The sequence below is a fragment of the Oncorhynchus masou genome, chromosome 18 (assembly GCF_036934945.1).
Source record: "Oncorhynchus masou masou isolate Uvic2021 chromosome 18, UVic_Omas_1.1, whole genome shotgun sequence".
NCBI lineage: Eukaryota > Metazoa > Chordata > Actinopteri > Salmoniformes > Salmonidae > Oncorhynchus > Oncorhynchus masou.
In genome coordinates this window covers 50,259,579-50,515,078 of record NC_088229.1, presented here as the reverse complement: position 1 = coordinate 50,515,078, position 255,500 = coordinate 50,259,579, and the positions used below count along the sequence as shown (strand labels likewise).

Sequence of the window (255,500 nt, the reverse complement as noted above, 5' to 3'; positions counted from 1 at the left end):
TCGCATTTCACAGCCATATAAGGAGACAATGGAAAACAGAGCCTCAAAAATCCTGCTCATTTCCTGGATGCCGTCTCATCTTGGTTTTGCCTGAAGCTCACGTTCCTGGGCACGCACAGAAAATATCTTGGTAGTTCTGGACACGTCAGAGTGTTTTCTTTCGAAAGCTATCAATTATATGCATAGTCGAGCATCTTTTTGTGACAAAATATCTTGTTTAAAACGGGAACGTTTTTCATCCAAAATTGAAATAGCGCCCCCATTAGCATCAAGAGGTTAAACAGGGAAGAGAGAGAATACATGTATACCCAATAATTTCACACAGCATTTGCCATACCATGTGGTGATGCAACCGGTCAGGATTCTCTCGATGATGCAGCTGTAGAACTTTGAGGATCTGGGGATCCATGCCAAATCTTCTCAGTCTGCTGAGGGGAAAAGGTGTTGTCATGCCCTCTTCACGACTGTCTTGGTGTGTTTGGACCATTATAGTTTGTTGGTGATGTGGAGACCAAGGAACTTGAAACTCAACTCACTCCACTACAGCCCCGTCAATGTTAATGGGGGCCCGTTTCGGCCCTACTTTTCATGTAGTCCACGATCAGCTCCTTTATCTTGCTCACATTGACGGAGATGGACCAACTTTGGCGGAAGTTGTGACCTCTCCTTGTTCAGGCGGCGTTCGGCGGTTGACGTCACCAGTTTTCTAGCCATCGCTGCTCCACCTTTCATTTTCCATTTGTTTTGTCTTGTTTTCCCGCACACCTGGTTCACATTCCCTCATCAGACTAAATGTATATTACCCTCTGTTTCCTCCATGTCTGTGTGTGGAATTGTTCTTTGTGTAGGGTGTTACGCTACAGGCTGGCATGCGCTAGGTTTGTTTCAAACTTGGTTTGTTTGTTTTGTTTATCCGGTTCATGTTATCGTGGTTGTGCTTTGTGCTGCCTCGCCTGTGCCTTTGGGCCAGGGCGTATATTAAAGTCGTAGATATAGATACTTTTGTACCTGTTTCCTTCAGAATCTTCACAATGTCCTTTGCTGTTGTTCTGGGATTGACTTGCACTTTTTGCACCAAAGTACATTCATTTCTAGGAGACAGAATGCGTCTCCTTCCTGAGCGGTATGACGGCTATGTGGTCCAATGGTGTTTATACTTGCGTACTATTGTTTGTACAGATGAACGTGGTACACCTTGAACCAGACTTGTGGAGGTCTATAATTTTCTGAGGTCTTGGCTGATTTCTTTTGATTTTCCCATGATGTCAAGCAAAGAGGCACTGAGTTTGAAGGTAGGCCTTGAAATACATCCACAAGTACACCTCCAATTGACTCAAATGATGTCAATTAGCCAATCAGAAGCTTCTAAATACATTACATCATTTTCTGGAATTTTCCAAGCTGTTTAAAAACACAGTCAACTTAATGTATGTAAACTTCTGACCCACTGGAATTGTGATACAGTGCATTATAAGTGAAATAATAAATAAATGACTTGTGTCATGCACCAAGTAGATGTCCTAACCAACTTGCCAAAACTATAGTTGGTTAACAAGAAAATTGTGGAGTGGTTGAAAAACTAGTTTTAATGACTCCAACCTAAGTGTATGTAAACTTCTGACTTCAACAGTATATCAATCTATTTAGAAAGCTGAGAAATATCCCTTTAAAATGATGTAACATATTGCATCTTAAGGCTTCCACTAGATGTCAACAGTATTTAGAACCTTGTTTCAGGCTTCTACTGTGAAGGGGGAGAGCATAAGAGCTGTTTGACTAAGGGGTCTGGCAGAAGGCCATGAGCTGGTCACGCGCGTGGCCATGAGAGCGACCTGCGTTCCATTGCATTTCTAAAGACAAAGGAATTGTCCGGTTGAAACATTATTGAAGATCTAGGTTAAAAACATCCTAAAGATTGATTCTATACATCGTTTGACATGTTTCTATGAACTGTAATATAACTTTTTGGACTTTTCACCTGAACTTTCGCCTGGACTTGCCCGTGCCTCGTGAATTTGGATTTGTGAACTACTCGCGCTAACAAAAATGCATTTGGACATAAATTATGGACTTTATCGAACAAAACAAACATTTATTGTGGAACTGGGATTCCTGGAGTGCATTCTGATGAAGATCATCAAAGGTAAGTGAATATTTATAATGCTATTTCTGACTGCTGTTGACTCCATAACTTGGCAGGTATCTGTATGGCTTGTTTTTGTGTTTGAGCCGTACTCAGATTATTGCATGGTGTGCTTTTTTCGTCAAGCTTTTTTGAAATCTGACACAGCGGTTGCATTAAGGAGGAGTATATCTTTTTCTGTGCATAACACTTGTGTCTTTAATCAAAGTTTATGATGAGTATTTCTGTAAATTGATGTGGCTCTCTGCAAATTCGCCGGATGTTTTCGAGGCACAACATTACTGAACAATGTGCCAATGTAAACTGAGATTTTTGGATATAAATATGAACTTTATCGAACAAAACATACATGTATTGTGTAACATGAAGTCCTATGAGTGCCATCTGATGAAGATCAAAGGTTAGTGATTCATTTTATCTCTTTCTGCTTTTTGTGACTCCTCTCTTTGGCTGGATAATGGCTGTATTTTTTTGTGACTAGGCTCTGACCTAACGTAATCATATGGTGTGCTTTCGCTGTAAAGCCTTTTTGAAATGGGACACGATGGGTAGATTAACAAGAACTTTACCTTTAATTTGGTGTATTGCACTTGTGAATGTATGAAAGTTAAATATTTCCAAAAAATATTTAATTTCGCGCTCTACCTTTTCAGTGGATGGTGTCGAGGGGTTCGGCTAGTAACATTCTATTCCATGAGAGTCATAAATCAAACATACAGGCAGGCAGACATGCAGGATGTATGGGAAAAGGAAAGGCTATCTCAGAGTAGCTGTGGTCAAACTGGAAGCGGATGTGCAGCCGGTGGCTGGTTGGCCAGCAGGACTAGGAGGCAGGGCCAGTGAGGGAATAAGAGAGGGGACCAGAAAGAGGAGAGATGAAGGTGGAGGCGGTCTGGGGAGGGACATTAGAAGGCCGGGACGCAATGCTGGGCAGCATATGAGACATGGTGAAGGACAGAAATCATAATAGTAATTGATTAGATTCATATTGCGCTTTTTAACCAACTGAGGTACTCAAAGCACTTTAAATGGTGGATGAGGCGAGTTTCCCCCTACTATCAATGTACAGTGACAAGAAAAAGTATGTGAACCCTTTGGAATTATCTGGATTTCTGCATAAATTGTATATACAATGTCATCTGATCTTCGTCACAGCAGACAAACTGTCTGCTTAAACTAATAATACACATATTATTGTATTTGTCTTGTCTATATTACATACATAATTTAAACATTCACAGTGTAGGTTGGAAAAAGTATGTGAACCCCTAGGCTAATGACTTCTCCAAAAGCTAATTGGAGTCAGGAGTCAGCTAACCTGGAGTAAAATCTTTGAGGTGAGATTGGAGATGTTGGTAAGAGCTGCCCTGTCCTATAAAAAAATTGAGTTTGCTTTTCACAAGAAGCATTGCCTGATGTGAACCATGCCTCTTAACAAAAGAGATCTCAGAAGACCCAGGATTAAGAATTGTTGACTTGCATAAAGCTGAAAAGGGTTACAAAAGTATCTCTAAAAGCCTTGATGTTCATCAGTCCATGGTAAGACACATTGTATATAAATGGAGAAAGTTCAGAACTGTTGCTACTCTCCCTAGGAGTGGCCATCCTGCAAAGATGACTGCAAGAGCACAGAGCAGAATGCTGAATGAGGTTAAGAAGAATCATTGTGTCAGCTAAAGACTTACAGAAATCTCGAACATGCTAACATCTCTATTGACGAGTCTACCATACGTAAAACACTAAACAAGAATGGTGTTCATGGGAGGACACCATGGAAGAAGCCACTGCTGTCCAAAAAAAACATTGCTGCACGTCTGAAGTTTGCGAAAGAGCGGGAAGTTCCACAGTGCTACTGGCAAAATATTCTGAGGACAGATGAAACTAAAGTTGAGTTGTTTGGAAGGAACACACAACACTATGTGTGGAGAAAAAAGGCACAGCACACCAACATAGCTTGCTATCACCGACGGGTAAATTAATTCCCAAGTTTATCAAGACATTTAGCAAGAGAATGTAAGGCTATATGTCTGCTAATTGAAGTTCAACAGAAGTTGAGTGATGCAACAGGACAACAACCCAAAACACAGAAGTAAATCAACAACAAAATAGCTTCAACAGAAGAAAATACACCTTCTAGAGTGACCCAGTCAGTCCTGACCTCAACCCGATTGAGATGCTGTGGAATGACCTCGAGAGCAGTTCACAGACATCACAAGATTATTGCTCAACTGAAACAGTTTTGCAAAGAGGAATGGTCCAAAATTCCTCCTGACCATTGTGCAGGTCTGATCCGCAACTACAGAACATTTTTGGTTGAGGTCATTGCTGCCCAAGGAGGGTCAACGGGTTACTAAATCCAGGGGTTCACATACTTTTCCCGCCCTGCGCTGTGAAGTTTACACAGTGTGTTCAGTAAAGACATGAAAACGTATAATTGTTTGTGTGTTATTGGGTTAAGCAGACTGTGTTTGTCTATTGTTGTGACTTAGATGAAGATCCGATCAAATTTGATGACCATTTAATGCAGAAGTCCAGGGGTCCAAAGGGTTCACATACGTTTTATTGCCACTGTGCATCACCCAGTCCATGGTAAGGACATAAATGGAGAAAGTGAACTGTTGCTATGCCCATTGGGAATGAGGGGGATGATTTGGTGGTGATGATGGAATGGGACCAGGTTGGGAATTTAGCCATGACACCGGGGTTAACACCCCTACTCTTTTTTTTTTCATGACCGGGGGGCGTCAGTCCCGAGTTTGGGAAACCCTGTCACAATGGTATTTTATTCCACATCCATATGGAGTTTAATCTTTAATATTTGCATCATGTTTTGGTACATACTGGCCCATCTGCTTGTGCGATGCCTTCCTCGGGATCACTCTGTTTGACAGCCAGACCTCTCACACTACCCAGCTCTTCTGTCAGACCCAGCTCAGTGTAGGCCAACGCATAGGAGGAACAATAGTTTATATTCTTTCAATGTTAGGGCTGCGTTCCAAATGGAACCCTATTCCCTAGACGGGGTTGTCAGTGTAAACATCTTTGATAGTTACCTTTACTGGTGCCGATGTCTGCAATGATTCACACTAACTGGAGTGCCTCATCCTAAAATAATTTTGGTCCCCTACGATGCATAACCAACCGCTGGCCGTTGCATTCAGGTGCTACACAAACAAACCACGTCCTATTTTGCATTCTATCTTTCCTGTAACAAAGCCTACAATTTCTAGAGTCGTCCTCCAGTACATTGAAGTGTAACTCTTTCTGTTCTGACAATCAGTCAAATGTTAGCGTAGTCTTCCATCGGATTGTTGCCGGAAGCACAGCTGCGAACTGCCCAGTGACACGAGCCAAATCACTTCTATGCTCGCTTCGAGGCAAGCAACACTGAGGCATGCATGAGAGCATCCAGCTGTTCCGGACGACTGTGTGATCACGCTCTCTGTAGCCGACGTGAGTAAGACCTTTAAAACAGGTCAACATACACAAGGCTACGGGGCCAGACAGATTACCAGGACGTGTGCTCCGGGCATGTGCTGACCAACTGGCAGGTTCTTCACTGACATTTTCAACATGTCCCTGATTAAGTCTGTAATACCAACATGTTTCAAGCAGACTACCATAGTCCCTGTGCCCAAGAACACAAAGGAAACCTGCCAAAATGACTACATACCCGTAGCACTCACGTCCGTAGCCATGAAGTGCTTTGAAAGGTTGGTAACAGCTCACATCAACAACATTATCCCAGAAACCCTAGACCCACTCCAATTTGCATACCGCCCAAACAGATCCACAGATGATGCAATCTCTATTGCACTCCACACTGCCCTTTCCCACCTGGACAAAAGGAACACTTATGTGAGAATGCTATTCATTGACTACAGCTCTGCGTTCAACACCATAGTACCCTCAAAAATCATCACGAAGCTCAGGATCCTGAGACTAAACACCTCCCTCTGCAACTGGATCCTGGACTTCCTGACTGGCCGCCCCCAGGTGGTGAGGGTAGGTAGCAACACATCTGCCATGCTGATCCTCAACACTGGAGCTCCACAGGGGTGCGTGCTCAGTCCCCTCCTGTACTCCCTGTTCACCCATGACTGCATGGCCAGGCACGACTCCAACACCAAGTTTGCATACGACACAACAGTTCTAGGCCTGATCACAGACAACGACGAGACAGCCTATAAGGAGGAGGTCAGAGACCTGGCTGTATGGTGCCAGGATAATAACCTATCCCTCAACGTAGCCAAGGCTAAGGAGATGATTGTGGACTAGAGGAAAAGGAGTACCGAGCATTCCCCCATTCTCATCGACAGGGCTGTCGTTGAGCAGGTTGAGAGCTTCAAGTTCCTCGGTGTACACATCAACAACAAACTAGAAATGGTCCAAACACACCAAGACAGCCGTGACAAACCCTATTCCCCCTCAGGAAATGAAAAATATTTGGCATTGGTCCTGAGATCCTCAAAAGGTTCTACAGCTGTAACATCGAGAGCATCCTGACTGGTTGCGTCACTGCAATTGCGGCAATTGCTCGACCTCTGGGCCGTACACTGCCTGGTACTGCCCAGTACATCACTGGGGCTAAGCAGCCTGCCATCCAGGACCTCTACACTAGGCGGTATCAGAGGAAGGCCCAAAAAATTGTCAAAGACCCCAGCCCCCCCAGTCATAGACTGTTCTCTCTACTACCGCATGGCAAGCGGTACCGGAGTGGCAAGTCTAGGACAAAAAGGCTTCTCAACAGTTTTTACCCACAAGCCATAAGACTCCTGAACAGGTAATTATATGGCTACCCGCACTACTTGCATTGTGGTCCCCCCAAACCCTTTTTTTTTTACACTGCTCTGTTTATCATATATGCATAGTCACTTTAACTATACATTCATGTACATACTACCTCAATTGGGCCAACTAACCAGTGCTCCCGGACGTTGGCTAACCGGGCTATGCATTGTGTCCCACCACCCGCCAACCCCTCTTTTACACTACTGCTACTCTCTGTTCATATATGCATAGTCACTTGAACCATAACTACATGTACATACTACCACAATCAGCCTGACTAACCGGTGTCTGTATGTAGCCTCGCTACTTTTATAGCCTTTTTACAGTTGTTTTATTTCTTTACTAACCTATTGTTCACCTAACACCTTTTTTTGCACTGGTTAGAGCCTGTAAGTAAGCATTTCACTTTAAGGTCTACACCTGTTGTATTCGGCGCACGTGACAAACTTTGTTTTGATTTGCTAGAAAATTTGTGGGCAGAACTGAAAAAGTGTGTGCGAGCAAGGAAGCCTACAAACCTGACTCAGTTACACCAGCTCTGTCAGGAGGAATAGGTCAAAATTCACTCAACTTATTGTGGGAAGCTCCTGGAAGGCTACCCAAAATGTTTGATGAAAGAAATAAAAGTTGAAATAAATCATTCTCTACTATTATTCTGACATTTCACATTCTTAAAATAAAGTGGTGATCCTAAGACAGGGAATGTTTACTAGGATTAAATGTCAGGAATTGTGGAAAACTGAGTTGAAATGTATTTGGCTAAGGTATATGTAAACTTCTGACTTCAACTGTGTAATATATATATATTAGGCCTGTGTTGCTTTTGGGAGAGCAAAACCCAAAAAACTATAGCAGGTAGACCTATTGAATCCCTCCCGAATAATTACTAGTCAGATGAGCTAACCTCAACCCTAGTATGGATCTTGTTGAAGCATCTTAATATCTCATATTTAATATCTCCCTATGACCGTGTGAGTAAACAGCCTTGGAAACAGCCTTTTGCATCAAACCTGGTCAAACGTTTTAAATGTTATCAGAAATGACGTTTACACGGGAGGTCACAGATTAACAATACATTACATTCTGAAAACTTGCTTAATCCATAAACAGTTTTGTATTTTAAAGAAATAATCTCCGCAGTACTGCTAGGGTAAGTTTGTCAAAGGGGGGCTGTCAGCTAGTGTGTTGCCAATAGCTGATTGACCCGGGGCACCTCAAATGCATGCATCTGATTGGCTAGAGGTGACTGAATTATTAATGTTTAGGATTATTGATAATCGTATTGAAATATTAATCAAGTATAATTTCTAGTCTTGAGCATGAAAACAGGTAATAATCAACATAAATCATCATTATATTAACTCCCACTATTAATTCTATGAATTTCCACTACTGTTCAAATACTTTTTCAGTCCTTCATCTTGCGTCAGCAGTGCAAAAAGGCACCAAAAAAAACACGGGAGTTATCGTTATCCCCACGGTGAGGTTTCGCTGCTCCCCCAATCAAAAGCCCTGGATTAATACAGAGGTTTGCTTTAAACTAAAGGACAGGGCTACCACACACAGACCTATCATAGACAACCCTGAGGATACGGCTGAGGACAGGAATAAGTACAAGAAGTCCCGCTATGACCTCCGCATAGTCATCAAACAAGCAAAAGAACAATATAGCAATAAGGTCGAATCATACTACCACTACCCTGCCACATCCGACGATCGCCGTATGTGGCAGGGGATACAGTCCATTCACGGGGCCACAGTGGAGCAGGTCGAGAGGAGGCGCGGGAACGCCTCTTCTCCCTCAGGGGGTTGAAAAAGTTAGGCATGGGCACTCAAATCCTCAAAAGGTTCTACAGCTGTACCATTGAAAGTGTTTTGACTGTCTACATCACTGCCTGGTTTGGCAATAGCACCACCCTCGATCGCATGGCGCTACAGAGGGTGGTGTGGACAGCCCAGTACATCACTGGGGCATTGCTCCCTGTCATCCAGGACATCTATATATTGGGCGGTGTGTTAGGAAGGCACAGAAAATAGTTAGACTCGAACCACCCAAGCCATAGACTATTCTGTCTGCTTCCGCATGACAAGCGGTACTGGTGCATCAAATCTGGCACCAACAGGCTCTTGAACATCTATCCTCAAGCAATAAGACTGACTAACTCAGATAATCTTGTATCCTCATTGACCTTTTTATTTTTGTCTGTATGCACACTCACAGGGCCATACACGCACACACACTCCATCATCTGCTCACTCACACATATTCACATACATTTATACTGACTCTACACACACACACACACACACACATACAAGCTGCTGATCCTCTGTTTATCTTATATCCTGATGCCTGTCACCTTACCCCTATACATATCTACCTCCATCACTCCAGTATCCCTGCACATTGTAAATATGGTATTGGAACTAACTCTGTATATAGTATGCTTACTTATTTGTGTTCTTCATATTTCTTGTATGTTTTTTTCTAGTATTACATTGTTATTGCATTGTTGAGTTTTGAGTGTGCAAGAAAGGCATTTCATTGTACTTGTGCATGTGAAATAAAAACTGGAAACTATTCCTATGAGGGGGAGTGGTGTATCCAGGCAGAAAATGAATCTTCTGATATTCGTGGTCTTATGCTGCCACCTATTGGATTTATTTACCAATTGCAGTACATTTGGAGGGGGGGGGGTTCAGTCCATCCAAAAGTTTCTATACCTCAGGTCACTGAATAAAGAGTATATCCTTACTGAAGTAATAATTACTCAGAATTGCAAAATATAAAATATTTGCTAGTTCATTCTATCACTTATAATCATAAAATAACCATTTATAGCATAACACTAACGGTCCATACGCATAAACCAAAAACACCACCACACTTTCTTTAGATGGTTAACATTATCTGCCAAAGCAACACCCCCTTAACAAATAAACACAGACACTGGACACACAAAATTCATTTTTAATTTTTAATTTTACCCCCTTTTTCTCCCCAATTTTCATGGTATCCAATTGTTAGTAATTACTATCTTGTCTCATCGCTACAACTCCCGTACGGGCTCGGGAGAGACGAAGGTCAAAAGCCATGCGTCTTCCGAAACACAACCCAACCAAGCTGCACTGCTTCTTAACACAGCGCGCATCCAACCTGGAAGCCAGCCCCACCAATGGTGCAATAAAATGCAAATTAATTACTTAAAAATCATACAATGTGATTTTCTGGATTTTTGTTTTAGATTCCGTCTCTCACAGTTGAAGTGTACCTATGATAAAAAATTACAGACCTCTACATGCTTTGTATGTAGGAAACACTGCTGAATTTTCAGGTTATCAAATACTTGTTCTCCGCATTGTAACTATAGAGAACATAGAAAAATGATATGGTAATACAAAATGTAAGTTTTACACACTGCCAGGAATGTCATGCATGATGGATCATAAGTTTAAACACTAACTTTCACACATCTAGATGGCCGGGCGGGGTGGGTGTGGAGCCAGAGACAGCAGGGGTTCAAACCGTAGAACCCAGTTCCTACATTTGAATTTAAAACTAGATTTTATCAAACAAAACTATGCTACATTTTATCTCTGGGACCCTAAGGAGGACAAATTGGAGCAAGATTACTGAATGCACGTACATTATTTATCTTCAGAGGTGAATGTATGAATGAATCAATCCAGTTGCTGTGATAAAAGATTTTTGTTGTTGTGCGTACTCCTCAAACAATAGCATGGTATTTTCCACTATGATAGCTATTGTATAGGGACACCGATCCCGTAGAGGTTTAAAACTTCTTCAGGCTCTGGTCTTTATTTCTCAATTTCCGCCTGACTGACTTGCCCAAAGTAAACTGCCTGTTGCTCAGGCCCTGAAGCCAGTATATGCATATAATTGGTACCATTGGAAAGAAGACACTTTGACGTTTGTAGAAATGTTAAACGAATGTAGGAGACCATAACACAATAGATATGGTAGGAGAAAATCCAAAGAAAAACCAACCTGAAATATATATTTTTTGAGAGCCCATGCTCTTACAATGGAACATATAGAGAAATAATTAAATCTAGCTCCCAGAATGCAATTCATATGGCTTCCACTGGGTGTCAGTAGTCTTTGTTCAAGGTTTCAGGCTTGTTTCTTCCAAAGCGAGTAAGAATAATGAGTTTTAGTACAAGACATCTGCTTGGAAATTTGTGTGTGCTCGCGCCATGAAGACAACTCGTACCTGCTAATATTGCTTTCCTATTGAACATACTTCTTTCCGTATTAAATATTATAGTTTGATTACATTTGAGCGTATCTGAGGATTAAATAGAAATGTATTTTGACTTCTTGAAACAAAGTTTAGTGGTAGATTTTTGGATTCCTATCTTGGCATGTTGAATGAGTGAATTACTCAAATCGATGACGCCAACTAAACAGACTTTTTGGGATATAAAGAAGGATTTTATCTAACAAAACGACACTACTAGTTATAGCTGGGACCATTTGGGTGACAAATCAGAGGAAGATTTTCAAAAAGTGAATATTTAATCACTATTTGTGAATTTATGAAACCTGTGCTGGTGGAAAAATATTTTGATGTGTGGTGCCGTCCTCAAACAATCGCATGGCATGCTTTCGCTGTAAAGCCTACTGTAAATCGGACAGTGCAGTTAGATTAACAAGAATTTAAGCTGTCAACCGATATAAGACACTTATATTTACCTGAATGTTTAATATCCATAATTTTCATGATTTTTTTTTTGAATTGCGTGCCCTCCAGTGTTAACGGATCTTGTCCTGCTAGCAGGACACCAATTTTGACAGATAAGGTGCAAATTAGAAGAAGAATACGTCAGAGAGCAGAATACGTCAGAGAGTGGGTAAACCGCGTCTACCATCTGTTCTATTGGCCAAAGTGCAATCATTGGGAAATAAACTGGATGATTTCCATTCAATGTTATTAACCAAGGGGACATTAAAAACTGTAATATCTTGTTTGAGTCGTGACTGAACGATAACACAGAAAATATAGTGCTGGCTGAGTTTTCCATGCATCGGCAGGACAGAACATGTCTGGTAAGACAAGGGGTGGGGGGGATGTCTATTTGTTAATAATAGCTGGTGCACAATGTCTAATATTAAATAAGTCTCGAGCTATTGCTCGCCTGAGGTAGAGTAATCTATGATAAGCTGTAGACTACATTATCTACCAAGAGTTTTAATCTATATTATTCGTAGCCGTCTATTTACCGCCACAAATCGATGCTGGCACTAAGACAGCACTCAACGAGCATAAGGCCATAAGCAAACAAGAAAATGGTCATCCAGAAGCGGCGCTCCTAGTGGCCGAACTTTAATGTGGGCAATCCGTTTTACCTCATTTCTACCAGCATGTCTCATGTGCAACCTGAGGGGAAAAAATCTTTAGACCACCTTTACTCCACACACAGAGATGAATAGAAAGCTCTCCCACGCCCTCCATTTGGCAAATCTGACCACAATTATATCCTACTGACTCCTGCTTACAAGCATAAACTAGAGCAGAAAGTACCAGTGACTTGCTCAATACGGAAATGGACAGATGACGCGAATGCTACGCTACAGGACTGTTTTGCTAGCACAGAATATATATGGAATGTATTATGGGATTCAACCAATGGCATTGAGGGTTATAACACCTCAATCACTGGCTTCATTAATAACCCACAGTGCCCGTGCGTACATATCCCAACCAGAAGCCATGGATTACAGGCAACATCCTCACCGAGCTAAAAGCTAGAGCTGCCGCTTTCAAGGAGCGGGACACTAATCCGGACGCTTATAAAAAATCCCCTAATGCCCTCAGACGAACCATCAGACAGGTAAAGTGTCAATACAGGACTAAGATTGAAGCCTACTACACCGGCTCTGACGTTCCTTCGGATGTGTCAGGGCTTGCAAACTATTATGGACTACAAAGGGAAACCAGGACTTGTACTCAGAGCAACTGGCAAGTGTCTTCACTGACATTTTAAACCTCTCCCTGACCGAGTCTGTAATATCTACATGTTTCAAGCAGACTACCATAGTCCCTGTGGCCAAGAACACAAAGGCAACCTGCCTAAATGACTACCACCCCGTAGCACTCATGTCAGTAGCCATGAAGTACTTTGAAAAGCTGGTTATGACTCACATCAACACCATCATCCAGGAAACCTAGACCCACTCGAATTCGCATACCGCCCAAACAGATCCACAGAATCTCAATCGCATGCCACACTGCCCTTTCCCACCTGGACAAAACAAACACCTATGTGAGAATACTATTCATTGACTGCAGCTCAGCATTCAACATCATAGTGCCCACAAAGCTAATCACTAAGCTAAGGACCCTGGGACTGAACACCTCCCTCTGCACCTGGATCCTGGATTTCCTTACAGGCCTTCCCCCAGGTGGTAAGGGTAGGCAACAGCACATCTGCCACGCTGATTCCTGACACTGAGGCCCCTCAGGTTTGCATGCTTAGTCCCCTCATGTACTCGCTGTTCACCCACGACTGAGTGGCCAAGCACAACTCCAACACCATCATTAAGTTTCCTGACGGTAGGCCTGATCACTGACAACAATGAGACAATCTATAGGGAGGAGGTCAGAGACCTGGCAGTGTGGTGCCAGGACAACAATCTCTCCTGTAACGGGGTGAGTGACTGGTTGCCGCGAAGTCAGGCGCAGGAGAGCAGAGATGGGTGATAACAGTAAAAAAGTCTTATATCAAAATAACGTGAAAGGCTGATCGCCACTGCTCCAAAACCGACATAAAAAAGCCAGGCTACAGTTTGCACATGGGGACAAATATCGTACTTTTGGAGAATTGGAGAATTGTGGGGGTGCTTTTCTGCAGGAAGGACTGGTGCACTTCACAAAATAGATGGCACATGAGGAAGGGATTTGGGGATATATTAAAGCAACATCTCAAAACATCAGTCAGGAAGTTAAAGCTTGATCTCAAATGGGTATTCCAAATGGACAATGATCCCAAGCATACTTCCAAAGTTGTGGCAAAATGGCTTAAGAACAACAAAGTCAAGGTATTGGAGTGGTCATCACAAAGCCTTGACCTCAATCCCATAGAAAATTTGTGGGCAGAACTGAAAAAGCGTGTGCGAGCAAGGAGGCCTACAAACATGACTCAGTTACACCAGCTCTGTCAGGAGGAATGGCCCAAAATCCACCAACCTATTGTGGGAAACTTCTGACCAACTGAATGTGATGAATTAAATAAAAGCTGAAATAAATCACTCTACTATTATTCTGACATTTCACATTCTCAAAATAATGCGGTGATCCTAACTGACCTAAGAAAGGGAATTTGTACTCGGATTAAATGTCAGGAATTGTGAAAAACTGAGTTTAAATGTCTTTGGCTAAGGTGTATGTAAACTTCAACTGTATACACTACCATTCAAAAGTATGGGGTCACTTTGAAACGTCCTTGTTTTTGAAAGAAAAGATAACTTGTCCTTTAAAATAACATCAAATTGATCAGAAATACAGTGCAGACATAGTTAATGTTGTAAATGACTATCGCAGCTGGAAACATCAGATTTTAAAGGAATATCTTCACAGGCGTACAGAGGCCTATTATCAGCAACCAACACTCCTGTGTTCCAATGGCACGTTGTGTTAGCTAATCTAAGTTAATCATTTTAAAAGGCTAATTGATCAATAGAAAACCCTTTTGCAATTATGTTAGCACAGCTGAAAACTGTTGTTCTGATTAAAGAAGCAATAAAACTGGCCTTCTTTAGACTAGTTGAGTATCTGTGGCGTCAGCATTTGTGGGTTTGATTACAGGCTTACATTGCCAGAAACAAAGACCTTTCTTCTGAAACTCGTCAGTCTATTCTTGTTCTGAGAAATGAAGGCTATTCCATGCGAGAAATTGGCAAGAAACTGAAGACCTCGTGCAACGCTGTGCACTCCTCCTGTCACAGAACAGCACAAACTGGCTTTAACCAGAATAGAAAGCGGAGTGGGAGGCCCCGGTGCACAACTGAGCAAGAGCACAAGTACATTAGTGTCTCTCGTTTGAGAAACAGACGCCTCACAAGTCCTCAAATGGCAGTTTCATTAACTGGCAGCGTCAGCAAAAAAAAGGAAGTCCCTTTTCAGGACCCTGTCTTTCAAAGATAATTCGTAAAATCCAAACAACTTCATTGTAAAGGGTTTAAACAATGTTTCCCATGCTTGTTCAATGAACCATAAACAACTAATGAACATGCACCTGTGGAATGGTCGTTAAGACACTAACATCTTACAGACAGTAGGCAATTAAGGTCACAGCTATGAAAACGCAGGACACTGAAGAGGCCTTTCTACCGACTCTGAAAAACACCAAAAGAAAGATGCCCAGAGTCCCTACTCATCTGTGTGAACGTGCCTTAGGCATGGAGCAAGAAGGCATGAGGACTGCAGATGTGGCCAGGGCAATAAATTGCAATGCTCGTACTGTGAGACGCCTATGACAGAGCTACAGGGAGACAGGACGGACAGCTGATCGTCCTTACAGTGGCAGACCACGTGTAACAGCACCTGCACAGGATCGGTACATCCGAACATCACAGGATGGCAACAACAACTATCCGAGGTACACCAGGAACGCACAATCCCTCCATCAGTGCTCAGACTGTCCGCAAAAGGCTGAGAGAGGCTGGACTGAGGGCTTGTAGGCCTGCTGTCAGGCAGGTCCTCACCAGACACCACCGGTAACAATGTCGCCTATGGGCATAAACCCACCGTCGCTGGACCAGACGGGACTGGCAAAACGTGCTCTTCACTGATGAATCGCAGTTGTGTCTCACCAGGGGTGATGGTCGGATTCGCGTTTATCGGATAGATTTGGAGGTGGAGGGTCCGTCATGGTCTGGGGTGGTGTGTCACAGCATCATCGGACTGAGCTTGTTGTCATTGCAGGCAATCTCAACGCTGTGCGTTACAGGGAAGACATCTTCCTCCTTCATGTGGTACCCTTCCTGCAGACTCATCCTGATATGACCTTCCAGTATGACAATGCCACCAGCCATACTGCTCATTCAGTGTGTGATTTCCTGCAAGACAGGAATGTCAGTGTTCTGCCATGGCCAGCGAAGACACCGGATCTCAATCCCATTGAGCACATCTGGTACCTGTTGGATCAGAGGATGAGTGCTAGGGCCATTCCACCCAGAAATGTCCGGGAACTTGCAGGTGCCTTGGTGGAAAAGTGGGGTAACGTCTCAGAGCAAGAACTGGCAAATCTGGTGCAGTCCATGAGGAAGAGATGCACTGCAGTACTTAATGCAGCTGGTGGCACACCAGATACTGACTGTTTATCATTTTGACCCCCCTCTTTGTTCAGGGACACATTCTTCCATTTATGTTAGTCACATGTTAAGTTTGCTGAAAATAAACGCAATTGACAGTGAGAGGACGTTTCTTTTTTTGCTGAGTTTAGTACCCGCAAAACACCAGTCTCAACGTCAACAGCGAGGAGGCGAAACCGGGATGCTGGCCTTCTAGGCAGAGTTCCTCTGTCTAGTGTCTGTGTTCTTTTGCCCATCTTAGCTTTTTCTTTGCAACTCTGCCTAGAAGGCCAGCATTCTCTTTCTCTTTGCTTATTTGAGCTGTTTTTGCCATAATATGGACTTGGTATTTTCCCAAATAATGCTATCTTCTGTATACCTCCCTACCTTGTCACAACACAACACAACTGATTGGCTCAAACGCATTAAGGAAAGAAATTCCACAAATTGATGCAGACAATTACATTAATGGAAGCAACACTCCACAATATTAAACCTGATTCACCCATTCATTTCTTTACATTTTTAAATATGAAATTCCATAAATTAACTTTAACAAGGCACACCTGTTAATTGAAAGGCGTTCCAGGTGAATACCTCATGAAGCTGGTTGAGAGAATGACAAGTGTGTGCAAAGCTGTCAAGGCAAAGGGTGGCTATTTGAAGAATCTCAAATATATTTTGATTTGTTTAGCACTTTTTTGGTTACTACATGATTCCATATGTGTTATTTCAGTGTTGATGTTTTCACTATTATTCTACAGTGTAGAAAATAGTAAAATACAGAAAAACCCTTCAATGAGTAGGTGTTCTAAAACCTTTGACCGGTAGAATATATATATATCTTGTGTTGTCATATATGGCATTAATGAGTAATTTGTTGGTGTAAAGCCATATATGACAACACAAGATATATATATATTCTACCGGTCAAAGGTTTTAGAACACCTACTCATTCAAGGGTTTTTCTGTATTTTTACTATTTTCTACACCAAAAAAGTGGTCCAGCAAGAAATTGAACATTCCGTCAAGGCTGGAAAGGGTTAACCTAATGATGCTTGTTCATGATTGTTTTAATCTTGCCTAGAGCAATGACATCGTCAACTGCTGAGGAAGAATTGATTCTGCCAGATCATCCTATCCATAACCACTGTTTGTACTTAATACATTTTTCCACAACAGTTGGGTAAACTGCATTTGCATTTACCCTCCACTACTTCTCGATGTTTTCATACAGTGCCTTGCGAAAGTATTCGGCCCCCTTGAACTTTGCGACCTTTTGCCACATTTCAGGCTTCAAACATAAAGATATAAAACTGTATTTTTTTGTGAAGAATCAACAACAAGTGGGGCACAATCATGAAGTGGAACGACATTTATTGGATATTTCAAACTTTTTTAACAAATCAAAAACTGAACAATTGGGCGTGCAAAATTACAGCTGTAAGTCGCTTGGGGTATGTCTCTATCAGTTTTGCACATCGAGAGACTGAAATTTTTTCCCATTCCTCCTTGCAAAACAGCTCGAGCTCAGTGAGGTTGGATGGAGAGCATTTGTGAACAGCAATTTTCAGTTCTTTCCACAGATTCTCGATTGGATTCAGGTCTGGACTTTGACTTGGCCATTCTAACACCTGGGAATGTTTATTTTTGAACCATTCCATTGTAGAGTTTGCTTTATGTTTTGGATCATTGTCTTGTTGGAAGACAAATCTCCGTCCCAGTCTCAGGTCTTTTGCAGACTCCATCAGGTTTTCTTCCAGAATGGTCCTGTATTTGGCTCCATCCATCTTCCATCAATTTTAACCATCTTCCCTGTACCTGCTGAAGAAAAGCAGGCCCAAACCATGATGCTGCCACCACCATGTTTGACAGTGGGTATGGTGTGTTCAGGGTGATGAGCTGTGTTGCTTTTACGCCAAACATAACGTTTTGCATTGTTGCCAAAAAGTTCAATTTTGGTTTCATCTGACCAGAGCACCTTCTTCCACATGTTTGGTGTGTCTCCCAGGTGGCTTGTGGCAAACTTTAAACAACACTTTTTATGGATATCTTTAAGAAATGGCTTTCTTCTTGCCACTCTTCCATAAAGGCCAGATTTGTGCAATATATGACTGATTGTTGTCCTATGGACAGAGTCTCCCACCTCAGCTGTAGATCTCTGCAGTTCATCCAGAGTGATCATGGGCCTCTTGGCTGCATCTCTGATCAGTCTTCTCCTTGTATGAGCTGAAAGTTTAGAGGGACGGCCAGGTCTTGGTAGATTTGCAGTGGTCTGATACTCCTTCCATTTCAATATTATCACTTGCACAGTGCTCCTTGGGATGTTGAAAGCTTGGGAAATCTTTTTGTATTCAAATCCGGCTTTAAACTTCTTCACAACAGTATCTCGGACCTGCCTGGTGTGTTCCTTGTTCTTCATGATGCTCTCTGCGCTTTTAACGGACCTCTGAGACTATCACAGTGCAGGTGCATTTATACGGAGACTTGATTACACACAGGTGGATTGTATTTATCATCATTAGTCATTTAGGTCAACATTGGATCATTCAGAGATCCTCACTGAACTTCTGGAGAGAGTTTGCTGCACTGAAAGTAAAGGGGCTGAATAATTTTGCACACCCAATTTTTCAGTTTTTGATTTGTTAAAAAAGTTTGAAATATCCAATAAATGTCGTTCCACTTCATGAAATACAGTTTTATATCTTTATGTTTGAAGCCTGAAATGTGGCAAAAGGTCACAAAGTTCAAGGGGGCCGAATACTTTCGCAAGGCACTGTAAGCATGGAATTCCAAAAGTTGTTCCTGGGTGCCTGTATCGATCACGAAAATGTCATCCAAATATCTCAGAATTAGGAGAATATTGGAGCGAAAGGGATTAAGGCCTGGATTCATCACCACCTATTTCCGAATATTTCTCATCCATTTTCACCTAATGATGCTGATACATTGTTGTTTGAAACTTTACTTTCATATCAACGAGTGGTCAGTAGTTTTGGTCAGAAGTTGTGTTCAGTAGATATGTGGTTGTGACAGTACTTGTCAGTATTTGAGGTCAGTAGTTGTTTGGTTGTGGTCAATAGTGGTAGCCAGGGGTTATGGTCTGTTGGTGTGGAGTTGTGCTCAATAGTTGTGTGGTCAGTAGTGTGGTTGTGGTCAGCAGTTCAGGTCAGTCATTGCATGGTTGTGGTCAGCAGTTATGGTCAGGGGTTGTTTGCAGTAGTGTGGTTTTGGTAAGTAATTGTAGTCAGCAGTTGTGGTCAGTAGTTGTATGGTTCAGTAGTTGTGGCCAAAAGTTTGTGGTTGTGGTCAGTAGGTTAGGTCATTAGTTGTGGCCGGTAGTTGTACGGTCAGTAATTGTGTGGTTGTGGTCAGTAGTTGTATGGTTCAGTAGTGGTGGTCAGATGTTATGTGGTTGTGGTCAGTATTTATTGTCAGGAGTTGTGTTCTGTAGTTGTGGTCAGGAGTTGTGTAGTTGTCATCAGTAATTGTGGTTAGGGCTGTTATGGTGACCGTATTATTGCCACACCGGCGGTCACGAGTCATGATCACAGTCAAATTCCACGTGACCGTTTTGTCACAGTAATTAGGCTTTTCCAAGCTCTGATGCTGCTGCTGGTCATTAGTAGCCTACCAAACTTGCCAACTGCCTGGTACTCAGGGCTCTATTGTCCCTCTAAACACTTCATGGGCACTTCACAACAGCCCATGCGCTCATGTTGCGCAACATTTCAATAGGCTGTGCAATTGTGAGAAAACAATCTTATTAAAAAGAGGATCCCATGAGCTTTCTTTAGGCTGGGCCTACTATATTTATTTCAATGTTCCTAATATTAAGCACATTGCTTCGCTTTACAACAGGAGTATAGCCTACCTAGCTTGCATGAAACTGAACCATGGGGAAAGCATCCTCCATTCATAGATTGCCTTTATTATTTCCCGCTGGCCATGTTGAGACAGGTGCATTATAATGGTCCATACACCCAGTCACCACAAATATACAGGCGTCCTTCCTAATTCAGTTGGAAGGAAACCGCTCAGGTTTCCATGGGGCCAATGGTGACATTAAAACAGTTAGTGTTTAATGGGCGCGACAGGAGAAAACTGAGGCTGGATCAACAACATTTTAGATACTCCACAATACTAACCTAGATGATAAGAACAGGAAGATTGTACAGAATAAAAATATTCAAAAACATGCATCCTGTTTGCAACAAGGCACTAACTTAAAACTGCAAAAAATGTCGCAAAGAAATGTTGATTGGGGCAAATCCAACATCACTGAGTACCACTCTCCATATTTTCAAACATGGTGGATGGTGTATCATGTTACCGGTATGCTTGTTATCGGCAAGGACTAGAATGTTTTTAAAACTTATTTTTATGAAAATAAACAGAAGAGAGCTAAGCACAGGCAAAATACAAGACCAAAACCTGGTTCAGTCTGCATTCCAGCAGACAGTGGGAGACAAACTCACCTTTCAGCAGGACAATTAACTTAAACACAAGGTCAAATATACAGTGCATTCAGAAAGTATTCAGACCTCGATGGTTTCCACCTACTATTACGTTATAGCCTTATTCTAGAATGGATTCAATTATATTTTCCCTCATCAATCTACACACAACACTTCATAATGACTGGTTTTTAGAAATGTTTGCAAATGTATTACAAATAAAAAAAACTGAAATATCACATTTACATAAGTATTCAGACCCTTTACTCAGTGCTTTGTTGAAGCACCTTTGGCAGCGATTACAGCCTCGAGTCTTCTTGGGTATGACGCTACAAGCTTGGCACACCAGGGCGGCAGGGTAGCCTAGTGGTTAGAGTGTTGGACTAGTAACCGGAAGGTTGCAAGTTCAAACCCCCGAGCTGACAAGGTACAAATCTGTCGTTCTGCCCCTGAACAGGCAGTTAACCCACTGTTCCCAGGCCGTCATTGAAAATAAGAATTTGTTCTTAACTGACTTGCCTGGTTAAATAAAGGTAAATAAATAAATAAAAATTGGGCAGTTTCTCTTATTGTTCTCTGCAGATCCTCTCAAGCTCTGTTAGGTTGGATGGGGAGCGTCGCTGCACAGCTATTTTCTGGTCTCTCCAGAGATGTTTGATCGGATTCAAATCCGGGCTCTGGTTGGGCCACTCAAGGACATTCAGAGACTTGTCCCGAAGCCAAGACAACGCAAGAATGGCTATGTGCTTAGGGTCGTTGTCCTGTTGGAAGGTGAGCTGTCGCCCTAGTCTGAGGTCCTGAGCGCTCTGGACCAGGTTTTCATCAAGGATCTCTGTACTTTGCGACATTCTTCTTTCCCTCGATCCTGACTCGTCTCCAAGTCTCTCCCCCTGAAAAATATTCCCACAGCATGATGCGGTCACCACCATGCTTCATCACAGGGATGGTGCCAGGTTTCCTCCAGACGTGATGCTTGGCATTCAGGCCAGAGTTCAATCTTGGTTTCAACAGACCAGAGAATCTTGTTTTTCATGGTCAGAGTCCTTTAGATGCCTTTTGACAAACTCCAAGCGGGCTGTCATGTGCCTTTTACCGAAGATTGGCTTCCGCCGGGCCACTCTACCATAAAGGCCTGATTGGTGGAGTGCTACAGAGATGGTTGTCCTTCTGGAAAGTTCTCCCATTTCCACAGAGGAGTTCTGTCAGAGTGACCATTGGGTTCTTGGTCACCTCACTGACAAAGGACTTTCTCTCCCGATTGCTCAGTTTGGCCGGGCGGCCAGCTCGGTGGTTCCAAACTTCGTTCATTTAAGAATGATGGAGGCCACTGTGTTCTTGGGGACCTTCAAGGGTGCAGACATTTTGGAACCCTTCCGCAAAATCTGTGCCTCGACACAATCCTGTCTCGGAGCTCTACAGACAATTCCTTTGACCTCATGGCTTGGTTTTTGCTCTGACAGCTGTGGGACCTTATATAGACAGGTGTGTGCCTTTCTAAATCATGTCCATTCAATTGAATTTACCACAGGTGGACTGGCAAGGATGAATCTGAGCTCAATTTCGCATCTCATAGCAAAGGGTTTGAATACTTAAGTAAATAAGTTGTTCATTTTTAATACATTTGCAAAAATTTCTAAAACCTGTTTTCGCTTTTTTATTATGGGGTACCGTGTGTAGATTGGTTAAATAAAAACATTTCCTCATCAATTTTAGAATACGACTAACAAAATGTGGAAAAAGTCCAGGGGTCTGAATACTTCCATTTTGTTCAGTGTTTTCAACTTCAGTGGTGAGTTGAGGATTGAAGTTGTTGTTGCACTAATGCTCCTGCAAGCAAATGGCAGCTGTGCACTGCACTGCACTGCACCTTCCCTTGCTCCTACACTCTAAATGGACTTTAAGACCAGTCTTTCTCCCGCTGAGGTACAGAGCATGCAGTTAAGACTGACCGAATCTGGATATATAGGTCTGAATCCATTCATTGATTGTAGTCAATAAGGACAAAAGAAGAGCATTTAGATGAAAATGCATTCAAAGCTTCAACCCATACGAGTCAGCATTCCCAAGGTGAGCAATACTCAGAAATGTTGCTGGAATACATATGACGTCCATAATAAATTATACAGATTCAACCTCAATATCCACACATCAACGTCAAAACAAGATAAAAATGATGGATCTCACTAACTTTTACCAAGACCGGTTAATTTTGTTTCTTGGTGCTAATCGTCAAAGATATTCTACCTGCTCATTAGAACCATCAGTGGTTTTTGCCTGTAGGCCCCTCACCCTCATATGTCTTGCTCTTCCTTCTCCCCTTCTTCACTCAAATGCCTGACAACACTAAGCACTCTTCATCACCAAAGCTGACATACTCTAACTGTGTGACATGCATACACTCCCACACAACAGTTTTCCCTCTTTCATTTCAAGTCATGCTGTGATAGACTAACAGACCAATTTTCATGCAATGTGTCTTTATTAAGAATGTGCCTTGGAAGGATACAAGTATCTCTAGTGTCAGGTTTTCTTATCCATGTGATTTTGGTTTTACTTTATAAAATTGTAATACATCAATGAAAATCAACAACATGCCAATATCCACATAGATTATAGTAGCCAATGGTAATACAAAGACTAATAAAGACTAACAGACTACCTATCCTGTCCACATTAGAAGAGCTATAATGTTAACTCATAACTATGAAGACGCCACAATATATACACGTTACCTTATCTGCAGAATAATATCAACTCTTGATTACAATTAATTTTAACATCTAAACACTAACAGAGGGGAAAAATGCCTAATATATTAAATCATACAGAAAATTTGCATTAGGGTAGGAATAGACGTTGATGGACTTTGAGGTCAAGGCATAGTAGTATCTAAATTAAAGGTAGTATCAGAGGCATGACAGATGCATTAAGTAAACAGCGTAGTGGGTCAATTTCTGCAACAACTAAGAGCGTTGAAGTGTGAGGCTCAACGTCTCTTCCGTGCACATGTGCATATATTGTGTGTGACCGTGTGAGTGCCTTTGCAGCTCGCTCGTCAATATTTGCGATGCTGCTCATGGCAATGTCATTTCATCTACCTTTAACTTAAAGTTCCAATTTTAAATAATTACCCATCAAAAGTGTTGGACAACAGAAGTTGTGGGAATGAAAGGTAGATACTAACCAGAAATGTTGCTTGGATTCTAGGGTAGATACATTGTAAAAAACTTTTCTTTTTTTTAATCCATCAATTTATTCACTTAATTGCGGCTTTGATGATTGAAAATTGAGTCAACATTTTAAATGCGGGGTAAAACATTTTATTTTAGCCACCACTAAGCAAAACACTATAGGAGTAACAGGGGCATAATTTGCATGTTCGAATTTTGTGGACAAATCACTTCAAGGAACTTCAAACACGTTACCATCCACAGTTATGAGTAAAGTCATACTGTGTATTTATATAAAAATCACTTCAGCTGTGACGGAAACATGAAGTGTCAGTCCAATTTGATAAATACCTACAGAATTTTTTCGTTCGACGTGGTGGGATCTTTGTGTTGGTAAAATTAAATATGCGGTGTTAACACTAGGCGCAAATATTGATATAATAACCATCATATCAAAGTAAACTTGGAGTCACGTGATGATATGGTGTGTGGTCCTCCCACTACAACTCGGGGAAACCATGCAGTTTATTAGGCTACAGATTAAATAAATTATGATGAACTTCACAGGGTGGTGAACGTTCACGGTGATGAGACTCCTTCCCAATAAATAGAGGGTCTTATATTCAGACGACATGATCGACGCTTGACTGCCGTAAGAAAAATAAAATATTCTTGCTCTTATCCGTAATAATCTCATGTAGACTTGTCTATTTGTACTGTATCTGAGATCTGTTGGCTAGAGCGCACGTACCAGAACCAGAGTAGGCACATTAGCTATTAAAAGCAACAGTTTGTGGCAAAACTTTTGGTCGAGTTAAAAAATGCAATGGAAACACATTGAATTAAGATTTAAAAATCAAATTGCATGCACTACATCGTCACGCACTGGTTTGTATCCGCAGCAATTCAGTTTGGTGGTAACACACCACTGGTGGAAAAATATTCACATTTTCTACATGCATATTATGAAAAATCTGTCACCAAATGGATGGAAACCTGGCTACTGACTTCATTCGAGTTGATTTGGCCACACCATTTTTACCATCAACAATGCCCCCTTTGCTTCCATTGTTTTCTAGTTAGCTGTGGCGATTTAAACAAATCTGAACCCTGCACATAAATGCCTGGATCAATCGACAACACAATTAAGTGAATAAACCAATGAAAATGTCAAGTGAACTGAACCTTCCATTTAAAGTCCACCACTAGATACCCAGCATGGGGATCAGATACCCACTTGATTAAATCGGAAAGATTACAGATTATATTCTCTGGGTCCCCATACACTCGATACCCAGGGCTCTTACCGTATTTCCAGGATCACCAAAGTGAAGACTGGCAATTCAATTTATTGTGACCAGCCACAACAGTGCAGTGACTATGTAATTTGGTATATGCATATGGACACACACACCACGGCCATCTATCATGGATAGCTCTGTACTTCAAAAGCATCAGATGATGAAATGTGTGGTTTAAAATTTAAAACATTATCAAAAAGGTACAAGAAGTTTCACCGATTCACGGTGGCAGAACTTTTAACAATTCATGTAAATAACCTGCTATGATTTGTTTTGAGGTTTTTCCACTTCTCTGGTCAGCAATGCTCTCATTCATTAACAGTCTAAAGGCCCATCCTCAGTGTGGAAAATGGATATAAAGTCACTGAATTACATATCATTTTGTGTTCCTCCTGCCACCCATTTTGTATCCATTTCACATTATTTCCAGGTCCTAAACCAAACACATGGAGATATATATTGCGGTCACCAAAAGCTTTAAAGCACAATGACAACTATTTTTTTGGCACAATTCTGTCCTTTACTTTGACTTTGCTTCGTGCCCAAGAATTGTTGATCCCTTCCATCTTCTCAGCAGTTGTGTGGTTGGTGAGCGTCGTTCCCACCTGCCCTCGCACTTAAATTACAAAATGGCTAACAGTAGCCTGAAAGACAGGAAGGATATGCACTGACTGAAACTAGAATCTAAGCCTATTCAGAAATGAAAGGGGAATTCTTCCTCAAATTAATTTCTTCTTTGAGTTTCTATTGCACGGCAAATCCCTCAAGCACCTTCATGTACCGATGGGATTTTATGCCAAGCTGAATTTCTGATGTGTCCTTTCGTCAGGGCAAGGAAGGATGGACGAAGCAGACATTTTGTTGTCCTCCAATGATTGTAGGCAATCAAGCTCTGAAACAATCCTCCCAGTTTCTCTCACATGGATCACACCTCCTATAAACAATCTCTTCTGTTGTTGTTGTTGTCAACCTTTCTCACCACATCTCGTTTTTGGTCGGTCTCTCTGATCATGGCCAGTGGTTGAGGTAATGGCGCCTTGTCAAGGACAGTGTTCAGTGTTGGGCAGAATACAAAGTAAGGGATTATTCCGATCGTCTGTTTCTCCACTGCAAGATCCATCATTGGAGAAGCCCAGAGCAGTTCGGAGCGGAAGCATCTTGCATATAGTTTTTTCATTAACAAAGGATTACGTAATATCAATTATAGGAAGGTATGTAATATCAGGTGTATAATATTCATAGCATGTCCAGTTAATGACTACACTGTAAGAGATGGTAAAAAGGAACAGTCAGCTAGATGGGTCCTGTTTCCGGATATCCAACTGTTAGATCCGGTTTCACGGCAAGACGATACTCAGGATTTCACATTTACTAAAAAAAAAAAAAAAGAAGGAACACATTAGCAGTTAGTAAAGCAATTTTTCATTCTGCCAGCTCAATATGGAAGTAGAAGCAAACAGAGCTACAGAGAACAGTTACATAACGTATCAAAAAGAGCCGGTCCAGTTGTGTGTAAAATATGATAGTTTTAGCTCCAGTCGCTGCTCAGTGAGTTAATTAGGACATCTCTTTGGCTTAAGACCCGATGGGATGGACATTTTTCACATTCGAAAACAGCCAAAGTGCTGTTGTTAAGCATTTGATTGAACTTAAGTGAACAAAACAATCCCACATGGGTAATTTCATTTGAGTGATTGACCCAGCTTATGGCTGTGTGAGTATTTTTTTGGAGTGAGCCAGTGGACACACACAAATGTCCTGGGCCCAGTTTCCCAAACGCATCTTAAGGCTAAGTATATTGTTAAAACCTTTGCAGGAGCAAAATCTCTGAGCTGTTTCCCAAAACCATCATTATCAAAGTTGCACTTACATTTTAGTTAATTAGCAGACGCTCTTATCCACAGCAATTTACAGGAGCAATTAGGATCAAGGGCCTTGCTCAAAGGCACATACAGATTTTTCACCGAGTCGGCTTGGGATTCCAAGCAGCGACCTTTCGGTTACTGGACCAACTCTTAAGCGCTAGGCGCATCACTTGAAAACACTTGTTATTTACCCGACTGCCTCAGACTGCTAAGTGAGTCGTTAGATGCTCTTTTGCATCACTTTATACACAGACGTTCTCCACTAAACATAGAACCAGCTTTTTATCTGGTCTCTCAGTGACCACTGATAACTTCGGAACGAAGTTGACTACAAATACAAGGTTGCCAATGTTTTTGTAATTGTTACGAGCAAAGGACAAAGATACATTTCAAATGAAAACTGAGATGACTGCATTAATAATTAAATACAGTATAGGCTACATAGGCCTGTAAATTACATTTTTTGTTGAAATCAATTTCATGTTCAGTCACCTGAGTTCTATTTAGCTAAATGTAGGCTACACTGTCATTTTTGCCTCAAGATATTTCATGACCTGTAACATGTACGCAATGATGTGCCAAATCTGTGATATTGTGCATTATTTTATTTTACCTTTATTTTACTAGGCAAGTCAGTTAAGAACAAATTTTTATTTTCAATGACGGCCTAGGAACAGTGGGTTAACTGCCTGTTCAGGGGCAGAACGACAGATTTGTACCTTGTCAGCTTGGGGATTCGAACTTGCAACCTTTCAGTTACTAGTCCAACGCTCTAACCACTAGGCTACCCTGCCGCCCCATTATAGGGTCGGCTAAGCATTAGAATAAGCCACCTCAATATTTGCAACCTTATAGGTGATAACATCTCTCAAGGAGCTGATCCATCCCAAATATGGTGAAATAATTCTAAATGTTAAGGTAAAATTCGAATGGAAAAAGCTGATGGGATTGAGAGCAGCGCTGACCGTTAGTTTTTTTTTTAGATAAGTAAAAACAACGACACACTTAGCGTGGAGTTTTGGGAAGCATGTTACATCTTCGGAAGTTGTCGGAAACGATGTGTTGTTAACACTCGTAAGCCTAAGTTCCATTGCTATAGGGAAACTGGGCCCTGTTTGATTCCTCTAAAACGCAGCCTTCCTTGCTTCCTGTAGTTCAGGGCTGTCAAACTCATTCCATGGAGGGCAGTGTATGCTCATTTTTGTTATTACTTTTTCATTTGTCTCCAATGAAGACCTAGACAACCACATGAGGGGAGTTCCTAACTAATTAGTACAACGGAGGAGTGAAAATCCACAAACACTTGGCCCTTCATGGAATGAGTTTGAGACCTGTGCTGTAAATGACCAATGATCTTTAAGTGATTGGATGATTAGATAAGCGAAATATGATCACCCTAATGTTTTTGGGAAGGATATCAAACTCTCAGAAGTCCCATAGGCCCCTGAGCTTAAGTCCATGCATTAGCTCTGGGAGCTAACAAGTCTCAGGCATGGTTACACATCACACAAGCGTAATTAACAGAACCCTTTTGGTACACTTTCACTAATCCAAATCAGACATCAGGGAAGAAGGGAGGATTGCATTTCAAGTCCTCGAAGAGTGCCGGCCATGGGATTTGTTGGAAAGGCTTTGGGACCTCTGGTAGGATTCAGAAATTAAGAGACTAAGGGCCCGTATTCATAGTCTTGAGTAGGAGAGTTGATCGAGGATCAGTTTTGTTTTAAAGATCAAAGACAAAACTGATCCTCGATCAGCACTACTACTCTAACTCTTTATAAATACAAGCAAACAGAGGTTGGCCAACTGTGATACTCACTCGCCAGGTTTACAATGCAGGCAATGATGATGACTGTCCCTCCTATCAGTGAAACTGTAGAGAGCATCCTGGCGAGACGACCCAATCGTCGAGCTCCATCCAGGTTGCCCTGCTCCAGACTGTTCTTGGACTAGGAAAGGAAGGAGGAGTTTGTTAGGTATGGACTGCTTAAAGGACCAGTGCAGTCAAAAAATATGATTTTACCGTATTTTATAAAAACACTACATGCCCAAAAGTATGTAGACACCTGCTCGTCGAACATCATGGGCATTAATATGGAGTTGAACTGATGTGTTGGAAAGGTGGCATCCTATGACGTTGCCACGTTGAAAGTCACTGAGCTCTTCACTAAGGCCATTCTACTGCCAATGTTTGTGTGCATGGCTGTGTGCTCGACTTTATACACCAGTCAGCAACAGGTGTGGCTGAAATAGACAAATCCACTAATTTGAAGGGGTGTCCACATACTGTTGAATATACAGGAGTATTCAGACCACTCGACTTTTTCCACATTTTTGTTACGTTACAGCCTTATTCTAAAATTATTAATTATTTTTTTCCTTTATTAATCAACACAAAATACCCCATAATGACAAAGCAAAAACTGGTAAAAAATAAAAATAATATATATAACATTTACATAAGTATTTCAGACCATTTACTCAGTACCTTGTTGAAGTACCTTTGGCAGTGATTACAGCCTTGATTCTTCTTGAGTATGACGCTACAAGCTTGACACAGCTGTATTTGGGGAGTTTCTCCCATTCTTCTCTGCAGATCCTCTCAAGCTCCGTCGGTTTTTTTCAGGTCTCTCCAGAGATGTTCAATCTGGTTCAAGTCCGGGCTCTGGCTGGGCCACTTAAGGACATTCAGAGACTTCTCCAGAAGCCATTCCTTCATTGGCTTGGCTGTGGGCTTACGGTCATTGTCCTATTGGAAGGTGAACCTTAGGACGGCAGACTGGGACAGAGAGCTCCGAGGAGGTTTTCATCAAGGATCTCTCTGTACTTTGCTCCGTTCATCTTTCCCTCAAACCTGACTAGTTTCCAAGTCCATGCCTCTGAAAAAACATCCACACCGCATTCTGCCATGCTTCGCCGTAGGGTGCCACATTTCCTCCAGATGTGACGCTTGGCATTCAGGCCAAAGAGTTCAATCTTGGTGTCATTGGACCAGAGAATCTTGTTTCTCATAGAGTCCTTTAGGTGCATTTTGGCTCCAAGTGGGCTGTCATGTGCCTGTTTTTTACTGAGGAGTGGCTTCCGTCTGGCCACTCTACCATAAAGGCACAATTTGTGGAGGGCTGCAGAGATGGTTGTCCTTCTGGAAGGTTCTCACATCTCCACAGAGGAACTCTGGAGCTCTGTCAGAGTGAGCATCGGGTTCTTGGTCACCTCCCACCTCCCTTCTCCACCGATTGCTCAGTTTGTCCTTGTGGCCAGCTCTAGGAAGAGTCTCGGTGGTTCAAAACATCTTCCATTTAAGAATGATGGAGGCCACTGTGTTCTTGGGGACCTTCAGAGCAGCAGACATTTTTTGGTACCTTTCCCCAGATCTGTGCCTTAACACAATCCTGTCTTGGAGCACTACAGACAGTTATTTCAACCTCACGGCTTGGTTTTGCGATGACATGCTCTGTCAACTGTGGGACCTTATGTAGACAGGTGTGTGCCTTTCCAAAATGTCAAATCAATTGAATTTGCCACAGATACTGCAATCATGTTGCAGAAACGTCAAGGATGATCAATGGAAACAGGATGCACCAGAGGTCAACTTCAAGTCTCATAGCGAAGGGTCTGAATACTAAATGTAAATAAGGTATGTTATTTTATTTTTAAAACGTTTGCAAAAAAATGATAACCTGTTTTCGCATGATGAGGATTTGTTATCCATTTTAGAACAGGGTTGTAATGTGACAAAACGTGGGGAAGGGGTCTGAACACTTTCCGAAGGCACTGTATAGTGTATATTTACACACTTTGCGGTTGGAATAATACTGTGAAATTGTGACAATTATGATAATGCCCTTTTAGTTTAAGAGCCGTTTGAAAAGACCACCTGAAATTTCATCCTGTTTTGGTGGGATGGAGTTTTGGCTTTCCAAGGTGACCATGCTGTTAATTAGTTAATAGACCAATAAGAACAACTATTTCAAGCCAATAACAGCTACTTTTCAGCTTTCACCTGCCCACTCAGACCACTCCCAGACAGCAAAAGGTGAGTTGTTTACTAGAACTAAGAAGCTATTTTTGTTTCTTTTGACCAGAAAGGTACTTAATTGTTACCCAGAAATGGTTTAATAGAGATAAAAATAGACTAACACTAACAGCACAAGGTATTCTGAAGCCAGACACAAAGCTGGTAGCTTGGTCCCAGATCTGTTTGTGCGCTCTTGCCAACTCCTATGGTTATGAACTGGCATGACAATGACCATAGAGGTTGGCTATACACCACAAACAGATCTGGGACTAGGCTACAAAACTGATGCAAACCGTCAATAACACCACAGCAGTCTAAGATGAATAGAAGTAGTTTCTGATACAAAGATACAGAACTTTCTGATGAATATGAAACCACAAGCATAAAGGCAAAGGTCTTCAAAGCTGTACTAAAAATAGTATTTAGCAAACACTGCAGATCATTTCACACTAAAATGTGACAGAAAGAGGAACACAGTTGTCTAGCAGTAGTCCTGCATTTCAATCCCCGGTCTTGCCACTCCCTTACTGTGCTATATCCTCCTCCCCATCTACATTTCTAACCTGTCAAAAGAAAGAGGCTTACCATAACAGAGTAGACAAAGCCCACAATGTTGATTGGCCAGACAGGGCAGAAGCAAGCCAGCACAGCCAGTATTAGGTAGTCTTTAGGCTTGGCTCTGTCAATGGGTGGGTTGGTGGCGATGCTGGAGTGGCGTGAGATGGAGGGCCGTGGGGAGAAGGCGGTGTAGCCAATGGAACCGGCACGACTCCCCTTCCGGGTCTTGCTGTTGTGGGGGTGGTGGGAGTAAGAAATGGACTGCTGCCTTCTGGGAGGTGAGGAGATGACTGAGGAGGTGGTGTCAGCAGGGGCTGGGTGAATACCATTACCTAGAGAGGGGGGGGGATGTGGATGAAAAGCATCAGTAAATGATTGAACTAGTGTCCCGTGAGCACTAGTAGACCAGAATCGTATATTAAATGGATTTGACATGCCCCGAACTAACCGTCCAAGCAAGCGTATGCTGTACAACTGTCCTGGATTCCGCGGGCATACACTTAACTTAAATGAGTCCGAGCTTAGAAAGCTTGGGCTGTGTGGTCTAGTGGTTAGTGCCGCAAAACCCTGGCACAAAATACCAGTCGGCATGGGGTCAAATCCGACCCAGTGCCCTTCTGACTTGCAACTCTGCTTACTTTCCTATCTTCCATCCACTATCCTATGCACCAATAAAATACGTAAGGAGCGGGACTGCGCCACTGCATAAAAATGTTATATCATGTCTTACTGTTCTCCATTTTTTCATTGATCACAATGACCAGTTCCCCTGCCGTGGCTTGGCTCAGGCAGGGCCCAAAGCTGGTGGTGGTGCTATGGATCTCTTGTTCCTCCATCTCTGGTGGGGACGTGACAGTCACAGCGATGATGGGAGCTGGGCTTAACAATGATGCATCTTGGTCCAATAGGGACGGCTGTTCCTCGCCTGGCCAAATGGCGGGGGCTGGGTTCATGTTTGTGTTCAGAGCCATGTTGATAACAAAGGAGTGTGCTTGTGGGCTTCTGCTTACCTTCGATACACCTGGGGGATAGACAAAGGGGTTGAACAATGACAAAACAAAACCTGCTTACCAACTATTATTTACACTGTTCAGAGCAATTTGCTGTTTTACATATTGAATCTGTACTCACTGGCATATGAGCGCACATTATAATCTTAACCTCCTTTAGTATTCCAGGGGACTTAGGGTCTGAAGAGAAATTCTGACCAGTTTTTCTCCAATGCTCTGCTTATGTAATAGTAAATATAACAGGAAAGGCTAAGAGGCCAAACAGCTATTTTAAACACTGATCTGGACCTTTGCCGCTCAGGGGAGAATTAATACAAAAAAATAAACAAATGTAAAAATGTATAATAAAATGTTGTCATCAATTAATTATTCAATACAAATATATATAAATGGCAGCTGGGCCACGTTTTTATAAAATAATGCTTATAATATTAGTGGCAAAAGGTCTATGTGCAGGTGTACACAGAACTGCTAGTATTTCTTGACGTGTTCATAAACACTTTCTGAGCACAATGGGGCATATGATTACAAGCTATTTAACACAGAACAATGGGACAAAAAAAAGGTAACATGGACAAAGCCACATGGAAGAGTGAAGACATATGGAAGGAGAGTAAAAGGGGAGGGGGATTATACAGCTACAATTATGGGTTTAGAGCATTGGATACAAATAACCTATTTGAAGGAATAGGCAAATTATAAAAAGCAAACGTTTACCAAAAGGGCAATGACCGTGGCAAAAAAAAACGATGCACATGCAGCAACGTAGTCTTGCATTGAAAACATGAAAAAAAACGGGATACGACATAAGTACCCAGATTCTCAATTCAAAGCCGTTATCACGGCCTATTGGCATTCTACACAAACCATTTTATTGAGGATAATGGCATAAGCAAATTGACGACGGTAAAAAAATAACAAACTCACCTTTTATCCAACGGATTCTTCAAAATACCCGAAATGACCCGTGATTTTGCATGATAGTATTTTCATAAGCGAACCCAATTGCATTCCGCGATGTATTATTCGTTACAGCCTTCAGTATGTTTGCATGCGCAACTCTGAAGTATGTTCCCCAAATACGTGCACCTCTTTTGTCATTTTCTGGAAGACGTGTACAGTACTGAATTACGTGATGTAGAGCCCTTTCGAAATGCTGCGCTTCGGGGGTGGGGAGGGTGCAGAGAATGTGGATCAGATAAGAGGGGGAAAGCGTGAAATGAATAAACCCAGCCTACGTGCAGTAGGAGGGATGGATTGATAGCGCAGCACCCAACAGAAACGCATCCTTTGTCGAGTGCCTAATTTCCCAATGCCACATTAACGCGATAAAATTATTGCCAACAGTTTACTTATTAAACGCATTCCCACATTAAGGTATGTGTAATAATTAGGGTTATCAAAATATATATACCCTTCCACGTGTTCTGTTATTGTCATATTTCACCAATGGTAACATTATTTTGAACAGTGTTGTTGGCTATACATTTGTACAAACAAGCCACATCCTTGAACAACAACACATACCATTAATATGGTGTGTAAGTAATGACTGGAAATCGATAAAAGTAGAGACATTTATTGAACGGCAATATTGCGCCATCGGCTGGAATAGCGCAAATACTACAAAAACATCTCAAAATAAAACAAGGACAGATATCGCATTTTCGTGAAATATAATAAAAAGTCATACTAGTACACGCTTGCAGACCACCTCTTATAAGAGCTGTATATACAGACATATTACGTCATACAGTTCTAAATGCAGAGTCAGAGAGTGGTAAATAATCAGAGAACATTCTTCAAAAACATAGAAACATTCAAATAAAAAATGCAAAATATTGGAAGGACAGGAAGAGTAGACAAAGACCAGATAGCAGAATCACGTCCCCATCATGCTGAGAATGTTGGCCTGTGAATGAAGAGAGAAAACAGTCACGCACCATAAAAGTCTTGTTTAAAGCTTCATTCTTTAAAATGGACCAAGAGGATACCCGAAGCCTAATGGCCAAACGATAGTTAGCGCCTGGGTTGAATTCATTACTGTAATTGTACACTGTAGCAAAACGCTAAGCTGTAGAAAACGTAAACAAGCATTCAGGTATTCCTCTCGTTTTGCCACTTTGTTTCGGTTTTATTCCAAGTGAATACAACCATGGAAATATCTTACACCTGGGCCATTCACGTCTGCTACAACAGTGTTTTAAGGTGGTCCACAAATATTCCAGAGAACATTGGGTTTTCAATGCATCCGGTTTTCAATACAATTCGTGGCTTAAAAATCCATCAAAAGGATATCCTGGCTAACAAACGTTCCCACAACTTTAGAGAACGTTCCCTTTAGTCTCAATAGGTCATTACCTAATGTTTTCAAAGGAACGTTCCAGTGCTGTGCAAAGACCATTCCCTAAATATCACAACAGAACCTACCCGGAACGTGGTTACCATGTTCTCAGAATATTCAGTATTAATGGTCTAGACATGTTTCAAGAATATTCCATTGTACAGTTTGAGGGTTAGGATAATATTTAATTAACATCACACCAAACAAACAGAACATGTTCTCAGAATATACGATATTCGTGTTCTGGACACGTTTCATTGGAAAATAATTTTTAGTTCCCAGTTTGTTCCGGGGACCTACCTAAAGACCTTTATAGGCCATCACCGAATGGTCCCAAAGAAATGTTATCCCCCTCCAAAAAGGACTTGTTTCTTTACACACCTTGTTACTGCTGCCAAGCCCATTAGGGCCCTGATTGGTGAACCACAGATCAATTTACAGCTCTTTGTCTGTTGGCAAGGTTAGGGACACTCAAACAGTGCTTTTAACAATGTTTTCAACTTACACACTTGACATACATGATTCCATTATGCACGTTCATTTAAACAGTAATTATTATTCAACATGTCCTCACCTGAGATTTGAACTCACAACCTCTTGGTTCACAGCATTCCGATCTTCCTGCTATGCCACTATGTCTGTGTCTAGTTGTTTAATGTTGGTGGTGCATATTCCTCAGTTTTAATGTTACTCCTTAATCACTATGATAAATAAAATCATTTTTATTGAGTGTACTTTCAACAGAGATGAGATTTACTTTGAATTGCAAAGTGTACCAATACAGGTGAAATCAGTTACTGACAGACATGATGGCGTAGCAGAAAAATACTGATTTTAGAAATGACTAATGTTACGTTCCCCACTACTACAACAACAAAAAAATACAGTAATTTAAAATACTGTAGAATTTCATGAATTCCTATAGAGAACTGCTCCTACTGGGGAGAGCCAATCTGTCAGACTGTTGGCTTCAATGCCTCGCAAAGGCCAATACATAGCATCAGCATCCCAGGGTTTATAGACATCATTGTGTTGAAAGCACTGTGTGTGTGTGTGGGTGTCCCTAACCTTGCCAACAGACAGAGCTGTCAATGGATCACTGGTTTACCAATCAGGGCCTTGATGGCCTCGGCAACAGTAAAATGGGGTAATATGTAATGAAACAAGTTGTTCTATTGGAACCATCAGGCGACATCCTAAAAACTTCTTTAGGGACGTCCCGGGAAGAATCCGCAAACTAGACAAAACCCTCCATGGTGCAATGACAAACTGCCCTATGTTTTAAACGTCCTAGGACACAGGAATGTTATTGTAACGTTGCAATAAAATGTGTCTAGAAAATGTCTCTCTCCTTTTAGGAGAAAATGGCAACCATATTCTGTTTGGTATGATGATGTTGGAATATTCTCCTAACCCTCACCAAAACATGCTGAATAGGTTCTCAGAAGGTTTTTGCTAATATAGATTGAATGTTCCCTTAACTAACGGAAAACTGAATACCCAAACATTTAGGGTAACATAACAAAACGGTCTCCGCCCCTAGAATTGTTAGCCGAGATAGCAGTGAAGCTCGGCAAAGAGATCCTTGATGAAAATCTGCTCCACAGCGCTCAGGACCTCAGACTGGGGTTCACAATACAGTTCTCACCATTTCTCTTATTTACTGAAGAGTGACTGGTGCATAAACCATGTTCATACCCTGACACTATCAGTAAGACTTCCAGTTCAAGTGTTGGGGCGTGTTTTTTTTAAGCGTTACATTTTCTTGCCAACATCTATACAATTTAGCAATGTTACATTTTCAAACCAAAACAGCAAAATACAACAGAATGATTGTGCTGGTGTTTTTTCAGATTACGATACAACAATGAAAGAGTATTGAGACTACCCCAGATAAATTCTATGGAATCTGCTTGTCAGTCATACCTTAATGAAAGAGGAGAGTCTTTTGGCTGTGATTCCCTCGATATTGGTTAGATCCTCCAGCTGGAATAAAGAGTGATATTGGCATCAGAATCAGAATGAATGAAATTCAACTTAAAATTGTATTTACAGAGCATTTGGAAACCATGTAGACCCCTTGACTTTCTCCAAATTGTCTATGTTACTGCCTTATTCTAATATTTTCCTCAATCTACACACAATACCCCATTATGAAGCAAAAACAGGTTTTCAAAATGTTAGCAAAGTTAATAAAAATGAATAACAAAAATGTTATTTACATAAAAATAAAACCCTTAGCTATGACACTTGAAATTGAGCTCAGGTGCACCCGATTTCCATTGATCATCCTTGAGAGGATTCTACAACTTGGGGTCCACCTGCGATAAATTAAATTGATTGGACATGATTTGGAAAGGCACACACCTGTCTATATAAGGCCCCACAGCTGACAGTGCATGTCTGAGCAAAAACCAAGACACAAGGTCAAGTGAATTGTCCGTAGAGCTCAGAGAGAGGATTGTATCGAGGCACAGATCTGGGGAAAGGTACCAAAAAATGTCTGCAGCATTGAAGGTCCAAGAACACAGTGGACTCCATCCTTAAAAATGGGAGAAGTTTGAAACCAACAAGAATCTTCCTAGAGCTGGCCGCTTGGCCAAACTAAGCAATCAGGGGGAGAAGGGCTTTGGTCAGTGAGGTTACCAAGAACCCAATGCTCACTGACAGAGCTCCAGAGTTCCTCTGTGGAGATGGGAGAACCTTACAGAAGGACAACCATCTCTGCAGCACGCCACCAAATCAGGCCTTTATGGTAAACTGGCCAGACGGAAGCAACTCCTCAGTAAGAGGCACATGAGTTTGCCAAAAGGCACCTAAAGGACTCTGCCCACGAGAAACAAGATTCTCTGGTCTGATGAAACCAAGACTGAACTCTTTGGCCTGAAAGCCAAGAGTCACATCTGAAGGAAACCTGGCACCATCCCAACGGTGAAACATGGTGGCAGCATCATGCTGTGGGGATGTTTTTCAGCAGCAGGAACTGGGAGAGTAGTCAGGATCGAGGGAAAGAAGAATGGATCAAAGTACAATGAGATTCTTGATGAAAATCTGCTCCACAGCGCTTAGGACCTCAGACTGGGGCAAAGGTTTACCCTCCAACAGGACATTGACCCTAAGCACACACACAGGAGTGGCTTCGGGACAAATCTCTGAATGTCCTTGAGTGGCCCAGCCAGAGCCCGGACTTGAACCCATTCTAACATCTCTGGAGAGACCCGAAAATGGCTGTGTTGCGACGCTCCCCATCCAACTTGACAGAGCTTGAGAGAATCTGCAGAGAATGGGAGAAACTCCTCAAATACAGGTGAGCCAAGCTTGTAACATCATACCCAATAACACTCAAGACTGTAAATCGCTGCTAACGGTGCTTCAACAAAGCACAGAGTAAAGGGTCTGAATACTTATGTAAATGTGATCGTTACAGATTTTTCATAAATTTGCACACAAATCCCCAAAGCATTTTTTTTTTTTTTTTTTACTATGTCATTATGGGTTATTGTGCGTAGATTGATGAGAGAAAAAACACAATTGAATACAGTTTTGAACAAGGCTGTAGCGTAACAAAATGCGGAGAAGTCAAGGGGTCTGAATACTCTCCGAATGCACTATGCTTGTGTATTTACAGCTCTGGATAAAATTAAGAGACCATGGCAAAATTATCAGTTTCTCTGGTTGTACTATTTATAGGTATGTGTTTCGATAAAACAAAAAGGTTTACTTTATTCTATAAACTATTTACAACATTTCTCCCAAATTTCAAATATTGTAATTTCAATCATTTATTTGCAATCATTGATATTCTAGCCCAGCTGATTTGTAGGGGTCCAGATTTTGCAGCTCTTTCAGAACATCAGCTATCTGGATTTGGGTGAAGGAGAAATGGGGGAGGCTTGGGCAAGTTGCTGTGAGGGGTGCAGAGCTGTTGACCGGGGTAGACTGGTATAAAGCATGGCCAGCCATAAAAAAAAATGCTTAATGAAATTCTCCATTATCGTGGATTTATCGTTGGTGACAGTGTTTCCTAGCCTCAGTGCACTGGGCAGCTGGGAGGAGGTGCTCTTACTCTCCATGGATTTTACAGTGTCCCAGAACTTTTTGGAGTTTGTGCTAAAGGATACAAATTTCTGTTTGAAAAAGCTAGCCTTTGCATATTGTTTCCTAACTTCCCTGAAAAGTTGCATATCACAGGGGCTATTCAATGCGAATGCAGTATGCCACAGGATGTTTTTGTGCTGGTCGAGGGCAGTCAGGTCTGGAGTGAACCAATGGCTATATCTGTTCTTAGTTACATTTTTTGGAATGGGACATGCTTTATTTAAGATGGTGAGGAAGGCACTTTTGAAGAATAACCAGGCATTCTCTACTGACGGGATGAGGTCAATATCCTTCCTGGATACCCGGGCCAGGTCGATTAAAAAGGCCTGCTCGCTGAAGTGTTTTAGGGAGCCTTTGACAGTGATGAGGGGTGGCTATTTGACCACGGACCCATTACGGACACAGGCAATGAGGCAGTGATCGCTGAGATCCTGGTTGAAGACAGCAGTGGCGTATTTAGAGGGCAGGTTGGTCAGGATGATATGGTCATTTATGAACATTTGAACATCTTGGCCATGTTCTGTTATAATCTCCACCCGGCACAGCCAGAAGAGGACTGGCCACCCCACATATGCTCTCTCTAATTCTCTTTCTTTCTCTCTCTCGTAGGACCTGAGCCCTTGGACCATGCCCCAGGACTACCTGACATGATGACTCCTTGCCAGTCCACCTGGCCGTGCTGCTGCTCAAGTTTCAATTGTTCTGCCTTATTATTATTCGACCATGCTGGTCATTTATGAACATTTGAATATCTTGGCCATGTTCTGTTATAATCTCCACCCGGCACAGCCAGAAGAGGACTGGCCACCCCACATAGCCTGGTTCCTCTCTAGGTTTTTGGCCTTTCTAGGGAGTTTTTCCTAGCCACCGTGCTTCTACACCTGCATTGCTTGCTGTATGGGGTTTTAGGCTGGGTTTCTGTACAGCACTTTGAGATAACAGCTGATGTACGAAGGGCTATATAAATAAATTTGATATGAGGGTGACCGTGTTTACGGATTTAGGGTTGTACCTGGTAGGTTCCATGATCAATTGTGTGAGATTGAGGGCATCTAGCTTAGATTGTTGAACGGCCGGGGTGTTAAGCAAATCCCAGTTCAGGTCACCAAACAGTACAAACTGAGGATAAATGGGGGGCAATAAAATCACATATGGTGTCCAGGGAACAGTTGGGGACAGGTGGTGGTCTATAACAAGCGACAACAGTGAGACTTATTTCTGGAAAGGTGGATTTTTAAAAGTAGAAGCTCAAACTGTTTTGGGCACAGACCTGGATTGCATGACAGAACTCTGCAGGCTAACTCCACCCCCTTTGGAAGTTCTATCTTGGCGGAAAATGTTGTAGTTGTGGATGGAAATTTCAGAATTTTTGGTGGCCTTCCTAAGCTTTGATTCAGACACAGCTAGGACATCAGGGTTTACTGAGTGTGCTAAAGCATTGAATAAAACAAACTTGGAGGAGGCTTCTAATGTTAACATGCATGAGACCATCAGTTTTAATGTCTCAACTATTATTCTACAATGTATTAAAATAAAGAAAAACCCTGAAATGAGTAGGTGTCCATACATTTGACTGGTACCACACACACAGAGTTCATTTGGAAAGTATTCAGCCAACTTGACTTCTTCAACTCGGCAATTTTATTAAATATAGCTATGATGCACTTTATATGTTAATGTATTGACATGAAAAAAACGGGCATATTATTACCAATGACTTATCAACAGCTGTAACAAGTTGTCCATTGTAGGAAATCCTCACTGGTACCCAAGTTAATAGAAAGACCCATTACCAGAATGCTAACAAAATAATAGCGAAAGGACATAGACGCTGTTAGCTAAATGCTAACGAGCAAAAACAAATCAACTAATTGCAAAGACAGGCAAATCCAGCACAAAGTTATATTAGCATAGCTAGTAGCTACCAAATGGCATTTTCTGTGAGTGTGGATATTTACAAACAAAAGTGAACAAAAGAAATTGTGCAAATTAACAAAGTTGTAATGCATGCTTTTCTGAAGGAAGAGAAGCATGTGTACACGGAGCAGAGGGGGACAAGAACGGAGGAGAAAAAAAGCTAATACGAAGCACAGGATAAAAGATGGCAACAGCACAGATAACTAATCAGAGGTCTTTGACTTCTGGCAGAAAACCATTCTAAGATATGATGGAAAAATGTTTGTAGTGAATTGCATACAAGTGTAACTTCACCTCATGTGCGCAGCACACTGAGACTCACCAGTAGATATAAAACACAATAGACTCGCCAGCTCCCGCTTTCTCCCGTTGTGCTATTTACAATCAAACACGTGACTCGCAAAACTATTCTGGGGAACTAAGTATGGTATGCTTCATAATGTAAAATCATGTGACAGATGAAATAAAATAATCTGCTTTATCGCCTAAGGGATTGCACAAGTTGACTGCAGGTATTAACTTAAAAGGATCTACAAATATTCAAATGTATTGAAATAGTTTGACGGTATTGAAAAACTATCCCGTCGTTTTTTCCAAATACCCCGGTACACGGTATATTGCCCAAGCCTAGTGACAGTAACCAAAGGATAATCAAAAACCTGTGTGTACACCCAAAAGATGATACAATGCTTATCTTGGGGCAACACAACAGACATTCTCAAAACCCCTTTGGTTGCCGTCTTTCATTTTATGTTCCATTACACTTAAACATATATAAAACCTAGGACTCACATACCATGCAATGCCCCTTGTAACTATTGTCTGATCTGTTTATGTTGTGTTTGAACCGTCTGCGATGCTGTACTGCCACTGGTATTTCATGTTCTTACTTTTTACAGTGTAACCGGGTGGCTTGAAAGGACGGCGCTTCAAATAAAATGCCTCGTTATCATTCTGATGAAGGCTTAGATGACAAGATGGCTGAAACATTGGTCTCAAAGTATTTGTTTTACTTCAAGAGCGAAAGCTCCGTCCGTTTCCCCCCACTATCAACATTACATTTTTTTTTTAAAGAAATGGGCTAGCTGTAAACGCTGAAACTTAATATGGCCCAAACAACACAGACCTGAGTGAAGGAGCCTTGAATCTCCCTCCAGCCCAGAATGAGCTTGGCCTTCTTGTCCCCAATCTGCTGCAGGCCCTTCAGGTCTTTGAGGGACCCGGAGTTGAGCACCTGCAGGATTTTGTGTCGGGACTGGTCCAGCACTGACTTGTCCAAATGAGACTCCCAACCTGTGTCCTTCACATTCTCTTTTCCCTCTTGGACCTGAGAGCGAGAGAAGGTGGACGGCAGAAACAGACATACATCAGAATTTTCTTATTTTTTGCCTGCGTACTACAGTGCACACCAACACGGGACAAAGGGTTCAGAACAGCTGTTTAATATTGCATGTTATGTGGATTTGTTCCAATAGCCACACTAGAATTACCACTTAGCATCAATCAATGTATTGGGTGCGCATGCTAAGTGGCAGGTTAGTGGGGTTATTGTAATGAAGCCAGTTTCATTTTACGTCGTCAAACAACAATGCCGTTGCTGACCTCACTCTGCTCCAGATACTTCTGTTTCTTCATGAGGCAGACAGTGGGCCTTTTGACCACCGGACACTGCTGGAGAGGTTGTAGCTGGGACACTTAGGGGAAAAAGAGATGTCACACACACACACACAACATAGATTCCTTTCAATACTACATAGAGGAAAAGCATAGACCCTGGCTATTTACAGAGCAGCAAATTAGACCAAGGTGCTGAAGTTGCTACAGATTGTATTAGTCATCATTATTTGATTGGTGTGGGCAGATTAATAGGCAGACTGCATGGTCATATCAAGTTCCAGATCTAATCAATAGCCTTACTGTTTTACAAGACATTGCGCAAAACAATGTCAAATGTTGACAATTAAAAGGGATAGTTCAGATTTTTTTAGGATTGGGTGAAATGTGTCTTGAGTTGTCGACATACCAGTAGTGACGGCATCCACAAAAATAATCTCTACAAAACTTTGTTTGAAGTTACATTGAGGCGATGTTTTGGCATGAAATGAAGACAGCGCATTTTGAAAACCATTTTTTTTTTTAATGGGGATGCTAACCATTAGCCAGTGGTGCCTGGAGTAAATAATTTACATTTACATTTAAGTCATTTAGCAGACGCTCTTATCCAGAGCGACTTATAATGCATTATGGTGTATTATCACTATGGACATAAAAAGATTAAAGGTAAAATTAATTTAAGCCAATCATAAATATAATATACAAATACCTTTAAAATTGGCAGGGTCATGTTCATTGGACACTAAACAGAAGAAAACTGACTAAAATAGGGAGGGACTACCTGAAATTAATGAGATGCTATTTCTCAGGTTCCGTTGAGAAACATTTTAAACTGTTTTCCATTGCGTGCCCTTATGAACACGACCCAGATGTTCCTGGGGTAAACGCGCTGGATTCGTGGGTGGGTGGGCTCACTGACCTTGTAGGGGCGACACAACAGCCTGCTGTTTTTTGGGTTTGGCTGCCGCGGACTGTTTTCTGTGTAGTGGGGGTAGATACGTCCTGAAGAGGGGCGAGTCTCCCGATGACCCATTGTCCGAGCTGTTGCGAGTGGCACCATTTCCTGTCACTTTGAGCACTTTGGCTTTGCTCTCAAACTCCCTTTGCTTCTCTTTCAACTCCTGCACAGACAGCAATTCATCAGTGAAGAGTTTTGTAGACATAGAATTACAAATGAGAACTAATAGAACCTCTGATTGTGGGACAATGCACATTAAAAATCAACATTTCTGTAAATGTGCCAGATTTAGCCCAGCCAGCTAATCTTCCTATTTACTCTTTAAAGGTGATTCAGTATTTAGAATTAGGGATGAGCATTTGAAATTATTTCACCATTTGAATATCATGAATACCTTTGGATTCCTCATGTCTAAATATTGTTTAAAAAACGTTTGGTCCAAAACGGATAGGTTTGGTACTATATTTATTGAATATTATAAGAATTTGAAGCATTTGAGGTAGATATGTACATTAAGGCAGGGTAGTGACTAGGCATCAGGATAGATAATACTAAGAGTAAAATAAAGAACAGAGTAGCAGCAGCATATGATGCATGTAAAAGTGTGAGTGTTTGTGTTGTGTCGGTATGTGGGTTTTGTGTCAATGTAGTGTGTGTATATAGTGTCAACCCCCTCCAAAAATTTGCGTCTAGGCAGGCGTTTCAGGTCACTCACGACCGAAATCTCCTGCCACCTGAAAAAAAAAAGTGTTTCTTCCCGGGGCTGTGGCCTTCACCAACCGGCCCAGAGAGACGAATGGAGTATGCTGCACACCGCATCAAGCCATCTCTGAACTGTACACAAAATAACTGGACTATACTGCATTGGCACTCTGTTAATCTCTCTGTATTTAGATACAGTGCCTTCAGAAAGTAGTCATACCCCTTGACTTTTTACAAATGTTGTTGTGTTACAGCCTGAATTTTAAATGGATTATATTGAGATTGTGTCACTAGCCTACACACAAGACATCATAATGTCAAAGAGGAATTATGTTTTTGGAATTTTTACAAATTGATTCAAAATTTAAAGCTGAAATGTCTAAGTATTCAACCCCTTTGTTATGGCAAGCCTAAATAAGTTCAGGAGTAAACGTCTGATTAACAAGTCACATAAAAATTTGCATGGACACAGTGTGTGCAATATATAGTGTTTAATTAAGATGATTTTGCAACGTCTGTACCCCACACATACAATTATCTGTAAGGTCCCTCAGTCGAGCAGTGAATTGAACCAAAGACAAGGGAGGTTTTCCAAATGCCTTGCAAAGAGCGGCACATTTTTGGTAGATGGGTAAAAAAAAAACGACACTGAATATCCCTTTGAGCGTGGTGAAGTTATTTAATCACACTTTGGATGATGTATCAACACACCCAGTCACTACAAAGATACAGGCTTCCTTCCTAACTCAGTTGCCAGAGAGGACGGAAACAGCTATGGAATTTCCCCATGAGGCCAATGGGGAGTAAATCAGTTAGAGTTTAATGGCTGTGATAGGAGAAAGCTGAGGATGGATCAACATCATTGTTGTTTGTCCACAATACTAACCTAAAAGACAGATTGAAAATTAAGACTGTACAGAATAAAAATATTCCAAAACAATATTGTACAATCCAGGTGTGCAAAGCTCTTAGAGACTTATCCAGAAAGAGTTACAACTGTAATCACTTCCAAGGGTGATTTTAACATGTATTGACTAAGGGGTGTGAATACTTATGTAAATTAGATTTCTGCATTTCATTTTCCCTTTAATGTAGGCAAACTCATGATAAGCTGTAGACCACACAATCTACAAAGAGATTTCCCATTTATATCATTCGTAGCCATCTATTTACCACCATAAACCGATGCTGGCACGAAGACCGCACTAAAAGAGCTGTAGAAGGCCATAAACAAGAAAATTCTAAACCCGAAGCGGCGCTCCTAGTGGCCGGGGACTTTAATGCAGGCAAAGCAATTTTACCGTGTGCAACCAAATTCTTGACCACCTTTACTCCACACAGAGATGCATAAACAGCGCTCCCTCGCCCTCCATTTGGCAAATCTGACCATAATTAATACAGCAGGAAGTACCAGTGACTCGCTCAATATGGAAGTGGTCAGATGACACGGATGCTACAGGACTGTTTTGCAAGCACAATATGTTCTGGGATTCATCCAATGGCATTGAGGAGTATAACACCTCAGTCACCAGCTTTATCAATAAGTGCATTGACGACGTCATCCCCACAGTGACCGTACATATATTTCCTAACCAGAAACCATGGATTACAGGCTGAGCTTAAGGCAAGAGCTGCCCCTTTCAAGGAGCGGGACAGTTATCTGGCCAATTATAAGAAATACCACTATGCCCTCAGTCGAACCATCAAACAGGCAACGAGTCAATACAGGACCAAGATTGAATCCTACTACACCGGCTCTGACGCTCGTCGGATGTGGCAGGGTTTGAAAATTATTATGAACTACAAAGGGAAACCCAGCCGCAAGCCTACCAGGCGAGCTAAAATGCTTGTATTGCTTGCTTCGAGGCAAGCAACCTGTAAGAATGCAGGAGAGCACCAGCTGTTCTGCACGACTGTGTGATCACACTCTCCATAGCCAATGTGATCAAGACCTTTAAATAGGTCAATGTCTATACTTCGTCGTTTTTCTGAACATGTTTTCAAACCTTCCATAAATCACTAATGCCGGCCCCCATTGATAAAGGGCCGTAGTGGGGTGCTCACATAGCGGGCATAGAGGTCTGGATGCCCCCTAAGTGCATTTAAAACCGTTTTGAAAATCTGGGCCTGGTAACCCAAAAATAATACCAGGTGCCCGGAAAACATTTCTGAGATGTGTGGACTTAGTAGATGAGGTGCTCAGTGCTGCAGAGTTAAGGCGGTTTGTCCAGCTAAGTGCTCAAGCTATTCCTTCGGTTCTTAGCACACTGGAGGTCCGAGCAACCTGCCATGACAGACGGAGGTTTGCGGCTCTCATCACCAGCAGGTTGGCCGAATTTAATGGCACCTAGACGAGCCCCAGTGACGATGTTTAGTGAGAGGGATTTTCTGGGAGTAACCCAGGAAAGTGGGGGTTTTCAGCTCTGTGTTTCAAGTCACAAAACTAATTATAGCTCCGGGGAGTGCAGGATTGTGATGTCGGAGGAGGAATACACTTGGCTTAAACGATTCCATAAGATCAGGCCTCATCTGAGTGGAATCTGCTCAGACACAGAAGCATTCTTTTTCACCTCCTGCGGCAAAACATACATGAATATGGGTCAGGATGTGTGCAACATATTTGCCGATTTTGTATATTGGAAGTAAAGTGACTTTCGGTACAATTCGACGAAGTGTTGCAACAATGAACCTCAATCAAGAATCGGTTACAGACCATGGATCTGTTGCCAGCCATATGTGCCATTTCCTTGAAACAGTCAACATTCACACAGCCGCAATGCCAGAAGGATTACCAGGACGTGTACTCAAAGCATGCCCTGGAATGTGACATTTTCAACCTCTTCCTGGCCGAGTCTAACACCAACATGTTTCAAACAGACCACCATAGTCCCTGTGCCCTACGTCGGTAGCCATGAAGTGCTTTGAAAGGCTGGTCATGGCTCACGTCAACACCATCATGCCTGAAACCCTAGACCCACTCCAATACGCCTCAACAGATCCATAGATGACAATTTCAATCGCTCCCCACATGGACAAAAGGAACACCTATTTGAGAATGCAGTTCATTGACTACAGCTCAGCGTTCAACACCAGTGCCCACAAAGCTCATCACTAAGCAAAGGACCCTGGGACTAAACACCTCCCTCTGCAACTGGATCCTGAACTTCCTGACAGGCCGCCCCCAGGTGGTAAGGGTAGGCAACAACATCTGCCACGCTGATTTTCAAAACTGGCTCCTTGACAGCTTATACCCCTAAGCCAATAGACTGCTGAACAACTAATCAAATGGCCACTGACTATTTATATTACCCCCCCCCCCTGTGCTTTTACAGTGACACTGTTTATTATCTATGCATAGTCACTTTACCCCTATCTACATGTACAAATTACCTCAACTAACCTGTACCCCCATGCATTGACATGGTACCCCCAGTATATAGCCTCATTATTGTTATATACCCCTGGTATATAGCCTATGTACATGTGTTACTTTTTATATTGGTTTATTTAGTAAATATTTAATTCACTTTTTCTTTAACTGCATTGTTGGTTAAGGGCTTGTAAGTAAGCATTTCACGGTACGGATGTATTCGGCGCATGTGACAAATATCATTTGATTTTATATCGAGACATGACCCTATCACCGACCGAAGTTGCAGCTCTGGCAACCATTGTACCCTTTCCAAATAGCCTATATTTTCTTTTTGAATTACTTGTATTCTTGACACTTTTTATTAGTTTCAATAGGCCTCAGGTGTTGTTGGATGGTTGCTTTGACAGTCGCCGAGGCTTGATTTGTCTGTTAACCTCTCTGCGCACGGAACCCGCTAGCGGGCTGAAATTCCACAACATACGGTGATCACTACATAAATAGTCATATTAAACATTCATGAAAATACAAGTGTCTCACGTGTATCGAAAGCCTAGAATCTTGCTAATCCAACTGCGTTGTCAGATTTAAAAAAGGATTTACTGCAAAAGAATGCGATTATCTGAGCATAGAGCCCCATAAAAATATTTTTTTAACCAGCACAGGCGTAACATAAACAAACTGCATTCAAATATTTTACCTTTGACGAGCTTCGTCTGTTTGCAATTCCAATGCTTATTGTTACACAATGAATGATGTTTTGTTTGATAAATGTCCCCACGAAACATTTTGTGAACCGCTTGTCAGTCTCATTCCATTTGACGACACATTCCAGGTAAATAACCCACACAGAACGTGACTTTTCCAGTCATGTTTGGTTTCACTGCAATCAACTGGTTTGTTTGTAACACAATCAAACCTGATGGGTCATTTCGCGGGACGTATTGACTGAAAGAAACCGATTTGAAGACAACAAGTCATGACATCATTGTGCACCAATGATTTGCCCGCTGTTTCGTTGATTGACTGTCTTAACCCAATGACCGCCTTGAAATCTAGCTGGGTAGATAGCCAATGAGCTGAACGAAACGGCAAGACGCCATGTTTATGTGTTGCAAGACCAACCCATGTAGTAAGCTCCAGCGTAAAGTGAGTCATTCGCTATTGACGTTTCATACCTGAAGGAGAAACCCATATTACGCACTGCATTGTTTGGTGAACGCGCAGATTCAGCTGTTTATATATCAATAATTATGGCGACTAAGTCAGGGAAAGCTAAATCTAAGTCTAGATATACAGATGTACACACAATTATATAATAAATTGATTGGGAAGGTGAGAGATTGTTGTAGCAATTGTGGAGGAATATTTTTTGAACGGGAGAGGACATCGTTTTGGACTGGTTCTTATCATGCCAATGCCCTTGTTTGAAATTAATAATATAAAATATTATTTGTGATTTTTATTTTTTATTTTAGAAGAAATATATAAACATGTAATGTCATGAAATGTGAGATGCGTGGGTCTGCCGCCCCACCCCACATGAAATAGTCTATTTGAGGCTGTTGAGGAGAGGGCAGGACCACATCAATGGCCAAAGTGAAATGGAGACAGTAGATACAGCTGGTCTGTTGTAATATAATAGAGACAGTAGATCTACCTGAAATGTCATAATATAAAAGAAACAGTAGATCTAGCAGGTAATAATATATTCAACCTTCAACTCTCTCTATCTGTTTATTATACCTGTTGATACAGGGCTCATATGTGAAACTATTCTAACAGAACATTTTCTTTCACAGTGACACTGACTCCGAATGGGAGTCTTATCCGGTGTCCTGTGTGAATTTAAGTATGCTCTCTCTAATTCTCTCTCTCTCGGAGGAGGACCTGAGCCCGAGGACCATGCGTCAGGACTACCTGGCATGACGACTCCTTGCTGTCCCCAGTCCACCTGGCCGTGCCGCTGTTCCAGTTTCAACTGTTCTGCCTGCGGCTATGGAACCCTAAACTGTTCATTTTTACTCTTGAGGTGCTGTCCTGTTGCACCCTCTACAACCACTGTAATCTCCACCCGGCACAGCTCGAAGAGGACTGGCCACCCCTCATAGCCTGGTTACTCGCTAGGTTCCTTCCTAGGTTTTTGCCTTTCTAGGGAGTTTTTCCTAGCCACTGTGCTTCTACACCTGCATTGCTGTTTGGGGTTTTAGGCTGGGGCTATATAAATAGATTTGATTTGATAGAGGACTGAGGGTCCTCCAAATATTGAAAGTGTGTAAATAGTTACCCATGTTATTTTGTGTGTGTGTGTGTATATATATATATATATATATATCCCCCTTTTTTTCTCTCAATTCTTTGGGGGGGGGGGGGGGTGTTAGAATACCATTTTGGTAGTTTGTATATAGTTATTTGTTTCAAAATGTATACCTTCACCAATGTGGCCACTTGAACTTTGCACAAGTACTGTTGCCCTCATATTTTTCACTGAAATTGTCCCCATCATCCTACCTGAATGTTTGTTTTATCTTGTTCATTTTAAAGATGATACAAGAAGAAAAAAACATGTTTCTTTTCATTGTTATCTAAACCAGATCTATTGTGTTATATTCTCCTACATTCAATTCACATGTACACAAACTTCAGAGTGTTCTCTTTCAAATGGCACCAAGAATATGCATATCCTTGGTTCTGTACCTGAGCTACAGGCTGTTAGATTTGGGTATGTCTTCAGGCGGAAATTGCAAAAAGTAGGGGGGAGCTGTAAGAGGTTTTAACATTGAAAAACACTTTCAGATGCAGCAGGCTTAGCTACTTATCTAGCCATCATTGCTAACGTTAGCGCCAAAGATACAGGCTGAGAGATCAGGATTCCTTAATAATTTTCCTTTAAATTTCCTTTAAATTTCAATCAATGTTGTGTTCTTCTAATAGGCATGCATGCTGTTTGGACTGTTGTTTAAGACAGTGGCAAAGATGAAACTTGGCTGTTATTGTTGCAAACACTATCATTTTGGATGTAAGCATGCTAACTAGATACAGTAACACTTATTGTTATGCCATTGCATTTGATGACAACATGAATATAAATTTGCTAATTGGTTAAACTCAACACGTTTATAACTACAACCAAATACCAAGTTGAAAATGTCAGAGTTTCCTAGTTCCGACTAGCAACATACCTGCAGCCTAACTAGGCAGAGCATTGAATCATGGGAGACTAAAAACACCTTACGGACATATTTAATCAATCCCTATCCCAGTCTGCTGTCCCCACATGCTTCAAGATAGTTTTCTTGGGAACAGAAGCAATGGTGGCTAAGGTAACTGAACCAAATGACTATCGCTCCGCTCCGTAGCACTCACGTCCGTCATCATGAAGTGCTTTGCGAGACGAGTCAAGGATCATATCAACTCCACCCTACCAGTCACCCTAGACCAACATCAATTTGCGTACCACCCCAATAGGTCCAGAGACAATACAATCGTCATCACACTGCCCTATCCAATCTGGACAAGAGAAATAACTATGTAAGAATGCTGTTCATTAAGCTTGAGACCCCGGGTCTCGGCCCTGCCCTGTGCAACTGGGTCCTGGACTTCCTGATGGGCCACCACAAGGTGGTGAGGGTAGGAAACAACACCACCTCCACGCCGCTGATCCTTAACACTGGGGCACCACAAGGGTGCGTTCTCACTCCCGTCCTGTACTCCCTGTTCACCCACGACTGTGTGGCCATGCAAGCCTCAAAGTCAATCATCACGTTTGCAGACGACACCACGGTGGTAGGCTTGATTACCAACAATGAGACAGCCTACAGGGAGGAGGTGAGGGCCCTCGGAGTGTGGTGTCAGGAAAATAACCTCTCACTCAACTTCAACAAAACAAAGGAGATGACCGTGGACTTCAGGAAACAGCAGAGGGAGCACCCCCCTATCCACATCAGCGGGACAGTAGTGGAGAAGGTGGAAATTTAAGTTCCTCGCTGTACATATCACCAACAAACTGAAATGGTCCACGCACAGACAGTGTGATGAAGGTGCAACAGCGCCTCTTCAACCTCAGGAGGTTGAAAAAATGTGGCTTGTCAGCAAAAACACTTTCCACCTTCTCCACTACTGCACAACGCATCACCGGGGGCAAACTACCTGCCCCCCAGGACACCTACAACACCCGATGTCACAGGAAGGCCAAAAAGATCATCAAGGACAAGACCCCCCCCCCCCACAAGCCACTGCCTGTTCACCCCGCTTCCATCCAGAAGGTGAGGTTAGTATAGGTGCATCAAAGCTGGGACAGGGGGACTGTTAAACAGCTCTCTCAAGGCCATCAGATTGTTAAACAGCCACCACTAGCACAGAGAGGCAGCTGCCTACCTACATACTTGATATCATTGGCCACTTTAATAAATGGAACACTAGTGACTAAGAATGTTTACATATCTAGCATTACTCATCTATGTATATACTGTATCCTTCAACATCTATTCCATCTTAGCTGCTCAGTCACTGCTCATCCATATATTTTATACTTATATATATTCTTATCCCATCCCTTTACTAGATTGTGTGTATTAGGTTTTGTTGTGGAATTGTTAGATTTGACCTGTTAGGTACTGCTGCACAGTCGGATCTAGAAGCATAAGCATTTCGCAACACTCGCAATAACATCCGCTAACCATGTGTATATGACCAACATAATTTGATTTGGAAAGGATTTGAAATCATAGTATGCTGTAGATGAGGGCAATACAGAAGCTTAAATTTATTTTAAAGTTCAGTATGACTAACACACGTTATAAAAGAAAATGTTGTTCAATTCTTACAATCTATCCACATTTTATTATGTCACAGCTTTATTCTAAAATAGCCCATAACAACAAAGCAAAAACACAGAAATTTTAGCAAATACACACACATTACCGTTCTAAAGTTCGTCACTTAGAAATGTCCTTGTGTTTGAAAGAAAAGCATAAAATAACATCAAATTGATCAAAAATACAGTGTGGACAGTATTAATGTTGTAAATAACTATTGCAGCTGTTTTTCTAATTGAATATCTACTTAGGTGTACAGAGGCCCACTATCAGTAACCATCACTCCTGTGTTCCAATGGCACGTTGTGTTAGCTAATCCAACTTTATCATTTTAAAAGTTTAATTGATCCTTAGAAACCCCTTTTGCAATTATTTTCGCACAGCTGAAAACTGTTGTCCTGATTAAATAAGCAATAAAACTGGCCTTCTTTAGACTAGTTGAGTATCTGTGGCATCAGCATTTGTGGGTTTGATTACAGGCTTACATGGCCAGAAACAAAGACCTTTCTGCTGCAACTCGTCAGTCTATTCTTGTTCTGAGAAATGAAGGCTATTCCATGCGAGAAATTGCCAAGAAACTGAAGACCTCGTACAACATTGTGTACCGATAATGGGCCTCTGTACGCCTATGTAGATATTCCTCAGCCGTTTCCAGCTACAATAGTCATTTAAAACATGAACAATGCCTCCACTGTATTTCTGATCAATTTTATGTTATTTTAATGGACATTTCTAAGTGACCCCAAACTTTGGATTGGTAGTATATATAAATACAACTGATATCACATTTACTTTAGTATTCAGACCCTTTAATCAGTATTTTGTTGAAGCCCCTTTAGCAGTGATTACAGCCTTGATTCTTCTTGGGTATGACGCTACAAGCTGGGCACACCTGTAATTGGGGAGTATCTCCCATTCGTCTCTACGGATCCTGTCAGCTCTGTCAGGTGGATGGGGAGCATCGATGCACAGCTATTTTCAGGTCTCTGAAGAGACGTTCGATCTGGTTCAAGTCCGGGCTCTGGCTGGGCCACTCAAGAACATTCAGAGACTTGTCCAGAAGCCACTCCTACGTTGGCTTGGCTGTGGGCTTTGTCCTGTTGAAAGGTGAATCTTTGCCCCAGTCTGAGGGCCTGAGTGCTCTGGAGCAGGTTTTCATCAAGGATCACTGCTCCGTTCATCTTTCCATCGATCCTGACTCGTCTCCCAGTCCGTGCCATTGAAAAACATCCATAGAGCATGACGCTGCCACCACCACTATGCTTCACCGAAGGGATGGTGCCATGATTCCTCCAGATGTGACGCTTGGCATTCAGGCCAAAGAGTTCAATCTTGGTTTCCAGAGAATCTTATTTCCCATAGTCAAGAGTCCTTTACGTGCCTTTTGTCAAGCTCCAAGCGGGCTGTCATGTGCCTCTTACTGAGGAGGGCCTTCAGTCTGACCACTCTACCATAAAGGACTGACTAGTGAGGTACTGCAGAGAAAGTTGTCCTTCTGGAAGGTTCTCCGATCTCAACAGAGGAATTCCGGAGCTCTGTCAGTGACCATCGGATTCTTGATCACCTCCCAGACCAAGGCCATCCTTCCCCGATTGCTCAGTTTGGCCAGTTGTCTGCTCTAGGAAGAGTCTTGGTGGTTCAAAACTGCTTCCATTTAAGAACGATGGAGGGCCACTGTTCTTCGGGACCTTCAATGCTGCAGAAATGTTGCGGTACCTTTCCCCAGATCTGTGACTTGACACAATCCTGTCTCGGAGCTCTAAGGACAATTCCTTCGACCTCGTGGCTTGGTTTTTGCTCTGACATGCACTGTCAACTGTGGGGACGATATATAGACAGGTGTGTGTCTTTCCAACTCATGTCCAATCAATTAAATTTACCACAGGTGGACTCCAAGCAAGAAGAAACATCAAGGATGATCAATGGAAACCGGATGTACCGGGGCTCAATTTCGAGTCTCATAGCAAAGGATCTGAATACTTAAGATATTTTATTTATTCATAAATTAGCAAAAACCTGTTTCGCTTTGTCATTATGGGGTATTGTGTATAGATTGATTAAATATTTTTCCTCCATTTTAGAATAAGGCTGTAACGTAACAAAATGTGGAAAAAGTCAAGGGTTCCGAATGCACTGTATACCAACAGCATAATAACTGGTTATAAAGTGGTGGAAAGGTGTGCAAGGTAGTTGGTTTTTCCACAAGCCTTTTTCAAATGGCAAATTAATGAAACCGTAAACACATTGGTTAGCTAGCACACTGAACAACTAAATTCTACTGTGTTATTGACTTGTTAATTGTTTACTCCATGTGTAACTCTGTGTTGTCTGTTCACACTGCTATGCTTAATCTTGGCCAGGTCGCAGTTGTAAATGAGAACTTGTTCTCAACTAGCCTACCTGGTTAAATAAAGGTGAAATAAAATAAAGTTTCCAGCTATTGTGTGTCTAAACTGAAAAACACTTCCTCGAGTTGAACTGATTTTCAGGTGATGTTTTTTGTTCAAGAAGAAAAAAGTAGACTAATGATTCTGATAAATATGCTCTTGGCCTTATTCCAAAACTGCAACATGCGGTTGGAACACATACAATGGGGTCTGAAATTATTGACACACTTGAGAAAGAGCAAAAATAATTCAAATACATAGCTATAGTATGCTCCAAAAATTTGGGAAATATTATTTTATACTAAAACAATTGCTCCGAAAGAGATTTTGTTTGACAAGAACCCTTTTCCCCCCTAAAAAAGGCAGGTGTCAATTTGACACCCCTATTTTCAATACCTCACTTTATGAGGATAATGGCACGGAGCCTTACAAAAATAAAAATGTATTTGGAGAACATATTGGGAAGGATCTTGGATCATTCCTCCTTACAGAAGAACCCTTCCACATCCTTGATATCCTTCGTCTGCGCTTATGGACTACCATCTTCAATTCAACCACAGCTTTTCAATGGATTTCAAGTTCGGAGACAGATGGCATATGTTGATTTTTGTGGCCAATTAATTAATTTTGTGGATTTTGATGTGTGCTTGGGGTTATTCAGGCAGATACAAAGCAGATTCCATCTGCCCCACTGTTCAGTTTACCTGCACCGGGCCATCAGCAACTTAAAGTCAACCCCTGCATGGTATGTCCTTGTATGTAACAATGTCATACAGATAATTTAACACGGACAAAGCTTTTACATTGTTAAAATAGGCATACCCCCCCTCCCCAAAGTGAACACTCACACAAGTGACCCAATCCTAACGTCCGTCCAGATATTCAAATAACCGCACCCATCGCTAGCGAGAATGCGAATATTCAGTATCTCATGACAGTTCTGTCTTATTAACTAGGAAATCAGCTTGTACACTATTCTGAGTGTGCGTGTACACTCTGTGATTAAGGGTGCATGCTCTTTACCTGGATCTCTCTGTGCATGTTGAGTCTTTCCTTTACTGGGGTGCCCATCAACAGCTTCTCCAGAGCCATCAGCCGGTTCAATACAGATGGGTCTGTGGGGCTGAGAAAGAGACGAGAGAGAGCGCGAAAGATAAGCAGGTGAAAGGGACAAAGAGAAATATGACTACGCTCAGATAGGAGGGAGCTTCCAAAGTTGCTCAGCAAGGAGACAAAAAAAAGAGAAAGAGCCCATGCCAAGTAGTAGAATGAACTGTTATGAGTACAGTAATACACAAAAGGCATAGAAAAGACAGATTTGTCTCTTTCTATAAGGGTCGCCCACAGGCACAGCAGTCAGTGGTGTTTGTTACAGGGAGAGAATTCCTTTCAGCACTAGCTACCAAATCCTGACCTACTGCACTGAGGCCAAAACCTGTTAAGATGCAGTCAGAGAGAGGATATATAGATAGATGTACAGTCATGTAGAAAGTACACCGCCTGGAAAGTTTATTATTGATTATTTTTTTTCTTTTTGCATATTTCGACACATTGATAGTTGAGCTAAATTCCAACCACATTCATTGATAAAAGGTGACCCAATTTAACAAATCACAAAACAAAAAAGTTAAAATAAGGAAATTGCATTTTGGTTTATGTGGAAAAAGTTAGTACACCCCTACCTTTACCATCACATAAAATGGCTAAAATAGGAAATCAGGTGCATCAAAATGTGGAAATGATTAGAAAATCAGATTAAGTTTTAAGTCTTCCATAAAGACCAGAAACGTGGTCTGGTTTGGTCTTACCACAACACCCATATGGTTAACATCATGCCAAGACCAAAATACCTATCCGAGGCACTCAGTATAAAGATTATTGATGCCCATGATTCTGGGAGGGGTGAAAAATCAATTTCCAAGCAGTTCAAAGTACATCATTCCACTGTCTGATCATCTACAACCGGAGAAAACTCCAGACCACGGGTGATCTACTTTAGGACAGGTCGTCCCGCCAAATTCTGCCCAAGAGCTGACCGAAAGATGATCATAGAAGTCTCTAAGAACCCCAGGGTAACATCAAGGGATCTACAAACCTCTCTTGCCACTAATCAATGTCAAAGCAAATGAGTCAACTGTCAGAAAGAGACTGCACAAACTTGGCCTACAAGGGAGGCCAGGAAGAAGGCTCTGCTCTCAAAAAATAATATCAAGATGACTGACATTTGCCAGACATCACCTAGGTTAAGAGCAAAACTACTGGAACAATGTACTCTGGACAGATGAGTCAAAAGGTGGAGTTGTTTGGCCTCAATGCCAGATGACATGTTTGGCGAGAAAACGAAACGTGGCCTTTTGAAGAGAAGAACATCATACTAACCGTAAAGCGTGGAGGCGGTGGCATTACGGTTTGGGGATGCTTTGCTGCCTCAGTGATTGCAAGTTGGCTAGGCCCAGAGTCAACCATGAATCCCATATTGTACAATTGAGGAGAAATGCGAGGCCATCTGTCAAAAAGCTGAAGCCTGAAGCTGAACCAAAACATGGCTCATGCAACAACAGGACAATGATCCAAAACACACAAACAAAGCTACAACAGAATGGCTCAAAAAGAAGAAATGGTGGGTTAAAGCCCAGATTTCAATCCCGTCAATGCTGTTGGGGGGAGGGGGGGCTTGAAGTGGGCCGTGCATGCAAAAAAGCCCACAAACATGACACATTTGAAGCAGTACAGTACTGTAGAGCAGGCAAAGATTCCTCCCAGTCGATGTGAGAGACTAATAGACAGTTACAAGAAACAGCTACATTAAGTTATTTCATCCAAAGGGGATACACCAGCTATTGAAGCTAGGGGTGTAATTATTTTGTCCGCATTTCTGTCGATTGGTCATGAATAAATTAATGCAAAGTATAATCTTTCAGTGTCCATTTGTTAAATTAGGTTACCTTTATCTGTCAATAGTGTTGAAGTGAAGATTACATATCCATCTGTCCAAATATGTACCAAAAAAAAGACAACTTTCCAAGGGGGTACTTACTCACAGTCACTACCATGAGAGATTAGTTAGTCATGTGGAATAGTATGTTTATATGCACACTAACAATTCAATATTAAACTGATTATGGCAGTAGGTAGATTATGCAAAGGTCCTGTAAATACCGTACTGTGCTCATCTTAAATCGACGTAAGGTCAAAATCGACGTAAGCATACGGCGATGAAAATACCTGGTTTTCTAAGATATCTTTCGAATTATTAGGACATGTAAACATCTTAAAAATCGGCATTCCAGCAGTGTATTTGATCTGCGCATGTGTGCTAGCACCAGCCGAGCGAATCTCTTTAGCGCGAGGGAAGTGTGTTCAGAAACAACTTGAATGTATGAGTCTTGAGTAATTTCTACATACAAATTATAAGTTACGAATTCAAAATCAAATATGCTTCCCAAAAATAACATGTTTGCTATGGTAGAACATTTATTTTAATTGACAATTTTATGTATTTATCAGACTGCCATCAGGTTGCCTGATTTCAGATGTGTCCATGTAAACAGGTTAATCATTCATCTTGCAAAGCATGCAAATGTTTTAATCGAACAACTACGGCAAATCTGACTATGCACATAATCATATTATTGTGTGCATGTAACTGCACCCAGTTTGACTTTATAATGTTGGAATATGTCAATCTTCTTTCAACTAGCCATTTCAACATTGTTATGTTAAATGTTTAAATACCATAAATAATATTATATACACGCACACGCAGTAGCCATCTGACATAAAGAAATGCACGTCGGTGTCGTAGCATGCCACTGGCATATCTCTACAGTACCAGTCAAAAGTTGACACACCTACTCATTCCAGGGTTTTTCTATATTTTTTTCTATTTTCTACATTGTAGAATAATAAAACCATGAAATAACACATATGGAATCATGTCGTCATAAAAAAAAGTAAAACAAAATGTTATATTTGATTATTCATCAAATTAGCCAACCTTTTTTTTCATTTTCTTTACCCCTTTTTCCTCCCCAATTTCATGGTATCCAATTGTTTTAGTAGCTACTATTTTGTCTCATCGCAACAACTCCCGTACGGGCTCAGGAGAGACGAAGGTTAAAAGTCAAGCGTCCTCCGATACACAACCCAACCAACCCGCACTGCTTCGTAACACAGCGCGCATCAAACCTGGAAGCCAGACGCACCAATGTGTCGGAGGAAACAGCGTGGACCTGGCAACCTTGGTTAGCGCACTCCAACCCGCCACAGGAGACGCTGGTGCGCGATGAGACAAGGATATCACTACCTGCCAAGCCCCCCCTAACCCGGACTACGCTAGGCCAATTGTGCGTCACCCCACGGACCTCCCGGTCGTGGCCGGTTACGACAGCAGGGTCTCTGGTGGAACAGCTGGCGCTGCATTACAGCGCCCTTAACCACTGCGCCACCCGGGAGGCAAATTAGCCAACCCTTGACAGCTTTGCACACTCTTGGCATTCATTCAACCAGCTTCATGAGGTAGTCACCTGGAATGCATTTCAATTAACAGGTGTGCCTTGCTAAAAGTTCATTTGTGGAATTTCTTTCCTTAATGGTTTGAGACAATTGTGTTGTGACAAGGTAGGGGTGGTATAAAAGAGAAAGCCCTATTTGGTAAAAAGAACAAGTCCATATTATGGCAAGAACAGCTCAAATAAGCTAATAGAAACGACAGTCCATTTTTAAAAACATTTAACCTTTATTTAACTCGGCAAGTCAGTTAAGAACAAAATCTTATTTACAACGACGGCCTAGGAACAGTGGGTTAACTGCCTTGTTCAGGGGCAGAACAACAGATTTTTACCTCGTCAGCTCAACCTTCCAGTTACTAGCCTAACACTCTTTTTGTTATTCTACAATGTAGAAAATAGTAAAAATAAAGAAAAACCCTGGAATGAGTAGATGTGTCAACTTTTGACTGGTACTGTATGTATAACACATTGTTTAAACACTGGAATGATTTAAAGGCAAAGGAACATAACGATTACATATTAGGTATGGTGAACTGGGTCAGGTGTGTAAATTAAGGATGCACTAATGTGGACATTGAGTCAATATTGATCATTCCTTGGCCATAATGACTAACACTGACAACATGTTTTTCTGTAATTCTCGGCTAATACGGAAATGAAGACTAATTGATTGTGAAACCCTATTTGCACAGTTAAGGTTGGTATGGTTTGTTTTTTTAATGTAGGGAAGATATAGATTGTGCTGAATAGGGAAGGGCCTCCAACCTGTGTAGCTGTGCTGGGGGTGTAGGATCCTCCTGGCTGGTCTTCTTCACGTCTTTTAGCTTCTTTTTCTGGGGCTCACCGGACTGCCCAGCCTCATGCTCCTCCCTGGACCTCTTCACTGCAGCACAGAGGGGGAGAGGGACATTAATTTTGATATGTAATATCATTGATGTTGCAAAATCCTGGAGTCTCAAATAATCACTACGTAAATTTGTCACAAAGACTGGGCATGCAAAAAAATTGAGTTAAATGTTTCCCGTATTAAAAATCAGACCCGTTGTAAAAACTTGCACGTTAAGGAGATTATAACTCGCCCATAAATTCAACTTTTATAGTGACGACAATGCCCTTATTTGCTGTATATTTTGGACCTACTGGAATTAGACCGAGTCAGTATCTAAAGGAAATAGTGAACTTGAACTTAGGAGCACGTAAAACGTCAGCCATCCCCTCCGGCGCCATTCTACGAATGTCTTTGGGAGGCGTTTCTGAAAGACCAACAATTGCAAATTGGTGGCTTCTGTTTTCCTGTATGGGTTTGCTCGTGTCTTTGCCTATGATAATTTAATCTGAAACATTTGTCACAAACACTGCATGCAAATGGCTTCTCTCCTGTGTGAAGTCGTTGGTGTGCTTTCAGAAAGCCTAACTGTACAAAGGACTTTCCACCACAGCATGTAGAAACTGTTCATTACTGTAGGCAAAACAATGTCTATACAGCCTAGAAACACTTTTATGATGCAAGACGATACCGCTAGGCTACAATTAAAAATGGAAGCTAACTTTCCTTGCTAGCTTACAGCGGAATTCACTTCCCAAGTACTTTTTTGTGTGATAATATGCGTAACATAACAAAATACAAAATTCTTTAAAAATAATGCTTCTATGTAAATGTTGTTGATCAGTACAATAAAATAATATGTTCTAATAGTTGCTAATATAAGAAGTCCTAAATGGGAGGGATTGTTAGCTAAAACAAGCTCAACTCAATGCACGCACATACTCCATTGGAATAATACGCATTCACCTGTATTGTGAATAGACCGAGGCTACATCTTGATTTACCCAGTTCATCAGTAGAGATATACCATTCAAATAAATGATTAACATTATGTTGTTTGGAAGTTAGATTGGCAAAATCTTTTGTCAAATTGATAGTATGATTGTATAATGGAGTCATTTATAAATACATGTCTGTCGAAAAAAGATTGAAAAAATAAAGTTTAATTTGTGATTAGTACAATTTTATGTCAAACAGTAAGAACCACCAGGAAAAAAGGGGTGAGTCATTTTGGCACCACAGGGTTCTTGTCAAAACTCGAATCCATCAAAATCTATAATTTAGCTGTGCCACATTACTTGCTGCCTGCAATGAACGGGCCCATAATATAAATACCTCTGAATTTCATCGCCCCTTTCTCACCTTGTACAGATGGCACGGTCACCGTCTCCCGTACGAAGGGCTTGTTGACGATCTGCTTGGACTTGGCGGCAAAGTTGAGTGCTGTGAAGGTTTCAAAGTAGTATGTGTACTCGGGTGCGATGTTGGTGATCATGACCGAGTGGGACGAGCCGCCCAGCGAGTCCTGCAGAAGCCTCGTCAGCTTGCTGTCACGGTAGGGCACACGCCCGCCGCCGCCCGCGTTGAGCGAGTCCACCACCTTGCTGAGGGTGAAGAGGGAGAGGTTGATGGCACCGCTCTCCTTTAGACGGATGCCCTTGTTGCCCGTACGCCGGTTGTCCTCCGAGCCGGCCAGGTCCACGAGGTAGAGCTTGCCTGTCTGCTGCCGGTGCGGGGGGTTGCGCTGTGTACGCACCACCTGGAGAGAGGCAGAAGGAATTATTAACTTGTATTTATTCAGGGAAGCTCAATTGAGACCAGGTGTCTCATTTTCAATCGTGCCCTGAGGATATAAAAGAAAATATAAAACTACAAGATACAATACGAAGTACACTCGATCAATCACAGCAATCACAAACAAGTTATCAAAGTCAATCAAAACAATTGCACACCTCATGAACTCATTTGTCAGTTTTAAACGGAGCAAATCCAAACATTGTTGTCTGCATTGTCGTCTGTATTTTCTCCTGGACCGGGGGATCCGGTTCTGCTTCTGCACCTGCATTGCTTGCTGTTTGGGGTTTTAGGCTGGGTTTCTGTATAGCACTTTGACATCAGCTGATGCAAGAAGGGCTTTATAATTACATTTGATTGATTGAAGCCATATCCAGGTGGTCATCTGTGGCAGGGTCATCGTACTTGTCATTTAGATACTCCAGTGTGGCGCTCTTGGTTTGCTTTGCAAGACTGTTCTCACCCTCCCCTGGCTGCAGGTGGTGTTGAACAGATGCAGCACAGGCTTACCAGACAGCACATCAGTGAATTCTTGTAGTGGGCTTATGGCTTTGCTCACTGACTCCAAAACGTTGATATGCTGCCAGCTGGGCACCAGGTGCCTGCTTTTCTTCTCGGAGCCCATGACCCGTGCTATGGCCTTCTCCTGCTTCAGGACTCGTTCAACCATTTTCTGTCTTGAACCCCACCTGGTTAGGACTCGGAGTTGGTAGATTGAGCACAGACTGTACCAAAACCATATCTCTGCTATTTTTGAAGCTGATGACAACCTTTTTGCATATCCCGATGGCACGATCAATCCGAGGGTCAGTCAAACCATTCTCTGTATATTTTTTTTTTAAACAACATTTATATTTAGAATGGCAACATTTTTAGTAATGTAACAAATACAGCATTCCCACACATCGTGATGTAACAGGTTTTGATAGGCCTTATTTCGATGACAAAAAACATATTGGCAAAAACTTTTCACCCTGTATAGTACTACTACTCCTACATTGTTTAGGAATGTTTGACCATTGTAGCTGTTTGCACAGGCCTATATGTTTACATATTTAATTGTTTTTTTGATTGAAAAGATATCAAATCAATTACATTTAATCCATATTGTTGTTATTCTTTAAACATGCCTGTGGTTAATTTTCTATTGGATTGGTAGAATTACAACAAGCTACAAAGGTAAATTATTATTATAATTTAAAAAACAATTCTACAGCTGGTCTGAAGATTCATTTTTTTGAATGCATTTTCATTATCCAATGTCACACTTAACGATAGCGAGGGGAAGCCTGTGTTCAAAGCACTGCAGATGGGTCCACTTGTTCAAGCACAATACTTTTATTTACACCGTTTGTCTTCGCTCAGCTTCCATGCCAGTGTGTCTTCGAGACCCTGGGCTATTATTTCACCCGTATGTTCATCGGGGAATATATGATGTCTAGAGGCACACATTTAGCAATGTCCATTCTTCATCTATATACTGGACTGTCAAGCTTAGATATGGCTCCAACGTTCTGCTCGACCATAGAGCGGCTGTGGTGGAAAAGTACGACACATTACACCACTGCGAAAGAGTCACAGAGAAGCTGGCTAAAGTACTTAAGTAGTACTTTAAATCATTTTTACTTAAGTAGTATGTGTACTTTACTATTTATATTTTCTGACAACTTTTATTTCACTCCATTCCTAAAGAAAATAAATGAACTTTTTTTTCTCTTCCCCCTGACAATCAAAAACAGGACAGGAAAATGGTCACATTCAGGCACTTATCAAGAAAGCATAAGGACATCTCTACTTACTAAACACATTTGCAAATTACTTTTACTCAAGTATGATAAATTGGGTACTTTATCCCCACCACTGCTCTTTCGTAGGTAGCAATGTATAACCGTGGCAATGCTTCTTCCGCAAAATACTTGCGGCTTGGTAGCTGATATTTGGGGTCAATTGTGTTTAGCAGCTTTTTGAAGCCAGGCTTTTCCACTGTATAGATGGGGACCATATATTTTGCTATGTGATAAATATCCTTTCACCTCAAACTTTTCTTGTTATATGGAATGACTTTTGAAAATTCTGCGGCTATGGTATATTGTCTTTTACCAGACGTTTTGGGAGTGGGACAACTGGAACCATCAGCATTGTGTAGTTTCACGTATTCCTCCCATTCCACTGAGTGTTTCTGTCTCAGGTGCTGGAAGAGGTTAGTTGTGCTGCCACGGCAGGTGGCAATTGTCTTGAGACACACTTTGCACAGGACATTGATTTGCTGAACATCGGACCTCAAACCCAAACCACTTCCATATGACAGAACAAACATTGCTACCCTTGGGAATGATTTCATTCTCACGAGAGGCTGAGCTGGCTACCTCACTGTCCATTTTGATAGAATGTCTGCCGCTACACTACATGGGCATGGTTACAACTTGGGCAAAGGCTGTCCAGGATTGTTATTTGTGTGCTGTGACGCCGTTAGTTCATGGTTCGGTTCACTAAGGGCTGACAGAGGGCGAGATGCTGGGGCAAGTTGTTTTAGTTATCAGCAAAGTTATATTTGTACTGAGCTAAATCTCTCTCAGTCAATCTGATACTGGCATCAAACAATCCAGATTAAAAATCATCCAAAAGTAATAATTTAGATTTAACATAGTCAGACAGTAATTCAGACAATTTGCTTAAAGCACAAGGAGAAGCGATAAATTCCCACTAGTGTCAGTTGGACATTATTACCAGGGCCCACATTTAGAATTAAGCATTTATAATTGAGGAGGAAAAGAAGAAGGGGAAAACAATAAAGGTATGATGGGGAAGGAGCAAGGGAGAAAAGTGGAGAAGGATAAAGGTATGGAGAGTGGAGGGAAAGAGGAAGGGAGAGGGTAGGGAATCATTTCGTGCTCCATCTATGGCTCTGCTACAGAGATATCTAAATCTGTGTTCAGACTGCTAAAGAGGAGTTGCCTTATTCACTAGCCACACGGACGGTGCAATTAAAGACAGAGGTCTTTACCTCTCCGAGATTGTCCCAACAGGCATAGCAGCAGCAACCAGAGGGATGCTTTATGTAAATCTATGTCATGTTATGCATCTAATACTAAGTCATTCATGGGAAATATATAAACCTATGGGAGTCAGAGTGTGTAGAAACCTTGATGAGTAAAATGGCGTGGCTGCGGCTGGAGCGCTGGTTGAGCTTGGTGGAGGCCGTGGTGCGGTTGAGACTGGCAGGGATGAAATGAGAGTGGAAGTTGGAGAAGGAGGAGAGGGGCGTGTAGGTCAGGCCCGGAATGAGGATGTTCCTGTCCTTGTCCTCTCGGATGGGCAGATCCTGAGCACTGGGGGACAACAGGTCCAGCACCTGGAACAGGGAAGGAGGCAGGGACCGACCATGAGATGTAAAAACACTGCCAAAAAAGTCTCAATACAATAAAACCAAATCATTGATTCAACATTCGTTTCACTTTCTATTCTTTGTGTCCACCTCATTCTCAAAAATGCATTGGAGGAGAGGATCTAAGGTCCCTCCCCTGATGTGTTTTGAGGAGGCGAGGAATAAAAAATTGATTAAGGACATATTTGCAAACACATGAAAGCACTCACAATGCATCACAATAAATACCAGCAACAATTATAACCAAACAAAACAGCTAAGCATATTTCATAAAACATCAGACCACCCAGTCCTACCTTCTCGTTGTATATTTCCAGGTAGGACATGCCGATGCTGTAGTCCCAGCCTTCGTGCTCCCTCTCCTTGGCTTTCACCAGGTTGAAGACACCTCGGACCGCCCGTGGGATCACCCCTGGCTGTTCTTGACTGCCCAGCATAGTGTGGGTCTTCCCTGGGTGAGGAGATAGAGGAGCCGATTTGACCCGATTTTTTTTGCAACTTATGACTGATTTGGTGGTCCCTGTAAAGGCTGGGAACCGTTGCATTAGGATATAGTCAAAGCTGCATATACGCACAATGCTGATAAGCAGATCTAGAAACATCAATGATATAAATAAGATGGAAGAGCAAAAAAAATGCAGTGGAAGGCCGTATAGGGCCAGTCTTATGAGAGTGAAAGTACTGATGCTTAACCTGAAATCAGTCTGTGACAGTAACTCATTGACAGTACCTTTATCGCCCTCAAAGGAATACATGAAATGAGAGCCCTTTGACATACCAGCTCCTGTTGGGCCGTAGGCAAAGACGCTGGCGTTCTGCCCTTTCAGTAGGTGGGGCAGAATGGGCTTCACTGAGGAGAGGAACACCTCCTGTTGAGTTGTCTCCTCACCGTGGAAGACATCAAACCTGAAACCCACCACAGAATGTTAAGGGACACAGTCTGTTGTCTGTGGTATTTTGTGCCACACACACGAAAGGAAGCAAGTGATTCATCTGGTCCCCAAACACACGTATTCTATGTTCAACCACATTTTTTTAATCAAGTATTAAAATAAACTGGCATGTGATGACTAAAGGTTGATATTGTATCAGGCAAAAAGGCACTGACTGGTATTGCAGAGTCTCTGTGGCGTTCCTCCAGTTAATTATCTCCAGGGTCTCCGTATCCAGTCTTCTTACGCAGGCCCCCTCACCCTTCTGGTCCTGCATGTGCATGTAGGGCCGTAGGCGCACCGCAACCCGAACCCTGGCTGTCTGTTTGGTTCCTCTCGCAACGTCCTCAGCCACGCGCTGGGCCGCCATGTCTATGAAACAAGAAATTACCTTTACTTAGCTAGAAACTGACAATGAAAGTCCAATAAACACGGGGTAGCCAGCTAATGTTAGCTAGCAAACAAGCTCGAAACACATAGGGTGGCAGGCAGACCGCTGGCTACCTTTGTTGTTAGATGTCTTTAGCCAGTTCAGTTGTCGAGAATCTAAAGCGAATAAAACACTCAACCTTACCGAAAGTTTTCTCCTGTTCTCTATAAAATGTGGTTTGTATAAAAAAAGTTCAAGATGTTTGCTAAAGTAAATGATGCCAGAATTTGTTGATAAAAAAAGAAAGACTTAAACGATCGTAAAATGGCCTTCCGCCCAATATTTTCAAACGATAAGCACAGGGGCCGTAAACAAACTGAGCCAATCGGCACTCTTGGTCGTATGACCTATGACGTAAACTTCCTCCACCACTTCCTCATTCCAAAAATTAAATAGTCAAATCACGTAAATGTTGCAATTTACAAGTAAGCAATATAATATACATTTGTTCGATTTGAATATTGTTACACGAAATCATGAAGCTTGGAAATTGATAATTATTTATGGGTGCATATGGGTTCCCTACGCCCCGCCCCCGCTGTCTCGTTTCTCCAGAAAATGGCGCTGTGTTTACGTCTGTGTGTCTCCCATCTGCTTAGTTTTGAATGTTTAGACTTTTGATGCATTTATAAATTACTAACTGGTAGGATAATTTGCGTTGTCTACCCGATCTATCTGCGAAAACAAACTGACAATTGGATTAAGGTAGCAAACGCAATATCTTGTAATAGTTTCTTACAGTGACAATTGCAATGCATGTTTCTGCTCACTAACATATAGTTAGCTGACTAAACCCCACTCCATGGTGAAGGAAGTTTATGATGAATTCCACCAAAGGAGTGAAGCAGAGACCAGGCTTTGTGGAATTCAGCTCCGACTACACCGATTCGCCCAAGGTCAATGCTTTAAACGTGTTTAATTCTGAAACGCTTAATTTACATATATTTGTCCACAGTGTAGTTGCATGGTTTTGTTTGTTTGCTGAGATTCAAACTTTATCAATTTGCTCATTACTGTTGATCTAAGATGGCAACTCATCGCATGTGCCAGTTGAATCTCAACAAGGAAACCAGCCTGTGGTTGTATTTGATTAACGTTTATTGAAAAAGTATGGATTTCAGCAAAATAAAAGGCAGGCAACTACAGAGGACACACAAGTACAAGGTACATGTTTCGTAATTCAATTATTTTGAAGTATTGACCTTAGGCAAATCGATTGTAGTCAGACTTGAATTCCACAAAGCCTGGTCTCTGCTCCACTCCTTTGGTGGAGTTCGTCAGAAACGTCTTCACCATGGAGTGGAGTTTAGTCAGCTAGCATATAGCTAGCTGACTTTAATAACATGTAATGTGTAGCTAGGCTAAAAGTAGGCAAAAAACATATTTTCACGATTTCACTATCATCCAAATCTATCAATCATATCATTTTTTTTGGCTTATTCAGTCGTTTTTACCTGATTTAAGTAGAATTCTGTCCAAATGAATAATCAATATGTTGAAATACATTGATATGTTGAAGACCAAGACATAAAAAAATACTCTCTATACACATGTCAGATGTGTGTTCAGCTTACTTGTATTTTGCTAAATTAGTACATTTAAAACGGCCCACTCACTAATATTTGCCAAGCGGTCACTCCAGACTGAAATTGATGAGCTTGTTTTACTGTAACTAATAGTGCGCACGCAAATTAATCAACCACATCGATATTGTATTGAAATCAATGGAACTTGGAAAATACCTGTGGCAACATGTCCCGTTTAAAGTCTTCTAAGAGACAAACCTCAAACTTCGGTATTCTACATATACGAGTCGATAAGTATCCAACCTCTTTGTTATGGTAAGCCTAAATACGTTCAGGAGTAAAAATGTGCTCAACAAGTCATAATAAGTTGCATGGACTCACTCTGTGTGCAATAGTGTTTAACATTATTTTTTTAATGGCTACCTCATGTCAGTACCCTACACATACAAGTATCTGTAAGGTCCCTCAGTTGAGCAGTGAATTTGAAAAACAGATTCGACCACCATTAATTGCACTTTGGATTGGTGTATCAAAACACCCAGTCATTAAAGATACAGGCGTCCTTCCTAACTTAGTTGCAAAAGAGGAAGGAAACCACTCAGGGATTTCACCATGAGGCCAACGGTGACTTTAAATTGTAATGACTGGGTGTTTGGATACACCAATCCAAAGTGTAATTAAGAACTTCACCATGCTCAAAGGGATATTCAGCTTTTTTTATTTAAATGTTTTTATTTTACAGAGTTTAATTAATGACTGTGATAGGAGAACTGAGAATGGATCAACAGCATTGTAGTTACTTCACAATACTAACCTAAATTATATTGTGAAAAGAAGGAAGCTTGTATAGAATAAAAATATTCCAAAACATACTGTTTGCAACAAGTAATCGTAGCAAGTAATACTATGTGGCAAAGCAATTAACTTTTTTGTCCTGAATACAAAGTGTTATGTTTGGGGCAAATACAACACATTACTGAGTACTGCTCTCCATATTTTCATGCACGGTGGTGGCTGCATCATGTCATGGGTATGCTTGTAATCATTATGGGTGTTCAGGATTTTAAAAAATGTAATGGAGCTAAGCACGGGAGAAAACCTGGTTCAGTCTGCTTTCCACCAGACACTGGGAGATTCAAAACATTTTTTTAGCAGAACAATAACCTTAAACACAAGGCCAAATCTAAGCTGGAGTTTCTTACCAATAAGACAGTGAATGTTCCTGAGTGGCCGAGTTACAGTTTTTACTTAAATCTACGGCAACCTGAAAATGGTTGTCTAGCAATCATTTAACATTTAAGTCATTTAGCAGACGCTCTTATCCAGAGCGACTTGATCAACAATCAATTTGACAGAGCTTGAAGAATTTGGAAAAAAATAATGGGCAAATGTTGCACAATCCAGGTGTGGAGACTTACCCAGAAAGACTCACAGCTGTAATCGCTGTCAAATATGCTTTTTTTGTTGTTGAAATAAGTCAAGGGGTATGAATACCTTCTGAAGGCACTGTATATTTAGTCTTGTCCGCATCAAGGATTAGTTTTAAACCAACTTTTTGTAAGATAACATGTATTACCTTAGCCATGGAGACAGTTTAAAAGAGTTCATCAACAGAATATAACCAGGGAATGTAGATTAGAGCTTCCATAGGGACTGTGGAGCAGGCTAAATGTTCAGCGTCCATGTCATAGCCAGGCTTTTTTTCTGACCTGAAATTTCTCCATAAGCTGTATTGAAAGACACATTCTCAACATAGATCATGTTTTTTTATATGCATGTCTTCTGTACTAGGAGTGGGTTTGTAGTAAACATTACTGTTACTGGTGCTAACATGTAACTCAACGCAAACTCTCTCTCTAGCATAGTAGCAACAACAAGATGATGCAGGCTGCAGAGGCTACAACAGACTCCTCACTGAGAGAGGGAATAGAGGTGCTCGGAGTGGGGGACACTGAGAAAACCACTGGTAGGGAAGAGGAATGTGACAAAGATGGGACAGATGTGGCAGCTGCAAAAGCAGAGGAGACAAAATCAGAGGATGCAAAAGGTAGGCCCCTCTGGGGTAATGCTACCTACACTCACAACTGTATGGGAAGAAAGAAGCCTCTACCTAGCTAGCTGCTTTAAGTCCTATGTGTCCTCAATGGGCTCTATTTTCAGCTAGCGTTAAGCCAGCGCAATTGTGAAACGCACGCTTGTTTGCAATTTTGACCTGTTAAAGCCTGCGTTCTTCTATATTCAAACCCTAGCACCAAGATTGGTAATTTACCTGTCTTATATGAGCTCGCTTGTGCTGTGGTGGGAGGGGTGTCAATATCTGAGGTGTGTTCTTAAAAAGGTGCGCCAAAGTGCCATTTTCAGTATGTGCTGGTGTGGCTATTTAAGGTTTGTGAGGACAGGATTTTGACAACGAAAGTCCAGCCTATCCAGCCGTGGTGCACAGTGCCCATATGCACATGGAACAAGAGAGGTGTGCTTTTTGTGGCCGTAAACCTCGTATTTAGAAACATATATATTTTTTTATAGCCTCCTCTCAGTGAAGGCAGTTTTTTTTGTCATGCCCAATGCATTCCCCAAGTAGTCAAGACTATCGATAAAAGGTTTGGCTCGTGAGACTGCTTTGAAATAAATCTTAATCACCAAGGCTTTATTAAAAGGTGAATTGTGGTAGCAGCAAAACAGTGAGCGGAAATCCCCTTTTTATCTATGTAGGCTATTACATTATTTTATCCAGCTCCTTTTATTATTTTGGATGTGCATAAAAACCCTTCGGTAGGCTATATGCCCATCATGGAACGAGAGTTGAGATAATCCGGTGACACTCCTATTTAGAAACATATAAGTTATTTTCCTGTAACAATTGCTTGTGTCTGGTGTCTTTCTTATCGTGGCCATGCATTAGCCAAGTAGTCTATCCATAAAAGGTTTTTAAATGGTCTACACGTGAGGCTTTTGCCAACATGCTTTTGCATTATTCACAATTCACATAGACCTACCTGCAATGCATACTCCATTTAGCTTGAATACCTCCCCATATTTCCAAAGAGCGCCTCTTGTCCAGCTACCAAAGACGCGCTCCTCCAAATGTAGGCTGTTAACATTTTTCAGTCCATTAACGCCAGGGGTATGAATGGCAGGCCTGGGATATATCTGGCTTATTGAGAATGTGCCTCACACATACAATTCCATTTACGGGAGCCTAGTATTTTTTTATTTGAGAAGTGCGATGCGTGAAGGCCTACACTCGTTAAAGCCAGTTACAATGTTGACTGTCAACACTCCAAACATATTGCACAAACGCCAGATTTTTTGTTGTTGTAAACTTTCGCTTATGCTATTTAATCACTTACACTCGTGGGAATTGGCCTATATAGATAAGGCTAAATTGAGATCTTTCTTTCAGAAGAAATATGGAAATGCATAACCATGGTAGCAATTAAAAGGGAACAGTTTGGAGATTATGGGACAGTTATTAGACTAAAGGTGAGGACACAACAGTTCACCTGACAGAAGACGGAATCCTAACATTACACTATTGATTTTATGTGCATTCTACATTTACTGTACTTTTCATCTCATTTTGTTGATAACAAAATCTGAAAATACTCTATATACATTCAGTAGCATAACGAGCAAATTTGGAGTAGGTGCAACAAGGTTTTTTGAGTGTGTACAGTTTAGTCATTTGAATGCACTTTTATATATCAAAGAAGTGTCTTCAACTATAAGGCACTTTTTTCAGCTCTCCTAGCTGTGCGGTTGAGGAAGTATTAGAAAGCACACTTGTAGACGTTTTGTTTGGAACACAACCCTGCATCTCCGCCTTTACACAATGTACTGTTGTTGTTTACGCAATCCAAAAGCGGTCCATTATCTGGGTCAGGTGGGTATAATTTGAAAGCTTGTTCTATTAACAACATGACTAGCTAAATTATAAAATACGATATTACAGTGTTAGGCTTTCATTAGGTAATTCAGAGAAGCAAATTGTAGTTTTGGTGAGAGTAGAATGGAGTCATGAGTGCATTCAGATGCATGTTCCACGGCAAATTGTCTTCACAATATAATATAATCTAATTCTGTTCAGGACAACCCAGGATATAGCGCCATGACATCTTGTAACTGTACATCAAACATAGTGATCATAAACTTTGACACTGTATATTACATTTGTTTTATGATTATGGAAATGTGAAGGACCATATCAATGTCAAGGACCATATCACCTCCACCTTACCTGACACCCTAGACCCACTCCAATTTGCTTACCGCTCAAATAGGTCCACAGACGATGCAATCTCAACCACACTGCACACTGCACACTGCCCAACCCATCTGGACAAGAGGAATACCTATGTGAGAATGCTGTTCATCGACTACAGCTCGGCATTCAACACCATAGTACCCTCCAAGCTCGTCATCAAGCTCGAGACCCTGGGTCTCGACCCCGCCCTGTGCAACTGGGTACTGGACTTCCTGACGGGCCGCCCCCAGGTGGTGAGGGTAGGTAACAACATCTCCTCCCCGCTGATCCTCAACACTGGGGCCCCACAAGAGTGCGTTCTGAGCCCTCTCCTGTACTCCCTGTTCACCCACGACTGCGTGGCCACGCACGCATCCAACTCAATCATCAAGTTTGCGGACGACACAACAGTGGTAGGCTTGATTACCAACAACGACGAGACGGCCTACAGGGAGGAGGTGAGGGCCCTCGGAGTGTGGTGTCAGGAAAATAACCTCACACTCAACGTCAACAAAACTAAGGAGATGCTTGTGGACTTCAGGAAACAGCAGAGGGAACACCCCCCTATCCACATCGATGGAACAGTAGTGGAGAGAGTAGCAAGTTTTAAGTTCCTCGGCATACACATCACAGACAAACTGAATTGGTCCACTCACACAGACAGCATCGTGAAGAAGGCGCAGCAGTGCCTCTTCAACCTCAGGAGGCTGAAGAAATTCGGCTTGTCACCAAAAGCACTCACAAACTTCTACAGATGCACAATCGAGAGCATCCTGGCGGGCTGTATCACCGCCTGGTACGGCAACTGCTCCGCCCTCAACCGTAAGGCTCTCCAGAGGGTAGTGAGGTCTGCACAACGCATCATCGGGGGCAAACTACCTGCCCTCCAGGACACCTACACCACCTGATGTTACAGGAAGGCCATAAAGATCATCAAGGACATCTACCACCCGAGCCACTGCCTGTTCACCCCGCTATCATCCAGAAGGCGAGGTCAGTACAGGTGCATCAAAGCTGGGACCGAGAGTCTGAAAAACAGCTTCTATCTCAAGGCCATCAGACTGTTAAACAGCCACCACTAACATTGAGTGGCTGCTGCCAACACACTGACACTGACTCAACTCCAGCCACTTTAATAATGGGAATTGATGGGAAATGATGTAAATATATCACTAGCCACTTTAAACAATGCTACCTTATATAATGTTACTTACCCTACATTATTCATCTCATATGCATACGTATATACTGTACTCTATATCATCGACTGCATCCTTATGTAATACATGTATCACTAGCCACTTTAACTATGCCACTTTGTTTACATACTCATCTCACATGTATATACTGTACACGATACCATCTACTGTATCTTGCCTATGCTGCTCTGTACCATCACTCATTCATATATCCTTATGTACATATTCTTTATCCCCTTACACTGTGTATAAGACAGTAGATTAGGAATTGTTAGTTAGATTACTTGTTGGTTATTACTGCATTGTCGGAACTAGAAGCACAAGCATTTCGCTACACTCGCATTAACATCTGCTAACCATGTGTATGTGACAAATAAGATTTGATTTGATTTGAAGTGCACATTTGGACTCTGATGCTGGTAAAGCTATCTACCTCATGGATGCAAACAATGTTCTTCCTCAAAAAGATAGCAAAACGACAATCTGTTTCAGTAGCTATATAGCGAGGTGTCATCTAAAATAACCCTAATTTATAAGACAGTATTAATGGTGGTCGGACCCATCTATGTGAAGCTAGCCACAATAAGAATTAGCCACAATAGTGGACTTTGCAGTTTGCCTAAAAAATAAAAGTATGGTATAATTCTACTATTTGTATTCATTTACATCACTGTCAATGACATATTTTTATTCTGAAGGCAAACCGCAAATTCTACTATTGTGCCTAATCCTTATTGTGGCTAGCTTCACAACACATAACCCCGGTCCGATCGAACCTCACTAGCCAGATGAAGCTAGCTGGCTGCTTTATAACGTTAGCTTTGGACAACAAGGTTAAGTAGCTGGCTAGCTATTTATTTGCATGAACTGTTCAATTTCAATAGGTGAACAACAAGTGGCAACCTAGCTAATACTTACTCAGAAGGATTCCTAAATCATTGCTAAGAATAAATGAAAATTACTGCAGTTTCTACTGGTCATTGTTTTCAAGTTGGTTGTATTGGTGCTAGCTAGGTATCAAACTAAAGCTAGCTACCCTAGAAGTTGCGGTCGAACAAATTATGCTTTATTACCAACGCGGTTTTGTAAACACATCGTTCGTTTGCTGACTTTTTTTGCACAGCTTTGAGTGCTACTATCTTTTTTTACACGCAAAGACCCAAACGGTGTTCAATACTATGTATGTCGTGAAGCTAATAGCAGTGATGCTATTACTGTGGAACTCTGGTAGGGCAACATCTGAAATATAGCGCACTTGGTAGTGCGTAACGGTGCTCGACCAGTCGGCGAAAGCCAACATCACCCACGACAGAGAACGGTTGATTGTCAAGGGCAAAGAATTCCATTATCTTGGCTTTAATGGATTTCGCCTTTGAGTTGTCTCGCTGAAAATGTGTTACTCTTTCAAATGACTGCTTGACTGCTCAATCCACACAGCAGACATTGTGGGCTAGTTTAGGAATGCTGTGTTATGCAAAATTTTACATGGATTCATTACATCATTTACCTTCGTTAAATAGGTATGCACGTCAGCTTTGACATCAGTTTTGCACATTGTGCGTTGAACTAGGCATCGGCCGATACCGATATATTCACCGATATATCATGCATCCCTACTATGTATAGCTTCGTAAGACTAAAATGACCAACCTGTTATGTACTTGAGTGAAGACCCAAAAGCGGTTTTAACAGAAACAGAGTTCTTTAATGAAAAAACAGGAATGGCATAGATCCTCTTCCGACGTTGTCAATGGAACAAAAGATAGTTAGTAGAGTGCAGGATGCACCTGCCAGGCAGACTCCGACAGGATAGGACTAGGTGGAAGCAAACGAGACGATAGCTTGCTTCTGGCATGAGAAACACAAACGAGAATCTGACACCGAAAGTAGCAGGAACAGAGAGAGAAATAGAGACCTAATCAGAGGGAAAAAAGGGAACAGGTGGGGAAAGGGTGAATGAGCTAGTTAGAGGAGATGAGGAACAGCTGGAGAAGGAGAGAAAGAGAAGGTAACCTAATAAGACCAGCAGAGAGAGACAGAGTGAAGAGAAAGGACAGGAACAGACATAATAAGACATGACACAACCACCCAGCTTTGGAGTAGTTGAAAGTCTGTTTTTGAGAGGACCTGGCTACTGTGGGAGACTTCTAGTAATTGTGCTAAGCTAACTATGTGCTAACATCTCCAGACTACACGCTGAGACAGAAATGAGTTAATCTGAAAAACAACCTAAATCTCGCAGTATCCCTTTAACCCATATCAGTATCTGGAATAATATTCACCATTCTTTCTGCCATGAGTCATTTATAAGTCATTGTTTTTAACACTTTTTACAATACCTGCGCAAATGCTCATTTGCAATCGATGATGAAAAACGTACTCACCAATTACTGTGGTCACGTTTTCAAGATCTGATCTGTCTTTTTTCTCCCCCCTTATCCCCTTACAGCTTTTGCCACCCAGAATTGTTCAAATTAAAAAGTTCAACGTGTCAAATAATTATCCGAAGTGATGATGACACAGCCCGATATTTAAATTTGACTTAGGTCTGAAGATGACTCTGGCTTAGCTGTACAATGCTACAAATACTACATACATATAACAATTGTCCCATAGGATTAGAATTAGTAGAACGGACATTCCCATCCAAAACAGTGTTGGTTTGTGTGAACAGCAAGTATACCCTTTTTCACAGACGATCTATCTCTGGCCCGTTACAGTGCATTCAGATAGTATTCATACCCAAGAAGCCTCGAAGGCTACAATTGCTGCCAAAGGTGCTTCAACAAAGTTCTGAGTAAAGGGTCTGAATACTTATGTAAATGTGATGTTTTAGTTTATTATTTCATGTAGCTCACGACAAACAGTTCTTGTGCTGCCGTTGCTTCCAGAGGCATATTGGAACTCGGTAGTGAGTTGCAAACGAGGACAGACGATTTTACGCACTTCAGCACTCGGCGGTCCCGTTCTGTGAGCTTGTGTGTCCTACCACTTCGTGGCTGAGCTGTTGTTGCTCCAAGATGTTTCCACTTCACAATAACAGCACTTAAAGGTGACCGGGGCAGCGCTAGCAGGGCAGAAATTTGACGAACTGACGTGTTGGAAAGGTTGTATCCTATGACGGTGCCATGTTGAAAGTCACTGAGCTCTTCAGTATGGGCCATTCAACTGCCAATGTTTGTCTATGGAGATTTACATGGCTGTGTGCTTGATTTTATTCACCTGTCAGCAACAGGTGTGGCTGAAATACACAAATCTGATAATTTGAAGGGGTGTCCAAATACTTTTGGTGATGTAGTGTAGCTCAGACAGTAGGAAGCTCTCTCATCCATTTATATGCAGAGGAAACAGTCTTATACTCAACTGGCCCCTCCCTGGATTCTGCGTTAAACCGCTCTACAAGAAAGCTTTCTCTGCCCTTGACCTTTGTTTTGGAGGTGTTCAGAACAAGGTTATGTGGTTCAGTAAGAAGAATTGCCCCCCCCCCCCCCCCAACTGGTGTGATTGCTATCTCTGAGGGTTTAGAGCTTGAGGTAGTCACTTCATACAAGTACTTGGGAGTCTGGCTAGATGGTACACTGTCTTTCTCTCAGCACATATCCAAGCTGCAGACCAAGGTGAAATCTAGACTTGCTTTCCTCATTTGTAATCACTCTTTCACCCCAGCTGCCTAACTAACCCTGATTCAGATGACCACCCATAGATTGGCAAGTAAGGGTGCTCTTAAGCAGCTTGATGTTCTTTATTATATGTTCTTTATTCGGCCACTCAGATTTGCCAACAATGCTCCTTATAGGACACATCACTGTACTCTGTCCATCTCTGTATACCCGGCGTGAGACCTACTGGTTGATGCTTATTTATAAAAACCCTTTTAGGCCTCACTCCCCCCTATCTGAGATATCTACTGCAACCCTTATCCTCCACATACAACACCCGTTTTGCCAGTCACATTCTGTTAAAGGTCCCCAAAACGCACACATCCCTGGGTCACTTCTCTTTTCAGTTCACTGTAGCTAGCAACTGGAATGAGCTGCAAAAAACACTTAAACTGGACAGTTTTATCTCAATCTCTTCATTCAAAGACTCAAATATATACCCCCTTATTGACACTTGTGGCTGCTTTGCGTGATGTATTGTCGCGCTTACTTTTTTGCCTTTCACACTGTTGTATGTGCCTAACAATGTTTGTACCATGTTTGTGCTGCTACCGTGTTGTTGTGTTGCTGCCATGTTGTGTTCTCTCTTTAAGGTCTCTCTTTATCCAGTGTTGTGGTGTCTCTCTTGTCATGATGTTTTTTTTTCTAATCCCCCGTCTCAGCAGGAGGCCTTTTGCCTCTTGGTATGCTGTAAATAAGAATTTGTTTTTAATTGACTTGCCTAGTTAAATAAAGTTGAAATAAAAATATTAGCACCCAGGCCAGGAGCTAGTACTTGATGCACAGCCTTTGGCCAAGATAACTACTGACAAATGCTTCTTGTAGCCGTCAATGAGATTGCTGCACTTTTCTACTGGTAATTTGTCCCACTCTTCAGCTGTGTTTGAGGGGTGCTTAACCTCTCTTGTATAAGTGGGATGCTAGCATCCCACCTCGACAACAGCTAGTGAAATTGCAGGGCGCCAAATTCAAAACAACAGATATCCCATAATTAAAACTCCTCAAACATACAAGTATTATCCACCATTTTAAAGATAAACTTCTTAGAAATCCAACCACAGTGTCTGATTTCAAAAGGGCTTTACTGCGAAAGCACACCATGCGATTATGTTAGGTCAGCACCTAATCACAGAAAACCATATTGCCATTTTTCCAGCCAAAGAGAGGCGTCACAAAAAGCAAAAATAGAAATCAAATTAATAACTAACCTTTGATCTTCATCAGATGGCACTCATAGGACTTCATGTTACACAATACATGTATGTTTTGTTCAATAAAGTTCATATTTATATCCAAAAATCTCAGTTTAAAGTGGCGCGTTATGGTCAGAAATGCATTGTCTCAAACAAACATCCGGGAGAAAGTGCAGAGAGCCAAATCAAATGACAGAAATACTCATCATAAACATTGATAAACGATACAAGTGTTAAACATACGACTAAATAAACTTCTCCTTAATGGAACATCTGTGTCAGATTTCAAAAAGGCTTTACGGAGAAAATACACTTTGCGATTATGTTAGGTCTGCACCTAGCCACAGAAACCCATACAGCCATTTTCCAGCCAAGGAGAGTGTCACAAAAGTCAGAAATAGCATTAAAAAGAATCACTTACCTTTGATGATCTTCATCTGGTGGCACTCCCAGGTCTCAATGTTAGACAATAAATGTTTGTTTTGTTCGATAATGTCCCTCTTTATGACCAAATACCTCCTTTTTGTTTGTGTGTTTTGTCCAGTAATCCGAATGCTTAAGGCGCGTGCACTAAGTCCAGACAAGAAGTCCAATAAAAAGTTAGTAGAAACATGCCAAGTGATGTTTAAAATCACTCCTCTGGTTGTTTTTGAAATCAATAATATTTCAACCGGACAAAAGCTTTGTCAATAGGAAAGGCGCTTTCCCGATCAGGCGCATGGCTGATGATTGAAAGTGCTGTATCTCCCTCATTTTTCATAGTTAAAGCCTGAAACAATGCCTAAAGACTGGCCACATGTAGAGGAAGCCATAGAGACCGTGAACTGGGTCCTAGGTCTTTGTATGGTGGATAGGCTTTCAATGGAAAAACAGCCTTTCAAAATAATAGTACTTCCTGGTTGGATTTTCCCCAGTATTTCGCCTGACATATCAGTTCTGTTATACTCAGACATTATTTTAACAGTTTTGGAAACTTTAGAGTGTTTTCTATCCAAATCTACTACTATGTGCATATCCTATCTTCTGGGCCTGAGTAGCAGGCAGTTTAATTTGGGCATGCTTTTCATCCAAATTCCGAATGCTGCCCCCTACTCTAGTGATGTTAAGCAATAAGGCCCGAGGAGGTGTGGTATTTGGCCAAAATACCACGGCTAAGGGCTGTTTTTAGGCACGACACAACAAAGTGTCTGGACACAGCCCTTAGCCGTGTGGTATATTAGCCATATCTCAAAAACCACAGAGGTGCCTTACTGCTATTATAAACTGGTTACCAACTTAATTAGAGCAGTAAAAATAAATGTTGTGGTATATGGTCTGATATACCACGGCTGTCAGCCAATCAGGATTCAGGGCTCGAACCACCCAGTTTATAATTTAGTTTACAGACTAGACCAACTGCTACCATAGGTTTTGTAATGGATTCAGATCTGTACTCATTGCTGGCCAGTCCAGCATTTTTCCCTTAACCCTTCCCAGATGCTTTTTGATGTGTGTTTGGGGTTGTACTGATGAAAGACCCACAACCTTCGACAGAGACCAAGGTTTTGGACACTGGACTCCAAAACACTTTGCATATTCAAGGACCTCTGCACCAGAGGTCGCAAAGAAACCCCACTGCATTATCGAACCTCCGCCATGTTTGATTCTTTGAATGCTTAATTAGGTCGTCAGAAAATCTAGCGCTGATCTGCATTGAACTAATTTTGTTTAATCTGCCCACAGAACAATATAGCAGGATTTAGGCATGTTTCGGTGGGTTTTCTTGTCATTCTTTCAGATGTTTACCTACAACCAAGCTCAGGTGATGGCTTAAATTCATTGTAGCCTAGGTCTAATACACTGAACAAAAATATTAATGGAACATGCAACAATTTCAAAGATTTTACTGAGGTACAGTTCATATTTTTTAGTTTTTATTTAACTAGGCAAGTCAGTTAAGAACACATTCGTATTTACAATGACGGTCTACCAAATGGCCTTCTTGCGGGGCTGGGATTAAACATTTAAAATAAAATAACAAAATACCAAAGACGACAACATAGTGTGGCAGCAACACCGCAGCACAAAACATTATTGGGCATTATTGGGCACAGACAACAGCACAAAGAGCAAGATGGTAGAGACAACAATACAACACGCAAACTGTCAAATCAAATTTTATTGGACACATACACATGGTTAGCAGATGTTAATGCGAGTGTAGTAAAAATGCGTGTGCTTCTAGTTCAGACAGTGCAGTAATATCTAACAAATTCACAACGACTACCTTATACACACAATGTAAGGGGATGGAGTAAGAATATGTACATGGATGCGCGATGGCATAGGCAAGGTGCAATAGATAGTATAAAATATTATCTACATATGAGATGAGTAATTTAGGATATGTAAACTAGAGGTCTAAGCTAGAGGTCTACCAATTAATCAGGGCCAAGTTTTCATAATAATCGGAAATCGGTCATTTTGGACGGCGATTTTGCTGATTTTTATTTATATATATATATATATATATCTTTTTTTACACCTTTTATTTAACTAGAGTCAGGGTATATGCAACAGTTTGGGCCGCCTGGCTCATTGCGAACTAATTTGCCAGAATTTTACGTAATTATGACATAACATTGTTGTGCAATGTAACAGGAATATTTAGACTGATGGATGCCACCATTTAGATAAAATACGGAACGGTTCCATATTTCACTGAAGGAATAAACGTCTTATTTTCGAGATAATAGTTTCCGGATTTGACCATATTAATGACCTAAGGCTCGTATTTCTGTGTGTTATTATTTTATAATTAAGTCTATGATTTGATAGAGCAGTCTGACTGAGCGATGGCAGGCACCAGCAGGCTCATAAGCATTCATTCAAACAGCACTTTCGTGCGTTTTGCCAGCAGCACTGCTGTTTATGACTTCAAGCCCATCAACTCCCGAGATTAGGCTGGTGTAACGATGTGATGTGAAATGGCTAGCTAGTTAGCGGCGTGCGCGGTAATAGCGTTTCAAACGTTACTCGCTCTGAGACTTGGAGAAGTTGTTCCCCTTGCTCTGCATGGGTAAAGCTGCTTCGAGGGTGGCTGTTGTCGTTGTGTTCCTGGTTCGAGCCCAGATAGGAGCGAGGAGAGGTACGGAAGCTATACTGTTACTGGAAATACTAAAGTGCCTATAAGAACATCCAAAGGTATATGAAAATCAAATGGTATAGAGAGAAATAGTCCTATAATAACTACAACCTAAAACTTCTTACCTGGGAATATTGAAGACTCGTGTTAAAAGGGACCACCAGCTTTCATATGTTCTCATGTTCTGAGCAAGGAACTTAAACGTTAGCTTTCTTACATGGCACATATTGCACTCATAGAGAATTCTCTTGGGAGATAATGCGGTCAGCAATTCTAGGTCAGGTGAACAAAAGGATTTTAGTTCCTGTATGTTATGATTATACCACGAGTCGATAATCATGAGGCATACACCCCCGCCCTTCTTCTTACCAGAGACACGTTTGTTTCTGTCGGTGCGACATTTGAAGAAACCTGGTGGCTGTACCGACTGACAACATATCCCGAGTGAGCCATGTTTCTATGAAACAGAGAATGTTACCTTCTCTGATGTCTCTCTGGGAAGCAACTCGTGCCCTAATTTTGTCCACCTTGTTGTCTAGAGACTGGACATTGGCGAATAATATGCTCAGAAGCGGTGAATGGTGTGCTCGCTTTCTAAGTTTGACCAGGAGGTCACTCCGTCTACCTACTCTGCGATGAAGTTGTTTTGGTTCGACCTCTGGGATTAGATCTAAATCAAATCAAAGTTTATCACGTGCGCCGAATACAACAGGTGTAGTAGACCTTACAGTGAAATGCTTACTTACAGGCTCTAACCAATAGTGCAAAAAAGGTATTCGGTGAACAATACGGTGGTAAAGAACACACCCTTGTGGGTGTGTTCTAATCTAATGTCCTGGGTGGAGGTCTGAACAAAAGATCCACTTCGGGAAAGTTATATTACTGCTCGTAATGTTGGTAAGTTGACATTGTTCTTATATCCAATAGTTCTTCCTGGCTGTATGTAATAACACTTCAGATTTTCTGGGCTAACAATGTAAGAACAAATTACTGCATTGTTTCCTAAGGACGTGAAGCGAGGCGACCATCTCTGTTGGCGCCATCTTAAGTCATGTCAGTTAGAGAGTCCATGAGTGAGTCTTTGAATGAAGAGATTGAGATACAGCTATCCAGTTTAAGTGTTTTTGCAGCTCGTTCCAGTCGCTAGCTGCAGCGAACTGAAAAGACGAGCAACCCAGGGATTTGTGTGCTTTGGGGACATTTAACAGAATGTGACTGGCAGAGCAGGTGTTAAATGTGGAGGATGAGGGCTGCAGTAAGGGGGTTTTATAAATAAGCATCAACCAATGGGTCTTGCGACAGTTATACAGAGATGACTAGTTTACAGAGGAGTGCAGTGATGTGTCCTATAAGGAGCATTGGTAGCAAATCTGATGGCCGAATGGTAAAGAATATCTAGCCGCTCAAGAGCACCATTACCTGCTGATCTATAAATTACGTCTCCGTAATCTAGCAGGGGTAGGATGGTCATCTGAATCAGGGTTAGTTTGGCTGCTGGGGTGACAGAGGAGCGATTACGGTAGAGGAAACCAAGTCTAGATTTAACTTTAGCCTGCAGCTTTGATATGTGCTGAGAGAAGGACAGTGTAGCCATACTTTCAAGTTCTAATCACACCTGTGGGGAGAGAGGCATTGTTCTTACCAAACCACAACCTTGCTCTGAACATCTCCAAAACAAAGGTCAAGGGCAGAGAAAGCTTGTTGGACACAAAGCTTTGTTGTAGAGCGTTTAACACAACATCTGGGGAGGGGCCAGCTTAGTATAAGACTGTATCATCTGCATATAAATGGATGAGAGAGCTTCCTACTGCCTGAGCTAATTGGTGATGGGCAAAACAGAAATGGGCCTATAACAGTTAGGATCAGCTTGATCTCCCCCTTTAAATAAAGGACGCACCATGGCTGCCATCCAAGCAATGGGAACTTCCCCAGAGAGGAAAGACAGGGTTTTCGATTATAGGGGCAGCAACCTTAAAGAATAAAGGGTCTACACCATCTGACCAATGTTTTTTGGGGGTCAAGTTTAAGGAACTCCTTTAGCACCTCGGACTCAGTGACCGCCTGCAGGGAGAAACTTTGTAGAGATGAGGAAATGTTGGAAGGGCAAGGAGGCATGGCTGAGTCAAATAGGAATCATGATTTAAAAAGCACAGCCATGTGCTTCTTGTCAGTAACAACCACATCAACTTTAAGGGACATGGGCAGCTGTGAGGAGGAGGGTTTATTCTCCAGATCTTTAACTGTTTTCCAGAACGTCTTGGGGTTTGACCCACAGAGAGAGAACTGCTCCTTAAAGTAACTAACTTTGACCTTCCAGATAGCTTGAGTGCACTTATTTCTCATTTGCCTGAACGAGAGCCAGTCAGCCTGAGTATGCGTGTGCCGAGCCTTTCGCCAAATGCAATTCTTGAGGTGGAGTAACTCTGCAAGATCACGGTCGAACCAGGGGCTGAACCTGTTTTTAATTCTCATTTTTATTATGGGGGCGGTTAACAATATCACTGAAAATATATTTTTTATAGAAGGTCCAAGTGTCTTCAACAAAGGGAATCAAGCTGATTCTATACCAATTTACAGAGGCAAGGTCATGAAGGAAGGCTGGCTCATTAAAGTTATTTAGCAAGCGTCTATGACACATCGTTTCACTGAGCAGCCATTACGAACACAGGCTGTAAAACAATGATCACTAAGTCCATTACAGAAAACACCAGACTGATACCTATCAGGATTATTTGTGAGGATAACATTGAGGAGAGTAGCCTTTTCTGGGTGTTTGGAGTCATGCTTTGTTTGGAGTCATGCTCGCCCCAACAGTGCACGTGTGCTGGAGGCGAGCGAAAGCTTGGGAGAGAGGGGGGAGTGTGGTAGGGGTACCTGTACCAGATGGGGAGACAAGCCAGGGCAGACCGTAAACAGATCGCCAGGTGGAATCCAAACAGCAGTGCAGCAGGCAACGGTAGTCGGTGTCACACCCACTTGGGATGGTCTTTTAACAGCAGGAAGAAGCTTCAAGGCCTCTGGATTTGGGTGGGGTAACCTGCCATTTGTTGGGCTCAAAGGCCTCCACCTCAGTACTAATTGAAGTTGTATCTGGTCTGTCTCAGTTCCAGGTTGGATGGTGTTCTTGGTAGTGTTAATCCTTCCAGGTAATTTTGTCCAAAATTAGGTTGTAGGTTTCGAGTTTTGATCTAGAGTGAAGGTTATGCTGTGGAGAGTAGCATCATGTATATGTCTCTGCTGAAAAATTCAAGTTTATCTTACTACAAATCTATCTTTTTGCAAAAAACGTCTTGAAAAATGTGAGCTCACATGCATGCAGCTGTCACTCTCTCTTTTCCGTAAGGCAATCAGTCAATTGAAATGAATTAATTTGGTTCTAAATCTATGAATTTCACATGACTGGGAATCCAGATATGCATCTGTTGATCACAGATACCTTAAGGTAGAGGCGTGGATCAGAAAACCAGTCAGTATATGGTGTGACCACCATTTGCCTCATGCAGCGCAACACATCTCCTTTGCAAAGAGTTGATCAGGCTGTTGATTGTGGCCTGTTGAATGTTATCCCACTCTTCAATGGCTGTGCGAAGTTGATGGATATTGGCGGGAACTGGAACATGCTGTCGTACACGTAGATCCAGAGCATCCCAAACATGCGCAAATGGTTGACATGCCTGGTGATTATGCAGGCCATGGAAGAACTGGGACATTTTCCGCTGCTAGGAATTGTGTACAGATTCTTGCGACATGGGGGCGTGCATTATCATGCTGCAACATGAGGTGATGGCGGCAGATGAAGGGCACAGTGGGCCTCAGGATTTCTTCACGGTATCTCTGTGCATTCAAATTGTCATCGATAAAATGCAATTGGGTTCGTTATCCATAGCTTATGCCTACCCATACCATAACCCCACCACCACCATGGGGTTCACCCACACGTCTGCCATCTGCCTGGTACAGTTGAAACCGTGATTAATCTGTGAGGAGCACACTTCTTCAGTGCCAGTGGCCATCAAAAGGTGAGCATTTGCCCATTGAAGTCGGTTACGACACTGAACTGCTGTCAGGTCAAGACCCTGGTGAGGACGACGAGCGTGCAGATGAGCTTCCCTGAGACGGTCTCTGACAGTCTGTGCAGAAATTCTTTGGTTGTGCAAACCCACAGATCATCAGCTGTCCGAGTGGCTGGTCTCAGACGATTCCCCAGGTGAAGAAGCTGGATTTGGAGGTCCTGGACTGCCGTGGTTACACGTGGTCTGCGGTTGTGAGGCCGGTTGGACGTACAACCAAATTCTCTAAAACAACGGCTTACGGTAGAGAAATTAACATAACATTCTCTGGCAATAGCTCTGGTAGACATTCTTGCAACCATCATACCAGTTGCATACTCTCTCAACCTGAGACATCGCTTGCATTGTGTTGTGTGACAAAACGGCACATTATAGAATGACCCTTTGTACCCCGCACAAGGTGCACCTGTGTAATGATCAAGCCGTTAAATCAGCTTATTGATATGACACACCTGTCAGGTGGATGGATTGTCTTGGTAAAGGATAAGTACTCACTAACAGGGATGTTGAGGCTCCAGAATGGCGCAGCGGTCTAAGGCACTGCATCTCAATGCTAGAGGTGTCACTACAGACTCGATTCCAGGCTATATCACAACCGGCCATGATTGGGAGTCCCATAGAGCAGCGCACAATTGGCCCAGCATCGTCCGGGTTAGAGTTTGGCTGGGGTAGGCCGTCATTGTAAATTAGAATTTGTTCTTAACTGACTTGCTTAGTGAAATAAAAGATTACAGAGAAGCTTTTTGTGGGTACGGAACATTTTGGGGATCTTTTTACATGTTGCGTTTCCTATTTAGGGCCTATGCAACCATACAAATGATTGATTAATAGTAATTAACTTCTAATTTACACATCTGTCTTTACTGTTCCCTTGCCAAATTCACGCATCGCCACTGGCCTCTCGCCCACCCCACCGAATACCCGATTCGATAAATAACTAGATTGCGGCTGGATGATATTTCACAAAAGTGGGAAAGGTGTCATAAACAAGACATGCTCGTATTTAGTTTTTCCGTCAACATTTTTGGGATACAAAAAGGGCCTTAGATTTATTGTTATTTCATTTATACTTGGGATATTGTTTTGTAACAGGAAAGGTAAAAAGAATAGCTGGAGGGCGTCCTTGGATGAGTTTTTCATGGTTGCAAATACCACGGCAATTCAAGAATGACACACTAACACACATGTATGCTTCTGTCCGATTCATCTGTTTTTTCCAGATGGAGACAAAAGTGGAGATGCGATGGAAGGAGAGGGGCAGAAGGGGGAGATGGAAGCAGACAGCAAGATGGAGGGAGGCGATCGAAAGCAGGTGGAGCGAGAGTGGGAAATCACCTATAGCGATGATGAAATCGAGGACCCCAAAAACTGGATGCCCCCTCCCGACGAAATCAAAAGACTGTATGAGCTCCTTTCAAAAGGGGAGAAGCTGGAATTGAACTTTGTGCCCCTTCCTCGAAGACCGCCTACACCTGAGAGGACCCCCTCGCCCGAGAGGGATGATGAGGACGAGGCGGCAAAAGAGAGGGAGAGGGAGGATAGAGAGCGCAAGTGAGTTGTGTATTCATTTATATCTAAGGTTGGTTATGTTTCCTTCTAGCTCTGGTCCAGGATAACTACTGTAAGCAGAGTTGTGTTCATTGTGGTACGCAATGGAAAACCAAAATTAGCTCTTCTTATTGAACAAGTCTAGGGGCTCTATTTTCAAACACACTTTAGTTTGCAATTGCGTCATGTAAAAACTGGCGCACTGGCATTTTATTAAAATATCACGATCAGCAAAACAGTCAACATATTCCCCTTTTTTATTTATATTGGACATTATTTTTGTCCAGCTTCTGTGAAGTTTGGATGCCCAATGCATGAAAGGTGTTAGCGACTCAGGAAGCATGTTTAGGAACAAGTTATTTAATGACTTATTGTTTTTCGTTGATAATTTTGTTTAAAAAAAATGCATCTTCCACTTTCTTTTGTTGAATCTCGGGAATTACGATCACTGTCCAAAGTTCTGAATCCGCTTGTAAGTTATTTGCCTGTTTGTTTTTTAACCTTTCACGTTGAAAAGCCACTACTGGCAATTTCAATGGCGATGGTAGGCTATTGCTACAATGCCTTCAGAAAGTATTCACACTTTTTTACATTTTTTTTACAGTTACAACCTGAATTTGAAATGGGATAAAATTTATTACACACAATACCCCATAATGTCAAAGTTGAATTATGTTCTTCCAAAATGTTCCCAATTAATTACAAATGATAAGCTGAATTGTCTTGAGTCAATAAGTATTCAACCCCTTTTATGGCAAGCCTAAATAAGTTCAGGCGTAAAAACGTGCTTAACAAGTCATATAATAAGGTTTTTACATGATTTTTGAATGACTACCCTAGTCGAGCAGTGAATTTCAAAAACGGATTCAACCGAAGCAGACACTAAGTATCCCTTTGAGCATGGTGAAGTTATTAATTACACTTTGGATGGTGTATCAATACACCCAGTCACTACAAAGATACAGACATCCTTCCTAACGTAGTTGCCAGAGAGTAAAGAAACCATTCAGGGATTTCACCATGAGGCCAATGGTGACTTTAAAACAGGAGTTAAATGGCTGTGATGGGAAAACTGAGGATGGATCAATAACAGGTTCAGATACTCCACAATAGTAACCTTATTGACAGAGTGAAAACAAGGAAACCTGCACAAAACACATTTGCAACAAGGCACTAAAGTAATACTACAATTCTTTTTGTAAAACAAACATTCTGTCCTGAAGTGTTATGTTTGGGGAAGATCCAATACAACACATTACTGAGTACCACTCAATATTTTCAAGCATAGTGGTGGCTGCATCATGTTATGGGTATGCTTGTAATCTGTTTTCAGGATAAAAAAGAAAAGGAATGGATCTGAGCACAGGCAAAATCCTAGCGGAAAACCCGGGTTCATTCTGCTTTCCACCAGACACTGGAAGATTAGTTCACCTTTCACTTACCAATAAGACAGTGAATGTTTGAGTGGCCAAGTTACAATTCTGACTTAAATCTATGGCAAGACCTGAAAATGGTTGTCTAGCAATAACCAATGTGACAGAGCTGGGAGAATTTTGTGAAGATGAATGGGCAAATGTTGCACAATCCAGGTGTGGAACACTCTTACAGACTTACCCAGAAAGACTCCCAGCTGTAATCACTGCCAAAGGTGCTTCTACAAAGTATTGACTCGTGTGAATACTTATGTAACTTAGATATCTGTATTTAATTTTAATACATTTCAAAACATTTCTAAAAACAGGGTATTGTGTATAGATGGGTGCACCTTTATTTATTTAATCAATTTTGAATTCAGGCTGTAACAACAAAATGTGGAATAAGTCAAGGGGTATGAATACTTTCTGAAGGCACTGAGTGTATTTCCATATTTACTTAGAACGGGTAGGTGCCACAAAATCTCAACTCATCATGAGTACCATGAGGGGCCACAGTGGCTTGCAGGTCTGCGTACCCACATCCACAATTCTCAGAGATTTGCTGGTTACAGTCACTTTGAAAACAAGAGTTAGTCCAGTCCGTCTTTTGATGGCCAATAAGAATGGCTGCACCATTAGAATGCAATTGTGTGGGCCCAATAAGTTTTTTGGGGGAAAAAAATGTGAAACTATCATTCCACTATTACTGTATATAATTTTCTGAAAATCCAATGCAAAAATATTACATAACTCTTAATCTACAATTTATGTTCATAACGCAGGGCAACATGGGCCTGGGAGACTCACATGGATATTGGTATCCACAGTACTCCACCAATTATAAACGTTTCAACTCAATACTTCTTGTTTTCCCCTTAAACATTTATTTGGGACATAAATGCACTTAGAATTGCAGAAAATTTACTTAAAACCTCTCTAGGTTACGTGGGACGGTAGCATCCCACCTGACCAACATCCAGTGAAATTGCAGAGCGCAGATTATAAAAATTCTGAAAACATACAAGTGTTATACATAGGTTTAAAGATTAACTTCTTGTGATTCCAACCACAGAGTCAGATTTCAAAAAGGCTTTATGGCGAATGCATACCATGCAATTATTTGAGAACATCGCCCAGCAGACAATTAATTACAAACAGTAATCAGCCAAGTAGAAGAGTTGCACAAGTCAGAAATAGAGATAAAATTAATCACTTACCTTTGATGACCTTCATATGGTTGCACTCAGAAGACATTAATTTACTCAAATGTTTGTTTTGTTCGATAAAGTCTCTCTTTATATCCAAAAACCTCCGTTTTGTTTGCACGTTTTCTTCAGTAATCCACAGGCTCAAACGCAGTCACAACAGGCAGACAAAAAATCCAAATTGTATCTGTAAAGTTCATAGAAACATGTCAAACGATGTTTATATTGAATCCGCTGGTTGTTTTTAGCCTAAATAATCAATAATATTTCAACCAGACAATAACGTTGTCAATATAAAAGGTAAACAAGAAAGGCGCACTCAGGATTGCGCATGAGATAGCTCTGTGACACTTTAGGGTCCAGTCATTCAGACTGGTCTTACTCCCTCATTTTTTAGAATACAAGCCTGAAACAATTTCTAAAGACTGTTGACATCTAGTGGAATGCATAGGAACCGCAATTTGAGTCCTAAGTCAATGGATACGGTAATGGCATTGAATAGAAAAAAAAATGAAAAAAATTCTACTTCCTGGGTGGATTTTTCTCGGTTTTCGCCTGCCAAATCAGTTCTGTTATGCTCAGACATTATTTTAACCGTTTTGGAAACTCCATATATGCATATCCTAGCTTCTGGGCCTGAGTAGCAGGCAGTTTACTTTGGGCCCGCTTTTTATCCGGAGGTGAAAATAGTGCCCCCTAACCTAGAGAAGTTTTAAACTGCAAAAATGGCTCTTCGATGCCAAGAGGCGGGACTTAAAATGTGTCTTCCCAGGGCCCTTGACTTGGGCCGGCCCTTGCATTGCCGAGGTCATAGAAAAACTCATTGAATGCTATTTTTCATCTCACCCCAGTTGTGTTCTGATTTATGAGGGGGTCCCTGATGAATGTGCTATCACTAAAAGGCTCTCTGGCTAGTCCCAAAAAGTTTGATTTGTGCAGTTAGAGTAAACTCTTAACCAAATGCATTATACCAGTGGCCAGAGCCGGCCCCTAAGCAAGATTTGGTTGGGTGGCACCCCCACCCCACGGACAAAACATTTTACTGGGTCCATCATGACAGCAAAGATTTATCATTTAAAAAATCAAATCAAAAAAACTATTTTAAAAGTACATTTATTGCAAGTCTGCAGTTTTCAACGGGGCGCAGAGAAAATTTGCCATGGGGCCTAGAGACTTTTTACAATTTTAAAGCAAATTTCCTGCCATTTTACCAGGACTTATGCCATGTTAATATGCTATCTGAGTGAGTGACTGTGTATTCTAACACTCAACAGTAAGTTGAGACCCCGACTGAGTTGACTGGTCAGGGGCCCCGTTTTGGAAATTGAGGGCCGCCAGTTGCCATCCCTGACTCAGAACAATGCAGAGTGTAAACATGTTCAACATATTTAGGAAATATGGGATAGGCCTACATTATATTTTGTTTCTGTAGGCCAGCGTTTCCTGGAGACCCTGAGGGGGTGCACGTTGTGGTTTTTGCCCTAGTATTACACAGTTGATTATTTGAATTGGCTGTGTAGTGCTAGGGCAAAAACCACAACGTGCACCCCTTGGGGTCCCCAGGACCAAGTTTGGAAACACTGCTGTAGGGCATTTTAAGAAAATAGGCTATAAATGGACTAACATTCGAATTGGATTTGCTGACAATGCAATACATATAATACACAACTTGAAGCAACCACACATTTAGCCATGAAGCAAGTTCTGATTGGCCAGTGAGGGGGTCAAGCCTGACAAACCTACAACTTGTTTATTTGTCAAAGCCTAGCCATTTCACACCATAGCCAGCTGCTGCGCCCATAATTCAGGTTGGGAAAATTGCAAAAATATTTGACACACCCCCAAAAAAACTATGGTGCTACCACCAGTGCTAAGATTCACCATTGGGTTAGGTTTGTTGAAATAGAGGCCTAGGGACTCCCCCTGTTTTTTATAAAGATAAACTATGGCAGTATGGATGACTAGTATTTTCTTTCTTTGTCAGGGCCCCATCTCCCACAGAGTTTGATTTTGATGAAGAACAGATACAACAAACTCCAAAAAATGCTTTCATCAACCGACGCAGGACACCAGGTATGACTCGCTGCTCATGACTTTCACTTACCTCATTCTTTGTTTTGGAAGATACCTTTCATTCTACAGTATCTCTCATGAAACTTAGGGTCTATAAGCACTTGCCTATTGCCTAATATCGAGTCATATTCAGTGATTTGATGAGATTCAATTAGACTGAACCGGAGTGCAGCTAAAACTAGTGCTGGGGCATAATTATCAAGAAGGTGGCATGATGCATTGTTCATAAAAATATGTGCACTACCTGACCAAAAGTATGTGGGCACCTGCTTGTTGTATATCTCATTCAAAAATCATGGGCATTAATATGGATGTTAGGCTTGTGTGCAGCTGCTCAGCCATGGAAACCCATTTCATGAAGCTCAAACAGTTCTTGAGCTGATGTTGCTTTCAGAGGCTGTTTGGAACTCGGAAGTGAGTGTTGCAACCGAGGACAGATGATTTTACACACTTCAGCGGTCCCATTCTGTGAGCTTGTGTGGCCTACCACTTCGCAGCTGAGCCGTTGTTACTCCTAGACGCTTACAGTTCACAATAAACAGCACATAGTTGACCAGGGCAGAAATTTGACGAACTGACTTGTTGGCATCCTATGACGGTGCCACGTTGAATGTCACTGAGCTCGTCAGTTAAGGCCATACTACTGCCAATGTCAGTAACGGGTGTGGCCGAAAATAGCCGAATCCACTCATTTTGAAGGGGTCTCCACATACTTTTGTATATATAGTGTATCTTGCATAAAATGTATGCACTAATTTTCAAACTAGTTTTCTTCAAAACACAGAATACTAACGCTGTTCTCCACATGCTTGACATTTGACTTTGTTGAGCCAATTTCGCCGTCTGCTTCAACGGGGTACCTGGCTCATGCCCGGAAGGCAGCCAGGTTATTAGTGCTTTTTCAGTCGGTTAGATTATGAAAGAATTATCACAGGTTTATGATTATTTACATTAAATGGACTATGTATTATGTGGGTTGAATCCTGTAACATAGAATAAATTAATAAAAGTCCCATGATAGTAGTGACTGCCCATTACTGCCACTTGTTAACCATCATTTGTTCACATTTAAATCTGTTTGCTAGTGTATTACATTTGTTTTATTTCATTCCAAGTCATCTCATCTCTATAGAGGTTCTGCCTGTACCTCACAAAATCACAATTTTGTAGTTCTTAAAATTAAATCAGGCGTACTTTTGACTGCTGAATACCACATATCAATCACTTAGATCATGTATTTTCTGGTAGATACCTCAAAGCAACAGCTGCTCTTTATCACCTCACGATTGCGCATTCTTCGCTCTTCTGTAGCAGGTGTGAAATAAACACAGATCAGACAAGTTGATGCGCAACAAATTATGGTCATTGTAGTTAAGGACCACATTTTATGAGTTAAACTATGTAGAATATTGGCCTGTTGGAAATTACAACATTGCACAGTTCAGGCTGGATCTGATTCATCTCTAGAGAAACTTGTGTGACATGAAATTCAAATAATTGACCCGATGTAGGTCAGTTACTTGTTTAAAAAAAATATATATTATCACATTTTTAGTTACTCGCTCAGCACTACTGGTTAGCAAACAAATACGATCATTTTTTCAACCCGGGAGTAACTCCACCCACCAGCTGAACTAAAACAAATACCCTCAATGGTTAACTGCAGTCAACCACTACCCTCATTCTGGGGTTTATTCATGCATTGTCCTCTTTTCGCAGGGTCCTCAGCTCGGTCCTCTGTCAAACGGGAGGCTAGGTTGGACAAGGTACTGTCAGACATGAAACGCCACCGCAAAATTGAGGAGCACATTCTTCGGACTGGACGAGACCTCTTCAAGAGCGAGAAGAGCAGCCGGGCTGGGCCCGAGGAGGCACTCTCTCCCAACAGTCAAAAAGAGCGAGAAAAGGAGAGGGAGAGAGACAGCGACCCCAGCAAAATCTTCTCGCCAAGACAAAGGCGTTACTGAGACGGGGAAAAACTGCAGGCCAAGAGCTTCGACGCTTGATTTTTTTTTAAATGCCATTACCAATTTTGTATGATTGTGCGTTTTGTATCCTTGTAATAAACATTACTCTTTTTTTTGTTTTTATATATATATATATAAATCAGTGTCTTGATATAACACCCAGACAAGTTCAGAACAGGAGTATATTTTAGCTATGAGTTAACAATATAGCCTTCACATAAGGCTCAGAAGTTTATACGGTACATTAATATGTATGCATAAATATGCATTCAATTCAAAACCACAAATAAATAAAATAAGCATATACAGTAAATCAATTGAAATGCATTTTTCCCCCAATGGCAAGAACCACTAACCAATAAACATATAGAACAAAGGTATAGTTTATCGCCGTCTAGACGTTATTGTCCCATCTTTCTTGCATCCAAGGTTACTGGACTGTTTGTTTTCCTAGTATTTTATTTCCATATTCAGGAAAGTATAGTTATGTTTTCTGAGTGAATAGGGCTCCTGAAACCAGTGGCTCAATTAAATTTGCTCAGTACAAATAAGAAACTGAAGAAGTGGAAACAGACTCCTAAAGCAGTTTCAAGAGCTTTAGAAAGGTCAACCTATACTAAATGCTACCAAGACAGTGTATTGATTCTATTCTGGTCGATTTATGCAATTCACTAATTACAGCAGTGATAATAAAACACGTTTTTGATTTTTTTATTAAATATTATTGGGCAGAATACTTGTGTAACGTCAGCCAATGAATGACAGTATGTGGAATAAATAGGGCTGCTTTTTTGTTGTTGCACTGGCACTAACTCATTTACCTAATATGCTTCAATTACCACTCAGTCAAAAGTTAAGGACCCAAGTAGGGCATAGAAACCCAAAGGCCCACAAAATTGGCCATTCATTTTGTTCCTTAAAATTACATTCTCTACACTGAAAAAAATAACACTGTTGCAAGGCGGCAGAGTTTAACTGCCAACAGGCAAAATGATTCATGCATTTGCTACCTGAACTACTGGAGATCAAAATGGATAAAAAATAAAAACACAGAATGGGAGATCAGAAACAGAACTACAATCCAAATCAACGTGAAGGTAAGAACACTTGTCACATTTTCAATCCAAGGAAAAAATAAATATTCCACATTAAAATAAATAAAATGTAGTACACACACAAACAATTGAGATAAGGCAGCATAATAGTCTTATTAGGTTACCTCCCTTCCACCCTAGTCACATTTGTTAAGAGTACAAAGGATACAGATAAATACTAACAAGTCAAAATACTGCTTGGCGAGGTCGTTTCTTGTTACTAAGCCGAATTAGGCCTATCTAAAGCAATGTACTAAACATACCAGTATAATACATTCCTAACTCCTGTGCTAACTTACCTCCTAGGCAGACAGGATTTCATTTGATCTACACGAGGACGCTCTCCACCTCTCACTTGCTATACTTCTTTCAGGCTAATCTCTCTCCATTCTCAACGTGCATCAGGGGGAACAATAGCTTCTGATGCATATGTTGTGTGCTGTTCAAATGTGCAAACGCTCCCTTCAATTCCTTTATTCGCATAAGCAGAATATCGGTATTGAGTATAGATTCTGGCAACAAAGACAGTACAATTTGAAGCATTTCTTTTTTTACGCTTGTTCAAAGTCTCACTACCTTTCTTTCCCTTTCAACTTCACCCACCGGTACATTATCACCACCTTCCTTACCTCTCACCCTCCCGCCCACTTCTCAGTGAGAGTCTGACTTTTGTTCTGTGGCATGAGTGCTGTACCCATTGGCGGGCTGGGACGGCGCCTGTCCGTCCAAGTCATCCTTGGCAGTGACCGGGGGCCTCCGGGAGCGGGAAGAGCCAGTGAAGAGTCGCAGGGCCCCTCGGCAAATGAGGGAGAACCAGTAGACCTGGGGGGCCATGAGCATAGCTGCGCCCAGGTTAACTTGCCAGGGCACGTTGAAAGGAACCATGTGGAGGGGAATGGACGCGTACCTGGAGGGGGGGAATTATAAAGAGAATGGGCACATGGGGGATTTAGAGTGGCCACATATAGTTGAAGTCGGAAGTTCACATACACTGATGGTGGAGTCATTAAAACACGTTTTTCAACCACTCCACAAATTTCTTGTTAACAAACTAAAGTTTTGGTAAGTCGGTTAGGACATCTACTTTGTGCATGACACAAGTAATTTTTCCAAGAATTGTTTACAGACAGATTAATTCACTGTATCACAATTCCAGTGGGTCATCATCTAGAAAATAATGTCATGGCTTTAGAAGCTTCTGATAGGCTAATTGACATCATTTGAGTCAATTGGAGGTGTACCTGTGGATGTATTTCAAGGCCTACCTTCAAACTCAGTCCCTCTTTGCTTGACATCATGGGAAAATCAGCCAAGACCTCAGAAAAAAAATGGTTGTAGTTCAGAAGTTTACATACACTCAATTCGTATTTGGTAGCATTGCCTTAAAAATGTTTAACTTGGGTCAAACGTTTCAGGTAACCTTTCACAAGCTTCCCACAATAAGTTGGGTGAATTTTGGCCCATTCCTCCTGACAGAGTTGGTGTAACTGAGTCAGGTTTGTAGGCCTCCTTGCTCGCACACTCTTTTTCAGTTCTTCCCACAATTCTTCTATGGGATTGAGGTCAGAGCTTTGTGATGGCCACTCCAATACCTTGACTTTGTTGTCCTTAAGCCATTTGCCACAACTTTGAAAGTATGCTTGGGCTCATTGTCCATTTGAAAGACCCATTGTTGCTGCAATATATCCACATAATTTTCCATCCTCATGATGCCATCTATTTTGTGAAGTGCACCAGTCCCTCCTGCAGCAAAGCACCCCCACAACATGATGCTGCCACCCCCATGCTTCACGGTTGGGATGGTGTTCTTCGGCTTGCAAGCCTCCCCCTTTTTCCTCCAAACATAACCATGATCATTATGGCCAAACAGTTCTATTTTTGTTTCATCAGACCAGAGGACATTTCTCCAAAAAGTACGATCTTTGTCCCCATGTGCAGTTGCAAACCCTAGTCTGGCTTCTTTTATGGCGGTTTTGGAGCAGTGGCTTCTTCCTTGCTGAGCGGCCTTACAGCTTATGTCGATATAGGACTCATTTTACTGTGGGGATATAGATACTTTTGTACCCATTTACTCCAGCATCTTCAAAAGGTTCTTTAATGTTGGTCTGGGATTGATTTGCACTTTTCGCACCAAAGTACGTTCATCTCTAGGAGACAGAACGCATCTCCTTCCGTCCCATGATGTTTATACCTTCAGGCGTTTGGAAATTGCTCCCAAGGATGAACCAGACTTGGAAGTCTACAATTTATTTTCTGAGGTCTTGGCTGATTTCTTTTCATTTTCCCATGATGTCAAGCAAAGAGGGACTGAGTTTGAAGGTAGGCCTGGAAATACATCCACAGTTACACCTCCAATTGGCTCAAATGATGTCAATTAGCCTATCAGAAGCTTCTAAAGCCATTACCTATTTTTCTGAAATGTTCCAAGCTGTTTAAAGGCAAAGTCAACTTAGTGTATGTAAACTGCTGACCCACTTGAATTGTGATACAGTGAATTATATAAGTGAAATAATTGTAAACAACTGTTGGAAAAATTACTTGTGTCATGCACAAAATAGATGTCCTAACCGACTTGCCAAAACTGCAGTTTGTTTAACAAGAAATTTGTGTAGTGGTTGAAAAACGAGTTTTAATGACTCCAACCTAACTGTATGTAAACTTCCGACTTCAACTGTAGAACTAACAAAAGGGGGGTGGCGGCATTAAAGGGATTGTTCACCCATATTTCATCATTCTGTATTTATCAGTTTACCTTAAATGGCTCAATTTGACATAAATTAGTTGCCTGACGACTCATCCTGAATTTAATTTTCCTGCTATATCAAATCGCTCTATACATCAGTCTGAACCAATTCTAGATGCCTTTTGTGCTGAGGCCAAAATTATATGATTCATGTAGGCCGTTTCTGGGACCAATTAGAACGGGTTGAATGTGTCTGCATTCGAGAAGTCATTGGGGAGACCCACAAAGAAACATTAGTGGGTGTGGCGTTTGGCCAGAGTGATCTGGATGGGTAGCCAGGTTACTAAATGAGATCCACACATGCTATGCTCCCATTGATGTCAATAAATGATTAATGCAAAAGCCAGAGTTCCTTGCGCTTATCTCAACTCTGAATCTGGCCTTAAATGTACATGGACTCCAAATGAGAAAATGTTGAAAGTATTATGAAATGTAGATGAACTATCCCTTGACAGCCACCCATTACAATGATACTCTCTTCACAAGCCCCCGAACCCTGATACAAGAGTTAGAAAAATAAGAGATGTGACCAAATCCCCATGCACAGTCCTTTAGTCCTTTAAGCTCAGCTTGAAAGCAGAGCGTGATAGAGAGTGAGGGACAGACAGAGACATACCTGCCATACGCGTAGTAGAGGAAAGGGAAGAGGAGGACTCGACAGGTGAAAAAAGTGACCAGCATAGTAGCCCCATTCACTTTGTGCAGGAGAGTGTGTTGCTGTTTGTACTGAGAGAAAAAAGAGGGAGAGAGAAAGAGGAGAGAAAAAAGGAGAAAGCGCAAGCAGTACAGATTGGTGAAAGCCGAAAAAGAGTTAATAGGCCTATTGCTCTACTTTGCATGGACACCAAAAAGTGGAAAATGGAGGACAAAGTATACTTGTCATGCTTCAAGCCAAAGGCAGTGCCTTAAGGTGTGGGAGAAAAACACGTCATTATACACAGTATATTCTGCAAAAACATCTGTTTCCACCAGCTTGCTAGACTTCTTCTCTGCTCCAGCAAGCTAAGCGTTTGATCGACAGCTTGCGCAACTTTTACAAGACAACAACATTGAGAAGGTTATGATAACAGTTCAACATTTGAGAACCTCAACATTTTAATTTCACATCGAGAAGTATAATTGTTATCTATCAAATGTATAACACCACACCAAACTGTACTGTGTAGTTTACTTTAAATGGTTCCCTTTGCACAGAGGTTATAAGAAGCATCTGGCCCCAACTCTACACAACACACTGTAGGGAAGGAAGTGGAGCACAGGGGTGGTGTGTGATGTAAAGGGAGGAGGGAGGTGGACAGGCAAATATTGTATCCGTGGTTAAATCCAGTAGAATACAGGGGGCTATATTCAAAGGCTAACAGGTGAACCTCCGCCCTCGTGAGGTCCTGAGTGCTCTGGAGCAGGTTTTTGTCAAGGATCTCTGTACTTTGCTCCGTTCATCTTTCCCTTGATCCTGACTAGTCTACCAGTCCCTGCCGCTGAAAAACATCCCCACAGCATGATGCTGCCACCACCATGCTTCACCGTAGGGATGGTGCCAGGTTTCCTCCAGACGTGACGCATGGCATTCAGGCCAAAGAGTTCAATCTTGGTTTCATCAGACCAGAGGATCTTGTTTTTCATGGCAAACTCCAAGTGGCCTGTCATGTGCATTTAACTGAGGAGTGGCTTCCGTCTGGCTAATCTACCATAAAGGCCTGATTGGTGGAGTGCTGCAGAGATGGTTGTCCTTCTGTAAGGTTCTCCCATCTCCACAGAGGTACTCTGGAGCTCTGTCAGAGTGGTACAGTCCCTGATGTATCACTGGAAGGAGATCATTGCCCTGAGCTCGTCTACTTTATTGTCTTGGGACAACATTAGTGAGCAATACACTCAGAAGCGGTGGATGGTGTGCACACCTACTGAGTTGGACTAAAAGTTCACTCCGAATACCTCTTCTCTGACGGCGGTGTCTTGGAGCAGCCACTGGGATAAGTTCATCCTTGGGGGGTACGAAAAAAGGATCCAGTTCAGGAAAGTCGTATTTCTCTTCGAAATGCTGTTGAGTTATTGCCGCTCTGATATCCAAAAGTAATTTCTGTATGTAATAACACAAAAAACATTCTGGGCTAATAATGTGAGAAATAACAAACAAAAAAATGAGACTGCAAAGTTGCTTACGAGTTTTGCGGCCATTGTCTATCGGCGCCATCTTTACACTTTAGCGTAAATTAGACCAACCTATGCCTGCACCTCCAAAAATTCATCTACCAGCACTTCACTCAATGCGCACAGCTCCCTTGCCAGGCAGTGTCACTGCACGAGGTGGGATTTAGGATTCATATATATTTGTGCAATTAGCAGCTATGAAACAAAACAGCAGAAATACTTTTAAAACAGCTACTGCGCCATTTTTCTGCTATAAATCGAAACTCGCACGTGCTCATACTTTTGACTATTTTATCAAGCCTTAAAAATACTTATTTAACCTATCTCCCTTTCATCTACACTGATTGAAGTGGATTTAACAAGTGACATCAATAAGGGATCATAGCTTTCACCTGGATTCACCTAGTCAGCTTATGTCACGAAAAGAGCAAAAAGTGTTCATTTGTTGTATACTCAGTGTATACTGCTGTAATTAAGGTAATCATATTACAGATGTGCTGTTATACATCACACACACACGTGATGAGCCACATGCCAGGAACCAACAGTCCAATTAAAAGTCTGAGAAATTGAAACACGGGTGGGACACCTAGAGATGTGTGCAATTCAAAAAGTACTTTGAACACAATAATTCAAAAACGGAAGTACCTGGATGAGGATTTTTCCCAAACAGACCCACGGAGTGCTGACTTCTGCCAAGAACATGACGCCTTGGAAGTAATCCCCCTTGCCCTGTCGCCAGAACTGGAGGAAAGAGGAAGAAGACAGTTCATCGAAAGTCGAGTTTTATCATCATGAATAAGCCTTCAACAAACCTTTTCACCAGTGTAAAGTAAGCCTTGTCCATAGGGCAGGAGCCTTTATCCTGTTTTTGTAGCATGATGCAGCTTGATGTACAAGTACACCCCCAAGACAGGAGGCTAGTCTGTCACAGGGCCTTACCCCCAATCCATCTGTATTCCTAATGCTCAGTACCAAGCAGAGGCATCAACACGGTTTTTGGAGTCTTTGGTTGGACTCGACCGTGGATCAAACAGCCAACTTCCCAATATCCAGACGGACACTCAAACCACACAGCCACAAAGATTTGCCTGTGTACCCTACCAAATACCAGCAAATATCTTTAATAACGACACACACAAGATACTTCCAATAAACACTCACTCGCTCACACGTCATTCTCCCAGCATTTGAATGTCGTCATTGGGCGACAGTTACCACAGAGACGGGGAAGCACACGGTGACCATGACGACGTGGTGGAGTACCATGAGGAATTCACGCCGCAGGTAGCTGGTCAGGGCCGCACCCAGGGGTTTGGCGCCGCTGTCCCCTTCATGACCCTTGATGCGCAGCTTGTACCAGTAGCACATGAACATGGCGTAGATGTCGTACACAAAGTAGGGCACGGCAAAGAGGATGTAGGCGCTGGTGAGCCAATGCCTGATACAAAGAAGAAGAAAAAGAGGTAGAAAAAAGGGGTTACAGTAAGGTAACTTAGTTGAACAGTGGGCATTCAATAAGCAAGGCTACAATATTTGGATTTGATGCATTCGTATTTGAAAAGGTTTTACAAAAAGGTATATAGTTTGGGGATGGAGACTAGGGAGTGGTGGTATGGTTTACAGTAAGGGTTTTCTGGGTGGGGAAGGACCAATGGGAGGGTTTCCGTGTGGGTCCTGCTTTTTGTTACATATCCATGGGCTCAACAACACTAAAGACAACAATTATATCATTAACATTCCTTTCTGAAAAATAATGGCAACACTAGCCATTCTCTCTTGGAATGTGAAAGGCCTAAATTGTCCTATCAAACATTCCATCTGTCTCAATATCCTAGCAAGAAACGATATTGATATAACAATGCTCCAAGAAACACACCTGCTCCAAAAGTACGCACAGAGAATGCAGAACCATTTGTACAAACTGGCTTATTTTTCTTCAGCCCCTAACAAAACAAAAGATGTAATCAATGATACAAAAGATACTCAAAATCACCATATTGGGTAAAGGCAAAGACCAGGAAGGCAGAATCACTTAAATATCCATAATGGAAAGAAAATTGCCTTTTTTAATGTGTATACTCCAAATTCATATGATCCTACGTTTTTTGATTCTCTAAACAGCATATTGTTAGGATTAACTGAATTTCAACGGGTTAACGGGACAGACATTAATGCAATTTTGGACATGGGACAAAATCTACAGCGTCTTCAGAAGGAATTCACATCCCTTGACTATCCATTTTTTGTTGGATTTAATTGTAATTTTTTTAACGATCTAAACAAAATACTCTGTCAATGTAAAAAAAATAATCTAAATGGAAAATAAAACACTAATATATCTTGATTAGGGTAAGTCTAAGAGCTTTGCACACCTGGTTTGTATTTGCCCATTATTCTTTTTAAAAATGATTTAAGCTCTGTCAAGTTGGTTGTTGATCATTGCTAGGCAGCCATTTTCAAGACTTGCCATAGATTTTCAAGGCAATTTAAGTCAAAACAGTAACTAGGCATCTCAGGAACATTGTCGTCTTGGTAAGAAAATGCAGTATATATATTTGGCCTTGTGTTTTAGGTTATTGACCTACTAAAATATGAATTAGTCTCCCAGTGTTTGTTGGAAAGCAGACAACCAGGTTCCTGAAGGATTTTGCATATTCTGTTTATTTTTATCATAGAAAAAACTCCCTAGTCCTTGTCGAGGAAAAACATACCCATAACATGATGCAGCCACCACCATGCTTGATAATATGACGAGTGGTACGTTGTGTTTGCCCCAAACATAACGCTTTGTATTCAGGACAAAAAGTTCCTTCCTTATCACATTTTTTTGCAGTATTACTTTAGTGCCTTATTGCAAACAGGATGCATGTTTAGGAATATTTGTCTTCTGTACAGGCTTCATTCTTTTCACTCAGTCATGTATGTTAGTACTGTGGAGTAACTATAATTTACAAAAATAAAAAAAACGCATCATGCAACAATTTTAATGACTTTACTCAGTTAAAAGTTCATATGAGGAATGAATTTTAATTAATTAAGGAATGAATTTTAATTAATTAATTAGGTCCTAATCTATGGATTTCACATTACTGGGACTACAGATATGTATCTGTTGGTCACAGACACCTTAAAAGAAATGGGCCTCGATAAAATGCAATTGTGTTCGTTGTTCGCCTTCCAATACCATAACCCCACCGCCACCATGGGGCACTCTGTTCACAACGTTGACATCAGCAAACTTCTCGCCCACATAACGCAATATACGTAGTCTTCGGTTGTGAGGCCGGTTGGACGTACTGCCACATTTTTAAAAATGATGTTGGAGGTGGCTTAAGGTAGAGAAATTAACATTCAATTCTCTGGCAACAGCTCTGGTGGACATTCTTACAGTCAGCATGCCAATTGCATACTCTCTCAAAACTTGAGACATCTGTGGCATTGTGTTGTGTGACAAAACTGTACATTTTAGAGTGGCCTTTTATTGTACCATGCACAAGATGTACCTGTGTAATGATCATGCTGTTTAATCAGCTTCTTGATATGCCACACTTGTCCTGTGGCATATCTTAACAAAGGAGAAATGCTCACTAACAGGGATGTAAACAAATGTGTGCACATTTGAGAGAAATAAACTTTTTGTGCGTATGGAACATTTCTGGGATATTTAATTTCAGCTCATTAATCATGGGACCAACACTTTACATGCTGCGTTCATTTTTTTTGTTCAGTGTACAATGTTGTTCATCTATCCTCAGTGATCTCTTATCACAGCCATTAAACTTAAATGAAAAAAATATATATATAATAATAAAAATTAATTAATTAAAAATAAAATCGCCATTGGCCTCATGGTGAAATCCCTGAGTGGTTTCGTTCCTCTTCGGCAACTCAGTTAGGAAGGGCGCCTGTATCTTTGTATTGACAGTGTATTGATACACCATCCAAAGTGTAATTAAAAACTGTAACCATGCTCAAAGAGATATTCAATGTCTGCTTTTTTAATTTTTACCCATCTACCAATAGGTGTCCTTCTTTGCAAACCATTGGAAAACCTCCCTGGTCTTAGTGGTTGAATCTGTGCTTGAAATTCACTGCACGACTGAGGGACCTTACAGATAATTGTATGTGTGGGGTACAGAGATGGGGTAGTTATTTTAAAAATCATGTTAAAAACTATTATTGCACAAATAGGTGAGTCCATGCAACTTATATGACTCGTTAAGCACATTTGTACTACTGAACTTATTTAGGCTTGTCATAACAAAAGTGTTGTCTTTACTCAGTAGGTATTCATTTAAGCTTTTCATTTAATTAATTATTTTGTAAACATTTCTAAAAACATAATTCCACTTTGACATTATGTGTAGATCAGTGACACAAAATCTCAATTGAATCAATTGTTTTTTAAAGGCTGTAAAAAAATAAATAATAATAAGTAAAAAGGTGTGAATACTTTCTAAAGGCACTGTAATAAGACCAACTAGTAGCCACATGCAGCCAATGCTCTCCAACATATACTCTGATTACAGCCAGCCTCATTGATGCCTGGCGAGCACATAGTCCAAAAGCAAACGAGTAGACTTTCTACTCAAACAGGCATAAAACATTCTCCCGAATCGACTTTATACTATCTGCAACTCTATTTTCTAAAATTAAGAAAGACATTCAACATATGAGCTTGTCTGATCACCATGCCTACTACTACCAATTTCACATTTCAGAATATCCTAAAAGAGCCACAAGATGGCGTTTCATTACTACAAAATCCTACATTCTGTGATCAATTTGAAATTGAACTCAATTAATTCATAATGTTCAATAAAAAGTATGTCAATGAACCCCGGATTCTATGGGATGATCAGAGTTGAATAAATCACAATTAAATAAGATATCAGAATTGGAAATGTTGATAACTGCGTTGGAGCATTCTCAACAAACACTTTTTTCAGACCAGGTATCTATTACTCTTTCCAAAGTCAAGACAGAACTTAATTTATTGATAAGACAGAGAGCAGAATTTGCCATCCGCTTAGTTAGGTTCAACCATTACTTACATGGTAATCGTCCCAGTCGTTTACTGGCTAACAAGCTTCGCAGTAATGATCAATTAGCTGAAATAGCAACTATTGAATTTGAAATTGGGGAATTACTATCAGAACCCAAATGAATCAAAGATTCTCCCAGCTCTATAAAGAACTGTACACATCTGATTGTAAATACACACCAAGCCAGACTAAGTCCTTTCTAAAAGAATTAAGAACTCTTCTCTCAACAGAAAAAGCTGCATTGCTAGGAACCCAAAATCGCTCTCAATGAACTCAAAAGGGCATTGCATAGCATGAATAAAAGGCAAATCACCTGGATGGGATTCCCCCTGAGTTCTATTTACATTTTTAATTTTTATCGGTAAGGATGGTACTCAGTGTTCTCACTATCACTCCTTGGCACGTTTTATCTCGATGCAGAAAATGCTTTTGATAGACTAGAATAGTCATATCTCTGGTCGGTCTTGAACAGCAGGATCTGGGTTACCGAAATATCCTGCCCAAACCCACTCTCCTTTCCCAGGATAAATAACTGCAAGAAACTGGTAAATTATAAAAATTATTTATATGAACAGCATGACGTGAAATGGAACTTCAATTATATGTAATGTCTAAATCTGTCTTATCTAAGGGCCACAGCCTACTCTCTGCAAGATCAATCATCAATGCTCAGGTTGGGAACAGACAACGCATTTCAGTACAGAGTGCAATTCACAATACATGGAGGCCTTTCATCTCATCATGGTAACTTTTTTCTTGTGAAAGGTGAGACTACATTTGCTGCAGCATAGCCTATGTATTAGTAATATAAGGACTAAATGCATGTTTCATTTACACAAAAGGGCACAACAAAGCCTATTCCCCCTCAGGAGACTGAAAAGTTTTGGCATAGGTCCTCAAAAAGTTCTACATCTGCACCATTGAGAGCATGGTTGCAACACTGCCTGGTATGGTCTAGGTCCAAAAGGCTTCTTAACAGCTTCTACCTCCAAGCAATAAGACTCCTGAACAGCTAATCAAATGGCTACCCAGACTATTTGTATTGCACCCCCCTCTTTTACGCTTCTGCTACTCTGTTTATTATCTATGCACAGTCACTTTAACTCTACCTGTATGTACATATTACCTCGACTAACCGGTGCCCCTGTACATTGACTCTGGACCGGTACCCCCTGTATATAGCCTCACTATTGTTATTTTACTGCTGCTCTTTAATTACTTGTTACTTTTATTTTTTACTTATCTACTTAGTTTTCTTAAACCTGCATTGTTAAAAGGGCTTATAAGTAAGGCTTTCACTGTAAGGTCTACCTACACCTGTTGTATTCGGCACATGTAACAAATAAAATTTGATTTGATTTCCATCTGGCTTTCAGGGGTCACCTTACTTTTTCATTGTAAAGAGTATTTTTTTTAAATTCACAATTGTTTATTTCCCAATATTTCTCACACAACATTTTAGGACTACATACAGCAGCTTTTTAAAGGAGACTGCTTTGTGTCTTCTTTTTTGCCATGACAAAAAAAGTATCGGGACAACCCTTCTCCCAAGGCACAAAAAAACACTGACAAATTATGATTCTGAAGTTAAAAATTCACTTAAAATATTTCTAGTATGGCCTGATGTAAAATATCGCTCAAGGCTGAATGAGCCTAAAAAGTGTTTTCTTTTCTCTTCACTCTATGCTGTAGTTAACTGTAGTAGTTAAGTTTTTTTTTTGGGGGGGGGTATGAGTCGGATATCTTCTGTCTCTTTCTGGGGCGTGTTCATTAGGACAAGAAACTGAAAATGTTTTACAACGGAAAACAAAAGTAAGAATTTCTTATTGAACAACTTTCTGTTTTCTTCCATTTTAGTGCCTCAAACATGCCCCTGGTCTGTTTTACAAATTTTACTGACTGAGCCTTACTGTAACAACATTTGTCAGAAGGACGAGGTGAATTTCTACACTTACTGATCCTCAATGATGTCATCGCAGGAGGAGGCAATGATGTAACCAGCAGAGGAGGCCATGATCGCCTGAACAGAGGACACCAACCTGAGAAAGGCCCGCAGGAGAAATTAAACATTAACATAGTTTATAACATCAGACTACAATTGCTAAATGTCTGGTAAAACATAAAATATTGTGAAATCCAATTTTTACTAAAATGTCATCCTTCGTCATTATCAGAATTAACCAAAAGTCATCTAAAACAGAATTAGTGTAGATTTATTTTGAGTGGTAACCAATGGCTCCATCTCAATTAGTCTTTCAGCGATTCCTCACATCCTGTCTCCTCGCTTCCTTCTCAAATGTATATTGAAAAAGAAAGTCCAAGGTCAATCCCCTCAGACCTTCTTCTCCAATGCGTTTTGAGAAGGCAAAGAGAGAGAACGGAAATAATTGAGGAACGATGAACTGAGGAAGAGCATGCATATATACAGTTGAAGTCAGAAGTTTACATACACTTATGTTGGCGTCATTAAAACTAGTTTTTCAACCACTCCACAAATTTCTTGTTAACAAACTATAGTTTTGGCAAGTAGGTTAGGACATCTTCTTTGTGCATGACACAAGTCATTTTTCCAACAATTGTTTACAGACAGATTATTTCACTTATAATTCACTGTATCACAATTCCAGTGGGTCAGAAGTTTACATACACTAAGTTAACTGTGCCTTTAAACTGATTGGGAAATTTCAGAAAAATATGTAATGGCTTTAGAATCTTCTGATAGGCTAATTGACATCATTTGTACTTGTGGATGTATTTCCAGGCCTACCTTCAAACTCAGTGCCTCTGCTTGACATCATGGCAAAAACAACAAAAAAATCAGCCAAGACATTGTAGACCCCACCCCACAAGTCTGGTTCATCCTTGGGAGCAATTTCCAAACACCTGAAGGAAACACGTTCATCTGTACAAACAATAGTACGCAAGCATAAACACCATTGGACCACACAGCAGTCACGCCGCTCAGGAAGGAGACGCGTTCTGAATCCTAGAGATGAACGTACTTTGGTGCAAAAATTGCAACACAACAGCAAAGGACCTTGTGAAGATGCTGGAGGAAACAGGTCCAAAAGTATCTATATCCACAGTAAAAACGAGTCATACATCGACCTAACCTGAAAAGCTGCTCAGCAAGGAAGAAGCCACTGCTCCAAAACCGCCATAAAAAAGCCAGACTACGGTTTGCAACTGCACATGGGGACAAAGACCGTACTTTTTGGAGAAATGTCCTCTAGTCTGATGAAACAAAAAAAGAACTGTTTGCCCATAATGACCATCGTTATGTTTGGAGGAAAAAGGAGGAGGCTTGCAAGAAGAACACCATCTCAAACGTGAAGCACGGGGGTGGCAGCATCATGTTGTTGTGTGCTTTTCTGCAGGAGGGACTGGTGCACTTCACAAAATAGATGGCATGATATATTGAAGCAACATCTCAAGACATCAGTCAGGAAGTTAAAAGCTTGGTCGCAAATGGGTCTTCCAAATGGACAATGACCCCAAACATAGTTCCAAAGTTGTGGCAAATGGCTGAAGAACAACAAATTAAAAGTATTATCATAAAGCCCTGACCTCAATCCCATAGACAATTTGTGGGCAGAACTGAAAAAGCGTGTGCGAGCAAGGAGGCCTACAAACCTGACTCAGTTACACCAGCTCTGTCAGGAGGAATGGGCCAAAATTCACCCAACTTATTGTGGGAAGCTTGTGGAAGGCTACCCGAAACGCTTGACCCAAGTTAAACAATTTAAAGGCAATGCTACCAAATACTAATTGAGTGTATGTAAACTTCTGACCCATTGGGAATGTGATGAAAGAAATAAAAGCTTAGATAAATCACTCTTTACTATTATTCTTATGTTTCACACTCTTAAAATAAAGTGGTGATCCTAACTGACCTAAGACAGGGGATTTTTAGTAGGATTAAATGTCAGGAATTGTGAAAAACTGAGTGTAAATGTATTTAGCTAAGGTGTATGTGAACGTCCGACTCAACTGTACATAGTACCAGTCAAAGGTTTGGACACACGTACTCATTCAAGGAGCAATTCTTTATTTTTACTATTTTCTATGGAATCATGTAGTAACCAAAAAAAGTGTTGAACAAATCAAAATGCATTTCATATTTGAGATTCTTCAAAAGGAAGCACCCTTTGCCTTGATAACAGCTTTGCACATGCTTGGCATTCTCTCAACCAGCTTCATGAGGTAGTCACCTGGAATGCATTTCAATTAGCAGGTGTGCCTTGTTAAAAGTTCATTTGTGGAATTTCTTTCTTCCTTCTTCATGCGTTCGGGCCAATCAGTTGTGTTGTGACAAGGTAGGGGTGGTACACAAAAGATAGCCCTATTTGGTGAAAGACAAAGTCCATATTATGGCAAGAACAGCTCAAATAAGCAAACAGAAACGACAGTTCATCATTACTTAAAGACACAAAGGTCAGTCAATGCAGAAAATTTCAAGAACTTTCAAGTTTCTTCAAATGCAGTCACAAAAAACATCAAGCACTATGATGAAACTGGATCTCATGAGGACCACCACAGGAAAGGAAGACCCAGAATTACCTCTGCGGCAGAGGATAAATTCATTAGCGTTAACTGCCCCTCAGATTGCAGACCAAATAAATGCTTCACAGAGTTCAAGTAACAGACATCTCAACATCAACTGTTCAGAGGAGACTGGTCGAATTGCTGCAACAAAACCTCTACTCAAGGAAACCAATAAGAAGAAGAGACTTGCTTTGGCCAAGCAATGGACATTAGAACGATGGAAATCTGTCCTCTGGTCTGTTGAGTCCAAATTAGATTTTTTGTTCCAACCACCGTGTATTTGTGAGACGCAGAGTAGGTGAATCGATGATCTCCGCATGTGTGGTTCCCACCGTGAAGCATGGAGGGGGAGGTGTGATGGTGTGGTGGTGCTTTGCTGGTGACACTGTTGGTGATTTTTTTAGAATTCAAGGCACACTTAACCAGCTACTTTGAAGAATTGTAAATATATTTTGATTTGGTTAACCGTTTTTGTTACTTAAATGATTCCATGTGTTATTTCATGGTTTTGATGTCTTCGCTATTATTCTACAATGTAGAAAATAGTAAAAATAAAGAAAAACCCTTGAATGAGTAGGTGTGTCTAAACTTTTAACTGGTACTGTATATGATCCCCACATCTCTCACCTGGCTGACACTATGACCGCATCCCCTTCGCTCCACCTCAGTGCAGGGATGTGCTTGAGGCATTGCTTGGAGAGCACGAACAGGCCTGGGAAGAAGACAGACCCGGCAGCCAGGATGGTCAACATGGTCCAACGTGTTTGTCTTGTTGGCAAAGTTCAGCAGGTAGTCAGTCTGGTCTTTGAGATCTTTCTTCCCTCTGAAATTGGAAGCACAGAGATAAACAATTTCAAATCAAGCAGGCAACTAATGCACTAATAAAAGTTGTTTCCTTTCTTTTATCATGTGTCGCCAAAGGGACACAGCATATTAAGTGGGAAAGGGGCATTGGGATAAAAATAGCACCAGCACAGAGTGGAGAAGAGGGCATTTGTTAAATTTACAAAGGTGCAGAGAGGGTTAGTGCGTGTGGATGATTGTGGTGATGCTGAGGGCTTGGTGTGGTGGCTGGTGAGTGATTTTCATAGATGAGGAAGCCCATTGTGCTAACATGACAGGGCCATCTAAGGTCATTATGAACCTCATCACTACTAGGGCTGTGGCGGTCACGAAAATTTGTCAGCAGGTGATTGTCAAGCCTGTAACTGGTCGGTCTCACGGTAATTGACCGTTAAAACAAATAAAACAAATTTAGCATCTCCTGGCCTACAAGCCATTTGAAAAAGTCAAATAAATCCATGTAATATAGCCTACACCTTCACAATAAATCCATTATTTTAGACAGGTCTAAAGATGCATGATATGAAGAAAATTTAGAAAATTTAGCAGACAAGATTTGCTTATAATTCCGTGCCATTATTTTATAGTATGAAGAATACAATTGAACAAAGCTGAATAAAATATATTTTCTTCAAACAATGAGGGAGTGCGCACATGCGGATATTCTGTGTTGAGTGGGTAACAAAGAAATAGATACTCCTATATGCTTAATTTAGAGTTATTAACTTTAGTTGTGATACAAATGTTGGGCTATATGTTTTGATTTTTAATACATTGTAAGGTTGCATGATGCGACTGATGATTTTTTTAAAGTCTTGAAAGGCATGAGTTCTGCTTTGTTTAGCTTTGCTCTGCTTTGTTTTTTTGCGCAGTCTGTACACACTCCAATAGTCTCTCGTTCACAATTTCACAAAGCCCTTTATAATGCCTCGAATTTCACTGCAGCATCCTCTTTGTGGCAGTAATGCAACCGAAAAAAATCTGTGCCTTTTGTGGCCCGGAGTGCTGCGTTGTGCCCTTCTCCCTGAGTGTGCTGCGCAATCAGATGGCACTCAGTCACGCGATCGGGTCTTTCTCACAGGCTACAAGTGAAGACGGACACATCAGGGAAGCAACTGCACGCGTCCTTATCCAATTCCCGAGGTGCATATTGAAGATGTTGGAAGAACTGTCCATATTTACGTTGTCAGCCAACAAGATGAGCAGGCCTAACGAACAGCAAAAGCACTAGCCTATGTCAATCTACTATCCCCCATTGTACAAAAGTCAACCTATTCTTATCTGTGGGAGTAATAAATATTCCAAACATAGTCTGGGACAGTTGTGGGATGCGATAGATCCCAAATGAATATAACCACCAGCATCTAAAAAACAGTTGTATGCAATGTTGCTGACGCAACAGATCAGAATGTTTACTTTAAAATGTTGATAAACTATTAGAATATTTCTTCACATTATAAGCGCAGCAATATGCACATGGTAGTAGGTTATAAGCACAAATGTTCCATTTGCGGGAATACACCATTATCAAAAGTGACCGCAAATGTGATTATGCATGTAATGCTTTTATTATAAAAGGTACCATTTTTATGCTGAAAAGGATCTTCCCCAAATGTGCTTAATTATAACATGTTATTTGGCCACTTTATTTGTGATACAAACCTTATTAAAACGTAGGCCTATGAGCTAGGCTACATGAAGTGTGCGACAACGATTCAAAAAAAGTTGCAAAAAATGACATTGCTTCTTATGCTGGGCATCATTCACAAGTGATAATATATAATTAACAAGTGATAGGCTAATATTGTCACCCATCATACTATTCTTGACTTAATCTCATCTTTACATATACAAAATAATATATGTGAGACATTTGTTTTGATTTAGAATGGACCATTATCACGCATCTGTATCGAAACAGGGGCAGCGGAAAAAAATACAAGTGCACTTAAATAGCGAATGGAGGACGCTTTTCCCTGTGGTTTATTTTTATGCAAGCCAGGTAGGCTATACTCCTGTTGTAAATATAAGCAATGTGCTTAATATTAGGAAAGTTGAGAAATAAAAATAGTAGGCCTAGCCTATAGAAAGCTGATGGGATCCTCGTCTTTTTATTAGTGGCCATCACTCTGTTCTCACTCTGTTCTCGCAATTGCATAGCCTATAGAAATGTTGTGCAACATGAGCTCATGAAGTGTTTGATTTGATTTTCGAATGCATTTTCATTTTTTCAGAGTGATTAGAGGGACAATAAAGTGCTGAGTACTAGGCAGTTAGCAAGTTTGGTAGGCTACTAAATGACCATCAGCAGCATCAGAGCTTGTAGAAGCCTAATTAGAGTGACTAAACGGTCATGTGGAATTTGACTGCCTTCATGACTTGTGACCGCCGGTGTGGCAGTAATACGGTCACCGAATGGTTGGTTACTTAAGACATAAACGAAAGGAGGTTGGGTAGTTGGGGAGGATGGGTAGCCGTATAGGCCTAACGGTAATGTCTAACAACCCAAAGTTTGCGTTTTCGAATCATGTCAGAGACAACTTAAGCATTTTAACTAATTAGCAACTTTGCAACTACTTGCAGTGGCTGCTCTTTCACTGTAAATGTATATCATTAATATGTTATTGACATGTAAATCTGTCATAAAAATCAGGAATTTCCTCAATAAAAACAAATATGAGTGTTTCTGCATCTCATCGGTAGAAAAGGGCCATCTACATTTCCTGGTTGTAAGTAGGTATGCACGATATATCGGTGAACATATCGGAATCGGCCGATATTAGCTAAAAAATGGCAGCATCGGTATCGGCCCGAAGTCTAGTTTAACGCTTATGTTAAAAACCGACGTCAAAGCTACCGCACATATCGATATATAGGAAGGTACATGAAGTAATGACGCCAAGTAAAATTTTGCGCTACACGTGCAACACAGCATTCCTAACCTAGCCCACAATGCCTGCTGTGTGGATCGAGCAGTCAAGCAGTCATTTGAAAGAGTAACAAAATTTCAGCGAGACAACTCAAAGGCGAAATCCATTAAAGCCAAGATAATGGAATTCATTGCCCTTAATCAACCGTTCTCTGTCATGGGTGATGTTGGCTTTCGCCGACTGGTCGAGCACCGGTACACACCAAGTGCGCTATTTTTCAGATGTTGCCCTACCGGAGTTACACAGTAATAGCGTCCCCGCTATTAGCTTCACGACATACATACTATGGAACGCCATTTGGGTCTTTGCATGTCAGAAAAGATACAGTAGCACTGTCAAAGCTGTACAAAAAAGTCGGCAAACACCGGCCACAAACAATGCGTTTTACAATACCGCGTTGGTAATAAAGAATAATTTGTTCGACCGCAACTTCTGGGGTAGCTAGCTGTAGCTTGGTACTTAGCTAGCACCAATACAACCATCCTGAAAACAATGACCAATAGAAACTGCAGTCATTTTCATTATTCTTAGCAATGATTTAGGAATCCTTGTGAGTATTAGCTAGATTGCCACTTGTTCGCCTATTGAAATTCAACTTCAGTTCATGAAAATAAATAGCTAGCCAGATACTTAACCCTCTTGTCCAAAGCTAACGCCCTGCCCTATGGGACTCCCAATCACGGCCGGATGTGATACAGCCTGGATTCAAACCAGGGACTGTAGTGACGCTTGCACTGAGATGCAGTGCCTTAGACTGCAGCGTCCTAGTGTGTGTGTTAACTATTTAACTGTACTAGAATGCTTAAAAGTAAGCTAAAATGTTTAATATCGGTATAATTTTGGGGGGCAAGGAAAATATTGGATATTGGTATGGACAAAAATGTCATATCGGTGCATCACTAGTTGTAAGCAAAACCACAATATCCAGAATTCATAGCGATTTCAGTACACGGTACCGCCTCTGTCGAGGTGGATCGGTTTGAGAGTGGGTGTCAACAGGTAGCTAATGTTACTCACTGGACCAGCCACTCGTTCCTAAAACATAAGCCTGCGAACAACTATAACTATATTATAACTATTTTGTGTCAACAACTGTAAAGTTTAGTCATTGTGTACCTGGATCTGCAAGCACAGGAGCTGAGGAAACATTTAATCGGTTACTTTAATAAGAAGACAAGCAGAGGTAATGTTTCTAGCGAACTTAGCTAGCGAACTAAATTAGTGTATCTAAACTAAAGAAAGTATAATGTAATGTAAATTAGCCAGCTGCTATCTGGCGATGTGATCTGTAACTTTGCAAGCTAACTTTAGCTATGTTAAGTTAGCCAGCTAACAGTGAGATACTAAGGTAACTAACACAGAGGCTAACGTGAACGGCATATGCATTTCTACAGAGACCGATCCCATCAACATGTGCAGCGGCATCAACATCAAGCTCAGCACCAGGAACTAGTTTAAGTCACCTTTGCTAAATCTTTCCATAACTCTAATTTACACATCTCAATCTGGCTTTCAGGGGGTCACTTTTTTTATTTATTGCAGCTGCAGAGTTTTAAAACAGCCTATCACTCAAATAGCGTTGCTTTAAATCCATCTTAAATCAATCCACTGGCAAGCACTGTCGCAGTCACTCTCCATCAATTCCTTTAAAATTGCATCCAAAAAGGTATTTAGTCAGCCACCAATTGTGCAAGTTCTCCCACTTAAAACGATGAGAGAGGCCTGTAATTTTCATCATAGGTACACTTCAACTATGACAGACAAAATGAGAAAGAAAATCCAGAAAAATCATATTGTAGGATTTTTAATGAATTTATTTGCAAATTATGATGGAAAATAAGTATTTGGTCACCTACAAACAAGCAAGATTTCTGGCTCTCACAGACCTGTAACTTCTTCTTTAAGAGGCTCCACTGTCCTCCACTCATTACCTTAATTAATGGCACCTGTTTGAACATGTTATCAGTATAAATGACACCTGTCCACAACCTCAAACAGTTACACTCCAAACTCCACTGTGGCCAAGACCAAAGAGCTGTCAAAGGACACCAGAAACAAAATTGTAGACCTGAACCAGGCTGGGAAGACCGAATCTGCAATAGGTAAGCAGCTTGGTTTGAAGAAATCAACTGTGGGAGCAATTCTTAGGAAATGGAAGGCATACAAGACCACTGATAATCTCCCTCGATCTGGGGCTCCACGCAAGATCTCACCCCGTGGGATCAAAATGATCACAAGAACAGTGAGCAAAAATCCCAGAACCACACGGGGGGACCTAGTGAATGACCTGCAGAGAGCTGGGACCAAAATAACAAACGCCTACCATTAGTAACACACTACGCCACCAGGGACTCAAATCCTGCAGTGCCAGACGTGTCCCCCTGCTTAAGCCAGTACATGTCCAGGCCCGTCTGAAGTTTGCTAGAGAGCATTTGGATGATCCAGAAGAAGATTGGGAGAATGTCATATGGTCAGATTAAACCAAAATATAACTTTTTGGATAAAACTCAACTCGTCGTGTTTGGAGGACAAAGAATGCTGAGTTGCATCCAAAGAACACCATACCTACTAGTGAAGCATGGGAGTGGAAACATCATGCTTTGGGGCTGTTTTTCTGCAAAGGGACCAGGACGACTGATCCATGTAAAGGAAAGAATGAATGGGGCCATGTATCGTGAGTGAAAACCTCCTTCCATCAGCAAGGGCATTGAAGATGAAACGTGGCTGGGTCTTTCAGCATGACAATGATCCCAAACACACCGCCCGGGCAACGAAGGAGTGGCTTCGTAAGAAGCATTTCAAGGTCCTGGAGTGTCCTAGCCAGTCTCCAGATCTCAACCCCATAGAAAATCTTTGGAGGGAGTTGAAAGTCCGTGTTGCACAGCAAGAGCCCCAAAACATCACTGCTCTAGAGGAGATATGAATGGAAGAATGGGCCAAAATACCAGCAACAGTGAACACAGTGAACACCTATGATGAAAATTACAGGCCTCTCTCATCTTTCTAAGTGGGAGAACTTGCTCACTCCTCAATAAAAAGGCACAGTACAGCCCACTTGTAGTTTGCCAAAAGGCACATAAAGACTCTCAGACCATGAGAAAAAAGATTCTGGTCTGATGAAACCAAGATTGAACTCTTTGGCCTGAGGAAACCTGGTACCATCCCTACGGTGAAGCATAGTGGTGGCAGCATCATGCTGTGGGGATGTTTTTCAGAGGCAGGGACTGGGACTAGGACTGGAAAGGCAAACATGAACAGAGCAAAGAGAGATCCTTGATGGAAACCTGCTCCAGAGTGCTCAAGACCTCAGACTGGGGGGAAGGTTCGCCTTCCATCAGGACAAATACCCTAAGCACACAGAAAAGACAATGCAGGAGTGGCTTTGGGACAAGTCTCTGAATGTCCTTGAGTAGCCCAGCCAGAGCCTGGACTTGAACCCAATCGAACATCTCTGGAGAGACCTGAATATAGATGTGCAGCAACGCTCCCCATCCAATCTGACAGAGATTGAGAGGATCTGCAGAGAAGAATGGGAGAAACTCCCCAAATACAGGCATGCCAAGCTTGTAGCATCATATCAAAGACTCAAGACTGTTGAAGCACCTTTGGCAGCGAATACAAAGTACTGAGTCAAGGGTCTGAATACTTATAATTTTTTATAAATTAGCAAAACTTTTTCTTTTTTTTACCGTTTTTGCTTTGTCATTATTAGGTATTGTGTCGATTGATGAGGGGGGAAACAATTTAATACATTTTAGAATAAGGCTGCAACGCAACGTGCAACCTGCAACGTAACAAAATGTTGAAAAAGTCAAGGGCTCTGAATACTTTCCGAAAGCACTGTACCTCTCATTTAACTTTAATTCCATCCTTTTAATTCTATAACCTCCTAACTTGCTTTATCACACGAGGAGGCTCTATAGTGGTGCTTTGATGATTTGTGATCGTCTGAAAAACAACAATCTACACGCGCCACTCTGCATAGGCTATTCTCGTTTAGCAGTGGAGAACATACTACAAACTTTTTATCCACAACTCTTTGTCCATTGTAGTTGTAAATCGACTGAAGCCAAAATGTTACAAAACTGGAGATTTAAACAATGATGGAGGATCCTCCAATTCTGGTTTACCTCACGGAAGGGTACCAAAAAATTTCTGCAGCATTAAAGGTCCCCAAGAACACAGTGGCCTCCATTCTTAAATGGAAACGTTTCGGAACCATCAAGACTCTTTGACCAGGTGGCCAGCTCTAGGAACTGAGCAATGGGGGGAGAAAGGCGAGGTTTTGGGCAATGAGGCTTTTCACAATCTTCCTTAACTCAATAGAGCCCAACGCAGCATTCCACCTAAACCTTGCACATGCAGCCAACCGCTTCTCATCATTTTTTTAAATTGAACCTTTATTTAACAAAAACGTCAGTTGAAGAACAAATTCTTATTTAAAATGACGGCCTACCAAAAGGCCTCCTGTGGGGACGGGGGCCTGGGATTAAAAATTTAAAATAAATACAATATAAATATAGGACAAAAGACACATCACAATAGAGGCGCGTGAACAGAAAGCTAGCTACAGTTTGTTTCCCTCCTGTATTTAACACAGATCATCCTGTCTTCAATTTTATCGATTATTTAAGTTAAAAAATACCTAAATTGTATTACAAAAGTAGTTTGAAATGTTTTGGCAAAGTTTACAGGTAACTTTTGAGATATTTGTAGTCGCAAGTTGGAACTGGTGTTTTTCTGGATCAAACGCGCCAAATAAGTGTACATTTTGGATATATATCGACGGAATTAATTAAACAAAAGGACCATTTGTGATGTTTATGGGACATATTGGAGTGCCAACAAAAGAAGCTCGTCAAAGGTAAGGCATGAATTATATTTTTATTTCTGCGTTTTGTGTTGCGCCTGCAAGGTTGAAATATGCTTCTCTCTCTGTTTACTATGGTACTATCCTCAGAAAATAGCATCGTTTGCTTTTGCCGAAAAGCCTTTTTGAAATCTGACATGTTGGCTGGATTCACAACAAGTGTAGCTTTAATTTGCTATCTTGCATGTGTGATTTCATGAAAGTTAGATTTTTATAGTAATTTATTTGAATTTGGCGCTCTGCATTGTCACTGGCTTTTGGCCAGGTGGGACGCTAGCGTCCCACATATCCCAGAGAGGTTTTAACATCAAGAGCAATGGTGACAACATTGGGGACCTTTAAGGTTGCAGTGACACATCCATAACCTGAGCGGAAACCAGATTGCATAACCGAGAGAATACTATCGACATCAACAAAGCCAGTCAGATGATTATTGAGAAGTTTTTCCAGCACTTTTGATAAACGGGAAAAATAGAAATAGATCTATAACAGTTAGGATCAGCTTGATCTCCCCCTTAAATAAAGGATGCACCATGGCTGCCTTCCAAGCAATGGGAACCTCCCCAGAAAGGAGAGGGGTTAAAAAGGTTGGAGACCAGGTTGCTGCCCCTATCATCGCCAAGCCTAAGGAAGAAAGGGTCTAAACCATCTGACCCAGATGTTTTTTGGGGGTCAAGTTTAAGGAACTCCTTTACCACCTCAGACTTACTGACTGCCTGCAGGGAGAAACTTTGTAGTGGGCAGGGGAAAAAGAGGGAGAACCATCTGGGATAGTCCCATTAGAAGGCGTGGGAGATGAGGAAATGTTGGACGGGCAAGGAGGCATGGCTGAGTCAAATAGGAATCCTGAATTAATGAAGTGGTGATTAGAGAGCACAGCCATGTGTTTCTTGTCAGTAACAACCACATCATCAACTTTAAGGGACATGGGCAGCTGTGAGGAGGGTTTATTCTCTAGGTCTTTAATCCGTTTTCTAGAACTTCTTGGGGTTAGACCCACAGAGAGAGAACTGCTCCTTTAAGTAACTAACTTTGGCCTTCCGGATAGCCTGAGTGCACTTATTTCTCATTTGCCTGAACGATTGCCAAATCACGGTTGAACCAGGGGCTGAACCTGTTTTTAATTCTCATTTTCTTTATGGGGGTGTGTTTGTTAACAATACCACTGAAAATATCAAAAAATAAGATCCAAGCTGAGGCCAGGTCATGAAGGAAGGCTTGCTCATTAAAGTTTTTTTAGCAAGCGTCTATGACAGGTCGTTTCACTGAGCAGCCATTACGAACACAGGCTGTAAAACATTGATCAGTAAGGCCATTACAGAAAACACCAGACTTGATACCTATCAGGATTATTTGTGAGGATAACATCGAAGAGAGTATCCTTTTCTGGGTGTTTGGAGTCATACCTTGTGGGATTTGTAATAATCTGAGAAAGACTTAGGGAGTCCCGTTGCTTTAATAGTTGGTCAAGCGGTTTAAGCATGTCCCAGTTTCGGTCACCAAGCAGGACAAATTCAGACTTAGTGTAAAGGGCCAGGAGAGAGCTTAATTAAGGCAGGTAGGGTACAGGCCGGTGCTGATTGAGGACGATAGCACCCAGGAACAGTCAACAAACCGCTATTTCAAAGTTTATGCTTAAAACCAGCAAATCAAATGGTTTGGGGACAGACTTGGTGGAGACAACCGAGCACGGAAGGTGATCCTTGTTAAAGATTAGCACGCCCCCACCTTTGGAAGATCTGTCTTGCCAAAAAAGGTTAAAACCAGAAAGGTTAACATCAATATTCAAAACACTCTTTCTTAACCACGTCTCAGTAATGACCAACACATCTGGATTGGAGCTGTGAACCCACACTTTCAATTAATACATTTTAGGTAATAAGCTTCTAGTTTTAACGTGCAGAAAACCCAGGCTTTTACAAGAGCAGAAGTCAATGAAACAGATATCAGAGCACAAGTCAGAATAGGGAGTAGCAACAGTAGATGGGCCAAGGTGTACATGCACATTTCCAGATATAATCAACAGTAATACAAATCAGGGCACGGCGGAGGACAGGATGAGCTCTGCAGTGCTGATTTATGACATTGAATGTGCATCAGATGGCAACAAGATCATATTGTACAGCAATTTCATCAGGTAACATGAATACAAAGCCGGCGAGAGGTGGTTAGAATAGGATGGGAGGCCAAAAGTCTGTGTAACCAATAGAGTCAGAGTCCCGAGTGTGGGAACAAACAGTCTGTCCCACGGTTGGGTAAAGAAAGTTTGTAGTCAACAAAGTATGCAGGAGTCATAAGGCAAATAGCAAAATGCACAAGAAAGTGTGTGAGTGCTGGAGGCGCGCGAAAGCTCGGGAGAGAGGAGTGAGTGTGGTGGGGGTACCTGTACCAGACAGGGGGAGACAGACCAGGGCAGACGGTGAACAGATCACCAGGTGGAATCCAAGCAGCAGTGCAGCAGGCAAGGGTAGTAGGTGTCACACCCACTTGGGAAAAACTTTTATTTCTGGAGGCAGATTTCTTGTAGAAAATGCCAGTGAATACTCTTTGGACAGCAGGAACGGGCTTCAGAGGATGCTTCAAAGACTCCGGCCACTTGTTGGGCCCAAAGGCCTCGACACCTTTTATCTCACACCTTAGTGCTAATTGAATTTGTATCTGGTCTGTCCTTGCAAGCCCGAGAGCCTTAACTTCAGTCCCCATAAATAACATATATCATTGTAATGTACTTTATTTTACATTTTTCTTCTTGGTTTTCAAAATAGCATCAGACCAAACACTACCCACTCAGTGCCAGGTTGGATGGTGTCCTCAGATCTCTGCTGTTTGTTTGCTAGAGTACCCTCCGTATAGCTTGGAGAAAGAAAACCTTGAAAGCAGTAATCTCTCCAGTTAATTTTGGTCAAAATTAGGTTGTAGGTTTTGATCTGAAGCGAAGGCCATGCTGTGGAGGGTAGCATCCTGCATATGTACCCACAGAAAAAAATCAAAGTTTATCTAACTCCAAATCTATCCTTTTGTAAAAAACATGTTGAAAAATGTGAAAGCTCACATTGCAGCTGTCTCTCTCCCTGAGGGGGGCGTGTCAGGTTGCGGATCCATCAATACAAAGGACCTCGTCCTTAAGTGGGCAAGGGAACATGGCGACATCACTTTCCAAGGCCACAAGATCAAGGATTTCAGTTCTAGCCTGGCGAAGAAACGGGTCACATTCAATGATACCAAGTCCAGGAATCAGCTTTGGGCTGACTTATCCTGCCTGTCTCCGTGTCACCTTTAACGACAGTCAATTTTTTCCGAAACTCATGAAGAAGCTGAGTTCGTCTACCGACAGTGCATACATTGAATGCCTCACCTGCCTGTATTACCTGCCTGTATTATGTGAGTAACGTTAGTTCTAGTGACACTAGGCTACATTCATCTATGGCCATCTATTGATCCGTTTCTCGTGAAACAATTCTATGCTAAAGCTTGATGGTGCAGCAGGTATGTTTGAAGCAGCACATAACTACTTTGTGTTGTTGACAATGACATACTATGCTGTCTCTGCTCTTTGTAAACTTTCATTTGATCTTGTTTAGTTTCTTAAATCAAAGACAATCGCTGTTAAAAGCGCATCATTTGGATTTCTTTCTTTTTACTAAGGCTTGAACTTGCTGCTCCACTTATGGCAATCTATAGCCTACATTGCAGTTTGGCAGCCTTTAGGTCATTTCGGATACTAATGTTACTCGCTGGTTAGAAACCGATCCTGTCTGCCAATATTTGTATGTATGTATGTATGTATGTATGTATGCATGTATATATATTTCATTGGGGGTCTGCTTGACTTATACCCTTTTATTGTGATTTTTATTAATGGACATTATTTACTACTGTGGTTTACTTTGGCCTTAATTGGTGTTGTTGGTCACTGATGGTTCTCAGTTACATTCACTTTATTTTGGACTCAACGACGACTCTTCTCTTCCAATTTCACTCGTTTAATTGTTGCACTAGCTGAAGAGTTGAGACCCATGGTTTGTTTGCTTAATTGTACATATCCAAAATGCTAGTTGTCCATATACCATCATTTCATTGTTTCCCCCTAAGGACATTTGTAACAATTTACCAATACAGGGGCTGACCCTTTTTCATAGTCTACTAGTTAATTTCAAATGTTTCTCATTACTCAGACCTGTGGCAACACCTAGTGAACTACATTCATATTATGGCCAGTGAAATGCCACCGATTGCTGTTAACATCTTTCAATAACTGACGCTTAAGGTTATACTCTTTGTTTAAAGTGTGACCGAAACCCAAATTGTGCACTTGCAAATTCTTATTTTCAATGACGGCCTAGGAACAGTGGGTTAACTGCCTGTTCAGGGGCAGAACGACAGATTTTGTACCTTGTCAGCTCAGGGATTTGAACTTGCAACCTTCCGGTTACTAGTCCAACACTCTAACCACAAGGCTACCCTGCCGCCCCATTGTGATGAGATTAGGATTCAATTTTTTTTTCCCTTTTTCTTTAAATGGTTTTATACCATCACTTGTATTTTATTTTTGTGTATATTGGGGGTAGTGGGGCAAAGACTATTGTGCTCTGCTTCTCTAGAGGATTTTTCTTCTTCTTTAGATTTGTTTTTTCATGCTGCTCCTCTCGCAATATCTCTTTTAAGGATTCATGTCTAGTTCAACAACAAGTCAGGATGGTATTTTGGGGCTTCCAGTCAGACTGGTGAGATGGAACATTTGCGGTTGTGGGGGGAAAGTTAAGTGCTTCTGAGCAATTTCACATCTGAAGAGCCTGACTAATGATATAGCATTTCTTCAAGAAACGCACCTACAAATTAACGACCATACTAGATTGCATAAAGCATGGGTTGGACAGGTTTTTAATTCTAATTTGAACAGCAAAGCCAGGGGAACAGCAATAGTAATATCACCCTCACAGATAATTTCAGATTCTGGAAGATGTTATACCATAGTTAGTAGCACCCTCTTCCAAACCCCTGTAGTACTTGCCAATGTTTACACCCCTAACTGGGATGACACGAGATTTATGACACCTCATTTAGCCTCTCTCCCTAATCCGCCTCATCTTCGGCAGTGACCTTAACTCTGTTACTGAACCAAGACGAGACCAGTCTAATCCCAGAACACTTAATCCTTCCGGGATGGCAAAAGCTCTTTCTACATTCATGACCCAAATGGGTTGTGTTGATCCATGGCGCTTCCTCCAACCGGTCACAAAAGACTTCTACTATTCTCATATTCATCAAGCCTACTCAGGAATAGACTACTTTTTTTATATAGTTAGAGTCCTTCTCCCCTCAGTTAAAATTACCGAATATTCTGTTATAGTAATTTTGGACAATTCCCCAACATTCTGGATTTAGCTCTTACTCCGAACGCAAAAAAACTGTTGAATTAGATTGAATTGAATTTAACACGGCCCTATTGTCCAACAAAAAATGATGACTTTATTTCAACCAAAAAAAAAAAAGTTTGAAATATCCAATAAATGTTGTTCCACTTCATGATTGTGAATACAGTTTTATATATTTATGTTTGAAGCCTGAAATGTGGCAAAAGGTCGCAAAGTTCAAGGGGGGGCGAATACTTTCGCAAGGCACTGTAGATGTATTCATTCAAACAAATAAAAATGACAACACCTTCCCCTCTCTTCTTTGGGAGACTTTCAAAACGGTATTATAGGGAAAGAATTTCTTACAATGCTCATTATTTCAAACAAAGAAAACTGAAACGTCAAGAACTGGTGGACTCAATCCTGGCAATAGACCGCCAAAATTCACCTTCTCCATCCCCTGAATTATACACAGAGGCTGAAACTTCAAACTCAACTTAATCTGCTTTCCACTGATAAAGCAGAGTTTCTGTTGCAATGAACAAAGGGGACGTACTACGAATATGGTGACAAGGCCAGCCGCCTTTTGGCATACTAACTTAAAACTCCAGTCAGCATCTCATCTCATAGGTATATGACTCTTCCCGTAATATTACAAGTGATCCCTCTAATATTACTTCAACTTGTGTCATTGTTCTAACCTCAACAAATCCGAACCCCCATCAGATAATACGGCTATGGACAACTTTTTAGATATGTTGGATATTCCATTCATTGATATGAACATGAATAAAGTTCTGGATAACCCTCTGCATCTAGATCTCTAGATAGGGGTGGCAGGTAGCCTAGTGGTTAGCGCGTTGGCCTAGCAACCTAAAGGTTGCAAGATCAAATCCATGAGCAGACAAGGTAAAAATCTGTCGTTCTGCCCCTGAACAAGGCAGTTAACCCACTGTTCCTAGGCCGTCATTGAAAATAAGAATTTGTTCTTAACTGACTTGCCTAATTAAATAAAGGAAAAATAAAAATGACATTAAAGGTTCTAAAGTCGATTTTTTTTTTTTAACTCATAAACTAGTCCCATTACTATTAGATATGTTCACCGACTCATTTTCACAAGGCTCTCTCCCCCCTGATGCAAACTCAAGCCTCCATCTCACATATTCTCAAGAAAGATAAAGATCTAGCAGAATGTGGTGGGTATCAGCCCATTTCACTTTTGAATGCTGATGTTAAACTATTAGTTAAGGTTATATCATGCCGGTTGGAGCCTTCAGGATGTCATATCTGATGATCAAACAGGTTTTCCAATGTACGCCATCTTTTTAACATTATACTCTCTCCTTCTGTCTCTCCAGACCCCGAAATTGTTGTTTCTCTTGATGCATAGAAGGCTTTCGACCAGATGGATGGAGTAGGATTATTTATATAAGATTTTGGGAAGATTTAGGTCCAATTTCATCTCATGAATGCATCTGCTCTATTCTGCTCCTGTGGCTAGCGTACAAACCAACTCTCAACATTCAAAATACTTCCCCCTCTCCAGAGGGACTAGACAAGTGTGTCCTATGTCCCCGCTCCTTTTTGCACTTAGAACCACTTTCCTTGACCTTAAAATTATCATCATTCACTGGAATCCACCGAGCTGGTGAAGAACAAAGTGTCGATGTATGCAGATGATCTACTATTATCACTAATCCTTTGAACTCTGTCAATAACATACTGCATATTTTAGACACATTTGGATCATTCTCAGGTTACAAATTGAACGTTCAGAGAAGTGAACGTTTTCCGATCAACCCCACTGCCAACCAAATTCCCCATTGAGCCCTGCCTTTCCGTCTGTTTCCCTTTGGTTTTTCCTATTTAGGTGTGAATATAACAACATTTCTGGCTATCCTACATAAAAACTAACTTTGCAAATCTAGTCACGCGAGTTAAAGCGGCCTTCTAAAGTTGGGATAGTCTGCCTCTCTCCTTAGCTGGCAGAATCTAATCTGTTAAAATGTCTTTTTTTTTTTACCTAGGATTCTATACCTTTTTCAATGTCTTCTGGTCTTTCTGTCAATTTTTTTTTTTTACCAAGTTGGATAAACTCAGTCATTTTATCTGTGCTGGCAAATCACCTAGGAGACATAAAGCAATACTTCAAAGAAGGAGACAAGATGGAGGATTGGCACTTCCAAATTCTGGTGTAATGCTCCAAGTACCAACTGGTGCTCCTTAGAAGCACACTCCTGCCAGTCATCCTCCCTTTCTGCTCTTACTTGTGCCCCACTGTCCTTGTGTCCTTCAAAGTATACTGGAAACCCCATTGTGCACTCTATGAAGATCTGGAGACAATTTTAGACTGTCTGCCCCTTCTCTTCCAAGCCCTGTTTGTAACAACCACCTATTTTTAACCTCCAAACTTGACCCGGCTTTTGTTTTGTGGTGAGAAAGAGGTTTGGTATGTTTCTAATATGTATTTTTAGCTAAATGTAATCTGTCTCATTCTAATCTTTCCACTATTTTCAAGCCCGTAACTTTGTTTGCTCTCATTTTCCCACCTTTCCTCAACTGCCTCCCAAGACGTTGCGAGAAGAGATTTTGTCCCTCTCGTGGATTCGGCAAGGTCTGATTTCGTGATTATATGACATTATGATTTCCTCTGAACCCTTTCCAATAAACAAAATCAAGGCAGGTCAAGTTCACTACCCCAGTCTTACACAAGACTGGTGGGAGGAAGCCTTTCTTAGGGTTAACTCCACATCCTCATGTGCTCGGTGAAGTTTAAATTCAGTTCAAACTCTTGCACGGAATTCACTACACCAAAGAAAAACGTAGTAAATACCTCCCAGACACAAATGAGACGTGATAGATGTCCATTCACTCTGGCAAACCACACCCATATGTTTTATTCATGTTCTAAGCTGTCTGAGTATTTGTCCTCCTTTTTTAATTAACACTCAAAAATTCTAGATATTGACCTACAGCCTTGTCCTTTTATAGCTATATTTGGAGTTTTATCTTGTAGCCTCATCTCACTAAAAGTAAAGCCGACGTTGTAGAGTTTGCTTCCCTCATAGCCCGCTGGCAGATCTTGCTTAATTGGAAATCCTCCAAACCTCCCACTGCATCATCCTGGTTGAAAGATTTTATATATTTTCTATACTTCGAAAAAATGTAATAAAACAGAGGTTGTGCTGATAACTTTTTAGTGAGATGGCAGCCTTTAATTTCCTTTTTTGAAAAGTTGCTTTCTATTGATCCGGATTAACAATTTTGGCCAACAGGGTATATGAGAGGGTGCGGGAGGGAAGGCATACGATGCTGTGATCTTTATTTATTTATTTTTGTGTATGTATATGTGGGTATGTATATTTACATTATTATTATTTTCAATTGTATGTTTTAATTTATTTTAGCATGTATGCTGCTTTTGTTAAGGGGAGGGAGGTGTTTCAATAAGTATAAGGGGATAAAATTATGCATCTGTTCAATTTGTATTTCTTGATATGTCCAATAAAAATACATAAATCAAATAGATTTGAATTTTGATTATAACGTGCGCATATACTGTAGTTGTTTTAACGGAATAGCCTGCGTCTTTTCAGCTCAGATTTACCCACTAGGTTATGGCATACGACGCAGCATAGGAATAACCTATAGGCCTCGTGGTTTTTCTGTTTTTTTATCCATATTTCTTTATGTATTCATTCGGATTCACAGTGTGGACTGTGAATCAGAATTAGTTAGGGAACATAGATAATTAAGATGTCTTATCTGCATAATATGTTTATATAATATGCTTGTTATTAGAATGTATACCTTCAGACTCCAATGTTGGCAGTTACACTTCCTCCTTCAGCTGGGCCTCAAGTCAACTGGGCCCAGAGAGGGGAGAAGTCAGGCTTGTCTTTCACATGTCTCTGGTGCTATGCAGAATATCAGAAAGAGAAGACGACAGGAGGGAACATTGTCTTCATATGTGAATGGGTCTTTACCTATTGTAAACCATGTGAAGGGGTGGCGTGATTAATGGGGAACCAATTACTTGTCTCCACAATGTCTGTGCGTCAGTCAATCCCTCCTTTGGCCTTGGGGGGAGATAAGATCTGACAAAAAAATGTGTGGGGTCGTCTGGAACCATTGTATGTCATCTCTGATGTTGCACCTATCCTGGGGTAGTGTATGACCTAGAGGCTCACTCCCCTCAGTGAGATTGTCCAGTCATGTGGTCAAGAAGGGGTTTTACTTGAGATGGGAGTATCTGGAGTTGACAATTGATTTATGCCATAGAATTAATTGGTGTTTCTGTGCTATGAAGTACCAGGAACGAGATCGGAGCCTCGTCTTAGGGGCCAGACTAAACTATAAGAACAGTCTTCATAGCAAATGCTATCTGGCTGGGGGATACTCCTTTCTCATATATCAAGTTTCACCTTGTGACCCATTCCATACATCTGTTGTTTGTCATAAAGAATAAAAAGACGTATCTTTTTTATAAAATATATTTGTATTCTTTGTATGTCAGAGCTACTCGCCACAACACTTGGAAGTGTTGAGCCAACCAGCCTCATCATTATAGAAGCAATTGCTCTATGCTTTCCTTATTAATACGTTTTGAATAAAAGTAATATCCTGATTGGTGATTGACCTTGTCTCTTCTCATTATTGATTAGAATTTCCACCACAGCACCAAACAGAGGTCCCGTACCGAATGGTTCAGGACAAATACATGTACTGTTACAGCCCTAGTAGACACTGTCCTTCGCTCCCGCCTACCCTCACCGTCATTAACAGAACTGCGGGAAAACAATGCCCGACAGGCAGAGGCAAAGGACACTGTCTAGTACCGGTTGCCCCCGCTAGCACAGTAGGCAGGGGGCTGGGGCACCATCATGTGCTAGCTAACTAACTAGTTGATGACACCTTGTGCTAGCACACAGTGTCACCCCCGCCTCCCGCGTACTGGAGAAAACCGTGCCCGACAGGCAATGCCGAAGGACACTGTTGACTGGTTGTCCCCGACACCCGCTTGCGCAGCAGGCATGAGGCTGACACTGTGTAGTAGTTAGCGACACCGTATGCTTGCTAGTTAGCTAAATCTCGATGTAACTCCCGCCTGCTGTGTACCAGTCCTCATTAGGACTAGCTGTCCTGCACTCGCCGTCGTTAACAGAACAGAGGGAACACAGTGCCCGACAGGCAGGGTGAAGGACATGGTCTACCGGAGCACGGCTAGCTAGCTCTCATTGTTGCCCCATCCCTTCTTCTGTGGGGTTTATCGGCAGCTGGCATCCAACGCTATTGTGCACTAGTGCCACCTACTCTACTGGAGCCAAGCTCCCCAGCCAGTCCTAACTTGAAAATGGACCAATAGAAGTATAAAGAGGGGTTCCTGCAGATGCAGTTATGCCCCGAATTGGAAGCCGCAATTGCACCTTTCTCGGTCAAACTCGTCATCAACATCTCAAAAGCGCAGATATGGAGCAAGAAATTGTACATTATTAAAGAAATTGTATATTATTAGTCCACCGGATCCATTATTTATTTTCTCTGGAAACAGAGGTCCACAACATAAGGACCGAGGTAAAGTTGGTTTTATATTCACACATTTGGACATTCAACAGACATTCGCCAAAAGCCATTTGCAAATCAAAAAATCAATAACTAATTCACCGTTTATCACAGAAACATCAAACTAGGTATGATTTATTCTATAAATGTCGAGTATACTCTTACAACCCTTGCTTTGAGTAAATATTCCAGTTCTGATTTGATAGAAATACATGAAATGCCATTTAAAGCTATATAAATCAGCAACGTTTTCACTGATTATGACAGAAAAATCAAACTAGGTATGATTTATTCTATAAATGTCAAGCATACTTTTACAAACTGGTTTGAGTAAAAATTCCAGTTGACCTGATAGAAAAACATAATATCTATAAAATGCCATTTAAAGCCATATAAATGAATAACGTTTTCACTGACTGACAATCATCAAACTAAGTGTGATTTATTTTATGTCTAGTATACTTTTACAACGTTTGCTTTGAGTAGAAATGCCGGTCTTAATTTGATAGAAATACATAAAATCTCAAATATTGCAATTAATAATTATGTGATTGTAGCAGAAAAAAGGGAAACTATGCATTTATTTGCAATAACTTTAAAGAAATGTTAATTTCAAGTGCAATTTGTTCTATATGAAGTTGTACAATGTTTACAATCCTAAATTGTATGCCAAATCGGGTCAGAGCATTCAACAACCTCTGACTCCACTTCGTCAGAATTCTGAAGTAGGAAATCAACAAGCTCAGCGTCGTTCTGCTCAAAGTCCAGGTCACCTTCTCCATACTCCATACTGATCTCAGATCCCAACTTTGCTGCTCTCCTGTTCACCTCATATACTCTACTGCAGGTTTGGTAGTGGATAGTGTCTCCACTGTACGGTTGAGTCTGGCCTCTCCAGGCACCACCAGCGCTGGTACCCTCTGCTCACTTTGAGATGGCTCCTCCAGAATTTCCCTCTCCTCCTTCCCTGTGTAGAATATGAACTGCCTGGTACTGCTCTGCTCCACATTCAATTGGGATTGACCTTGACTAACCTGGGGGTCATTCAAACCATTTGTTTTGCTAGCACAGACTGGAATATGTTCCGAGATTCTTCCGATGGCATTGAGGAGTACACCACATCGGTCACTGGCTTCATCAATAAGTCCATCGAGGACGTCGTCCCCACAGTGACTGTACGTACATACCCCAACCAGAAGCCATGGATTACTGGCAACATTCACAGTGAGCTAAAGGGAGGAGCTGCCTCCTTCAATGATTGGGACTCTAACCCGGAAGCTTATAATAAATCCCACTATGCCCTCTGACGGACCATCAAACAGGCAAAGCGTCAATACAGGACTAAGATCGAATCGTACAACACCAGTTCCGGATGTGGCAGGGCATTTGCAAACTATTACAGACTACAAAGGGAAACAAACAAGAGCTGCCTAGTGACACAAGCCTACCAGATGAGCTAAATAACTTCAATGCTCGCTTTGAGGCAAGTAACACTGAAACATACATGAGAGCATCAACTGTTCTGGATGACTGTGTGATCACGCTCTACGCAACCGATGTGAGTAAGATCATTAAAACAGGTCAACATTCACAAGGCCGCTGGGCCAGACGGATTACCAGGACGTGTACTCTGAGCATGCGCTGACCAACTGGCAAGTGTCTTCACTGACATGTTCAACCTCTCCATGTCTGAGTCTGTAATACCAACATGTTTCAAGCAGACCACCATAGTCCCTGTGCCCAAGATCACGACGATAACCTGCCTAAATGACTACCGACCCATAGCACTCACATCTTGTGGTCATGAAATGCTTTGAAAGGCTGGTCATGGCTCACAAGCACCATTATCCCAGAAACCCTAGACTAGAGGTTGACCGATTAATCGGAATGGCCGATTAATTAGGGCCAATTTCAAGTTTTCATAACAATCGGGAAGCTGCATTTTTGGACAATTTTATTATTTTTGTTACACCTTTATTTAACTTGGCAAGTCAGTTAAGAACACATTCTTATTTTCAATGACGGGAAGGCCTAGGAACAGTGGGTTAACTGACTTGTTCAGGGGCAGAACGACAGATTTTTACCTTGTCATCTCTGGGATTCAATCTTGCAACCTTACAGTTAACTAGTCCAATGCTCTAACCACCTTTCACTGCAGGCTGCCTACCACCACCTTTCATCCACTGAGCGGTGGTAGGCAGCCTTTCATTGCACTCCACGAGGAGCCTGCCTGTTACGCAAATGCAGTAAGAAGCAAAAGGTAAGTTGCTAGCTAGCATTAAACGTATCTTACGATCAATGCAACACAGGGGGATGATTTAACAAAATCTCATTTGCGAAAAAAGCACAATCGTTGCACGACTGTACCTAACCATAAGCACCAATGCCTTTCTTAAAATCAATACACAGAAGTATATATTTTTAAACCTGCATATTTAGCTAAAGGAAATCCAGGTTAGCAGGCAATATTAACCAGGTGAAATTGTGTCACTTCTCTTGCATTCATTGCACGGAGAGTCAGGGTATATGCAACAGTTTGGGCCGCCTAAATTTTACGTAATTATGACATAACATTGAAGGTTGTACAATGTAACAGGAATATTTAGACTTAGGGATGCCACCCGTTAGATAAAATACCGAACGGTTCCGTATCTCACTGAAAGAATAAATGTTTTGTTTTCGAAATGATAGTTTCCGGATTCGACCATATTAATGACCAAAGGCTCGTATTTCTGTGTGTTATTATGTTATATTTGATAGAGCAGTCTGACTGATCGGTGGTAGGCAGCAGCAGGCTTGTAAGCATTCATTCAAACAGCACTTTCGTGCGTTTTGCCAGCAGCTCTTCCCTGTGCTTCAAGCATTGCGCTGTTTATGACTTCAAGCCTATCAACTCCCGAGATTAAGCAGGTGTAACCGCTAGTTAGTGGGGTGCGCGCTAATAGCATTTCAATCATCACTCGCTCTGAGACCTGAAGTAGTTGTTCCCCTTGCTCTGCATGGGTAACGATGCTTCGAGGGTGGCTTTTGTCGATGTGTTCCTGGTTTGAGCCCAGGTAGGGGCAAGGAGAGGGACGGAAGCTACACTGGCAATACTAAAGTGCCTATAAGAACATCCAATAGTCAAAGGTATATGAAATACAAAAGGTATAGAGAGAAATAGTCCTATAAATACTATATTAACTACAACCTAGAAACTTCTTACCTTGGAATATTGAAGTCTCATGTTAAAAGGAACCACCAACTTTCATATGTTCTCATGTTCTGAGCAAGGAACTTAAACGTTAGCTTTTTTACATGGCACATATTGCACTTTTACTTTTCTTCTCCAACACTTTGTTTTTGCATTATTTAAACCAAAATGAACATGTTTAATTATTTGAGGCTAAATTGATTTTTATTTATGTATTATATTAAGTTAAAATAACTGTTCATTCAGTATTGTTATAATTGTAATTATTACAAATAAAAAAAATGTTTAAGTAAAGTCAGCCGATTAATCGGTATCGGCTTTTTTTGGTACACCAATAATCGGTATTGGCGTTGAAAAATCATAATCGGTCGACCTCTACCCTAGACCCACTCCAATTTGCATACCACACCAGCACTCCACACTGCCCTTTCCCACCTGGACAAAAGGAACACCTATGTGAGAATGCTATTCATTGACTTCAGCTCAGCGTTCAACACCACAGCGCCCTCAAAGCTCATCACTAAGCTAAGGACCATGTTATTAAACAGCTCCCTCTGCAACTGGATCCTAGACTTCCTGATGGGCCACCCCCAGGTGTTAAAGGAGATGGAGATGATTGTGGACTACAGGAAAAAGGAGGACGAGCACGACCCCATTCTCATCAACGGGGCTGTAGTGGAGTAGGTTGAGAGCTTGAAGTTCCGTGGCATCCACATCAACAAACTAACATGGTCCAAGCACACCAAGACAGTCATGAAGAGGGCATGACAAAATCTATTCCCCCTCAGGAGACTGAAAAGATTTGGCATGGGTCCTCAGATCCTCAAAATATTTTACAGCTGCACCATCAAGAGCATCCCGACAGGTTGCGTCAATGCCTGGTATGGCAACTGCTCGGCCTCCGACCGCAAGGCACTACAGAGGGTAGTGCGTACGGCCCAGTACATCACCGGGGCCAAGCTTCCTGCAATCCAGGACCAATATACCAGGTGGTGTCAGAGGAAAGCCCTAAAAATTATCAAAGACTCCAGCCACCCTAGTCATAGACTGTTCTCTCTGCTACCGCACAGCAAGCGGTACAGGAACGCCAAGTCTAGGTCCAAGAGGCTTCTAAACATCTTCTACCCCCAAGCCATAAGACTCATGGACAGCTAATCAAATGGCTACCCAGACTATTTGCAACCTGTTGCTCTTTAATTATGTTCTTCTTATCTCTTACTTTTTTCTTAATTTAGATTTTTTTAGGTATTTTCTTAAAACTGCATCGTTGGTTAAGGGCTTATAAGTAAACACTGCTGTATTCAGTGCATGTGACAAATAAAATTTGATTTGAAATCAATGTTTGCATTTTTTTGTGCATACAGTTCCACATTCTAAAGTAGTTTCAAGGCACAACAGTCATTTACTTATAAGTATCTAATTTAACAGCAAAGAGAACCCTTCCAATCATTTTCTATTTTGGCTTTGTTGAAGTCCTTCTTTGTCATCCCCATACAAGCAAATGGTACCATCTCCTGAGGTAATAAATTAAACTGTTCAACGCTTACAGCCAAATGTTTAATACCCCGGGAATTCCCAGAACACATTCTGGAAGGTCTATTGATAGTGGTCACTTTATTAGGTACAACCCCCTTTGCATCTGGAACAGCGTGAATTCAAAACTGTTGATGAAACTAGGAAAAGGAGATAGACTGTTCAAGTTTTTAAGTCCAGTTGGAGTTTATTACAGTCAGTACAAGTTTTGGAGCTTTTGAGTTACAAAAGACCATCACAGACGGTGTTGTCATTTTACACATTCTAAAGTTCAAACAAACAGTAAAAATATACCTGAATACTTCTCTGCATGCTTCAGTGTCTAGCAAGCCAAGACCATGGGACTTGGTGTATGTAGGAGCAATTCATTTTTTTGAATAGGGTGGTGAACCTAATAAAGTGGCAACTGAGTGTAGATATCGCAAACAACTCCTTTTGAGCAGTGTCTGTTATACGATGATCAATGGGTAGCATGGTAAATCTGATCCCCATGGTCCTCATATAGAGTTGGGAGGTAAAGAAATAAAATATGAAACTAGGACATTAAGACACTGGCAGAATTCTTTCATCCACATAAAATATGTATTTTAAAGTATAAATACCCATCTAAGACCACCGTCTTTCTGGACATTTTAAAAAGGTTTGCAAATAGTTCTTTCTGCAAGGAATGTAAATTGAAAGGGATATGGTAATACCTACAGTTGACATTGGAAGTTTACATACACTTAGGTTGGAGTCATTAAAACGTGTTTTTCAACCACTACACAAATTTCTTGTTAAGAAACTATAGTTCTGGCAAGTCGGTTACGACATCTATTTTGAGCATGACACAAGTCATTTTTCCAACAATTGTTTACAGACAAATTATTTCACTGTATCACAATTCCAGTTGGTCAGACGTTTACATACACTAAGTTGACTGTGCCTTTAAACAGCGTGGAAAATTCTCGAAAATGTTGTCATGGCTATAGAAGCTTCTGATAGGCTAACTGACATAATTTGAGTGAATTGGAAGTGTACCAGTGGATGTATTTCAAGGCCTACCTTCAAACTCAGTGCCTCTTTGCTTGACACCATGGGTAAATCAAAAGAAATCAGCCTAGACTTCAGAAAATAAATTGTAAACCTCCACAAGTCTGGATCATCCTTGGGTGCAATTTCCAAACACCTGAAGGTACCACGTTCATCTGTACAAACAATAGTACGCAAGTATAAACACCATGGGACCACGCAGCCATCATACCGCTCAGGAAAGAGACGTGTTCTGTCTCCTAGAGATGAACGTACTTTGGTGCGAAAAGTGCAAAACAATCCCAGAACAGCAGCAAAGGACCTTGTGAAGATGCTGGAGGAAACAGATACAAAATGTATCTATATCCACAGTAAAAACCAGTCCTATAATCGACATAACCTGAAAGGCCGCTCAGCAAGGAAGAAGCCACTGCTCCAAAAACCACCATAAAAAAAGCCAGACTATGGTTTGCAACTACACATGGGGACAAAGATCTGACTTTTTGGAGAAATGTCCTCTGGTCTGATGAAACAAAAATAGAACCGTTTGCCCATAATGACCATCGTTATGGTTGTAGGAAAAAGGGGGAGGCCTGCAAGCCGAAGAACACCATCCCAAACATGAAGCACAGGGGTGGCAGCATCATGTTGTGAGGGTGCTTTGCTGCAGGAGGGACTGGTGCACTTCACAATATAGATGGCTTCATGGGGGAGGAAAATGATTTGGATATATTGAAGCAACATGCCAAGACATTAATCATGAAGTTAAAGCTTGGTTGCAAATGGGTCTTCCAAATGGACAATGACCCCAAGCATACTTACCAAGTTGTGGCAAAATGGCTTAAGGACAAAGTCGAGGTATTGGAGTGGCCATCACAAAGCCCTAACCTCAATCCCATAGAAAATGTGTGGGCAGAACTGAAAAGCATGTGCAAGCAAGGAGGCCTACAAACCTGACTCAGTTACACCAGCTCTGTCAGGAGGAATGGGCCAAAATTCACCCTACTTATGTGGGAAGCTTGTGGAAGGCTACCCAAAACGCTTGACCCAAGTTAAACAATTTAAAGGCAATGCTACCAAATACTAATTGATTGTATGTAAACTTCTGACCCACTGGGAATGTGATGAAATAAATAAAAGCTGAAATACATAAATCATTCTCTCTACTATTACTCTGACATGTTACATTCTTAAAATGAAGTGGTAATCCTAACTGACCTAAAACAGGGAATTTTAAATGGGATTAAATGTCAGGAATTGTGAAAAACTGAGTTTAAATGTATTTGGTTAAGGTGTATGTAAACCTCCGACTTCAACTGAAAGTAGGTGATGTAGTTTCTCCACTGGTATAATGTGTGGTAGTTGCACACCTCCCTGCTGAATTATGTAAAGGTGATTTGGGTCAGTTGATATTTTTTTCATGATCTTTTGTGAAAAATAATTTTCACATAGGCTTTGTGCTAGCAGTTTGAGAAAGAGAGCAAATAGCATATGGACAGACAGACTGGTTGAAGTCCTAATTTTTAAATGGTTAGGGCCAGTAGATTACAGAGGGGTTCACATACAGTTCAGAAGCAGTCATAATGTATACGTTTAGCCCAAAAACAAAGCACGTACTGTCCACTTCTTAAATTAGTGCTTTTTTTGTTATCCACCCTTTGGTATCTTGGAATACCATGCTAATTTATATATATTACACACACACACACAGTATATAGGTACACTACTACTCTAACGTTTGGGGTCACTTAGAAACATCCTGGTTTTTAAAAGAAAAGCAATTTTTTCAGTCCATTAAAATGTATCAAAAATACAATGTAGACATTGTTAATGTTGTAAATGACTACTGTAGCTGGAAACTGAAGTTTTTTATGGAATATCCACATAGGCATACAGAGGCCCATTATCAGCAACCATCACTCCTGTGTTCCAATGGCACGTTGTGGTAGCTAATCCAAGTTTAGAAAGCCCCTTTTGCAATTATGTTAGCACAGCTGAAAACTGTTGTTCTGATAAAAGAAGCAATAAAACCGGCCTTCTTTAGACTAGTTGAATATCTTGAGCATCAGCATTTGTGGGTTTGATTACAGGCTCATGGTGGCCAGAAACAAAGAACTTTCTTCAGAAACTCATCAGTCTATTCTTGTTCTGAGAAATGATGACTATTCCATGTGAGAAATTGCGAAGAAACTGAAGACCTCGTACAACGCTGTGTACTACATCCTTCACAGAACAGCTCTGTGGCTCTAACCAGAATAGAAGGAGGAGTGGAAGGTCGCCTCTTCACTGTTGACGTTGAGACTGGTGTTTTGCGGGTACTATTTAATGAAGCTGCCAGTTGAGGACTTGTGGGGCGTCTGTTTCTCAAACTAGACACTGATGTACTTGTCCTCTTGCACCGGGACCTCCCACTCCTCCTTCTATTCTGGTTAGAGACAGTTTGCGCTGTTCTATGAAGGACGTACTACACAGCGTTGTACAAGATCTTCAGTTTCTTGGCAATTTAATTTCTCAGAACAAGAATAGACTGACGAGTTTCAGAAGAAAGTCCTTTGTTTCTGGACAGTTTGAGCCTGTAATCGAACCGATGAATGCTGATGCTCCAGATACTCAACTAATTTAAAAGGACAGTTTTATTGCTTCTTTAAATCAGAACAACAGTTTTCAGCTGTGCTAACATAATTGCAAACAGGTTTTCTAATGATCAATTAGCCTTTTAAAACAATAAACTTGGATTAGCTACCTCAACGTGCCATTGGAACACAGGAGTGATGGTTGCTGAAAAATGGGCCTCTGTACGCCTACCATTAAAAATCAGCCGTTACCAGCTACAATAGTCATTTACAACATTAACAATTACCATTAAAAATCAGCCGTTACCAGCTACAATAGTCATTTACAACATTAACAATGTCTACACTGTATTTCCAAACAATTGTATGTTATTTTAATGGACAAAAACAATGCTTTTCTTTCAAAAACAAGGACATTTCTAAGTGAGCCCAAACTTTTGAAAGGTAGTGTGTTATGGTTCACTCTTAGTTTTCCTTATCTCCACTGTGGAAAGTCCATCTTGGTCCTCTTGATCCATCCACCTGTCTTCTTTGTTTGTCAGGCCTGACCCCTTCATCCCGTAGTTTTTTCCTGTAATCTAATTTAATATGACTGAAGATGCAGAATTTTATGCCAGCCCCCTTCTAAAAAGGGTATAACAGACTCGTTAGAACTTTTGACCACACGCCTTCCATCAAATCAAACTGGAATTTTTACTCAAAACAAAAGTTGTAAAAGTATGCTAGACTTTTATAGAATAAACCATATCTACTTGTATGTTTCTGTGACAATCAATTAATTAGTTATTAATTTTAAATGGCTTTTGATGAATGTCTGATGAATTTCCGAATGTGTGAATAGAAAACCAACTTTACCTCGACGCAAATCATACGAATAGCTGAGACCATGTTGGGCAATGCAAGCTAGCTGGTTGGCTAAAGACGAGACTCGGTGCATTGTAAATACGCAATGCGCTATCTTTCCATATCGAAATAAATGCATATAAGACTAATTGTATGCTCGCTGACCACTTATTTAGATAACTAGTAATATTTTGGTTGTTGCACAAGTTTGAGCTTACAAAGAAATGTAATACTTCTAAAAACATGACCAGCTTGCTGTAGCATCAGTGGACTTGTTCACACAGTCTAACGTTAGTTACAGCTACCTAGCTAATGAACAGTCATTGATTTTTTTTTTTTAAGTGACATCTTTGGCAGTGACGTTTAATCACAAATGACAAAATCAGGCAGTGAGCTAACGTCTTACAGCCGGCTAGATAACGTATGCAAAGTTAACGTTATTTCAACGACAATATACACATTCTGTATAGAACACGTATAAAACCAAGGCTACAAATTGAATCGCAATAGTACAAAACAATAGCTAGCTAGAAAGCTAATATTTAGCAGCTAGCTAACATTGGCCAGTTAGCAACATTACTAGCTAGCTAAGCCAAAACACCACGAACGTTTGAAAACCAAGACAAGTAGTTAGCTAGCATGACATGGGTAGGTAGATAACGTTAATTCTTATAGTACCATTAGACCGCTCACGTTAGTTCACTCCTGTTCTGGCCTAGCCAAAAAGGCCCAGTAGCGGTAGCTAGCTAGCCACTAGGCTAACACAAACATGCTAGCTTGTTAAATCGAAATGAATGGAACGAAGTTAGGGAGATTTACATAGATATTTTGCAGTCGGGTCAGCGGCCTGTCGAAACTCGTGTCCTGGAAAAAGCGATTAGCGAAGTCCCGGGGGCGCCCGCTTGGATGATCCACATGTTCAAACTGTTAGTATTTGACCCCAAATATATTTTACAATAAAAGTGCTGTGCAAGGGCTTCCAAAATTCCGATAGTTACCCCTTCCAAAATATTTAGACCAGCCAGTGATTGTGCCCGGCGACGCTCTAGCACCTCAGCTGGACAACATGACGGTTTGCAACTGTAAAAAAAAAAAAAAAAAATCTAATTGACTCCAGATGTTGACCACTAGCACATTGCTTTAGGATAATACAAAACCGCCTCTCCTAGATTTGCAGATAGCCAAGTCTAGATAAATGTGGTCTGGCAGCAACAGTGCTCAGGGGCGGATTGGCCTTCTAGCAATTCTGGCAAATGCCAGATGGGCTGGACCTTTTTTGTTGACGCATTCAAAATGTTTTTATATTTAATTTTTCTTTATTTAACTAGGCAAGTTAGTTAAGAACAAATTGTTATTTACAATGACGGCCTACCCCGGCCAAACCCTAGCAACGCTGGGCCAATTGTGCGCTGCCCTATGGAACTACCAATCGTGGACAGTTATGATTAGAGGTCGACTGATTAATCGGAATGGCCGATTAATTAGGGCCGATTTCATGTTTTCATAACAATCGGAAATCGGTATTTTTGGTCGCCAATTTCCGATTAAATTTTTTTTTTTTTTTAATTGTATACCTTTTATTTAACTAGGCAAGTCAGTTAAGAACACGTTCTTATTTTCAATGACTGCCTAGCAACTGTGGGTTAACTGCCTTGTTCAGGGGCAGAACCACAGATTTTCACCTTGTCAGCTCAGGGGTTTCAATCTTGCAACCGCACAGTTAACTAGTCCAACGCTCTAACCATTGCGCTACATGAGTAGCCTGCCTGTTACGCGAATGTAGTAGAAGCCAAGGTAAATTGCTAGCTAGCATTAAACTTATCTTATAAAAAACAATCAATCATAATCACTAGTTATAACTACTGATCCAGTTTAGCAGGAAATATTAACCAGGTGAAATTGTGTCATTTCTCTTGCGTTCATTGCACGCAGAGTCAGGGTATATGCAACAGTTTGGGCTGCCTGGCTCATTGCGAACTAATTTGCCAGAATTTTACGTAATAATGACATACATTGAAGGTTGTGCAATGTAACAAGAATATTTAGACTTAGGGCTGCCGAACAGTTCCGTATTTCACAGAAATAATCAACGTTTTGTTATCAAAATGATAGTTTCCGGATTCAATCATATTAATGACCAAAGGCTCGTATTTCTGTGTGTTATTATGTTATAATTAAGTCTGATTTGATAGAGGAGTCTGACTGAGCAGCAGCAGGCCCGTAATCATTCATTCAAACAGCACTTTCGTGTGTTTTGCCAGCAGCTCTTTGCAAGCACAGCGCTGTTTATGACTTCAAGCCTATCAGCCTAATGGCTGGTATAACCAATGTGAAATTGCTAGCTAGTTAGCTGGGTGTGTGGTCATACTGTTTCGAACGTCACTCGCTTTTAAGTTAGCTGGGTGTGTGGTCATACTGTTTCGAACGTCACTCGCTTTTAGATTTGGAGTAGTTATTTCCCTTGCGCTGCAAGGGCCACGGCTTTTGTGGAGCGATGGGTAACGATGCTTCGAGTGTGGCTGCTGTCGATGTCTTCCTGGTTCGAGCCCAGGTAGGGGTGAGGAGAGGGACGGAAGCTATACTGTTACACTGGCAATACTATAGTGCCTATAAGAACATCCAATAGTCAAAGGTATATGAAATACATTTACATTTAAGTCATTTAGCAGACCAAATGGTATAGAGAGAAATATTCCTATAAATACTATATTAACTACAACCTAAAACCTCTTACCTTGGAATATTGAAGTCTCATGTTAAAAGGAACCACCAACTTTCATATGTTCTCATGTTCTGAGCAAGGAACATAAACATTAGCTTTTTTACATGGCACATATTTTACATGGCACACATTTTTACATGGCACATATTACTTTCTTCTCCAACACTTTGTTTTTGCATTATTTAAACCAAATGGAACATGTTTCATTATTTATTTGAGGCTAAATTGATTTTATTGATGTTTTATATTAAGTTAAAATAAGTGTTAAATCAGTATTGTTGTAATTGTCATTATTACACTTTTTTTTTTTAAACGGACGATTAATCGGTTTTGGCTTTTTTGGTCATCCAATAATCGGTATCGGTATCGGCGTTGAAAAATCATAATCGGTCGACCTCTAGTTGTGATACAGCCTGGAATCGAACCAGGGTCTGTAGTGACGCCTATAGCACAGAGATGCAGTGCCTTAGACCCATTACATAAAAATAAAACAATGAAAACGTAACATGGCTGACAGGCGGTGGGACTGTTAAGAATTTTTATTTTAGAATTTTGCGCAATTTCTGTTAAACTAATCTATAATGAGCCTTGGGCTGGTCAGTGGGCAATGGCCCGTTTTTTCTGATAGGCTGAGCTGGGGTCACACAAACATTCAAAGTCAAACGCTGCATCAGCAGAGAGACCTGCTCCGACCGTCATCAGTTAGACAGTCAAGATCATGGATTGTAAAAAATGGAAAGGGTGGATATAAACATAGAAAGAGCACATTCTACATTGTCACCTCACTCAAAACGTCCTATTTTTTGGGGCAACTAAAACCATGATTTGGTAAAACAGTAAAGTGCATTATCATGATTCTTGTAATGAAAGTTTCTGGCCCTGTCCCTGCCCTTGCTGGAGCCTGCTGATGTGATGAACAAGCCACTCTTCTTTCCCCCCATGTGCTCAACAGAAAAATGTGTTCTGATTGTATAACATTTCAAAATGCAATTGTGGAAAATTCCTATTCCTAGTCCTATTTTGACAGTAAAATATAGCAACTATAATTAATTTTCAACCCACAATGTATGACAATCAGTGGATTAGGTTGCACATCAAAATATCTTGAATCTTTCATTCCTGTTTGGACGTGTTAGATGAAACAACTTATTTCTTGAATACCTAGGTAGACTATTTATCATACTTTCATGATTTGGGTCCGACCAAATCATGATGTGGGTGCGACCAAATCATGAGCTGGTGCTACCAACTATCAAAGTTAGTGGCACTAGAGACACCAGGGGGAAATGTTAGTCTAAAGCCCTGTAATAGTAAGAAGGCTCTACGCATGTGTTATTTTACACACTACTTGCTGCTACTCATATTCCCCCTCCTTTCACCTTTATTTCTCAGCTCACCCTATTCTGAACCATGATGATGTAGCAAATCTCTGCCTCATATTTCTGAACAGCTGAAATAAACATTTGACGGTGATTTGAACTTTCATTTCAATATACTGTGCCTTTGGAAAGTATTCAGAGCCCTTGACTTTTTCCACATTTTGTTACGTTGAAGCCTTATTCTAAAATTGATGAAATTAATACAAATCCTCAGCAATCTACACGCAATACCCCATAATGACAAAGTGAAAACAGCTTTTTAGAATGTTTGCAATTTCTAAAAAAGAGAAATACCTTATTTCCTTAAGTATTCAGACCCTTTGCTACGAGAATGGAAATGTAGCTCAGGTGCATCCTGTTTCCATTGATCATCCTTGAGATGTTTCTACAACACATGTGGTCAATCCAATTGATTGGACATGATTTGGAAAGGCACACACCTGTCTATATAATGTCCCACAGTTGACAGTGCATGTCTGAGCAAAAACCGATGAGGTCAAAGGAATTGTCCGTAGAGCTCAGAGACAGGATTGTGTTGAGTCACAGATCTGGGGAAGGGTACCAAAACATTTCTGCAGCATTGAAGGTCCCCAAGAATACACTAGCCTCCATCATTCTTAAATGGAATAAGTTTGGAACCACCAAGACCAAACTTAGCAATCGGGGGAAAAGCACCTTGGTCAGGGAGGTGACAAAGAACCCGATGGTCACTCTGACAGAGTTCCTCTGTGGAGATGGGAGAAACTTCCAGAAGGACAACCATCTCTGAAGCACTCCACCAATCAGGCCTTTATGGTAGAGTGACCAGACGCAAGCAACTCCTCAGTAAAAGGCACAAGACAGCCTGCATGGAGTTTGCCAAAATGCACATAAACACTCTCAGACCATGAGAAACAGGATTATCTGGTCTAATGAAACCAAGATTGAAATGCTCACTAACAGGGATGTAAGCAAACTTGTGCAAAAATGTGAAATAAATAAGTTTTTTGTGCATATGGAACATTTCTAGGCTCTTATTTCAGCTAATGAAATATGTAGCCAACCCAACATGTTGCGTTAATATTTTTGCTCGCTGTATTATAAAGGCTATACAACCTCCTCTGTCTGTTGTGACGGATATTGTAGTTGCACAAGCAGGACACAGTCCCTACACATTGCATTGGAGCAAAAATAATCAGCGTTTTGTGTGATTATTTTTTTTTAAATGCATTTTGTGTGATGATGTAAGCTAATAGTACCCACATGCCAGAGTTTCTGAAAAAATAACTACTATTTTGAGTGCCTGTCCGCCTCCTGCTTAGACAATGATTGCGGTGATCATGAAAAAACAACATTAAATTGCAAGTCTGTGTCTTGCTTGTGTTTAATATACTGAAAAGATAGCAGCATGTAACTCCCCACTTGAGTTTTGCATCTAGGAAATGTTTTATTTGATTTTATTTAACCTTTAATTTAACTAGGCAAGTCAGTTAAGAACAAATTCTTATTCACTATGACGGCCTACCAAAAGGCAAAAGGCCTCCTGTCGGGGACCGGGGCTGGGATTTTAAAAAATAAAATTAACAAAAATATAGGACAAAGCACACATCACGACAAGAGAGACAACACTACATAAAGAGAAACCTAAGACAACATTTTTTTTACCTTTATTTTACTAGGCAAGTCAGTTAAGAACAAATCCTTATTTTCAATGACAGCCTAGGAACAGTGGGTTAACTGCCTGTTCAGGGGCAGAACAACAGATTTTGTACCTTGTCAGCTCAGGGATTTGAACTTGCAACCTTTCGGTTACTAGTCCAATGCTCTAACCACTAGGCTACACTGCCGCAAGTCAACAACACATAACAACACAGCATGGTAGCAACACAACATAACAACAACATGGTAGCAACACAACATGGTACACACATTATTGGGCACAGACAGCACAAAGGGCAAGAAAGTAGAGACAACAATACATCACGCAAAGCAGCCACAACTGTCAGTAAGAGTATCCATGATTGAGTCTTTGAATGAAGAGATTGAGATAACTGTCCAGTTTGAGTGTTTGTTGCAGCTCATTCCAGTCATTAGCTACAGAGAACTGAAAAGATGAGCGACCCAGGGATGTGTGTGCTTTGGGGACCTTTAACAGAGTGTGACGTAGAACGGGTGTTGTATGTGGAGGATGAAGGCTGCAGTAGCTATCTCAGATAGGAGTGAGGCCTAAGAGGGTTTTATAAATAAGCATCAACCAGTAGGTCTTGCGATGGGTATACAAAGATGACCAGTTAACAGAGGAGTATAGAGTGCAGTGATGTGTCCTATAAGGAGCATTGGTGGCAAATCTGATGGCCGAATGGTATAGAACATCTAGCCACTCGAGAGCACCCTTACCTGCGATCTATAAATTATTTCTCCATAATCTAGCATGGGTAGGATGGTCATCTGAATCAGTGATAGTTTGGCAGCACGGGTGAAAGAGGAGCGATTACCATAGAGGAAACCAAGTCTAGATTTAATTTTAGTCTGAAAGCTTTGATATGTGCTGAGAGAAGGACAGTGCACCGTCTACCCATACTCCCAAGTAATTGTATGAGGTGACGACCTTAAACTCTAAACCCTCAGAGGTAGTAATCACATCTGTGGGGAGAGAGGCATTCTTCTTACCAAACCACATAACCTTGTTCTGAACATATCCAAAACAAAGGTCAAGGGTAGAGAAAAGCTTGTTGGACACTAAGAAAGCTTTGTTGTAGAGCATTTAGCACAAAATCCGGGGAGGGGTCAGCTGAGTATAAGTCTGTGTCATATGCATATAAATAGATGAGGGAGCGCTTCCAAATGCCTGAGCTATTTGATGTATTGATGTAAACTGAGAAAATGGTTGGGCCTAGGATTGAGCCTTGGGGTACTCCCTTGGTGACAGGCAGTGGCTGAGACAGCAGATTTTCTGACTTTATACACTGCACTCTTTGAGAGAGGTAGTTAGCAAACCAGGCCAAAGACCCCTCAGAGACACCAATACTCCTTAGCCGGCCACAAGAATGGAATGCTCTACTGTATCAAAAGCTTTGGCCAAGTCAATAAAAATAGCGGCACAACATTGCTTAGAATCAAGGGCAATGCTGACCTCATTGAGAACCTTTTTCTTTAAAAAAAAAATTAACCCCCTTTTCTCCCCAATTGTTAGTAGCTACTATCTTGTCTCACAGGTACTCACACGCATCAACGGACATTGTAAAATAATCGACAAGACCATGGAAACCAATGGGCACATATATACAAATATTAATCAGTTGGAATAGGGGATAGGTGTGAGTGTGTAACCGACGTGAAATGGTTAGCAGGGTGCGCGCTAATAGCGTTTCAATCGGTGACGTCACTAGCTCTGAGACCTTGAAGTAGTTGTTCCCCTTGCTCTGCAAGGGCTGTGGCTTTTGCGGAGCGATGGGTAACGATGCTTTGTGGAGGCAGTTGTAGATGTGTGCAGAGGGTCTCTGGTTCGAGCCGAGGCAGGGGCGAGGAGAGGGACGGAACGTGAGGAATGTTCCGGAGGGATCTGTGACAACACCGTGGCTGCCTTCCCATAATTGAACGCCCCTATAATGGAATATTGAAGGACATTCATGCATTCCTGTAAAATCGAGTGCTTACTTTGTCTAAGCTCGTAGAAACTGAAGCTTGTTGTGATCAGTTTTATGGTATTATACGTCTTTCTCTGAGACCAGGTTGCTTGTTACACTGTAACAACAAAGGAGAATTACAGGGAGAATTAGCTTGCGGTCAGAGGAACTAACAACAAAGGTTAAGATAATTGATGTAAAAGGTTAGGAGAACTAAAACGGCAAAGGTTAGGAGAATTTACGTAGCAGGTTAGGTGAAATGGGTTAAGTTTCGAAGAAGGGTTAGCTAAAATGCTACAGTTGTCCCTAATACGACTCAAACACGCAATCTTTCAATTGCTAGACAGTCGCAGTTTAAGCCCACTCATCCTCTGACCAACCTCCCTACTTTGATTTCTGTCTAAAGTAACCATTAGTAGGTATCATACATCTTGAAGGTGCTTAGAAATACGTATGTTTTGTATGGCTCTGAGGCCAGTCTGTTAGGGTAGGTGTATGTCAAGGAAATCCAGGTTTCCCACCAAAATTTACAATAAATAAATAAAACAAAAACATTTAAAATAATTTATCTTTCCTCTCTGTGTTTTTATAATTTTCCTTCAATTTTCAAGAGGCTGAATGTGTCCCACCGGAGAAAGCATCCCATCGGGCGAAACAGCACACCTTTTTCTCTGTATGTGTAGGTTATCTATCTGATGCTGTCTGGTCAAACAGAGTATGACATTGTTGCCACCTGTAGCATTTAATGCAAGGGAAGCCAGCGATCATTTGGCCTCCCTTGATAATTTTTTAATTAAATAATAGACAATCAGCATTGAGCTAAACTGAATGAGCTCAACTGTATATACTCTATACTAGAGACATGATAGATCAGAGAATATACTATAGTATCTGAGGGATGATAGAGAATGGTTGCTACATCAGAAGTTAATGGTTATCTGTAGGAGTCAGATGGCTTTGGGAAAGTGTAGGGGAGATGGGTGGAGATCTTGAAACCTAACAATGTCACTGAGGGAGAGAGGGTACTGTATAAAGTTTACATTATGTCAGGATATGTTATTGTTAACCATCAGGGATCCTCTGGTAGGAGAAGAGACACCATCTGGTATCATTAACCATGACAGCCTTGAGTTGGGGAGGAGTGAGCACTTTGGGGTAGAGGTCAGGTTAGATGAAGTGAGGAAGAACAGATATAACTAAGGTTCTGTATAGCAACAGAGAAGCATTGGCTGTTCAGATGTGGAGGAGGGGACTCAGCCTATGAGAAAGGCTTAAATATCAGTGCTCGTGTGAAATTTCGTTTGTCTGAATTACAGCAGTGTCGACCCTTTGGGAAGAATTAAACTTGGTTAAGCTTCTCTAGTGTCCGTGAATTATTTACTCTGAAAATAAGAACCTAACACTGTGAATGGTCCTGGCACACCAAAATAGCGTGTCAAGGGAAGCCAGTTTGGATTTTGCTTCAATCCTGTCACATCGCATCTAGAGAAATATGTAATTGACAGAAACAACTTGAAATGTTGCATCTAGTTGTGTTGTTGTCCTCGGGTGGCTAGCTTTTCCTAAATTAGCCATGGATGGAGATAGGGGTTTGGAGTTGTGGTTTTACTTCATTCTTAGTACTGACCAATGATTATAATGGTGAGACTGATCGGTGCATGTACTTTATGGCAAATTAAAATTTCCTATTACATGACAAGATAAAAAATGACTAAAGGGTCATTCCTCATTTATTTGATTTGAATCTGGAAAAAAATATATATATTATAGTCTAAAGAAATTAAGAATGAGAAACAGAATAATGATTTGATTATTCAAATGTTGTGTTTTTTATTATCGGTTCTGGTTCAACCCATGCACCGTACATATTGGTAAATTAATAGTTGTGGCTTCCTGACCACACAGACTATTATAAATGGGTCATTCTTCATGTTTTTGATCTGTATATGAAATCGAATAAACAGAAAAACATTGTAAAAAATTACATACAAAATAGTTTCTCATTCCAATGATTTGATGATTGACAGTCACTGTAGTGGGTTATGTGTCGTCCAGATTGGCCTAGGTCAGTGAGACAGCCACTTTTACAACCTTAAGCACTTTGTCCTATAACCTATACCATTGTGAATAGGCTCAATAACATGCAACTGATCACAACAAGCTTCAGTGCCTACGAGCTTAGACAAAGTAAGCACTCAATTTTACAGGAAAGCATGAATGTCCTTCCTTCCATTATAGGGGCATTTAATTATGGGAAGTTAATTATGCGTGTGTTATGACCAATGATCATATACAGTGGTCATGACCCATGGAGATGTCATGTTCCCACTTGGCACCAGAGGGCGCCAGAGACCGTCCTAGAAACATTAACGACACTCATGTATGTCCAATTTAGTCATTAAAATTTCCCTGCTCAAAGAGGTCGGTTTTCTGTTGTCCTTTGCAGAATTTTTATTTTTTTAACCAGGCAAGTCAGTTAAGAACAAATTCGTATTTTCAATGACAGCCTGGGAACAGTGGGTTAACTGCCTGTTCAGGGGAAGAACGACAGATTTGGACCTTGTCAGCTCGGGGGTTTGAACTTGCAACCTTCCGGTTACTAGTCCAACGCTCTAACCTCTAGGCTACACTGCCTCCCCAGAAGCTTGAATTGTTTAACGTGTGTGTTCATTTCCTGAGTGAGTTTTCGAAACTTAGTGTTTGTTGTTTTTTCAAGTGTACTGTGATACTGCAGCTACCGTTTCTCAGTAAGGTATTATGTTAATCCTTAACCCTGGATTCCTTTTCTGGTCTCTTTTCTGCACCTGGGTCCAACCTTACCACGTCACAGGAAAGTTTCTAGTTTTGCTTTTGTCAGGATCTGCCCATTTATGATGAGCCTATAAGCTTCATCAATAATTAGGTGTGATATATAAACTGAGTTCTGTCCACGGACCAATGAGCATATGATGTGTCCTTTGAAACTCTCAGATGCGCAAACATCAGTGAAGACCTGATGACCGGTCTCTCCTGGACTGCATCACATTCAGGGACAGTCCTGGAGGAAAGTACCTCACAGTTCCACAACCAAGTTAGCAATGCTATTAGGCTATGGTTTTGAATGTTTAGAAAAAAATATGTAGCTACTATGTAGTTACAATGCAAGGGCGCAGAGCGTCTCGCCGTCAGATTAATTACTTTCCAGCGATTTCACAAGTTGTTATTTTTGCAGTAGTCTAACCTTGATTGTCAGGGAAATGTTTAGTACAAGTATAGGCTACTTTGACTGGACAATTAGCCTACGATACCAAAAAGCTACTATTGAACAGGCGAAAAGTGTAGCCTATGCATTTAGTGAAATTAATGATTGAGGATGGGGTTTATGCAGTATTCTATGGTTTCCGTCCCTATATCAGTGGTGTCTGTAAAATGGTAATGCATCCATAGGCCTACTGAAAATGATGCATCTGACCCGATGGAGGCTGGACTGAAAAACTACTTTGATTTAGGGCTTATGCCCACTGCAGACAGGTCACATAGGCCTATAGGATCTGTCATTGTTGGATGGGCTAAATAATGTAAAGTTATTGGGTGACTATCAGGGAAAGCTGTGTGCTTTGTGGGCAAAGCGAGCTTTTCTGTCTTGAAAAACAACAACTTGTCCTGACTCTAATAACGGAGCTGTGAGTCGGGATACAGGTGCAGGTGAAATGAAATTCCATGTGGATATAAGCTGGTACACAAGAATAATAACAACTGGTGAGAAAACATAAGGGAGTGACATAAAAGGGGAGGAAATTATGAAGGTAATGAAGTCCAGGTGTGAATCATAATGATTTACAGGTGTGCGTAATGACGAATCCCAGGACCGGTGGTTAGTATTCTGATGAAGTCGTACTCCGGAGGGGAGGCGCAGGCGAAGATGTGACAGTACCCCCCCTCTGATGCGCGGCTTCAGCCGCAGAACGACGCCGACCAGAGGGACAACCCTGAGGACGCGGAGTGGGTCAATCCAGGCGGTGATGGGGGAAATCCCGGATGACGTTGGGATCCAGAATGTCCTCCACCGGAACCCAACACCGCTCCTCTGGGCCATACGCCTCCCAGTCCACCAGATACTGGAGCCAACCCCCACGATGTCGGGAGTCCAGTAGGGATCTGACAGTTTACGCCGGACCCACCTCAATGTCCAGGGGGGGTGGAGATGTGTCGTGGGGGATAGTATCAGCTAGGGGGCCAGGAACCACCGGCTGAGAAGGGAGATATGAAAAGAGGGTGAGATAAAATGGTGACTGGGTATTTGTAACCTGTACGTCACCTCGTTGACCCTCTGGAGAACCTTGAATGGCCCACAAACCGGGGGCTCAGTTTCTTGCAGGGCAGGCGGAGTGGGAGGTTCCCGGTAGAGAGCCAGATGAGGAGTGGGTCAATCCGGGCAGTGAAGGGGGAAATCCCGGATGACGTTGGGATCCAGAATGTCCACCACCGGAACCCAACAACCTCCTCTGGGCCATACGCCTCCCAGTCCACCAGATACTGGAGCCAACCCCCACGACGTCGGGAGTCCAGTAGGGATCTGACAGTTTACGCCGGACCCACCTCAATGTCCAGGGGGGGTGGAGATGTGTCGTGGGGGATAGTATCAGCTAGGGGACCAGGAACCCCTGGCTGAGAAGGGAGACATGAAAAGAGGGTGAGATATAATGGTGACTGGGTATTTGTAACCTGTATGTCACCTCGTTGACCTTCTGGAGAACCTTGAATGGCCCCACAAACCGGGGGCTCATTTTCTTGCAAGGCAGGCGGAGTGGGAGGTTCCTGGTAGAGAGCCAGATGTGGTCCCCAGGATGGAACACAGGGGTCTCACTGCGGTTGGGGTCTGTCTGTTCCTTCTGACGATGGACGGAGCGCTGGAGTCTCTCGTGCACACACCTCCTCTGCACGCCGGAACCACTCATCTACTGTAGGAGCCACGGGCTGGCCCGGGGTCCATGGGGCCAGGGCCAGCTGGAAACCCAAAACACACTGGAAGGGGGTCAACCCAGTGGAGGAGTGTTGCCAACTCACACCGCCAATCCTGACAGTGACTCCTCAGGAACCTCCCCAGCTCCTGGTTCATCCTCTCCACCTGCCCATTGGACTGAGGCTGATACCCGGAAGTGAGGCTGACCGTGCGCCCGAGCTTCTCCAACAAGGCCCTCCAAACTCGTGATGTGAACATTGGGAGCCACAATCGGAAATTATGTCCTCTGGAAGGCCATAATGCCGGAAGACTTGCTGGAAGAGTGCCTCAGCGACCTGGAGATTAGTGGGAAGAGGGATTAATCGACATGACTTGGAAAATCTATCCACTATCACCAGAATGGTGTTGAAACCATCAGAGGGGGAAGATTGGTTACTTAGTCAATGGATAGATGTGACCAAGGTCGCTGAGGCACAGGAAGCGGCAGGAACTTCACTGCTGGAGAATTCCGGGGGACTTGGTTTGAGCACGTACTGAACAGGAGTTTACATACCAAGTGACATCCTGCACCAAGGTGGGCCACCAGTACTTCTCAGCGATGGAGTGGATGGTGTGAGAATTACCTGGATGTCCAGCGACGACAGCTGTGTGTGCCCAGGACAGCAGCCGATCCCTTATTCCTGTGGGTACGTAGATGCGATCGGGAGGGCAATTCCGGGGTGCAGTCCCCCCCTCTAGAGCCTGGCGGATGTCCACATCTATTGCCCAAACCACTGGACCCACGACTCGGGAAGATGTGATTATGGGTGCCCTCTGGACAGGAACCTCTCCCAAATCGTAGATATGGAACAGAGCATCAGCCTTGATGTTCTTAGAACCTGGGCGATAGGTCAGCGTGAAGTCGAACCTGGTGAAGAAAAGTGCCCACCTGGCTTGCCGCGGATTCAGTCTCTTCACTGTCCGTATGTACTCTAGGTTCCGATGGTCGGTGAGGATGAAGAATGGTTCCTTGCCGCCCTCCAGCCAGTGTCTCCACTCCTCTAATGCCATCTTCACCCCCGATTGCCGACGTTATAATTCCTCTCTGCGGAGGACATTTTCTTGGAGAAAAAAGCACAAGGATACAATTGCAATGGGTTACCCTGTCTTTGTGACAAAACACCCACGACACAGGTGATTGTCCAAGATGCGTTCCAGGACTGCTCGAACGTGGGTGATGTCACTTGCCATCCAAGCATGTTCCTGAACACCTTGTTGACAAATGCCTGGAACACTAAAGGAGCATTGGCTATGCCAAAGAGCATAACCAAATACTCGTGGTGACCAGACATCATGCTGAACATCGTCTTCCACTCATCCCCTCCGGGATACGGATGAGATTGTATGGGCTCAGCAGGTCCACTTTGGTGAAGAACAGGGCCCCGTGAAGCTGCTCGATGGTAGATGGCACCAACGGGAGAGGGTACCGATACTTCCCGGGGATGCCATAGAGTCCTCGGTAATAGATACATGGGCGTAATCATCCTTCTTGGCCACGAAAAAGAAACCAGCCGACGCAGGGGATGTAGATGTGCGGATGAAACCCTGTTGGAGCGCCTCTGGGTCTCAGCCACAGACAGAGGGTAGATGCGTCTGTGCAGAGGTGTAGCACTGGAAAACAGGTCGATGGCACAGTCCCAGGGGAGATGAGGAGGTAGAAAAGAGCAAGGATCTTGGAAAATACCTCCTTTAGGTCCTGTTATTCCTCTGGGATGTTGGGCAGTTGGGCAGAAGGGTCTTCCGCAATTCAGGCGACCAGTCTGTGATTTTCATCCTCAACCATGAGATGATAGGGTTATGGAGTTGGAGCCAAGGGAGGCCGAGGATCATTTTGTGAACTGGTGCATTTGTGAATTTTTATTTTATTTTACTAGGCAAGTCAGTTAAGAACAAATTCTCATTTTCAGTGACGGCCTAGGAACAGTGGGTTAACTGCCTGTTCAGGGGCAGAACGACAGATTTGTACCTTGTCAGCTCGGGGATTTGAACTTGCAACCTTTCGGTTACTAGTCCAATGCTCTAACCACTCGGCTACCCTGCCGCCCCGAAGGAGATGCTCTCCTGGTGATTGAATTCCACGGTGTGGGTAAGTGGTTGAGTGATGTGTGTGATGGTCCCAGATCCTAATGGCCGACAGTCGAGACCTTGAACCGGAAAAGGAGAGGAGAGTGGGTAGATGGTAATATTGAGGGAGGAGGCAAGGGTCTGATCCATAAAGTTCCCCGCGGCGCCAGAATCCACTAAAGCTGTAGACACAGTACATGAGGGACAGTCAGCCAAAGTGATGGACACCAAAAATAGTCTAGCAGGAAGAGCTGAATCTGGAATACTCACTCCTCGTCCAGGGAATGGAGCATCACGTGACCGTCCCTCTGCTCTAGTGGATCCCGGATTCTGAGGGGCCGGACACCGCTGGTGCTTGTGCCCTCCTTGCCCACAGTACAGACATAGCCCCAACTGTATCCATCTGTGTCGTTCTGCCCCGGAAAGGCATGTGACCCCTACCTCCATGGGTTCAGGCTCTGATCCCGAGTATTCGCAGAAGGAGGGAGAGAAGCGATGAGAATTCCGATGCTCCTGGAGAAGGTTATCCATGTGGATGGCGATTGCAATGAGTGCATCCAGGGTGAGGTTGTCATCCCGACAGGCCAGTTCCACCTGGACCTCCTCGAGCAGACCTCTTCAAAATAACGTGCGAAGCGCCGGCTTATTCCATCCACCGGAAGCTTCTACTGTTGGAAAGTGAGCGCATACTCAGCAGCTGTCTGATACCACTGCTGATCGAAAATGCATTTAAACAGAGCCATGAACCTCTTATAAGATTCAAGCTCCTCCTCTCCTCTCTCCCAGACGGCCGTAGCCAATTCCAATTCCAGCCCTGTCAGCAGAGAAATAGCCATGGCAACCTTAGACTTCTCAGTGGTGGGGGCTCCCAACTGGTGTGACAAATAGAGGGAGCACTGAAGGAGGAAGCCACGGCATTTGTTTGGTGTACCGTCATATTTCTCCGGGAGGGATAGATGGGCATCGCTGACCTGAGCGGGTTGCTGAATGGGCTGTTGCACTGGCTCGCTGGGTAGACTGGCTCTAGAGTATCCTCCGATGCTGGGCTGCAATGTCTCTCAGGGGTGTTCGAGATGCTGCAGACTGCAGAGAATCTCCTCCATGGCCATCCCCAGTTGAGCCATCTGGTTGACGTAGTTCGTCTGAGAGATATCTGACTGTCCTGCTGATTCCACAGTTTGAGTTGGTATTCTGTAATAATGGAGCTGTGAGTCAGGAAGCAGGTGAAACGTTTAATGAAATAATTTTTTTTTTACCTTTATTTAACCAGGCAAGTCAGTTAAGAACAAATTCTTATTTTCAATGACGGCCTGGGAACAGTGGGTTAACTCCCTGTTCAGGGGCAGAACGACAGATTTGTACCTTGTCAGCTCGGGGGTTTGAACTCACAACCTTCCGGTTACTAGTCCAACGCTCTAACAACTAGGCTACCCTGCCGCCCCGAAGGAGATGCTCTCCTGGTGATTGAATTCCACGGTGTGGGTAAGTGATTGAGTGATGTGTGTGATGGTCCCAGACGCCCCACAATGTGGCTATAAGCTGGTACACAGGAATAATACAATATCAACTGATGACAAAACATAAGGGTGTGAAATATAAAGGGAGGAACTGATGAAGGTAATGAAGTCCAGGTGTGAATCATAATGATTAACAGGTGCACGTAATGATGAGTGCCAGGTGTGCGTAATGATGAATCTGAATCTATTCTGGTGCTGTCGTACGCCGGATAGGAGGAGCAGGAGAAGACGTGACACCGACACTTCCAGACGAAGCATGACTTCTGAGCAGAGGGCAAGTGCATCGAAAGAGTTGCGTTCTCAGTTGCAAGAGCAGCAAGGACTTTTCACAAAACTGCATTCAGAAAACAACAGAATTGTGAGACTTAGCTATGTACTGTCCTACAAAATTGCTAAACATAGCAAGCCATTCGCTGAGGGTGAATTCATTAAAGAATGTTTAATTGACTCTGCAGCAATACTTTGCCCCGACAAGAAAGAGCTGAAAATGTTTCCCTGTCAAGATGAACTGTGACACGGCGTGTTCAGGACATCGCAGAGAATATGGAACAGCAAATCATCTATTTCTCCTTGGCCCTGGATGAGAGCAGTGATGCACGTGACACTGCGCAGTTGTTGATACTCTTGCAAGGCATAACCCCGGTCAACGAAGAACACAACCACAGGAAAAGATTTATGGAGGAGGTTAATAAATGTCTGGCAAAGCTGGGACTGAGTTTTAAAAAGTTATCCAGTGTGAAAAGTTATCCACTGATGGGTGCCCAAACTTGATAAAAAAAATGTTGGCATTTGAAAAGGAAACAAGATCAAGATGGCATTATGAGGGCGGAAAATTATGTGGACATATTGAAGCAACATCTCAAGACATCAGTCAGGAAGTTAAAGCTTGGCCGCAAATGGGTCTTCCAAATGGACAATGGACAAGCATACTTCCAAAGTTGTGGCAACGTGGCTTAAGGACAACAAAGTCAAGGTATTGGAGTGGCCATCACAAAGCCCTGACCTCAATCCTATAGAAAATCTGTGGGCAGAACTGAAAAAGCATGTGCGAGCAAGAAGGCCTACAAACCTGACTCAGTTACACCAGCTCTGTCAGGAGGAATGTGTCACGACTTCCGCCGAAGTTGGCTCTCCTGCCCATTCGGGCGGTGCTCGGCGGTCGTCGTCACCGTCCTATTAGCCACTACCGATCCCTTTTTCATATATCTGTTGGTTTTGTCTAATTGGTTTCACCTGTGTGTTGTTTAGTTAATTAGTGTCTGTATTTAATGTAGGTTGTCCCGCCCTTGTTTTGTGCGGGATTGTTTATTTTGTCATTCATTTTGTCTGTCGGTGTTTGCTGTTTATTATTCTCCGGTTAGTCTTTATCCTGTGTTTGGATATATTCACCCTGTCTGTATTTGGGTTGACCGTTGTTTATTTTGTTCACCGGAGAATAAACTTTATATCGCTATCTGCTCTCTGCGCCTGATTCCACCCACCTTGATTAGACGTGACAGAATGGGCCAAAATTCACCCAGCTTATTGTGGGAAGCTTGTGGAAAGCTACCCAAAATGTTTGAACCAAGTTAAACAATTTAAAGGCAATGCTACCAAATAAGAATTGAGTGTATGTAAACTTCTGACCCACTTTGAATGTGATGAAAGTAATAAAAGCTGAAATAAATAATTATCTCTACTATTATTCTGACATTTTACATTCTTAAAGTAAAGTGGTTATCCTAACTGACCTAAGAAAGGGACTTACTAGGATTAAATATCAGGAATTGTGAAGAACTGAGTTTAAATGTTTTTGGCTAAGGTGTGTGTAAACTTCCGACTTCAACTGTAGCTAGGTTCATTGTTTACCTAGCTAGCTAGCTATATGTATTAGGCTAAAGTATACTGTTAGTTAGCTAGCTAACGTTAGCTGGCTGGCTCCCTAGCTGAAGTTATTATTTGTATCCCAGAGCCGTTTGCTTTTCTAGTTAGAACCTAATGTTAGCTAGACAACATTGAACCTGGTTAGTTAGCTCCCAGCACGGTGTCATTGTTGGCTCTGTGTTCATTGTTGTTTAACTAACTAACATTAGCTGGCTGACTCGTTAGCTAACGTTACGTGACGTGTGTACAACACCCGTTAAATATGGCCTCTGTCAGTAAACGTCGCCAAAAATGCGTAATTAAATTGTTTCCAGCAGAGCTGGTCAGGCTGTTTTCATGTTATCCATAGGTTAACAAATTATCGGCCAGGGTGCCAAGTGTGCGCTCTGAGAGTGAAATGAGATGGGTGGAGCTGAAGCTTAAGAGGGTGTGAAAGATGCTGAATGGGTGTAGACAAGGAAGAGCTCGTCACTACATACCAACACATTCAAAGTGCCATTTTCTCAAAAGTGAGTTTACAAGTTGATCAACTTTCAAAGCAGAATTACTTTCCCATTGTTCCTCAAACACAGTGTATGATATATCATCTCTACTTTTATCCAATGTAAAAAACACAATTTCAAATTTTGCTACATAAGACCAATTCCAGGTGGTGAGAAACAAATATTACGAGGTAATATTGTTAGGATAGACTCAAAATAAAACAATGCCTTCCAATATGGAGAAAGTTTTCGTGTTTGTTTTGTTTTAAACCTTGCAATAGGGGGAAAAGCAGAACGTTGTTTGAGAGTGATCGGCGTGTATTAGCAGGAGATTGAGAAGGTCTTCCTATTGGGAAGAAGGGAGTTCTAGTTGAAGGCAACAGATTTGGAGGCTAGTGAAAGTAACAAAGTGAATGGTAATTGGCTTTCAGATATCACTCCAATAATGCAATATTTTAGTAATTTGAAAACAGACAGACAGAGGGGTTGAGCAATGGGACTGATAATAAATTAGATGCCGCTCACTCTTCAAGTTCTGTTCCACTGCTCTTGTGTTTAAGTCATCTGTTGTTTGTGTAACCAATGTGAAATGGCTAGCTAGTTAGCGGTGGTGTGCGCTAATAGCATTTCAATTGGTGACGTCACTAGCTCTGAGACCCTGAAGTAGTTGTTCCCCGTGCTCTGCAAGGGCCGCAGCTTTTGTGGCCCGATGGGTAACGATGCCTCGTGGGTGTCAGTTGTTGATGTGTGCAGAGGGTCCCTGGTTCGAGCCACAGTGAACTCAAACAGGCTGTAACAGAGGTATGAATATTTGAATAAGACACGTTTTTGACAATTAATTTCTCACTGGGTAGCACCAGTGATTTAAGTAAGCAATGTCATCTAAAACAATAATTGGTTTCCATTGCGTGGAACTGTGTCCAGAATGAAGTAGATCCAAGTAAATGTTTTAAGTACTGAATATTGATCTGCTAATCCAGCACCAACTTTTTGAAGGTCCTAGCAGATTTGTTACACTATATGTTTCATATCTTGACTAGTTTATGTCCCAAGGACAGTTTGTACAGAATTCTATTTCAATGTAACAGGTCAAACTGTATATGACTGATTGAATGTCCACTACCAAGTTATTATATGAATCAATGATTCTGTATTTCTCCCTTTGAAAGGCTTCCTAAGGCAAGTGCCTTATTATAGCAGTTAAAGGTAACTGGATCCAGCTGTCAAGGGAGCTCCCAAATTCGGTAAAGCCTGGCCATTTTGTTTGCTTTTATCCTACGATATTTACCACACATATGCCAGCACCCTGTGTTCGCTGTTTGTCTGTTGCCAGTTCACCTTGTCTTGTCAGGTTTTACCAGCGTTCTTTCCCGCCTTCCTGTTTCTCTAGTTCTGTTTCCTAGTTTTTCCTGGTTCTGACCATTTTGCCTGTCCTGACCCCGAGCCTGCCTGCCGTCCTGTACCTGCTTGACTCTGACCTGATCACGAACCTCTGCCTGCCCTTGACCTTCCATTTGCCTGCCTCGTGTTTCTCATAAATCATCTGAGAACTGTACTATCCGCATCTGGGTCATATCCTGAGTTGTGATAGTACGAACTGGTCATGACTGACCCAGCAGACCTTGACCAGCTCTGCAACGCTGTCTCCTCCCAGGGAGCCACCATTGGAAGACACAAGGAGTTACTTCCAGACCTTGGCGGAACACCAGGACCGTGCCTTCAACACATTGCTGGAGCAATTCTGCGGATTGTCTGTGAGGCAGTCCGCCAATACAGGAATCCCCAGACTGTCAATTACCAAGCTACTAGCTGTGTTTATCCCCAATTTACCCCAGCTTCCCAAGAACCCAGCTTAAATCCTCCTGGGAGCTATGCTAGAGATACCGGATCCTGCTGGGTGTTTCTCTCCCAGTGTTCTCTTATCTTTGAGCTGCAGCCCTCTTCATTTCCCTCGGATTGCTTGAGGATAGTGTACATGATAATGCTGATGTCCGGGAGGGCTCTTGCCTGGGCTAAGGTGTGTGGGAGCAACAATCCACCATTTGCCTCAGATTGGAGGAGTTAGTGACGGAGGTACGGAAAGTGTTTCGATTCTCCGTTGTTCGGGAAATAGGCGGCTCGTAACCTGCTCTAACTACGTCAGGATCCCCGTAATGTGGCATACTATGCGATGGATTTTCGCAAGTTGGTGGCTGAGAGTGCCTGAAACCCGGAAGCCTTGTTCGACATATTCCTTCACGGGTTGTCAGAGTTTACTAAAGACATGCTCACAGCCCAGGAGCTGCCCCTGGACCTTGACTCCCTCATTGCCTTGACCATCTGGTTCGATGGGCGGCTACGGAAATGGAGGAGAGAGAAGCAGTCTGTTCCCTGTGGACGGCGCTCATCCTTAATTTTCACCTCCGAGGAATCCCCAAAGCCAACATTTCCGAGTGGATCCCATTTCGGCCAAAGTTTCTAGGAAGTCACGAGGGCTGTGGAGTCGTGTCTTCCAGAGCCCATGCAACTGGGCAGGGATAGATTGTCTCCTGCTGAGCGCTTATGCAGAGTTGTCTGTATTGTGAAGCTACGGGACATTTTTTTATCTACTTGCCCATTAAAGAACAAGTTTTCCATAATCCATTGCTCGTACCCCTCTCCGTGCTACCCTGTTGTGGGGTGACCGGTCCAAATCTCTCTGGGTGCTCATAGACTCGGGGGCTGACAAGAGCTTTATGGACGCTACCCTGGTGTCAGAGCTGGGAATCCCCACACAAGCCCTCTCCATGAATGTCAGAGCGTTGGATGGGCACTCTATTTGCAGAGTCACCCACACCACATGTTCCATTAACCTGAGAGTATTGGGTAATCACAGTGAGTTTATGTAGTTCGTACCCATCGAATCCCTTCATGCACCCGTGGTTTTGGGGTTTTCCTGGCTCCAGAGGCACAATCCACTGATCGACTGGACTACTGGTTCTATCCTGGGTTGGAGCTCGTTTTGCCATGGGCATTTGCCTGAAGTCGGCGCTGCCTGCCCCTGGATATCTTCCGGCGGGCTTGGGAAAAGCCAGACATCTCTGCCGTTCCCGCGCAGTACCAGGACCTCCAGGAGGGTTTCAGCAAGGCCCGTGCCACCGCGCTTCATCCGGATCAGCCCTATGACTGCGCCATCAACCTTCTCCCGAGCACTACACCCCCTTGAGGGCGGCTGTATTCACTGTCAGGTCCGGAGACCAAGGCGATGGACATGTATGTTGAGGACTCCCTGGCTGCAGGTGGTATCCATCCTCCTGCCTCCCCCGCTGGCGTAGGGTTCTTTCTGGAGAAGGACAAAATCCTGCGTCCATGTATTGACTACCAGGGCCTGAATGACATCACAATTAAAAAACATTACCCTCTTCCACTCATCGCCTCGGCTTTCGAGCCTCTCCAGGAGGCTACTATCTTTTCCAAGTTGGACATCCGGAACGCCTACCATCTGGTACGAATCCAGGAAGGGGATGAGTGGAAGACCGCCTTTAACATGGCTAGTGAGCACTACGAATACCTGGTGATGCCATTCGGACTGACCAATGCTCCTACTGTGTTCCAGGCCCAGGTAAACAACGTTCTTCGGGACATGTTGAACCGGTTAGTATTCGTCTACCTTGATGACATCCTCGTGTTTTCCCAGTCGGCTCAAGAACATGTCCTCCATGTCAGACAAGTCCTCCAGCGTCTTCTGGAGAACCAGCTGAATGTCAAAGCGGAGAAATGCGAATTCCATCGCCCCTCTATCTCCTTCCTGGGGTACAACATAGCTGCAGGCAACATCCAGATGGATCCGGAAAAGATGTGAGAGGTGGTGGATTGGCCGCAACCCACCTCCAGATTACAGCTGCAATGCTTCCTGGGGTTCGCCAATTTCTACCCCAGGGTTTATCCGGGGCTACAGTAGCCAGGCTTCCCCCCTGTCAGCACTCACCTCTCCCAAGGTCCTGTTTACATGGTCTCCAGCTGCAGATCAGGCGTTCTTGGACCTCAAACACCAATTCACTACCGCCCCCATCCTAACCTATCCAGATCCGTCCTGGCAGTTCATGGTGGAGGCGGCTCGGACATCAGAGTGGGAGCTGTCCTGTCCCAGCATTTAGTCCAAGCCCAAAAGCTGCATCCTTGTGCTTTCCTCTCCTATCGTCTCATCCCCACGGAAAGTAATTACAACATGCGTAACCAGGAACCTCTGGCAGCGAAGATGGCGTTGGAGGAGTGGAGGCACTGGTTAGATGGGGCAGAACACCCATTCATAGTATGGACAGATCACAAGAACCTGGAATATCTCTGCACCGCCAAGCACCTTAACTCCAGGCAATCTCGATGGGCCCTACTATTCACCCGATTTAACTTCTCCATCTCCTACCTTCCGTGGTCCAAGAATGTGAAGCCGGATGCACTGTTACGCCTCTATTGCCCCACTGCTACACCATCGCCCCCCAAGACCATCCTCCCTACCTCTTGTCTTCAGCTTAACTCTTCTGTGGTATAGGGAACTGGGTCCGTGAGGCACAGGACCCAGGGGGAGACCAGGCTACCCAGATGTTTATCCTGAACTCTGCCCGTTCCTCGGTTCTGGAATGCGCTCATTTCTTTTGACTGGCTGCCATCCTGGCTTCCTGGCTCCTGTCAGACCCTGGCCTTTGTATGACAACATATTTGGTGGCCCACCTTGGTTCCTGACGTCTCCGTGTTCGTCACCACCTGCACCCTGTGTGCCCAGAATAAGATTCCTCTGCAAGCTCCGGCGGGCCTCCTTAAACCACTTCCTGTTCCTCACTGTCCCTCATCGTCCCTGGTCACATATATCCCTGGACATCGTCACTGGTTTCCGCCCATCTGATGGCAATGGTTATCCTTACCGTGGTGGACCGGATTTCCAAAGCCGCCCACTTCATTCTTCTCCCCAAGCTACCCTCAGCCAAGGAGACAGCCCTGCTCATGGTGCAGCACGTCTTCTGGATCCATGGACTTCCGGTGGACATGGTCTCCGACCGGGGTCCTCAGTATTCATCCCAGTTCTGTATGGTGTTCTGCATGCTCATTGGGTCGTCGGCCAGCCTGTCCTCCGGGTTCCACCCCCAGTCTAACGGACAGACTGATCTGTTTCACATGTCTTTGTGTTTGTCTCCACCCCCTCCAGGTGTCACCCATCTTCCCATGATCCCCTGTGAAGTTATACCTGTGTTCTCTGTCTGATGCCAGTTTGTCTTGTTTTACCAGCATTCTTTCCCGCCTTCCTGTTTCTCTAGTTCTGTTTCCTAGTTTTTCCCGGTTCTGACCATTCTGCCTACCCTGCCTGCATGACTCTGACCTGATCACAAACCTCTGCCTGCCCTTGTCCAGCACCTTTGCCTGCCCCGTGTTTCTAATAAATCATCTGAGATCTGTACTATCTGCATCTGGGTCGTATCCTGAGTCGTGATAACCATTACCTTATGGGATACAATTATTTCCTTATGAAGTTATCAAGAGTTGTAATTCTAATTTGATTTGTTAAAGACATAATGGACTGTAAAGGACAGTGGCGGCTCAGGTGAAAGACTTTATCAAGGTTCATCTACTTTGAACATGTGCCATTGGGAGGACGAACTGAAACACTATCTGAAGAAGAACATGAAGAAACGGCAGAAGGATGAGTGCAGGGAGGGAGGAGTGTGGTCAACCATGCCCGTAATTGATTTAGGCTTTTGTTTATTTGGGATATCAGGTTGATTGTGGAGGTCTGCACACTGTGAAATTCCTGATCTTTTCACCTGTCTTTGTGCTGGTCTCCTCCCCCCTGGGCGGCAGGGTAGCCTAGTGGTTAGAGTGTTGGACTAGTAACTGGAAGGTTGCAAGTTCAAACCCCTGAGCTGACAAGGTACAAATCTGTTGTTCTGCCACTGAACAGGCACTGTTCCTAGGCTGTCATTGAAAATAAGAATTTGTTCTTAATGGAATTGCCTGGTTAAATAAAGGTAAAATAAAAGATGTCACCAATCTGCCCATTATCCCCTGTGTATTGATACCTGTGTTCTCTGTTTGTCTGCCAGTTTGTCTTGTATTGTCAGGTCTTACCAGTGTGCTTTCCCGTCATTCTCTACCTGACCCGTGATTGTTATAAATGATCTGTACTATCCATGTCCTGTGTTTGCATCTGGGTCATGTCGTGATAGTAATTTAGACTAAGAATGCATTGAGATACCAATCTGTCATTACCACAATTGATGAAAATAGTTCATGCTAGAAATATAAGATGAATATGTCAATGTAAATTGTTACAGGAATTAAATTCCTATATGTTTTAATACCCAATTAAAATTAAACACTCTGTCAATTCCTAAGAATTTGTAAGACTCTTATTTGCATAAAATGGACAGAGACCAGTCTCAAAATCAATCAGCAGTGTTTATTCTCAAGAGTATTGAATATGATACAGTTTACCACAGGTTATAAACTGAAAATGACATCATTAGTTTTCGAACTGTCCCGTCTCTTCTTCACCCTGGTACAAAGGCTGTATAGTTCTCAAGCCTTCCCACATCGTCTCTCCTAATTTAGATAATTTATGATCCGAGCCAAGGTCTGCCTGTGTAGATAAGCATTCTAGCCAGTCTAGCGATAAGTTCATTCATTTCTACCAAGGAACAGACAGTCATTGTTCTAATTCTTGATTATATTTACACACATTATATTCAGTACTAGTAAAAATTCATACATATACAGTAACATAATAGTATTCTGATTAGTCAGTCCTGATTGAAATGTATACATAATTAGTCATTATTGATAAAAAAAATCCCTTAACATAAATGTACATTCTGCCATTGTCAGTGTATGCTTAAATTAAAGTGATAGATTAAAGTGATAGAAGCATATTGAAGCACTAAGGACTGTCATTCTAAATTTGTGTTGGATAATTAATAGTTAGAATTATGATTTGGAAAGGCGAGGCTTCTAGAGAGCTATGCCCCTAAATTGTGAGGAAAGCCACTAGATTGTAAACTCGGAAAAAAAAGAAACTTCCTTTTTTTCAGGACCCTGTCTTTCGAAAATAATTCTTAAACATTCAAATAACTTCACAGATCTTCATTGTAAAGGGTTTAAACACTGTTTCCCATGCTTGTTCAATGAACCATAAACAATTAATGAACATGCCCCTGTGGAACGGTCGTTAAGACACTAACAGCTTACAAGAGGTAGGCAATTAAGGTCACAGTTATGAAAACGTAGGACAATAAAGAGGTCTTTCTACTGACTCTGAAAAATACTGAAAGAACGATGCCCAGGGTCCCAGCTCATCTGCGTGAACGTGCCTTAGGCATGGTGCAAAGAGGCATGAGGACTGCAGATGTGGCCAGGGCAATAAATTGCTATATCCGTACTATGAGACGCCTAAGAAAGCGCTACAGGGAGACAGGACGGACAGCTGATTGTCCTCGCAGTGGCAGACCACATGTAACAACACCTGCACAGGATTGGTACATCCGAACATCACACCTGCAGGGCAGGTACAGGATGACAACAACAACTGCCCAAGTTACACCAGGAATGCACAATCCCTCCATCAGTACTTAGACTGTCCTCAATAGGCTGAGAGAGGCTGTACTGAGGGCTTGTAGGCCAGTTATAGGGCAGGTCCTCACCAGACATCACCGGCACTAACATCACCTATGGGCACAAACCCACCATCTGGCAAAAAGACTGACAAAAAGTGCTAATTCACTGACGAATCGCTGTTTTGTCTCACCAGGAGTGATGATCAGATTCACGTCTATCGTTGAAGAAATTAGCATTACACCGAGGTCTGTATTCTGGAGCGGGATCCATTTGGAGGTGGAGGGTCCGTCATGGTATGGGGCGGTGTGTCACAGCATCATCCTGACATGACCCTCCAGCATGACAATGCCACCAGCCATACTGCTCATTCTGTGAGTGATTTCCTACAAGACAGGAATGTCAGTGTTCTGCCATGGCCAGCAAAGAGCCCGGATCGGAGGGTGAGGGCTAGGGCCATTCCCCCCAGAAATGTCTGGGAACTTGCAGGTGCCTTGGTGGAAGAGTGGGGTAACATCTCACAGCAAGAACTGGAAAATCTGGTAAAGTCCATAAGGATGAGATGCCCTGCAGTACTTAATGCAGCTGGTGGCCACAATGAATAATGACTGATACTTTTGACTGGCTGTCACATTACTCCATTTCTGTTAGTCACATGTTTGTGGAACTTGTTCAGTTTATGTCTCAGTTGTTGAATTATGTTCATACAAATATTTACACATGTTAAGTTTGCTGAAAATAAACGCATTTGACAGTGAGAAGACGTTTAGCTTGGGCTAACCTTGCCCCAATCTCGTTCTTATCAAGGTTGGTGTGAACTTAGAACTTGTTTTCTCTCATCCCTGTGTAAGTCAATATACACGTGCCCAAATTCGGGAGATCTCTAGAGAAAATTGCCTCTGCAAAACAGAGTGGCTCTTGACTATCTTTTGACAGGTCAAGGGGGCACTTGTGCAATCATTTGCAATGAATGTTGTACTTTTTTCCCAGATCACTCTTCTAATATGACTGATCTTGCGAAATACATTGCCACTGTTGCTAAGGTTAATTCCCCATAACCAGAGTTTTCACGATTCAGGGGGCAGGCAAACGACAGGTCAAGGGCAGGCAGAGGTCGGTAATCCAGGGCAGTGTCAAAATGTACAGAATGGCAGGCAGGCAGGCTCAGGGTCAGGGCAGGCAGAATGATCAAAACCAGGATAACTAGAAAACAGGGGCTGAAGAAAACTAATATGAAAAACACACTGGTAGGCTGGACGAAACAAGACGAACTGGCAACAGACAAACAGAGAACACAGGTATAAATGCACAAGGGATAATGGGGAAGATGGGCAAAACATGGAGGGGGTGGAGACAAGCACAAAGACCGGTGAAACAGATCAGAGTGTGACAAGATCAGGGTGGACGCCTGCAACTTGGTTGGAATCAGTGTTTGGAAATTGAGGATCCCAAATTGACAAATTCGGCTGCAGCATGTTGTTTTTTCTTAGTTTGTCTAAATTGTGTTATTTAACATGTTGTGTATGAGTGTGTACTTTTTTTAAATCACTCCCGTTAATAGAAGCATAACCTTTATTATGATGATAGTATTACCATACTAAGTAGATTGTATAACATAGAATGAAGGGTTTGAAATGTCAAATGTTTTTCTGTTACTTTAATACGAGTGTAGAATTTTCTGATATAGAAGCTAAAATCTAAATGCTTACAGTAAAATGTAGTGATTATTCTCACACAAGTGATACGAGGACGGAATGTGATGGAACATTTTACGTTGGTATTTTTCTATTCATACATTTCTGTGTTCTGTTTGTGCTTTTCTAATAACCTTTTTCTGTGTTCATACAAGTGACTGATTGAACGAATCCTCACGATCAGTATCAGCAATTTGGCTGTACGCCCAGATCCTTGTTTTGAGAACGAAAGATCTCAGCTTAGAGAGTATAAGCCTAATAAGAATAAGTGAGGTATTGGTCTAGCACATGCATGACCCAGTATTGGTCGGTCACATGAATGAAGCAGACCTTGATGATGAAATAATTATTAATGAATAAGCTAAATCATTCAAATATAACTTGTCTGTATATAAGAGATATAATGGGAATGCCCCGAGAGAGAGCTCCTGACAGACGTTCACCACGGTGCATCAAGTTTGTCAGAATCTCTCCAGTTAACTGATAATAAACAATTATTAATTTATGACTGACTTCGAGTGTCCCATGTGTAAGAATTTCCACAACACCACATCTGTGCTGGCAGTCTCCCCCTTGGTGTTATCCTGACTCAGTCTCAGGATAAGACCACAATCGTTGAGGGCCTTCAACTGTTGAAGGACTTCCTAAGGTAGGATGCCTTTGCAGGTTGAGGTCAGGCTGGTCCTCGCCTCATCATTACAGATGACTGCAAGGCAGAGAGGAGAGTATTAGGGAGGGCATTTCCAGGGGCCAAACTTCTCTTTTGTTCCTTCCACTTATTCCAGGCAGTGTGGAGGTGGCTGTGAAGTAAGGAGAGTGGAATAAATCTGGGAGACAGGCAGACCCTCTTTGCAGTCGTCATTTACATCATCTATGCCAGGGAAAAGACGGTTGAAACCCACTATCAGTAGGCAAAACAAAACCCAGTAGAAGCCAGGTTAGTGTAGTATAACACTATAATGAGGTGTAATCTATTAATTTATCCTTTATTCTCAGTAACTTTTTTGTGATAAAACCAGGACTTTGTCACGAATCCCACCGAAGATGGTGCCTCGTCCTGTTCGGCTGGCGCCATGTTTAGGTTGTGATTGTGGGCTATTTAAACTCAGTAAGCCCGCCGGCTTTTGTGCGGGCTTGTTTATCTGTTCGTTTTGTGGATGTGATATTTTCTGTATTTCTCCGGACTGTTTGTGTCCTGTTTTTTGGCCTGGCATTGTATGTGCCTGTTGTTTTGGCATGACCTACTTTTCCCCTGGAATAAATACAGTTGTCCTTCACCCTCTGCTCTCTGCACCTGAGTCCTCCAGAGGACAAAAGCGTTCAATCTCCCTGCCTTATTTGACCTGCTGACATCACACCTGGAGGCCTACTATGAGCCACGGGTGACTGACGTTTCCCATGACTGCTGCGAAACGTTACAGCACTCATGTTTTCTGACCCAGGAGAGCAACGTCAACCCATCTGACATCGAGCAGGTAACATAGTGATAAATACAGGTTAGTAATATTACAAAAATCCATCGTGTTTTTTTTGTTATTTGTTGTATTTTATAGCTTGCATTATAAGTTGTCTATCCTCTCTCTCCTAATGTCTGTCAGGTGGGGGTGAAGCAGTTCAGGGCACCACACCAGGCTAGACCTATACTGTGGACATGGGATGTTGGCTAGGTGTTTTGAGGGTACTATATAATGAAGCTGCCAGTTGAGGACTTGTGAAGCATCTGTTTCTCAAACTAGACACTCTAATGTACTTGTCCTCTTGCTCAGTTGTGCACTGGAGCCTCCCACATTTTTATATTCTGGTTAGAGCCAGTTTGTGCTGTTCTGTTAAGGGAGTAGTACACAGCTTGTACGAGATCTTCAGTTTCTTGGCAATTTCTCGCATGGAATAGCCTTCATTTCTCAGAACAAGTATAGACTGACATGTTTCAGAAGAAAGTTCTATGTTTCTGGCCATTTTGAGCCTGTAATCGAAACCACAAATGCTGATGCTCAAGATACTCAACTAGTCTAAAGAAGGCCAATTTTATTGCTTCTTTAATCAGAACAACAGTTTTCAGCTATGCTAACATAATTGCAAAGGGGTTTTCTAATGATCAATTAGCCTTTTAAAATGATCAACTTGGATTAGCTAACACAACGTGCCATTGGAATACAGGAGTGATGGTTGCTGATAATGGGCCTCTGTACGCCTATGTAGATATTCCATTTTATATTTTTATCAGCCGTTTCCAGCTACAATAGTTGTTTACAACATTAACAATGTCTACACTGTATTTCTGATCATTTTGATGTTATTTTAATGGACCAAAAAAGTTGCTTTTCCTTAAAGAACAAGGACATTTCTAAGTGACCCCAAATGTTTGGACGGTAGTGTATATGTCTTTAACAGTTACAGTTCAGTAGACACACGATTTATTAAAACATACAGTACATTGTATTAAAAGACACATCTAGATTCTAGACTAACAATCTTTTGTTCATGTCTAGACTAACAATGATGTTACTGCACTCATTTGACAGACATAACCACTGGCTTGGAGAGGAAAGATGCAACATTCAGTGCTCCTGACCACCCGCCTCTCGCTGCCAAGCAACTCAGAAGGGGGTGAGGAAATAAGGTGAGATCTTCCATTTGCTCTTTTCAAATCAAATGTTATTTGTCACGAATACAACAGGTGTGGAACTTACAGTGAAATGCTTACTTACAAGCCCTTAACCAACAATGCAGTTTTAAGAAAATACCTTACAAAAGTAAGAAATGAAAGTAACAAATAATTAAAGAGCAGCAGTAAAATAACAATAGTGAGGCTATATGCAGGGGGTACCGGTACAGAGTCAATGAGATGGGGCACCGGTTGGTCGAGGTAATATGTACATGTACATGTAGGTAGAGCTATTTAAGGCACTCCGGTACCGCTTGCCGTGCAGGAGGCAGCAGAGAGAACAGTCTATGACTAGGGTGGCTGGAGTCTTTGACAATTTTTAGGGCCTTCCTCTGACACCGCCTGGTATAGAGGTCCTGGATGGCAGAAAACTTGGCCCCGGTGATGTACTGAGCTGTACGCACTACCCTCTGAAGTGCTTTGCGGTCGGAGGACATGCAGTTGCCATACCAGGCTGTGATGCAACCCATCAGGATGCTCTCGATTTTGCAGCTGTAGAACCTTTTGAGGATATGAGAACCCATGCCAAATCTTTTCTGTCTCCTGAGGGGGAAAAGGTTTTGTTGTGTGCTCTTCACGATGGTCTTGGTGTGCTTGGACCATGTTAGTTTGTTGGGGATGTGGGCGACAAGGAACTTGAAGCTCTCAACCTGCTCCACTACAACCCGTTGATGAGAATGGGGGCGTGCTCGGTCCAAAATCCAGTTGCAGAGGGAGGTGTTTCCTCCCAGGGTCCTTAGTTTAGAGATGAGCTTTGAGGGCACTATGGTGTTTAACACTGAGCTGTAGTCAATGAATAGCATTCTCACATAGGTGTTCCTTTTGTCCAGGTGGGAAAGGGCAGTGTGGAGTGCAGTAGAGATTGCATCATCTATGGATCTGTTGGGGCAGTATGCAAATTAGAGTGGGTCTAGGGTTTCTGGGATAAGGCTACAGACGTGAGGGCTATGGGTCGGTAGTCATTTAGGCAGGTTACCTTAGTGTTCTTGGGCACAGGGACTATGGTGGTCTGCTTGAAACATGCTGATATTACAGACTCAGACAGGGTGAGGTTGAAATTGTCAGTGAAGACACTTGCCAGTAATCCATCTAGCCCTGCGGCCTTGTGAATGTTGACCTGTTTAAAGGTCCTACTCACATCGGCTGTGGAGAGCGTGATCACACAGTCATCCGGAGCAGCTGATGCTCTCGTAATAAAACCAACAATTTATAGAGTAGTCCTCCATCAGCCCTGAGCAGGAGGGAGACCAAAGAGAGGAATTAAACAGGATTTAGAAAATCTATCCACAACCACCAACATGGTGAAACCATCAGAGGGGAGCTCAGTCAATGGGGGAGGGGGCTTGGTTTGAGCACATATGGAACAGGAGTTGACGTAGGTGGCGAACATCCTGTGCCAAGGTAGGCCACCAATACTTCTTGGAGATTGTGGAGTGCGGGAAATACCTGGATGTCCAGCGACGACAGCTGTGTGCACCCAGGTCAGCAGCCAATCCCTTATCCTCGTGGGAACATAGATGAGCTCATTGCGGACTCCCTCTCTATAGTCTGGCGGATGTTCACATCCATATCTCAGAGCACAGGGACTATGACTCGAGAGGAAGGGATTATAGGTGCATCCTGGACAGGACCCTCTCCCCAATGGTAGAGACGGGACATCGGCTTTGATGTTCTTAGAACCAGGGCGATAGGTCAGCGTGAAGTCAAATCTTGAAAAGAACAGGGCCCACCTTGCTTTGTGCTGATTCAGCCTCCTTGCTCTCCGTATGTACTCCAGGTTCCGATGGTCGGTGAGGATGACGAATGGGTCCTTGGCGCCCTCCAGCCAGTGTTTCCACTCCTCTAATGCCAACTCTCGATCATCAACGTTGTAATTCCTCTCTGCAGGGGACAGTTTCTTACGGATACACACACTGATACAATTTCTGTGGATTACCATGTCGTTGAGACAGAACTGCCCCCATGAGCAATGTGATCCTCCAAAAGGTAGCCGAGTATACCAGGATGTCGTCGATACACACGACCACCTGGCATCCGAGCATGTCCCGGAACACTTTGTTGATGAATGCCTGGAACACTAAAGGAGGATTGGCTAAGCCAAATGGCATCACCAAGTACTCGTAGTGACCAGACATTGCGCTACAAAGCTGTTTTCCATTCATCCCCCTCCCTGATGCGGATGAGTTTGTAAGCACTCCGCAGGTCCTACTTGGTAAAAAAAATGGGCCCTTGATCATTCATGGCCACGAAGAAGAAACCTGTCGACGCAGGAGAAGTGGACGTGCGGGTGAAACCTTGTTGGAGCTCCTCATGGATGTACTCCTCCATGACCTGAGTTTCAGCCACCAACAGACGGTCGATGCGTCTGCGCGGGGGTGCAGAGCCTGCAAGCAGGTAGATGGCACAGTCCCAGGGGCAATGAAGAAGGAGACAGGTGGCGGGTTTTGGAAAATACCTCCTGTACGTTCTGGTATATCGCCGGGATGTTGGGCTGAAGGGCAACTACAGGGCTCTCAACCGACGTGGAACCACAGGGGACGGGGAATCAGGTACTCCGGTATTCGGAGGCCCAGTCTAATTTTCATCCTCGACCATGAGATGGTGGGGTAGTGGTGTTGAAGCCAAGGGAGACCAAGGATGATCTTGTGAGCTGGTGTACTGGTGATGCAGGAGATGTTCTCCTGATGGATGGACTCCACTGTGAGGTTGAGTGGTTTGGTGATGTGTGTGATGGTCCCGGAACCTAATGGCCGATTATCGTGGGTTTGAACAGGGAAAAAAGAGGAGAGCATGTATGAGGTGATGTTGAGAAAGGAGATAAGGGTCTGGTCAATTAAGCTCCCTGCTGCACCGGAATCCACTAATTCTGTACAAACAGTACATAAGGGATAGTCAACTAGTGCGATCATCACCAAAAAGGGTTTGGCAGGAAGTGATGAAGAGGGGATACTCACACCTGCCCCAGGAGGTGGAAGATTACGTGACCGTCCCTCTGCTCTCAAGGATCCCAAGTTGGTACGTACCGACATCGCTGGAGCTGGTGCCCTCCTTGACCACAATAGAGACAGAGCCCCAGCTGTCTCTGTCTGCGTTGCTCCGCAGCGGGGAGGCATGTGACCCCTACCACCATGGGTTCAGGCTCTGATCAAAGTGTTCACTGAGAGAGGGAGAGAAGAGATGAGTGCCGACGCTCCCGAAGGCGGCTATCCAGAAAGATGGCTATCTTGATGAGTGCGTCCAAGGAAGGGTTGTCGTCTTGACAGACCAGTTCCATCTGAACCTCCTCTCGCAGTCCCCTTCTGAATAGCGTACAAAGAGCCGGCTCATTCAATCTGCTGGATGCTGCTACTGTCGGGAAGGTGAGTGTGTACTCGGCAGCCATCTGGTCCTCCTGAAGTAGTTGAAGTAGCCGCTCACCCCCCTCTCTGCCCTCCAATGGATGATGGAGATACCACTGAACCGAGCCATGAACCACTCATACGAATCCAGCTCCTCCTCTTGCAGAAGGCCGTGGCCCATTCCAACAACCGTTCATTCAGCAGAGAAATAACCATGGCAACCTTGGACCTCTCAGTGGTTGGAGCTCCTATCTGGTGCGCAAAGTAGAGGGAGCACTGTAGTAGGAAGCCATGGAATTTAGATGGGGTGCCGTCATATTTATCTGGGAGAGGGTCTCCCGAGTGGCGCAGTGGTCTGTGGCAATGTATCGCAGTGCTAGCTGTGCCACTTTTTATTTATTTATTTGTATTTCACCTTTATTTAACCTCACTGGGATATGTGGGACGCTAGCAGTGAAAATGCAGAGCGCCAAATTCAAATAAATTACTATAAAAAGCAAACTTTCATGAAATCACACATGCAAGATAGCAAATTAAAGCTAAACTTGTTGTGAATCCAGCCAACATGTCAGATTTCAAAAAGGCTTTTCAGCGAAAGAAAACGATGCTATTATCTAAGGATAGCACCTCCGTAAACAAAAGAGAGAAAGCATATTTCAACCCTGCAGGCGCGACACAAAACGCAGAAATAAAAATATAATTTATGCCTTACCTTTGACGAGCTTCTTTTGTTGGCATTCCAATATGTCCCATAAACATCACAAATGGTCATTTTGTTCAATTAATTCTGTCGATATTTATCCAAAATGTAAATTTATTTGGCATGTTTGATCCCGGTTCCAACTTGAGCAACGTGACTACAAAATATCTCAAAAGATACCTGTAAACTTTGCAAAAACATTTCAAACTACTTTTGTAATACAACTTTAGGTATTTTTTAATGTAAATAATTGATAAAATTGACGATTGGATGATCTGTGTTCAATACAGGAAGAAAACAAACTGAAGCATGTGTTACGCCCCTGAAAAGGGGGAGAAATAATCACGAGAGTGATGCGGTGTTGTTTTTCTCAATTCAATTTTTAGTGCAATCATTTTACAAAAGTAACACATTACAAAACAACAGAAAAACCATTATACAAATAACACAGCAAAATATGTTATTAACAACGCACATGTTCATTCACAATTGACATAAAATGCAGCTACTCTCAGTGCGATGCTATTCTTCGCTACAACCGAGCAGGGCTCATATTACTCTCTGCAAACTTAACTCTAACTTCCTCAAGATGTTACTAAGACACACCTTAAACACTCTTGACATGTTAGCGAGTTATTACATTTAAATTACTCTTTTTTTATCATCAATAACGTACCTGAAAAAGGGGAGAAATAACCAAGAGAGTGATACGGTGTTGTTTTCTCAATTCAACTTTTAGTGCAATGAGAAAAGACTGCGATTTCCCGGGAATATGGGTGGAGACCAGAGCAATCGATCTCAGGCTCATAGATTAAGAGCATTTTTGTAGATCACAGATTAACACTTTTAGGCACCACAAAATAAAGTAATCGATATAACGTTTACACATTACTCTCACAATTCGTACCCTTTGTACGCTTGATGGATTTTAACTTTAACACAATTATATGAATGTTATCAATCTCTATCAACTAATACTGAATGCATCTTTTTAACCTTAGATGTTTTAAGATCCTCACATACTATGAACTTACTAATACTTTTTAATGTATAACAGGCTATGAATATTTCCTTTAACCTGTCACACATGCTTTCTGGTCACGCGCCTCTATCTAACAGTACACTTCAAGTGACCCTCCTTCAAGATGGCCGTACTTCTTCATTACACAAAGGAATAACCTTAACCAATTTCTAAAGACTATTGACATCCAGTGGAAGAGATAGGAACTGCAAGAAGGTCCCTTATAAATCTGGATTCCCAATGAAAAGAGAGTGGCCTCAAAACAAAAAATCTGAATGGTTTGTCCTAGGGGTGTTGCCTCTACAGTGGGGCAAAAAAGTATTTAGTCAGCCACCAATTGTGCAAGTTCTCCCACTTAAAAATATGAGAGAGGCCTGTAATTCTCATCATAGGTACACTTCAACTATGACAGACAAAATGAGGGAAAAAAATCCAGAAAATCACATTGTAGGATTTTTTATGAATTTATTTGCAAATTATGGTGGAAAATAAGTATTTGTATCTTCAATGCCCTTGCTGATGGAAGGAGGTTTTCACTCAAAATCTCACGATACATGGCCCCATTCATTCTTTCCTTTACACGGATCAGTCGTCCTGGTCCCTTTGCAGAAAAACATATACACAACCGGAGGGTCCCGTCCTTCTTACGAACACACATGACAGGTGAAGAATATGAAGAGTTTGACTTCCTAACCCAGCCCTGGACTATGAGTTCATAAAGGTAACCCTTCATCTCCTGATACAGTTGCCTGGGCACTGACATGTGCGCTTTACTGGTTCAGAGTCCTTTAGAGAAATAGTCATTTTCAATCATTCAATGCAGCCAATGTCATTGTCTGATCTAGAGGAGTGACACTCTTCTCTAAGCATTTGCCTAACAACCTCTCTCTGCTCTTCGGTTCGGTGAGTTAAACCTACTGGTGGATCCCACTGTTCAGTAGCAGTACATGGGGTTCGAACGCTGGTGTGATTCACTGTGGCTGGGGTGACAGTTTTTTCAAAGACTTGGGCAGGTAACACAGTCATAATGGTTTGTACTGTACCGATTATTGTGCGTCCTAGCAGGGCAATTTCGTGGTCAGTGGGGTTAGAGACATCAAGCAGGATAACTGGAAAAACACCTTTCCTGACTCTGACTAGTGTGTCAAAGATCTCAAGGTCGTCTGGCCACTGCGGGTTCAGGTCTGGCTGGAAAAGCATTGTCATGTCATCTTTGTAAGGCTGGGAAGCTACATGGCACTCAATCTGAATGCTACTGTGTTTTGGTACAGCAACCTTCTCTTTCTTGGTTTTCACTGCATATTCATCTGTCTGTTCCGCGCTAACAGCCTGTATAAAAGCTCTTGTTTCTTTTGAGGCTTGGGAAAGCTGTTTTTACTGAATCACCAGCAGCAAGAGCGACATCATTGAAATAAACAGAGAAAAGAGTCGGCCTGAGAATTTAACCCTGTGGCACCCCCATAGAGACTGCCAGACGTCCGGACAACAGGCCCTCCAATTTGACACACTGAACTCTATCTGAGAAGTAGTTGGTGAACCAGGCGACGCAGTCATTTGAGAAGCCAACGCTATTGAGTCGGGCCGATAAGAATGCTGTGATTGACAGAGTCGAAAGCCTTGGCCAGGTCGATGAATACGGCTGCACAGTATTGTCGTTTATCGATGGCAGTTATGACATCGTTTAGGACCTTGAGCGTGGCTGAGGTGCACCCATGACCAGCTCGGAAAACCAGACTGCATAGTGGAGAAGGTACGGTGGGATTCGAAATGGTCAGTGATCTGTTTATTTACTTGGCTTTCGAAGATTTTAGAAAGGCAGGGCAGGATGGATATACAGTAGGTCTATAGCAGTTTGGGTCTAAGGTGTCTCCCCCTTTGAAGAGGGGGATAACCGCGGCAGCTTTCCAATCTTTGGGGATCTCAGACAATACGAAAGAGAGGTTGAACAGGATAAGAATAGGGGTTGCAACAATTTTGGCGGATCATTTTAGAAAGAGAGGGTCCAGATTGTCTAGCCCAGCTGATTTGTAGGGATCCAGATTTTGCAGCTTTTTCAGAACATCAGCTGTTTGGATTTTGGTGAAGGAGAAGAGGGGGTCAAGTTGCTGCAGGGGGTGCTGAGGTGTTGGCTGGGGTAGGGTAGCCAGGTGGAAAGCATGGACAGCCATGGAAAAATGCTTATTCAAACTATAGATTATCGTAGATTTATCAGTAGTGAAAATGTTTCGTATCCTCAGTGCAGTGGGTAGCTAGGAGGAGGTGCTGTTATTCTCCATGGACTTTACAGTGTCCCAAAACTTTTTGGAGTTAGTGCTACAGGAAGCAAATTTCAGTTTGAAAAAGCTAGCCCTTGCTTTCCTAACCTACTGAGTATATTGGTTCCTGACTTCCCTGAAGAGTTGCATATCACGGGGGCTATTCTATGCTAATGCAGAACCCCACAGGATGTTTTTGTGCTGGTCAAGAGCAGTTAAGTCTGGTGTGAACCAAGGGCTATTTCTGTTCTTAGTTCTATTTTTTTTTGAATGGGGCATGCTTTTTTAAGATGGAGAGGAAAGCACTTTTGAAGAGAACCAGGCATCCTCTACTGACGGGATGAGGTCAATATCCTTCCAGGATACCCGGACCAGGTCGGTTAGAAAAACCTGCTCCCTGAAGTGTTTTAGGGAGCGTTTGACAGTGATGAGGGGTTGTCGTTTGACCGTGGACCCAACCAGGCAATGAGGCAGTAATCGCTGTGATCCTGGTTGAAGACAGCAGAGGTGTATTTAGAGGGCAAGGAACATGTGTAACCACGTCAACCCATGACATCCACATCCGGCTTCTTCACCTGCGGGATCGTCCGAGACCAGCCATCCAGACAGCTGATGAAACTGTCAGAAACAGTCTCAGGGAAGCTCATCTGCATGCTCGTCGTCCTCACCAGGGTCTAGACCTGACTGCAGTTTGGTGTTGTAACCGACCTCAGTGCCAATGCTCACCTTCGATGGCCACTGTCACACTGGAGAACAGGTGCTCTTCACGGATGAATCCTGGTATCGACTGTACCAGACAGATAGCGTGTATGGTGTCGTGTGGGCGAGCGGTTTGCCGACATCAACATTGTGAACAGAGTGCCCCATGGTGGCAGTGGGGTTATGATTTGGGAAGGCATAAGCTTCAGACCATGAACACAATTGCGTTTTATCTTTTTACCCCTTTTTCTCCCCAATTTCGTGGTATCCAATTGTTGTAGTAGCCACTATCTTGTCTCATCGCTACAACTCCCGTACGCGCTCGGAGGTTGAAAGTCATGCGTCCTCCGATACACAACCCAACCAGCCGCACTGCTTCTTAACACAGTGCACATCCAACCCGGAAGCCAGCCGCACCAATGTGCCGGAGGAAACACCATGTACCTGGCAACCTTGGTTAGCGCGCACTGCGCCCATCCCGCCACAGGAGTCACTGGTGCGCGATGAGACAAGGACATCCCTACCAACCAAGCCCTCCCTAACCCGGACGACGCTAGACCAATTGTGCGTCGCCCCACGGACCTCCCGGTCGCGGCCGGATACGACAGAGCCTGGGCGCGAACCCAAAGTCTCTGATGGCACAGCTGGTGCTGCAGTACAGCGCCCTTAACCACTGCGCCACCCGGGAGGCCCGCAATTGAGTTTTATCAATGGGAATTTGAGTGCACAGAGATACCGTGGTGAGATCCTGAAGCCCACTGTCGTGCCATTCATCGGCCGCCATCTCCTCATGTTTCAGCATAATACTGCATGGCCCCATGTCGCAAGGATCTGTACACAATTCCTGCAAGCTGAAAATGTTCCAGTTTTTCCCTGACCTGCATACTCACCAGACATGTCACCCTTTGAGCAGGTTTGGGATGCTCTGGATCGACGTGTACGACAGCATGTTTCAGTTCCCGCCAATATTCAGAAACTTCGCCCAGCCATTGAAGAGGAGTGGGACAACATTCCACAAGCCACAATTAAGAGCCTGATCAACTCTATGCGAACGAGATGTGTTGCGCTGCATGAAGCAAATGGTGGTCACACCAGATACTGACTGGTTTTCTGATCCACGCCGCAACTTTTTTTTCAAAATGTATCTGTGACCAACAGATGAGTATTTGTATTCCCAGTCATGTGAAATTCATAGATTATGACTTAATGAGTTTATTTAAATTGACTGATTTCCTTATATGAACTGTAATCCAGTAAAATCTTTGAAATTGTTGCATGTTCTTTAAAATTATATTTTAGTTCAGTGTATTTTTGGCTGTAACTGTATGACAATACCCTGAAATAAAAGGTGACATTCTGTACTGTCACCTCATATGATACAAATCCAAAATGCTTGAATATAGTGTCAAATTTAAAATGTTAGGTTCACTGTCCAAATACATATGGTGAGGGCTGTATAACATTTCCATTATTGATAATCAATCACATTATAAAAGAGTTTAGGGGCCCAGAGCCATGGTCCCCTGAGGGAACCTTAGGAATGTAAACATTGTTTACATGCAGTATCAGTCAAAAGTTTGGACACACCTACTCATTGAAGGCTTTTTCTTTATTTTTACTATTTTCTACATTGTAGAATAATAGTGAAGACATCAAAACTATGAAAAAACACATACGGAATGTTGTTGTAACCAAAAAAAAGTGTTAAAAAAAATCTAAGTATATATTACATGTTAGATTCTTCAAAGTAGCCACCCTTAGCCTTGATGAAAGCTTTGCACACTCTTGGCATTCTCTCAACTAGCTTCACCTGGAAAGCTTTTCCAACAGTCTTGAAGGAGTTCCCACATATACTGAGCACTTGTTGGCTGCTTTTCCTTCACTCTGTGGTCCAGCTCATCCCAAACCATCTCAATTGGGTTGAGGTCGGGTGATTGTGGAGGGCAGGTCATCTGATGCAGCACTCCATCCGCTCTCCTTCTTGGTAAAATAGCCCTTACACCGTGTGTTTTGAGTCAATGTCCTGTTGAAAAACAAATGATAGTCCCACTAAGCGCAAACCAGGTGGGATGGCGTATCACTGCAGAATGCTGTGGTAGCCATGCTGGTTAAGTGTGCCGTGAATTCTAAATAAATCACTGAGTGTCGACCGGCAAAGCACCCCCACATCACACCTCCTCCTCCATGCTTCAAGGTGGGAACTACACACGTGGAAATCATCTGTTCACCTACTCTACGTCTCACAAAGACACAGCGGTTGGAACAAAAAAACTCCAATTTGGACTCGACAGACCCAAGGACAAATTTCCACCAGTCTAATGTCCATTGCTCATGTTTCTTGGCCCAAGCAAGTCTCTTCTTATTATTGATGTCCTTTAGTAGTGGTTTCTTTGCAGCAATTTCGACCATGAAGGTCTGATTCAAGCAGTCTCCTCTGAACTGTGATGTTGAGATGTGTCTGTTATTTTAACTCTGTGAAGCATTTATTTGGGCTACAATTTCTGAGGCTGGTAGCACTAATGAACTTATCCGTTGCAGTAGAGGTAATTCTGAGTGTTCCTTCCCTGTGGCGGTCTTCGTGAGAGCCAGTTTCATCATAGCACTTGATGGTTTTTGCGACTGAGCTTGAAGAAACTTTCAAAGTTCTTAACCCTTACGGAGTTACTGACCTTCATGTCTTAAAAGCAATGACGGACTGTTGTTTCTCTTTGCTTATTTGAGCTGTTCTCATCATAATATGGACGTTGTCTTTTACCAAATAGGGCTACTGTCTGTATACCACCCCTACCTTGTCACAACACAGCTGATTAGCTCAAACGCAATAAGAAGGAAAGAAATTCCACAAATTAACGTTTAACAAGGCACACCTGTTAATCGAAATTCATTCCTGGTGACTTCCTTGTGAAGCTGTTTGAGAGAATGCCAAGAGTGTGCAAAGCTGTCATCAATGCAAAGGGTGACTACTTTGAAGAACCTAAAACATAAAATACATTTTGATTTAACACATTTTTGGTTACTACAACATTCCATGTGTTATTTCATAGTTTTGATGTCTTCACTATTATTCGACAATATAGAAAATGGTAAAAATAAAGAAAAACCCTTTTGACTGGTACTGTAAGTCTAGGGTGGTTCCTGGGGTTGCCTATGAATTGTATTGTATTGTATGTGTATTGTATGGTTAGCATATTCACTTTGGTCACCATTAATTGGTGTTTGACAGTCCAGCAGGTCTGTCGACTGATAACTGCCCCCGGGAACAATTTCAGTTGCCCTCCAGGTGCAGTAGAACATTTTGAGAATGGCGAGATATACCTCCATTCTGCAAAATAAATCAAGATGGTCTGGAGATGGGATGAAATATCTCACAGGGAGCAATGCATGGCAGGCAATCAGCATGCTTTATTTTTTAGAATAGTAGTTATGTCAGAGAGATTGGAAAACTGGTGTAATGTGTTTCGTTACGGAATGGTTTTTCGGCAACTTTAATGCCCTCACTCCACAGCTGAGAAATTGGCCCAAGAAAGGTCCTCAAGCTTTAGTAGAACGGCAGAACAGTTACTTCTGACCATAGAAATATAAAACACAATGGGGGCATTGTAAACTGTGTATAACATTACACATTTGAAGAGTATCAACAAGTACTACTTTGTAAAATATATATATAATATTTGGAATAAAATACAATATGAAGACAGTTTGCTAGTTTGCAGGCTGCATCCAAAACATTCCCCACAAAAATACAGGAAGACCTCTTCAGAAGAGATTGTGGAAGAAACCCTTGTTTACACCCGTTTATATTGGTCAGAAAATACACATGCTAATAGTGGTTTAGAAAGGACCAGATCTGCACAGTAGTAAGATCACATGCGCTTTCATTTCCAGGAAAATAGAGATATACTATTGTAGGGACTGTATATTTCATCATGATTATTATTAGTATCGGTGCAGAGGGATTACTCAGTGTGCAGCAACACACGCACAGGAGCCAGAGCCAAATACGATTACACAACAGGGGTCAAGGTTACATGCTCATCTCACGCTTAACATATTTTAAGTCAAAGATACCAACACACACACTGTGCTACCAGCTGCATGCCACTACCCACCATTTTCACTGCACCGTATCAACACAAAATCCAAACACTTCTCTGTGAAGCATGTAACAAACACACAAATAATGGACACACCCTCACCTCATATGTTTACTGCTTTTACTTTTAATAGTCAAAAATTACAAAATAATAACATGATCTCTATACTTCATCTACAAAATAATAACGTAATATTCATGATCACGGTAAGCATCAACTGTTTTTTGCTCTAACTGTTCAGACATGCATACTGTTGAGAAATATAAAAATATAATAAATACATCCCATTAGTATTCTTAATGAATCCATGACTAAGATTTAAAATAGTTCAGAATAAAAGAATTAAAATAGCAGTTGAGTACAATAAGGCATTACGATGTATCACAAGAGCTGTACAGGTTCCTAGAATAGAGGTATTTTTTTGTTGTTGCTTAACGCGGGAAACCTAAAATAACTTTTAATAAAACACTACTTTTCTCAACAGGAAGAACAAGTCTCCAAATTAAATAATTAGAAGCATTTATTTTTATATAACATACCAACACTAAACTGATTAAATGAAGTACTTCACAACAAAACCGGGATTTGTTGAAAGCATACCAGGGGTGGGCCATCAAATGCGAGTAGTATAAAGTTCCTGGATATTCATATCTCAACATGACCTTTAAAGCCCTTCCATGACATCACTCTTAACCACTGAAAATGTCAAACAATCTAAGATATCTGAGGAAAGGTGATCTTTCTCCTCAGATTCAAGGAGAGCGCTAAGTTATAATACGAGTTGTACTCAAATGCTGTGTGCTATACATGGTGGTGTTAATTAATTAGTTTTAATATGGTGGACTCGTGCTAGGAACAAAACAAAGAACACTATGGCAATAACAGTTACAAAGAAATAAAATGGCAGACATGGGTACAATTCTTTTGACTGAATCAATCGATACTTAATGAAAATATTTGTTTTCAACCATCTTTAGCGTAAGGGGGGCTGATGCTAACGTTCTTGTAGGTAGAATTAGCTAGCTTCACTTTAATGCAAATTGTGTTTTTAGGTGTCAGTGAAATATGTCATAAATGTGGCTGTACAGTAGCAGTAATAAGAATAACCATTATGTATTAAATGTGGTTGTGCCCAAAGAGGAAGACGCAGAGCAAATGCATCTTTACGAAACCTGTCTGAACCTTCAGCGGATTAAACGTTCACATTTTTAAGGTGCTTGACACTCCTGAACGCAACTTTGCCAATTGTTTCTCTCTCTCTCCACTGTACCTGAAACACATGCAGTACACCCCTCCACTGTTCATAAACACCAACACAGTACCCACTGGGCACAGACATCAATTCAACGTCTATTCCACATTGGTTCATTCAAATGACATGGAAACGACGTTGATTCAACCAGTGTCTGCCCAGTGGGTATGGGCTAACCTCCAGATCCAGCGTTGGCCCTATTTAAAACAGACTACATCCATATGCTCACAGCATTACACAATTAAAACATCACATCTACTCCTCTTCATTTCTGGAGGATAGCAGCCTCTGACTTATGTGCAATTCACCCCCTGAACCTCTCATTCTCTTTCAGAATAGACTCTTCTACATACCCCCTTGTTATATCATGTTCCTATTACATCACTCCCCAACTTACTACAAGGCTATCTTATGAATGTTTGGAGAAGAGAGCGACAAAATAAACAAAAGGAGAGGTGGTTGGTGTGACTGACATTGAGTTACAGTACATGGTGCATGACGAGCAGAGGGGAGTAGTTGCTGGGACTGGGGGAGGGCAAGGGGGAGAGAAAGGAGGGAGAGAGAGGGATAGAGCAGACAAGTCCACAGTGTCATGGGAGTACTGAAAGAGAGAGAGTTCAGCCACGTTGGGGACACGTCTGTATTGTCGTTACCTAGCATCATCGAATCAGCGTACAGGACATACAATGTCCCCCTCCTCCTCGCTCTACAATATTCTTGCATACTTTCTCTCCCCTAAGCCAGACCCCTCTTTCCACCCCCCCCCCCCCTCTTCCTCTAGCTATGGGACTCAGAGGGGCCAAAGTTTACAACTGAGGCTCTCCCCTAAGCAAGCCTCCTAACCTTATTACTACGGGTCTTAGGGACTCAAGTGGCTGAAGTTCAACTGCGGCTCTGCTAACTGTGGGACTGAGGTTGTATGCTGGAGCAGTCCGACACCAGCAGGTCCACCACTGCGTTGCTGTTGACGTAGACAGTTGGTGCAGACACCATGTTGCTGAGGGACACGGAGGAGCTAGACGCCCCGCTAGCAGGAACAGTGCCGGAGGAGCCCCCTTGGCCCCCAGTACTGTGGGTGCCCATGTGGCCCTGCAGCTGGGTGGGGGTCTTGCAGTGCACCCCGCACAGCTGGCACACAAGAACACCACTTGAACCCGTGCCGCCGAAGCCGCCAGCGCTCTCCTTCCACTCCTGGCCGTGGTGCTTCTGGGCGTGGACACGCAGGTAGGTCAGAGTGGTGAAGCCTGGAGGAGACGGAGAGAGTTAGCAGTTAACGTCATTTTAAGCCTTTACAAGTAACGCTTTATAGAGTACGGTAGGCAGGCGAAACTGAAAACGTTCTAGATAATAAGATTTTGTATAGAAAATTATTAAGTGTGTGTGTTCCAGGACTTGACAATTGTTTATTAAACATTTGATAAAACCATTTCTAAACGTTGAATGTTTATTAACATCTTATAAACCACTTAAACTCTAAAATGTTTATTTATACACTACTGGTCAAAAGTTTTAGAACACCTACACATTCAAGGGTTTTTATTTTTACTATTTTCTACATTGTAGAATAATAGTGAAGACATCAAAACCACATATGGAATGTTGTAGTAACCAAAAAAAAGTGTTAAGATTCTTCAAAGTAGCCACCCTTTGCCTTGATGACAGCTTTGCACACTCTTGGCATTCTCTCAACCACCTTCACCTGGAATGCTTTTCCGACAGGTTTGAAGTAGTTCCCACATATGCTGAGCACTTGTTGGCTGCTTTTCCTTCACTCTGCGGTCTGACTCATCCCAAACCATCTCAATTTGGTCGGGGGATTATGGAGGCCAGGTCACCTAATGCAGCACTCCATCACTCTCCTTCTTGGTAAAATAGCCCTTACACAGCCTGGAGGAGTGTTTTGAGTCATTGTCCTGTTGAAAAACGAATGATAGTTCCACTAAGCCCAAACCAGATGGGATAGTGTATCACTGCAGAATACTGTTGTAGCCATGTTGGTTTAGTGTGCCTTGAATAAATAAAAAAATAATCACAGACAGTGTCACCAGCAAAGCACCCAAACACCTCCTCCATGTTTAACGGTGGGAACCACATGCGAAGATCATCCGTTCACCTACTCTGCGTCTCACAAAGACACAGCGGTTGCAACCAAATCTCTCCAATTTGGACTCCAGACCAAAGGACAAATCTCCATCGGTCTAATGTCCATTGCTTGTCTTTCTTGGCCAAAGCAAACCTCTTCTTATTATTGGTGTCTTTTAGTAGTCATTCCTTTGCAGCAATTCGACCATGAAGGCCTGATTCAAAGTCTCCTCTGAAGAGTTGATGTTGAGATGTGTCTGTGACTTGAACTCTGTGAAGCATTTATTTGGGCTGCAATCAGAGGTGCAATTAACTCTAATGAACTTGCCCTCTGCAGCAGAGGTAACTCTGGGTCTTCCTTTCCAAAAATTAACTTTTAACAAGGCACACCTGTTAATTGAAATGCATTCCAGGTGACTACCTCATGGAGCTGGTTGAGAGAATACCAAGGGTGTGCAAAGCTGTCATCAAGGCAAAGGTTGGCTACTTTGAAGAATCTCAAATATAAAACATATTTTGATTCATCATCACTTTTTTGGGTAGTACATGATTCCTTCCAAGTGTTATTTTATAGTTTTGATGTCTTCACTATTATTCTACAACATACAAAATTGTAAAAATAAAGATTGAATAAGTAGGTGTCCAAACATTTGACTGGTATTTTATTTTTTGACTGGTATTTTTGGTACTTTTACCCTTTTTTTGTGATATCCAATTGGTAGTTACAGTCTTGTCCCATCACTGCAACTCCCCTACGGACTCGGGAGAGGCGAAGGTCGAGAGCCATGCATCCTCCAAAACATGACTCTGTCAAGCCGCACTGCTTCTTGACACACCGCTCACTTAACCCAGAAGCCAGTCGCACCAATGTGTAGGGGGAAACACCGTCCAGCTTGCGACTGAAGTCAGCTTGCAGGTACCCGGTCCACAACAAGGAGTCGCTAGAGTGCAATGGGACAATCCCGGCCTGCCAACCCTCCCCTAACCCAGATGACGCTGCGTCAATTGTGCACCGCCTCATGGGTCTCTCGGTAACAGCGGGCTGAGAGCCTGGTATCGAATCGCTGCGCTACTCGGGAGGCCGTGAAACGTTTACTAACATCTTATAAACTATTTGTGAACCTTTTCATCAAACAATACAAGTTGTTGACAGACACTCACTGCGGTTACAGATATGGCAGGAATGGTGCTGCGATTGGTTGTGCACCCTCATGTGATCGGTGATGTAGGCAGCCGACAGGAGCTTGCCGCAGATGTGGCACGGTACCTTCTCCTCGTGGCGGATCATATGAGCACGTAGCCGGTCCCTCGTGGCGAAGCTGGACTCGCACGTCTAAACACATCGAGAGTGATGAGGAATGACTGGTTATCAATAAAGACACAGAAGACAGCAGTTTAAAAGCAAAACAATCTCCCATTGTATTTAATTCAGGGTTGGAGTCAATTCATTCAATTCAGGAAGTAAACTCAAATTGGAATTTCGGGTTACTTCCTGAATTGAAATGGAATTGATCCCAATCCCGATTTTATTACAATGGATCGTTATGGTATGAAGGATTTAAGGTATAGAGAAGCAAATTGATGGCTAAGAATGACTGTGTTGAGATTTGAGAGGTGTAAAAGGATAAAAAGTAGCACAAACATCAAGTACCGGACACTTGAAGGGTCGTTCAGAAGAGTGAACTTGTCTGACATGACTATTGAGATGATCAGGCCTGAAAGAAGTGAGAGATAGAAAGGGGTAAGACAACAACACCTTGTTATAGACTTTCTCCAGCAGAAACTGTGAATCTGTGAAAGGGACATTACATTCAACATTCAAACTTCGTCAGATGTTTTTAGATCGCAAGAAGTCTTCTTTTGAGATAAGTTCAAGTCCCAGGCCACAAACTATTATGAATGAAAAAGATAAGCACCATGTAATTCCCAGATTTTTGGTGCTTACATTTTCCATTCACAGACAACCAATGGCATGGGATGTGGACAATGGCATGGGATGTCGACTACTTTTGAGGTGTGAAAACATGTGACAAACTTGATCGTGGAATGTAACGTCCCTTTAAAGCAGCAATCAGCAGTATAAACAATAAAGTGTTTCCCCCACCCCTGTTCCGGTAAAATGCTGATGGATGGGGCTGGACAAATGTAACCACTTTCAAATTCATAGACAGAGCTATGGATGCAAGGACTGACCATCCTTGATATCAAAATTACAGTTTTAACCATGTTTTGAGGCTATTTTGTGTTTGATTACATTGGATGCCACAAAAAGTCATTCAGCCACAAGAGAATTAGTGAGGTCAGGTACTGATGTTGGGCAATTAGGCCTGGCTCGCAGTCAGCATTCCAATTCATCCCAAAGATGTTCGATGGAGTTGAGGTCAGGGCTCTGTGCAGGCCAGTTTAGTTCTTCCACACCAATCTCAACAAACCATTTCTGTTTGGACCTGGCTTTTTGCACGGGGGCATTGTCATGCTGAAACAGGAAAGGGCCTTCCCCTAAGCACAGAATTGTCTAGAATGTCATTGTATACTGTAGAGTTGAGTTCCCTTCACTGGAACTAAGGGGCCAATCCCGAACCATGAAAAACAGCCCGAAACCATTATTCCTCTTGCACCAAACTTTACAGGTGGCACTACGGATTTGGACAGGTCACATTCTCTTGGCATTCGCCAAACCCAGATTCGTCCATCGGACTGCCAGATGGGTCCCAAGTGGCGCAGCGGTCTAAGGCACTGCATCTCAGTGCAATAGGTGTCACTACAGTCCCCCTGGTTCGATTGCAGGCTTGGCATTGTGTATGGTGATCCTAGGCTTGTTTACACCTGCTCGGCCATGGAAACACATTTCATGAAGATCCAGACGAAAAGTTATTGTGCCGACGTTGCTTCCAGAGGCAGTTTGGAACTCGGTAGTGAGTGTTACACAAAACTCAAACCGGCTGCGCGCGTGCGCCATCGTGCCTAAATGTATTTTGTCCCCCCACACCAAACGCGATCACGACACTCAGGTTAAAATATCAAAACAAACTCTGAACCAATTACATTAATTTGGGGACAGGTTGAAAAGCATTAAACATTTATGGCAATTTAGCTAGCTAGCTTGCACTTGCTAGCTAATTTGTCATATTTAGCTAGCTTGCTGTTGCTAGTTAATTTGTTCTGGGATATAAACATCGAGTTGTTATTTTACCTGAAATGGATAAGGTCCTCTACTCCAACAATTAATCCACACATAAAACGATCAACCGAATCGTTTCTCGTCATCTCTCCTCCTCCTAGGCTTTTTCTTCTCTTGACTTTATATTGTAATTGGCAACTTCCATAAATTAGGTGCATTACCGCCACTGACCTCATTCGTCTTTCAGTCACCCACGGGGGTATAACCAATGAGGAGATGGCATGTGGGTATCAAAGAGGAGATGGGAGAGGCAGGACTAGCAGCACGATCTACGTCACAAATAGAACGACTTCTATTTTAGCCCGTGGCAATGCAGACGCTCTTTGGCGCGCGCGAGCAGTGTGGGTGCAATAATTTAATAATATAGATTTCAAAATGTATTTTGCAACGCTCACGCACGCGATGCGAGCGGTGTCGTCAGCCTGTTACAGATGATTTTCACGTGCTTCAGCACCTGGCGGTCCCGTTCTGTGAGCTTGTGTTGCCTACAACTTTGATGCTGAGCCGTTGTTGCTCATAGATGTTTCTGCTTCACAATAACAGCACTTACAGTTGACAAGGGCAGCTTTAGCAGAGCAGAAATTTGATCAACTGACTTGTTGGAAAGGTGGAACCCAAGGACGGTGCCAAGTTGAAAGTCACCAAGATCTTCAGGAAAGCCATTCTACTGTGAATGTTTGTCTTTGGAGATTGCTCGATGTTATATAACTCAGCCATGGGTGTGGCTGAAATAGCCCAAACCACAAATTTGAAGGTGTCCACATTTGTATATATAGTGCATTCAGATTGTATTCAGACCCCTTGACTTTCCACTTTATGTTACACACTTATTCTAAAATGGATGAAATCATGTTTTGCCTTTATCAATCTACACACAATATCGCATAATGACAAAAACAGGTTTTTAGAAATGTATGCAGATGTATTTAAAAAAAAATTTAAAATATTACATTTACATAAGTCAGTCCCTTTAATCTGTACTTTGTTGAAACACCTTTGCCAGCGATTACAGCCTCGAGTCTTCTTGGGTATGATGCTGCAAACTTGGAACACCTGTATTTTGGGAGTTTTTCCCCATTCTCATCAGCCAATCCTCTCATGCTCTGTCAGGTTGGAGTGGGAGTGTGGCTGCATAGCTATTTTCAGAGATGTTTGATTGTGTCCGTGCGCTGGTTGGGCCCCTCAAGGAAATTCAGAAACTTGTCCCGAAGCCACTCCTGCATTTATCATGGCTGTGTGCTTAGAGTCATTGTCCAGTTGGAAGGTGAACCTTTGCCCCAGTCTGAGGTCCTGATTGCTCTGGAGCAAGTTTTCATCAAAGAGCTCTCTGTATTTTGCTCTGTTCATCTTTCCCTCGATCCTGACTAGTCTCCATGTCCCTGAAAAACATATCCACAGCACAATGCTGCCACCTCCATGCCTAACTGTAGGGATCGTGCCAGGTTTCCTCCAGATGTGACACTTGGCATTCAGGCCAAAGAGTTCAATCTTGGTTTCATCAGACCAAAGAATCTTGTTTCTCATGGTATGAGAGTCCTTTAGGTGTCGTTTGGCAAACTCCAAGCAGGCTGTGATGTGCCTTTTACTGAGAACTGGCTTCCATTTGGCCACTCTACCATAAAGGCCTGATTGGTGGAGTGCTGCAGAGATGGTTGTCCTTCTGGAAGGTTCTCCCACCTCCACAGAGGAACTTTGGAGCTCTGCCAGAGTGACAAATGGTTTCTTGGTTACCTTCCTGCCTAAGGCCCTTATCACCCGATTGCTCAAGGCTAGAAGACGGCCAGCTCTAAGGAAGAGTCCTGGTGATTCCAAACTTCTTCCAATTAAGAATGGAGGCCACTGTGTTCTTGAAGACCTTCACTGCTTCGGAAAATTCCTTCGACCTCATGGCTTGGTTTTTGCTCTGACATGCACTGTCAACTGTGGGACCTTACATAGTCTGTGTGCCTTTCCAAATCATGTCCAATCAATTGAATTTACCACAAATGGACTCCAATTAAATTGTAGAAACATCTCAAGTATGATCAATGGAAACAGGATGCACCTGAGCTCAATTTCGAGTCTCATAGCAAAAGGGTCTGAATAGTTAGGTAAATAAGCTCTCTTTTTTATTTGTAATAGGTAAAAAAAACAAAAAAACCTTGTCATTATGGGGTATTGTGTTGATGGAGAAAATAATTTAATCAATTTTAGAATAAGGCTGTGTAAAGTACAAAATGCACTGTATAGCGCACTGTATAGTGCACTGTATAGTGCACTGTATAGTGCATCATACATTTGATTGCCCCTTTAAGCACAGTGTATCACTGAGGCACAAAGCAGAAGAACACAGCCCTAAATGCAGGGAAAGGTACTATCTTAAGAAAATAATTATGTTGCGTGCCCGAATGAACATGACCCTGCTCTCTGGCTCAATGACCACTACCCTGCTTTCTGGCCTATAGTATGCCACTCTCACCTGGAGAAAGCCTTGGCACAGTGAGGGCACACATATGGTTTCTCCACACCGCCTTGGTGAGAGCGCACATGGTGGCTCATGCGGTCCTTCCTCTTGAACCGCTGCTGGCAGATGGGGCAGGAGAAGGGTTTCTCATCCGAGTGGGAGAGACGGTGTCGGTTTAAGTGGTACACATCTCGGAAAGCCTTCCCGCACGTCTCACAGGCGTGGTTCTTCCGCACGGGGTTCGGGTTGGGGTTCGATGGCCGCTGGGGTGGGGATGATTAGAAAGAGATGCGCTTACAGTACAAACAGTTTTTTATTTATTGGAGTAGTCGATAATTACACATGCATCTGTGTAGATTATTGACATATCATATTGTCCATTCTTTGGGTCTTTCCGAAACCACTCAGACACACACGGATCGCGGACACCTAGATAATTTCTCTGGCCATTTGCATAACATGCCGAATTCCCTTTATTCCCACAATCTCCATAAAGACCATGCAAGAGGAACCTAAATTATACTTTTCTTTTTCACGGACGACAACAACAACCTCCAGAAGCGCCATGACCCACCTGTACTGTCGCCCCCGCCACCATGACGACAGCAGCAGGAGGAGCATGGGGGTTAACTCTAGCCACTACGCTCGCCATGGCAACCCCTTCGCCATCCTGACTACCCAGAGCTGGCAGCTGGGACGCCAGCATGCTGGGAGGGGGGAGAGGGGGAGGAACGGAGAGGTGAAGCAGGGAGAGGGGGACCGTATGCCTCTCCACCCTCTCTCCCGACACCGCCTGCGCCGGCCCTGCGCCACCGCCAACCTCCTTTGCCCCCTCCTCCTGCTCCCCTGCTCGCCTCATGCGTACCCCTGTGTGGACCGACTGATGTCGCCGCAGGTTGTAGTTGTTCTTGAACTGCTTGCTGCATATGGCACAGATGTGTGGCACACGGGCAGGCCGGGAAGTTGTCTTCACTGTAGGACAAAAGAGCGGAAGAAGAGAGGGAATGAGAAATTAAGATATTGAAATGCTCATTAATAATAATATAATATTCTAAATATAACGGTATGAAGACAGCCTAATGTTTATTTTTTTATTTAACTAGGCAAGTCAGTTAAGAACAAATTCTTATTTACAATGGCAGCCTACCCCGGCCAAACCCTCCCCTAACCCGGAGGACGCTGGGCGAATTGGGCACTTCCTTATAGGACTCCCAATCACGGCCGGTTGTGATACAGCCCCTGATCGGACCGGAGTCTGTAGTGACGCCTCTAGCACTGCAATGCAGTGCCTTAGACTGCTGCGCTACTCAGGAGCCCTTAAGTAATGTATCATATTATAACAGACATCTTGTTTAGCAATCTACATGACATCCTTTTCAACTTAATTGCCAATAACTGCTGAAAAATCAATAGTATTTATATGTATGTCACACCCCATGATTCTCTCACCAGGTAAGGGTTCTTCATTGAGGGCAGCAGTGTCCACCGTGGAAGGAGGCTGGGCTATGTTCTCTGTGGGAGGGGTCTGAGGAGAGGCAGTATGGACTGGTAAGAGTTCTGATTGGAGGGTCCCCTCCACTTGGTTTTGGTTGGGAGTAGTCTGGAGAAATAAACACTGATCTATTAGCATAAAGTCACTGCATTGTATACCACCAACAACATTTTGTTGTGCCAGGAGTACCCATTCATGTGCATTTTACCAGTTAGGCTATTGTCTCATGAGTCTTCTCAAGTACCCCCAGGGGTCCTAGTAACCCTGTTTGGGAATCACTGGTCTAGACGAGATGCTACTTTGCATCACATAAATGTGTAGGCCCCGGAGCAGCGGGGCACAAATTCTTCAAAAGCCAATCTTCAGAAAAGCGCGCACACAAACACAACAAGAAAGAAGGTCCATTAAGACTTACCTGGAAGAGAAAATTGCTCCAAGCAGCATCCATTTTGAACCAAAGTGACGAAGAGTATAAAGTCAGTTAAGTAATCCTGATTGCGATTCGACAGTGAATCGTTGGCATATTCTTTAATCACTCTATTGGCTATTGAGGCGCGAAGATCTAAGTAAACAGTAGTCAAATGCAGCAAGAAGAGTATGCTATCGATCATCCGAAAGGGACGTGCAACTATAACAAAAAAATGACTAATAGAAGGATTCAAGCTATTCGTATTCACGCAGGCGTTACGATTAGGCTGACTAGGCTGTCTGCCTGAGTGGAATTGCCTGGTCCAATAGTGGCCTATTTCTCTTTGACTGTGGTTTCTAACTTTAATTTAGAAAAGCACAATTATAAAACATTAAAAAAGTATATATTTTGGCATTGATGACTTTCAAACCAAATATGTGTGCACAAAAATCTGTTATTTATATAGCCGTAGTCATACATAATAGCTAGATTTTAAAATTAAATGAATGCATTTTACGCACAATGCATATTATTGTCAGCGTTATAATAAACGCATTTGAAAGAGTAGCAGTTCATGCTTTTGGATTTATTAATAAATATGTCCGATTTCCCCCAATAGGCCAATCGGGTGTTTGACGAAGCCTCGTTGTTGGATTCAAGCCCTGACCCTGGCAAAGAGCGCTCGCTCCGGGCCGCAGCCTATCGCTCCACCTCGGCTGTTCAAATGCGAGGATGTCATCTTTCTTTTTTTATCGCTCGCTCGCTCTCCCTCCTCCCTCCCTGTCTCTTTCTTCCGTTTTCTTTTTAAATTCCTCTTTCTTCTCCCCCTCCTCTCCTTTTCTCGCACGACTTTGTCCCAGTTGCTCTTAAAGGGATCGGATTTCTCTTCGGACACCCCCTTTCATTTCCGTCTCCCTCACGGAGCACATGTTTTCGGCCCCTCCTACTCGGGATTTCGTCCGACAGACATTTCACTACAGTATTTCTCAGACCATCACAAATAGATGTCTGCAGTTTCCATACAGAGCTCCTCCGCAGCGCACGCGTACTAGGAAAACGGTGAGAAAAACGTTCCATACAAGTGCCTCTTAAAGGGCGGGACGCACGGACGCAATTGTGGGGATGGCAGTGTCAGATATAAAACACGCACAACTACAGGACAACATAGCCTATCAAAACGTTTTCATATCCGATAATTGTCGTGTCTAGTATAGCCTATCTTGTTCTTGGTTTGTATAGGCTAGATAAACATGCAGGATGCAATGATGACAAACATAAACCTTCAATCAATTTGGGAATATGCTCAAGCCTAAGCAAATTAATGCACATTGTAATATATATATATATATATACAAATAAAAAAGATAGGAACACCAATGTTTACTATCATTCATTTTTTATTTTGTATTACTTTGCTTTTACCCTCTTGTTCAACACATTTTAAAGAACCCTATTATTTTCCCTCAAGCTTGGAATCCCCTGATTGGAATGTTCAACTATGTTTACATATTAACTGAAAATTTCCCCTTTGCAAACCATGAAGTACAAGTCCACACAGAACAGTCTATCATCATCTAACCAGCTATGTCTGTGACAAAGGAATTGGGATCTCTTCTTCCTGATGTCCATCATGATTTCCTAGACCTTAAGAAATTAAGATAACACCTTTTACTGCACCCCCCCCCCCCCCAATACCTATGAATTAGCATGTTATGTTACCAACCATCCATCCACATATCAAAACCCACCAGTCTTATTTATATAAGGAGTTTTCTGCATGCACTGAAATTTCAACCAAGCATGAAGTATTAGGCTACAGGGGGACTTGTCAGAGCTGGTGTTTTTGAGATTGAATAAATAAATCACCCTGTTTGTACAAAGGAACAGCATCTTAGAATCCCTAGTTATAAACAGAGTCTTAGCTAACTGAATGAGGCAAACCCCTTTAATTAAGAAAGGGGAAGTTAAGTATTTGAGTAATATAGCCTTGGTGAGTGTAGGCTTAACAACCCTTAACCTTAAAACTTACTTCAACTTGCAGCACAAGCTCACTGACAAGTTGCTCGCACCTTGCAATGATGGTTTGCACTGTGAGATTATCATCTAAATTGTGCACCATTCTTTATCTTTGAACTCCATTTTGTTCTTCATGCTAGAATATGTGTGGGCTCAGTAGAATAAATTGTGAAATCTCTAGAAAATTCACCCAACGTTTTCATTTCAAAATCCAACAAACGAACAGAAACATACCAGAAGAGGTTAATAATGTTCATGTCAACCAATGTTGCTTCTTTTGGATGTGTCACCTTCCTTTTCATTGGGGTCAGACCTTTTATAAAGGTTACACAAGTGTCTTTAAAATGCAATAATGTTTGTTTGTCTAAAAAAGTGGCAATATAACTAGACTGTATACCACTCAACCAACACATGTACACACATGAATAATCAATAATTATTAATAAAACATTATTAATAATCATTAATACCTGTTACACACACCATACCTGACAATCCAATGTATATCTATTTTTTTTACACATTTTCAACCATAGCCCATAGTCAAAAGTGGCATTTTTCTTGCAAGATAAAAACACATTTTTGTACAAGATTACAACAACTATATATGGATTAGTAATGGTAATATTGACCTATAGAAAATGCTTTCTTAGTCTAAATCCTGGGTTCAATACTCATTGAATATATCAAAATTACTATGATCATTGTCGTTATTACTCCATAAAACGGATACATTTTTGTTTTTAAAAGAAAATAAACAAGAAAAGCCATTTCTCAAGCAAGAATTTTGCTAGGACTGTCTTGAGTGGGGAAGGGGAAACTTAAAACTAGCAGTTTTAGGTTTGGAACGCTCATCTTATTGGTCTAGTATCTGTCTGATGATGTCACCCAGACAAAAGCTGAAATTTCAGGCAGTCTTTTTAAACATATCGTACACTACAAGGTCATTATCATCATTTTCACAATATTATTCAAACCACAGTGTGGAAATATATATACACTGCAAAAAGTGAAGGTTAAGCAAGCCTAAATATATTACATTGAGTGATAAGTGTTTTTTTCTTGTTTTTTCTTACTAAGCTAAATTATCTCGCATAATTGGCAAATAATTGTGCTTATTTTAACCTTAAAAAAAGTCTTAATTACAAGTAATTTAACTTATTTCAAGGTTTTTCAAGAAGGTCAAATAATCACTCAATAGAAGATATTTAGGATTGCTTAGATTTCCCTTTTTGCAGTGTAAAACACAGGAAAATTAAGTTTGACTGCACTGGTCTTTAAATACCAGTGAAACTTGGACAACTAATACTGTACATTTCAAATGTGATTTTGGTCATGTTTACAAATGTTTTGTACATTTATGTAATGCATTGGAGCGACTCTCATGGACACCTATGTCATTTTTAAAGATAATAAATGCACTACATCACCAAAAGTATATGGACACCTGCTTATTGAACATCTCCTTCCAAAATCATGGGCATTAATATAGAGTTGGTCCCCCCTTTGCTGCTATAACAGCCTCCACTCGTCTGGGAAGGATTTCCACTAGATGTTGGAACATTGCTGCTGGGACTTGCTTACATTCAGCCACAAAAGCATTAGTGATGTTGGGCAATTAGGCCTGGTTCTCAGTCGGCATTCCAATTCATCCCAAAGGTGTTTGATGGGGTTGAGGTTAGGGCTCTGTGCAGGCCAGTCAAGTTCTAACACACTGATCTCGACAAACCATTTCTGTATGGAGCTCGCTTTGTGCATGGGGCCATTGTCACGCTGAAACGAGAAAGGGCCTTCCCCAAACTGTTGCCACAAAGTTGGAGGCACAGAATAGTCTAGAATGTCATTGTAATGCTGTAGCGTTAAGATATCCGTTCACTGGAACTAAGGGGCCAATCCCGAACCATTAATAACAGCCCCAGACCATTATTCCTCCTCCACCAAACTATACAGTTGGCACTATGCATTGGGACAGTTAGCATTCTCCTGGTATCCGCCAACCCAGATTCAGTCGTCGGACTGCCAGATGGTGAAGAGTGATTCATCACTCCATAGAACGCGTTTCCACTGCTGCAGAGTCCAATGGCGGCGAGCTTTACACCACTCCAGCTGCCGCTTGGCATTGTGATCTTAAGCTTGTGTGAGGCTGTTCGGACATGGAAACCCATTTCATGAATCTCCTGACGAACAGTTATTGTGCTGAAGTTGTTTCCAGAGGCAGTTTGGAACTTGGTAGTGAGTGTTGCAACCGAGGACAGACGATTTTTACACACTATGTGCTTCAGCACTCAGCGATCCCGTTCTGTGAGCTTGTATGGCCTACCACTTCAAGGCTGAGCCGTTCTTGCTCCTAGATGTTCCCATTTCACAATAGCAAAATTTACAGTTAACCGGGGGAGCTCTAGCAGGACAGAAATTTGACAAACTGACTTGTTGGAAGTAGCCGAATCCACTAATTTGAAGGTTTGTCCACATACTTTTGTATATATAGTGTATGTCATGGATGACGGAAAAGTTTTTGAGGTCATTTTGTTGTCCATACAAATGTCTCTCTCCATTCCAGGTGCCTTCATTATTTTTAATGAAACCGGGTCTGTTTGTTGCCTTTATAAACATTCTGTGTATTCATATTAATTTACATCAGCCTGTAATTCTTGCGTGGTCATCACACCATCCATTTAAGACTTCTTAAAGGCCTTGGTGACGTCCCGAGCCACTTGTTTTTAACACATCTACAAAATAAACCAAAACACTGTCAACAAATAAGTTATAAACCAATAAAATGTGTTTCGAACAATAGCTACCTTTCTGAATGCAGACTAAAACCAGCATTTTTTATTGTTCCCCATGTCTTCCCTTTCTGAAGCCATACAACACAAGTGTTTGCTAGATTATCAGGACACCACACACGACATACATACATTCACTTTTAGATCTGTTGTCTTTATCTCTTCCCTTTCCATGCACTTTCCCACCTATTCTCTCACTTCCTCCATTCCATTATAGAACATCATAGAAGAAGACATGGCTACCTTGAAGAGCAACCCTCAAACTGATACCTACCCCCTCCCTTCCCCTGCCTCACCTCAGAAAAAAGTCTGACACCATCATCTCCGCATCCTTTCCCCTCACCCACTTCAATGGTAAGACAGGTAGCTACATTCTCCCATCCCCGTCTACTCCCTACCTCCTGCTCTCTCTCGGGTGAACACCCTCCACCGCCTCCCCCCTCTTTAGGAGTAGGAGAGGTGGGAGCCGTTGGAGATGTGCGAGGTGACCGAGGTGCTGCGGCTCAGCACCCCGTCGCCTCCACCCGCCCCGCCAGGTCCCCCTCCGGATGCCGTCCTCCTCAGTGGCTGGGGGCTGTTCCTCAGGGCCATGAGGCTGGGACCGCCCCTGACGGCCAGCCCCCCGCCATACACCCCTCCCTGCAAGGAGGACGAGGAGGGCCCCGAGATGGAGGGGGGCGCGGGGGGCGGCGGCGGCAGCAGGGCCAGGGACTGAGAGGAGGAGCGAGAGGGCAGGTTGTGGGAGAAGTGATGGGGGTGCTGCGGGTGGGCCAGGTCGCCGCTGCCTCGGACACCGGCCCACTCCCTGTCCCTCTCCTTCTCCCGCTCCCTCTCTCTATCCCTCTCCCGCTCCCGGTAGAGCTGGGGTGTGCTTTGGTGGTGGTAGTGCTGTGGCAGGTGATGGCGGTGGTGGTGTTGTTGGGAGGAGGAGGAAGAAGAAGAGACTGATGAACGAGATGAAGGATGCACCTCCCTCACGTCCCTCCCCAGACCCAACCCCAGAGCCATGCCGTGAGAAGAAGAAGACTCCCCTTTGCTCCCCCCTCCAACACCCCCACCCCCTCCACTGCTACTACTGTTGTGGCTGCGGCGCGAGTGCGGCTGGGGCTGGGCATTCTGGGGGTGCATGCCATGGCTCCAGTGGCCCCCACCGGAGCGGAACACTGGTGGGGCGTTGGTGTAGCCCTGCTTGGGGTAGGCCTCGCTGGGGATGCCCGTGAGCGCCATGTTGCTGAAACCCAGACGGAGGCTCTCCGAGTCAAAGGACTCGATCTCACAGGCCTGCCGCTCCAGGAGGGTGCGGATGCGCTCAGAGCGCTCATTCTGAAGAGAAAGCATCTCCTCCTCAATCTGTGGGTAATAGGGGGAACAAGGGCACAGAAGTGTTGAATGTGAGAAAACACCCATAAACACACACACAGACAAACGTTTGTTTTACTATCCTTAAGGGGACCAAACAATTGATTCTCATTCAAAATCCTATTTTCCCTAACCCCTAAACCTAACCTTAATCTGAAACCCCTAACCCTAGCTCCTAAACCTAATTGTAACCCTAAACCTAAAATAGGACCGGTGAAATAACCCTAGTAGTCCTAATGTTCCTTTTTTTACTAACCAAAAACACACACACACACACACGCAAACTCACAAACAAACACACACTGAGATGTCTTGGATGTTTGTCAAAAAAATTCCAGGTTACAGTGCATTTGGAAAGACCCCAGCCTTATTCTAAACTCGATTAAAATCGTTTTTTCCCTCATTTACACACAATACCACATATATAATGACAAAGTGAAAACAGATTTGAATTTTTTGCAAATGTATAAAAAAATAAAAACAGAAATACCTTATTTACAGAAGTATTCAGACCCATTGCTGCATCCTGTTTCCATTGATCATCCTTGAGATGTTTCTACAACTTAATTGGAGTCCACCTGTGGTAAATTCAATTGATTGGACATCATTTGGAAAGGCACACACCTGTCTATGTAAGGTCCCACAGTTGACAGTGCATGTCAGAGAAAAAAACAGGCCACGAGGTTGAAGGAATTGTCCGTAGAGTTCTGAGACAGGATTGTGTCAAGGCACAGATCTGGGAAAAGGTACCAAAACATTTCTGCAGCATTGAAGGTCCCCAAAACCAGAGTGGCCTCCATCATTCTTAAATGGAATAAGTTTGGAACCACCAAGACTCTTCCTAGAGCTGACCACCCGGCCAAACTGAGCAATTTGGGGAGAAGGGCCTTGGTCAGGGAGGTGACCAAGAACCCGATGGTCACTCTGCCAGAGTTCCAGAGTTCTCCTGTGGAGATGGGAGAACCTTCTAGAAGGACAACCATGTCTGCAGCACTCCACCAATCAGGCCTTTATGGTAGAGTGGCCAAATGGAAGCCAGTCCTCAGTAAAAGGCACATGACAGCCTGCTTGGAGTTTGCCAAAAGGCAGCTAAAGGATTAACCATGAGAAACAAGATTCTCTGGTCTGATGAAACAAAGATTGAACTCTTTGGCTTGAATGCCAAGCGTCACATTTGGAGAAAACCTGGCACCATCTCTACGGTGAAGCATGGAGGTGGCAGCATGCTGTGGGGATGTTTTTCAGGAGCAGGGACTGGGAGACCAGTCGGTACCGAGGGAAAGATGAATGGAGCAAAGTACAGAGAGATCCTTGATGAAATCCTTCTCCAGAGCACTCAGGACCTCATACTGGGGCGAAGGTTCATCTCCCAACAGGACAACAACCCTAAGCACACAGCCAAGACAATGCAGGAGTGGCTTCATGACAAGTCTCCGAATGACCTTCAGAGGCCCAGCCAGCCAGAGCCCAGACTTGAACCCAATCAAACATCTCTAGAGAGACCTGAATATAGAGAATATAGCTGTGCAGCAACGCTACCAATCCAACCTGACAGAGCTTGAGAGGCTCTGCAGAGAAGAATGGGAGAAACTCCCCAAATACATGTGTGCCAAGCTTGAAGCGTCATACCCAAGAAGAAATGAGGCAGTAATCACTGCCAAAGGTGCTTCAACAAAGTACTGAGTAAAGGATCTGAATACTTATGTAAATGTGATATTTCCATATATATATACTTTTTTATTGTGGGGGGAGGCAAAAATGTCAAAACCTGTTTTTGTTTTGTCATTATGGGGTATTGTGTGTACATTGATGAGGGATTTGTTTTCTTCATATATTTTAGAATAAGACTGAATACTTTCAGAATGCACTGTATACAATAGGCCATGATTGATTTTGGCGCAATAGGCCTGGAATATTACCTCTTTACGTTTTGATAGGGTTATTTTACCTAAAATATTTTTGTCCTACTTACAAAAAATTAAATTAAAAATACACATCCCTGCAAGAGTGGCCCGAAGGGTGTTTAGCATCCCCAGTGACTCTGCAAGTGCTGAGAGGATATTCGCATGAACCTGAAGCCATAGACTCTGGCCAAACTCATGTTTCTAAAATGAATTCAAAGACACTGTAGATGGAGCCTAAAACAAGGCAGTCTATATTTAAATTTGTATTTAATTTAAGTCACAGGCTATATATGCAATTTATAGACTATGATGATTTAATACAGCAAAATCTTGTATCTCTTAAATGTAAAGTTCTCATATTTGAGGACCCTATTTGATTTTCTTTATTCAATTAAGTCTGTTATGAGAAAGGTAGACCCTGTCTGCAAAAACAGGGTGTCTGCGGAAAGCTGAGTATATTGGCTATTGAACAGTGCCTTCAAATCTTTGGTGTGCCTTACTACCATATGGGCATACAAATTTATAAGGGCAGAATGAGCTGATGACCTCATTTCAAGATGGCTGCTACCTACATTCAGGTTAGTGTTGTGAAGTATAATCAAAATAAACACTGAACACGTTGATATACACCGAAAGCCGGGACTCCACAGATCATGAGGATATCTTATTTGTCTGATCACCAGTCCCGAGAGTCAAAATGTTTGTTTTGAACAACGTATTCACCTAACATCTTACAAGGTAAGCCTCAATTTGGTCTGTGTTTGATCCATAGCTACATAGAGGGTATCAAATTAAACCTTAGGTTGGTAGGAACAAATTCAATGTTCTCTGATGATATATGACTTAATGGTAACATTAATGTCCACCGAGTGACTATATATTTTGCACATAAAGAGATATGAGGTTGCCTGAAGGCTACTATGGCACCTCGACAGTCTTGTAGCCAATGCTAAGTTTTCCAGGGATATGCAGTTGACCTGGGTGGGACAAAGCAAGAGGCACATCTAGTGTGCCAAAAAAGTGCACCACACCTGACACCACTTACTAAAACATCTGCCCATTTCTAGTTGTTAGGTCTAAGAATCAAAAACATTTCTGATATTGTTCACATGTTGTGGAAGCCAGCTCAAGTCATCAATAATTCACTTGTAGCTTGTCAATGAAAGAATGACAATATTTTGTGTATGCTTGATCCTGTGTATTCTGAACTATGTAACTCCTATCTTCCGTCTGATCATTTCCTCATAATCTCCCAGATGTCTTCTTTCCAAAAATACCAAGTTTTGTATGTCAATCATGTAATTACACATGAATAGCAGTTACTTTTGGGTATGTCTATTTAGGAGGAAATCTACATTTTGCCATTACATTAATATGCTTAGCGCTTAATGTCCCTGCCAGCCTAGTGTGTCGCACATGCAAAAGCGTCACAATTTATTTGTAGCCTATAGCCTTGAAATAATACAAATAATATAGCCAAAATAATTAATTTGCACTCCATATTTGGTTAGCTGTATGGCTCCTAACCTATTTAGAGTGTTTATATGCTGTTTAATATGACATGTAGCCTATTTGAAATGGCGAGCGCTTCTTAGTCACCTTTTCCTGTTGTTTATTAAAATACTTTTCATTCAAATCACATGGTTTGGTTTCAATACTTCAAAACAAAATGGTACAGTAGGTCCAGGTAGTCACAGAAATAGATGTGTGTTGGTTAAATTGTGATTTTAATGAATGGAGCGAATTTGGAGTGCTAGTATTTTGTGTCTTTGAGCAAGGAGCGGTTTTTAGCGGAGCAGTTGGAAAGGTCTTGGAGCAGGATGTGGAGTGCCGGAGAGGTGCGCAAGCTCCATGAGCGGGATTTCAGACCGCTCATCAACACCGCTCACATACTCTAATTGAAACTTAATATGTAAATATTTTACTAGAATACTCAATTAAATTGAAATATTGAATTCAATTGGTGCATTACAAAATCTAAAATATTACATTAAAATGCAATATCCTTATACAAATAAACAATTATGGAATTCAAATACAATTTCTGTTGCCACTAAAATTGCTCCATAGTTACATATCAGGCCCATTCAAAAAGTCCAAAAATGTAATCAAACTCTATCCACTACAACAAGGCTAGGCACTCCTGTAGATCTGAGAGGATAGATAAGCATTCTGGTAATAGCCTCTGATTGGTTGCAATATTGCTTCCACCTATCCAATTCGGTCAGATCTACAGGAGTGCCTAGAATGTAGGGGTGCTGGAGTTAAATATACATTCTTTGCATTTTTCAATGGGCCAGATATGTAACCTTGAATTTACATTTTGGACAAACATCCAAGACAAAAGTCCAGGACTAGGCAGTCAATTTGTAATTAAGCCATACTCTCAAGTCCCAGTTCGCTCCCTAACCCTATTTTTTGCCCTTACCCCTTTGATGTGTGCAGAAATGTAAGGTGGAAACTCCTTCACACTGGTTATACCTATCTAGTGGTGACCCGTCATTCAGGCTTGCCTGTTTTGTATGTTATTTTGACATTAATACGCATCACATATCAGTTTGCAAACAATGTAAAATATATATATAAATATATAATTGAGTTAATAAAGCTGCATACAAACATTGTCTCTTTTCTTTTCTTGAGTAAGGCAGCTCCAAAATGCAGGTGTTTCAGCTTAGCTCAGTGCTTTCTGTGGTGGTGGGGCAAGCCAGCAGAAAATACGGAGCGTTGAGCCGTGATTGGCTCAGTGTCCTGTCACTCATGGGGACACTACGTCACCTCCAAGTCTCAGGGTAGAGCTAGAAAATTCTAGCCCCTTGGGTGCTGCCATAGAGTTACAATAGAAGTGCCCATCCAAGGTCATTGGCCACAGATAAAATGACGTCAAATAACGTTATATGTACAGTAGCTTTGATTGGACTGATCATGTCAACATCATGAATCAAGTCGACAATCTACTGGCAAATCCTTTTTAATCATGTCATATGAAGAGAAATAATGGAGAAATTATAGATGAAATGTATCGGTATTCATCGGCCATTCGACATAACCATTACACAATGAGTTGGAAATCGCAAATTCAACAAGGAGTGGTTTGGAAGGAATCAGTGATAGTGGCTAACTGCAAGCATTGCAAAGCAATCACGAGCATGCTATTCAGTGGAGTGGCTGTGTGGCCCCAAATCTTGGATTAAGGGTCTCTATTCCAAGTTTAAAATGATAAGCATTCAACAGCTCAAAACAACTTAACTCGGAACTGTGAAAACTTGACTTCAGTGAGTTCAAGACAACTGGGAAGTCAGGAATAGTTCCCAGTTGTTTTGAAAGCACCATAAATCCAGAGAATGCCCGACTTTGATGACAAAATGTGCCCACAAAGGACAGCCGCGCCACCTTCATGTTCAAGTGAGCACAGCACAACAAGTTGAGTCCAAAAATAAAATTGTATGCTGTTGCATAAAATACAGTTGAAGTCGGAAGTTTACATACACTTAGGTTGGAGTCATTAAAACTTGTTTATCAACCACTCCACAAATTTCTTGTTAACAAACTATAGTTTTGGCAAGTTGGTTAGGACATCTACTTTGTGCATGACACAAGTACATTTTTCCAACAATTGTTTACAGAAAGATTATTTCACTTACAATTCACTGTATCACAATTCCAGTGGGTCAGAAGTTTACATACACTAAATTGACTGTGCCTTTAAACAGATTGGGAAATTCCAGAAAATGATGTCATGGCTTTAGAAGCTTCTGATCAATTGGAGGTGTACCTCTGGATGTATTTGAAGGCCTACCCTCAAACTCAGTGCCTCTTTGCTTAACATGGGAAAATTAAAAGAAATCAGCCAAGACCTCAGAAAAAAAATTGTAGACCTCCCCAAGTCTGGTTCATCCTTGGGAGCAATTTCCAAACGCCTGAAGGTACCATATTCATCTGTGCAAACAATAGTACGCAAGTATAAACACCATGGGACCACGCAGCCGTCATACCGCTCAGGAAGGAGACATGTTCTGTCTCCCAGAGGTGAACGTACTTTGGTGCGAAAAGTGCAAATCAATCCCAGAACAGCAGCAACGGACCTTGTGAAGATACTGAAAGAAACAGGTACAAAAGTATCTATATCCACAGTAAAACAAGTCCAATATCGACATAACCTGAAAGGCCACTCAGCAAGGAAGAAGCCACTGCTCCAAAACTACCATAAAAAGCCAGATTACGGTTTGCAACTGCACATGGGGACAAATATGGTACTTTTTGGAGAAATGTCCTCTGGTCTGATGAAACAAAAATATAACTGTTTGGCCATAATGACCATCGCTTTGTTTGGAGGAAAAAGGGGTTGGCTTGCAAGCCGAAGAACACCATCCAAACCGTGAAGCACGGGGGTGGCAGCATCATGTTGTGGGGGTGCTTTGCTGCAGGTGGGACTGGTGCATTTCACAAATTAGATGGCGCCATGAGGCAGGAAAATTGTGTGGAAATATTGAAGCAACATCAAGACATCAGTCAGGAAGTTAAAGCTTGTTCGCAAATGGGTTTTCCAAATGGACATTGACCCCAAGCATACTTCCAAAGTTGTGGCAAAATGGCTTAAGGACAACAAAGTCAAGGTACTGGAGTAGCCATCACAAAGCCCTGACCTCAATCCTACAAAACATGTGGGCAGAACTGAAAAAGCGTGTGCGAGCAAGGAGGCCTAAAAACCTGGCTCAGTCACAACAGCTCTGTCGGGAGGAATGGGCCAAAATTCCCAAAACATTTTACTTAAGTTAAATAATTTAAAAGGCAACACTACCAAATACTAATTGAGTGTATGTAAACTTCTGACCCACTGGGAATGTGATGAAATAAATATGTTGAGTAGTAAGACATTAGTAGCCCATGTGCCTCACCCTAATCATTTGGTATATTTACCCCTCTTAATTTCACCAACTGTTCTGACTTGGTGGTGCACATGTAGCCTATCACCTGTTTTAGAGAAATGTAATCATCGAATATTGTAAGCGCTTTCATTGTCTGCTTTATATGCCCCCTTTTTATCCTATGGTTCTGACTTGGTGTACAGGGAGAACACTAAGAATGGCCCATGTTCTGAATTCTGTCACTGTACATTTGTTTTAAGCAAGTCAGCAATATCAGCTATGTTTTTCTAAAAGGCAGTAACTGAGGCTGAATTAACTGTTTCGCTGCCAGACAAGGCTCTGCTGATAGCCAGGTCTAGCAGTGCATTGTTTAGTGTTGTGGCTTTGCTGGCATGCTTCCCACTTGTTTTTTTCTGCATCACCAAGATTTACATGCTAAAATCACCACGGTACCTATCCAGACCACAAATACATGCTAGGGTTAGGGAATAGGGCTAAGGGGAGGAATAGGGAGTGAGTTGGGACAAGCTGTATCTCTCCACCCCTTGCTCCAGGGTGATGGTTCCCCTTGGTACAGATCTAGGATCAGTTTCCCGTCCCCCAACTCTAACCATTAGTGGGGGAAATGATAAACTGACACCAGATCAGAGTTTAGGGGCAACTTCCCCCTACACCTACCCTCTGCTCCAGCAGTGCCCGGCGGATGGACACCCTCTGCTCCAGGTCCTTGGCCTCACGCTCATGCTGCGAGTCGGTGTGTATCTTGATCTTGCTCTGGTAGGCGTTGAGCAGCTCCAACTCTTGCTGCAGCTGGATCCGCAGCACCTGATACTCTGCCTCCTGCGTCTCATCCAATCGGAGCTGGAGTCAGAGTGGCAAATAAGGTGGGGCATCAGCATAGAAATAGGTGGAGGAAGTGGAAAAGGGAGTTCCACCCATACTTAGGCATAGGGAGACAGAGGGTCAGATCAGGGGATGTGGCGTATAGGAAGGGGATGTCTATCTTAGTGTGAGGGAGGTGTGTTAATTACTAAATGGAAATGTTTTGGGTAGATATTATTGACGAGTAGGGGATGCTCCGAGTGAATGTGGTTGAGTGTGTGATGGTTGAGCACCCTCCTCCTTCTTTCCATGAGTGTGTGATGGGGAAATAAGTGTGGTATTGTGTGACATGAATAGGGTGTCGTAGTTTGTTTTTCACACATGCTGTGGTATTGATGATAATAATACAGTAGAGACTGTATAGAGCTGGGTATAGCTTGTAACAATGCGAATAGGCATTTGGCTAGTAGCCCACAAGTGGAGGAGTGTGGTGAGGATAGGGACAAGGGTGTGTGTGGCTATTGTAAGGTGTTACATGAGGCTTTGACATATCGCAGATCTGTGCCGGTGGATGTGAGTCGGTGGTATTCCGAGACACAAGAGATGTTATGTCGCTTTCTGTGTGCCAGCAGATGTGGTGTCGTGTAGGGACAGAGAAAGGGGGTTTGGCTTGCTTGAATGTCTTGGACGTGTGTTGGTGCTACGTGAGGACCTAACGATGCATGTAACTGGGCTCTGTTCAGGAGGGCGCAACGCTGGGTAACGTTACAGATAGAAATGCCATCATTAGAGCTGACAGGATTCCTTTTTCTTCATGTCAGAGAGGAGTATATGTTCTCCATCATATATTTATATCTGAATATTCCACAACGTTGTGCCCCGCTGAATGCGGCCCTGCTGTTCTAGTAGGTATGGGTGTAACCAAAGATGGTTGATAAACGTCTTACTCAGGCAGTTTACCATTGGGGGAAAAAATGGTGAAGGTTTCGGTCTGTGTAAGTAGGCGTTCCCTCTCTCATGAGAGGTCTGCGTCTGCAGGCGTTCCCACGTGAGTTTGTGGTTCCTCCATAAACGCTGACACACTCACGTGAGAGGAAACGCCCACTTAAACTGATTTTTTTTCAATTAGAAACTGCCCAATAACAGCTGGCTCTGGTCTACTTATTGTCCCCTCCCCACTCGCCCCAAAATAAATTGCCAGTGAGATCTAACATCTCAGGTGTAATGATGCAGTTATAAATAGAATAGCGCTGATAATTCCCTTATTCTGACAAATTTCTATCTGAACGCTCCAGCCTCTGAACAGGCCCATGTTGTGCCATGCAAGGGAAGCCAGACCCAGGGCAGGGGGTATGTAGCTTGCTAGCCAAGTGCCGAGAGGGTATCATACTAACAAAGCGAGGACAAAGAAAGTGGGGTGACAGTGTCAAATCTGGGCACAGCCAGGAGTGCAGGCAGCTGGCTCGCATGCCCAGGCAGGGGTGGGTACGGTGCTATGGTGGGTTGGAGGTGGTGCGGTACAAAGAGTGTACAGCATCTCCTTGCCTTACTCACAGCCTGTGTGGACAGCATGTCATTGATGGAGTGGTCGTACTGCTCAGCCAGGATGGCCAGCTTACGCGTCTGCTCATCCTTCAGGCGCTTGAGCACCGCCTTGTGGTCCGACTTGGGCGTGTTCTCCAGCAAGTGGTTGCGCAGGGCCTTGTACTGGCGCGTCTGGATCTTGCACGTGTCCTGGAACTGACGCTTGATCTGGAGTTCTTTGGACTGGATGAGAGAGAGTGTGGCATGATGTACTACATTACCCAGAATGTTTTGTTTATAACATATCAGATTTTATCTTGGGCTCTTTCTCAATTTGTTTTTCTGATTCCTCACATCCTATTTCCATGCCTCCTTCTCAAATGTATTGTACTTCCAAGCTCCCCTCCCCTCTGACCTACTACTCCAATGGATTTTGAGGAGGCAAGAACAGAGGATGAGGAATCTATGAAAGACTAATTGAGAAAGAATTTGTAAAGATACTCTTAAAGGCTAACATAATGGTGTCCTGGTTGTCTCCTTACCAATACAGAAAGAGCGAGAGAGACAACCGTTTTGGCTGATGTGCTTGAATGTGTTCTTTTGAATATGTGAAGATCCAATATGTGTATAGGCTATATAGGGCTGTGGAGTGTACATTTCAATTTTTACAGAGGTATTAGTGACCTCAACATCACTTGTTTTTCTGTGGTAGTTAAACAAAAATAAATACATCTATTGAATGGCTGCCTACTGTATACCATGTCCCAACCCGAAGTGGTGGAACTCCTCCTCTGATTTAAACCCTATGTATGCATTAGTGGAGGCAGAATTGGGAAATACTCCTTGTAATGTCTGACTGGGAATGATTGGAACAGTAGAAAACATCTGCAAATTAAAGTTGTAAGGTCATAAATGGTTATTATCCATAATAGGATGTGCACTCCTAAAAAAAACAACAACAAAAAAAAACAAGGTGTGAGGCAGGGTGTGGTGTGTGAAAACAAATTCGTTATCCAATTCACTACCAATTCAGTATGTGTTCTGTTCACTTATTGTGAGGAAGAAAGTAATGTATTCCTACAAGACACCATGAGCCAGCCTTTGGATGAAAGCGGGTCTTCCAATGAATATTTCACGTTACACTTACCTGCAATACACGAAGCAATGTGGCAAAAACTCCACCCATGCAATCAGAAGACAAGATAAAGCTATTACCATATTGCCTACATCTATCCAATCCTCAGATCTAAGAGTGCCTAGGCTGTAAAGGCTAGGGTCGATTTGGAATTCAGATATTATTGGGACGCACCCAGTATATCTCCTTTCTCCTGAAGTGTACACTCGTTCACTACTACTCATAAATCTAAACACATTGGGTTCCAGGGGGGCATGGTATGTAGAGCATTTCCACCATATTTCTTATATTAGTATATTTACTTTCAAATCCTTGAAGGGTAATGAACAAGTGCACACTTGAAATAGAGGAGAGATAATTGGGACGTAGCCATGGCGTTAGAGCAGGGTAATATGGACAAAAGTTCATATTGCAATAAAGTGCCGGAATTGATGTGATAACGACAAATAAAACCATACGTTCATAACATTGTGCACCACAGTAAAAAATAACTAACTAAAAAGATCCTTTCAACTACTAGTTTGATGGTTGTAGCAATCAATTGTCCCATTAACAATCACCCATACCAGCAAACATATTTAATTTTAAATCACATCTCTAATATAGGTTAGTTATCAAAATGAACGATATCTGCAAAATGCCTGCGATAAGTGATCGGTATGGGCTGTGTCGTTAATTTTCAGTTTATCGTTCCAGCATGTCAAAACTAAATTTGACTTATTTTATTCATATTGGAGGTAGATGTAGAGACAGGGAGAACAGAGGATGACAAGAACATTAGTTATAAGATGAAATGAGTTTGAATGTAAATCCAGAATACTTCACTCATTTTCTCCATGTTTGGTTAAAGACTGATGAACTGAATTAATGAATAAAGATATGCAAATTATGGCAAATTATAAGAAGAAAATAATGCAAAACAAAGATGTAAATCATAAAAATTAACAAGACAAAATGATTAACAAAAAAATAATTTATTTCTGTTTGGAGAAAAAATGAAAATATGCCAAAATGCTGCATATACTTACACATACAATACACCACTCATGCACTCACAATAAGGCTGAAATGCAAACAAAATGGCTGCTGAACACATTTACATTTTTGTCATCTAGCAGATGTTCTTATCCAGAGCAATTTACAGGAGAAATTAGGGTTAAGTGCCTTGCTCAAGGGCACAGAGATTTTCACCTTGTCGGCTCAGGGATTTGAACCAGCGTCCTTTCGGTTACTGGCCCAACGCACAGAATGCAGTATTCTAACATTAGAAATACTGCATATTAAATATTCATATAAAACTCTGGAAAATCAAACATAGAACAGTAAACATAGAAAAATAAGACAAATATACTGACAGAAATAATTTGAAATCATAAATTACATTCACAAAATAACAAGGTGAAAAACTGAAAAGATATGCCTCTTTTTAGAGCCAGAATACAATGTAATATATCACCCTTTAAAAAGGGGATTCACCAACTCTCCCTCCAATGCAAGCCATCCAGAAAGCAATGCCCTAGTTCTCTTTGTGTTAGAATACAGTGCAGGAGAGAGGGAGTGCTCCTCCTGCCGAATCATGCAATAATACCCTTCCACATCAATGGCTCACCTGTAAAATGCAGGGGACTATTTTCTGGGTGAGCTGCATTTAAAGTAGTATTCCTGCACTTTAAAGTACATTTCCCCTGACCTCCCAAGTAGATAGATATATTTTTATTAAGAATATTTTCTTCGCTAAAATGTTTTACTGAAATATTTATCCTTCTAAATTAGCCTTCCATCTACCCTGGCTCTTCAATAGCCAACTGCCCATTTAAACAACCAGTTGCAACTCAATGGACGGGTGACCAAGCAATCATTCAACGTAGAAGTATAATACTTATTTATTTCTATCCATCTATCTATCTATACACAAATGATGTAGACACCCCTTCAAATGATTGGAATTGGCTATTTCAGCCTGACCCGTTGCTGACAGGTGAATAAAATCGAGCACATAACCATGCAATCTCCATAAACAAGTGGAAACGTCAAAGAGCAACAACTCAGCCACAAAGTGGTAGGCCACACAAGCTCACAGAATGGGATCGCCAAGTGCTGAAATAGTCTTTCCTCAGTTGCAACATTCACCACCAAGTTCTAAACTGCCTCTGGAAGCAACGTCAGCACAATAACTGTACATCGGGAGATTCATGAAATGGCTTTCCATGGCTGAGCAGCCGTACACCAGCCTAAGATCTCCATGTGCAATGCCAAGCATAGGCTGGAGTGGTGTTATGCTCGCTGACTTTGGACTCTGGAGCAGTGGAAACGCATTCTCTGGCGTGATGAATCACGCTTCACCGTCTGGGGGTCCGACGGACAGATCTGGGTTTGGCGGATGCCAGGAGAATGCTACCAGCCCCAATGCATAGTGACAACTGTAAAGTTTGGTGGAGGAGGAATAATGACATGGGGCTGTTTTTCATAGCTCTTGCCCTTAGTTTCAGTGAAGGGAAATGTTAACGCTACATGTCTTGTTGAAAAGGTGGCATCCTGTGACAGTGCCACGTTGAAAGTCACTGAGCTCTCAGTAAGGCCATTCTTCTGCCAATGTTTGGCTATGGAGCTTGCATGGCTTTGTGTTCGATTTTATACACCTGTCAGCAACGGGTGTGGCTGAACTAATTTGAAGTTGTGTCCACATATAATATATATAATATATACATATAATATAATATATATATAAAGTATTTTATTGGATACATAACATCATTCAATATAATTTGCGTGACAAGCTCACTAGTACTCAGTGGAGGGAGGGGCCAGTCAATTTCCAGCCCTTTTTGGGATAAATACTTTCGCATCGTTTTAGACTAGTTAAAACGCTTTAAAACGTTAAAACGTTCAAATTGGTTAATCTCTTCGTTGAGTATTGCATTGTTCCCTCAATCTTTGGACTTGTGTTTTAAAGCCATTAAGACTTATTTGAACCAATATCCAAATTAAACAATAAAATGATATTAAACATATGGTCATACTAAAATGAACAAAAACTATATAACACTTTTTTTTTTGCATATATGGAGGTAGCCTAACCTCAATAGCTGTATAACAGAACAGTCATTCAAACAATTACAGCTGAACAGACAAGCGCTGTATCTTCATTTAGGAGAATGATAAAAACAACGTTTACATGGCAAATCATTCAGTATATAAGATTGCCAATAGCACAATAATGAATCTACTTATCTAGAAGATGAAATGTAATAACTAATAACCATTTCACCAGCTTCCACTGCTCTCTACATGTTCACATTTGGGGTCTTACTATCAATCGAATGTATTTATAAAGACCTTCTTGCATCAGCTGATGTTAAAGTGCTGTGCAGAAACCCAGGCTAAAACCCCAAACAGCAAGCAATGCAGGTGTAGAAGCACGGTGGCTAGGTAAAACTTCCTAGAAAGGCCAGAACCTAGGAAGAAACCTAGAGAGGAACCAGGCTATGAGGGGTGGCCAAGTCCTCTTCTGGCTGTGCCGACTCTTCTCAATGAGCAATACTAATTAAAGATCTAATATAGCTCACTAAATTGACAGCCAAAGCCTATCCAGCCAAATACAATATGCAATATCCCAAAACATTGGCTAACTTGAAATTGAGTATAAAATGCCATATTGTATCCTATATTCGGATGACTGGATTTTTAGAACAAAAAACGTGGAAATTATTTTACAGTTTACCGCATTTATGTCAAGTTTCACGTATCAAACACTATGCGTTTAACATAATTGTACAGTTTAGCTTGTACATAACATTAATGTATTAAAGTTCACTTTGTGGATTGAAGCAATCTTGATCTGGAAGTTTCTGTGTGGTTAATTATTTATTGCACTATATTAATGACCCAGTAGTGTTTTTTGGGGGCGGTTAAATGAAATGACCAGGATGTTTGCCTACTTCTACTTTCACAGTAATTTAGTATTATAATGGGTGAAATGCTTGATTTGTGGACAATCCACAACCAATAATATCTATCAATAGTGGCCATTGATGATAACCATTATCCACTGACAAGAAATTCAATGTGCGTGAACAGTGCACTAAAAAGATCTCTAAAATCGTAAGAACTTCAATAAAAACACAATAGATTGCACAAACATGGTCTTAGAAATAACCATAAACATATTGTCTTACAAATTAAGAACAAAATAAAGAAAACACTTAAACTTTTACAAAAAGCACAATAGTGAGTGACAAACAATGAAACTTCAATGGGGTATAAGACAGTGACATGACAGGAGTTGCTGGATGCTTTTGGCAATACAGTACATTAAATGGCCAATTACATTCAGCCAATGCAACACAGTGTTAGGTATACCTATGATGCACACAACCTATCTTTGGGAGGGTCGAAACAAAGGAAACAAACACACGATGGTCAGATGGTGATAGATGGAACACACACACCCTATCCAACTCCCTCCCTCTCTTACTATCGCCATGGTCGCACTTTACCCCTCACACTCCGCCCAGATGACGTTCGTCTCAACCCGCATTCCCACCTCCCCTCATCTCTGAACATGCATTCTCTCTCCTCCCTTCTTTGCCGCTCCCTCTCTCTCTTCCTCCTCTCCCTCTGTTTCTGCTCTCTGACTTCCCTGGGCAGTAGCCTGGGCAGCCTGCTAGGTTTCTCCTCTCTCAGCAGGCCGAATGTACGAAGTCTGCTCAGGCACTCAGGAGGCAGCTCTTTAAGGACCCTGCTAGCTAGCCTTAGCACCACCGAGTTGGCCAGGTCGGCAAGGACCCCTAGGGGGCGTCTGATAAAGCGCCTGACCCAGAGGAGGCACGTGTCAAGGGGCGAGCCAACGTGGCCCCTGCCCGCCAGGCGCACTAAGGGCAGGCTCTTTAGGGGCACAGGGATTTTGGACTGGCGCCCGCCCCAGTTGCGCCCGGCCTTGGGGAACATGTCATAGAGGCTGCGCTCCGCCAGGCCCCCAAGGAGAGACTGGCAGATGTTGAAGAGTGGGCGGGGAAGGCGAAAGAGGAACCTCATCCACAAACGGTTGAGTTTCCGGGGGGCGTTTTGTAGGAAGACGCGCGCCGGTCGCACCACCAGCACCACCACAAGATAGAGGGAGAGGAAGAGGGAAGGCGAGCTGAGGAAGGAGGCAGAGATCAGGGCTATGGGGACATAATAGAGACCCAGGCTCAGCGAGAGGCCCAGGCTGAAAAGACCGCATGCCCACAGAGTGAGGGACAGGTAGGTGGAGAGAGAGAGGGAGCAGCAGGAGCGGAGGAAGAGGTAGGAGAAGAAGAGGGCGAGGAGGGCGAGCTCACCCGAGAGGAGGAGGGAGGCCAGCGAGGGGAGAGGGGGAGAGCGACGAAGGGAGAGGAGGAAGACTGAGAGTATGAGGAAGGTGAGGTTAGAGGGCTGGGCGGCGGCCGAGAGGGAAAGGAGGAGGCAGATGGCATGAGAGAAGAGGGAGGGAAAGGAAGAGGGGACAGGGGGCGGAGAAAGGGGTGGGGCAGAGAGGTGAGGAGGCTCGAGTTCCTCAAGGGTGTCGGGGAAGTAGAACTCTGAGAGTTCGTCCCCTTGCGCTGATCGCGGACATGCCTCCGTTCCAGGGATGGGGAGATGAGCTCAGACGGACAGCCGTCTGCCACGCCCCTATCCTCCTCCTCATCGTCGTCATCGTCGAGAACATATCTCGCTTCGTCTTCCTCATCCCCATCTTCCTCCCCCCACTGCACTCCCTCCACCTGCCTTTGCTCTCCTCCTCCCTCCCCTGTTTTCCACTCAAGTTCTTGACCTTCGTTATCTTCGCTTTTCTCGCTCTTCTCCTCCTCTACTTCAACCTTTGTTTCTACAATGGAGCAAACCTCATTCCCATTTCCCACGTCCTTCTCTTCTCCCTTCTCATTCTCTCCATCTCCACTTTCATATCTCACCACCTTTTCTTTCCCTCCTTCAAAACCTTTCCTAACCTTTCCTTTGTTACCCTCCATTTCCTCTTTGGTTTCACATTCTTCCACCTCTTCCTTCTCCCCTTCCTCTACCAGCACCACCTCTTCCACTCCCTCAGCCCCAGCCTGGGCTCCCCTTAGCCCCCCTGTCTCCTGGTACTCCTCCCCCTTGTTCTCCTCCTCTGGAGGTGGCTGGTTCTGGGTTTGGGTACCGGGGGTCTCGCTCTCACTCACTTTGAGGCTCTTGGGCTGCTGGCGGACCTCCACGGCGTGCTTCTGCCTCAGCTCCTGCTCGCGTCGCTTGTTGTACTCCATCTGATTGGTGAGCTCTGTCTGGTGCTGTGTGCGGATCAGGTCAGCCCGCGTGCGCTGCACCGAGCCCAGCTGCCGGAACTCCATCTCCTGGGTGGACTCGTGGTGGCGCAGAAGCATTGCGCACTCCAGGTCCTTCAGCGTCTGCTTCTTGTTCAGGTCCTAGATAGAGAAGGAAAAACAAAGGAGAGCGCAACAGGTGAGGGTAGGGAAAGACGTTTGGATAAATGGAGAGAATCTGGAATCCGACCAGATAACAACCCAAATATGATGTCCTTTTTGCATGTTGGGGTATTAGGCATTAGTGCTGTACTATATAACATCACAGAGGTAGCTTTATATCGGGGTTAAAGGGGGAAAAATCCCATGGCTGAAACTTAAGTCAATCTCATATCGATTGTCTGGGGCCCAAGTTAACTTTAAAAAAATTTTTTAACATGAAACCAAGGTAATGAGAGTCCTGCTTTTAGGGAAGGAGGATCATTTTGTACATGTATTAAACAGCGCAGTAGACCAATTTCAGACCTTTAACATTGAAAAAAAATCTACAATTTTCAAAAAAAATCAGTTGCAGTGACAGAACTTTAACCCCTGCATTATATCATGAGAAGAGTTGTGGTCCGAGACCAGAGCCTAATGGAACTGAAACACCTCTATTGCTTGGTCAAGTGAAAAATGTCTTCGTTATGGGTACTGTTGATGTACTATACCTCTCGGAGTAGGTCCTGCTCCAGATTGTGGCGCGCCAGCAGCATCTTCCTCTTGTACTGGCGACACTGCAGCTCGTAGTACTGCCTCTGGCGGCGCAGGAGCCCCGCCTCATCTTCCGCCTGCAGCTGCTGTAGACACTCCTTCTGATGCACCAGCCACTCCTGCTTCTCACGCTTGGGGGTCAACTGGTTCTCATTCAGTTCCTGTGAAATATAGCACGAGAAAGGGTCAGAGCGTGACACCCTCCACTTGATAGGTCAATATAATAGCTTGTGATTAAGGCATAGTGGTGGCATGCGGATTGGCAGGGGTTAATAGTGGTTGCTGCGTGGTTGGTATATGGCTGTATCTTTTAACGGCCATTGTTAACATCCAGATGATTTGGGTGCGTAGCTGTACTTCTCAGCTATGAGTGGTTGAAGTGTGGTTGGTGAGTATTTACATCTTGATTGCGATGTGGTTAGTGAGTAATTATGACTAGGGGTTGCGGTACGGTTCATGAGTAATTGCGGGTTTGGTTGCAGTGTGGTTGGTGAGTTGTTACAGTATGGGTATGGTTGGTAAGCAGCTGACTAAGGTTGGTGAGTAATTAAAGCAGGGTTGGTAAGTATACAGAACGAAAAAATATAAGCGCAACATGCAACTATTTCAAAGATTTTACTGAGTTATAGTTCATATAAAGGAAATCAGTCAATTTAAATAAATTCATTAGTCCTAATCTACAGATTTCACATGACTGGGCAGCAGTGCAGCTTTGGGTGGGCCTTGGAGGGCATAGGCCCACCCACTTGGCAGCCAGGCCCATCCCAATCAGTGAGTTTTCCCCCACAAAACAGACAAATATTATTACACCCCCACCAAAGACGATCCCGCAGGTGAAGAAGACGGATGAGGTAGTCCTTGGCTGACGTGGTTACATGTGGTCTGCGGTTGTGAGGCCAGTTGGAAGTACTGCCAAATTCTCTAAAATTACATTGGAGGCAGCTTATGGTAGAGAAATTAACAATCAATTCTCTGGCAACAGCTCTGGTGTACTATCGTGCAGTCAGCATGCCGATTGCACGCTCCCTCAAAACTTGAGACATCTGTGGATTGTGTTGTGTGACAAAACTGTACATTTTAGAGTGGCCTTGTATTGTACCCAGCACAAGGTGCACCTGTGTAATGATCATGCTGTTTAATCAGCTTCTTGATATGCTTGACCAGTCAGGTGGATGGATCATCTTGGCAAAGGAGAAATGCTCACTAGGGTATATAAACACATTTTTGTCCAAAATGAGAGAAATTGGCTTTTTGTGGCTATGTAAAATTGCTGGTATTTTTTTATATAACATGGGACCAACACTTTACATGAGTTTATATTTTTGTTCAGTGTATTTAAACTATGGTTGGTGAGTTGTTATAGCAGGGTACTTAAACTTATTCATGCCCAGGGACCGGCTCCCAGGCAAACTGGCGACTCAGGGACCACCAGTATACGTTTAAAAAAAATGTATATAGCAAGTCTCATCTTATCAGGTGAATGGCAAGGAGAAGTAATGAACATTTTAGAATAAATATATTTGGTAAATAGTTTCTTTATTTTGACCTTTCCACATAATTGGAAGAGGAAGTATAAACTCTAACATAGCCTATTAGCTAGAAAGCTAGTAACTATAAACACAATTTTGCTAAGAGCAGCTGTTTAGATGGTTAAACAAAGGTTAGCCATGCGTTGGCAAAAATGTCCAAGTGAAGAAAGCTTACCAGCAGCCATCGGTACTTAACAAACTGGTTGCATATTCGCAGGTGCTCTTTCAAAGCCTGTCAGACACTCCAGGGAGTATAACTGGCTCCAATGAGTGTAATTTGCTCAATACTTAAGAGGACTAAAGTTGACTACATTAGAAAAATGATTTTCTACTGTAGGTATGTAATAAAAAATGTGTTTCTGTTGCTAGCAATAATCATAAAGCCATTGAAACAGAAAAATGTTTCTACAGTGTGTGTGTGTGTGTGTGTGTGTATACATACAGATATACACACACTTTTTTTGTGGACCCCCATTTGAATACCTCAGTTATAGTATGTCTTCAGTAGGGTTGGTGAGTAGATGGTAGAGCTGGACAATTAATCAAATTCACATCGAAATACTGGCTTCCGGTTGAGCGATGTAGAAAAGAAGTCGTACGAGGTCTCTGACAACTGGAAAAACTGAAGCTTAAGATCATACTCTTTGTTTAAAGTGTGACCGAAACTCAAATTGTGCACTTACCTAATGCCATATTTTTTATTTCAAGGGTATATGTAACTTCTTTCCTAGGTCAGTTTGACCTCACATCACATGCTTAGGGTAATCAACGGTGGCTGAGGAAGAGAATTTCTGCTGCTTGTCTCGTTCATAGTGATGAGAATAGGATTAGAAGTTTTTGCCTTTTTCTTTAAAATGGTATTATACCATCACCTTTATTTCATTTTTGTGTATGTTGGGGGTGGTGGGGCAAAGACTGTGCTCTGCTTCTCTAGAGGATTTTAATTTATTTTAAATTCAGATTTTTTTTTTTTTTTTCATGCTGCTCCTCAATCACTCTTTTTCATTTGACCTCTTAAGGATTCATTTCTAGTTCACAACCATTCCAGGATGCTATTTTGGGGCTAAAAGTCAGACTGGTGACATGGAACATTTGCGGTTGTGGGGGGCAAATTATAAGATGCTGGTCTTCTAGGCAGCGGCAAAGAAAAAGCCATATCTCAGACTGGCCAATAAAAAGAAAAGATTAAGATGGGCAAAAGAACAGACACTGGACAGAGGAACTCTGCCTTGAAGGCCAGCATTCCGGAGACGCCTCTTCACTGTTGACGTTGAGACTGGTGTTTTGCGGGTACTAGTTAATGACGCTGCCATTTGTGGACCTGTTTCTCAAACTAGACACTAATGTACTTGTCCTCTTGCACAGTTGTGCACCGGGGCCTCCCACTCTATTCTGGTTTAGAGCACGTTTGCGCTATTCTGTGAAGGGAGTAGTACACAGCGTTGTACGAGACCTTCAGTTTCTCACATGGAATAGCCATCATTTCTCAGAACAAGAATAGACTGACGAGTTTCTGAAAAAAGTTTTGTTTCTGGCCATTTTGAGTCTAATTGAACCCACAAATGTCGATGCTCAAGATACACAACTAGTCTAAAGGCCAGTTTTATTGCTTCTTTAAAACCAGCACAACAGTTTTCAGCTGTGCTCACATAATTGCAAAAGGATTCTCTTTATGATCAATTAGCCTTTTAAAATGACAAACTTGGATTAGCTAACAACGTGCCATTGGAACACAGGAGTGATGGTTGCTGATAATGGGCCTCTGTAGATATTCCATTAAAAATCAGCCGCTCCCAGCTACAGTAGTCATTTCCAATATTAATACTGTCTAGGCTGTATTCCGGATCAATTTGATGTTACAATTCGATGGACAAAAAAAAGTTGTGCTTTTCTTTCAAAAACAAGGACATTTCTAAGTGAACCTAAAACTTTTGAATGGCAGTGTATATGTACAGTGCCTTCCGAAAGTATTCATACCCCTTAAGCTTGGGCTGGCAAGTCATGGCTTGGTGATAATAAAAAAAAACAATAGCTGGCATTCCGCAGATCAGATGTGGTGGGTGTCACCGAGATAGGCCTTTGTTCTGTTCCTCCAGGCTCAGTATTCCTAATTATTCTGGCTTCTGGGAGACAACACCAGAGGCAGATGACCACAGGATGAACCCAAAGTGGCTTACGGTGCCCAGGGGGGTTGAACCAGCTATGACTGAGCAATCTTGGTATCAGGTTAAAGAAAAAAAAGGAACAGCATGGTCTGTAAAGGGTAGGCTGCTCAGCCCAACTGTCCTGACTGGTATTAATTACTGAATCGATAATGAATAAAGAATTGTTTATAGAAATGACCATGTCTCTCACTTGAATAGAATATTCATCACAATATTTGGCACCGCAGATGGGAAACAAAACTCTGCTGATGGCTCCTGAGGCCTGCCTAAGATCTGAAGGAGGGTGTCAGGCAGGTGGTTACGGTGTTCCGAACAGAGACAGAAATAGGGTGAGACTCACATTTCTTGGAAACAATCATAAATAATTAATTACAATGGCGTTCTGAGGGAACTGCCATCTGACGTTAACATTCTAATCTGTGTGTATCAGATGAAAACTAGGATCAGGTTAACTAGTCTCCCCCGCGGGATGGTTGAGCTAACGAAAGCTAATGTGATTAGCATGAGGTTTTAAGAAACAAGCACATTTCCCAGGACAGACATATCTGATATGGGCAGAAAGCTTAAATTCTTGTTAATCTAACTGCACTGTCTAATTTACAGTAGCTATTACAGTGAAAGAATACCATGCTATTGTTTGAGGAGTATACACAGTTATGAACTTGAAAGTGTATTAATAAATCAAATTAGGCACATTTTGGCAGTCTTGAGAGAACATTTTTAACAGAAATGCAATGGTTCATTGAATCAGTCTAAAACGTAGCTAATACACTGCTTCCATCTGGTGGCAAAATCTAAATTGCGCCAAACCTGGAATATTTAATTTTGGCCTCCCTCTTGCATTTCAAAGACGGGGGATTTATGACCTTTTATCAGATCTAATGTGTTATATTCGCCTACATTAATTTAACATTTCCACAAACTTCAGTGTTTGCTTTCAAATGCTATCAATAATATGCATATCATTGCTTCAGGTCCTGAGATACCCAAATCTAACTGCCAGTATGTCATTTTAAGGGGGGGGGGAATTAAAGAGAAAAAAGGCCCAATCCTTTAAGACCAATTAAGATTAGCATCCAAACCAACGTGATCAAAAGAACGTGAGCATCCAAATCTGTGTGTACCGGATGTAGAACTAGAACCCTGGGGAACGGATTAACATCCAAATGTGTGTGTACCAAATATATAACTAGACCTTGCTAGGACTAGTTATGGCCTAAGAGAGAAAGTCAAAAGCGCTATAGAAAATATTCCTGCAGGTTATAAAATAAAAAGCAGGACTGAGGTATCCTTGGGCATAAATTGTTGATTAGCCAGTGGCGTGGGTCTGAGTTGATCACAGTAGGACTGGTGAGGTTAATGTGGAGTGAAGGACTAGAGCACAGGTAATCTTGCGAGAGAACTCTGCTTGGTGAAGCTCATTGAATGAGGGACTAGAGTGCAGGTGAGGGGTTGCAAGGGCATCTGGCTTGGTGAAGTTCAAATTTTAACGTGTAATGTAAAATGTTTGATACATGAGGTAAACAGGTATGCCCCGGTTACTATTGTCAAATGTTATTGTGCATGTTTTGTTATTCCTGATACTTAAAATACGAGGTAAAACTGGATTTTCTGGGACCGTGTTACATAGGTAGGAGACAGTTTTGGTAGTTTTGTACAATTGGATAGATGTAAGAGAATCTATACCATAGTAATCCCAGTAGGCGATATCCCAGTGTGGATACAACACCCTGCTGTGGGACCACTAATTAGGCAATATTTTGATAATGGTATGAGTTTCCCTGTTCATAGACAGGGTTTTGTTATCTAAAAAAAAAAAAAAAAAAGGGCTAAACCGGGGTTTTCCTCTTCCGACTCATTTCCCCCGTGTGTACTGTGTTTATGAATGTGATGTGAGTGTGGAAATAAGTGTAAATCTGAAGTTTGGATAATAAGATATAGGAATGTGTATAATAAGCTGTTACTTTAGAAAGTTGAGATATGTAGCGTTATCTTGGGGTCCGTTCAACACTGCTCATCATAATAAAATCACCCCGTGATGTTCTAAGTGCTAGAAGTTATTTTTTTAGACGATAGCGGCAAATCTATGATTTATGGAAGTCTAGAGAACAGTTGAGAATTATTCAAATGACCGGCCGGTCAGCGTCCGGGAAACGAACGCTTCTGGTTTCCGCTTGGAGTGGTAGCGATGGAGAGTCAGGAAACGCACACGGAGTTGATAATTAATGTGAGTACCTAAGATTTTCTACGTTATTTATTGATTCTTTGAAGATAAGAAAAAAAAAGAAGAAATAACGGTGTGTGTATATAATCTTTTACTATAGATTTGATAAAGTAACACTGGAAATATAATGAAATGCAACTTAAACAACCCATACATAGACGTACGTAGATTCAGAGTGGTCTCTTTATGGATCATTTGATAGCTATAAAAGTTTAAAGCATTTTATGACTAAACGCTTATGGGATTCTCTCAGTCTGAGTAATCTCCAAAAAAGATGAGTATATTAAAACTGCGAGGAGAGAGAGGCAGAAAGAAATTCATAGAAGAGGTAAACAACAGCAAAGCAAAGACACTAATAGCAGCACACAAGCATTCTACCAATTTGGCTCGAATATGGGAAAAAACAATCATTCGGAAAATCATTGGGAAAAAACAAACAAGCATTCGGTAACATTTCCCTGCTGACAGGAAATTTCCAAACTAATAAGATAATAATCAGGGATGCAATTGTGACTTGGCACAATGACATGAAAGAAGAACCTTTAGCTCAACACACAAGCGTATTGATGTTAGAGTTTTATCAGCATAATCGCACTGTACTAACTGTACTATTTGTTAAGTAATTTGAGAATGTAGTATGCTAATTGGTATTAAGATATATATTCTGTTATAAGTATGACAAATTTGTTGCTGGCGCTATCCTTATGAACCACATGGCATATCGTTTACTAACTATATGCTATTCAACTACCCAACGTTTCGTCGACTTGATTATTCATGTCATTCTTAGCTTAGCTAAATGGTATAGTCTGTGCGTTCAATGGACATTGTTAAAATGGGGTACTTGGTAAATTCACTCAGGCAATTGTTCGGACTTCAGAAAAGTTGTCTGAATGTACCAGAGCGCAGAATAACTGATCTATTTACGAATGCGCAACACCCGTTGAATATGGCCTGTGTCAGTCAACGTTAAGGAAATAGCGTCATTTAAATTGCCAGCAGCAGGTAGTCACCAACATTTTGAATAACTTGAAAAAAAAAAAAAAAAAAAAAGCTTAACCAGCTCAGCAAGGTGAGTAGAATGGAGAGTGAAGACATATTCTCGTTTGTGTCTGGAAGTAACGTTGGCCTGAAAGCTAGCCAAGGTGTTGGGACTGCCTTTGTGAGGTAAGAAAAATATTATGCATTATGAATCAGAGAGCTTGGACCAACCTGGCTTTTTAGCAGATTTTGGGGTTGAATAATCCTTGTGCGAATCAAGAACAGTATATATTAGGTAACATTAAAATTGGCAGTATATATGGGCGAGAGCACGAATGTTGTTTTCAAATAGTCAAACATTGTTTCACGCCGCATTCAAACAAATCGCTGAAGGGTGTAGATTCAATATGTGGTGAATTTGTTATTGGCGTAAAAAGACGAACATTAGTAAACTGTGGTTAAGCAGGGTGACAAGGCATATGTGACCTGATTCAGAAAACTAGGTGTATGTCACTACTTCACAGGAGAGCAGTTTGAACTTATTATTATTATTTCTTTTAAATCAAAATACCAGACATGTGAACTTCCGTGTGCCTTAATAATATATCAAACTTATATGCCATCTGTTAATTCGAATACAATTGTTACATTACGAGCCTAGTTGCTTTAGCCACAGAAAAATTGAGTAGAAAATAATCAAAAGAAAAACCCTTGAATGAGTAGGCATCCAAATTTGACTGGTACTGTATAAATATATATATATTTTTAATTAAATTATCACAATACTGACATGTGCAATATCCATATTGCATGCAATATATTGAAACATTCTCAGCAGTGTGTAATGTCTGTTTCCTATTGCAGCTGCTTCCCACACACGCCAAGCCATCCTTGCTGTTAAATTCACTATAAGTTCGCATGCTGTTCTGTTAGATCAAATGCAGTCAACTGATTGTTCCAAACAAGAATGATGCTGCTTTCCACTTTGCTTCTTAATAGAAGTAAATCCATTTCTACGATGCCAACAGCTAACCCAAGTGTTTTGATTTATATTACATGTCAAATTGCAATCACAATATTTGGTCAAGAAAATGGAAATTAGATTTGTTTGCCAATATCATGCAGCCCTAGTAGATGGATTATTGGTTGGTGAGTAATTGCAGTATGGTTAGTGTGTAGTTACGGTATGGTTGCAGTGTGGTTGTACCTCTTTGAGCTGCTCCTTGCGTGCGCGGTACTGGCGTTTCTGGGATTCCAGCAGGCTGGTCAGTTCCTTCTTCTGCTGGGCCAGGATGTGCTGCTGGAACTTCTTCTCCTCAGCCAGGGCTGCCTTGGTCTGAAAACCAACCACACATGGCCATAAGCAAACTAAGAATAGAGCTAAACCCCCCCAAAAAATTCTAGAGCTTATATACGGCTTGACTATCTACTTTGGCCTAGAAATGTACATTGAGATCCTGGGATAGCGCCCCGTCGCCGTAGTCAATACCCTTTCCTCTTTTCTTTCAATGTTTCCTTCCATCTCATTCCACTCCTGTCCACCCCCCCATCTGTACCGCTTTCTTCAACCCGGTGCTTCTTGCTAAGGTTGTCCCCACCTTCCCAATCTCACACTCCTCCTTCCCTTCCTATCTCACCTTTCCCCAGGATGGCTTGGTGCTACTTGCTCAGTTTGTCCCCATCCCCATCCCCTCACTCCTCCCTCCATCCCTCAAAAAAGCACAAGGCAATCCTGGAGAAATCCAGGATTGCCTTGTGCTTTTTTGCTGAGGTTGTCCCCACCTATCTCACTCCTGATCCATACCTCCCTCCTTCCCTTACCTCCTTCTCCAGGATAGCCTGGTGCTTCTTGCTCAGCTTGTCCCCCTCCCCTCCAAAGCTGTTTCTCTGGTTCTCCAACTCCTTGTCCAGCCTCAGCTGATGCTCATCCATCTCCGCCTTCAGCTTGTTTTCGAGGCCCATCAGCTGCTTCTGGTGCTGCCGCCGCATGCGCTTGTACCTGGGACGGGGTAAAGGAGGATTTGACATGAGAAAAGTTTGTCAAAAACTAGTACAGCCAAATGGAATTGGGCAATTACGTAAGCAGTCCGTATCAGATATTTTGACAACCAGTACATCCAACTGCGCCGGTCGGTTTTACATAGTTCCATGAACTGCTTTCTAACCACGAATGAGTATTTAGAACATTTATTAAAAGTGGGCTAAGCTGGTTGAAATGGCGTCATTAAAACCAGTTTACAACGCATATGTTGTCATTTGGATGTAATGATTATTACAAATAATTTCAACCAGTTATGGCTACATAAAAAAAAAATCTTAACTTACGATTATTCCCAGACCTCAAAAGTGGTCTCCGACGTGGTCTAAGCATTGTTGTGGACTTAACTTCCAATGTTGTTGTTTTTCTATTTTTAAAGTGTGATTTTGGGTTAAACTAGAAAATAAAAAAAAATAAATCACAATCCCGCTCTCTGCTTAATTTTTGGTCCCGTGGGATGATTCTGGTATCGAGTATTGTGATACTAAACCTGGTATCAATATTGAAGAACATTCTGGTATCCTTAGAATACTAGTAGTGAGTACATCTGAAAAATACTATATTAGTCCACTCCCCTACATATGTATTTGGACAATGACTCTATTCTCCAGCATTTTCAATTTGAGATCAAACATTTCATATGAGGCGACAGTACAGAATGTTTATTTGAAAGTATAAATCGGGAGGCCGGTACCATATTACTTGTACACAACCACATCCAGCATGTGACAGTGGATGAATTTGCAGATTGTTTGGCTCAATATTAACTGAAAAGGTGAATGATGACTGGAATAAATCAATTAACTTTGATTTCCATGGACTAGCCAATCCGCTGCCTTCTAATTCCAGATGGGCTCTTTCTTTGGTCGTTCCATAAAAGCTCTCCTACCCAGACATCTGCTCCCTCAGCGCCGACCCCTGCTCATGCTCCTGGATCTGCCGGGTCACCAGCGATGCTGTCCGGATCGTGGCAAAGTGATCTCGGCTGCGGTGTCCCTTCCGCCTGCCACCTTCTCGTCCCTCACCCCGTGACGGGGGCTGCTGCTGTGCGTCCAGTTCGGGCTGGTAGGGGTCGTCGTAGATGTTGTCATGGCTCTGATGTATAGAGGGGGACAAATCTTTTGTGTAAATCATGTGTTGCATTGTGGAATCAATCTAGGGGTGGGGGAAGAGTAGGTCATTAGCCACTAGTGAGCCATTTATGTGGTAAACTAAACTGAGGTAAAACCATAATTTACAGTTTTTAAAATCAGTGCAACAGAAACACCCCAAAAAACAGTTCACCTTTGGTATTTTACAATCATCATAACTAGCTAAATACACTGAACAGTAATATAAAATGCAACATGCAACAATTTCAAAGATTTACTGAGTTACAGTTCATATAAGGAAATCAGTCAATTGAAATAAATTCCTTGGGCCCTAATATATTTTTTACTTCTATTTAACTAGGCAAGTCAGTCAGTTAAGAACAAATTCTTATTTTCAATGACGGCCTAGGAACAGTGCCTTGTTCAGAGGCAGAACCACAGAATTTTTTTTTTTTTACCTTGTCAGCTCGGGGATTCGATCTTGCAACCTTTTGGTTACAAGTCCAACGCTCTAAACACGAGGCTAGCTGCTGCCCCGGATTTCACATGACTGGGATTACAGATATGCATCTGGTAGGGGTGTGGATCAGAAAACCAGTCAGTATCTGGTGTGACCACCATCTGACTCATGCAGACTTTTTCCAAGGGAGTTTGGCCTTTTCGCAGCACGCTTGTAAGGCTCAGATTATCCAAAAGGGTTCCAACAAGTATTCTACTGTTCTCATCTGTAGTTGTCCGGTGTCTTGTCACGTAGTCCTGGACAGAACTACAGAGTTAATTTTCCTTCCATTCACTCTCGAAGATGCTTCTTTGAAGATAGGCTAGCCAGCTGTGTCGATGGTTCCCAGTGAGGTGATGAGAGTAGCATAATACGATGGTTTGAGCAGAGTAGTAGAATAGTCCCACAGCATCATCAGCAAACCGCTCGCCCACACGACGCCATCTGCCCGATACAATTGAAACCAGGATTCATCTGTAAAGAGCACACTTTTCCAGCGTGTCAATGGCCATCAAAGGTGAGCATTTGCCCACTGAAGTTGGCTACGACACCAAACTAGAGTCATGGTCAAGACCCTGGTGAGGAAAACGAGCATGCAGATGAGCTTCTCCGAGACGGTTTCTAACAGTTTGTGCAAAAAATTATTCAATTTAGCTAACCCAGTTTCATCAGCTGTCCGGGTGGCTGGTCTCAGACATTCCCGCAAGTGAAGAAGCCGGATGTGGAGGTCCTGGGCTGGCATTGTTACACGGTCTGCAGTTGTGAGACCGGTTGGGTGTACTGCCAAATTCTCTATAATGAACATCGGAGGCAGCTTTTGTTAGAGAAACAAATTCACTAGCAACAGCTCTCGTGAACATTCCTGCAGTCAGCATGGCAATTGCATCACTGGTGTGACAAAACTGCACATTTTAGAGTGGCCTTTGATTGTCTCCAGCACAAGGTGCACCTGAATAATGAATTTGAGTGAAACACTTTTGTCCGTATGTACATTTTCTGGGATCATTTATTTCATGTGATGAAATATGGTACCAGCACTTAAATGTTGCATTGATATTTTTGTTCAGTGTAGTAATTGTTTACCCACCTCATACAGCACAGTGTTTACCTACTGACAAAATTGTGAAATAGGACTTGGGTGCCGCTTTGGGCAAATTGGCCCTGGAAAAAAATAGTCTAAAAGAAACACTGCTGTGACTAATGTCTAAAGGTAAGTCCCAACTGACCAGGGGCTTGTGCAGGACTGAGCTGTTGGAGGTGACTGTTTGCTCGCCCTCCTGCATCATGGCTATCTCGCCGCTGTCGTCCGAACCGTCCGCCAGGCTGTTGACCGAGCTGCTCTGGGAGCTTGCGCTGATGGACATGGAAGGCAGCGAATGGGAGCTCTCCATGCTGTTGACCGTACCTGTCCGCAGCATGTACTGCTCCACGTCCTGGAGACAGAGGGATGGCGGTTAGGAGAAGTGGTGATAACATATGCACGATCACGCACACACAAATACACAGTGTTACTAATACTTACAAACACCTAAATAAACACCTACACATTTTCTCAAATGCAGTTCAAACGGACCTCAGACTCATCTACAAATTTCAATCATAAGGCATTCATTGGATTCCTGTGTTTCCTATGCAAGGCCCTGGGGGAAGACAATTAGACCCCAAAAGGTCATCAAAAAGAAAGGAGGACCAAAGAACTCTTCATATAATTAATTAAAATGCCTTTATTTGTATGGCATGTTGAACGGAAACAAAGATTTTAAACTCCTGATGGGATCAAAGTTATTTGTATTGGAGGAAGAGGATGAGGTCATACAATGAGTCAAGGCACACAATTTTGGACTACACTTTGGTGACATATGCTATTAAAAAGACAGGATGGATGCTAATGCTAGCTGTATTCCTGAACAGAGTGATGGTGCACAGCTCAATCCTCTTCCTCCAAATTAACCTTTACGGAATCAGTGTCCCTATTCTGGGACGGTGGATGCTAACATGCACTAAAGTGACTAGAATGTAATTGTAAGTAACAGCAAACTTTCCAGGACATAGACATGTCTTACAAGGGCAGAAAGCTTAACATTCTTGTTAATCTAACTGCACTGTCCGATTAACAGTAACTATTAGTAAAAAAGATACCATGCTATTGTTTGAGTGCACAAAAAAAAAAATATCACAGCAACTGGTTTGATATATTCACCTCTGAAAGTAAATAATGTACTTACATTCAGTAATCTTGCTCTGATTTGTCATCCTGAGATAGATAGAATGTAGTATAGTTTCGTTTGAAAAAAATCTATTTTTATATTCAAATGTAGGAACTGGGTTCTACAGTTTGAACCCCTGCTGTCTCTGGTCCACACCCACCCCGCCATCTTGCTGTGTGAAAGTTAGTGTATAAGCTCATGAACCATTATGTATGACATTCCTGGGAGTGTGTAAACTCACAAAAATTATATGGTAATACAAAATGTATGCTTTCTTTAGTTATGTACTTGAAAATGTATCAATTGACCAATTCAGGACATTTGGGCAAACTTAATAAAACTACTGGGCAGTAGTGCAATGCTTCACTTGATCAAATCTGAAACTGCACACAATGCTGCCATCTAGTGGCCAAAATCTAAATTGCAACTAAACTGCAATATATTATATCCTTTCTCTTGCATTTCAAAGCAATATATTATATCCTTTCATCTTTTACATTTCTAAGCATTAGTGTTTAACAAAAACAAAAACCTTTTTTTTCAAGAATATATCATCCTTTTAGGTCCAGATACAGGCAGTTAGATTTGGGATGAAAAGAGGGTCCAAAACTAAAGAGGTTTTAAGACCAGTGCGTTCTGTAGTCTGTCTTCCCCCTCACTCAACACATCCTACTTTTTTCCTTTTGGTTCTGGTCCTACATCATCATCGGCTAACTGTTACTACTCTCCTCTCTTCCTACTGCCTCTTCATTTTCTCCCTCTACGTAACATCTCCATGTCCTCCCCGCCATCTTCTCTCTTTTGTTCATCCCTCTACTGCCTCTCCAAGTTCACTTTCTCCCACACCCCTCATTATCTCCTTTTTATGCCATTTCTCTCATCCCCCTTCATCTGCCTACCTCCTTACCTGCTCTTCTCCCTCCTTACCTCACATTCTCCTCTCAACCTGCCATTTCTCTCCTCCTCCCTTCTTTCCGCCACCTCCCACCCTCCTCAACCCCCCCTTACCACCACCTCCCTCACTCCTCATACCTCCTCCTCCTCTCCTCCCTCGGGCTGGGGCCCGTTGAGGGCCTCGTGGAAAAGGATCTTCTTCATTTTGCGGTACTGCAGGTTGTCCAGCTCCCGCACCGCGTCTTTGGTGCGAGCTATCAGGTCCATCACCACCGTGTGAGGACGCTCTCTGCATAGGAAATGGTGCTGAGGGAGAGGAAGGGAGAATGGCTTCTAAGGTTAATCCAGCAGGCAAAACTGGTCAAATTGATGTCGGAATTACATAAATTCTAGTTGTAATGACGACTTGTCAATCAATGCCATCTTTGTTGGTTTAATGCATCAACCTAGCTGGGAAAACTGGTTGCAATGAGACCTTTGAAACCTGATTACAAAATTCAACCAATTCTGGTTGTAAGGACGTAATTTCTACCTGATGGTGCTACCTGGAGCTGTTGGAAAGTTAAGGTTCACTTTAAACTGGAGCCATTGAAGAGATGCTCCTTTACCATCATGAGAATAAGGAATCACAGCACCTCTTTAGGCCACCTCTGATATTATTCATGGGTAAAGAGTTCATGGCCATTCCTTGGTTTCTACATGTTTGTGTAGTGCCTTCTTTCGATTATTAAACTTTGAATAACTATTTTAAAAAAGAGGAAACGTAGACTAAGAGATAGCATTTACCTTCAGCAGCACGTCCGAGGTAGGTCTATCCTGGTGGATCTTCTGCAGACACGAGTCCACAAAGTTATGGAAATAATCAGACCTGAAAAGGACGAGACCAAACAATGAGAAACTCACAGTCACAGTCACACTATAAAACGGTACTCATCTATCTACAACAGGAGTGTCAAACTCAGTTGCCAGTAGGCCATATGTTTGACACCCCTGATCTACACCAATGGCTCATATTGTTCTCAGAAAGTAGCCTGGTCCCAGATATGTTTGTGGTAAGTCCTAAAGTCATTGTCATAGAAGGCTATACAGCACAACCATATCTGGGACCAGGCTACTCAGAAAGTATATTGACACTAAAACAAAGAGGGCACAAGAACCACCTCCATGCTCAGTTAGTGGCTCACCAGTGATTGGACTGCAGAACGGGACTCTCGTTCTGGGCAATGTGGTATAAGGCACTCATAGCATTCATATTGAACAGAGGCGGCTTCCTCTCCGCTGCATAGAGAGACAGACAAAGTTCAGGAGACATACAGCATCAAACACACTCAAGGCCAGATTTGTAACAAAATACAGGTGTGAACCATCCAGAGGCATGAGGGCCAAGGGGAGTCACAGGGGCGGGGCCACTCTGGGAATCCCCGCCAACATCACAGGATTCCCCCGGAACAAACCCCTTATTACCTTAGCATGTGATGGGACAGTGGCAAATACACACAATAAATAGAGAAGAACAATGGAGACAGAGGGGGACAAAGAAATAAGGAAAAATATTGAATTGAAGAGAAGATAAAAGGACAAAGGACATTTCTTTTTAAACCTTTATTTAACTAGGCAAGTCAGTTAAGAACAAATTCTTATTTTCAATGATGGCCTAGGAACAGTGGGTTCTTGAGGATTGATTCCAAACGTTTGCCATGTTTCGGTCGATATTATGGTGTTAATTCGGAAAAAGTTTGACGTTGTAGGTGACTGAATTTTCGGTTCGTTTCGGGAGCCAAATGTGATGTACAAAACGGAGCGATTTCTCCTACACACAGACGCTTTCAGGAAAAACTGCGCATTTGCTATGTAACTGAGAGTCTCCTCATTGAAAAATCCGAAGCTCTTCAAAGGTAAATGATTTTATTTATTTGGTTATCTGGTTTTTGTGAAAATGTTGCGTGCTAAATGCTACTCAAAATGCTAAGCTAGCTTAGCATACTCTTACACAAATTAGTCAATTGCTATGGTTCAAAAGCATATTTTGAAAATCTGAGATGACAGTGTTGTTAAGAAAAGGCTAAGCTTGAGAGTAGGCGCATTATTTTCATTTTATTTGAGATTTTCAGAAATCGTTAACGTTGCGTTATGCTAATGAGCCTGAGGCTTTAGTCACGATCCCGGATCCGGGATGGGGAGTTTCAAGAGGTTATTGATGAATCCATGCCTACGGTAAAAAGGGAGTGCATCCATGTAATCTATACCCACAGTGTTGGACCGCAGAGCGAGCCTCAGCCTGTGGAAATCCAAGGACAGGACGCAGAAGGGGGGCTCGACTCAGGTAGTAGGATTGCCCTTGTTCTGTCACACTTAGTACAGGAGGGAGATGTCAGGAACAGAGGTCAGTCTCATGTATCTATGGGGACACGTGCATATACCCAGTGGCACATACCCAGAGACTAAACAGAACCACCCCAAGCCTGCACCAGAGCACAAAAGAAATGCTCATCCCCCTCCATCATTGAAATGTCCTCAGAGTGGATAGCTATGGATCTGGTTGGTCATATTCCAAAATCAGTCCAGGGGCACGAATATCGATTATGCCACATTCTACCCCAAACCCATTCCCATGCGCAATTTATCCACTAGAAGGATTTGCTAAAGAGATTCAAAATGTTTTCCGAGTCAGCCTACTCTCCTCTGTTTTGACCAACCAGGGGACCCTGTTCATGTACCGCATAACGAAAGATGTGTGCCTTGTACCAGGTGAAACCGATACGCACGAGTGTATATCATCCTCAGATGGTTTATGCAAACGCTTAAATAAAACAGTTAGGTCAAAGTTAAAAAACAACATTGAGACATGGGACATGTTATTAACTCACTTTCTGTTTGCTCTTAGGGAGGTGCACCAGTCGTCAACGGGCTTCTCCCCATTCAAACTTATATGGGAGGCCGTGCAGAGGGATCCTGGACCTCAACAAGGTGGCATGGGAAGCCCAGCTGAGTCCCCACAGAACTGACTGAACATGCCACCTTAGTGCAAGAACGGATGGCCGCAGTGTGGCCAACAGTGAAGGAACACATGAAGGGGGAGCAGCAAGTGCAACCGACAGCATACAACAGGACTTTCCAGCACCAAAGTTAATGTAGGAAATACGGTACTCCTTTTAATTCTGAAAGCTGAACATAGGTTTTTAAAGCAATGGAGAGGTCCATATGAAGTATCGGTAAAATTATCACCTGTAAATTACTGTTTGGCAGACAGGTAGGAGAAAACCTGAACAGCTACACCAACCTTATGAAGGAGTACCACGAGAGAAATAGAAAATGTTATGTTCTGCTCCCTTCCCGCAGCCCAACAAGATCAACCCCCGACAGTGGTGCAGGTGGGGGAGTCGCTGACGCACAAGCAAGACCTACAGGCCCTATTTATTTTTTTATTTTACCTTTATTTTACTAGGCAAGTCAGTAAAATAGGAACAGTGGAACAGTGGGTTAACTGCCTGTTCAGGGGCAGAACGACAGATTTTGTACCTTGTCAGCTCGGGGATTTGAACTTGCAACCTTTCGGTTACTTGTCCAATGCTCTAACCACTAGGCTACACTGCCGCCCCTAGTGAACCGACGCTGGGAGATATTCTCAGCCCTCCCAGGGAATACAGATCTCATCCTGCATTATATATACTCGGAGCCAGGCAAGAGTGAATTTAAGGCCTTACAGAATACCTGCTGCGCAACAGAAAATTGTCAGTGGGGGCAAGATATGCTGGGTTGGGAAGTTGAGGCGTCTCAAAAAAAAAAAGAACTGTAGGGTAACCAGATGGTTGCAACCCTTTAACTTCTCTATCATCTATAGATCCGGGGTCCATCACAAAAACAGACACGCTATCCTGCCACGACTGGTCGCGGCTGGTGCACAACCTGCTGTGTTGATTCTGAGGACTGGAGTGTTTCAACCATCCAGAGGCGTGGTGGCCAAGGATATTCAGAAGGGCGGGGCCACCATGGGAATCCCCAACATCACACCCCTTATTACCGGTGCAGGTGAAGGGACGGGGGAAATTACGCATGAGAAAAATAGGAGAACAATGGAGACCCGCGGGGGAGAAAGAACAAAGAAGAATATAGAACAAAAGGATAAAAGGACAAGAGGACATTGAGAGTGACAAGTTTAGCCACAAGAGAGACTCATTTGGTGATTATCGAAATGATCTTTAGTTTGTATGTGAAGTGCTATGAACCGGGCATGGATTTTGTTTCCCTTTCATGAACCGGCCTTGTGACTTTCTGTGAACATTAAATACACAACATGACCAAAAGTATGTGGACACCTGCTCATCGAACATGTCATTCTAAAAATCATGGGCATTAATATGAAGTTGGTCCCCTCTTCGCCGCTATAACAGCCTCCACTCTTCTAGGAAGGCTTCCACTAGATGTAAGAACATTGCGTGGGGACTTGCTTCCATTCAGCCATGACAGCATTAGTGAGGTCGGGCACTGATGTTGGGCAATTAGGACCTGGCTCGCAGTCGGCGTTCAAATTCATCCCATAGGCGTCTGATGGGGTTGAGGTCAGGGCCCTGTGCAGGCCAGTCAAGTTCTTCCTTACCCATCTCAACAAACCATTTCTGTATGGACCCCGCCTTTTGCATGAAGGCATTGTCATGCTGAAACAGGACCTGCCCCAAACTGTGGCCACAAAGCTGGAAGCACAGAATCGTCTAGAATGTCATTGTATGCTGTAGTGTTAAGATTTCCCTTCATTGGAACTAAGGGGCCAATCCCGAGCCATTAATAACCGCCCCCAGACCATCATTCATCCTCAACCACACTTTACAGTTGGCACTATGCATTGGGGCAGGTAGCGTTCTCCTGGCATCCGCCAAACCTAGATTCTTCCGTCCGACTGCCAGATGGTGAAGCATGATTTGTCACACCAGAGAACGCGTTTCCACTGCTCCAGAGTCCAATGCCGGTGATCTATACACCACTCCAGCCAACGCTTGACATTGCACATTGTGATCTTAGGCTTGTGTGTGGCTGCTCGGCCATGGAATCCCAATTCATGAAGCTCCAGACGAACAGTTCTTGTGCTGACGTTGCTTCCAGAGGCAGATTGGAACTCAGTAGTGAGTGTTGTAACCGAGGATAGATGATTTTTACGTGCTACATCACTCGCTGGTCCCCTTCTGTGAGCTTGTGTGGCCTACCACTAGGCAGCTGAGCCATTGTTTCTCCTTGACGTTTCCACTTCAGAATAACAACACTTACAGTTTACCAGTGCCAGCTGTAGCAGGGCACAAATTTGACGAACTGACTTGTCGGAAAGGTGTCATCCTATGATGGGTCCATGTTGAAAGTCACTGAGCTAGTCGGCTATTCTTCTGGAAATGTTTATTTATGGAGATTGCATGGCTGTGTGCTTGTTTGACAAATAGCCTAATCTACTAATTTGAAGGGGTGTCCACATATTTACACTATATATACAAAAGTAATATAGATTTTTGAAACATAAAAATCCAACTCTTCCTCTGTTTACCCCCACACCTTGCTATCGCATAAATCGGAACTCCTCTGGACCAATCACACAGAAGAAACAGTTAAAACAACTGAGACTGTATTTTACAAAAATAAATCAAGCATTTTGTTTGTGCTTGCCCAAAGTGCCAAAAGGCTCAGTTTGTCACTTCAGGGACTAGGAAATTTGTTCCATTGTGCCAGGCAAGCTCAATGAAGCACAAAGTATTGGCAAGAAAACTAACAGTACGCAAAAACATATCAGAATAGGTATACAGTACATACACCTTAAAAGCTTGTGAACATGTGTATTAGATGGCCTGTGCTTAGCTTACCCAGCTCTATGGCGGTAATGCCCAGTGACCACACATCCACTTTGCCGTCGTACTGGCCCTCGTCCATGGCCAGGATCACCTCAGGAGCCATCCTGTACGGAGGTAAAACACATCGAAGCCAGTGTGAGACACCACTATTTCTGTATACCAAATGGCAACTTATTCCCAACAATGGGCACTGGTAGAAAGTAGTGCAATATATAGGAAAGAATTCAATGTGTACACCTCCTATACCAGGTGTTCCCAATTCCCCCCCCCCCCTCCAGCATTGAAGAACATACTGCACCCCCCTGTTTGCCACATCTATTTCTATGGGCACAAGCACTGTTCATGACAAACTGTTCACACCTCTCGTTGGTGGAGAGAACATTTTGTTGCTTTAAAGCTTATTGCCTGCAATTCTACAGATTTAATGTCTAATGTGCGTTCATGTGATATGAGTGACTCAAACATTACAACTAAATCTATGGGCTATAAAAACAAGCTGACATGAGCTAGTTGATCTGGACATTTTTGACAAGTCAAAAATAGCTCCCTAAGGTATGTAAAAACTGACATGACAAGCAGAAAACTAATGCAGTATTCAATTTTGAAATTACACCTCGTGCATTCTACTACTGTAACTTTCAAAAGTAAGTTGAAAGCCGGACTGAGTTCCTTTAAATAAATGTAGTACACACACACACAGTACCAGTCAAAAGTTGACAACTACTCATTCAAGGGTTTCTTTGTTTTTACTATTTTCTACATTGTAGATTAATAGTAAAGACATCAAAACTATGAAATAACACATCATGTAGTAACCAAAAATGAACAAATAAAAATATATTTTATATTTAAGATTCTTCAAAGCAGCCACCCTTTGCCTTGATGACAGCTTTGCACATTCTCTCAACCAGCTTCATGAAGTAGTCACATTTCAATTAACAGGTGTGCCTTGTTAAAGTTAATTTGTTTCCTTAATGCGTTTGAGCCAATCTGTTGTGACAAGGTAGGGGTGGTATACAGAAAAAAAGCCCTATTTGGTAAAAGTCCATATTACAGCAAGAACAGCTCAAATAAGCAAAGAGAAACAACTGTCCATCATTACTTTAAGACATGAAGGTCAGTCAATGCGGAACATTTCAAGTACTTTAAATGTTTCTTCAAGTGCAATCGCAAAAACCATCAAGCGCTATGATGAAACTGTCTTTCATGAGGACCGCCACAGGAAAGGAAGACCCAGTTACCTCTGCTGCGGAGGGTAAGTTAGAGTTACCAGCCTCAGAAATTGCAGCTCAAATAAACGCTTCAGAGTTCAAGTAACAGACATCTCAACATCAACTGTTCAGAGGAGAGACTGTATGAATCAGGCCTTCATGGTCAAATTGCTGCAAAGCAACCACTACAAAAGGACACCAATAAGAAGAGACTTGCTTGTGCCAAGAAACACGAGTAATGGACATTATACCGGTGAAAATCTGTCCTTTGGTCTGATGAGTACAAATGTTCGATTTTTGGTTCCAACCGCCGTATCTTTGTGAGACGCAGAGTAGGTGAACGGGTGATCGCCGCCTGTGGTCCCCACCGTGAAGCATGGAGGAGGTGTGATGGTGCTTTGCTGGTGACACTGTCAGTGATTTATTTAGAACTCAAGGCACACTTCACCAGCATGGCTTCCACAGCATTCTGCAGTGATACGCCATCCCAACCGCAATCCAGAACAAATTCAAGAAAGTGTACGGTATTATATAAAGCCCTTATTGCATTGAAGTTACTTTCAACTCATATTGCTCAAATAAAACAGCAAACCTGGTTTCAAAAAACAAAGCAACACCTCACAGCGCAACGCGTCTCCCCTATTTGATCTAGATAGTTTGTGTGTATGTATTGATATGTAGGCTACGTGTGTCTGTAAAAAAAATGTATGTAGTTCTGTCCTTGAGCTGTTCTTGTCTACTGATGTTCTGTATTATGCAATTCTGTATTATGTTTCATGTTTTGTGTTGACCCGAGGAAGAGTAGCTGCTGCTTTTGCAACATCTAATGAGGATCCTAATAAAATACCTATTCTGGTTTTGCGCTTAGTGGGACTATTATTTGTTTTTCAACAGAGCAATGACACAACACACCTCCAGGCTGTGTAAGGGCTATTTCACCAAGAAAGAGAGCGATGGAGTGCTGCATCAGATGACCTGGCCTCCACAATCACACAACATCAACTCAATTGAGATGGTTTGGGACGAGTTGGAACGCAGAGTGAAGGAAAAGCAGCCAACAAGTGTAAAGCATATGTGGGAACTCCTTCAAGACTGTTGGAAAAGCATTACAGGTGAAGCTGGTTAAGAGAATGCCAAGAGTGTGTAAAGCTGTCATCAATAGGGCACCGGTCGGCCCTCTATTCCCTATATAGTGCACTACTTCTGACCAGGGCCTCTGTTGTAGTGGCAGTATAAAGGGAGCCATCTGGGACACATCCTTGGTATTTTGTCCTACTTGTGAATCATATTGCCATTGTCATCAATAAATTTGTCAATCTTACAATAATGACCATAGAAACAACAGAAGAGACCAGTGTCTCACCAGTAGGGCGTGCCCACGAACGAGTTAGCCGGGGCAATGATGGAGGCTGAGCCAAAATCACCCAGTTTCACCTGGCCAGGCTCGGTCAGCAAGATGTTACCAGCCTTCACATCCCTGGAGAGAAAGTGTGGGGGGCGACACCATTATTATTCATTGAGTATTCTGTTTCTTATTATTAATTGACATCATCATTGACTCAATAATATTTAGTAAATAAATATAAATTTTATTTATTTATTTACAAAGTTAATATTATAGGTTCTCTTTCGCAATGTATGTGGTAATACTTTCTATGCCAATAAAGCCTTTTTAATTGGAAGGAGAGAGAGAAGTGGGGTAGAGAGAGAAAAAAAAAGATGGGAAAGGAAGTAGTGAGGGAAAGAGAGCAAGAGAAATAGAATGAGAGAGAAAGAGACATGCAGACAGAGAGAGACCAAGATAGAAAGGGATAGAAAAAAAGAGGGTTAAAACATCCATGACACACCTCCCATTCAACAATGAGAGCTTATGTTTGGATAACATTTCTTTCATTCTCTCTTTTTTTCCCTTCCCGTCCCATCGTGTGGGGGAGGAGAGAGGATCTCTCACCTGTGAATCATGTTGTGAGAATGAAGATACACCAGGCCCTGCAAAGCACCGTGGGTGATGGCTGCTATCTCCTGTTCCTGGAGGGGCTTCTTGTGGACTACGCACACAGAGGCAGACAAAATGAACAGTTAAACACTCATTCTTTGACGGCTTGGTCGTGTTCATTAGGGCACACAACAAAAACTTTTTGCAACAGAACGAAAATAAGCGTCTCTTATTTGACGACAAATCCAGGTTGTCCCTCCCCGTTTCAGTTTGTTTTCTACCATTACGTGCCTAATGAACACAACCCTGGTTTACTTCGACCACCCCACTGTACATCACATGAAGTACTTGTTTGAACGTGAACTTCAACCATCTAGTTGTTTTCTACTCACCTTCCAGTAGGTCGGAGGCTGAACCCAAACAATACTCCATTACCAGCTAAGAGAATGAAGGAGAGAGAGAGGAGGTTAACATATGGAGCAAGAAGGGGGGGAAACGTGATGGAGAGCTGGTCAAAATGTATTCCCTACACCTTCCCCTTGGCCACTTCAATGTTTGCATATTTGTAAGGTGGATGAAATATGGAAGCTCCTCCACTACACTGCTTATACCTATCCAGACCCTTCAGATCTGCCAACACTGAAGGGTTTGGGCCTATGGGAAGGGATAGGGAGTGAATAGGGGCTGACTGAAAACATCAATAACCAACAATAACCAAAACATCAATAACCAAAATTAATTTGTCAGTGACCCTTAGTTATTGTGTCAATACCAAATGGCACCCTATTCCCTATATAGTGCACTACTTTTGACCAGAGCCCCATGGGACCCAGAAGTAGTACACTGTAGAGGGAATAGGGTACCATGTTTGAGTTAAAGAAGTGCTTCACTTACCCATGCTGTGTGCTCTCTCAGGTAGCAACCTCTGTACTCTACAGTGTTGGGGTGGTGCAGTTTCTGGAGAAACTTCACTTCTTTGATGATATCTTGCCATTTCTTTATAAGAGAGAAAGAAGGAGCTTGAAAACATTAAAAACGTGGCCTACACATTGCAACAGATGGCAAATGGAGTGAACTTTTTTTATTTTTATAACAAGGTACATTTTACCATTACTCAATCTGTTCCTACCTCATTGGACTGCTTGCCACCGTAGGACATTTTCTTAATGGCCACCACTTCATTGGTGCGGATGTCATGTGCCTAATGTAAGGAATAGGGGGTAAGGAAGGGTTAAAATAAATAAATTTCTAATCATGCTAACAGTAGCCACTGGCCACACACATATCGTCAAGTGCAGGCACAGACAAATTGACAAACTGCAGCTTCACCTCTTTCACACTCCTTTCTCCCTCCATCCTTCACTAGTCACTGACACCATCTATTTAAAAAGGACCTTTCATCCTTCAACCAATCCCTTACCCTGTGCTACCTTTTTACCCATAACTACCCACTTCCTACCTTTCATCCTTCACTTGTCTTTACATGGCCTAGTGGCTGCCTCCCTGTCATTTCACCCTTCATCTTATCAACACCCTTTCAATACCCATTCCATTTCTCTTCCCAGTTCTCATGCATCCATCACTGAAGTTATGCCCAAATTCCCCTACTACAAGTTTTTACTGTGTACCAAAACTGTACTGGGTATTATTTAGGACTGTTTAGTAAAAATGTATGCAGTACCAAGTGACAAATATTTATATACTACAGCTCATCCATTCTAAGAAATCATCTCCCAAAAAGGGACACAAAATAAACAGTAAACTTGTGAGTGAGATGCACTCATTTGCCCACTTAAGCCAAGTCCACAGATGCCCCCTTTCTTACAAAGTAGACCGCTCCGAAGCTGCCGTGGCCAATCTCCCGCAAGTCGGTGAACAGCTTCTCAGGGTCATCTCTGTAGAAGAGCTCAGCAACCTCTGGGTCCTTCAGGCTCCCGGCCCGCACACTGGACGGCATGGCCAGCGCCTGAACGAACACACACACACACCAGTATGAGGCTTTGAGCTTAAGTTTGTCTGCATTGAAATGTAGCCACATGTCAGGATTGCAATGAATTCCATTTCAATTCCAAAAGAGAAATTAAAATGTTCCTCAAAGCCTTTGAATATCGGACGTGCATAAAGATAGCGGCCTCCACGCCTACCACAAATGACTTGTTTGCCAAGTTCTCTGTTTTGTACCTTGCTTTCTGTGACTTCGGTATCTGCATTGGCACAGTCTCTCTGCTACCGCATGGCAAGCAGTACCGGAGCGCCAAGTCTAGGTCCAAATGGCTCCTTAACAGCTTCTACCACCAGCAATAAGAATGCTGAAAAATTTAAAAACGGCCACCCAGACCATTTACATTGACCCCCCCCCCTTTGTTTTTACACTGCTGCTACTTATTGTTTATTATCAATGCATAGTCACTACACCCGTACCTACATGTACAAATTACCTCGACTAACCTGTAACCACACCCATTGACTCTGTATATAACCTCGTTATTGTTATGTACTTTGCTACTTTAGTTTATTTAGCAAATGTAGTTGATCAGGCTGTTCATTGTGATCTGTGGAATGTTGTCCCACTCCTCTGCAATGGCTGTGCGAAGTTGACGGGTATTGTCTGGAACAAGTTGTCGTACACGTTTCCTTTGCCAAAATAATCCATCCACCTGACAGGTGTGGCATATAAAGAAGTTGATTAAACAGCATGATCATTACACAGGTGCACCTTGTGCTGGGAATAATAAAAGGCCACTCTAAAATGTGAAGGTGTGTTACAACACAATGCCACAGATGTCTCAAGTTGAGGGAGTGTGCAATTGGCATGGTGCCTGCAGGAATGTCCACCAGAGCTGTTGACAGAATTTAATGTTAATTATTTCCTACATAAGCCACCTCCAACTTCGCTTCAGAGAATTCGGCAGTATGTCCAAATCACCTCAAAACCGCATAATGATGTATGACTTCGTGTGGGTGAGCAGTTTGCTGATGTCAACTTTGAACAGAGTACCCCATGGTGGCGGTGGGGTTAAGCTACGGACAATGAACATAATTGCATTTTATCAATGACAATACCAATGCACAGAGATACCGTGATAAGATCCTGAGGCCCGTTTAAGTGCCATTCATCCACCGCCAGCACCTCATGTTTCAGCATCTCCTTCGGATGTCGCAAGGATCTGTACACAATTCCTGGAAGCAGAAAACATCCCAGTTCTTCCATGGCCTGCATACTCACCAGACATGTCACCCATTGAGCATATTTGGGATACTCATGATCGACAGTGTGCTCCAGTTCTTGCCAACAACCAGCAACTTCGCACAGCCATTGAAGAGTGGGACAACATTCCACAGGCAGCAATTAACAGCCTGATCAACTCTATGCAAAGGAGATGTGTTGCACCAGATACTGAGTGGTTTTCTGATCCCACGCCCCTACCTTTCTTTTTTTAAAGTATCTGTGACAGATTCATATCTGTATTCCCAGTTACGTAAAATCCATACATTTGGGCCTAATTCATTTATTTAAATTGACTGAATTCCTTATATAAAACTCTAACAGTAAAATCAAAAGAAATTGTTGCATGTTGCGCAGATTTTTGTTTGGTAATTTATTTTTACCCTTTTTCTCCTCAATTTCATGAATTCCAAATTGGTACAGTCTTGTCCCATCGCTGCAACACCCGTACGGACACGAGGCAAAGGTCGAGAGATGTGCGTCCTCTGAAACATAAACCGTCAAGCTGCACTGTTTCTTGACACAATGCTTGCTTTACCCAGTAGCCAGCTGCACCAATGCGATGCAGTGCCTTAGACCGCTGCGCCACTCAGGAGGCCCCTTGTTAAGGGTAATGTTGTGGAGCAAAAAAAATAGTTTTTGGGTAGAATCTTTTCTTAAAGTTAAGGATTCAATTTAGTTTAAACGTTCACAACCCTTATCTTGAGCACACCAAATTCGTAAGATATACCAATTGGATGACAAGCTACACAAATAAAGGAGACCAGTTTTAGCACTTATCTACTGGCTGAAATTATACAAAAGTTCCGGAGAATCAGTAAAAAGAAATTATATAGATATATATTTTTTTTTTTTACCTCTGAGTCATTTAGCAGACACTCCTATCCAAAGTGACTTACAGGATCAATTAGGGCTATGTGCAAAGCTCAAGGGCATTTTTCACCTTGTTTCAGGGAGTCGAACCAGTGACCTTTTGGTTACTGGCCCAATGCTCTTAACCAATAGGCTTCCTGCCGCCCCAATCTTAATCTTGAGGCAACCAAAAAAAGACCAGACTTGCTCATTGGGCGAGTGCCTTTCAGACCTTTGTCAATCCCTGTGGAAACCAATATTTGGGTTCGCTTGACAACATCACAAATTATCCACTCGCATCAATGTGGCAGGAAACTGTGCTTTGTTAAGAGTCTGAACAGTCAGATTGCAACAATGACAAGAAGCTGCGATGTGGGGAATCATAGGTGTTTTGTTTCAGCTCGTCTTGTTCTGAGATGTTTTGACTGCTTTCATGTCGATGCAAAAATGGTTAAAATTTGCAAGCTAACCAACAATTCAACATCCTATTTGTTTTCAATAAACATTCGGACTAAATATAGTTTACATCGTCAACCATCTAACTCTGGCTGTTATGCCTCACGTGTCAGTTGTTGCTAAACAACCAAACCGTCTATGGAATAGTCCTGTGATGGAAAATGTTGTGTTGGTGCATTTGTGTTCTGTGTTTGTGTTTTCTAATAACAGTTTTCTGTGTTCATGCAAGTGAACTGAACAAACCCTCACTATCAGTATTTTCAATTTGGCAGTACACCCAGACCCTTGTTTTGAGATCAGTTTCAAGGTGTCAGCTTAAAGAAGCCTCATGAGGTATTGGTCTGTCACACGCATGACCCAGTATTGGTTGGTCACATGAATGAAGCAAATGTTAACGATTAATGAATAAGCTAAATCATGCAAATATGACTTGTCTGCAGTATATAAGAGAAAACAAATGGGACTTCCCCGTTAGTGCTTCTGACAGACGTTCACTATGGTGCATTAAGTTTGTTGGAACCTCTCCAGCGCACTGGCAAACAATGATTCATTTAAGATTGACTTCGAGTTTCCCTGTGTAAGAATTTCCACAACAGTCCCAAAAGTGAAAATACTAACCAACCCATTTGTCACTCCCGGCAGACGGGCCCAATCAACTAAAAAGCTCAGAGTATTTGAAAGAAGAAAACAAATAGGATAATAGACCAATGTGAAATTGAACCCAGGTCAGCCACAGTCAATTTCTTGCATTCAACCACAACAGGTATAGGATGAAGGAAATACAAAATATTAACTTGTGTGCTACAATGAATAATAATACTACACACATCTAAATCATTTCAGGAGCATGTGTTTTGGTGAAATGCATTTTGGTTAATACAGTGTTTCCCCTACCATTATGAAGGATGGGGTTGCCCCTTCCTAGCTCTGTTGCCCAACGCCAAAATCCTTCAATTGTTTTCAATCGAAAATGTTCATGTTGGTGTTGGCAATGGCATCCCAGTTGCTAATTTGGGTGCATGCCTGCACCCCACCAAAGACAAATCTGTGGGCAAACATGAATACAAGAGAGGAATTTGATATTAGCCACACCTGCATGTCATGAGGACACAATTTGATGTTGGAGATTATAAACAAGAAACATTTTAGATACAAGACCACACAGTGCCTTAAGGAACTATTAACACCCATTGACTTTTTCCAAATTTTGTTGTGTTAGAGCCAGAATAAAAATAGAAAAAATATTAAATTGAGATTGTGTCACTGGACTATACACAATACCCCACAATGTCAAAGTGGAATTCAGATTTGTTTTTAAATTGTATTAATAAGAAAAGCTAAAATGTCTTCAGTCATTAAATAGTCAAAACGTTGGTTATGGCTAGCCTAAATAAATTCAGGAGTAAACGTTTGCTTATTAACAAGTCGCATAATACTGCAAAATAAACTGGCAAAGCAATTAACTTTATGTCCTAAATACAAAGTGTAATGTTCTGGGCAAATCCAATACATTACTGAGTACCACTGTCCACATTTTCAAGCATTGCGGTGGCTGCATCATGTTGTGGGTATGCTTGTCATCGTTAAGAAATGGGGAGTTCAGGATAAAAAAAAATGTAAAAATGGTATGGAGCTAAGCACAGGCAAAATCCGAGAGGAAAACTGAGTTCAGTCTGCTTTCCACCAGAGATGAATTCCCCCTTCAGCAGGAGAGTAATCTTACAACACAAGCACAAATATATACTGGACTTGCTTACCAAGAGGACAGTAACTGTTCCCGAGTGGCAAAATTAGTTTTGACTTGAAAATCAATGGCAAGGCCTGAAAATCGCTATCTAGTGTTGTCTTTACGGTCTTTACTTTAAAATTAGAACCTAACACTAACAATGACATACAACCAATATGACAGAGCTTGAAGTATTTTGAAAATCATAAAAATGGCAAATGTTGCACAATCCAGGTGTGGAAAGCTCTTAGACTTATCTGGAAAAACTCACAGCTGTAGTTGCTGCCAAAGGTGATTCTAGCATGTATTGACTCAGGGGGTTGAATACTGATCTAATCGAGATCTTTTTTTTTTTCTTTTCTTTTTTTTTCTTTTTTTTTATACAAATGTTAGACATTTTCACCACTTTGACATTAGATTATTTTCTGTGTATCATTGTTTAAAAAAAATGACAATTAAATCCATTTTAATCCCAGTCAAAGGGTTTGAACTTTCTGATGGCACTGTAACTAGATGGCTAGTAGGTCTGCATGCATTGAACTTAAGCATTTTCACAATTCTTACACCATAAATCGAACACACAGCAGTTGCAGATCTCTTTTAGTCCTTGTTTTTCAATTACTATGTATTTGTATAAACCTCCCTTTATCAAAACCCTGCCTTTCAAAGATAACTTGTAAAAACACAAATAACTTTACAGATCTTCATTGTAAAGGGTTTAAACACCGTTTCGCATGCTTGTTCAATGAACCATTAACAATTCATGAACGTGGAACGGTCGTTAAGACACTAACAGCTTGTAGAAGGTAGGCAATTAAGGTCACAGTTATGAAAACTTAGGACACTAAGAGGCCTTTCAACTAGAGGTCAGCCGATTAATTAGGGCCAATTTCAAGTTTTCATAACAATCGGAAATAGGTATTTTTGGACACCGATTTAACTTTTTTTTTTTTTTTACACCTTTATTTAATCTTTATTTAACTAGGCAAATCAGTTAACATTCTCATTTTCAATGAAGGCCTAGGAACGGTGGGTTAACTGCCTCGTTCAGGGGCAGAACGACAGATTTTCACCTTGTCAGCTCAGGGATTTGATCTTGCAACCTTACAGTTAACTAGTCCAACACTCTAACCACCTGCCTTTCATTGCACTCCACGAGGAGACTGCCTGTTAGGCGAACGCAGTAAGCCAAGTTAAGTTGCTAGCTAGCATTAAACTGCTTATAAAATACAAATCAATCACTAGTTAACTACACATGGTTGATGATATTACTAATTTATCTAGCGTGTCCTGCATTGCATATAATCGATGCGGTGCGTATCGTTGCTCCAATATGTACCTAACCATGAACATCAATGCCTTTCTTAAAATCAATACACAGAAGTATATATTTTTAAACCTGCATATTTAGCTAAAAGAGATCCAGGTTAGCAGGAAATATTAACCAGGTGAAATTGTGTCACTTCTCTTGCGTTCATTGCACGCAGAGTCAGTGTATATGCAACAGTTTGGGCCGCCTAATTTGCCTGAAGTTTGCATAATTATGACATAACATTGAAGGATGTGCAATGTAACAGCAATATTGAGACTAATGGATGCCACCCCTTAGATGAAATACGGAATGGTTCCGTATTTCACTGAAAAAATAAACTTGTTTTCCAGATGATAGTTTCTGGATTCGACCATATTAAATGACCTAAGGCTCGTATTACTGTGTGTTATGTTATAACTAAGTCTATGATTTGATAGAGCAGTCTGACTGAGCGGTGGTAGGCAGCAGCAGGCTCGTAAGCATTCATCCAAACAGCACTTTCGTGCGTTTTGCCAGCGGCTCTTTGTTGTGCGTCAAGCATTGCACTGTTTATGACTTCAAGCCTATCAACTCCCGAGATGAGGCTGGTGTAACCAATGTGAAATGGCTTGCTGGTTAGTGGGGTGTGCGCTAATAGCGTTTCAAAAGTCACTCGCTCTGAGACTAGTTGTGGTTTTTCCATTGCTCTGCATTGGTAACGCTGCTTCGGGGGTGGCTGCTGTCGTGTTCCTTGTTCGAGCCCAGGGAGGAGCGAGGAGAGGGAAGGAAGCTATACTGTTACACTGACAATACTAAAGTGCCTATAAGAACATCCAATGGTCAAAGGGTAATGAAATCCAAATGGTAGAGAGAAATAGTCCAAAATTTCTATAATAACTACAACCTAAAACTTCATACCTGGGAATATTGAAGACTCATTAAAAGGAATCACCAGCTTTCATATGTACTCATGTTCTGAGCAAGGAACTTAAACGTTAGCTTTCTTACATGGCACATATTGCACTTTTACTTTCTCCTCCAACACTGTTTTTGATTTATTTAAACCAAATTGAACATGTTTCATTATTTATTTCAGGCTAAATTTATTTAATTGACGCATTATATTATGTTAAAATAAGTGTTCATTCAGTATTGTTGTAATTGTCATAATTACAAATAAATAATACATTTTCTAAATACATTGATACAAAAATATAGATATTTCTTTTAAAAGGGCCGATAAATCGGTATCGGCTTATTAGGTCCTCCAATAATCGGTATCGGCGTTGAAAAATCATGATCAGTCAACCTCGACTTTCAACTGACTGAAAACTGCAAAAGAAGATGCCCAGGGTCCCTGCTCATCTGTGTGAACTTGCTTTAGATATGCTGCAAGGAGGAATGAGGACTGCAGATGTGGCCAGGGCAATAAATTGCAATGTCCGTACTGTGAGATGCCTAAGACAGCGCTACAGGGTGACAGGACAGACAGCTGATCGTCCTCGCAGTGGCAGTCCACGTGTAAAACCTGCAAAGGATCAGTACATCCGAACATCACACCTGAGGACAGGTACAGGATGGCAACAACTGCCAAAGTTACACCAGGAACGCACAATCCCTCCATCAGTGCTCAGACTGTCCGCAATAGGCTGAGAGAGGCTGGACTGAGGGCGTGTAGGTCTGTTGTAAGGCAGGTCCTCATCAGACTTCACCGTCGCCTATGGGCACAAACCAACGATCGCTGGACCAGACAGAACTGGCAAAAAGTGCTCCTCACTGACGAGTCACAGTTTTGTCTCACCAGGGGTGATGGTCAGATTTGCATTTATCGTCAAAGGAATGAGCGTTACACCGAGGCATGTACTCTGGAGCGGGATTGATTTGGAGGTGGAGGATCCATCATGGTCTGGGGCGGTGGGTCACAGCATCGTCGGACAGAGCTTGTCGTCATTGCAACGATGTACGTTACAGGGAAGACATCCTCCAACTTCATGTGGTACCCTTCCTGCAAGCTCATCCTGACATGACCCTCAAGCATGAGTGCTACCAGCCATACTGCTCGTTCTGGGTGCTATTTCCTGCAAGACAGGAATGTCAGTGTTCTGCCATTGCCGGCAAAGAAACTGGATCTCAATCTCCTCAATCCCATTGAGCACATCTGGGACCTGTTGGATTGGAGGGTGAGGGCTTGGGCCATTCCCCCCAGAAATGTCCGGGAAGTTGCAGGTGCCTTGGTGGAAGAGCGGGGTAACATCTCACAACAAGAACTGGGAAATCTGGTGCAGTCCATGAGGAGACGCACTGTAGTACTTAGTATCTGGTGTGGTCACCAGCTGCAATGACACTCACTTTTGACCCCCCTTTGGTTAGGGACACATTATTCCATTTCTGTTTGTCACATGTCTGTGGAACTTGTTCAGTTTATGTCTCAGTTGTTGAATCTTATGTTCAAACAAATATTTACACGTTTTAACTTCTTGATGACAGGGGACAGTATTTTCACATCCGGATGGAATGCATGCCCAAATTCAACTGCCTGCTACTCATCCCCAGAAGATATGCATATTATTAGTAGAGTTGGATAGAAAACACTGAAGTTCCTAAAACTGTTTGAATCATGTCTGTGAGTATAACAGAACTTACGTAGCAGGCGAAACACAGGAAAAACCATTCAGATTTTTACTTTGAGGTCACTCTTTTCAATGGGTTTTCATTGGGAATCCAGATTTCCAAGGGACCTTCTTGCAGTTCCTACCATTTCCACTGGATTTCAACAGTCTTTAGAAATTGGTTGAGGTTTTTCCTTTGTGTAATTTAGTTGCCTTGTTCAAAACGAGGGTCACTTCAAGTGTACTGTACTGTTAGATAGAGGCGCATGACCAGAAAGGTAGCGTCAGTTTGTTTTCCTCCTGTATTGAACACAGGTCATTCAGTCTTCCATTTTATTGATTATTTACTTTAAAAAATACTTTAGTTTTATTACAAAAGTAGTTTGAAATGTTTTGGCAAAGTTTACAGGTAACTTGAGATTTTTTGTAGTCACATTGCGCAAGTGGGAACCGGTGTTTTTCTGGATCAAACGCGCCAAATAAATGTACATTTTGGATATATATAGACGGAATTAATTGAACAAAAGGACCATGTGACGTTTATGGGACATATTGGAGTGCCAACAAAAGAAGCTCGTCAAAGGTAAGGCATGATTTATATTTTTATTTCTGCTTTGTGTCGAGCCTGCAGGGTTGAAATATGTTCTCTCTTTGTTTATGGAGGTGCTACCCTCAGATAATAGCATTGTTTGCTTTCGCCGAAAAGCCTTTTTGAAATCTGACATGTTGGCTGGATTCACAACACGTGTAGCTTTAAATTAGGTATCTTACATGTGTGATTTAATTTGAATTCATTTGAATGTGTAATTAATTTGAATTTGACGCTCTTCATTATAACTGGCTTTTGGCCAGGTGGGACGCTAGCGTCCCACATATCCCAGAGAGGTTAATTAAGTTCGCTGAAAATCAACACCGTTGACAGTGGGAGGACATTTCTTTGTCAGTGCTCTTGTCTCTTACAGTGCTTCAGCAAAAAAAAAAAAAAAAAAAATCCTGTGGCCATGAATTGAAGGCAGTCCAACAATACGGAAGTCTCTAGGTTCCCTATAAAAAGGAGAAGTCTAGCTGGCTAGCTAACAAGATTCAGTGCTTTCAGAAAGTATTCATACCCATTGACTCATTCCACCATTGTTCTGTAAATAAAAATTAACTTCAAATGTTTTTAATTTAACTAGGCAAGTCAGTTAACACAACAGTATTTACAATGACGACCTAGGAACAGTGGAGTAACTGCCTTGTTCAGGTGCAGAACGACAGATTTTGACCTTGTCAACTTGGGAATTCGATCTAGCAACCTTTCGGTTACTGGCCCAATGTTCTAACCACTAGGCTACCTGGCGCCACATCTACAGAACAATAACCCATAATGAGTGAAAACATGCTTTAATTCGTTTTTCCACATTCCTTTAAAATCAAATACAGAAATATCTAATTTACATAAGTACTCACACCCCTGAGTCAATACATGTTAGTCACCTTTGGCAGCGAGTCTTTCTGGGAAAGTCTAAGAGCTTTCCACACCCCGATTGTGCATCATTTACGCATTTATTATTTTCTAAATTCTTAAAGATCTGTCAAGTTGGTTGTTGAGCATTGCTAGACAGACTCTCCATAGATTGTCAAGCCAATTTAAAGTCAAAACTGTAACTAGACCACTCGAGAACATTCAATGTCGTCTCGGTAAGCAACTTCAATGTTTGGCCTCGTCTTTTAGGTTACTGTCCTGCTGAAAGGAGAACTTGTCTCATTGTGTCAATATTTGCCTGTGTTTGGCTCAAATCCACTTATTTTCATCTTAAACCCTAGTTCTTGCCAAATAACAAGCATACCCATAACATGATGCATCCACCACCATGCTTGTAAATATATAGAGTGGTACTCAGTGATGTATTGTTGGATTTGCCCCAAACATAACACATTGTATTCAGCACAAAAAGTTAAATTGCTTTGCCACATTTTTTAAAGTTTTATTTTAGTGCCTTGTTGCAAACAGGATGCATGTTTTGGAATATTTCTATTCTGTTTTGACTTCCTTATCACTCCCTCGTTAAAGGTTAGTATTGTGGAGTAGCTAAAACATTGTTGATCCACAATCAGTTATTTCACAGCCATTAAACTAATTGTTTTGACATCACCATTGGCCTCATGGTGAAATCCCTGAGCGGTTTCCTTCCCCTGGCAACTGTATCCCCTGTATCGTTGTAGTGACTGGGTGTATTGATACTCCATCAAAAGTGTAATTAACTTCAACATGATCAAAGGGATATTAGATATTTATTTTATGTTGTTACCCAGCTACAAATAGGTGCTCTTCTTTGCGAGGCATTGGAAAACCTCCCTGGTCTTTGAATGTTAAACCGATTCAACCACAATGCTCAACTGAGGGACCTTACAGATAATTCTGTGTGTCAGGTACAAAGATGAGGTAGTCATTCAAAAATTATGATCAATACAAGTCCTGCACACAGAGTCCATGCAACTTAGGCCAATTTGTACTCTTGACCTTATTTAGGCTTTCTATAAACAGGTGTTGAATAGTTGACTCAAGACATTTCAGCTTTTTATTTTTTATTAATTTGTAAAAATAAAATCCACTGACATGAGCTAGTGTGTAGGCTAGTGACATCTAAACTGTATCCATTTTAAGTTCCAGCTGTAACAACAAAATGTGAATACTTTGAAGGCACTGTTGCTAGCCTAATTACATTTAAAGACCATAGGTAGCTACAGTTCAAATTTGGCTATCTTACACAATGGAGAAAGCTGTCCACATTGAAAGAGTGGGTGAAATGGGTCTAACGTTACCCGTTAATAAGCGATTTCACTTCTGCATTGGTGGTGTGCATCATAATCTCTATGCTTGTAACCAAAACTAGCTAGTAAGCTAACCTGCCACAGCTAGCTAGTGTTCGCTAGCTAATACATACAGTTGGTATTTACAGCTGAGGGATTGCATTGTACTTGACAGGTAAATTAGGCTCTCTGGCCAACTAATTTTAGCTAGCTAGCGACAGAGAAATGCAATCCAATCCCGATCGCAAGCCCTTGCTACTCGCCATCCGATCCAATCACATGTAAATGTATGCTAGCTAAATTAGATGGCTCTGGCTTGATAACAGCTGCCAAACAGATCACTCAACAGTAGCCTGGGGACAGCAAGCTTATTCAACAGCGAGCTAGCTAGCTGAGAGTGCAGTGTAGTTAGTCTGAATCTTTAATATAAAACTATGCTCGTCAATACCTCCTAAACGGAACATACCTGGATGACAAATGTTATTCTGAATCCACTGACGATAGCGAACAATAACACCTTGTTTTTGCTGTTCGGTTTAAAAAAATAAGTTAATTTCAATGGCTCATTCTGTGTAGTTGAAACTAAGGGGCCGTCTTAAAAATGAAATTGAAACCTAGTGTTAACTAGGTTAAAAGTTTTGCAACCACAAGACAAACATCTCGAACCAACTAATATTTTCAGGGACCTCTACAATCATATTTGTATTTTTTTAATGCTTTGACTAACCATAAAAAAATATATATTCCTTTACTTCAATAGCTTCCACCCGATGCCACGTGCATGAATAAAACCAACTGTTGGTTGAGGCTAGCTAAATTAGATGGCTCTGGTTCAGGGACCTCATCTGTACAATCTACAGCAATTGCTTTGCATTTTATTTGGTCCATTTAAATACATTTGAATTGACTTAACATAAAAAAACATCCGTAACTTCAATATTTTCAACCCAATGTGTTTGCAAGAACATCTGTTATGGGATCAGGGACCGTGGCGGTCTAAACCACGGACACTACTTTTGCGACTTTTGACAAATTAATTTTTGCTTCACGGTGGGAACACATGCAGAGATCATCCGTTCACCTAATCTGCGTCTCACAAAGACACAGCGGTTGGAACCAAAAATCTCAAATTTCGACTCAGACCAAAAGGACAGATTTCCTCTGGTCTAATGTCCATTGATCGTGTTCCTTGGCCCAAGCGAGTCCCTTCATATTGGTGTCCGTTAGTGGTTTCTTAAAAGCAATTCGACCATGAAGGCCTGATTCACGCAGACTCCTCTGAACAGTTGATGTTCAGATGTGTCTGTTAATTGAACTCTAAAGCGTTTATTTGGCTGCAATATCTGAGGCTGGTAACTAATAAAGATACCCTCAGCAGCAGAGGTAACTCTGGGTCTTCTGTATACCACCCCTACCTTGTCACAACACAACTGATTGGCTCAAACGCATTAAGGGGGAAAGAAATTCCACAAATTAATTAACAAGGCACACCTGTTAATTGAAATGCATTCCACGTGACTAACTCATGAAGCTGGTTGAGATAATGCCAAGAGTGTGCAAAGCAGTAAAGGCAAAGGGTGGCTACTTGGAATAATCTAAAATATATTTTGATTTGTTTAACACTTTTTTGGTTACTACATTATTCCATGTGTTACATCATAGAAAAGAAGAAAACCCAATCAGGAAGTGCCCCTGTTTTTGAAACCCCTCTGTTGTTATGCATACCTATTGCCCATTTAAAGGGATATCAACCATATTCCTTTTTCTATGGCTTCCCTAAGGTGTCAACAGCCTTTAGACATAGATTCAGGCTTATATTTTGAAGAATGAGCGTGAACGACCACATTGCATAAGTGGATAGGTGGGGGCTCTCAGTGAGTTGTGCGCAAAAGAGAAAGGCGGCCATTGTTACTCCCGGTCCTAGTGAAAAGCAAACTGTACCGGTTGATATATTATCGAATAGATATTTGAAAAACACCCTGAGGATTATAAAAAAACGTTTTACATTTTTCTGTGGACATTATGGATATAATTTAGAATTTTTGTCTGCGTTGTCGTGACCGCTCTTTCCGGTGGATTCCTGGGCATAACACACCAAATTAACAGAGGTATTTGGATATAAAAAATATCTTTACAGAACAAAAGGAACATTTGTTGTCTAACTGGGAGTCTCGTGAAAACATCCGAAGACCAAAGGTAAACGATTAATTTGATTGCTTTTCTGATTTTCGTGACCAAGTTACCTGATGCTAAGTGTACTTGTTTTGTCGAGCAATCGATCGATAAACTTAAACTCTTGTATTGCTTTCGCTGTAAAGCATAATTAAAAAATCTGAGACGACGGGTGGATTAACAAAAGGCTAAGCTGTGTTTTGCAATATTGCACTTGTGATTTCATGAATATGAATATATTCTAGTAATATTATTTGTCTGTGGCGCTAGGCTATTCAGCGTTGCTGATGACAATTATACCCGATCCGGGATGGGTGGTTCAGAGAGGTTAACTGACTTGCCAAGTTATATACAGGTGTAAAAAAAAATATTTAAAAATTACATTAAGAAATTGCCACACAAAAATACCGATTTCCGATTGTTATGAAAACTTGAAATCGGACCTAATTTAAAAATAAAAAAAAATCGGCCATTCCGATTAAATCGGTCGACCTCTAGTCTAGAGTGTCTCCCCCTTTGAAGAGGGGGATGACTGCGGCAGCATTCCAAACTTTAGGCATCTCAGACGATACGAAAGAGGTTGAACAGGCTTGTTGACCGGGGTAGGGGTAGCCAGGTGGAATGCATGGCCAGCCATAGAAAAATGCTTACTGAAATTCTCAATTATAGTGGATTTATTGGTGGTGACAGTGTTTCCTAGCCTCAGTGCAGTGGGCAGCTGGGAGGATGTGCTCTCATTCTCCATGGACTTTACAGTGTCGCAGACCTTTTTGGAGTTTCTGCTACAGGAAGAACATTTGTTTGAAAAAGCTAGCCCTTGCTTTCCTAACTGCCTGTGTATATAGGTTGCCAACCTCCCGGAAAATGTGCATATCGCGAGGACGATTTGATGCTAATACAGAATGTCACAGGATTTTTTTGTGCTGGTCAAGGGCAGTCAGGTCTGCAGTGAACCAAGGGCTATATCTGTTCTTAGTTCTACATTTTTTGAATGGGGCATGCTTATGTAATATGGTGAGGAAAGCCCTTTTAAAGAATAACAAGGAATCCTCTACTGCCGGGATGAGGTCAATATCCTTCCAGGATACCCGGGCCAGGTCGATTTTAAAGGCCTGCTCACAGAAGTGTTTTGGGAGTGTTTGAGAGTGATGAGGGGTGGTCGTTTGACCGTGGACCCATCAATTCACATATGGTGTCCAGGGCACAGCTGGTGGCTCTATCACTGTTGCCACTTGTTCGAGACTTAATTTTAGAAAGGTGGATTTTTAAAAGAAGATGCTCAAACTGTTTGGGCACAGACCTGGATAGCATGACAGAACTCTGCAGGCTCTCCCTGCAATATATTGCAACTCCACCCCCTTAGGAAGTTCTATCTTGGTGGAAAATGTTGTAGTTGGGAATGGAAATTCTGAGCCAGGATTCCTAAGCCAGGATTCAGACACAGCTAGGACATCAGGGATGGCAGAGGGTGCTAAAAGCAGTGAATAAAACAAACTTAGGGAGGAGGCTTCTGATGTTAACATGCTTGAAACCAAGGCTTTTAAGGTTACAGAAGTCAACAAATGAAAGCGCCTGGGGAAAAGGTGTGGTACTGGGAGCAACAGGGCCTGGGTTAACCTCTACATCAGAGGAGGTGTAGGATAAGGGTACGGCTAACGGCTATAAGAACTGGCTGTCTAGTGCGTTGGGAACAGAGAATAAAAGGAGCAGATTTCTGGGCGTGGTAGAATAGATTTATGGCATAATGTACAGACAAGGGTATGGTAGGATGTGAGTACCACGGGGGTAAACTTAGGCTTTGAGTGACTGAGGTTGCATCTCTGGGGGCACCAGTTAAGACAGGTGAGGTCTCCGCATGTGTGCGGGGTGGGACAAAAGAGCTATGTAAGGCATTTTGACCTGGACAGAGGGCTCTACAGTGAAATAAAACAATAAGAACTAGCTGATACAGCAGTAGGCAAGGCATATTGACATTACAGAGGCATAAAACAAATCACAGGTGTTGATCAGGAGAGCTAAGACAACAACGGGTATATGGCGATGAATGGGCAGAGGGGGTCAGTTAGGTACATACAGGACCGGAGTTCAAGGCTGGGGCCGACAGGTAAACAAAATGAGGTACCGTGTTACTGAAACAGTCCAGGGGGCATCAGCTGTGTAGCCGAGTGATCATAGGGTCCAATGAGCAGCAATTGGTGAGTCAGGGAGCCGTTTGGTAGTCACTACAACGCTAGGCGTAGTAGAGAGCTCGCGGGCCAGGGCTTGCAGATGGGTCTTCGGCGACATCGCAACAGAAAATCCTGTTGAGACCACATCGGACGATTACGTCAACAGACCGCCTTGTGATGGATCGGCGGGGCACCATGTTGACAATAAAGGGTCCAGGCCAATTGGCAAGAGGTATTGTAGCCCTAGAAATAGCTGGTATTCGGGCCTAGCTCGAGGCTAGTTCAAGGCTAACTGGTGCTTGCTTCGGGACAGGGTCGTTAGCTAACAGTAGCCGGTTGCAGCTAGCTAGCTGCGATGAGCCGGTGTAATGAACCAGAGCAGCAGGAATCCGGTGATGTGGTAGAGAGAAGCAGTCCGATATTCTCTGGGTTGATACCGTGCTCGGCAGACTGGCAGGTATT

The 255,500-nt window shown here is 42.2% G+C and overlaps 6 protein-coding genes across 20 annotated transcripts; 1 reads left to right on the top strand and 5 right to left on the bottom strand.

Annotated features, from left to right (window-relative positions):
• Positions 1 to 23,173: 23,173 nt before the first annotated feature.
• Positions 23,174 to 33,799, bottom strand: prrt2 (proline-rich transmembrane protein 2). The gene is made up of 5 exons (XM_064923583.1): positions 33,557 to 33,799; positions 32,350 to 32,640; positions 31,647 to 31,951; positions 28,863 to 28,992; positions 23,174 to 26,549 (listed from the first exon to the last, which is right to left on the bottom strand). Exons 2-5 carry the CDS (start codon positions 32,588 to 32,590, stop codon positions 26,533 to 26,535), a joined length of 693 nt encoding a protein of 230 aa, XP_064779655.1. The 5' UTR covers positions 32,591 to 32,640; positions 33,557 to 33,799; the 3' UTR covers positions 23,174 to 26,532.
• Positions 33,800 to 34,192: 393 nt separating this feature from the next.
• kif22 (kinesin family member 22) lies at positions 34,193 to 67,051 on the bottom strand. 2 transcript variants are annotated; one of them, XM_064923566.1, is made up of 13 exons: positions 66,789 to 67,051; positions 66,461 to 66,656; positions 66,131 to 66,258; positions 65,649 to 65,803; positions 65,110 to 65,319; positions 61,536 to 61,932; positions 60,113 to 60,230; positions 55,860 to 55,959; positions 43,522 to 43,723; positions 42,591 to 42,682; positions 42,115 to 42,315; positions 36,900 to 36,959; positions 34,193 to 34,541 (listed from the first exon to the last, which is right to left on the bottom strand). In XM_064923566.1, the coding sequence occupies exons 2-13, from the start codon at positions 66,652 to 66,654 to the stop codon at positions 34,512 to 34,514; spliced, it is 1,887 nt and encodes a 628-aa protein (XP_064779638.1). In that variant the 5' UTR covers positions 66,655 to 66,656; positions 66,789 to 67,051; the 3' UTR covers positions 34,193 to 34,511. The 2 variants fall into 2 exon arrangements, with proteins under 2 accessions (XP_064779638.1, XP_064779639.1); XM_064923567.1 differs by having other exon boundaries at positions 66,859 to 67,051.
• Positions 67,052 to 67,260: 209 nt separating this feature from the next.
• pagr1 (PAXIP1 associated glutamate-rich protein 1) lies at positions 67,261 to 94,063 on the top strand. Of its 7 annotated transcripts, none has more exons than XM_064923574.1 (5): positions 67,261 to 67,419; positions 70,106 to 70,287; positions 86,949 to 87,279; positions 91,881 to 91,969; positions 93,689 to 94,063. In XM_064923574.1, exons 2-5 carry the CDS (start codon positions 70,119 to 70,121, stop codon positions 93,934 to 93,936), a joined length of 837 nt encoding a protein of 278 aa, XP_064779646.1. In that variant the 5' UTR covers positions 67,261 to 67,419; positions 70,106 to 70,118; the 3' UTR covers positions 93,937 to 94,063. The 7 variants fall into 7 exon arrangements, with proteins under 7 accessions (XP_064779646.1, XP_064779645.1, XP_064779642.1 ...); XM_064923573.1 differs by having other exon boundaries at positions 70,101 to 70,287; XM_064923570.1 differs by lacking the exon at positions 67,261 to 67,419 and adding an exon at positions 67,435 to 67,610 and having other exon boundaries at positions 70,101 to 70,287.
• Positions 94,064 to 94,109: 46 nt separating this feature from the next.
• LOC135504744 (ceramide synthase-like) lies at positions 94,110 to 139,289 on the bottom strand. Of its 6 annotated transcripts, none has more exons than XM_064923579.1 (7): positions 139,225 to 139,289; positions 110,142 to 110,337; positions 106,925 to 107,008; positions 101,140 to 101,362; positions 100,570 to 100,665; positions 98,390 to 98,499; positions 94,110 to 95,937 (listed from the first exon to the last, which is right to left on the bottom strand). In XM_064923579.1, the coding sequence occupies exons 2-7, from the start codon at positions 110,264 to 110,266 to the stop codon at positions 95,682 to 95,684; spliced, it is 894 nt and encodes a 297-aa protein (XP_064779651.1). In that variant the 5' UTR covers positions 110,267 to 110,337; positions 139,225 to 139,289; the 3' UTR covers positions 94,110 to 95,681. The 6 variants fall into 6 exon arrangements, with proteins under 6 accessions (XP_064779651.1, XP_064779648.1, XP_064779654.1 ...); XM_064923576.1 differs by having other exon boundaries at positions 139,046 to 139,288; XM_064923582.1 differs by lacking the exon at positions 139,225 to 139,289 and adding an exon at positions 138,905 to 139,036.
• A 41,676-nt stretch (positions 139,290 to 180,965) lies between these two features.
• Positions 180,966 to 192,745, bottom strand: LOC135504740 (myc-associated zinc finger protein-like). Of its 3 annotated transcripts, none has more exons than XM_064923563.1 (7): positions 191,725 to 192,745; positions 191,267 to 191,417; positions 190,392 to 190,789; positions 189,833 to 190,080; positions 185,836 to 185,908; positions 185,355 to 185,526; positions 180,966 to 183,355 (listed from the first exon to the last, which is right to left on the bottom strand). In XM_064923563.1, exons 1-7 carry the CDS (start codon positions 191,755 to 191,757, stop codon positions 183,009 to 183,011), a joined length of 1,422 nt encoding a protein of 473 aa, XP_064779635.1. In that variant the 5' UTR covers positions 191,758 to 192,745; the 3' UTR covers positions 180,966 to 183,008. The 3 variants fall into 3 exon arrangements, with proteins under 3 accessions (XP_064779635.1, XP_064779636.1, XP_064779637.1); XM_064923564.1 differs by having other exon boundaries at positions 185,845 to 185,908; positions 191,725 to 192,744; XM_064923565.1 differs by having other exon boundaries at positions 190,683 to 190,789; positions 191,725 to 192,743.
• A 352-nt stretch (positions 192,746 to 193,097) lies between these two features.
• Positions 193,098 to 248,152, bottom strand: taok2b (TAO kinase 2b). Its single transcript, XM_064923562.1, has 20 exons — positions 243,174 to 248,152; positions 239,571 to 239,711; positions 238,875 to 238,946; positions 238,640 to 238,741; positions 238,138 to 238,183; positions 237,761 to 237,857; positions 237,173 to 237,286; positions 234,611 to 234,702; positions 229,955 to 230,048; positions 229,557 to 229,638; positions 228,909 to 229,076; positions 226,896 to 227,102; positions 224,969 to 225,174; positions 223,863 to 224,040; positions 223,249 to 223,377; positions 215,100 to 215,303; positions 214,312 to 214,551; positions 207,028 to 207,240; positions 205,330 to 205,512; positions 193,098 to 197,870 (listed from the first exon to the last, which is right to left on the bottom strand). Exons 1-20 carry the CDS (start codon positions 243,174 to 243,176, stop codon positions 196,965 to 196,967), a joined length of 3,477 nt encoding a protein of 1,158 aa, XP_064779634.1. The 5' UTR covers positions 243,177 to 248,152; the 3' UTR covers positions 193,098 to 196,964.
• Between the last annotated feature and the right edge of the window lie 7,348 nt (positions 248,153 to 255,500).

What these genes read in the sequence shown, in the direction of transcription:
- prrt2 (XM_064923583.1), bottom strand. Translation starts at nt 32,590, where the DNA reads ATGGCTCTGAACACAAACATGAACCCAGCCCCCGCCATTTGGCCAGGC. An exon ending in CAATGAAAAAATGGAGAACA is followed by an intron (nt 31,952 to 32,349) that starts GTAAGACATGAT and finishes CCCCCTCTCTAG; the next exon opens with GTAATGGTATTCACCCAGCC. An exon ending in GCTTTGTCTACTCTGTTATG is followed by an intron (nt 28,993 to 31,646) that starts GTAAGCCTCTTT and finishes TTCCTTTCCTAG; the next exon opens with TCCAAGAACAGTCTGGAGCA.
- kif22 (XM_064923566.1), bottom strand. Translation starts at nt 66,654, where the DNA reads ATGGCGGCCCAGCGCGTGGCTGAGGACGTTGCGAGAGGAACCAAACAG. An exon ending in ACATGCACAGAGAGATCCAG is followed by an intron (nt 43,724 to 55,859) that starts GTAAAGAGCATG and finishes CTGTCTGTGCAG; the next exon opens with GAGTTGAAAGAGAAGCAAAG. An exon ending in AGTATCTGGAGCAGAGTGAG is followed by an intron (nt 42,316 to 42,590) that starts GTCAGCAACGGC and finishes TCTCGCTCTCAG; the next exon opens with GTCCAAGAGGGAAAAGAGAA.
- pagr1 (XM_064923569.1), top strand. Translation starts at nt 68,467, where the DNA reads ATGTCCCGTTTAAAGTCTTCTAAGAGACAAACCTCAAACTTCGGTATT. An exon ending in AAAATCAGAGGATGCAAAAG is followed by an intron (nt 70,288 to 86,948) that starts GTAGGCCCCTCT and finishes TGTTTTTTCCAG; the next exon opens with ATGGAGACAAAAGTGGAGAT. An exon ending in AGGGAGGATAGAGAGCGCAA is followed by an intron (nt 87,280 to 91,880) that starts GTGAGTTGTGTA and finishes TTTCTTTGTCAG; the next exon opens with GGCCCCATCTCCCACAGAGT.
- LOC135504744 (XM_064923579.1), bottom strand. Translation starts at nt 110,266, where the DNA reads ATGTTGACCATCCTGGCTGCCGGGTCTGTCTTCTTCCCAGGCCTGTTC. An exon ending in TGGGAAAAATCCTCATCCAG is followed by an intron (nt 98,500 to 100,569) that starts GTACTTCCGTTT and finishes TTTTTCTCTCAG; the next exon opens with TACAAACAGCAACACACTCT. An exon ending in CTCTACTACGCGTATGGCAG is followed by an intron (nt 95,938 to 98,389) that starts GTATGTCTCTGT and finishes CCCCCCCTCCAG; the next exon opens with GTACGCGTCCATTCCCCTCC.
- LOC135504740 (XM_064923563.1), bottom strand. Translation starts at nt 191,757, where the DNA reads ATGGATGCTGCTTGGAGCAATTTTCTCTTCCAG. An exon ending in GGAGCAATTTTCTCTTCCAG is followed by an intron (nt 191,418 to 191,724) that starts GTAAGTCTTAAT and finishes TTATTTCTCCAG; the next exon opens with ACTACTCCCAACCAAAACCA. An exon ending in TGTGCCAAGGCTTTCTCCAG is followed by an intron (nt 185,909 to 189,832) that starts GTGAGAGTGGCA and finishes CACTTCTTTCAG; the next exon opens with GCCTGATCATCTCAATAGTC.
- taok2b (XM_064923562.1), bottom strand. An exon ending in GTTCTGCAGTCCAATCACTG is followed by an intron (nt 229,639 to 229,954) that starts GTGAGCCACTAA and finishes CGTCCTTTTCAG; the next exon opens with GTCTGATTATTTCCATAACT. An exon ending in AGGGAGGAGAGGAGGAGGAG is followed by an intron (nt 227,103 to 228,908) that starts GTATGAGGAGTG and finishes CTCTGTCTCCAG; the next exon opens with GACGTGGAGCAGTACATGCT.